This window comes from Jaculus jaculus, chromosome 9 (assembly GCF_020740685.1).
Source record: "Jaculus jaculus isolate mJacJac1 chromosome 9, mJacJac1.mat.Y.cur, whole genome shotgun sequence".
Classification (NCBI taxonomy): Eukaryota; Metazoa; Chordata; class Mammalia; order Rodentia; family Dipodidae; genus Jaculus; species Jaculus jaculus.
This window is the reverse complement of record NC_059110.1, coordinates 118,111,146-118,355,683: the sequence shown is the minus strand read 5'-3', so window position 1 is coordinate 118,355,683 and position 244,538 is coordinate 118,111,146. Positions and strand designations below refer to the sequence as shown.

Sequence of the window (244,538 nt, the reverse complement as noted above, 5' to 3'; positions counted from 1 at the left end):
ACCCCTTGTAAAGGGCCTTGATTTTCCAGGGAGCAGGAAGAACCCATGTGTGGATCTCACAGGTAAAGGAAGCATCTAGAGTCCCAGAATCAGATGAGAGACTCAGCCCCATCATTGGCTATGTCTATCCTGAGGGAAGCGGCCATTCTGGTCTCTGTCCCAACTCCCGGTGGGGGAGGAGGAGTGGACATGCCTGGGCCATACCAGGCCCTCCTGCATGAGTGTAGATAGGAGGCGACAGTCTCAGATAGCCATCCCAGCACAGGACAGGGAAGCCTTCTGTCTCTAGCCAGAGCGCCCACGCTGTTTCCCCTTGTTTATCTGGAAACACATGACGTGCACAAGGGATCTCCTGTGCCCTGTTGATGTGACTTGCACTGCCGTGGGGGGACCTGGCCAGTTGTCCCGGCATCACACAACAGGTTCTCAAGCCTCTGGACCCTTTGTATTCTAGGTGAGGTTTTCGGATCTACTGCAAGAAAAATTCAGATTTTAGAGTTGAAGACAGCGTTTCAAATCTGGCTTTAAATAAACACAGAATAAAAAAAAAATGAGAGAGCGCATGGAGCCTCCAGCAGCTGAAATTAGCAGCAGCCAGCCCTGGGCAGGGAAGCCATCTGCGAGTGTGTGAAGCGGCACATAGATGTCTGCGCCTCTCACTCCGGCGGGACAAGCTGGGGACGGCAGCACAGTGCTGCCCACCTCCGGTGGGGAAGGACCTGCCAGAACACGCCCAGGTCTCAGCGACAGGTGTCTTCTGACTTCAGATTCCGAACAGATTCCCTCTTCCACCACCTGAAAATATCTTTCAGACCACTTTTAAGGCAATGCAAGGAGTTAGGAGACAGAGTGATAGGAAAACTAACAGGATGTTTGGTTTGGGGGTAATTAGTGAGAGTAAAGCAAGGTGTGCTTTTCAGCTTTGCCAGGGAGTGACCCACCCCGCCTGTGCCAAGCAGGTGCACAAGCCCTGCCTTGAGTCGGGGCAGCTGCTGCTCCTTGATGCCGTCAGAGTGATCCTGCTCTGAGGAGAAACCCTGACATCTGTTGGTTTTCCTAAGCACCCATTCAAAGCACAATCCCTCCTCAAGCTGGGGGCACACGGAAGGCTTCCCACACTGCCAAGGTGGTACTTAACTCTGGCACTCATGTCCCACCACCCTAATTTGACCTCGGTCCCCACCTTCATACTGTACCCTGCCCCTGCCCACCACCTCAGGCACCACTGAGATCTGGAGCCCTGCCTCTGGCCCCGGCCTCCCTGGCCTCACTCTGGCTGCTGCAGGAGGGCCTGGGTGCAAAGGACTCCACTGCGGGACTGTCACCTGCCCAAGCTATTTAAGACTGCATTGTCAGTTAATGTATTCTAATAGGCAAGTGGGTGACCGAGCTGGCAGACGCAGGATGACGCTGGCATGTAACGAGAGAAGCGCACCCAAGGAAACTTCGAGGCTCATTCGCGCCCCTGCATTCACCCCCGCGCTGCTTCCCACAGGCACCTGGAGTCACGCTGATGGGATGTGCAGATTACATAAGGGGACTGGTTGCTAGGGAACATGCCCCCTACACGGGGCAACAGGGCAGGACACACCTCCTATCTTTAGAAAGACCTCTGCCCTCCTGGCTGGTCTGTGGTGAGGCTCTGTGAGACACCCTAGCTGGGGCTAGAGCTTTCTACTTATTTACTTACTTGAATTTTTTGTTTTGTTTTGTTTTTGAGATAGGGTCTGACTCTAGCCCAGAATGACCTGGAACTCACTCTGTAGCTTCAGGCTGGTCTCCAGTCTCTCAAGTGCTGGGATTAAAAGCATGTACCACCATGCCTGCTACTATATATATATTTGTGGACCTGGAACTTCCTAGGCTATTTAGCTAACAGGGCAGAGATAGGGCCGTAGCACCAAGACTCTGGAAGACTGAGATGCCACACTCACACCACCTTCCAGGTGGAGCCCGTTTGGAGAGCGTCCCTAAGTGGTCCCAGTTCCCAGGCACACTCCATGGGCCCAAGCAAGGCGCCAGAGACAGCTGGGTGTGCAGCGCTGGGCTGCCCACGCAGTGAGGAGTTGGGCCCATGCAGTAGCCCAGGAGAAGCTCTAAACCATGTGAGGCCAAGGGTCAACCTAAGGCAGTCTAGGAAGAGAAGAAAGCCCACATCACATCTGGACAGGACAGCTGGGTCACTTGCTAGACCTCAGCTCCCATGAGCAACACTGTCAAGATGGACAGCTGCCCACACATCAAGCTGAGCAAACACCCCACAGTGTCACCCCAGGACTACAGGTGTTCTTGTGCCATCTGCTGTCTCCACAGTGGGCCAGCGTGGAGCTGGCAGGACTCAGCAGATCGTAGGGTGGGACACAGGCACTCTCCTTCAGACTCCTTTAAGAAACTTAATCCCAGAAGTTTTACATACCCACGTTTAGTGTAAACATGCCCTACATTCCGTTTCCTCTTTTCGTGTGTGCGGTGGTTGTGCTGGGGATCAAGGCCAGGACCTCGCTCGCTCACTTGCTTGCTTGCTTATGAAGGCTGAAGGTCCATCAAGCCACCCCAGCTCCCCTGTTGTTACCAGTTTTGGTTATACAATTGTTACAATCAATCAACTACTACTAGCACATTAACTAAAATCTCAGTTATTCAGATTTCTTGTGTGTGTGTGTGTGTGTGTGTGTTTTTGTTTGTTTGTTTTTAAAGAGAGAGCAAGAGACAAAGAGAGAACTGGCATGCCAGGGCCCGAGCCACTGAAATCAAACTCCACATGCTTGCGCCACCTAGTGGGCCTGTGTGACCTTGCACTTGCCTCACATTTGTACATCTAGCTTATGTGGGATCTGGAGAGTCAAACATGGGTCCTTAGGCTTCACAGACAAGTACCTTAACCACTAAACCATCTCTCCAGTCCTAATTTTTTTTTTTTTTGAGCTAGAAAGAGAATATGAACTGGTGAACCAGGGCCTCCAGCCACTGCAACTGAACCCCAGATGCATGTGCCACCTTGTGCGTAAGCACATGCTTGTGTCACCTGTGCATCTGGCTTATGTGGGACCTGCGGAGTCAAACATGGGTCCTTAAGCTTCACAGGCAAGCACCTTAAGCCATCTCTCCAGACCCCAGATTTCTCTAGTTTTTACCTCATGTCATCTTTATGTCCAGGTCTCTGTGCAGGAATCCTGTTTGATCTTCACTTCTGGAACCTCAGGACCACACAGTTTTGTGGTCCTCTTTTGTGTCTGATGGCCATGGCAGCATGAAGGGCAACCGTCAGGGCTCTGCTACACTGTCCTCTATTTGTGGTCTGACTGGGTTTTAGAAAGAATGACTGACAGGTAAAGTACCCTTCTCATGTTCCTCACCATCTCTTTGGCATTGACCTTAGAAGTAATGCCACTTCATACTGAGCTATGGATGGGTTTCTTCTGCTTAGCAACAGGGGAGAAGGCAGTATATACCACCTCTTCAAGACTCCCTTACTGTTAAGGGTGGTCTCTAATGTGACTTTCTGTGTACTGAGTGCTTTCCAGAGATGTCCTGTTAGTGCTAACTGAAGCACCAACCTCTAAAACAGCTAGGGTTTCCATGTACTGTGCCCACTGGTTGTCTGCCAGGCCTTCATGTCCCAAATCCTCCCAATGCCACCTTGCATCACCTCTGATTTGGGGGCTCTGGGAGGCTTAGGGACTTGCTGAGCAGACATGGCAGCTCCTCTCATGCCCACACAGACGGGCTGCTGAAAGAATTCTTCAATCCCAGACCTGCACCTCAAGCCTGCCAAGGTCAGGTCCCACCCTGTCCTCCTCCACCAAGGCAGGCCCTTCCCTGCATGCTGGACAACCAGGAAGCAGGCTGTGGTGGCTAAGATAGCCTTCCTGCTGGCAGGGAGTAAAACTCCCACCTGGAATTCCCAGCACATTCTTGTAGGTAAACTGCTGTTCAGGAAGGCAGGGGTTATTCAGCCCGCCCTGAAACCAGAGCAGCATTCTCCATGCAGCATATGAAGGGTTCTGGCCCCTGGCCTGGCCCAGCACCTGGCATGCAAGTTCGAAGCAGGAGGCATGGACAGGGCGGTTGTGGAGACGTGGCTTTGCCTGGAAGCTTGGGGTGCTCAGACTCCCATGCTCTCCTGTCTCTTCTGCTGTGGAACTTTCTGGTTACTGATTACAAGTGCTTCAACTAAGGAATGGAAAAAGAATCCTGATTGGGCGGATCCTTCCCTTGGAGAAAAGGCAAGGCTGCCAAGCAGGAGGTGGAGAACATTCCCTCGACAGGTACAGATCTCCTGTGAGTCTTCCCAGATCCTGGACAAACGGCACCCTCCAAAGCTGAGCTCAGCGGAATGGGTTGGAATGGAGGTGAAGTCGGGGTGAAGGTCTGCTGGGTGGTCACCTCACAAAGGGTGGCTTCTGCTGAGCATAGATTCCCAGTCTGTGCCTTGCCAGGAGAACAGCTTGCTTGAAATGCAAAGGCTGTCATCCTGTAATTAAATCTGAGACCCCCCCTCCTACGTGACGCCGAGATGAAGCCACTTACATAACACAACTAAAAATAAGCGGGTAGAGACATACACACTGGCGCTCCCCACCCCCCTTCAGAGCTCCCCACCTGGAGCTGGTGACCCAAGGTTGGAGTGTGCAGCTCTGTGGGGCACAGTCTAGGTCTGAGGTTGCCCAGACTTAGCATTCTAGGAGTGGAGGATGTGATGCTGTCATTTGGGGGTGGGGAAGCAGACACTCAGGTTCAGAGCTGGGGGGGTGTGCAGATATCTGTGGTTATGGTCCCCAGGCTGATGCTGTGTCAAGGCAGAACTGATAGTCCCAGAGAGGAGGGACAGTGGGATATGGGTCACCACCTGCCTCCATTCTTGGTGACTCCAAGAGCTGCTTTCCTGCAGAAACCTCCCACCTTCCTCCAGATCCTGGACCTGTGAGGCCTGCCCCTAGCACAGCACAGGAAGCCGGTGACCCTGACTGGAATAAAGAGGAGGGTCTGTGTGGTGGCTGGCAGTCTCCACCCAGGTGACACCTCTTTTACTATTCCTCCAGGGTGGACGCAGAAAGAGGAGAGCACTCTATCTTGACCATGGCTTCCCCTAGCTCAATAGGGACAGGGGTGGGCGAGACCCTCATTTGGGCCACAATTTCCCAGCCACAAGGCTGTGAACCTGTAGGAGTAAGCAACTTCATCCACCACCACCTTGAAAAGCTGGGGAAAAGGAACAAAATGAGGCTTTCCATGGGCTTTGAATGTCTAAAAAACGGAAAGGGTTCAGGACAAGAGTGGCATCCCAACTGTAACTAGTGGATGCCCAACCTACAGCTTGCCTGTCCACTCAGAGACCTGAACTCTTCCCCTTGGTATGCCCCTCTTTGTTTTGTTGTTGTTGTTTTGAGGCAGGGTCTTGTTCTAACCCAGACTGACCTGGAAATAACGGTGTAGTTTCATGGTGGCCTTGAACTCATGGTAATCCTCCTACCTCTGCCTCCCAAGTGCTGGGATTAAAGGTATGTGCCACCATGCCCAGCTATTTTTTTTTTTTTTTGAGGCAGGGTCTCATTTAGCCCAGGCTGGTCTCATACTCACCATGTAGACAATAACAACCTTGGATCCTCCTGACTCCACCTCTCAAATGTTAGGCATATAGGTATACACCAACATACCTGGCCTGCCCATGGTCCTCCTGCTTCTGTCTCACATGGGTGGACGACTCAGTCCGGCTTGCCTGCCAGCAGCCTCAAGCCTGTCCATCTGGCAGGAGGCTAGCTGGCTGGAGCAGAAAATTACAGTGAGAAGAGGGGTACCAAAACACCTGCTAAAGCTGGGTATGGTGGCACACGCCTTTAATCCCAGCACTTGGGAGGCAAAGGTAGGAGGATGCTGTGAGGTAGAAAGGCTTTAAGGAGACACTGGTGAAGTCTGGCCTGGGGCTAGGGCCACCTTCTATAGTCACTGGAGGCTGGAGATCCAGGTAGACTCCAATTGTCTTGTCATCTTCCCTCCCTTCGCAGTCCTGCTGGTGCCAGCCATTGGCCACAGCACTTTTTAAGTCCCAGGCGTGATGTGAGTTCATTTCCACTCACAGCAGGTGTTTTTTTATATAAAGTATCTTTTTATTTATTTGACAATGACAGACAGACAAAGAGGCAGAGAGAGGGAGGGAGGGAGTGAGGGGGAGGGAGGGAGAATGGGCATGCCAGGGCCTCCAGCCACTGCAAATGAACCCCAGAGGCATGCGCCGCCTTGTGCATCTGGCTTACATGTGCCCATGAGGCTCAAACCTGGGTCCTTAGGCTTCACAGGCAAGCACTTAACCACCAAGCCACCTATTTCTCCAGCCCTGTTTTTTTCTTTTTTTTTTTTTTTTTCGAGGTAAGGTCTCACTCTAGCCCAAGCTGACCTGGAATTCACTATGTAGTCTCATGGTGGCCTCGAACTCAGGGCAATGGACAGGCAGGAGGCTGCTGGCTGGTAAGCCGCAACAGGTCATCCACCCATGTGAGACAGAAGCAGGATGACCATGGGCAGACCAGGTCAGGAAAGGGCCAGGGCAGAATCTTCCAGAAGGTGGAGTGGTCCCGGAAAGTAGAATGACCCCAGACTATGGGAACTTTTTCTGGAGAGGCCCTCTTTCCCTCTTCTGGGATACAAAGGGCAGAAGAGAATGGCCCCAGCTTAATTCCCCTCACCTGGTTTTTCTGCCAGTCTTCAATCGTCATTCTCCTGGACCCTCACCCTTCTTTGGGTGAGCATGGAGGTGCCTGCCAGCAGCTGCCTGATGGCCTGTGACTTGGGTGAGAACTGGTTTAGGTCAGTGAAGGAAGGTCCTATAATCACAGGAGGACTGAACAAACATCATACCACACTGGCCCAAAGGGACAGGAATAGGGACACAGGTGACCCCCCTTGAGACCTATCAACATAGGAGTCAATAAACTCCCTCATTGAGAGAGCCAGTCTGAGCTGGCTTTATGTCATTTGCAAAAAGAATCCCAGGGGAAAAAAAATGCAGGGATATACCTTGAATTTCTACAGACAATAAAGAGAAGGTGGCAGTCAGAGCCAGGGGCTGGAAGGACAGACAGAAACCAAATACCTGTTGCATGCTTTTTAATCCCCCCTTTCCTTTTCTCCTGTCCACATGAAGCAGAGTATTGCACGCAGGCCTGGGCGAGTACCCTGCTGTCTTGGGGGGGGGGCGGTCTGACAGCCACGTGTGGCTCTGTGTCCTATGGGCACTATGCTTGTTGAGGGAATGAAGTGACCAGCTGTCCAAGAATCAGATGCTGGGGTGTCATGTTTAATTAAAGAGAGACATTCAGATCTGGTGTTTTACAATGTAAAGCAAATAATTCTTCTATGTTCGTCTAATTCATGTAAATATTTCTGCAAAGGAATAGTACTGGAACCCTGTGTCCCAGCCTTGGTCTGCTTCCTCAGCCAAAAGGCCCAGGACCTCCCTTAAACCACCAGCAGCTAGGCTCCTCCCCGCCATGCTGGAAGCCTCCCCTCCCACAGGGTTTTCTACCCCACTCCCACCTCCACCCTCCCTTCCCTCACATAAACGGCTCCCAAAAATCCTTCCCCTTTCCCCATCCTCGTGCTAGACTGCCCCAACACTGACTCCCCCCAGTGTCCTCCTTCCCCAAAGACTCCTCAAGTCTTCATCCTAGAATCCTAGTTCCAACTGCTGCCCAGCCCAGGGTGTGCCCATCTCAGAGTCCCGTCCGAGAGGCCGGGATCCTCCATCTCCGACCCGCCCGGCCGCTCAGGCGCAAACCTCCCGGACCCACCTGCAAAAGCGCCCAACACTTGGACCCTTAACGCGCACTCCGTCCAGCCCGCCAGCCCTCCGGCATCAGCCCGCCGGACCCTCCGCAGCGCCCAGCCCCGACGCGACCCTCGGGAGCCCGCCGCCCGGCACCAGCCTCGCAGAGAGCCGCCTCCACCGCGCTCGCGCCCGCACCCCCGCGCCTCCCCCGCTCCCGGCTGCCTCTTCCTGCACCACCCCGCCCCCGCTTCCCGCCCCCAGCCAGGCTGTCGCCCGGGCCCCTTCAGGCTGCTCCCGGGCCCCAGCGCGCACCGCGCCGCGCCTCCTCCTCCTCCCCCTCCATAGACTCGCGGCCGACCAATCGTCGCCTGCAGTCTGCCTCCTGGCCCCGCCTCTAACCCCGCCCTTCGCCCCCGCCTCCGAAACTCACCAATGGGAAGGGAGGCGCGGGAGCGGGCATGGCGGTTGCCTAGCAGCGTCGGGGCTGGGCGGGGGCGGACGACGGGGGCGGAGATCCGGGCGCGGCGGGGGCGGAGCTTGAGGGTGGAGCCAGTGGAGGGGCGTGGCCTATGCGGCTATAAAAGCAGCCGCCGCCAGGAGTCGCGCTCTGTAGTCCCGATCCGCGCGTCTTTTCGTTTTGCTGCCGCTGCTGCTTCCGCCACCGCCACCGCCACTGCCACCGCCACCGCCACCCGCGCCCCCGCTCTGGTGTGTGGTGCAGCCGGGACCCAAGACCATGTCGCTGTCACGCTCAGAGGAGATGCACCGGCTCACGGAAAATGTCTACAAGGTGAGTCTCCAGCGCCGAGCTGGATCAGGGTAGTCCCGGGGTCCAGGGGCCCTCCTGCGCGGCCCTCTGGGCGTGGGTGTGGTGAGTGGGTCACAGGTGGCCACGTCCGCCCCAGGCCCTCACGCCCGTTGCGGCCCGGGTCGTCCCAGAATCCCAGTGGGCTCCCCCACCCCGACGGCAGCACGGCTCGGCCCCCGCCCGCCCGCCCGCTCGCCCGCCCATGCGTCCGGAGGGACCGGCTCGCGCGGGGCTTGGAGCTCTGCCGGACTCTGCCCGGGCTGCTGCAGACCGAGAGTAGGGAGCGCGCAGCGGGGGCGGCGTGGGGGCTGCGGGCTGCCGCGGTCGGGTGCCCTGGCGCTCGCTTGGCGCGTTGGCTCCGTGGGGCTCTCCCAGGCGCGGTTATGCCAACCTTTGGACACTTTCCTCTCAACAGGCTTTCCCTTTCCACAACTCCTTCCCCTGTGTTAATGGACGTGACCCAAGGTGGGAGGTCGAGCGCGGGCAGGTTGGATGGGTGGACAGATAATCCATCATCTTATGTAACCGCCGAGGGAGAAGACTAATTGTGTAGGAGGGCTGACGCGCCTGCTTTTGGTTCTGACATGTGTGAAGAGTCGCATTCACATTCTCATCTGTGAAATGACAGTTTCCTATCTAAGAACCGCAGAGCCCCCTGGAAGCCTCCTCTCTGCACCCCTGCTGTCATGGCATGTCTCTCTGCCTTGCATACACATGGACAGACTGATTTCTATTTGTTCAGCATAGGGTCTCTCAGGCCAGACACCCCCCCCCCCCCAGTCCCCAACAGCACAGCCCGGGGCTCTCTGATGGCACCAGGCCCACTGCAGTTCCCAGGGGCATTTTTCTCAAGAGAGAAATCCTTGCCCTGGCCTGTCCATGGCGGTCCTGTTACAAAGCTGTGCTTTATTTCAAAACTGTGTCTGAAGGTTAAGTGAAGGCTGGTGATTAGAGTCACTGGTATTTACGCGCAGTTGCTGGTTAGTGGCTGCTGGGTGGGATTGCGCCCCGCTCCCAGAGCAACAGTTTCTAATTGTGTAAGCCTGCCATGGCTGTGTCTTCCTAGCCAGTGGCCTGTGAAACCCTCTTAGTTGCTCGCTTCACTGCCGACGGCAGATGGAAGCTTCAGGGGTGGCCCCTTTGGTTTCAGCTGGAGTCCAGGGGCAGATTATACTTTAATGCGGCTTTTAATAAAGGCTTCAAACTTGTAACTACATGGGTCTGGAGGAATCCTGAAGGCAGGTAGCGGGGCTGAAGGAGTGCTGGAGCCATGTTCGAGCTGCTGGTAAACAGGATTCAGAGCAGTCTTGGGGGTTTTTATGTTCAATATCACATAGTCTCCATGGCACACATTTTTCTCTTGTTGCTCTGTGGAAGCACATGCTGTCAGGGGAGGGAGGCTTATTCAATTATTAGTCATTAGTTCCATTATGGTTTGCTCTTTATTGCAGAGGGTGGGAGAGAAGTGCTGGTCACAGTTTTTTTTTTCCCCCATTTTTCCTGCCTCTGCACTAAAACCATTAAACGGGAACTTCCATGGCGAGAATCACGCTGGGTGTGAGGAGTAGCCTTGCTCTGGGGAATCCCATGGTCGTCCCTAATGAAACTCATGCCTGGGCAGTCAGCCTGCACTTACAGCTGTGGGCCTCACCCACATGCTGCTGTAATTCATCTGGATGTCCAGAGTGAGAGCTGTGGCTGTGGCAGGAAAACTATTGGGATGGCTGCTTAGGGACTTTCGGTAGTGGCTGCAGCCTTGGAAGCTGGTGGTTCACACTGGGCACACTGTGGGTTCTGTGTTTGATGTTTGACAGCCAGTGATTGACGTCTCCCATGTGAATGGATAGTAATGAAATCTCCGTTGGCTTAAAAAAAAATCTTTATATTTTATTTATTTATTTTTGAGAGAGGGAGAAAAAAGAAAGAGGCAGATAGAGAGACTGGGCATGCCAGGGCCTCCAGCCATTGCAGATGAACTCCAGACACATGCACCACCTTGAACATCTGCCTTTATTTGGGTGCTGGAGAATCGAACCTGAGTCCATTGGCTTTGCAGGCAAGCTCCTTAACCAGTAAGCCATCTCTCCAGCAACCCCCTCCAGCTTTTTGTGTGTGAGTGTATGCACATTTATATGAATGTCAGTGTAGGGCATACATGCTGTAGCGCAACAGTGGTCAAAGGACATCTTTCTGATGTCAGCCCTTGCCTTCTGCCTTTTTCAAGGCTGGCTCTCTGGTGGTTCAGGACTCTGTAGACAGTCTAGATGGCCTGGAAGCTTCCAGTGGGTTCTCTTGGCTCCGCCTCCCTTCTCCAAGCCGGTGTGCAATAGGTGCCTGTGGCATCTTGATGTGAGTTCCAAGGATCTGAACTCAGAGACTTAGGCTGTCTTGGGAAACTCTATCCATTGGGCCATCTTCAGACATTTGTTGGCTTTTTGAAGGGTTGGACACACAAAGAACGTGGGTGACTACAGGGCTGTCCTGCCGTGGTACTTGGTGTGTTTGGTTTCACAGGCAAGTAGCTCTTGATTGAATCTGTGCCCTTTCTGTTCTTTGTCACTGGGGAAGTTCACAGTGTGTGACAGTGCCAGTACAGGTTGGGTAGCTTCAGCATATGGGTCAGGTAGAAACCCAGCCCAAAGGAGGCTCAGTCAGGAGAGAGCCAAAGCCAGTGGTATGCACCTCTGGGCCAGTCTAGCCAGTCCAGGCATTGTCATCCAGTCTTCTGGGACATGTAACCTCTGGCCCCGTGCTAGGGGCTGTTTCTGTGCCCAGTTGGCCCATGCAGAAGTGCTGGCAGTGCCCCTTGGGAAGGCCAGGATGCGGCTCTGCTCAGGGTCGCCTGTGGTGCAGCTCAGCTGTTTGCTTTGGCCCTTGCAGCGCTTCAGCTGCAGTTCTGAGCGGTGTCTGCCTTGGCGAAGGAGGACGCTCGTCCTTGGCCCTGCTGATTAACAATTCAAGAATAAAAAGTACAGTTTTGATTTTCCTCCTGGAAGAATCCATAACGCAGACTTCGACCTCTTTCCTGATGGCTCAGTTCCCTTGGGAACTGTGTCCTCGGGGAATTTCATGGAAGATGAAGGAGAGAAAAACAAGACAGCTTCCTGACATCTGCTGGGAGCTCACCTACAGACCCTTGGGCCCTGCAGAGGAGGGGAGCATTAAACAAGAAAGTCCCCTCCCTCTACACAGACAACAGAATCTGGCCTAGCTGGTCTACCCCAGGGACCCAGGGGATAGAGTGCCAGGGCTGAGGCCTGCTTCCTCATAACGACTGTACTGTTCAGAGTGATGACAGCTTGAAGCCTGAGGGCTCTCTGGGCTGAGGGTGCTCTGAGTGTCCCTGTATGCAAAGTGACTTGTTTTTTTTTTACATTTTATTTATTTATTTATAGAGGGAGAATGAATGTGAGAACGGGTATAGCAGGGTCTCTTGCCACTTCAAAGCAGCAGTGAAGCGGGCTCTCTGACAGGTGCTGACTTGGTACCTCTTCCCGAGGAGAGGAGCCAGTGCTGTACTGTGCTCCAGTGTGTGTGCACACGCATGGTTCTCAGGCCAGCGCATCCAGAAGGCTAGGCCTCCTTCACTGAGTGGACCTATATGCCTTGTGTGCCTCACAGCATGTGTTGCCGCCTCTGCCTGCTTGTTTAGTTGTGGCAGTTTAGACCTTGTCCCCTTCGTAGCAGCCAGGGCAGCCTCTCTATGGTGCTGACTTCTGAGCTGTCCCTCTCCTGCAGTTCTTGACCCCAGGCCATGTCCGGTAGGTCAAATCTGTTGGCTCATGAGGTGTACCTAGTGCTTGGTGCATTGATTTCTTGTAGTCAGTATTTGCTGGGGGATGTGAGTGAACTGTTCCAAGGGTCCTGGAGCCCTGGGGCATGGTCACTTGTATGTCCAGGATGCCTCGGTAGAGTGCTTGCCTATGCACACTGTCCTGATGGCTCATGTTTAGTATAGGGTTTCTTTTTAAGATTTAAAAAATACTTATTTATTTATTAGAGACACAGAGAATGGATGCACCAGGGCCTCTAGCCACTGCAGACAAACTCCAGATGCATGTGCCACTTTGTATATCTGGCTTACATGGGACTTGGAGAATCAAACCTAGATCCTCAGGCTTCACAGGCAAGTGCCTTAACTGCTAAGCAATCTCTCTAGCCCCCCCTTTTTTTCTGAGGTAGGGACTCGCTCTAGGCCAGGCTGACCTGGAATTCACTATGGAGTCTCACGGTGGCCTTGAACTCATGGTGATCCTCTTACCTCTGTCTCCCGAGTGCTGGGATTAAAGGCATGTGCCACCATGCCCGGCTAGTGTGTGTTTTTATTGGGGAAGTTGACTTGATCCATGAAACTTACACCTGAATTCATAGTGAAGGCTGATAGGTCAATTCATCTTAGGAGAAGGGTGTTGAGGGGGTGCTTTGGGGAGCTGTGTTCTTATTGTCATGCCTTTGAACCCATCGTTTTCAAAGGTCCAGGCCCTGATGTATGGGTTCTGTTCCTTGGCCTGCCTGCTGCGCATGAGTGTGGTATGCAGTCAGGGAGACCAAGGCCCAACCTCCCTCGCTGGTTAGTGGATCTAGCCCTGCTCAGAAGCAGCAGGAGGAGGGCAGGGCTGTCCTTCTTGCATGTGTGTTTTGCTCAGCTTATCGTGGCTCTCTCTGCTGGGTATCCTGCACTGCCATTGCATGTAGCTGTCATTGTGGGGTGGAGTCCCCTGGGTTCCCAGGCTGCCACTGGAATGGGCTGGTTCCTGTCCTTAGCTACCACTGCACCTGGCCAAGGCCTCCTGTGCTGCCTTCCCTGCTGGCCTGTGGTTGTCCTTGAGGCCTCATGGAGTTGAAGGTGTGAGAAGCCACACTCCCCTGGAAGGCCTGTGCTCAGGGGAGCTGGTGGCTGTCAGCCTCCCCCACACAGCACAATGCTGTTCTGCGATCTCTGCCTGCGCCTGGAATAATTACCAACGGGCGTGGACTGCACTGGCACCTTTATCCAACCCACTGCCACCCCCTGCTCTGAGTCATTCCCAACCAGATTGTGCCAGTGCAGCTGCAAGATAATTCTGGGGGGGAGGGGGCTCAACCTGGAGGGTGGACAGGCAAGGTTGAGGGCCTCCTGGGCCATGTGCTGGCAGTCCCCAGTGAGGCTGTTCTGGCTGGTCTGAGCAGCTTATCAACTAAACATCTCCCCCTGCCACACACACACCATGTACCCCAAGGCCAAGACTTGGAAATTCAGAATTGTTTGGCTGTATGGCTAGGGAGACTTGGCTCACTGACGTATCTCTAGGGCCTGGAACAGTGGCCAGGCCGCGATGGGGAGCTGTCATTCCTTGGTGATGAATGAGTTTCGCTTTTGGGATGTGAAGAGGTGTGTTGAAGTCACCCTGTGCCCACGCCCTGGCTCTGCTCTTTGCCTCTCAGCCTCAAGAGCAAAGGCCCAGCACCTTCGGGACTGCTGGAAGCGGCTGCCCAGGTCTGGGCCTGGCACAGCAGGCCAAGGAGTCATCCGTAAGAGCTTTGTCCTGTCATCCTGGGGGCTCGTGAGCTTGGTCCTTGGTAGGGGATGAGAAAGCCCAAGAAAGGGCCTAGGTAGCATGGGGACGATGGGGAGCTGGGCATGAATTGAGGCTTACAAGGCGTCTCCTTAGGAACCTGTGTCTGTAGCTGGGATGTTAGCAGGAACCCTTTTCTGCTTGCCATAGTGCAGTCTGCCTGACGCTCTCCCCAGTTCCCCGAGGTAACCCCTGTCCTTCCCACCTACCATGTCAGGCACTGAAAGCCTGCTCCAGGATGTGCTGACCCTGGGGTTTCTACAGGAGGTCCAGAAGAAGCCTCCGCCCTGACTGTGGCCTCCGCCAGGTCTTGCTCCCTGGGCTGTGGGCATGACGGGTGGGGTAGTCCTGGGGTCTTTGGAGGGGAAAAGCCTGCCACGGTGTCTTCAGCTGCAGATGAACCTGAACCATCTCTGGAGTAGGGACTAGGTGTGAGAAGTTCTGTACCAAGTACCTTCTGGCTTAGATGCCAGAGGTAGGATTGTTACCTCAAAAGGAAGTATACTTTTTTTCCTGGCTAGAATTTTGATTTTATACTCATTGTAATAGTGAGTTAATAGGTTTTAAGAAGATATTAAAATATTCCTATTTATTTTCAAGTGCAACGAAAGAGGGGGAAGGGAGGAGAAGGATGAGAATGAAAGAGAATGGACACATCAAGACCTCTTGGCACTGCAAATAAGCTCCAGACACATGCACTACTTTGTGTGTCTGGCTTTACATGGGAACTAGGGAATTGAACTCGAGCCATCAAGCAAGTGCCTTTTAACTGTTGAGCCATCTCTCTAACCCTTGCAATAGTTTTGTTTTTTTTTTTTTAATTCTTTTTTGTTTTATTTATTTGAGAGAGTCAGAGAGAGAGAGACAGACAGAATGGGCTGTGCTGGCCATGGAGGGCCTGGGCTGTTTGCAACCTCTGGGTTTTCTTAGGTGCCTTCCCACTGCTTGTCCCAGGCACAGCTTTGGGCCCTGTATACATGTCCCTGCTTAATTCCATACCTGTCAGGACCCACAGGGAGTTGCAGTGGGGATGAAGTAGTAAGTCCTGCCCATCAGCTAGCAGGTAGCTGAGGGGGGATTCGAACCAGGCCTGACTCGGGCTTTCTGTGTGCTGCCGACAACTTTCTCATCAGTAACTCAGGAAGGTGATGGAATATGTCCTGACAGTACTGGGGCACTGGTGGCCAAGGTCATCGGTCCATGGGGCAGGAGGCTTTTTGGAGAATAGTGATGGAGGCAGAGATGCCTGGCCAGTACTTAGACACCAAGGGTCCTGTCTGGCAATGGCTGCTGGGCCAGCACATTGGACCCTCCTGACCTGAGGTCAGTGGAAGGAGAGAGTTCCAGAGCATTCCAGGACTGCCTTCCCGCTTGCTCATCAGTAGTATGCTAGCAGCAAGCCCCGCCCTGGGAGGCCCAGCCAAGCATGTTCATGGGAGAGGGTGGCCCAGTGAATGGCTTGTGTGTCCTCTGCTTGAGCACTCACCAGACTTCTGTAATTATCAACAGTGGGAAGACATAAGGACCTGGCTCACTCACTGTACAGGGCATGGGAATGACCCAGTGCTGCTTGGCTCGGGGCACTGAAAGGCAGAACCCCACATTGGTGGCTTAAGTGAGACATGGATCATCATACAGTTCTGGAGAGGAAATCACAGTGGGCAGCTGGCTCCTCCTGAGGCCTTTTCCTTGGCTGGCAGATGGACTTCACTTGTCCTCACATGGCCACCTCTCTGTGTGTCTGTGTCCTGATATCTTCCTACAAAGACACCAGTCAGACTGGCCTGGAGCTGGCTACCCCAGTTACCTTGTTTCACCTTAGTAACCTCTTTAAAGACACAGGGGCTGAGGGACAGGGCTCAACACATGTGGCCATGACATCCCCTCTTTCCCCATGATGGAGGTTGTAATCTAGCATGGCATGGGGGCTGTCTCCATGGTCGTACCTCAATTTTGACATGGGGGCTGTCTGTCCCTATGGTGGCATTTCTCTTCTAAACCAGTCGTATTTCATGCCCCTTCCACCTTAGCTTATGACAACAGAGCTCCAGGGCTGCCATGCTGTGAGGTCATCATAAAGTAGCCAGTTGAGTTTGGGTCCACCTTAACTCTGATCAAAGACAAAAGCAGCTTAAATGTGCCCCTCCCCTGCATTTGCCAGCCACCCACAATGGGATAAGCTCTGTGATCCAAAACTAGGATAGCCAGACTTTGGGGGCTGTCTAGTGGTGAGCTGAGTCCCCACGGAGGTTGGAATGGGCAAGACAAGCCTCCCAGACAGGAAGGACATGGCGGGGCTGTTTGGTCTCATGTCTGGCCCCTGCTGCCGGGCTCATGCTGGTTGACGAGTTCCTGTGAGGGCAGCTGTCACAGCAGGCCTGGCTTCCGGACTTCCTGGGGACTGCTGGCCAAGCCCCTCCAGCACATAGTGCTGACCAGGGTTTCCTTGTGTGGGGGTCTGGGCCAGGCCTGGCTGTGAAAGGCCCAGGCATGGCTTTTTCCCTTGGAGACCTCTTCCCATGGTACCTCATGCAGGAGGGGTCATTCTTGGAGTGCCTAAGAGCTGCAGAAAGCCTTGAAACAAGGGCAGGAGGGGGTGCAAATGTCAGCCTCCAAAAGAAGAGTGGGTGCTTCAGAGCCTTGGGCCCTATGAGCTTGCTTTTTTTTTTTTTTTTTTTTTTTTTTTTTTTAAGCCAAGGAGGCTTTATTGCAGTCTCAAGTGGTCCCTCTTCTGGAGCCTCTGGCTGATGGGGAAAGTCAAGGGTGATGGGAAGGAGGCCCTGCCCTCTGGCCCTTCCTGATGGGAGGCCACCTTGCTTCCAATTGTAAGGTCCAGGCGCCCTGCCAAAGACACTGGAGTGTCTTTATCAATCTTGGCAGCCTCTCCAGAAGAGATACTAGAACCGAATACCAAAACCACTGTGTTATGGCAGGGTGGTCTCTGCCCAGACCCTGCAGAAGCCCTTGGTGTGGCATGTGACTAGTCCCTGCTGTCTTTCCCACCTCCAGTTCCTGAAAAGTGATGCTGTCTCCTCTGACGTATGTCTGCCTCCGCAGGGGACTGAAGCTGGCCTTGTGAGCCCAGTGGTACCCTAACATTCCCTCCCTCAGGTGCAAGGACTCTTGCTGTCTGTTCTGGAAGAGCCCAGGCTTCTCTTCCTGTTCTCCACCCCTGCAAAGCACTCCCATGACCTGCTCCAGAGGCACAGGGCTGGGGCGAGGTGCTTACAGTGGGCAGCTCCTGCGCAGAGCAATTCCTCTGGTACTGTGAGCAGGCCCCTCAACCCAAGATCCTGAGCCAGTGGATGCTCCTGGTTGGGCGGGGGAAGCTGATGCTGCCCACTTAGTCTACACTCACTGACTGTAGCCTCAGGACAGCAAGTCCTGAAAAGTCCTCCACACAGAACCCTGTCCACATGACACCAGATATCAGATGCATGGGTCCCAGGCTCCTCACATGTCCTCAGCTCTGTCCGGCCTGCATTCCCTTGAGTGCCTAGCAGCCTAGGTGGGGTTTCACCGGGTCAGCCTGCACTGAAGCCAGCAGGGACTAGGAGGTGTCTTGGGCTACAAAGCTAACACTTGTTTTTCCTGTAAGTCTTGGCAGGGATGGGAGTCCATGGGTGTGATGGAGCCACAGACAGGGCAGCAGTGGTGCCCTTGGGAAGGTGGAGCTAGTGAGGGCAGCCTCAGGTCTTCCTTTGTGGTGACAAGCTGCTTCTGACTACTGCTGTTCACCTTTTCTCTGACATGGCTGGAGTGTGGCTTTCCAGGGCACACTGTGGCCAGTGCAGAGAGGCCTGAGTGACCATTTGATTGGCCTAGAACTGAAACCAGGCTTTGGCTCTGCTATGCACAGGCAGGTGAACTCCCTGAGTTCCTGGGCCTCACTGTGTCTGTCTGTAAGATGGGACAGTGACAAAAGGATGGAGAGGACCAGGTTAGGGTCCCCCAGGCAACCAGGGAGACTCTTGACTGTTGTGTGTGTGAGGAAATATGACCCAGCCTGGCTGTGCATGTTGCCAGGAATGCTGAAGGGGCTGCGGCAGGAGCCAGGGGCTGGCAGTTGGTACACATGGGTGTCAGAGCTGAAGGGCAAAGTCACTTGGAGGGCCTCCTTCCTATGACTGTCCTGCCCCTCTCCTCATTTCTTCAGGTGTGCGGAAGAGAGGAGGGTAGTTGACTTGGTGTCCTTTGTCCTCTTGCCTGACTGTCACCTCCAGGATGGCCAGGAATGATCAGGGAGCTAGCAGACAGAAAGGAGTTCTCAGGGCTTATCTACGTCTGGCTAGTGCCAGCCACCTATGCAGCTTGTTGGCTCTGCCTTGCTTTTCAGTCCTCTGGAAATGCCCAGCTGTTGTCCCTGGGCTGGAGACACAGCCACACAATAGTACCTGGAGTGGCCTGAGCTCTGACCATCCCTGGGTTGAACCCCTCTTTCCCCAGCCACTTTGTGACATGTACTCTGGGAATAGTCTCCATAAGTTCGTAGTCTCTTTCAGACACCCCAGAATCTCACTTGGCAGATGTTCCCTAAAAAATACTGAATGAACAGGTGAATAAGTAGAAGAGTGGCGGTGCTAAATCTAATGTCTGGTCCAAGAAAGCCAGCTAAGGAGCCGCCCAGAATCACTGGGCAGGGCCACAAGACCACATGGGTTTTGTCATGCACAAGTACGGATTTTGAAGGAAGTATGGTCCTTGCTCATCAAGTAGGATTTTGTCCTGTCAGGAAAAATGGCCACACATTGTGTCCTAGGGACCTTCTTGTGCCTGGCAGGTCCCAAGAGGCCTTGCATTCCTCCCAGGTTTGAGGACAGTTCACCTGGCCCTCTGTGGACAGCTGGTTTTAGGCCAGTGTGCATGGGGAGGCTTCTCAGAGTCCAAGTCACTTTCTCAATGTCTAGATTCTTCCTCCTGGCCACTGCCTTTTGTTTTTGTGCTGGTGTGTGTGGGGGCTTATAAGGAAGATGTTCTTCCCCTGGAAGGAGACCCTTCCCCACGGTGTTTATACTCAGCATCTTCCTGGCATGGTCCTAGAGTCACGGGAGGGGCAGAGGGAGCAGCCTGGAGCTGGCAGGCCTGGATAAGGCAGGGCCAGAACTGCCTCCAGGCTTTCTGTGGGTGGGTGTGGGCCTGCCTTAGATTTTTCTTGGGGGCAGCATGACCACCAGTCAGAGTAATATCTGCATAGTCCCTTGAACAATGGGATGGACCTGTGAGCTTAGAGACATACCCCACCCCCCACCACAGATTCCCCACCAGAGGTTCAGGTCTCTCCCAGAATTGCTGGGAAGTAGGGTGACCCAGAGGAGGGTTGTGACTTTTGTTTTGTTTTGGTTTTTCAAGGTAGGGCCTCACTCTAGCTCAGGCTGACCTGGAATTCACTGTGTAGTCTAAGGTGGCCTCGAACTCACAGCTCTGCCTCCCGAGTGCTGGGATTAAAGGCATATACCACCCTGCCCGGCTGGGTTGTAACATTGAACTGGAGCCTGTAGACATGGTTCCTCAGAAGGCTCGTTCTTCCAACCAGGGCTGGTGTTGGTAGGCAGAGATGGAAGGAAGGAGGAACTGGCCTTCTACAGGAGAACCTCCCTCAGTGCCAGCTCAATGGCGTTCGCACCTCTGCCACTGCCTCCAGGCCGAGACGGCTGTGTACGTTGGCCAGGTGGAAGTTGTGGCTATGCCCAGGTAGCCAGGCTGGCACTGCAGTGTGCACACTGCCCAGCCCATTTACTCTCGCATTCCTTGTGTGTGAGCTCAGCTGCACTGAGGAAGTGAAACCTCACAGCTGCCCTCCATGTCACACACAGGGCATGGCAGTAGCTTCGATGACTGCCTCTGTCAGCCCTGAGTAGCTCCTGTGTATTCTCCTGTCATTCAGGATGTTACCAGAGTTCAGAGGACTGATCCAGGTTGAGCTGCCTCTTTCCCCAGGACTCCCTAGGTTAGGTCCTATGAACAGGGATCTTGCAAACGGAATCCATTTGCAGACCTTCATGGCCCTGTTCTAAGACCTGTGTCAGGCACAGGCAGTAAGAAACACCTGCTGCAACTCAGTGCACATGTACATTACACACCCAACCACGCATGCCCACACATGAACCCAGACATACTGCAGTGGCAGTCCGTCTCACCTGCCCTTGTCAGGCTTGTGTCATTTGTTCTGTCCCTTCTCATCTCTGCCCTCAGCTTATCTGTAGCCTCCTCACCATCTTAGGTCCACAGGCAGACTGAGTATCACTGCTCTGAACTCAGGCACATCTGCCTCACTACTCCTGGACCCGGTTCTCCAGCATTTTCCCATACACCACTGCCCAGGGGCAGCTTGGATTGCACAGGCCAGACCCAGTTCCCCAGCACCACGCGCAGCCTGCTTCCCCTGTGTCCTGTCTCCAAACTGAATCTGCAAATTCCCTGATGTTCTCCCTTTCCACTCAGGTCCCGCCTGCCCTTGCCTCACCGTCTGGTGTGCGGAACACAAGAATCCAGCCCTGGCGGGGTCCTCCTTCCTTCCCTTCTTAATCAGAGGGTTGGGCTCCAGGGAGATTCCTCCCAGCTTCCACCCTGTCCCTTGGCTTAAATCTGTGCAGCCAGAGGGGCCTTATACACTGTAGCCACCTGGGTTCTGCTCAGACCCTCCAAGCTTCCTATCCTACCTGGAGGACGTTACCACTCACTTCTCTCCTATTTCCTGTCTGCCCCCTGCAGTAGTCTGGGCCTCACACTGCTTTCCCCTGACTGTCACTCTCCACTGGTCATGATAACCAGTTCCTCTCTGTGTTCCACTGGGCACTTCCCTTCCTTCCCCACCTTGGTAGAAGCCTACCTCCCACTTTTGCTCCCTGGTTGCTAGCTCTGTATGATGGGACTGTGAGGCTGGGTGACAGCTAAGTTTCCACTGTACACAGAGGGCTCTGGACTAGCAAGAGGAGGTGCCCAGGAAGACAGGGCCACCAGCCCTGTTGGACTTGGCCCAACTAGTGGTTCTCCCTAGTTGGGAGTCCTCGTGAGGCCATGAGGGGTCAGCAACACATGCAGGCATGAATATGGATGGGTGGGTGGATGGGAGCTCAGAATCATTCTCCTGAGAGTGAGGGTCTTTCTCTTAGTGAGGATGCCTGCCATATCTCAGGACAGTCAGGTGAAGCATGGCAGGCTTTCTGGAGGCAGTTTCATGGTGGATGGCTTGCATGTCCTTAAACGCCCTTCTCACCCACCACACTGGTCCTGCATCCTGTGATAGGCACTGGGCTAGGGTTGGCCTCACCAGGGCCACAAGTTGTTCTGGGCTGGTAGGGGTCCCAGCCTCCCAGGGGCTTGGGTTAGAGCCAGGTGGCTTCCCTTCCTGTTATCCTCAGAAAGGGCCAGAATCCCTTGTGACAAACCCCAGGATGCAACCTACCAGCAGTCCTTTCAGAGTTCCTCTGGGTGTCCTCTCTGGCTGGCGCTGGCTGCTAACAGTCCGTGCACATTACGCTGGTGGAATTCTCATTTGGCTGCTGTTTGTATGTGCCTGTTTTATGCCTTGTAATTAAAACATTTATTTGGCCTTCGCAGTGAAAATCTAATTTCTTGAGTCTGAGAATTGCAGATATTGGCACAGGGACTGCAGTCCGTGGGGCAAACAGATCCGGAGCCTGTTGGATTATTCATAGCGTGGTATTTGTAAATCTGGCTGTGCATCGCCCTAATCAGAGCTGGTGTTGGTAATTGATGTGTTGAGTTATGGTGGTGGCGTGGAGGCGTCTCTGAGCATTTGTGTGTGGCTGACGGGCAGCCTCCCCTAGCTGACTCAGCCCTGTAGCTGAGTACTCAGGCCTCACCAGCCATGCCTCTGAGCGCCTATGCCACATGTCCCTGTGAGGACAACTTGCTGCTCTGCAGACAGAACCCGTCCATGCCCACCCCGGGGTACACATGTGAGCTCTGAAGCGCAAGGTCATTTTCCAAAAGGACTCTGGGCAGAGCTGAGATTCAAACTCTAGAAACTGGCTCCCCACCAGGCCTGGCCACTCCCAGGTCTGGGTAGGTGGTGGTAAGTTAACTCCGCTCTCTCTCTCTTTGCTCTCTTCCAGACCATCATGGAGCAGTTCAACCCTAGTCTCCGAAATTTCATCGCCATGGGGAAGAACTACGAGAAAGCCCTGGCAGGTAGAGCTGGCTGGCCCCTGTCCTCATGGGCACACCCATCCCTGACCCAAGATGGACTTCACTTGAACTCCTGAGGCCTGGGTAGAAACCACCAGGTCCTTTGTTTGAGAATCAGAACTGTATGAGCTAAGGGCATGGTTGCCCATGTGCTCCGAATGTGACCCTGCTGTCATAGTGACCACAAATCCTTGCCATGCAAGCTGGTCTTGTCCCGTGGCTATGGTGACAAGCAGGGCACCTAGAGCCGGGTGTAGATGTGTGCTCTTCATAACCCTATGCAAAATATAGGATTAGGGTTGGTGCTACTGTGACCTTCGGTCTCTCTGGCGAGTGTGTTGGAAAAGGTCCTGCAGCTCCTGCAGGCCTGGATGTGGAGGCTGGAGTGATAGCTGGACCCTTGCGTTCACAGGCACCTTAGACTCTCCTCCCCAGCTCAGGGAGAGATGGAAGTACCAGGCCTGCCCCTGATGGTCCTGGAATGCATCAAGTCTTTCTGTCCCCTTGGGGCAAAGCCATGCAGTCTGATTGGAAATTCCCTCTTCCTGGGCCCTGGCCCTGGTCTTCTGCACCTTTGGCCATGCTTGCCCAGACAGGACTCTAGCTGTGGCATCTAAGGGGAGCCCACCAGCAGGAGGTCACTGTTGTTCTCACATATGCACCATACCCTTGCCAGCTTTTCCAGAGCGTCGCCATCCAGTGGCCCCACATGCTGGTGAGCTGCTTGCTAGTTTGGGGCTTTGAGTTAGAGGCAGGAGAGAGATGTAGTTGGCTAGCCTGGTCTTTTTCTGCTACCTGTGCCCTGTAGTCACTTGATAACAGAGCAGCCTGACTAAGCTCCAGGTGGTATGGGCCTGGTTTTGATCCCACTTTCCAAATGGGGCTATACAGCCACTATCATGCCCTCCTAGTTGTCCATCCAGTATGGGAACAGAAGGTGCCTTCTTACCTTGGCGCAGTCTTACCAGATCGCCTCCTCTGCCTGAGTGCTATGGGTGGGGCTGACCTTGCAGAAAGGAAGTGGTAGCAGTCTCCTGCACAGACCAGCCGGTCACTGAGACCACACCAGAGCAGAGGCTGTTCCTTTTGGAGCAGAACATCGCATGGTCCTGGCTTGTTGGAACTTGACATCATTGACTTGAAGCTGTGGGGGCTGAGCTGCACCATCGTGTGTGGCATGATCACTGTTCCATCCTGCCTGTCTGCTGTCCTGAGTTCAGCCATGCAGCCTCGGGCCTGCTGGGTTGGGGAGCAGAGAAAGGCACACGCTCCTGCATATGGACTACTATGTCCCCTTGAAATTGCTGTCTACCCCAAGCAGAAAGCCGCTCTGTAGTTTTCACGACGTGTAAGAGCCCTGCACTGATCGTGGCTCCCACCCCGGGGAGCCCTCCAGTCTCTCAGGAGTATCTGAGTCCTCCCTGTTTTTTGTTCTTTTGTTTATGAGGTGTTTCTGTTTTGATTCTTTTGTTTTTTTGAGGTAGGGTCCCACTCTAGCCCAGGCTGACCTGAGATTTAGTTTCAGGCTGGTTTCGAACTCACTTACCTGTGCCTCCTGAGTGCTGGGATCAAAGATGTGTGCCCCCATGCCCTGGCTCAGGTTTTTTGTTGTTGTTGTTGTTGTTTTTGAGACAGGTCTTGCTGTATATAAAGCCCAGGCTGGCCTTGGGTTCACTGCAGTGCTTCTGCCTCAGCCTCCAGAAAGCCAGGGTTATGGGCGTGCACTACCACAACCATTTCTTGTTCCCTACGTGGTGCTTACTATGCCCACAGCTTGTCGGAACAAAAGTTGACTTTGCCTTTGTGTGGATGTTGAACTCTGTAAAGGGCTTGGGTGGAAGCAGGAAGGGGAGGTACAGCCTGAGATAGGCAGCCGCCATCTGGGCTGCCCTGGCATCTCCATGTGCAGCACACCATCATCTGATGATTCCCAAGCAAAACGAACTTCCAAGACCAGCCCCCCCCCCCCCCCCGGCCTACTCTGGTTTCCTTGGTGTATCATGCCTGGAGAGGTCAGCAGGCCCAGATGATCCTGCCCTCTGAGACTAGGAGTGGAGCTGTCATGTCCAGGCCACTGATGACTCTTTCTAGAGTCTGCGGGGCACTGGTGACCTAACTGTGTAGGAATCTTTTTACCCTTGGGCAGGAGAGTTGTCCCCAGGCGTCCTGTGCTTAGGGAACGATCTTGTTGCCTTTTTTGCGGGTTTGGTGGAGTCTAGGTCTCAGTCTCCTCCTCTGTACGTATTATCCTCCAGCTCTTCGATGCTTTGGCACGGTTTACTTCCAGACCTTTCCGGCTTCTACTTGGACGCCTCACATGGTTGTCAGGGCTATGTGTGGATAGTCTGGAAGGTTACTTCCTCTTCCTGTTTTCCGATTGTCGGGGCCAGCCACTCCAGCTTTCAAGCACCCCACTTGGGCTCCTTTGTTTTTCCTGTGTTTAAGAGGCCCACCCTCCCAGGCAGCAGAAGCTCCTTATTCCCCTGGGGATGTAGTCTTGTACCAAAGAACAAATTGTGTGTGCTTAATTGAAAACCATATAAATAAAATTTGATAAAATGCCCAGTTATGAGCCCCTAGTGGGGTTTTGTACAAAAACAGATTAGCACTCTTAACTGTGCCACCTCCGGCTGTTCCCCAGGGCCCTGCTCTCCAGCCATGGCTGCCTCTTCTGTTCTCGTCTTAAAGGATAGATGGGTGGAGCCTTCCTCAGATAAGAAAGTTTGCCAGGTACCTCAAGAGAGTTGGGCATGGCCTGGGCAGTCACAAGGAGGAAGCCCTGGCCTAGCAGCTCTCTGCACTTGTACTGGGCTGGAGGAAGGAATGAGCCAACACCAAGCTTTCCACACCCAGGTCATCAGTGTCTCGAACACCCAGGAAGCCCCTCTGGCCACAGCAATGCAGATGTGACACCTTGCTTTAGTCTACTTTAAACAGGGGCGCCTGTTCTTGGTTAGTCCTGTGTTGAGACTGGGGACTCTTGGAGCTTGGTTTGGGATGCTTGGGTAAGTCAGTGGGCTTCTACCTTCCAGGTCTTCAGTGTTCTTGCCCAGAGTTAGCTCTTGGGTGCAGCATACTTAGAGCAGTTCTCCCTCCTGCTAATCAACCAGCACGTGACAGGGCACCACGCTCTGCAGTTTAACTTGGGTAGCTCTGGAACTGCATAGCGCACCATGTTCTTCCAAATAAAAGGAGCCCTCATGATGGGAGTGGAATAAGAGTATCAACAAGAAACTGGTTGGTGTCCACAGAGGTGAAGCTGGAGCCCTCCTTGAGCTAGGCCAGGCCCATGCGGGTGGGGGTGGGGTTGAGCAGCTCCACCACCCTTGCTGCTGTGACAGACCTTGTCCAGACCCTGTGTTAGAAGTAACAGCCTTCTCTTCTCTCCTCAGGTGTGACCTTCGCTGCCAAAGGCTATTTTGATGCCCTTGTAAAGATGGGGGAGCTGGCCAGCGAGAGCCAGGGCTCCAAGGAACTCGGTAAGACCCCCAACTAGGTAGAGAGCCTTGAGGTCCTCAAGAGTCACTGGATGTGCCCAGCCAGGTCTGGGGTGCCAACTTGTCTGCCCTTCTTTGATTTGGGATCAGGATTTAGCTATCAGTTAAAAGTAGCCCCCACCCTCCCAGGTAAGGTCTCGCTTTAGCCCAGGCTGATCTGGAGCTCACTCTATAGTCCTAGACTGGCCTCAAACTCACAGTGATCCTCCTACCTCTGCTTCTTGAGTTTAGTGCCAAAATATTTTTACAATGACCATAATCCTTACAGTTAGTAGGGACATCCTCCATTGAAAGTGGCATGAACCAGGCAACCTGAGGGTACTGCTTGAGGCTCATGTTGGTGGGCTGCTTCCCCCAAGGAACATGGCTAGGGATGATGACATGTAGGCAAAGCTACAGTTACAAGTGTTGGGAGCTGGAGAGATGGCTTAGAGGTTAAGGCTCTTGCCTGCTAAGCCCAAGGACTCAGGTTTGACGACTCTGGGTCTCACAGAGGCCAGATGCAAAGGTGATACAAGCGCACAAGGTCACACAGACTGGCTCCCTGGTTCATCAGAGGGTGTTGCAGGAGGTTGTGCGTGAGCCTTATGTGTGCTTTGAAAGGGTCGTGTTGTCTTACGTTAGGCAACCAGGCAGGTGCCTTTTCTCTTTGGTCATGTGGAAGTGATCTTCCCAGGGGAAAGTCAGATCGGACAGCTTAGCAATGAAGGGTAAGTGTGTGCCTGAGCCCACCAGAAGATTCCAGAACTTTTCATTGGTGCCTGTGAGGAGCTACAATGCCAGGTGAGCAGTAGGGGAAGGAGGCCCTTAAACCACAGGGCTTCTGTCTACATGAGAGCTTTGCAGTCTCCTGGGTCGGCTGTGGCGAAGAGTTCCTCCTGGGTGTGTGTGTCTGCAGAGGTGGTCAGCCAGGTGCTGACCTCGCCCAGATGTTCTTTCAGTAAAGCTTTGTTGATATGATTCATGTGTTGTACAGCTCACCACTGACAGTGGCCACTGAGAGGCCCTTGGTGCTTTCTCAGTTTATACCTATTCCATCCAGCTCCAACTTTCCCATCACCCTCAAAGAAACCACACTCATTAACACTCACTCCCTATTTTCCTTCCGCCCCCACCCCCCCCCCCACATAGCTGCTAGCAACTCATCTGTGGTCTGTCTCTATGGGTTCATTTATTTTGGATATTTTGTATGATGTATGCCACGTGTGTCTGGCTTCTCTCACAGAGTTTGTTTTAAGGTTCATCTGAGTGATAGCATGTGTGAAAATTTCTTGGTTATGGCCAAATAATGTTCCCTGTGTGATAGGCAACATTCTGATTGTCCATTCATCTGTCAGGTTTTTTTTTGAGGGGAGGGGGATGCTCTAGTGAGACAGTCTCACTCTGGCTGGACCAAACCTCAGTCTTCCTGCCTCCTCCTCCTCCCAGGTGTTGAGTTGTCTGCACTTTGGTTTTGTAAACAGTGTATGAGTGTGTAAGTTTTTGTGTGGACATGCACTTTTATTTCTCTTGGGTGAATACTTGGAGTGGAATTGCTGCATCAAATGGCTGGAATTTTATTTTATTTTTATTTATTTGAGAGAGAAAAAAGTAGGTAGAGAATGGGCTGTGCCAGGGCCTTCTAGCTGCTGTAAACGAGCTCCACACACATGTGCCACCTTGTGCATCTGACTTGACATGGTTCCAGGAATTGAACCTGGGTTCCTTGGCTTTGCAGGCAAGCACCTTAACCGCTAAGCCATCTCTAAGCCCTGCAGTTTTCATTTTTTAAATATTTGTTTGTTTGCATGTGTGGGTGTGGGTGTGCACACATGCACATGTGAGTGTATCAGGATCTCTTGCTGCTGCAAATGAATGTGCATCTAGGTTCTTGTAAATGACGTGGGGAGTTGAACCTGGGCTGGCAGGCTTTGCAAGTAAGGTTCTTTAACCACTGAGCCAACATCCCAGCCCCGGAACTTGAATTATTTTTATTAATGATCTTTTCTTTTGTTTTTTATTTATTTATTTATTTATTTATTTGAGAGCAACAGACAGAGAAAGAGGCAGTAGAGAGAATGGGTGCTCCAGGGCCTCCAGCCACTGCAAACGAACTCCAGATGCATTCACCCTCTTGTGCATCTGGCTAACATGAGTCCTGGGGAATTGAGCCTCGAACTGGGGTCCTTAGACTTCACAGGCAAGTGCTTAACCACTAAGCCATCTCTTTAGCTTGGAACTTGAATTTTTATTAAAGTAACACCGCTTTGTTTTAAAAATAAATCACCCCTTTACCAGCCCCACACCCTCTGCTTACGTCCTGCACTCAGAGAGGCATCTGCCTCAGCTCCCCTGTACTGTTGGCTCCCATATGTCTAACAGACAAGTTCATGTTGTTTCTTCTTTTTTTTTTTATTTTTTTTGTTCATTTTTATTTATTTATTTGGGAGCAACAGACAGAGAGAAAGAGGCAGATATATATAGAGAGAGATTGGGTGCGCCAGGGCCTCCAGCCACTGCAAACGAACTACAGACGCGTGCACCCCCTTGTGCATCTGGCTAACGTGGGTCCTAGGGAATCAAGCCTCAAACCGGGATCCTTAGGCTTCACAGGCAAGTGCTTAACTGCTAAGCCATCTCTCCAGCCCTGTTTCTTCTTTTTAACTTTAGGAATTCTTTGGGTGGATTTGACTTTTTTATGCTGTCCTCTTACTCCTGGTGTAACTTTCATCGTTTCTGCCCAAATCAATGAGCAATGTTTACATGACGGCGGTGTAAATTCTTATCCCCGCTGAGACACATGGTGCACTGGGATCAGTTGATCTCTCAGCATTACTGAGGGCTAGCAGAAGCATGGGCTACATGCAGTGAAGAGTCATGTGTGGTGAACTTGCCCTCCCTCCCAGCCTATTTTGTTTGTTTGTTTAAGAGAGAATATGAATGGGTGCACTAGGGCCTCCAGCCACTGCAAATGAACTCCAGCCAAATGCACATGCCACCTGTGCATCTAGCTTATATGGGTCCTGGGGAATTGAACCTGGATCCTTAGGCTTTGCAGGCAAGAGCCTTAACCACCAAGCCATCTCTGCAGCCCCTCTGACATGATTTTTATTAGGACAGCTCTATTTTCTCTAGAAGTTATTGTGGCCCTTCACTTCATCTGCTTCATTTCTGATGGTGATTTTTCCCCACATCTGCCACCTGTGCTTTTGTGCAGTGCCTGGCTTCATCTGTCCTTTTGCCCACCACCCTTAGGAGCCCTGTTGCCCACCTCCAGTCCTCTGCACAGGGACACTGGAGCTTTCTTCTCTGGGCTGCATGTCTCTCTTCTCCTGTTACTCCTTCAAGTAGGAGAGCTTCTGCTATAAGGGGCCAAGCAGGGGACAGGGAATAGTCTGAGCCCTGTGTTCCATAGATGGAAGTTTTGGGGTTGGAAGTCCGTGGGGAGGATTTTTGAGTTCAGAGGTACTGTCCATCACATTTTTATTTTATTTTGAGAGAGGAGAGAGAGAATGGGCATTCCAGGCCCTTCAGCCTGCTATGAGCAGATTCCAGACACGTGCTTCCCCTTGTGCGCATGCGTGACATTGCATGCTTGCGTCACTGTGTCTGGTTATGTGGGACCTGGAGATTTGAATAGTTCTTAGGCTTCACATTAAGCCATCATTCCAACCTGCCCATCACATTTTAATACCTTCAATGCACTTTTGTACTGATTTTGTTTCGTTTGAGTGTTCTTGGTTTTTCCTGAAAGTTTCTTCTTGAAGTTCCCTATGTTCAGTGGTGGGCTAGGGATGGAGACAGCCCCAAGTAGGGCCTGAACCAAACATCATTCAGTGGTGAGGATGGTGTGTGGTCTGCAGGAGCCACCAGCGTAGTCATCCTTTTGGGGGGGGGGGTTGGAGGGGTGGAGGGCAGGAACACAGCATATGTCTAAAGAGATGAGGTGGAAAAATGGTTGTGTTTTTGAAGTGTAAAAACTCTGGAGCAGAGGAGAGCAGCGGGGCTGGAAGGACTGAGAGCTTCAAACAACCAGGATCTTCTAGGAATTCAGAACCTCAGGCCATTGGATGTTGGCTACAAAAAGTTAGATTTATATAACCATCTTACATCCATCTATATCATTGCCAAGGGCAGGTGTGTTCATTTTCACTGCTGTAGAATATTTCATAAGGACATAATTATCCACCTGTTTCTCCAGTCTTCTCTTGATTAGTGGTTGAGTTATTCCCAGTGGGTTTTGCTGTTGGGAACAGACTGGTCCATAGGAACTGTTGAGTTCCTCGGCAGGGCAAATGTCCCAAGGTTTTGTGGCTCGACAGTTTTCCAGGTGGTTTGTCCTTTACGTATTTGCAGGCCATGTTACCAAGTGTGTATGTATTTGTATGTTCTATCTGGTAAACTAGACCTGTTGTTATAGGGTGACCTCTATACTAATTAGTCTCATTTTTACTCTGTGTGTTTTTGTTTTTTCCTTCCCTATAGTTTTGCTCATTTCTGAACACTTTCTCCTTAGCATGTCTTTAGTGCCTCAAGATGGGAGGGAGTAATGCCTCTACTGGAAGTTAATCACCAGACTGGGGGAATGGGGTGCATTCCAGGGTGAGCAGTCCCAGGTCTGCTCAGTGTTGGGGACATTCTGCCCAGACCATCATCAGTTGCACCATTATTGTCTTCGTGGCTTAATCTTTTTTTTTTATTTTTTATTTTTAGTGTGTGAGTGTGGGCATGTGTATGCTACCTTGTGCATATGGAGGTCAGAGGACAACTTCCAGGGTCCGTCCTCATCTTCTGCTTCATCTAGGTCTTATTTATTGTTAACTGCTATGTTCACTAGGCTGGCTGGTCTTCAAGCTTCTGGGAAATTCTCCTGCCTCTGCTTCCCATCTTGCTGTCAGTGTGCTAGGATTGCAGAAGTCTGCCTCAGATTCCACTTTTTAAAAACAACTGTTTATTTTTATTTATTTATTTTTGGTTTTTTGAGGTAGGGTCTCACTCTAGTCCAGGCTGACCTGGAATTCACTCTGCAGTTTCAGGGTGGCCTTGAACTCATGGCGATCCTCCTACCTCTGCCTCCTGAATGCTGGGATTAAAGGCGTGCACCACCATGCCTGGCTTTATTTTTATTTTTATCTATTTATTAGAAAGAATGGACATACCAGGCCTTCCAGCTATGGCAAACAAACTCCAGACACATGTACCACCTTGTGTGTCTGGCTTATGTGAGTCCTGGTGAATGGAACCTGGGTCCTTTGACTTTTCAGACAAGTGCCTTAACTACTAAGCTATCTCTCCAGCCCCAGCTTCCACTTTTAAATGAGGTCTGAGGCTCTAAATTCAGATACTCAGAGGCTTGTATGACAATTGCTTGATCCATTGAGCCATTGTACCTAGTCCTAATCTTTTTTAAAGACAAGGTCTCACTATGTTGCCAAGGAGTCTTGGTTCTTGGGCTCATGGACTCTAGTAATCCATCTTCTGTCTCCCCTGTGAAGTAGCTGGGGCCGTAGATTCACCACCACTGCTGATTTAAGTGATGCAACCTTTGCATCTGGCAAAGCAGTACCTGTAGCCCACCCTTGCAGCTGATCTCCTTTCGGGCCCTCTAGGTTGGTCCCCTGGCAGCAACATATGACCTTGGTACTCCTCCTCCCTCCTTTTTTCTGCCTGATCCCTCTTTCCGTCCTTTCCAGTGCTTTTTGCCTTTGTTCTCCCACCTAGGCTGAGCTGCCTGTGGCTTCCTGTGTGGTACAGAATTTGACTTTGCTGTGGACATGCTGCCTCCCCTCTCCCACTCACCCACTCTCCCTTTGGAGCCCTGCACTTCAGTCTTCTCAGAAAGCAAGGGAATCAAACAGCATCTTCCACACCTTGGGCTCCACAGACCAAGCACACCTCCCTGCTGCTGGACAGTGAACACCTAGGGAGCCACTTTAGCTTCAAATGAGCCCCCTCTTTGTTCCTTTTCTCTCCTTTGGAGTAAGCAGATGGCTCAGGCAGTGTCTGTCTCTGGTCTTTGCACTCTCTCTGTACTCTGGCTCTGACCTCACAGCCAGGGGGCCAGGCTTGGACCGACAGACACACACAGGGACTGTTGTCTACTCTTCTCTTGGAGTGGCTTCTCGCCTACAGTGAGAAAGTCTGCAGCTGACTCACAGGGCTTTGCTTTGATAGAGCAGGCAGTTTAGTCCGAGATGGAGGGAAGTTCTACATTCCGGTATCTTCTCACAGTCCTTCTGATGCCCTAGCCAGCAGCTTCCCACTTGCCTGTCTGTGGCTTACCTTCAGCTGCCCAGATCCCTTGCTCTGACTTGGTCACAGTGCCCTGGTGCCGTCACCAGCTTGCAGCGGGTATAGCTGAAAAGGTGAGCCTGGTGCTTCCACGGCTTATAGGTCCCTGCACTCAGGTGTAACATCTTCTGGCTTTCTTAGGGTTTTCAGTGCTCCAGTAGCTCAGGATTATGGGCGTGTACAGACACGCACTGACCCTGTGGCCAAAGAGCCTCAATGACGACCCAAGGGCAGGCAGGTCAAGCTTGGTGGCAAAAGCAGTGCGTGTCCCAGCTCCTGCAGTTCCCAGTTCTTTGCCATTTGACTCAGAGATCTGGAGCTCAGCAAGTCAGGCTAAGCATTCTGCCCCTCCTTCTGTGTTCCATGATCTCTACAGTATGTGGTACCCGATGCCATAGGGCAGAGGGTAAGCAGGCCGCTCACTTTGCATCTGGACCTTGAGGGTGCCCACAGTGGCAATGTTCTGGTGCTTTGTTTAGGAGGCACATGAAAGCACCTGTTCCAACTGTCTTACCAGGAGCTGGACTGTTAATCATGTACCCAATTCCAGCAGAGGACTACATACCTCTGTGCAGTGGCCATAGGCCCCTATCTCCTCTGCCCAAGGTGACTGGATCCACCGAACCATGCTGAACTTCATAGACAGGAGACAGAGTCCTGGCGTGCATTGTCATGTGCTTACTGAGCAGGCAGGTAGGTGGTTCCAGTACACTGAGCTAGAGTGGGCCATGTGGAAAGAGGGTCAAGTGGCCTGCCTCTGGCCAGTCCCTGCACTTGTACAGTCTCAGGGACTCGGGAAGATGGGCTCTCTGAAGTGAAACAGCCACCACAGGGCACAGGGCATGGCCTGTCGCAGAGACCCTCATTCGTTTCTTGTGGCTGAGTGGCCTGTTGAGCTGGTTTCTGTCCCTAGGCCTCAGCACAGACATATTTGCTGTCTGCACAAGGCTCTGCTCAGGGCTGGCCACTGAGCCAGCTGTTCTGCTCAGCTCTCCCTGTCTCTGGAGGCTTCCACTGTGCTCCTTTCTTTGAAGAGTGCCACTATGTACCTGCTGGGGCCTGCCACACAATTGTTTGTGATCACAGGGCATGTGTGTGCTTGCTGGGCACCCCGAGCCTTAGCTGCTGCCTGGGCTCCCAGGACACCATGGAGAATGACAGAAGCTCTGTGCATAGGCTCCAAGTGGGGATGCCCACAGACAGACAGTCACAACTGTAAAGTCTGGGCCAAGCTTTGGTCACTGAGTCTTAGAGTAAAGTGTGACCTGGTCATTTCCATTCCCATTCCAGTATAGGGTGGAATGAGGAGTGGAGACAAAGGGGGGCAAGACTGTCCTGGAGCTGTGGTGTCAGCTACTCTTCCAGGTCAGCTTGCTCAGGCAGCTGCACCGGGTGCCCCCATTCTTGCATGTGGCGTCTCTGGGATATAGAGGTGAGGATGGGCGGGTGGAAACCCTGTGACCCTGAGGGGCCTTCAAGGCTGTTCCAGTGGAACCTGTTGGCTTAAGCGGTTTGGGATGCCACGTTACGTTGTCTGCTGGTAGGGTTCCTGTGCCTTCAGTGAGGCAGTGAGGTAGTCTGGCTACATCTTGCCCCTCCCCCCCCGGTCAGACAGAGCCAGCCACATCTGGCCATGGCATTAGTTATGAGTGTGTTCAGGGAGGAGGCTGTAGTCTGTCCCCTTTGGACATGTGACACCAACCATTGGATCTATCCCCTGCTGTCAGACAGTAAGAATGTAGGGCGTGGGGCTGGAGGGATGGCTTAACAGTTACGGCATTTGCCTGCAAAGCCAAAGGACCCAGGTTCGCTTCCCCAGGACCCACATTAGCCAGATGCACAAGGGGGCACAAGCATCTGGAGTTTTGTTCGCAGTGGCTGGAGGCCCTGGTGCGCCCATTCATTCTCTCCCTCCCTCCCTCCCTCTTTCTCTGTCAAATAAATAAATAAAAATATTTTTAAAAACAAAAGTGGGGCCTTGCCTCAGAGACCACTAAATCCTTCTGTTGCACCATTTGGAGGCCTGACTGAGACCGGCAGGGTAATAGCTGTGTTGATTTCACATCCTTGAGGATCCTGAATCCATGATCCTGGTTGTGGCTACCTGTTTGCCCACCAGAGGGTTACCATAGGAATGATAGAACATGGCCAGCCTGGGTGGGCCTTCCCTTCCCAGCCAATAACATCAAGATCCTTAGTCCTCTTACCCATCCCCATAATAGAAAATGGGGACTATAGTTGCTCCTTAGATCCCTGGTTAAGAAGCAGTGGTGATCAGGCAGCTAGTAGAATGCCTTGGAATAGAGATGCCCATTTCAGAGCCATTCTCCCAGCCAGGGGCCCATGATCACCCTAGGGAGGTTGAAGCCAGCTTCTGGGCAGATTAGGCACTCAGCATGGTCCCAAGGCCCATTGAGATGGGTAGCAGCTCAGGGATATGGAGGTTGTCCAAGAAAAGTCCTGGGCTCAGATAATCCAGTGGCCAGGCCGCCCTGCTGAAAGCTTTGTGGTGTGCCCCCTTCCCACCCCAGCCTTTGTTAGTAGAAATTAGTGATGGTCTTAACTGGATTTACTGAGTTCTGGGTAGTGGCTCTGGTAGCAGGAGAATGCCCAGTGTGTGTCCGTGCTCCTCGGTATCGATTCTGCTCTGTGGTGGGAATATCAATAGGGAAACAGCACCAGAGCTCCTGACCACAGGGCCTCCATTCTCATGACCTGTGGTTTCTAATATGGAACAAATGGAATTTGGGCCAGAGGTTCTATCCTAGCTGTTTCCTAGTGTTGAAGAGGCAGCACTGTCATCTGATGACAAGTTAGGTAGACTTAGCACTGAGCCTGGGGCCCTGTGGCTCTGCTGCTTTGAGAAGCTCAGGCCTGTCTGGGGCCTGGAGTCAGGGCAAAGATGGGAGGTACCAGACCTATTCCCAAAAGCAGGCCCCAGGGAGACTGCTGAGTATTGACACTACAGTGTAAGGCCACCCTGATCAGGGACAACTAGTCTGTTGTGAGATTGAAAAAGACAACTTTAGAAGCCCCTTATGCTGCGGACAGTCATGTACCCCTGGGTTGAAGCCTTGTTGATTGTACCTGCTGCTGTTGGGTTGCAGCACCACCACCCAGCTCCAGTGAGGCAAAAGAAGGAGAGTAAGCAGCTGGTTACATCTCCTGAGACAGTAGCTGGCATAGACACCCACAAGTGTGGCCACAAGCCTCCCTACATACCTCTGTCCTTTCCTGAGGTTCCCGGCTACCAGTTGTTAGGATAGTGGGTATACCAGCCACTGAACACTGGCTGAGGCAGCTTGGAGAATGGGACCCAGGCTCCCCAAAAGGCCTCTACGTCTGCTATGTATAAGGTGCCCAAGCCCTGTCCTCAGGAGAGATGGGACACTTTACAGTCAGGAGCTCAGGCTGGCATGGAAAAGGCCAAGAGTCCTCCAATTGCCCCTGGTAGCAGACTCAGCTCAGGGCCCTTCCAGGCCAGCGCCGACTGAGGGTCATGTCCGAGGTGGCTCTGTCCCCTGTAGAGCTGTCATCACAGAGGCCTGCATTTGGAGGCCAGGATCATGGGCATCTTCAGCTTGTGTGCAGGAAGGAAGAGGCAAGGCATCCCCAAACCATGGCCTCCAATCCTGTCTCCAAGATTCAGTTAAAAATGAAGTCTAAAACTGGAAGGATGGCTTAGTGGTTAAGACACTTGCCTGCAAAGAACCCAGGTTCGATTCCCCAGGACCTATGTAAGCCAGATGTACAAGGTGATGCATGTGTCTGGAGTTCATTTGCATTGGCTGGAGGCCCTGGCACGCTCCCCCCCTCCCCTGTTGCTGGGTCTCAGGTAAATACAAATATTTTCAAAAATGAAGACTGTGACGAAGAATGGAATTTCAAAGGGGAAAGTGGGGGGGGAGGTATTACCATGGGATATTTTTTATAATTATGGAAAATGTTAATAAAAATTGTGAAAATTAAAAAAAATGAAGACTGCAGAATGAATTAAGATGTTCACACAGTCAGCTGCTGCAGATGGAGCTGGGGATCAGGAAGGGAGCCTCAGCTCTCAGGTGTTTGGCTCTGGTGCCTTCCATTCTCTGCCCCCTGAACCATGGACCTTTGTTCTATCATCATTGGCACCTGATACAGTGGGCATTGTCACTTCTATAACCTCTTAGGTATGGTCCCAAGTCCTTCTGGAGTTGGGGGATGAGCCCCTAAGGAGATCTTTCTCAGGTGTGGGGTACAAGCCTCATGGCTGGGCCCCCTCTCTCACTCTGAGTTCTAGTCATGAGTATTGCTGTGGGCAGCACAGACAAGTTGGGCTTTCTAGTCACAGGAATCAGCCTAATCTCAGGAGTAGCCAAGCCTGATGTTGAGGTCCCACACTCCAGGCCTTTCCAGACTGTACCTCAAGCAGGAACACATTCTCTTCCTTATTGCCAATAAATGACATGTGGCCCAAGTCCTGAGGCACAAGGACAGTGGTGGCCGAGGTGGGCTCAAGGGAAGATGTTCTAGGCCCTCCCATATTTACTTCTTTAACTGAAGGACAAAAGAATGGCCCATTGTGGCACATACCTGCAATCCAGTATTAGGGGGACAAAGGATGGCTGAGACTTTGAGGCCAGCCTGGGTTATATGAGACCCTATCTCGAAAAAGAGAAAGAAAAGGAGAGAGAAAATAACATACAAACTTGTGATAACTCCATGCACCTTTGTTATACCGTCCTTGGCACATGCGATACATTGGAAGAACTTTATAATAGTGACCTGTGGTTGCATGTGAGCAGTCTTAGCACTGAGAACAGACTCGGCCATGTTCTGGGCAGACACAGCCAGTGAGCATCCACATGCTCAGACAGTCGCAAGTCCAAATACTGACCAGGTGTGCAGGAGACAGTGTGTCTGGAGAAGTGACAGGGAAACAGGACACCACTGGTCAGAGAGGCCAGTGGGATTGATCCCTGGGCAGCAGCTCTCAGAAAGACATGTCTGAATTACCTGGTACCTCTCAGACCCTGTTCTTGACACAGGGACTTTTATCAAATCTTGAGAATAGCTGAATCTCAGACAGTTTTGGGGGATGTTCAGAAGAAGTTTACAGGGTTGCCCTCTGCCTCTGGGAGACATGCAAGCTGAGAGGCCTTCACTCGGCTGTGCCTGAGCGGACATGTTGGTGCTTAGGTGCCTGCTCGTGGTGTGCACTCTGCCCTGTGAGGACCCTCTCTCTGGTGCTGTCCATCCACTCCAGGCCTGACTGCTGACCAGCACCTTTGTGAGTGGCAGTGAGTTCATCTCTGCCCCCAGTACTGAGAAGTGTGCTCAGAGCTTGTGGGGATGGCACCACACAAGGCTGGCAAGCAGTGCTGCTGACCACGGTCTTTAGAACGCACTTGTTCCCTGGGGTCATCTAGCTTTAAGCTGAGCAAGTTGTCTCAGCATGAATGCCATGAGCTGTGCTCTCAGCCCTGGGCAGGAGCTTGCCCTCCCCCACGAAGGTGTCCAGGTCATCTGCAGCCTGTGTCCAGCCTGCTCCACCAGAAAGGCTTCATCACCGTGTGCCTTGAATGGAAATGGGAACAGGGAGAGCTTATCCTGGTCCTCTCCGAACCTCCTTGCAGACCTCAGGCTTTTCAAGACAGGGCTGAGGGCTGTGATGAGATCCTGGTAAATAGTGATTGGTGAACCTGTGCTGAGGTCCTGGCTGCTTACCCATGTGGGGAGGATATCCCATCAACTAGGCCCCCCAGCCCTGTCTTTACGCATCATGGTGTGGGCCCTGTGGAGTGGCTGCCTCTGAGCCTAGATCCCTTGTGTGTACCATGACCCAGAGGATATGTGTCTGTAGTCTGTGGACCCCTGCTGCCTAGGGCATACCTAACACAGATGGGAATGGGCACTGTGGGCCAGGTACCTGAGCAAACAAAGCAAAGGAAGTGGCTGGGGCCTCTGGGGGATACCAGAGGTATCCTGACCCTGGCCCCACCTCTCCTTGCTTTTCCTCACCCCCCCATCCAGTATCCAGTTGTTGACACAACATTGGTGTCCAGGTGGCTCTTCAGAACAGTATGACCATAAACACTGCTGTCCGCTGTCATCACCATAGCAACACAGCCATTGAGTTTTCTGTTGGTCACCTCCTGGCCACATCCACTCTGACCTTGCCATAGGTGGTAGATGAGCTGTGATTCTCCCGAGGAATCTGGTGGCTTGGGGAAGCAGAGGGGAAGGTGAGATTGGTAGCCATGTGAGAGCACGGGCGCTCACTTCCTGTCAGCCCCTCTTCCCCTCCTGGTGGCTCTAACAGCATGGTGCCTCGGCAGCCCCCTCAGCTGTCTGTCTTCGCCTAATGAGAGCTCTATATTCAGGCCTTGTTCAGGCGTATGCTAATTAGCTCTCGGAGGTGCCTTTCCGCTCGGGAAGCCAACAGAATAATTGAGCATTATAGATATTTGCTTCAGAAGGCTCTGGAAGGTGATGTATACTTACAGCCAAGTTTGAGCAGCTGACCCCTTGGCTTACAGCCCCTCTGCCCCTGACAGCTCTAGCTCCTTCCAAAACATCAGGAACGCCCAGCAGTCAAGCACTATGCAGTCCCCGCCGGGAACACTCCCCAGAGGCATCCAACCTTCCGGCCCACTTCCAGACGTGCAGCTCAGCTCTAGGGGTTGGGCCAGAGTGAGCCACCTGAAAGGTTGATACGTGGCTGCCTGTCCATGCCCTGCCCTACCCTACCGTGTGCTCCTGGCTACAAAGAGCTTTCTCTCTGTTACCTTTTTTTTAAGGCTCTGTGGGGAAGTACATAGCACCCGAGCCACCCCCGTGCCAAGCAGGGCCCGGGGAGGGGCTCATAATGTGCTCCTGAGGCTGCTAGCTTGTTTCCCAGACCTGGGAGGGGTTGGCTGACCCGCCACGTTCTACCTGCCTGGGATGGCACACCTTTCTCCCAGGCTGAGCACCTTGGAGGGTCTAGTGCAGAGTCCCAGAGGGCCAATCACAGAGGCCAACCCAGCCCACAGGCCTCAGCTCTGTCCACATCCTTGTTCCGGATGCCCCATCTTCTGGACCCTTTTGGGCTCCTCCGTGAGATACATGGGACCTGTAGAGTTGGGGTGCAGCATCATTTCTCCTCCAGATCCTACCTTGATCCTTGTGGCCTCATGAGTTCTGGGTCCAGCCAAAATGTCTTCAGGTTTGCCACCCAGACTCATCTGTGTGACTTTGGCACTGGTGTGGGCACTTCAGGAGGCAGCATCTGCTCTTAACCTGGGGTGCGCAGTCCTGGGGTATACAGCCTGTCTCCTGGGAGGGGTTCTCTGGGAGGGGTTCTTTGCTCTTCTTTTTTCTTTGCCCATTTCTCATGAGCCCTTCTTGCTTAGAGGAGGGGTGTCTGAGGAATGGCCCACAGAGTGGGGTTGTTGTGACCAGAAGTAACAAGCAAATGTCCCCTAGCCCTTGCTTTGAGCAGGCTGAGGGGTTGCCTCTCCAGTCTACCCATGTATGCAGAGTGCCTTGTCTTAGCGTGACTGGCTGCTGGTGTGACATCTGTGTTTAACTGAGGAAGTGGAGCGGCTTGGGTGGCTTCTGTCTAGCAGAGGCCCAGGCCTGCAGCTCTTCCCACAGTACTGTGGCTCCATTGCCCAGGCTACTCTTTATGTGTGGAGGACACTTCAAGCAGCAGACACGACCAAAGTCCCTATTGCTGGGGAAGGTAGCCTACTGTGGGTGGCAGTGGGTGCTGGTGGCCCCTTTGTTGGACATTTCTTTTGTATATGGTGTTGGACACTCCCTCAGCTTGTCCCCATACTGCTTGGGTGCCTTGGAGGTAGGACCTGACTTCCCAGCTGTTGCAGTCAGGTTCACATTACTGGTAGAAATCATCCAACCAAGAGAGCAGCTCGTGTGTGGGGCTTATTTTGGTTTACAGGCTCAAAGGGGAAGCTCCATGATGGCACGGAAAATGATGGCATGAGCAGAGGGTGGCCATCAACACCTGGCCAGTATAAGGTGGACAACAGCAACAGGAGTGTGTGCCAAACACTGGCAAGGGGACACTAGCTATAACACCCATAAGCCCACCCCCATCAATATACTGCCTCCAGGAGGCATTAATTCCCAAATCTCCATCAGCTAGGAACCTAGCATTCAGAATACCTAAGCTTATGGGGGACATCTGAATCAAGCCGCCACACCAGCCATCTACCCATCTTGATGTTCCTGCTTCTTCCAGTTTCTAAGGCTGTACAGGGTTTGGTGCTGACACCCCAAGTTGCTTTCCAGACATGGGTCTCTAGCAGACCTACCTGCCTAGTGGTGAGTGGACTTCAAACTGCTTTAATTGGGATGTTCCTGGTCCAGACCTTGGCTTTCCTTGCAGTGTGCTCAGCCACTGTGTCTCAGCTATAGCCAGCTGGCTTTGCTGTGGTCTTGGCTCAAGCCACTGGACTTCTTCACAGACCTGAGCTGTATTGGTAGCAATATTTCCCTTTTAAACCTTAGTGCAGCAGTCGCGCAGATCCTTATGAAATGCCATCCTCATTTCATGTGGACTCTGGGGCCTCTGGTTTGGGGCCTGGAAGGACGCTCCCTCCCCAGTGGCGTGTGTTCTGCCCCTGCCTCTGCTTGTCTGCTCGCATCTGCTTGCAAGGCACTGACCTCAGGCCCTGCCTCCTTCACGGGACTCCAACTCCATGCTCCCCTTAGCTTCTTGTCATGTGCACATTATAAGAACAGTATAGATTCTGAAAAGAAAAGACTGAATATTTTAAAACATCACTGTTGTGAAAAACACACTGTGAGAGAGTACAGTCCTAGATGAGACCAGAGACTCCCAGCCTGCAGAGGAAAGGTAAGTGTCCTGGTGTGCTGGACACTGGGGTCTTTTGCACAACCTACACTTGGTGGGGGGGAGGGATGAATGAGAATGGGTATGCCAGGGCCTCTAGCCATCCTGTGCGCATGTGCATCCTTGCACGCTTGTGTCACATTGTGTGTCTGGCTTACGTGGGACCTGGAGAGTCGAACATGAGTCCTTAGGCTTTATAGGCAAGCAACTTAACTACTAAGCCATCTCTCCAGCTTTATGCATATTTTTGACACCTAAGTTTGTTTGTATGACAACAGTGAAACTATAGAAAAAGAAACAGTGGGACTAAGCCTCGGTGGCACCTGTGGCTCATGATCCCAAGGTTTGACAGTTACAGCTCCTGGTCAGGTAGGGCCAGCCAAAATGGGCTCCCAAGTGTGGCCAGAGTGCCCAGTCTTCACTTCTGAAAAGAGTGTGCGTCTCTCAGTCCCGCTCAGGGGGAGGCTCAGCCTCCAGGGTGAAGCCCATTCTTTCTGCACTTTCCCAGTGGTCCAGGCCAAGCCAGGAAAGGAACAGGACTCTCAGGAAGAACTGGTGGGAAGATGGGTGGGAGAAGCCTCATAGGGGTCCATCCCCATACAAGAGGGCCCTTTCTAAGTGGGAGCCCTGAGGAATCTAAGGTCCCAGACTCCCCAAGCAGCCGTCCATGCTGCCGGGGTGAAATGCCGCCGTCGGCCTGCCCTCCCAGTCTCTGCCTACTGGTATGCTTTCTGGCTGTGTTCAGCTGAAAGAGCCTTAAGGGTGTGCATTGGCAGTGCTTAGGGTTGTCACAAAACTGCTGCGTAGAGAGAGCAGGTCATGTGTGACACCGCGCCACTCGTGATCGCCCCACGTGCAAGTGCCTGGGTGCCATCGATCCTGCAGAGGCAGATGAATGCCTATGAAGTATCAATTGGCCACAAAAGGGAGGGTGTTTAGGCCAAGAGCTGGCTCAGCTGTCAAGGCGCTTGTTTGCAAAGACTACCAGCCTCAATTGAGTTCCCCATCACCCGCTTGAAGCCACTCACGGGGCAGACTTGTTTGCAACAGCAAGCAATCGCAGTTCAAAGGAAGGTGGAGCACAGACATCTACTCTGGCCTACACATGCACACTCACACTCATTCACACATACATAAACACACAAATCTTTTCAAAAAAATGAACATAAATTGTTTTTGAAGCCAGGCATGGTGGCACACCTCTATAATCCCAGCATTTGGGAGACAGAGGAAGGACTGCCATGAGTTTGAGGCTACCCTGACCCTACATAGTGAATTTCAGGCCACCCTGGACAAGACTGAGACCCTACCTCGGAAAAATTTTTTTTTTTTTTTTTTTGTGGGAGGGTGTTGGGTATGGTAGTGCACTCTTGTAATCCCAACACTTGAGAGACAGAGGCAGGCAGATGAGGAGTTCAAGGCCATAGTGAATTCAAGGCTGAAGCCAGCCTGGGTTGCATGAGACCCTTTCTCAAAAAAAAAGGGGGGGAGCTGGCTGTGGTGGCTCACGCCTGGCACTAGGAAGGCTGCGGTATCACTGAGTTCCAGGTCACTGTGGGCAAGAGTGAAACCCTGCCCCGCCAAAAACAAAGACGATGTTCGACTCCTATTATAGCAACACAAATGGGCTTTGCACACAGACTCTCAGTGACGTGGTTGTCACATCCCTTTTGGATGCCACGCCACGTGCAGTGAAAGTGGACCTAGAGGTAATGTGTGGGTTGGGGTCACTGGAGCCAAGAGGATCCTGGGCAGCATGGTGAAGGGCTGATACTGTGTGGGGTGTTTCTTTACAGGGGATTAGAAACATTCTAGAATTGAGAGGTGGAGGCTGCACAACACTGAGTGCTCTAAATGCCACTAGAAAATGACTGAAATGGTCACTTGTGTGAGTGCTATCACAGCTAACAAAGCCAGGCACTAGGAGGACAGGTGCATGGCTCTCCTGAGGGAAGAGTCAAGGCCAAGCTGAGCCGGTCTCGGGATGCTGGGCCCGTCTGAGGTCCTCCTGTGGCTCCTTGTGGATGTCTTCCCTTTTGTTGGCCCTGGGGCAGCCTTGGACTTGGGAAGGAGGCACCAGATCTGTGTCTTGGGGTCCCTCCCCTCCTAGCAGGAACAGTATTGGCTTGGGCACTAGGGCTTGTGACGTAGGGATCCTGTCGGCGCCCGGTGAGGTGGTCCCTAGAGCATGAAAGAACAGATTGAGGCTCTTGGTGGGGGTGGGGGGGGCGCAGTCCGTTGCTCAGCAGGGAGTCCCCAGGAGCTGGGCCTGGCCAGCTGAGTATTCTGAGCTAGCTAGCCTGGGTGCTGCCTGCGGGGATGAGGCTGTCTTGGGGAATCCCACCAGCCCTGCCTGCTGTGACTCCCTTGATGGATAGAAAGGGCACATCATGGGTGACAGGCAGCCACAAGCCATGCATGGGCCTGAACGCCACACTGTCATCCTTGTCTTTCTCCAGCATTGCCTCTTTCCTGGGAAACAGGCCCAGACCTGGGTCCTGAGCAGCCTCTTCCTGTCGTGTCAGCTTGCAGCTGACCCCATGTTGTCCTGTGTGGAACCTGCACCTCATGGCAGGAAGTGTGGTATCCCTGCACGTGTGTGTTTGTGCATGCCTCTGGGTTCCACATGTATGTTGGCTTACTGTCCTGCTGACCTCTGCCCCATTACCCTTTCCCTTGCCTCCCCCCAAAGGAAGGGGACATTTCCACAGGACTAAATTGCACTCTTGTTTGTCTGTCTGTTTGAGACAGGGTTCACACTAGCCCAGGCTGACCTGGAATTCACTATGTAGTTAGTCTCAGGGTGGCCGCAAACTCACCGTGATCCTTCTACCTCTGCCAGCCAAGTGCTGGGATTAAAGGCGTGTGCCACCATGCCTGGCCTAAATTGCACCCTTAACCTCAAAATATAAGGTCATGTTTAAGGCTACTAACAGCACCCAAAATCTTTAGAACTCAGGAGAAGTAGGGATGACGTGAGGTGACTCACCAGTGGCTGACCTTTCAGCTACTTGACTCATACCGCACATTGGTAGAGGTTGAGGAGGAGGGTGTAGCCTGGTACTCTGGCTGCCTGTGTTTTTTATTTTGTCCTGGCATCCATGTGCACCTTCTGGGGTCTCTCCTTCACCTCCCAAATCCCCAAATGTTTTAGGAGCCCAAAATCCTCCAGCGCCAGCCACCCTGTCATTACCCCCCCCCCCATATAACTGCTCAGCCTTGGCACATGGGGCTAAAGCTGACTCACTGCCTGGGTGTGCCAGGGGCTTCCGTCTCTCTGTGTTCTCTCATGCCAGCACCCTGGGGCGGGGCCACCTGCTGCCAGTCACCCATGTTGACACCATCTACACCCTGGCCCGTTCCTCAGACGGCATCTCTGTGAAGATTTACCCTACCTCGCTGTGTTTGCTCTGGCATGCCGGGCCTCACCTCCCATTCTGATCCGGTTTTTCAAGTTTAGGACCCACCTGTGTTGTGCCCCAGGCACCAGAACAGGTCCCCGGGGGATCAGTGGAGGCTGGTTAGAAAGCCCTTCTCCACAGCCGTGAACCTGGGGAGGTCAGACACAGTGGCGGGGCTTGTTGTTATAGTCTTACTTATTTGAGAGAGAGAAAAACAGTGAAAGCATGGGTGTGCCAGGGCCTCTTGCTGTTGCAAGTGAAATCCACATGCATGTGCCACTTTGGGCATCTGGCTTTTCATGGGTACTGGGGAATTGAGCTGGGGCCAGCAGTCTGTGCAAGCAAGTGCCTTAACCACTCAGCCACCTCCCTAGCACCTGAGGTTCTTCACTAGCCTGTCTTTCTAGATTCAGGAACGGGGACTAGTGGACAAACTTCCAGTAGCTAGTCAGGCAGAAGTCAGTGCCACTAGCCAGTGACTACCTCACCTGCACTGGGGGAGCCAGCACAGCAGGGCTAGCTAGATACTCCATCCTTCCAGCTGCGTGGTACCCTCCTGGCACTGCAGGGGTTAAGCCAAGCTGGTGGCTGTGCATGCTTATGTTCCTTGTGCACATGGCCTCCTGCAGCTGCTTGTAAAATGCAGTTTAAATAGTCACCATGTGGGCTGATCTTGCACAGCCCCAGCTTGCAGCCAGCTCAGGGCTGTGCACACATACACACCCCTTGTTCTGTGCAGCTTTGCCCCACGAGCATACCTACCATGTGGGATAGGCTGAGGACAGATCAGCGGGCATGTGGTTCTGGCTGGAGGGGCTAGCTGGTGGGGATGCTGGGCTCTACCTGTATGTTGATGTAACCTGTGCAAAGTGGTCACAGCTGTGTGACACTTGTCACGGGCCAGAATCCTTTGAGAATCTTTACATATTCTTGGGCACCGCCAGTTCCATTTTAAGGCTCTGTGGCTTGATGGTCTTACTCTCCGGTATGCTACTTGGATTGGAGTGTGCAGCCTTTTGAGGGAACGTGTAGGTTTTGTCTTGATACTAGTAATTTTGGGGCCTAATTTTGCTACCTGGGTAGCACCTTTGGGAAGGCTGGATAGGGCCAATGCTGAAAAGCACAAGTGCTTTTGCCTGCCCAGGCTAGAACCCATGCCCATTGTGGTCATGTGTTCAAAGCCCAGATGTTTGTGGGACCTTGAGAACCAGGAAGTAGATCCTAAGAAAACATGATAATGAGGAGGAAAGCCCAGATGGTTTCCCTAGGGGTCCTCCTGGTCTCAGTGGTGGATTTTGTTTGCCCTGGGGAGTACTTTACAGATTCTGAAAACAAAGGGACCCTCCAGCTGTCACTCACAGGGCCCTGGGGTGGTTTACATGTGTGAGGCTTCTGGGTGTGAGTGTAGGAGCTCTAGGTGATGGCCAGCTGAAGAGCTGTATGCCTGCAGGAGCTAAGGCCTCCCTGGGGAGACTGCCTGTAGCCCACCCTGTCCCCAGGCTCATCCCTTTGTTTCCTCAGCTCCACTCCACCTGCGATGGGGGACCAGGCTCCTCCGCCTTTAATGCTGTTTCCCTGTGGTCCCAGGTCCCTTCCCCAGAAGTCAGTCAAGGCTGGAGGTGGAGCAGGAGTGGGCTTTCTGTCTTCTACAGGGCTGCCTACCCCTCCGCTCAGCATACAGGTTATCCCCAACCATTTGCAGTAACAAGGTCACTGACCGTGGGAGACTTCCACAATAGTGGCAGCCCTCTAGTTTCCACGCGTGCAGTTCCTGGGCCTGCCTTTGTGTCCTCACCCTGTAGTGCTAAGCTACACGACAGTGACCAGGCCTGTGGTCATGCTGGTGCTTGGAGCTCTGGGTGATAGTCAAATGCTTGCGCCGAGGGTTCTGGCATGACATCTCCTGTGATGACTTAATAGATGTCTTTCCAGTTGAAGTTGGTGGCTTGTGTAAAGCTCAGGGAGTTGTCCAGTGTACATTTTTGACCACAGATGACCCTGTGAAGAGGAGGCAGGCCAGCTGGTTGCTACTGACTGGGATGGGTCCTGGGTCTGGTTGCTGACCTCGGCTGATCCTTTCCTGTGCACCAGAGACCACTGATGTCAAGCAGCGCTGACCTGCCCATTGGGGATCAGGAGGCGGGTACAGGCTTAGGAGTTGTGCTGGTAAAGGAGGCTGACTTGTCAAGTGCCTGTCGGTCAGTGCTCAGTGCCCCTGTGTTCATTGAGGTTTAAACAGCAGCTCGTGAGACTGAGACCATTCCAGAGCAGCTGTAACTCCTAAGGCCAAAAGGGGTCCTGGCATAAGGCTTCATCCTGCCGGGGTTTCTGTAGATGTCAGAGGACATGCTCTGGTTTCTAGCTGGCAGTAAAAGGACCCCCGCCAGGGAGAAAGGCCCTGTGTCTGGAGGGACTCAGGGAACAGGGCTTAGCAGCAAGTGTCCCTCCCTTCAGGCAGGCACAGGCATTGTGCCCATGGCTCCTGGTCAGTGTTGGGAGCTCCCCAAAGGGCTGCTTAGCAAAGTTCCCAGTCAGATGAGTAGAACTAAACTGCTGGCTCCTCATGCCTTCCTCTGCACATGAGAAAATGAGACCACTTGCCTTGCAAATGGGGCTGAGCCTCTGCTGCAGAGGAGTTGGATGGCCCTGAGGGTCTCAGGTCACGTGTACCTTGACCTGGAGCCGTCAGACCTGGGCATCAGCTCAGAGGTTCTGCTGAGCTCTGCTGACTTTGTCACCATCTTGCCTAGGAAGTGTGCTGAGCCTCTGGTCTTTAGGGCCTCTCCCTCTCAGCTTCCTCTGTCACCTCTTTCTCAAAAGTAGGGTTGTGGTGACGAGTGAAGCTTGGCAGTGACTATAGACTGAGAAAAAGGGTTCAGCTCAGCACCAGGCAAATGTAGAAAGTGGCCCAGGCTGGAGGGTACCCCATGGGCACGTGGGCATGAACGAGTCTCAATAGTACCCAGATGACTCTCATCTTTGAGATGCTGTCTGTCTGCCTTTCCGAAGGGACCTGAGAGACATCAATGTCCTCCAAGTGCTGCCAAGCTGGGAAAGCACTCACAGAGCCAGGCATGTGCATGGCTGCTGGGCCACCCAGCACTGCTGATCCCTGAGGTCCGGAACTTGGTTTGTAGAAAAGGCAATGAACTCTAGCAGGGTAGGTGGTCCTGAGACCACTCACAGACTGGCGTTCAACCTGGATGGTGAGCCAGGGCTTGGAAACATTGGTGTAGCTGGGTGTCTCTTGTCTCCCATGGCACTGGGCAGTGAGGGCTCTGGGGTTAGAGAGAGTAATGTTCTTTGCCCACATGTTCTTTGAGGGATGCTTGTCTGCTTGTCTCCGGGTGGAGAGTGGGCATCTGTGAATAAGCTTGAGGCCTGGTGGCCCAAGGGACTAAGCATGGGCACAGTCTCTTGCCTTCTCGTAGACCTCCTCAGTGCAGACACAGGAGACACAGGAGGGGCAAGGGCACCACATGCTTTGGACCTAACTCCCTTCTTTCCCTGCCCTTCTCATCTGCCCCTGCCCCAGAATTCCCTCTGACCACAGTGGCTTCTGTTCAGCCTGGGGTGGGACACAATGGATGGAAGTACCTGACCCCCTCCCTTCCTTTCCTTCCAGGGGATGTCCTCTTCCAGATGGCTGAGGTCCACCGGCAAATTCAGAACCAGCTGGAAGAGATGGTGAGTATGGCCTCTGGGCCCTTCTTGTGTGCAAGGGGCAAACACAGATGAACAGGGCAGTCAGGCTACGTGCTTTGGCCCTGTGTCTGGGATCATCAACAGTCATGGGGCGAAAGCTAAAGTTAGATGTGCCCTGGGCTTGGGCTATAAGTCATGCAAGCCACACTGAACAGCCTAGGAAATGACTAGGGGTACCTCAGTATAGGAGAGCCCCGGGGAAGAGGGGTCTCATGCTCAGCTAGCCTTGGGGTCAAGCGGCAGTCGGTGAGTATCAGGCCAGAGAAGAGCCATCTGGACCCTGGTGGCAGCCCAGGCCAGGGCCTAGTATCCAGCCTACAGCAAGGGGTCTTCTGTTAAGGTCCAGCTTCTGTCAGCCCCTGAGGGGACCTAAGCAGAGGATGGATGGTGAGGAGAGACAGTTCCTGTGTCCCTGGCTGCCTAGGGCTTCTGTGCATCTACTTTTCAGTCTTCTTAGCCTCCTAACTCCATGGCGCTCATGGCTGACAGTTCCTCCTCCCTGGGTGCCTATGTCCAGACTGCCCTCGCCTCCATGTAGTAGTAGAACTGACTGCTGGTCTTTTTTCTCCTCGTGTCCAGCTGAAGTCTTTTCACAATGAGCTGCTCACTCAGCTGGAGCAGAAGGTGGAGCTGGACTCCAGGTACCTGAGTGTAAGTATGCACCACCCCACACTTGCTGGACCACCCAGGCTGCCAGGCTTTAGCTCCTGTCTCTGCATACACTCTGTCCCTAGGTCTGAAGGTCTCCAGCTCCCTTAGGCTCCCATCCAGGTAGCTCTCTGCCTTAGTGCTCATGTCCTCTGCTCGTGACCTCTGATGTCCGTGTGGTTCACCGGCCTCTCGGCTGCTTGTCAAATGGCTTAGGGCTTGGCCTTGCCTCCCCGAAGAACCTGCTGTCCTTGTATGTCAGCCAAAGCTCCCGGCAATACTCACAGAAGTTTGTGGTCTCCACCTAACTTCCTGGGCAGGGAGTGAGGCCAGACTGTTTCCTAGGTCTGATCTTCATCTTGAGGATTGGGGGTCAGCCATGGGAGGGCCACAGGAAGGTCTGCAGCTGTGCCCCTGTGCCCGGCTATGGCCGGCTGGAGTCTGCTGCAACTCGAGAGTTGGGAGGGCCGAGGAGAGCAGCATCAAGCTGCCCAGGTGGCCTACAAGCCTCTGCTTCTGTTGTGGACTCAGGCTGCGCTGAAGAAGTACCAGACAGAACAAAGGAGCAAAGGTGATGCTCTGGACAAGTGTCAGGCTGAGCTGAAGAAACTCCGGAAGAAGAGCCAGGGGAGCAAGAACCCTCAGAAGTACTCGGACAAGGAGCTGCAGGTGGGGCTGCCCGAGACCTCATTCCCCTTCTCCCCACCTGCCCATGGTCTGCATCCCTGCCAGGGAGGGCCGTGCCCCCAGGCATGGCTGCGCAAGGCTTGTTCTGCTTTCCTAAAAAGTGAGTGTCCCTGTCCCTGGACTGGAGGGATGGTCAGCTCAGCCCCCGAGTACTCCCACCCCCTGCTCTGCTCTCAGCCAAGGCTACCAGAACTTTCTTAGCTACAGACACAGAAACCCAGGAGCTAACCCCGGACTGGTAGTCTGACCAACTTGTGAGCCCACCTCAGGCTAGATGGACAAGGTTGACTGCAACAGATGGCCCAGGAGGCTCCTGAGGCCATTCTCACTGTTCTGCCAGCATTTTAGGTAGGGTGTGCTCATCTTGCTACAGTTTTGGACATTGTAAATGACAGGATGGCATACATGACACATATATCAGAACCCTAGACAGTGTCCTGACCACTGAGCAGGCCCAGAAAGCCCTTACCCAATCATAGAAGAACAGCTAGTGTTTACAGAGGAGATGCCAGTAAAATCCACCAGCTACTGGGCCCTGGCATGGGCAGGATATGGCTCTTCTTCTGCCATCAGGCTCTTGAGGGCAGCACCCCTAGACAATGGGACTATGTACCCACCCAAGATATGTGATGTCTCTTTGGTGCTCTGAGCACACACAGGTTTGGGGCACTCTTGTGAGCCAGGTTGCCCTAAGAGGACAGGCCTGGACAGTGGGAGATGAGACTCAGGCTGATGGTCCTTACATAGAGAGCCAGCGACAGCAGGAAGCAGAAGGTCCCTGCTGCTATCTGCAGGTTCTCCCTGTGTGAAGTGGCACTACAGTTCATGCCTTCCCCGTATCACATCAAGCCTGTTTTTCTAGTTCTAGCATCGTTGCTTTGGTCAATGTTAATGACCATTCAGGACCCCAAAGCACATGCAGCCTGAGGCTGTCACAAGAGGCCACCATGGGCCATCTTGAGTCATGCTCTTCGATTCCTCAGTGTGAGTGCAGTTAGAAAGCACGATGTGTCGTGGGTACATGGCTCTTCCCTTTCTCCACCGCTTGTGATGTCTTTGCAATTCTACTCTCTGAGGATGCCACAGGAGGGCAGGTGTTGGCCCTACAGGCTAGATTGTGCTGACCTCCCAAGTGTGAAGAACTTTCCAGCAACTGGTTTGACATCCTAATCATGGGGGTGGGGTGGGGCCACTGAGCTGGCTTGTCTTTTTCTCCTGGTAAGAAGCTTATTGGAATATACTCGCAGACTGTGTAATACCTACCCAAGTATAGACAAGTGGTTTTTAAAAAATATGTTTTATTTATTTATTTGAGAGAGAAAAAGAGGCAGAGTGAAAGAGAGAGTGTGGAGGTGCACCAGGGCCCTAAGCTGCTGCAAATGCACTCCAGAGGCATGTGCCACCTTGTGCATCAGACTTATGTGGGTTCTGAGGAATCAAACTGGGATCCTTTGGCTTTGCAGGCAAGCAAGCACCTTAACCACCTAGCCGTCTCTCCAGCCCAACAAGTGGTTTTGAGTACATTCATAGAGCCATGCAACTTTCACCCTAGTCAGTTTTGGAGCATTTTACCAATCCCATACTTATTTATTGGCAGTCACCCTCAGCCCCCGCCACCCCTTCCCTCTCCCAGGAACACCTGCCTGATCTCTGTCTACAGAGACCTCCATGTTCCAGACGCTGGCCGTGACCGAGTCATGCCGTGTGACTTTGGTGTCTGGCGTCCTGCACTGAGTGCATCTTCAAGGTTCGTTCATGTTGCGGCGTGAGAGCATCATTCCTTTCATTCCAAGATCAGTGTCTTCCCATCCACAGCTGAACAGCCTGTCTTTACAAGGATGGTCGAGGCGCTGCGTGCTCAGCCTGAGGCTTGCCCTGCATCAGATGGCCCTGTGCTGTGGCCACCCTCTGAGTCTCTAGCTGCACCTGTGCTATAACCGGGACCCAGCTGTGGGAGTCATGAGGCTCAGGGAGGGGGAGGACCAGGTGGAGACTAAGCTGTGGCCTCAGTTTTGATCTGATTAAGGACTGGCCTGGGGTTCCCCAGGCCTCTACTTTTTTTTTTCACTCTCTCTCTTCAGCTGTGTTCCATCCCATGCCCTCCCTAATGCCAACTCTATTGAAGGGAGCCCTAGCCATCCTGGTCTCTGCCACCTGGTCACAGAGCCCATATTTAAGACTTGCCCCCTTGGCTGCCTATGGCCACCTCTCCTCTCGTCTTGTGTGTGGTTCTGAAGTTTGAGTTTCTCAGCTCGTGTGGAGGACAAGGGTGTATCTCCAGTGTATCTGTCCTGACGTGTGTCTGAGCAGAAGCGGAGTTGGGTGGTGACATTCTGGTTAGTTGTGCCTGTCCATCTTAGGTGTTCTGAGGTGTGAGGTCCTCCCAGTCCACAGGCCTGCCTGGGGTAGAACATGGTACCAGGCTTTGGGTGATCAGAGAACGACCCCAGGACAGTTATTGTATGGAGAGCCCAATGCAATCTGGGAAGGAAGATAAAGCAAGTTCTGGGGCCGTAGTAGTGCCCCGGGCATGGGTGCCTCTGGCCTACTAGAGATGCCCTGTGCCGCTTGGCTCGCGGTAACACCTGATGAGACTCTGCCTCCCGACTCCAGGCGCGCCGCCTCCCTTGGAAATGCCCCAAGCTGACCTTCCTTCTCGGGCCTAAGAGGCAGCCTTGAACACATCTTTCACCTGTTCTCACAGCGTGGCTGTGCAGCCTGTGGGGACCCTTTGCTACCCTGTCTCTAGGGCTCTCACTGAACTATCTCTCTGTTCAAGAACTTGAAGTCGCTCTGCCTTCCATGGTACCTGCAGGTGGCCCTGGGGTGGCCTGTCTCACTTGGGCACCGTTCTTACCCTCTCTGAACTCATTGTCCCTGTTTTTGAGGTGGCGCCCTCCTACCTGCCTTCTTCGGAGTGCACATGTGCTATGACGCCTCTCGTTGGATCCCTACTCTGCACCTCTAGACCCCCTTCTCTGTGGGAAACTACACTTCAATGCTTAACAGACTGAGTGTTTGATTTCTGGAATCTTGCTCTTGGGAAGGCTGTCCTGTATGTCTCTGGCCTGCAGCTCGGGGCAGGCTGGACCTATTGGCGCCCAGTTGTCTCTACTTGTTTTTGTGGTATTGGGGAGTGAAACAAAGGCCTCAACTGTGCTAGACAAGTGCTCTACCACTGAGCTATATCCCTAGCCCTTTAAATTTTCTCCCTCTTCTGCCCTTCTTCCCTCCCTCCTCTTCCCCTTTCTTATGGTGTCTCGTTGCCCAAGCTAGGTTCCAAGAGTTCCCTCGTCTGGCCTTGAACTCACTTTGTAAGCCAGGCAAGCCTTGAACTTGTATTTTCCTGCCTCCACCTCCCAGATAGCTAGGATTACAGGCCTGCACCACCAGGCCAGATTGTTCTTGAGGGTGGTGAGAGAACATCCTGCTTCCCATGAGGGCACGTAAGGGCACTGGGAGTCCTTCACCTAACATCTGAGTTTGAGGATAGAGGGTATTTGGTATATAATAGCCCTGGGTCCCTCTAAACTGGGCAGAGGCACACTGGCCACCATTTGGGCGGGGGATGGGGAGGAGTGACTGATCTGTCAGCCTTGCTAGAATAACCCTATCTCCCAGGTCGCTCAAGCGGGACCCTTTCCAAGTTTGGTTACAAATTTGCCCAGGGGTCAAGGTCTGACTTCTGCTTCAGGGTGTGGCTGCTAGGGCCTTTGTAGCAGCCCCCTCTTAAAGAAGAGAAATGAACTAACAAGGCTCACTCACCCTTTGAGGCCTTGTCCGTCCACCATGCTCAAGGGGCCCTCCTCAGGCCCCGTCCTTCTGCAAAGTCCCGTCCCTCTGCCATATCATATCTCTACTCCTGCTCAGTCTCCACCCCTCTGCAAGACCCTGACCCTCAAGTTGGCCTCACAGAGGTCATCATGGACATGAAAACACCAGTGAGGTCCTGGTGGCCAGGGAAAGGACATGCAGGCCCCTGTTCCCATCTAAAGCTGCTGACTCCTCGTCTGGCCTGCTACTGGGTTCAGTCCACAGCAGAGCTCAGTGAGGAGCCACTCAGAGATCTCTAGCCAGACCCCGGAAACACTGCCTGGACTTCGGGATGTCATCTTCTCTGTGAGCGGCAGCCTCTGGGTGACTGGCAGCGTTGAGGGTGGTTCCCTGCCCCGAGGCAGAGGTACCACACACACACTCTGTCATGTGGGTGAGGGCAGGATTCTGGTCTTTTGGGGCTCTTGGAGTTAACTAGGAGTCCAGGGACCTGACTGCTGGACTGGAGGTGATCCTGAGCCCTGGGGTAGCTGAGTGTGTCTAGGGGCACATAGAGCAGACAATCAGGGGTCTCCACTTAGTTGGCCTGCCATTTCTGCCCACCTACAGGCCTTTCCCTGCTCCTGGTGACACCCTTTTGTGTACCTGAGGTCTCCAGCTAGGTATGGCCAGAGCCACACAGGGCCTGGCCATGGTGTGGCCCAGGGGTTCAAGGGAAGTGTAGAGGCTGGTGTTGGGATTTCCTGTGTGGGGGCACCATGTGGCTGGCACCCGGGCCCGACTTGAGACCCTTGGCCATGTTAAAGCCTGGGTCCTGTTGCTGACCGCCATTAAGAGGAGATGCTTATGCCAGGCACCCTCAGTCCCCGCAACCCTGGTCTCATCAAGTGTGGTGCCTCAGGCTCCAAGGTGTGCTTAGTAGACATGGCTCCCTTCTGTGCCCTGAGAGGTGGCTAGGGTCAGTGCTGTATGTGGAGCCTGTCACTGCTTCTGAACCTCTTCACCTGTGTGTGTTGAGAATTCTTGGGGCTCTAGGGGGTGAGAGGTCACTAGAGAACCCTGAGGCAGTAAAGCTTGAGGGAGCTGAGCCCATAGAATTTAGGGGCAGCTCTAAGCTTTCAGGGGTACCAGTTTGGCAGAGGGTCCCCAGCTTGTGCTGCTCTCCCTAGCTGCTGTCAGGCTCTGCCAGAAGCTGGCCTCTGTGTGCCAAGATGGAATAAGGACCGGCTTCTTGCAAAAGGATGATCTTTCTCACAGGTGTAAAAGGGTACAGGAATGGATCTGTGTGGAGTGGGGAGATTTAAATTGTCAGACTGCAGAGAGAGGGAGAGAGGGGAGGGAAGAAGAAAGGAAGGGAGGAGAGAAGAGAACCAGCATGCTTGTCCAGATTTGTAGGTGATGGCTGTCTAGGTGCTGGGTCTAGACCTAGCCTGCCATGTTCAGAACTCAAAACTGAGCCACGTGATGGGATCTCCACAGAAAGAACTAATTTTAATTGTAGGTCAGGGAATGGGAGCTTAGAGGCATTTGGGGCACTAATTGGGACGGGACAGTTCTATATAAAAGGACGGGGAGCTCTGACTGCTTGGGAACTTCCAGCTGTGGGAGAGTTTTCCCTCGGCTGGGCTGAGGGCGAGCCCCCACAGCACCTACTCTACACATGGGCCCTTTTCCCCCAGCAGGAGCTCCTTGGGCTTTCTTTTCTCTCTGTTCTTTCCACAGTTCTCCAGGCCTTCCATATGGGATCTCTAGCCATATGGGCGCCTTTCCTTGGCTTTGTACTTCCCCCAATAAATACAATAATTTTTTTAGGAAGGGGTGGGCTGGCGAGATGGTTTAGTGGTTGAGGCACTTGCCTGTGAAGCCTAAAGACCCAGGTTCAACTCAGAACCCACCTAAGCCAGACGCACAAGGTGATGCATGTCCCTGAGGTGGCGTACGTACACAAGGTGCTGCACACATCTGTAGTTTGATTGTAGCAGCTAGAGGCCCTAGTGTGCCAATTCTCTCCCCTTCATTAAAAAAAGGAGGGGAAAGTTCCAAGAGGCTCCTGGTGTGGTCTGGAGATGGTAGCCCCTCCATACCCCTGTCCTCCTACATGCACTCCACAAGGGCTCCAGCCAGGTTGAAGGAAGCCCCTGTGCACGTGAGGTGAGAAAGGGGTGGTCTCCTGGGGGGCAGTGGAATGCCACATGGGACAAAGGACAAACCTGTGTCCCGTGTTGTGGTCCTAGTCCCATCCAGCTCAGAAACAGAGGGATCTGAAACTCCACAGGGCTTTTGAGGAAATGGGAAATAAAAGACAGGAAGGGGCTCCGAGCAAACCCAGGCCTCACCCCTTCTGAAGGCAGAAGGAGAGAGGTGTGTCTCAAGGGCCACTTCTGCATTCACTGGGTATGTTGGAGGAGGACCCTGGCTCCAGGAGATAGGAGGCACCGCTCTGTCCAGCTTGTCTCTCTCCCCCAGGGGTGATGTCCTCTGACCAGCCAGTGTCCCCAGTACTCCTGACCAAAGGGGCTGAGTGGATCTGGTGAAACCTCCCCTTAGGCTGTGTCCCTCATGCCCAGCCTCACTGCATGTCCTGAGCAGAGTTGGGACGTCATCTACACAATCCCCTCTGTAGTCTTTGGGACTAGATTTCTTCTATTTTTGTCCCACTTGACCCTTTCTCCAACCTAGCTCTTATTAAAACAGGACAGGCTCTGTGCGACTCGTCAACCCCTCCCTTACCGGCAGCCCTTACCCTCCAGAGTGGAGTGGGTTAAGATGACTGGCCAGGGACTGTGGTGCTGGTTAGATCTGCCTGTGCATCTGCCTGTGCTGTGTGCCTTAGGTGTGTGCCAGGCCTGGGTGTGAGTGAGCGGTTTGCCTTTCTTTGCCCACATGCATGGTCTGGGTAGTGAGAGAGGAGCAGCCAAGGCCCAGCACAGCGTTACGGCCCCAAAGACCATGTGAGAGTCCAGACAGAAGCAGCTGGAGTGAGTGGACAGACCAGATAGACCTAAGCTCATTCCGAATCACTCCAGGCTGAGTGGAAGGGCCCTGCAGGATCTGCCAGGGGCTCCTGGGCAGCCAAGCCACTGCCCATATGGGACTGGCTGCTGTAGGAGCATGGAATGTACCTGCCTCCTTTACTTGCCTGGGGCTTTCTGAGGCCATGGAAGGACAATCAGTATCCCTGCCACATCCACCTTCACATGTTCCCTGAGAGACAAAGGAGGGAACGATTCCACGCCCTGGTCGATGGGGGTGGGACCACAGCCTCTCCGGTCCGGTAACCTGTGTCTTGTTCATCTAGGACACAGGGCTGCGAAGGTGGCTTTGGCCCCTCAGGATCTCAATTGAGTTCACATGGTGTTTTGCCTGCTTAGGCTGCACTCTCGCTCTGTATAACTAACAAAGCAGAGACAGAATAACCACAGCGTAGCTTTTCACAGTGGACAAGAGCAAAGGCTGGGCCACCAGGAGCTGAACCAGGCGTGCCCAGTGTCTGAGCCCGCGCTCATCCCAGCAAATAGACGGGAGGCAGGGAAGTCCAAAAGTGTGGTCCTGCTGTCTGGCAAGACCTTCCAGCAGCAGCTTCACATAGTGCCACAGTAAGGTGATTAACTCAGGGAACTCCTCCTGTCCATAACTGCCATCCTGGGGCCACCCTCACAACCTCCACCAGCCCTAATTACCACCCAGAGGCAAACCTTGGCCTGGGTCACCAAGGGCCGTTAGCAGATGGCTTTGAGCAGTGAATTTTGAAGTGTGCTGTTGAACCATAGTCGTTTTCCTTTCAGAGTAGAGTATCCAGCCCTTCCCTCTGCCAGCCCATAGGCAAGATAGCTCTCGCCCCATCTTGTCCTGAGCTCATGTGGGATGAAGTTTATAATGGGACATGAAATCCTCGGAGCCACCCCTCATGGCCCTGCCTAACCAGGCTCACAACTCAAGGCTCTGTGCACTGAACTGTCCTTTTAGACCAGAGACAGAGGTAGCAGTCAGCAGGTCCCCAATGATATCTGACAATGTGGGGTGTCAGATTCTTGCTGTCCTCCCTCACACAGCAGAGCTGAGGGGCTCTGAGCCATGTGGTTGGAAGTCATGGCTTCCAGTGGTAACAGTGAGGTTTACCTCCCATTTTTATGAGCTGGGGACCTTGGGCAGTCCACAGGTTTGATAGTTATGGGAAAGCTTCAATTGCCATGGGATGAGGTGAAACACAACAGCCTCGGATTTTTCTAGAACACCCCTCCCCCCTCTGAGTCACTGGCTGGCTCTGGAGTAGAAGAGACACACTTTCTGATCACTTCTGTCTTCTCGGATTACAGGGCTGTTGAACTGGGGTGACTAAGTGGGAGCGTTTTTTGTGGGTCTTAAAAATGCTTTCAGCTGGGCGTTTCTATAGTGCCGTCGCCATAGCACCCAGCTAAGCAAGGAGCTGTGAGGCAGCATGGGGCGGGCGGGGACAGCAGGAGCCTGGCCACTGTGGGGACAGGCTTCATGCCATTTTAAATGGCCTGTTGCCAAGCCCTTGGTGGTGCAGCTATGTGCTGTGTTCTATACTGGACACTTTCCAGAAAGCTTACCCTTCCCCCATACTGGAGTACCCTGTTCACCCCACTACTTGAGGGGCCTGAAGCCCTGAAAGGTGGTCACCCCTTTATCCCCATTCTTCACTGTCCCCTTCTGAGGAGACACTCCTCATTTGACCCAAGTGTCCAGGATCTGCCTCTGTGAGGCGTTATTGGAAAGGGAGGTCAGAGAAGTTGACTGTTCCTGGACAGAAGTGGCAGCTGCAAATCTGACAGACTTGGCTGTGCCATAGCCAAGTGCCTCGGGACCTAGGCTGAAGCTTGACCCTCTCCCAAGTCATGCTGAAGCTGACGTCTGTCCATGTGAGTGTGTGGTAGTGTACATCCCTCCTTCCTGCCTCCCCCCAGGCGGGGGCTCTGACACCCTGTCTTCTGTCCTGTGAAGTGATAATGCTCCTGGGGACAGCACGAGTGAGTGGAAACCTAAAAAGTGACACGCCACTCCCCCCAGCATAGAGGCTGCCAGACCATCCTGCTAATGAGGCCGCTGCCCTGCGCTGTGCACTGCACCACAGGGAGCCCAGGGCCTCACTATGAAGGCAGTGTGCAGCCTACAAACCCAGAAACCGCTGGTGGTGGGCAGCCGGCTGGCTTCAGGCTTCAGTGTGGAAGGTGCTGTTGTCAGGGTGAGGGAACCCAGGGGGCCATGTGGCCTGGTTTATACTTCTGTCCTAGGTGACTGTTCCAAGAGATGCCTCTCCTCTAAGTCTCCTAAATAATGACATGGTGCGGACTGTAGCTGGCACCCTTCCCCGTCCTCAGCCTCTCGCAAGGGCATGGAGCACTGCTGAGCCCCTTCTACAATGTAGTTGTCCCTAATAAAGCCCAGGGGAAGAGGGCAGTGGCCTAAGGACAGTGCAGACATTCTTGACTCAGGTACCTCCTGAGCTGGCTGCCAAGTTTTGGGTCTCTCCATGTGCACTGTCCAAAGTCAGGGCCCTTGAGGTGTCCTGACCTTCCTCAGCTCTGAAGGCTACAGCACCCAACTCCCAGGCAGTTGTTGGTGGAATGAGTGGGCCCTGCAGGCCAGTGGTTGCTGTTGCTGTGGGTGATGGACAGGCAGTTACAGTCCTCGTGGACCCTGAGCCTGCCGGTCTTTATCCCGTCTCCTGCCATAAAGCTTGGGAAGGAGCTGGCACCTAGACAGAGGCCGGAGCACAGCCAGCAATAAGCCTCCATGGCTACCCTGGAGCCCTCCGCATAGCCCTTGCTGGGGCCCACAAGGCTGAAAGGCCCACCCCCCACTTCGCAGAGGAGCCTCAGTGTGCAGGGGAGGTTCAGGGCGCAGGAGGCCTTGGTAGGCACACATTGCATAAGCAGAGGAAAAGTACTCAGCGTTGTGGAGGAGGAGGAGGATGAGAGGGGGAGGAGGCAGCGGCCACCACCTCAAGACAGCAGCGTTCCAGTCATGCTGGAATATTCCTCAGGTCTGCCCTCGGGCCTGTGACCTGGCATTCCTCCTCTCCTCCCAGGAACGGTTCTGGGTCCCACCTTGCAGATTCTGTGGCAGGGACCTGGCCGCCCCTCTAGAGGCTGTGGCAGCCTGTTCACTGGCACCTTGATTTGGGGGTGGAGGTAGTCAGACAAGTATTCTTAAGGTGGCCCTGGGGGAAAACTAGTTCCGCGCGGAGGCTGCAGCTCTGCAGGGACAGAAGGAGCAGAGTTTCTAGGTTTGGTGACAGGGTTGGGCAGACCTGACCCTGGGGATACTCATACTGGCTGGCATACAATCAGCACTGCATTGGTGGCCACGTTGGAGACCAGCCCCCATCCAGCTGGGCTCCCCTTGTCCAACCCTCCAGCTGAACCTGTGGGGGAGGTACCGAGGGAACAGCCTGCTCCAACCCCCTCTTGCCCACGCCCACAACTCAGCCGCCTACCCTTGCTGAGTCAGAGCTCTGAGGTGGCTTGTGAGTCAGCCTCGAGACACCCTGGCAACTCAGGCCTGCCCCCTGCTGGAGGATGACTGCCTTAGGAAGCACTTTGCAAAAGCTGTTCTGGTTGATGGGATTTAGCCCTGATGGTGTGCACAGGGAGCCAGACATGACAGGGACCCAGGAAGTACGCTGGGGAGGGGTCATTTCAGCCTTTCACAACTATCCACAGGCTTACCTGCATTTTTGTGATGAAAATTTCTGCCCATCCCTACTCAGCTCTATAGCCCAAGGGATCTGGGTGTGAATCAGCTCTTCCTTGACATAAGAACAGGCTGGGCTACAGGATAACTGTAAAGGGAGGTTTCAGCTACAGGACTGTCACACACTGCCACCAGGCCTCAGATACATCCTCTGCCAGCCAGACTATGGAAGGGCAGCACAGTCCCCCCTGGGGTCCACCCTACCAAGGGGCAGGCCCCTGGACAAGAGTTCCCCACCTCTCGTCCTACAGGCAGGGACTACTCATGGCTCGTCCCCCAGATCACCTCGATGAGTTCCTGCCTGTGACGCCTCTCACAGTGAGCGGCTGTTTGTTCCATGGTCTTTCAGTGTAGGTGGTTTGTACCTATTTTTAAGACTTTCTTTTAAACATGAAATACATGTAACTACTACAGTTTACCATTTTAACTGTTCATGAATGCACAGCTCAATGACATGAAGCATTTTCTCCGTTTTATATTTTTATTTTGGTTTTTTGAGGTAGGGTCTCATTCTAGCCCAGACTGACCTGGAATTCACTATATGTAGTCTCAGGGTAGACGAGAACTCATAGTGATCCTCCTTAATTCTACCTCCGAAATGCTGGGATTAAAGACATATGCCACCATGCCTGGCTCCATATTTTAAAATTTTTTACATTTATTTTTATTTGAGACAGAGAATGGGTGTGCCAGTGTCTCCAGCCACTGCGAACAAACTACAAACCACCATGTGCATCTGGCTTACGTGGAATCTAGAGAATCAAACCTGGGTCCTTAGATTTCACAGGCAAGCACCTAAACTGCTAAGCCATCTCTCCAGCCCCGTTTATTTTTTGAGTCAAGGTCTCAAGCATCCCAGGCTGATCTTGAACTCACTATGCAGCTAAGATGAACTTGCATTTTGGATCTTCCTGCTTCTACCTCCAGAGTACTGGCATTTACAGGCATGTGCCACCATGCATGAATTTATGTGGTGGGCTTGGTGCATGCTAAGAAGGTACTCTTACCAACTAAGCTACATCTCCAGCCCTCTTTGTTTCTTTTTTCAAAAATATTTTTAGGGCTGGAGGGATGGCTTAGCGGTTAAGGCATTTGCCTGCAAAGCCAAAGGACTCAGGTTCGATTCCCCAGGACCCACATTAGCCAGATGCATAAAGGGGTGCATGTGTCTGAAGTTTGTTTGCAGTGACTGGAGTTGCCATTCTGTCTCTCTTCCCCCCTTCTTTCTCTGTCAAATAAATAAGTTATATATATATATATATATATATATATATATATATATATATATATATATGTATGTATGTATATATATATATACACATACACATATGTATATGTATATATATATAATGTATATATATGCATATATATAATATATATAATTAGCTGGGCATAGTGGCACACACCTTTAATCCCAGCACTCAGGAAGCAGAGGTAGGAGGATTACTGTGAGTTCAAGGCCACCCTGAAACTACATAGTGAGTTCCAGGTCAGCCTGGGCTAGAGCAAAACACTACTTCAAAAAAAATTTTTTTTTAATTTATTTGGAAGGAAAGAGAGAGAAGAGGCATGGCAGGACTTCAAGTTGCTGCAGATGAGCTCCAGATACATGTGCCACCTTGTGCATGTGGCTTTACGTGGGCACTGGGGAATCGAACTCAAGTCGTAAAGTTTTGCAGGCAAACGCCTTAACCACTGAGCCATCTCTCCAGCCCTCTTTGTTTCTTTTTTATTGTCATTTTGTGTGTTCGTGTGTGTGTGATGCTGAGGAACCCAGAGCCTCTCCTGCACTAGGCAAACACCTATCACTAAGCTTAATGCCCAGTCCCTCAGCGCCATCTTTCTGATGAGTGTCACTGCCTCCATCTATCTCCAGAACATTAGTTTGGCAGCTTGAGGCTGTTCCCACTGAACCCCAGCGGCCTCTTCCCTACCTGGTGTCCCCGTCCACCCTCTGCCTCTATGAATTTGACTCCTCTTTGCTTCTGTGAGTTTCCACAAGTTCTCTACCCTGGAACATCCAGGATGGTAGTCACATCTGGAGGCTTGCATACAGCATAGCTTGTAGTGAGAACCATCTTGGGTGAATTGTATATCCACTAGGAATCTCAGAGCACTGGGCGGGACAACCATCATTGGTCAGAGTTAGAACTGGGGCCTTAGGAGCTATGGAGGGAAGGAATTCTGTATATTGGGGGGGGGTACTGGCTACTCAGGTTTCATACTCTCGTTTTTTTTTTTTTTTTTTTTTTTTGGTTTTTCAAGGTAGGGTCTCACTCTGGTCCAGGCTGACCTGGAATTAACTCTGTCATCTCAGGGTGACCTTGAACTCATGGCAATCCTCCTACCTCTGCCTCCCGAGTGCTGGGATTAAAGGTGTGCGCCACCACGCCTGGCAGGTTTCATACTCTCTTAGCCATGTGTCTCCTTCAGTAGATCACCTACAAGGGCTGAAAGCCAACAGGGAGTGGACACCCTAGTAACCCCAGGAACAAAGTCAAGAGCTAGGTTCATTTTTCAGTTCTCACTCTATGAGGGCCTGTCCTCTTCCAGGGTATGTGACCCATATGGCTCTGGTGAGGGACCATTTCTCATGCCTTTACGTGGGTGAGGCCTTCCATGGAATCATCCAGAATATGCTCACCTGTTCAGTGGCAGGAGCAGAGCCCAGAGGACTCTGTATTTTTCTCTCTAGCAGTGGCTCACCTGGGTCCTCATTCCATGGCCCCGACAGGGTCTTGTGTCTCCTCTTCAGCTGAGAATTGGAGACCAGAGAAATGTTGGTGACACAGGAGGATTGAGAAGCTTCCGTGCTGTAGCTAAAGCCTGTAGAGGGCCTGACCTGCCACCAGTACCCATGTCTTCCTCTCCTCTGGAAGAACTCAAGGAAGGCTGGGTGTGGCGGGGCATGCTTGTAATCTCAGCACAGAAGGCTGAGACCGGATGGGCTGAAATTTAAGGCAAGCCTGGGACATACAGTTGCCTGGCTGCAAATGGACACTCTGTCGTCTCAAAAGTGAATGTGGGGTATGCGTGTGTGTGCGTGCATGTGCATGCACATGCATGCATGCATACACACACATACTACATTCATCCCAGGGAGATGAGCCTGAACCCTCCACTGGGGCCCCCTTCAGGGGTCAGGACCCTGGTCCACACAGCAGGCATGGCCCTCAGGAACGTGAGCATCAAGCTGCTCCTATGTGGCCCTGGACACCACCGTATTTCCAGCCTCCACTCTGCAGGGGCTGTGAAAGGTGTGTGGGCACTGCCCCATGTTTTCCTCTCACCAGCCTGTCCTCTCTGCTTCCCACCCCCCAGTACATCGATGCCATCAGCAACAAGCAGGGTGAGCTGGAGAACTATGTGTCTGATGGCTACAAGACCGCACTCACAGAGGAGCGCAGGCGGTTCTGCTTCCTGGTAGAAAAGCAGTGTGCAGTGGCCAAGAACTCCGCCGCCTACCACTCTAAGGTGAGCCAGCAGCCCAGGCCTCAGGGTCTGCTCACTCTTCCCGGCTGGCCTCCCTTGTGGGAGTGAACTAGCTGGCACCCTCCAGAACACGTCAAAGTGCGTTCGGTCTCCCACTATGGCACATTAAGACTGGGACACACCTCCTCTCGGGAACTGAGTCCTAAAGGAAGAATTTCCAGATCGAAGGGTGCACAGCATTTTGTAGATACGGTAGAACTTGCTGGGTGTGTTTGAAGAGCAGCTGTAGCTGACCATCAGCCAAGGAGGATCCGGGCTTTGGGTTTTTGAGCCTTCTGAATCAATGTCGGCCCTTCTGCTCCAGTCATGCCCTGCAGTGGTAGGCTGGAGAATGTCTCATAGTGTTCCTTGCAGGGGCACGGGCGTGCCTGGCTTCCAGCAGCACTGGCTCTGCACCTTAACTTTGTGTCTTCACTCAACTGTCCCAATGGTGTTCCCTCCTCCTGACCCCTGGGTAGCCCCCACCAGCTGCTGCAGTGTGTCTGGCCCCACCCCAGTTCTGTCCCGCTCCTTTACTCTTGGGCAGCCATGAGTCCTGCCCAGAACCTGAGTCGTCCCCAGCTCTTAGCCACCCCCACACGTGGCCGCCTCTTGACATAGAAATAGTCCCATGGGCTTCAGTACCTCCTTATCCCCCTTGCCCTCTCACATCATTAAGCTACTAGGCTTCTTGGTGGGGCTTGGGTATTCAGGGGTACTGGCCCCGAGAGACCTTCCCTCATTGAGTCTAGTCTCCATGTATTCTCTACCTGCTTATAGCCTGCTCCTGTCACAGGACACACTCCTGTTTCCTGGGAGATGCCACACCTAAAACTAGCCCAGCCTTGCTGAACCAATAGGCTCCTGTAAGGAATCAGCTCCTGTAGAGGAACTGTAGCAGGGTGCCCTCCCTGGATGGACTAACCCTGATATCAGAGGCCCAGTGTTTGCAGAGGACTGACATAGTCCCCAGGGGCACGCAAGGCCCAGGTGACAGACTCCTTGCCAGAAATAGGCAGGGTCAGTGGGTCCCTGTCACTAACATGGGTAAGAACTGAGATGGGGTCAGATTATGTCCCTGGCATGTTCCATAAGTTCTTTTTACTTTCATTTTTTGAGGTACAGTCTTGCTCTAGCCCAGGCTGATCTGCAATTCACTATGTAGTCTCAGGGTGATCTTGAACTCACAGTGATCCTCCTACCTCTGCCTCCCGAGTGCTGGGATTAAAGGTGTGCACTACCACGTCCAGCTCCATAAAACCTTCAGAGGTTAAAATTTGGTTAGGCAAAGGACCACAGAAGCCCTGGCCATGTCTTTTGTTCATGTTGGTAGGTAAGTGGTGCTGGTCTTCAGATCTGCGCAGTACACACAGATGTCATCCACCTCCCCAGTGTGCTTCCCTGAAGCCACTGCTCTGGTCTTCGGGCGCCAAGGAGATTAAACCCCTCTTGTCCCCAGAGGCTTTTCCTGCTTGCCCGGGCCTGCTTCAGCTGTGGGCAGGTGCAAAGCAAGGCTAGGATGTCAACTGTGTCCTCCGGGACACACCCTGGCCACACCCTCTCTGCTACTGTGCCCCTGCAATCCCACTGAGCCTCTGCTCAGCTCTGTGGGTACTTACCAGTGGCTGCAGTAAGGCACAGGGATATGAAACTGGCAGCATGCATCAGTGTCCTTTGGTAGAGACAGGGTTGGGCAGGAAAAATGCCCACCCTTCTGTGCCAGGCAACCTACCATGCTGCCGCATGCAGGGACCACAGGCAGGAAACCTTGCTACAGGCCTGCACTTGTGGCTGGTGGGGAGTGGCCCTTCCCATCATGCTGTAGCCCTGGCTGGGCACTTGCCTGCTGCCTGGAGAGTCAGGCTGCTTAAGCTTCCCCAGGCCCTTGAAATCCCCTCCCAGAGATGAGACCCAGACCCAGATTTCGGAATCATGCTGTGGCTTCCTCATTCTGTGTCTCCTCTCTGTGTTCACGGCTTAATGCCAGAGGTAGAATCCCATGTATCCAAGGAAAGCCAAGAGTAGGAAGCCCTTCTATTTCCTTCAGGGTCACCTTCTCACACCCCAGCAGCCTGCCTGACCATAGCTGGGCAGTTCTATTTTGTCCCCAGCTTTGGCCTCCCTAACCTGCCAGGTAGTTCTTTTCCTGGTATTACTGTTTTTGTCTATAAGGGAACTTCCAGTCCTGGGGCTGGCTGTGAGAGCCTTGCCTGTTTCTCCTTTTTCCAGAACCCTGGGAAACTCCCACCAAGATTAGGCCTTGGCTTATACTCACCTCTGGTGTTCCCCCAACTTCAAAGTATATGAGTGCGTACCAGGCCCTTTTCCAGGTAGTTCCTTTTGAGGTGCAGGGTCTGTTTGGTGGCCTGTATGCTGTGAGATGCCTCTGGTAAAAAGCAGCCTTGGGGCTTGTTGAGGAGGCTGCGTGCACAGTGATGGTGCCTGGGGAGGTGCCTCTGTGCTGTGTCCAGTGCCTGAACCCCTGCTGCCCCGACCCCTCCCTGCCCTGTGTCTTCCACTCCAGGGCAAGGAGTTACTGGCCCAGAAGCTCCCTCTGTGGCAGCAAGCCTGTGCTGACCCCAACAAAGTTCCAGACCGCGCTGCGCAGCTGATGCAGCAGATGGCCAGCAGCAATGGCTCCATCCTGCCCAGCACCCTGTCAGCCTCTAAGTCCAACCTGCTCATCTCAGACCCCATTCCTGGGGCCAAGCCCCTGCCAGTGCCCCCTGAGCTGGCACCATTTGTGGGGGTGAGTCCTGGGTCTCTGGAAGCCTATGGTGGGTGGTACTCTGTGCTTGGGGTGACTTCTTGTGGCAGCTTGTTCCCCAGGGGGGAAGCCCAGTGTGCTGAGCCCAGGGCCCCTGTGGTGGGGAAGCACCGGATCCCCCCCAAGCTGGCCCCTAGCGACGCCCTGCCCCTGCCTCCTCTTCCTTCAGCGGATGTCTGCTCAGGAGAAGGTACCTGTCATGAATGGCGTCGCAGGCCCGGACAGCGAGGACTACAACCCCTGGGCTGACCGAAAGGCTGCCCAGCCCAAATCCCTGTCTCCCCCGCAGTCTCAGAGCAAGCTGAGCGACTCGTACTCCAATACACTCCCTGTGCGCAAGAGCGTGACCCCAAAGAACAGCTATGCCGCCAGTAAGGGTGCCGGGCTGGGGAACTAAGGCTTGTGAGTGTGTATGTGTGCATGTACACTGTGTCCAACTGTATACGTGTGATGTGGATGTTGTGTGTGTACATGTGCCTGGGGGAGTGTGCATCGGCCACAAGTATGACGTGGTGTGGTGAGAGCCGGGTTCTGCCTGTGGCTCACTCAGTGACCAAAGAGCAGGCAGACGGGCTGAAGGGTGGGCTCCAGTTGATCAAGAAACAGCTCTCTCAGCCTGTCCTGTGAGTGGTGTTACTACGTGCACCCAAGCTCCGGGCTCCTGCCCGGGCTCCGTCTGCTCTGGACAATTCCCTCACACCCACCCCGCATTGTCCTGGCAGCTGAGAACAAGACACTGCCACGTTCAAGCTCCATGGCAGCCGGCTTGGAACGCAATGGCCGCATGCGGGTCAAGGCCATTTTCTCCCATGCGGCTGGTGACAATAGCACCCTGCTGAGCTTCAAGGAAGGCGACCTTATCACCCTGCTGGTGCCCGAGGCCCGTGATGGCTGGCACTATGGCGAGAGTGAGAAGACCAAAATGTAAGTGCCTACCTGGAGAGGAGTGGGTTTGAGGCTAGCCACCCCCTTCAGCAATCAGGCAGGGCATGGTAGCCCAGATGTGCTGCAAGGCTGGGCCCCTTACTCGACTAGGGAGCCAGAGCAGAGGGTCTGCTGGGGAACCTGGACAGGAAGAGTGAGTATGACTCCCTACCAAGGCTCTTCCTGAGCTCCATGGCAGCCAGTGTCTGTCGCTGCTGTCTCTCTGTCTTCTTCCCTTGCCACTTAGCCTTGGCACAGGACCTAATGGCCTACATGCCTGTCTATATATTTTTGCACACCTGACCATTTTCTTGGTGGGGTATCCCAGATAGTAGGTGGCAAGCAGGACTTGGCTAACCTAAGAACCCCTCTCCCCACACAACTGTGTGTCCTTGCTCACACTAACATCACCAAGTAACAGGACCACCCAGAGTGGTCACCATTGGCAACCATTACAGAGGCTGAATGAATAGCCTGGTCTTGGGGGCTGCCCCTTCCCAGGCAGCAATCTTTGACTAGCTGTATCTTCTGACAGAGGGGAGGTATGATTAAGCAGCAGTAGCTGGTGCAGGGTCTAAACTGAGCTTTGCTATGTCTCAGTGGCAGCCACACACTGGGCAGGGAGCCCAGCAGAAGTCCCTGAGGAGTGGGAGCCCCCAACCCAACAGCCCCTTTTCCAGTAGTTCTCTGGTCTAAAAGCCATATCCCAAAATGAGTGGGGCTGAGTGGCATGGTGGGGTGCAAATGAGATGAGCCTCCTTGCCCTCCGAGCTGAGTGGACATATGGCATCAGCCACATCCTGGAGCATGAGCCCTGTTCCTCACAGATGGGTGCAGCAGGCTGGTAATGACTGGTAGGACCCTTCCCCGTCACCTGTGTGGAGGCTCGTGGAGCTGCAGGGCCTCCTACCCAGGCTTCTCTTCCAGGCGGGGCTGGTTTCCTTTCTCCTACACCCGGGTCCTGGACAGTGACGGCAGTGACAGGTTACACATGAGGTGAGTGTGCCAGCTAAGCTGGGCTTCCTGCTCCTCGTCTGCCTTGGAGAGCTGACCTTTGTGGTCTTGCTGCATGTTTGAGGCCATGGGTGGAATGGTGTGGGTGCTGCAGCATCATGAGGTGTTCTGAGAGGTGGGAGCCTAGGAACAGTGGAAGAGCAGGTGCTCTGTAAGGCCATCGGGGTGGAGGCGCACTCCTGCTGCCTGCCTCCTGGGCAGGGCTCTAGGGTCCTGGACCTCAGGTTCTCCTGACCCTGGGAAAATCTCAGCTAGTCCTGGTGGAAGAGCAGCTGCCAGTCATTACAGGAAGCCACCATTGAGGAGCTTGGCAGCTTCCTCCTGGTGCATTTGATGCACTGTTCCAGGACACCTGGCTCTCAAGGGGGCAGGGAGGCCAGGACAGGCCTGTGGGGTCAGTGAAGCTGCTGGTAGTAGCCCAGTGGAGCAGAGGTGAGAGTAGTTCACGCCAAAGATCCCTGACCTGCGCACTGGACTTCCTGGGGGCCGTGGGCCCAACTCCCTGACCAACCACTGAGCCCCTCATCCCTACAGCCTGCAGCAGGGCAAAAGCAGCAGCACCGGCAACCTCCTGGACAAGGACGACCTGGCCATCCCGCCCCCCGACTACGGCACGTCCTCTCGGGCCTTCCCCACACAGTCAGCTGGCACCTTCAAGCAGAGGCCCTACAGCGTGGCTGTGCCCGCCTTCTCCCAGGTGAGCCTGTGGACCTGCGGCTGAGACACATGGAGGGCTTGGCTGGTGGCCCTGTGAGTCTCCGTCAATGGCCAGATTCCTGATGGCTGGCTAGTGTGAGTCTCTTGTCTGAGGCTGGGGATCTGTGGTTTGGAATCTGTGGTCACAAACTGCCAGGCCAGCGCAGTGGTCTACCATCCATGGTTCCTAGGCCATGACTGGTCTGGAGGTCAACCTGGAAGCCTGCCACCACCCAGAGGTCAGGAAGGAATGAGCTCAGGAAGCTCCTTCACTCAAAGCTGTAGGGCTTTCATTCACATCCTCTAAGCCTTGGAGAGGGCCTCTGGCAGGTGGTCTGGGTATCCATGTTGGACAGGGTTCTGAGCGTGGGACAGAGCCCATAGGCCTGTGGAGCTAGGTTAGAGGCCTCTGTCATCCTGGGGCTCTTTGGATTTGAAGGGTGCTGGTCTGCTGTGGCCTTGAGAGCAGAAGGGATGACAGACAGTTGCCTTTTGATAGGCATAGAGAAAGGAAGGGATCTTGGGATACCTGCAGACCACCAAGATGTCTCAACAACAGGGGGAGGGGACCCGGTTGATGGTGTCACTGGAGGAAGCCTCTTCATGGCTCAGCCCACCCTGCTCCTGGATGAACACTTGTGGGATGAGGTGGGGAGGCCATGGGGGTGCTGTCTCCAGGGACTGGCAGGTGGCCGTCTCTCTCAGCAGCCTGGTTATTGCTAACCTCTCTGTCCTCCAGCCTGCACATGTCACTCGTGTAAGTCCCTGGCTTTCTGGGAAGGCCACTCTCCCTGTCCTCACATGTTGCTGTTTCTGGGCCTTGGCTCTATGGGTGGCCCTCCTGCTTAGGAAGTATGTAGAGTAGGGTCATGGGGTGATTTACTCTGTATGTACCAAGAGCACATGCAATCCAGTTGACCAGATGGGGGGTGTCCTAGTTAATTTTTAGGAGGTCACCATGGGCAGCAATAGGCTATGTTCGTTAGGTCCCCATCTCTTGCAGCTGGGGATGAGGTAAAGAGAAGTGGGGAAGGGATGGCCTTCCAGGGTGGTCTGGCCCCAGGGGGCAGTGAAGGAGTAAAGGTTCAGTCTCAGCCCCAGGGGACCAGCCTGACTGCTCTGTCTTCTCCCCAGGGTCTGGATGACTATGGAGCAAGGTCTGTGAGCAGGTAAGCCGCCCTTGGGACTGTGGGTGGGACAAGCAGCTCGATGAGGGCCCATCCCTGTTAATCTAGAAAAGTCAGCTCTTCTTTCTCTGAGAACCCAGTTTGACCCTGAACCCACCACCAGGGCTGGTCTGCCTTTCTGGGCAGAGCAGAAACGCCCTCCGCCTGCTCCTTTGCAGACATCTGGGCCTGTCCACCCATCTTGGCAGGATGGAGAAGGTCACTTGCCTGCCACTGGGTCTTGTCCCCTCAGATGACGAGGAACTGCAGTACCCAGGGCTGGGGCTACTGCCCCTTGTGTAGCTGGTGCTGGTTTCTCCAGCAGCCTCCCTGAGGCTGGGTGGCCTGGCTTCTGGCTGGCCGATCTGCTGCTGTTGGGTGGTGGGCGGGCCTGCTGCCCCTGTACAGCAGTGGACGTGCGTCTGGGCAGCTGTCCTGTGCTTTGTTCCACAGCGGCAGTGGCACGCTGGTGTCCACAGTGTGAGGACGCTGACCCCAGGCAGCTGCTCTGAAGAGCTCCTCCCCCGCCTCCATCGGTTTCCCTCCTCAGCTCTCGTTGGTTTGTTCTTGGGTTGTTTTCTTTCCCACCTGCTCCTGCCTTTTGGTTGGTGACCCCAGACTCTGAGACCCCAGGGTCCATGGTGCTGCTCCTCGCGCTCACGCCCCCACCTGTGTGTCCCCAGCCTGGGCAGAAGCTGCCAGGCGGGACCTTCTGGCCAGGCAGCAAAACCACGTCCTCACCTGCTGCCAGGCCCTGTGGTGTTCGCGACGCACACCCCTTTCCTAAGGCTGGCCATGAGCCAGGCCTAGAGTTTGACAGAAAGAAAAATCTTTAAAAAACAACAAAAAAAAAAGAAAAAAAGAAAAGAAAAAAATGGGGAAAAAAGGACTTTTTTCCCTTAAAACAAAAACAGATATGCATGGACTCCGGTGTACGTACTGTTATTCTGCATCTGACCCTCCAGCGCACTGGTGTCTTCTAGAACAGGATGGGCCCAGGGCTCCAGAGGGGTCAGGCATAGGGACCCTGGCCCGCCCCGGGCCCCTTCCAAGGGCTGCACCAAGAAAGGGGCTTGTGTGAGCACTTGTTGGGGGCCTCCTGAGGAAGCTGGCCACTCCTGTGAGGGAGGCTGTCACCCCAGCCTAGCTCTGCCCAGCCCACCAGGCCAGGCGTTGGGCCTCTTTCCTTGGTGGACACTGCTGGACAGGCGTACGTAGAGCAGAATGTGGTGTCTTTGTAGCAGGGGTGGTGTTACCTCACACAGTGCTCTGGCGAGAGCGAGGGTTGGGAGCAGGTGCTGCCCGGCCTCACGTGGACATTCCAAAGACCTCGAGACCATCCCCACCCCATGATTTTTGGAAATCATTTAACCAGCCTTGTGAGGGAGTTAAGGCCATCTGCTGCCCTTGGGCTGCACAGGACTGGGTGTGCAGGGCCGGCTCGGCAAGGCTGGGGGAGAGGCTGGCCCGGCCTGGCTCCTCCTAAGTGCTCTCATCTTTTGTGTGTCTTGGTGACTTTAGAAACAGGCACACTGGACTCAGTGGCTACTGGTTTTGTCTCTTCACACACTGAATTCTGAGCAGCCGAGCCAAGGCCCAGCGGGCTCAGCTGTGCAGCCTGTAGGAGCCCTTGGGAATCTGCAGGACACGCCTGGGATGTGGTTAGCCAACCCCTCCGCAAGCCTGCTGAGGACTAGGATGCCGCTGGTCATGTCTGTGAGCAGCAGCTCAGGCGCAGACAGACCCCGTTTTATATTTAAGGAAAACACAGCCAGAGCGTGGACCTGTGTAAAGAACCTTCTGTGTTGTTCCAATTTTGCTAAAAGATTTCAAATCCAGGGGATTCCATGCGCAATGGATGAATGTAGACACAAAATAGCAAACTTGTATGAAGATGTAAAGTGCTGAAAATATTTTTCCTTTCTTCTTTTTTTTTTTAAATATGAGTTGTGCCCTGTACTGCAGTTAACTCTTTGAATAAAAGTTTTATTTATTGCACTGAGTTGGGTTTGGCACCTCCTTCCAGTGCCTTGGCATGTGTCAGGGCTGCATGGGCCAGGCCTTGCCTCTGTGCGTGCCAGCTTGCAACCCATCCTCATAGTCTCTCGGCTCATGTGGAGCACCTGTGAGTCATTTCCCAGAACAGTGTAGGACTGCAGACAGTGCTGGCCCAGCTGGCCTTGATGGCACCGGGGTGGCCCCCACCCAGCTGAGAGAGTAGGGCTTCACTGGGACGGGGCAGGCTCCAGAGGGAGCAGGCACCCTGCCTGCACTGGCCTTCTTCTCTGTGCTGCCTCGGGGCCCTGCACCCACAGAGCTACACTTGCAGGTGCCCTCAGGGGGTGGAGCCCCCTTCTCTGCCTGGCAGCTGGAGACGTGTGGTTCCATCTTAGCAGCCTGTGCCCATCACGTCCTCCATCCTGTCTGGCCTCTGCTTCCTTGAGTCCTCAGACTCCCTCTAACTTCACCAACAAGCCTTGTGTTTCCTTGCAGCACTGATGTGGAAGTGGCCAGATTTTGAGCTGCCCCTGGCTAGAGTTAGTAAGTTGCCCTGGACTTCTTGTGCCCGTCTGTCTGCATCTGCTGCAGTGGCTGTGGACAGGCCCTCTGACCTGGGCCAGGGCAGCCTCCCCAAAAGAGGCCCACTGCCTAGCAGGGCCCGGGGGTCTGCCCCACTGCCTCACGCCGGGCTCCAGGTCTTTCTTCAATTTGTTCCCTCTGCGGGCTTGTGGGTCCCCATCTTCTCTTCCACCTGGAGGCTTGTGGGTCTGACCCTCTGCCCTCACTGCTGAAGGTGGACCTCATCTGGCCTTGTCTACCCTCTCTTGCCCTGCTTGGTGCTTTGCCACAATCAAAGGGTGACTGTTGAATGGCTGCAGTTGGGTCGTCCGACCATGCAGTACCCACCTGGGTACTTAAGGGGGTGGGGGTGGGGCCTGGACCTAGGGACAGGTGGGCCTGGGTCCCTGCTGTTCCCACTGCTGTCTTGTCTTGCCTCTTCTGACCTACTCCACCTCCCCATGTGGCCCAAAGACAATGACCACACTTGCCCTTTCCCTCAGTGCTGGGGATGGGAGCCATAATGGACAGCTGGGGTAGGAGGAGGACGTCGGTCAAGCCAGGCAGCGCTGGTGCCCAGTGTAAGGGGTGTTCACTGCCCTCTCAGCCTGGCCACAGCAGAGCATGAGAACCTAGGGCCTGCATCCCTTACAGACACTCACAGCAGTGCATCCCAGCCCGCAGACAGACCACCCATAGCTGCATTTTGGGGGGAAGTTCTATGGGGAAATGCTCCTGAAGTCTGAGGACAGAAGTCTGAGGATGGAAATGCCTTTGGCTGACCCTGTGCAGGCTACCTTTTCCCACCTAGCCCCATCCCCTGAGATGCTCTCTAGAAAGCCTACATCTACCATCCCTGACACTTCTCTGTCCCCGAGGTCCCACTAGGCTGACCTCACCTCACCTGCTGAGATGTGAGGAGGGCAGAAGATTTGAGGAGACTGGTGCAGCCTTTACTTGGCATGGACTTAGCTGAAGACTTGGGCGTGATGCCACAAGACAACGCTGGCATGCAGTGCCCAAATATACCCAACCACACAGTCTGCCTGGCCTTTTGGTTTACCTGGTAGGGAATCAGAAGACACCTGTGGTGGTTGAGAACAGCACCCAGAGGCTGAGGCCTGATCCCAGGGGTGCCACAGTGGTAAGGGGGGCTGCATAGGAGACGGTGGAGATCCACAGTTGCTCAGATCCAACCTCGGCCCTAAAGTCACCTTAAGGCTCAAATCACATTTTGTAAGGACTTATTACCAGCATTTCCCTGCTTTTCAACCTGTGGTTGGCAGACCCACAAAACAGTCTCACACATACACACAGCATGCAGATTGCATGCAGGGCTCTCCTGTGCTTCCCATCACAGCATTACTCCTGAATGGCTGCCTGTGGAAGGGAGGGGCACCTCAACTCCTCTACTCTGAGCTAGCAACAGGCCGTGTACCCACCATGTCACCTCGGCCATATCCAGCCTGCAGCTCTGCTCTGTGCCAGCAGAGGGCATCACTCATCGGTCATTCCTGAATCCCAAGGCAGATACCTGGCCTCTTGATGGTCCCACTTGGAACACATTTTGTCTTTATATCCTCCCAGTCTTGGACATTTCTTGGTGTGACATTCTTTGACTGGGCATACCATGTGCTGGCACTGTCCGCTGAAGGTTAGTTTCACTTGTCTGCTTGGATATCTTCAGGAGGAAGCATGTCTCTTGGCAGGGACACATGTCCCTGGATTCTACCTGCCAACATGCACAGAGCAATACTTGGCAGTGTCCTTGAGCTCCAGATGATCATTCTGCGACCTCATAGTTAGGCTCCACGTCCCATGGGGTCACACAGATGAGCTTGCAGGGACTTCTCAGAAGCACCTGTTTTCATTATTCTTTTTTTAAAAAGATTTTATTTTTATTTATTAGAGACAGAGAGAGGGAGGGAGAGTGAGAATGGGTGTGCCAGGGCCCATAGCTACTGCAAATGAACTCGAGGCGCATGTGACCCCTTGTGCATCTGGCGAACATGGGACCTGGAGAATTGAACTGGGGTCCTCAGCCTTCATAAGCATGCGCCTAAATCACTAAGCCATCTCTCCAGTCCTGTTTTCATTATTCTTTCATTTAATAACTTAAGAATTGTCCGGCTTTTCCTCTTGTAGACCAGTGTCTTGGGGATCCCACTTGTAGGGTGGATGCTCTGTCTCTACAACCTTTGGGTGTGACTGGATAATTCTGGATCCCAAGCCATCTCTTGACAGTGTGGGCTCCAAATAGTCCTGTGGCTTTGAGAGGGCAGAAAGGAACATCTGAGGACAGAGAGCCTCTTGGATGGGGCTCAGCCTGCACTTCAGGCTGATCATGGCTTGTGGCGTGGTGGCAGTGAGGTCAGGTGTGAGTCAAGTCAGGGTAGGAGTAAGGTATGTTCTGCAGACACCTCAGCCACTCTGCCTGGGGCCCAATCTGGGACTTGGGCAGGCTTTCTCTTTAGAAAGACTTGTCCTCATTCCATGTCAGGCTTGGGAGCTCTTCCCTGGGCAGCCTGGCTCCTACTTAGCCTGCCACTGGCACCCTTGCTGTAATAGCAGGATCCACACCTCACATCCTGGCAGTCCCAATCTGGCCATAGGTGAGGGGCTGAAGCCCACTTGCACAGATCAGAGCAGAAGAGAAGCCCAGCACGGGGCAGAGCCTCAGCTGCCAGAGGAGTAAACAGTGACCTTTAAACGCCGACACGCTAAACCAAATGTGGGCGACGGCGGACCACCAGCTGGGAGGGCAAAGCTAGCCTGCACCTCAGCCTTCTCTCCAGATTTTTAAGAAAACACAAAGTCTTCAGGAAAAATGTAGGGAGAGGCCCTGACTACGTGGGTCTTCCTGGGAATAATGGATGGAGTGCCCGCCTACCTGCTCTTGGGGCCTGCCACCAGGCCCCCAGGCTCCTGAGGACCCTGCTGGGCCAGCATGACCCCACTCCAGGTAACAGCTTTAGAGCCAAATGTGCTTCTCTGGGAGTGAAGTCCTGTGCCTGCAAGTCCCCGTGTCCACACGCCATCTGTGCTGTCACCGTGGAGCTGCCTGCAGACCCAAGCTTTCCCAGCAGGGGTGGGGCCTCCCGAGCCTGCTGCATACGTGCTGAAGAGGAGGCTGCCAGAAAGGCCAGACTGGGGCTCCCATCTGTGCGCATCTGTTCCATTTCCACTTCTTGTCTCCAGTCTTGTTTGTGCACCATCTGTGGCCTTAGGGACACTGCAGAGGGTGCTGAGCCCTTAGCAGAGAAAATTGCTGTCCAGCTAAGGCAGTGGCTGCAGTGTCCACCCCCAGCCAGAGGCGCCAGGACACGTGCATCTCGTGTCTGTCCTGTCTGCGTGTTTATGGTGTGCCTCCTGTGGTGGTCTGCATGCCTGGCCAGCTATGTGGCCTGTTGAGCTGTGTCCTTTGCACCGGAGCACAGCCACTCCTTGGTGTGTGGGTGGGGGAGCTACCAAACCACAGAGGTCTCTCAGAGCTATTATAGGGGCCATCAGCCCCTGAGCTGGAAGGGCAGCTGGATCCCCAACACCACACCCACTGTGCCCCACTGCCTGGCATATTGGGGTGACAGGGTAGCCTTGGCTGAGGGCTGGCCAACCTTATAGACAACACCAGTCCCAGCCCTGGCTCTGAGAATGGGCCTTAGGGGAGGTCTCAAGAGAAGCCTGGGTGGGCCAACTTGCCCACAGCATCTACCCAAACTGACACTTTTTTTTTTTTCTCTCTCTCTCCCCTCAGGAATCCCTTTGCCAATGTCCAACTAAGACCAACAGTAACCAATGACAGGTCAGCCCCCCTCCTCAGCTGATGGCCACGTCTGCGTCACCTCTACCTTACATAACAGTTACCACCTACGTGTTCCTGTCTGCAGAAGCCCATCGCCTAGCTTTGTCCCACTTCAGTCTGGCCTGGGCTGGATCCAGGCTGCTCCTGGGGATATGGAGGCCCTGAGAGGCCAAAGACCTGCTGGCCACAGGTCTCCCCAACAGAGGGGCTAGCTCTGTAAGGGCGGACGTCTCGGGTCCCAGCAGTGGAACACTGACTGCAGGGGAGAACTCTGCAGCTTGTAGCGGGAAGGGAGTCTACTCCATGCTGCCTATAGCTTACGTCTGGCCAATAAACAGGTGCCCACCTGTGCCCAGTGTGGTCTGTCAGCCAAGGGGAGTGGGCAGGAGCAGGGTGGGGAGTGTCTGCACCTTTGCATCAAAAAGTAATAAATCAGGGCTGGAGAGATAGATGGCTTAGCGGTTAAGGCTTGCCTATGAAAGGACCCAGGTTCAATTTTCCAGGTCCCATGTTAGCCAGATGCACATCATGGCACATGCATCTGGAGTTCGTTTGCAATGGCTAAAAGCCCATTCTCACTCTCTCTGTATATCTAATAAATAAATAAAACTTTTTTTAAAAAAAAAAGTAATGTCATACGCACCAACCTCCTTGCAGGCCCCACCTCCCCCGGCTGCTTCCTGCAAGGGACTGGGCTCATGCTGAAATGCAAGACTATGATCTGAGCTGTGCTACGTGACATGTGTGGACGCCACACTGTGTGGTGACTTGAATTGGTGGCAACAGTTCTGGGATGGGGCTATCTCTTCACCACCACCCCCAAAAAAGGGCTGTGGAGCTCCAGACCCATCTGCTGCTGCCATGCCTTGCACAGGTGCCCAGGGAGTGGGGACATCATGTGGGGGCACACAGGCTGGACCCAAGACTAGGACAGAGCAGAGAGCATAGAAGCCCAACTTCACCTTCCGTTCCCTACCTCATCCATGCTGTACTTGGCTAAGGGACAGGCATGACTCCAGACAAGCAGGGGAGGAGCAGCAGCCCTGGGGAGAGCTAAGGTGCTCCCCTGATCCCAGGTGGAGCTGGCAGCTAGATTCCACCTCAGCCACCCCCCCCTCCAGGTATCATCCCCCCAAACAAAACACTTGGCACAAAAAGGCTGTGTTTTTTCTGAGCTTGGTTTCTCTTAAAAAACAAACATGGAACAAGAAAACCATTGCACCGGCGTCCTAAGCCTCAAACTACCCCAAAGCAACAATAAGTTGTACATGTCTTTGGCAACAATAACTTAGAATCACCCCTTCTCTGTTTGCTCCAGCGAGTTACAAAAATATTCCCTGTGCTGCGACGCCCCACCCCAGCTGCCTTGCCCTCTCCCAGTCCCGCCTGCAGGCAGGCAGAGCCCCACAGAGGCTGGGGTAACCCCCCTCTCCTATGGCTACCAGAGCATGGAGCAGGGCACTTCCATGAAGAGCTGCCCACACTGCCCTGCAGAGGACACCTTTGCGACAGCCCAGCTGTGGCCTGAAAGCCCCCTCTGCTGCTCAGGACATAGGTGGGCCAGAGCAGCCCCGGCCCATGGGGAGGGAGAGGCTTAGCGGAGTTAGTGAAGGGGAAACAGCCTCAGACTAGGAGACAAGGCTTGGACCTGGAGCCCAGGGGCCTGTCCTTACTCTGAGAAAACCCAGACCCAGGTGGGAAGGACAGATAGACCTGAAGGCCTGAAGCCATCTGAGCCTGGTCAGGTGGTCTATGAGCATTGGAGGAGGGCTGGCCCACAGGGCATGCAGGCTCTTGACCAATGGTGGGGCCCCTGGCCTGAAGCCAGCCAGTCCAACGGCAGCAGCCACAGAGGAAGGACACCTGCGTGGGGGAGGGCCCAAGCACGTGTGTATGTGTAAGGACACCCACGGACCCTCTGGCTACAGGCATCCCCAGGGGATGGCAGCAAACCCCAGTGTCCATGACACATTCTGCCACCAGGGCAGCACAGAGAAGGTGCACTGCTTCTCCAGAGCCAGCAACGGGCCTCTTGTCCACCTGCTTTTCTAGGAGGCCCTGACGGGCCGATGTTCCTCACGCATTCCCAGCCACCATCCTTGCTGCTGTCCGGGACAGGGCTGCAAGGGCTCCAGTGACGCCAGCCTCCCCGGGGTGGAGCTGACTCGGTCTCAAGCCTCTGAGCATCCGCCCTCTGCACTTGCTGCTGGGCCTGGCAAACAGGGTGCTGCATGAGCATGTGGGAGATGCCCGGACGCAGGTTCTCACACACCCAAACTGGCCCTCCACAACTCCGACCTGGTCGCTGCAGTAGGCCTATCTAGGTGGGAGATGGACCCACTTCTCTTCCCACCATGTCACCCAGGCCCAACACTTGATGAAGGACTTTCATACCCACACTGAGGACCAAACAGGAAGGGAATGGGTCATACAATTGTCTCCCTGTGCCAAGGTGAGGATGAAAGGCCGTTCCTGCAGCTACAGGCCAAGGGCAAGGGGGAAGGGCCAGGCCCATGCCTGGAGGAAACAGAAAGCACTTATCAAGCGCGTGACTGTGGAGCCGTGGGGGAGGGACACCTAGCAGAGAGGCCGCTAGGCAGATGAAGGCAATGGTCAGAAGCCATGAATGACAGACAGAGGGTGATACGGCCCCAAGTAGGGTCCTCTCTCTGTAGAACACCTCCAAGGGCTCCAGCAACAACCTCAGATCTGAAGTATACCAGCAGGTGAGGGTGGGGGTTCCCATCAGGCAGGAACATTCTAGCAAGAAGGCTGCAGCAGATTTTGGCAGGAGGCTAAGGGGTAGGCTGGGAAGGGGGAAGGGGGAGCATTCTAGGTTTGTTTGGACCGCTATGAGGGCAGTGTCAGAGGCTTGAGGCCAGACCAGACAGACCAAAATGGCTTCAAGGCCTTTGGGTCTCTCTGTCCTTCCCACCTGGGTCTGGGTTTTTTCAGAGCAAGGACATGCCCTGAGCTCCAGGTCCAAGTTTTCCCCCTGCTGACACCCTCCCAGATGCCCCTTTGCAATGTCCCTAGACCCCCATCTAGGCCCCGCTGCACTCACCTCCCACAGACTGGGCATCCGAATCGGACACATGCGTGATGGAGAAGCGGGAGGCGGGAGTGGGCGACACGGTGAAGCGCGAGAAGGGCGTGGCCGGCGTGGAAGGCACGGCCAGGTCAGGCCCAGCTGGGTCCAGTGATGTGGCCAAGGCGGCCTTGGCGGTCACCAACGGAAAGTCGTCGTCCCACTCGAACCCGCCACCTGTAAGCCGCCGGGCCCCAGCATCACTCCAGTGATGTCAGGGCCCGCCCCTTACCGTGACGTCACACCCGGCCGCGACCCTCCCGTGACGTCACCACGCGGCCCCGCCCCTGGCTCACCCCGTTCCGGAGCGGAGCTGTCAGGCGAGCGGTCAGCCCGCCGCAGCCTGCCGGGCGCGCTGGGGGAGCCCGGGCTGCCTTCCAGGAACTCGGCCGGTGACTCCTTCGAGCCAGGGAAAGGCTCCCCGAGCTCACGCGTGGGGCTTTCCTGGAGGGTTTACAGCACCACGTGACCTCGGCTGCTCGGAGCGCGCCCGGCCCCACACTCCCCTAGTGCAGTGCCCGCGACGGTACCCACCTGGTCAAAGAGGTAGACCGTGACATCGTCGAAGAATGACACAGCTTTCTTCTTGCGCTCCAGGTCTTCGCAGAAGGCCTCGGACAGTAGGCTGGGCATCTTGAGCAAGCTGCGCAGATTGCGCGCACTCTGGCTCTCTGCCACCACCACAGGCACTGCCGGGGACTCCTCCTCGCTATCCTCGCTGGGCTCCTGGATGCTGTAGCAGCGGAGCTCCTCATCCGATTCGTCACTGTCCTCACTGTCCTCCTCGTCCTCCTCTGGCCGGCTCTCCACCGCCCCAGGGTGGACAGGCGGGATCAAGCAGAGTGGGGATCTGGGTGTGCCAGGGCCCCCTTCCTGCCCCAGCTTGGCTGGTACTGGCAACTGTCCTGGGGTGGCCTGAAGTTCCATGCCACTGCCTTCAGAGCTCAGTGGGACTGGGGTCAGCAGGAAAAACTTGGAGCGGCTGGGGCTGGGCACAGGCTGCTCCTCAGCAGGACCTTGGACTTCAGGAGAGACTGGCCTTGGGCCAACTGGAGAAGGCTCCTCGGAGGGCTGTGGTGGGGACAGCACCTCCCTTGGATCAGTGCCAGAGGCCTCCTCGAACACCCCAGACCCAGAAGCCTGCATAGATGGCTGCCCAGGACTCTGTGGGCTCTTTAGGCTTGGCTCCTTTTGAGAGTCCTGGACCCCATGGCACTTCTCAGGGCCAGAGGTGGGTTCAGACTCAGCATCCAGGTCTGAGAAGTAGGCAGAGTCTCGGTAGGGGTTCTTCTCACTGAGGCCACCAAGGGAGATGGACAGCCTCCTTTCTGGCCCCGGGCTCTCACCTTCTGACGCGGGCTCGCCAAAAACCTCGGGCTCACTTGACTCATGGGCCTCCTTGAGTACAAACTCAGGAGATTCATAATTCTCTGTGTCATAACCACTGTCCAGGGCACGGAGCTGCCCACCAGGGGAGATGGCAGCTAATGGGCTCAAGATCTCACAACCACCATCACTGGCTGAGGATGGGATATCCAGCGAGTCCAGAGAGTCAGGGACCCCCACCTGCTTCTGCAGAGGGCACAAGGCTGGCACTACACCTGGCTTCTCAGCTGGTGAGCAGTCATTCAACAAGTCAGTGAAGATGCCCAAAGTGATTGCAGTTGAGTCCACGTCCTCACTGATGGGCACCTCCAGCCTGGGGGAGCTGCTGCTGTTGTCAAGGGTGGGGAGTGCCTTGGGGACAGTCAACCAGCTGCTGGCAGCAGGGGTGGGGGAGGCAGGCAGGGTGTCAGGGGCACTGGCCTCCTCTGAGGGAAGTGGGGCTCCTTCGTGGGATGGGGAGGGGACAGAAGGAAGGGGCAGCTGAGGTCCAGCAGAGCCCTCAGCCTCCTGGGCAAGCTTGGGCTCCACCTGGGGATTGTCACGGCCACCTACAGCTGTCTCTTTCCAGGCGGCTGGACCCAGGCAGGCAGCGGGTGCCAAGCCCTTGGCAAGACATAGAGGGGAAAGACTGAGGCAACGGCCTGGCTCCTGACCAGGGGAGGTGGCCTGTGACCCAGGCCAAGAGCTGTCTTGGACCAGCGGGGGATGCAGCTCGGGTGAGGCCCGCGGGGTCTGGTCTGGGCTGGAGTACTCATCCCTGTAGCTGTCTGTGAAGCTGCTCACATAGCCAGGGTCCCAGGACTCTGGGTCACGGCTGCCACTGTTGTTGTTGGCTGACATGTTGGAGCTCCAGTGTCCACGCTGGGCAGCCCTTCCCGCCTTAGCTTCCCCCAGCTCCTCCTCGCTGGGGGATGGCTGGGCCCCAGAGCTCCCTGAGGGGGACGTACCCAGTGGGTCCTCAAAAAAGGGTGGGCAGAAGGTAGCCACGTCCCAGCCTGTGTCTTCAGCTCTGGTCTCTGCCAACATCTGGGCCCTAGGAGAAGGTGAGCGCGAGGAGCAGGGCGGCTCCTGCGAGTGACTCCTGGGCGGGTAGCGGCCACTGGGGCCCCACGGGCCCTCGGCCGGGGCTGCGTGGCCCAGCAGAGGCTCCATGGCCGGCGAGGCGGCGGTGCTGCCGTCTGAGTCGCCGTCCGGGTCCGCGGAGGCTCTGGGAACGGGCGCGCAGCCCGCGCAGTCGGCGTCGTGGCCGGCGGCGGGCACGGCCTCCTCGAGGCGGATGAAGTACTCGCTGCCCAGCGAGGGGCTGTGCGCGCTGAGCACGGGCACCACGCCGGGGGCGGCGGCGGCGAACGCGCTCGGCTCCTGCAGGCGCGGACCCCGGCCCGGGCTCGCGGCGGACCCCGGCGGCGGGAACGCCTCGGCGCCGCGGCCCGCCTCCCACTTGTATTCGAAGTTGAGGCCGTGGCTGGTCTCGGTCACCGTCAGCACGTCGTCGCCGTCCGCGTGGAAGCCATCGCCCGCGAACTGCTCCAGCAGTGGGAAGGACGAGGCGGCCGCGAGCTCGGCTGTGCCGCCCAGGCCGGTGCCGCCGGGGCCCGGCCCCAGCCCCAGCAGCCCCGCGCCGCCCCCGGGCCGCAGCGAGCGCCAGCGCCGCTCAAACTCCTCCTCCACCTCGGTGGCTCCCTTGGCGCACAGGTAGTTCAGCAGCAGGTGCACCTCCTCGGCTGTGGGCCGCTGCTCCGGCTGCAGCCAGCAGAACTGCATCACCTCGTACCTGCCGGGAGACGCCCCCCCGTGGGTGGCCCTGGCCACATGCGGAAGCTCTCTGGCCAGGAGTGGAACCCGCCCTCGGGGGAAGGGGGTTGGTCTCCCTGCACGCTGGGCACCTTGTGGGCAGTTAAGGCAATCTCCCTCATCCCTGCTCAGACCAAAGAGGCCCCGAGGCAGTCAGAAGGTGAGGTCAAGGAGAGCTAAACTCAGGACTGTGGAATCCAGTCACTGCCACACCCCAAGCACAGCACCCCGGCCAACCGCTCCCGCATGGTGGGGACTCACCAGCGGTCAGCAAGGGTCAGCTGCAGTTGAGGCTTGGACAGCTTAAGCTGCTGCTCCCGAATGGCGTAAGCCAGCACCTGCCGGTCCGAATGGTGTGGGTAGGGCTGCGCGCCCAGCTCGAAGAGCTCCCAGAGGGTCACACCCAGGGACCTGCAGGGGCAGCCTTGGTGAGACGTGGCTGGCCGCCCGCTCACGGGATCCCTGCACACCTCCGGGGCCCTCCAGGACCACCATTTAGTATCCCACCAGCTGCCCCTCACCAGTGACGCAGTTGCAAGACCCCTGTCCCGTAAGGACTCATAGCCCACAGCTGCTGCTTGTGGTGTGTTTTTGACCTTAAATAAGCACGCTGGCCCCAGCATTGGTGGGTGTCAGTCTAACAGGTACTGCAGGACCAGCTTTTGACTGTGGAAGCTCTGGTTCTACTGTGGGCCATCAGCATCTCTTACCCAGGTGTGACCTCTTGAGGCCAGAGGGTGGCAGGCATGAGCACACTGTCTCAGCTACCTTTCCGAGTGGCCAGCCAGCACCCTGCCCACAGGTGGCAGCGGGAAGCGGGTCGGGCAGGACAACAAGCCAGCGTCCACTAAGAGGACCCAGCACCTATGAGCTGTCAGGGAGCAGCTGGAGGGCGGTCCTAGGCAACACGTCTTCGGGCCTGTGCTCACCACACGTTGCTGGTCTTGGTCTGGTCTACGACCAGCAGGTTGCCATGCACTTCGTCCACCAGCTCAGGCGCAATCCAGCGCAGCGGCACCCACAGCTGGTCGGCAGTCACGAAGTAGTCCTCCTGTGCGCACAGAAACGGGGCCGGTTCAGCCTCTGTGAACAGCCGCCCCTGCTGCAGGCCCCACGGCCCCCCACTCACCCTGTACTTGCAGTGCGACAGACCGTAGTCCCCAACCTTCACCGTCAGATCAGCCGTGAGCAGGCAGTTCCGCAGGGCCAGGTCGCTGCAGGGCAGGAAGCAGGGTCAGAGTGGGGGACCAGTGCAGAGTGTCCAGCACTGTGGGTCCGTTGCCCACAGTATGCCTGTGGTTTGTCCCTCAGAGCCCTGGGCATGGCCAAGTGGGCAGGCAGGGGTGTTTGAGAGGCTACCCACCCCTACTGGAGTCCTGGCCCACACCCTTCAATGGGCATTTTGGAAAGGCTGCATGGGCAGCACCTCAAACATGGCACCGCAGAGGAGCTAGAAATACCCCAAGGCTTCCAGAGAAGGTGCTGCCAGCCAGCACGAGAGCCCCCGCATCCAGTCCTTCCTCCCCTGGCCAGCACTAGGGCCCCCGCCCCAGTCCTTCTACCCTTCTCCTGGGACACTCATCTGCTGACCTCTCCAGCAGGGGCCCCAAATCACAGAGCCATGGCTCTGAGCATCGGCAGTTTCCTCCCAGGACCACCAGCTCCATGTACTACCAGCTCCCTGGGAGGTGGGAATTATGGGGAAACTGAGGGCCTGCCAGCAGTCAGAGCTCATGTTCAGGGCCCATGCCTTCTCTGCTACACAGAGGGAGGACTGAGGCCCAGAACAGGGCAGAACACAAAATATCCATCTGTAAAGCATGTAGGTCACCCCAGGATTTACTCCAAGCCAGCCACCAGCGCGGGCTGCTGCTTTCAGCTTCCTACTTGGTTGGTGTTCGGGGAACAGGGCAATGGGGTACTATGGGGTGTGCCTACATCTGCCATCTGCTACTCAGGGTGGGACCAGGGCCTCCCAGGCCTACCCCTACCCCAGAAGGGGACGACTACAGGGTGGGAAATCCTGGGCCCATGCCTGTGGGTGGGGTCAGCTGGCTCTGGGTGGCGGGCGGGGCAAGAGGCTGGCAGCTGCCCTCTTCAACAAAATCACTGATGCTGGAGTCGCCTGTGTCATCACTCAGCACCAGGATATTGTTGGGGAGGACGGCCTGTACGGCGTCCCAGCTGGTGGGGCCCCTCGCCCGTTGCCACTTCTTCCAGCACGTGCCCCGGGCTCCCAGGAGGCTCGGCATCTTTGCCTGTCTTTTGACCGTCAGAGGCAGGTCAGAGCTGCCTGTTCCCAGTGCAGGGCCAGTCCAGCCCTCGCTTTGTAGCCTCAGAAAAAGAGTGGGTTCCCAAATGCTTATATGGGGATAATAAAGCATTTCTTTATTTAATTGTCCTGCAAAGTAGGTTTCAAGTCTTCCCAATTTTAAGAAATGGAGCAGGGCGTGGTGGCACATGCCTTTAATCCCAGCACTTGGGAGGCAGAGGTAGGAGGATGACCGTGAGTTCGAGGCCACCCTGAGACTACATAGTGAATTCCAGGGCAGCCTGGGCCAGAGCGAGACCCCACCTTGGGGGGATAAAGAAGAAGAAATGGAAGATTCCTCGTGGAGTGGCTATTGGATGCTGTGTAGATGAACACAGTTTACAAGACCCTGAAAAACGTGGTCACCATACAGCCTTCCTGCAGGCAGGGAAGCCAGGCACAAAGGGGTCTGGTCTGAGGGTCAAGGCAGAGGGCAACCAGGCCAGCTCAGGGCTTCGTGGCCACAGTCTCAGGAGCCTCACCTGTGTATGTAGTTGTGGCGGTGCAAGTGTAGGACCCCGCAGGCCACCTCACAGGCCATGCGCTGCAAGGTCAGGGGGTCCGGAGCCATGGATTCCGTCACCCGACAACTCCGCAGGTAACCCTTGAGGTCCCCCTACCAAGAGGGAGCACACAGTCACTTGCCCGCTGGGGAGCAGCCCCTAACACAAGCACAGGCCTGCCACCCCAGTCTGGCAGGAACCTGAGGCTGGTGATGAGAGGCTAGCCTGGCAGCCCCAATGGCCACACATGATGTCGTAGGACGCCTTACGCTAACCCACCACCCAGCTGCTGGGGGAAGCCCGCATGGGGGCACTGCCCCCTACCCCAGGCGCTCCCCTAGTGCGCTTCCCTAGTGCGGCTGGCTCATCACTGTGCAGGCCCCTCTAGAAGATGGGGGCAGAGCCTCCTGGGGCTCCACTTTAGAAGGGAAGGAGAAAGCCCAAGGGTAGCCCAGCGCAGGAAGGCTTTCTCCTTCCCTTCAGAGAAGCAGCTGGGAGAAGGGGCCTGAAGAGGTGGTGCCCCTCCCCCAGGCAGCCACTCACCAGTGGACAGAACTCCATGACCAGCAGGTAGGGCGTCACCTCTGCGCACTGGGCCAGGCACTGAAGCAGGTTGCTGTGTTGCAGGGCCCTGCAAGAGCCCGCGGGTGTGAGAGGCCCGGGAGAGAGCAGGCGCCTACCCCTCCTCCTGGATTAGTCCCAAGATGCCACCTACCTGTAGGGCTGTGCCTCCTCCAAGAACTGCATTTGCTCCTGCACACTGGCACTGGCCTTCAGCTCCTTCACCACCACCTGGGTGCCGCTGACGCCTGAATGCACTTCCCCCAGGAACACCTGCACCAACCAGTGTGAGTCGCCAGACCCCTTCCCGAGCTCCACTTCCAGCCTCCCCAGAAGAGCTGTGTGGCTCTGGGTGCCTCAGTCTACTCCTTTACAGATAGCTTTGAAGCCCACCACCAAGCCCTCTGGCTGGAACAGTCCAGGGCCTCTGCTCTTCTCACTCATTGGGGTCCACTACGAAGAAGAACCTGGGTGCCCAGTTCTGGGGGTTACAGGAAAGGGCACCCTCCCCAGGTGCCTCCCAGGAGGAGCAAGAGCGAGACTGCAGCCCCGAACTGCCCTGTGGCGTGCTCACCTTCCCAAACCAGCCGTGGCCGATCTCCTTCAAGTACAGGAGGCTGTGCCGACCCAGGTCCGTGGACTTGAGGAGCTGCACTGTAACGGCACAGGACCCCTTTAGCCACTCTACCTCCCCATCTTCGTCTCCAGGGCCCAGGGAGATACCGAGTCCCCCAACACCAGCCAGGGAAGGTACGCTGAATCCCTGAAGCAGAGACCACCTCTGGGGACTACCATCAGGGAACAGGGCCTGTCTCTTAGGAGACAGGCTGGAGTGGCCAGCAGAGCCACCAATTTCCAGCTCTGTCCAGGCATCTCTCTGGTGAAGCCTGGGGAAGGGTGTGCCGAGCCACCAGCACGAGCCAGGCTGTTAGCAGGACCTTCTGCACGGGTCACAGCAGGCAGGCAGTTTGGTTGGGGCAAGAGGCTGGTGCTGTGGCCTGGGGAGGGCACCAGAGCAGCCCGCCCCACCCCCGCCCCCCGGCCCCTGCTGCAAGCTGGCATCCCTACACCAGGCACACCAAAGGCTCCTTTGTTGGGGGCTGCTTGGCACAGCCCTGTACGGGATACACTGGGCCCATTCTCCTTATAGGCCAGGCTGGGTGAGGTCAGTGGGGAGAAAGGGTCAGTGTAGGTCGGGAGGAAGGGGCCAGTGCTGACTGCACCCACTCATGCCCCCTCAGATTCCCTGAATTCTGCTCCCACGCCAACTTCCCAGAAGACCAAGATGGGCAGAGGCTGAGCCTGGCTACTGGGAGGACCCAAGGGGAAGTAGCAGCCTCCTGGGACTAGAGGTCCAGAGAATGTTGGCTCAGTGTCCAGTTTAGCAAGCAGGTCCCCTTGGGCCCTGTGTCCTGGGGCTTATCTATCTGGACACCCTTTTCCATCCAGGACCTCACCCATCCCAAAGCAGCCTCAGGGTCCTAGCAGATGATACCAGGGCAGCTACAGAGGCAGTAGTGAGCTGGCTGAGAGAACAGGGTGTGGATGGGGCCCATGCTGGCTGACCTGTCCTCTGTTATCTTCACCCCCAGTCTCACCCCAAATCTCTCTCCCCCTGGGAAACAGAACAGCTGCACGGGTGGAGAAAAAGGCGCTCCTACACTGTCTTGGGGCTCTGTCTCTGAATCCCCATTCTCCCAGAAGTGGGGGCCAGCTGGGTCTTCAGGATCTGTGGGGTCCCAAGCACACCTGAGGGTTGGCAGTGGCCCCAGCTAGCCTCTGGTCCCCCACTCACTCCCAGCCGTGTCCACATGGCTAGGAAGGCTGTGGCCCCTGTCCAGCCTAGCTTGCCTGCCTCTTACAAGATGCCAGGGACAGGTGTGGCTCTTTGGGCCAGTGGACAACTGGGGTTCTGGCCTGGAACCCCATGCCTGATTCCTGCCTCACCAGCAACTCTTCTCCACAAGAGTTGGGGACCAGAGGGACAGGTATGTCCCTGAGCACAAGCTGATGGCTAAAGGCCCCATCTAGGTCTTTGCAGACCCAGACAAAAGCCAAGAGCCCATGATGCAGGCAGGTTCTTGGGACAGCGTTATGGTGAGAGTGTGGCAAGGCTTGGGTAGTGGCCGGTGGCATGGCCTGCTCGTCACCACAATAATAAGCCCTGGAGCCAACACAGCCACACACTCTGGGGCCTCCCCTCTGTTACCGGAGCCGTCAGGTGGGCAGGGAGGGGCAGCCTTGGGTTAGAACTTCCAATTAGGCAAGGCCTGAGAGCTGACTGTCACAAAGGTGGCCAGAGTCCAGGGACACCGCCCTGCCCAGGGCAGAGCTAGGGCGGCTCCAGACTCAGCCTTTACCTGTCACGTCTAGAGCCCTGGGAGAGGGCGGCCTGGGGACGGCCTGCGAACACAAGGTAAATAGGACCCGGCAGAGAGTGGGACACAGGAAGAGGTCCCACCTACATCGTGCCCTGCCCCCCACCACCCCCGGGACCCAGACTCTGCATGTCCCCAGTCGGGTCTTGCTGTGTGAGCAGATCCATCTGGCAGACACAATGAAGCCCAAGTCCTGTGGGGTCAGGGCAGGAGCACGCAGGAATCTGGGTCAAGCATCCTCGATGTATCAGAGAAGGGTGGCCAGTCCCAGGACCAGAGATCTGGGCTACCTGTACCCTCACTGCACTTCTGCATAGCAGCCGCTTGGGTAGCTGAGCTAAGCGACAGTGCAAGGCTGTCTTCAATCCTGCTGACAGCTGGCCCCCAGGTCCAGAAGGATACATATGTCCTCTGCCACCACACAGCCTAGTGTGCCCAGGCCTCCCACTAGTGGCATGTGGCCCTGGGTGTCCCCAGCTCCTACTGCCCCCACTTCCAAAGCCGAGTCCTCAGACTTCCGCAAGCAGGCTTGCTGACCCCTGGGCAGGAAGGAGGGAAGGAAGGTCCCATCCCACCCCATCTGGCCCACTCACCTGAGCGGCCTGGCTGCTTGGCCATTGGCAGAGAGACCTCGGTGAGGGGCAGGACATACACATCAGGACCGTTCTGTGCTGCTGCGGCTGGAGAGCCCTGGGCCGAGAAGTCGGCCACATACTCGTCTCCCTCAGCATTCTCAAACTCCTGTGGGCCGGGCCAGCACAGGCCATGAGCTGGGCTCCTCAGAGAATCCAAGGCAGGTGTGGCAGGCTCAGAAAGGTCCCTCTCTCCCCAGAGCTGGACCGGACTGGGGCACCTGACCTGGAGCTGGACTCCCACACCTGTACCCCTGCTGGCTGGCTCCCACATGTCCTCCACAGAGTCCGCTCCTAAGCCCTGCCTCCCCAGGGTCACCGCTGTCCCAGGAGGGGCCAAAGGCACAGTTGAGACAGCCTCAGGTGAGGCCCGCCTGTGGGAGGGGCTGGAGGCAGAGTTCAAGGGAAAGAGGCAAGAGGCCCAGGCCAGGCAGCCATCCTGTCCAGGCACCCTCCCCCACCCAGCAGCCCTCAGCTGAGGGCCCCTGCCAGGGGTCCCATCTGGCATGGGACAACTTCAGGGACAGGGGCTGTATTACCCCATCCCTGGGAGAAGCAATTAGATGCCCCTTTCCCTGGGGACAAGAAACAATGAACCAATAAACTAGGTTCACCCCTAGGTGGGGCACTTGCCCCACCCACCACCTGCCTCCAGTTAATCCATGGACCTTCACCCCACCGCACCCCCATGGGTGCTCCAGGCTCCTTAAGAGTCTGCTGCTGGACAGCCCCAGCGGCCACTCCTGAGCAGGCTTTTTTTTTCTTTTCTTTTCTTTTTTTTTTTCTTTGGTTTTTCAAGGTAGGGTCTCACTCTGGTTCAGGCTGACCTGGAATTAACTATGTAGTCTCAGGGTAGCCTCGAACTCACGGCCATCCTCCTACTTCTGCCTCCCGAGTGCTGGGATTAAAGGTGTGCGCCACCACGCCCAGCCAGGCTACTATTTTGAAGAGCATCTGACTGGAGGAGACCACCTCTACCCCCACCTCTGTTCCCCAGCCCATTCCAGAGCAGAGTCCATCTGGAACAGGCTACAGCTTGGCTTAAGACAAGAACTCATGAAAACAAGGCTCTCCCAGACATCTGTCCCTCCCCACAGCCCCTGCCTGGGTGGGGAAACTGAGGCTCTGCAAGCTGAGGACTTTCACAGAGCTGGAGCCTGGCTGCTCACTCCAGACCACACTCCTGTGGACAGACAGCTAAATGTACCCCAGGGTTCCCTCCTTTTCTGGATCCCAGTTGTCCTTCTGTTCAGACGGGTAGGCACTCTGCTCCTGAGGGTCAGTCCAGATCTGAAGTCCAAGGACAGAGCCACTGGCATCTCCTCCTCCCCAGAGCCCGGGGAACTATCCTAGAAGTTCCTCCATCCCAGCTTCTGCTCTATTCCCACACACCTGGACTCTGTGGATGCCCACCTCCCCATCTGGCATCAGCCCTGGCTCCAGCCATTACCTTCCTTGGCGTCCTGAGGGCCCACTGGGTCCTGCCAGCGCAGCGCGCGATCAGGTAGCACAGAGTAAGCATGGGGCTCTCAGGCCTTGCCCCAGCCCTGGGAGGGTCCCACTGTGAGGCCGACAGCGGGGCCTCCTATCAAGCACACTAGTGCTGGAATGTTCTGGGCACCATGTTCCCAAGGAGGTGAGGAGGGCACGGGTAGGAGGGGCTGCCGGAGCCTCTGTGTGGGGCCTTGTTCTCAGGGCCCAGGAGGGGCTGCTACACAATGGCCCACAAGCCCCGCCTCCCAGCCCCACCACCAGCATCTGAAGGCTCTCAGAGAAACAGCCTTGCCTGGGCAGCCTGTGAGTCAGGAGTCAGTGTCTCCAAGGTGGGCACTAGGACACTATAGACCTCACAGACTTTGGGGGTCACAGCACTACCTCTCAGGTGCTCGGCGCCCCTGCTTAGCTAGGATCCTGTACTCCCAGGTGCTGAGATTCTTAAGTAGGGCAACAGCAGCTGGGTGTGGGTCTCCTAGTGGGGAGGTCCCCCTGAAACAGATAGGGCACTGTGCTGTAGCCACAAAAGCTCCTCCCACCCTGACCTCTGCAAGGCAGGAATCTGATCTGCTGCCCTGTGTGGGTGCAGGAATGACTGAGGGCTCTGGCCAGGCCTCAATGTGCTGACCTGCAGGACTGTGGCCCCCACAGGCCCAGGCGGAGCCTCTGCCAGAGGCTCAGACCTGTGCATTCCTCCTAGCCATGCTCAGAGCCACAGTGGGACATGGGTGGCCACAGAGTTGCAGGATGGCGGGGGTGGGAGCCAGCACTCTCAGGGATGCCCCAGAGCTAGCTCAGAGCAGAGGCCTCGGTCCTAGGGTCCAGCCTCCCAGAGGAGGCATAGCGAGGTCTTCCAGGCCCTCGGCAGACAGACCACAAACAGGACAGTTGCTCCAGCCAGGTTTCTAGAACCTGACAGATGCCCCGTGGGCAGAAGATTCCCAAACTAGAAGCACACTCCAAAGGACAGTTTCGGTGCTGGGAAGTGGCTGTCAAATGGCTTCATTTCCCTAAAATCACCCTAGGGTCCCCGCAGGATCAGCCCCTGCACTTGGAGTCAGGACTTTTCAAGAGTCCCCAGTGGCCCTTCAAGGCCACCTCAGCCTCCCTGGGCTCTGACCTTGGGCTGGGATGGGAAAGTACAAAACCACCTCCACAGAAGGGCCCTAAAGAGGGGTGCGTGGACAGGAGTCCCTAAGATCCCCCAGAGGAGGGGCTTTGTATCCAAGACCAGGGGTCCAAATGGTCTTTGGGTGGCTCCAGATAAGCCTTGACCGCCCAGAAGCCACCTTGGTGACCACAGGAGGGAGGGAGGCTGGGGCACACAAGGCCCTAGGATCCCACACATGGCCATGATGGGCCCCAGCTCTCACCTTGAACCCGATGCCGCCTTTCTTACAGCACAGGCAGGCCAGCATGAGGACGGTGACAGTGAAGAGCCCTGAGAGGGACACAGCTACCACAGCAAGCGAGGATGACCAAGACAGCTCACTGAGGGAGGTACCGTCTGTAAAAAAGCAGGGGCCGGGGGCTCAGATGCCCGCTGTGTCCTCACCTCAGTTCCCAGCTCACCCTGTATTCGCCACAGCAGAAACTGAGCCTCTGCACCCCTCTGTCCCCGCATTGCCCCAAGAGGCCCAAGAGCCCACAGTAGACAAGACCACAGCAGGTGGACGGGGCGGCCTCAGCAGTCAGGGCCTGCAGCCCTGCAGCTACCCCCAGACACCACTCCGTCCTCACCAGGAGACACTGGGTTGGCAAAGAGGCCAGTATGGGTTCAGCTCCCAATCCTAAGGTCTATGGATTCCTCCCTGTGAAGACAGGGTCTCGAGGCTCTGGGGGGATCCATCTCCATGTTTCCCTCAGGCTTCAGTCTCCCCACTCTGCCCCTATGGGGATGAAAGATGCCCAAGACCCTACTAGGCAAGGGAGATCATGGAGTTAGAATGTGACTCTGGACATCTGGAAGGTCAGACCCCAAGCCACCAGGTCTGCCTAGTCTCCAAGGACCCACGGGCACAGCGGAGATGGACTTGCTTCTGCTGGGCAGAAGGGCTTCTCCATGCTCAACTCGCCCCTGCTGGCGTCACCCCCAAGGCCCTTTCTGCCCTGGGGACAGCAGGGAGGGACACCATTCTTCAGCACCTTGTCCACTTGAGCCCTTCATCTCAGGTGGGGAAACTGAGGTGCTTGGGTCAGTATGACATGTCCCCAGTCCCCAACTATTGATCCGGGAATTGCTCCCAATCAGGGAAGTCCAGCCTGTGTGGTGTCCACAGGTTACACAGAGAGGAGGGTGCGCGGAGCCGGCGGGTCGGCCCCCCTCATCACAAGGCTCTAATTCACCCTCTCTGTCCATGCATCCTCCTCATTCAGCCCCTGGGGGAGCTGGGCCACCCAGCTCCTCTGGCCACCGAGACAGCTGCTTCTGCCCACCAGGGAGTGCCAGGCTTAGCAAGGCAAGGCCCTTGGGCTCCAGCTAGGCTAATAGTGCGGCTACCTGGAGGCACGGCTACCTGGAGGTCACGTGAGCCTGGTGGAGGGATGCAAACGTGGGCCGGCCTGCCCTCTCGGACCCAGAGCTACTCCCCACCCCACTCTCAAAGAAAAGGGTCGTGGGAGCTAGGATGACGGCCGGGGGTGGTGGGCAGGGGACAAGAGGGCAGGTTAGTCAGCACGCAGGAGCCAGGACACCACTGCAGGGTAAACAGGCTGCAGGATGGGGCCACGTCCACGAGCCCCGGCCAGTCCTCGGGACGCTGAGCCGATGCCCTACCAGGGCCTTGGCAGGTAGGGGCGCTGCCATGCCGACAGGCATGTGCACTAAGTATGTTTGACTGTGTGAGCACACACACACACATGCAGTCACATGTGAACCACCCCCATGCTACATAAGGGCCACGTATGTTCTCATACCCAAGTATCACATGAGTACCGGTGCCAGACCCACCCCTGCGGGTGGGAAGATGGTCAGATGGGCGGCCAGACACATACCTGGAGGTGGACTTGAACTTTCAAATTTACATGTGCACCTGGATTTCTGGAGCCCCCTGCAGGGCCACAGAAGCTCCACCCCAGAAGCCTGTCTTCCAGTGGGCCCCACCCCCTGCCGAGAACATCACACAGGGGCTCCCCAGGAGCCACGCAGAAGCCAAGTACCAGGCAGAATTGGGGGTTGGGAGTAGAGCGATGCAGCATTCTGGGCCAGGGCCCAGGCTGGGAAATCCAGAGGGAGAGGTGTAGGAGAAACGGCGGAGGCTTAGAACTAGGGATGAAACGAGTGGAGATGCGGAGCTTCCCAGGCGCCAGCCTGACTCTGTTGGTGGGTGAAGCGTCCAGACGCGGATGGGCAGCACAGCTCTGCGTTGCTGGGTTGCTTTGGAGATTGCAGTGTGAGCTCGGGTTATAAAACACAAGCCTCGGGCTAGAGAGATGGCTTGGCGGTTAAGCGCTTGCCTGTGAAGCCTAAGGACCCTGGTTCGAGGCTCGGTTCCCCAGGTCCCATGTTAGCCAGATGCACAAGGGGGCGCACGCGTCTGGAGTTCGTTTGCACAGGCTGGAAGCCCTGGCGCGCCCATTCTCTCTCTCTCCCTCTATCTGTCTTTCTCTCTGTGTCTGTCGCTCTCAAATAAATAAATTTTAAAAATTTTAAAAAATTAAAACACAAGCCTAGGGCTAGAGAGATGGCTCAGCGGTTCAAAAGCACTTCCTGTGCAAGCATGAGAGCCTGAAGAGGCCAGATCCGCAGGGCATGCATAAAGTGAGCGTGGCCACGCACTCTGTAACCCCAGCCACCCAAGGGAGCAGAGATCCAAGAATCGTGGGAGCTCAAGGAAAAGAGCAGCAAGCTCAAGATCAATAAGAGACTCTGGGACTGGAGAGATGGCTTAGCATTAAGGTGCTTGCCTGCAGAGACTAAGGACCCAGGTTCAATTCCCCAGTATCATGTAAGCCAGATGCACAAGGTGGCACGTGCATTTGGAGTTCATGGCTAGAGGCCCTGATATACCCATTCTCTCTATCTGCTCCTTTCTCTCTCTAATAATAAATAAATAATATGCCAGGCATGGTGGCACACACCTTTAATCCCAGCACTCAGGAGGCAGAGGTAGGAGGATCACTGTGAGTTCAAGGCCACCCTGAGACTACATAATGAATTCCAGGTCAACCTGGACTAGAGTGAAACCCTACTTTGAAAAAACAAAATAAGGGCTGGAGAGATGGCTTAGTGGTTAAGATGCTTGCCTGCAAAGCCAGAGGACCCAGGTTGATTCCCCAAGACCTACATAAGCCAGATGCACAAGGGGGCACACACGTCTCGAGTTCATTTGCAGTGGCTGGAGGCTCTGGCACGCCCATTCTTTCTTTCTCCCCCTCTCTGCCTCTCTCTCACACAAATAAATAAATAAAAATAAAGTTTAAAAATTATTTAAAACCAAAATAAATAAATAAAAATAGACTGGCTCATATGGACCTAGATACTGCTGCTCTGCTCTGGCCATTACCAGCAAGCACATGAGGACACAGGGCACTGCACGGGTAAATACATGTGCATGTATCACGTACATCACACCAATTACACACAGGGCACCAAATGAATAAATAAGTGAATATATAAAACTAAAATTCAATGCAAACTTGGGCCAGGGAGATGGCCCAGCGGATAAAAGCACTTGCTACCCAGACCTGGTGACCTGAGTTCATATTCCCAGGACCCATGTAAAGCCGGATGCAGAAACGTGTCTGCTATCCCAGCATGCTTATTGCAAGACGGGAGGCACAAACAGGAGGACATCGGGAAGCCCACAGGCGAGCTAGCCTGGCATGCACAGTGGCCACCGGGAGAGCCTGCCTTAAGTGGGACGGAAAGCAAGGACTCACACGGAAGGTTGTCCTCCGACCTCCTTGGTGCTGTGCTCACACATGAATGTACCCACAGAAGCCCAGTCCAGCCTGGCACAGTCACAGGACTGCCCTCCCCACCCAAAGGTCAAGCTTGCCATCAGCGCTGGCATGTCCCCACCTCCTCTAGAACCTATGTCCAGGAAAACAGCAATCGTACATGGTTTGTTGTCCACACAACGTCTTGGCCTTGGGAGGCTCCTTTGACGTTCAGGGGACAGAGTCCAGGCCTCGTGCAGGCTAAGCAAGTGGTCTACCACTGAGCCACAGCCTTGGGAAGCCTCTTTTTTTTTTTTATCTTATAGAATTTAGGCTTTTAAAAAAATTTTTATTAGCATTTTCATGATTATAAAAAAAATCCCGTGTTAATTCCCTCCCTCCCCCCCCCCCCCCCGGCACTTTCTCCTTTGAAAATCCATTCTCCATCATATTGGGAAGCCTCTTAAATACCAAACGCACAATTCCTTTACACAAAGCATCCCGCCACTGCTTTGAAGCCCTGGCCTTGCTATTCTCACCAATGGTATGGGGTCTCATGAAATCCTACACAAGGCCCTGCATGAACATCCCTAGTAACTCCCAACGGGTGACATCCACATTACATCTCAGCACTTGGCTGGGGGAGGGCTTCTGGAGCCAGGAATCCATACCCACCACAGTAATGCACATGCAGGTGGGCACACCTTGGCTTTATAGTGCCACTGCGCACAATGGAATGGGCCTCCCTGCAGGGAGTGCCCCAGGGTCCCCACGACCAGCCCCCCCTGCTAGCCTCATCCACTCACACCCAAATCTGCCGCTACTCGGATCGCCTGGGCCGGCTGTGCTCCTACCATTCTCATCTGCACCCCCGAATGGCCTTTCCGGGGGAGCTGGCCCGCCCCTCCACCTCCGTTTGCGTGCAGCAGTTGCCCAGCCACGGCTCCTCTCTCCCTTTGCTATTTATGTCACACTCCCAGCTTCCCAGTTTTTTCCGGGAATTGTAATGTGTCAGTATAATTACTGGTTTTGTATCTTGCACTACCCAGATTTGGTGAGAGGGCACCTACTGTTGGCAAAGCTGCCCGCCTTCTCCTCCCTTGGGCTTGCGGCTCTGTCGCCCTCCCTTGCAAAAAAAGGGACTTTACAGACAAGATTGGGGGGCAGGTGTCATGTGGGTGTTGGGCAGGTGTTGGAGGGAGGCCAGAGGCAGTGAACGCTCTCTTCAGCCTCCAGTGGCCCTCCAGCTGCCCACCACCCTCCAGCTTAGCCAGGGGAACACACCTAGTCCCCTGACAGTTGTCATAGCAGCCAAGAGGAGCAGTTGGCTTCTGCTAGGGGAGCAAAGCCTTTGAGGCAAGGCAGGGCGCGCCTGCCTCAGTTCTTTGCCTGGCAGGCGGCTGGAAGTAGCCACACAAGGAGGACGGGGCACCCGCAGGGACCCTGGCTGGCCTAGGTGATGCTCAGGCTGGGAAGGCTGGGGCTCACTGGTTCTGACGTGGAGTGGCATGTGTTTGCTTTTTCCCTCTTCCCCTTTCCTTTCTTCCTCCCTCCCTCCCTTCTTCTAGGCAGGCATTCATCTGGAGGGTTCTGGGCAGAGCAGTTCACTTTTAAGGTCATATGCAGCCGGGCATGGTGGCACACGCCTTTAATCCCAGCACTTGGGAGGCAGAGGTAAGAGGATCGCCATGAGTTCGAGGCCACCCTGAGACTATACAGGTCAGCCTGAGCTAGAGCGAGACCCTACCTCAAAAAAAAAAAAAAAAAAAAAAAGATCATATGCACATTAGCTGGGCCAAGCTAACGCCTGTAGTCCTCATACCCATTGCTACTTGGCCACTGTCCCACTTTGGAGGCATGGGCCCAGCTGAGATGCGGGAGGAAGAAGGCAGAGCCAAAGGTAGGGAGGCAGGCAGGCACCATGAGCTGGGAGGGGCCTATAGTAGACTCAGAGCCCCCAAAGCCGAACATGGCTTTAAATCTGACCCTCCCCTCCCAGGTGCCCCCACCGAGAAGGCTCCACCTACCCGGAGAGGCTCCACCCACACAGCTTCTCTTTTTTTTATTTCAAAGCAGGGTCTCACTCTACTCCAGGCTGACCAGGAGCTCGCTCTGCTGCTCCAAGCTGTCCTTGAACTCATGGTGATCCTTCTTCCTCAGCTTCCTGAGTGCCGGGATTAAAGGCTTGTGCCGCAACACCCGCCAGCCTCTCCTTGTCCAGCACAGAGTCCTGTGCTGGGGGCCAGCAGGTTTTGGGGCACACGGGATTACCCACTCCTTCCACCAGGAGGCAGCCTCTGAACATTGAACACACAGGAGTCAGAGGGACAAGACCTTCCCAGCTGCTTGCAGCGGGTTCCCTAGGACCTGATGTGACCCCAGCACCCAACAGATGAGTGGGCCAGGGTGGTGGTCCACTGGAGGGGTGCAGCTTGAGTAACCAAGTTAGGGTGCAGAGCCCCCCAGCATCCTTCCTAGGAGAGGTTACTAGGAAGTGACTCTGCCCTGCTAACTAGCATTTCAATCCCACTGTCGTCTCCAACTTCCTGTGGCCATTTCTGTCCTACCTGATGCCTCTGGTTTTCCTTCCCCCATTCCATGGCCTTGTCACCAAAGGTTCTGGGTCTGTTTCCCAGACACCATCCTCAGAGCAGGGTGGGAGGCCAGAGACGCCACGGAGCACAGACCCCCCACCCCAGGGCACTGGGCAGGGGCAGCACTCCCACTGATGGGGCCAGGGGCTGCTGGTTGGACTGGAATCATGGCAAGACGCCTCTCCAGTGTCACAGAGCTCCCCTCCAGTGACGCAGCTTCCCTCCAGTGGTGACTCCCCATTGACACGGGGGCAACCCTCATAGTGACATGTGATTGCCTTTTGCCTTGTATGGACGGTTCCAGCACCCAGGGTCCCCGACAGCAGGATTCAGCCTGGCCCAAACCCAAAATGTCCTTAAATGCCCCCCAAATGGGCAGGAATAAGCAAAGCTGCAGCTAAGAGCTAGAACTCAGGGTCTGTGGTCAGGCAAGAAGAGGAAGAAAGGGAGGAAGAGAAGGAGGAGAAAGAGGGGTGAAGACTTATCAGGCTATACACTGAGGCTGGGGAGACGGCTCCACGGTTAAAGGTGCTTGCCTGCAAAGCCTGCCAGCCTGGGCCTGAGTCCTCAGTATCCACATAAAGCCAGATACAAAGTGGTACATGCATGATACACACGTGCCCATATACATGCATCTATACATACAGACACACAAATAAATTAATTTAAAAAATTAGACACTGTGAGCATGCATGTTCATTCTGCACTGACTAGCTCAGCAAAGTCGAAGGCAGGGCAGGGCACAGGACCATAAGTGCCAACCACAGTGACAGCAACAAGAAGAGGCTGGATAAGGAAGCGCCCATGTCAACAGTGGCAGAAGTCAGGGGACTGCGTTCTTCTGGTGTCACCTTCGCAATGAGTGATGATTCTGAGTTTCATTTAAATCCCGTCACTCTGGGGCTGGAGAGATGGCTCAGCGGTCGAGGCACTTGCCTATAAAGCCTAACGACCCGGGTTTGATTTCCCGAGGACCCACAGAAAGCTAGATGCACAAAGGGGCACATGTATCTAGAGTTCATTTGCCGTGGCTACAGACCCTGGCAGTGCCCATTCTCCGTCTCCTCTCCCTCTCTCACCTTGCAAATAAATTTAAAAAAAAATTTAAACAAAAAAATTAAAATCCCATCACTCTGCCCCACCCCTACTTGACCCCCACCCCAGGAGTCAGTGCCAACTGATCTTCTCCTCCGCCTGAGACCACAGTGCCACTGGCCCAGGCCCTTCAGCCTGGTGTGAAGTTGGGTCCATGGGTCTGGAAGCAGCCTTCACTGGGGTCCACAGGCAGTCTGGTCCCAGACCCCTGACCCAGGCTTTTCCCTGCACCCAGACTGCAGGGAGGGGCCCACCCCTGAGGACTTCAGCCAGACCAGTGCCACTTTCAGGGCCACCAGACAGATGTGAAGCCCATGTGGGTCACATGGGTACCTGGGGACGCTGGCAGGCCACCCAGCCAGGCCCTGATGGGATACAGTGGAGAGGGCATATTTCAGAGTGTGACAGGCACGCAAACTCTCATGCACACACTCATTGATATGCACAAATGGACACACATGTACACACATACTCACACAGGCACATGCACACACATACATGCACCTTCACACATGAACATACACTCAACACATTCATGCATGCACACATACATGCGCTCACATTGCACATCCACTCTTAAACACACAGATGTACACACATGTGCATTTGTGGACAACTCATGTGCACACACAGGTGCATACTCTGCACACATGGGGCACACCCTCACATGCACACTCATGCACTCACACACATGTATGTGCACAATCACATATGCACACAGGCACATGCTTGCATGCTCACACACACACTCACAGCTCACTTGCAAGCACAAGGACCCACACTTATTCACACAGGCACACCTGCATTCACACCCCACGAATACTCACAGGAATGATGACTGGGAAAGAAGGGCAGGTGACTGGGTGGACACTCAGCCCAGGAGCCTCGAGGCCAGTGCCTCAGTCTCCCCAGTCATGCTAAAGAGGCAGCCATGCTGTCTGTTGGCAGTTTGTTGTTCTGGAGAGCCCAGCCCACAAGCACAGCCATGGCTCTCAATAAATGGGAAACATCACTGCACCTAAGTGAAGAGATCAGTGGACAGTGGACCCAGCTTGATGCTTTCTGGACAGACCCTATGAGATGCTCCAGAGACTCCAGGGGCTGGGGTGGGGACAGGGTCCCTTGGGGATGACAAGAACTCTCTGGAATGGGCTGGAGAAATGGCTTAGTGGTTAAGCGCTTGCCTGTGAAGCCTAAGGACCCCGGTTCAAGGCTTGATTCCCCAGGACCCACATTAGCCAGATGCACAAGGGGGCACACACATCTGGAGTTCGTTCGCAGTGGCTGGAGGCCCTGGCGCGCCCATTCTCAATCTCTATCTGCCTCTTTCTCTCTCTGTCTGTCACTCCCAAATAAATAAAAATAAAACAAAAAAATTAAAAGTTATTAAAAAAAAAAAGAACTCTCTGGAATCGGAGTGAGGCAGTGGCAGTAACCATCCCTGACCTACTCACTGAGAGAAGGCCTCGCCATGCTGCGTGTGCCCAGCGAGCAGGGACGCAGGCACCCACCTCCGCCAGGCTCGACGTCCCCATGGAGCCCATCCTCCTATCCCAGGCCTCCTTCCCACCCTGCTCAAGGAACGCCCCATAGCCTTGCTCCTAAATGTCCCCTCACAGAAACCACTCAAACATTCCTGGAACAGGGGACACATCCACACAGATTCTGTCCTGGGGGCTCCCTTCTTGGGATTCCCCCAGTTTGACCAGACACTCATTCCCAGGAGTGCACTCCCCACTCAACATCTGGGCCACTCACCGTGGCCGAGGACAGAGTGACTAGAATGTCAGGGCAGCAAGGCCCCGCCTACCACCATTTGGAGGTCAGGCTTGGGGCCTGGCTCCAGCCCCACTGTGAGACAAAGGGGATCCCACACAGAAGGAACTTGTGCGATGGAGGCAGAGAGCCATGGGACTGAGCTGGGTGCCAGAGGTAAGGCCAGTCCCAGCGGCCCAATGTTTGTCTTAGCAGCTCCCCTCCTGGTAGTAAGGTTCTGGGGTCCCTGGGAGAAGAGTAAGGAGGAGGCGTAGCATGCCCCTTGGAAGCCATAAGAGACAGACAGAGCTATGGAGCTGGGAAAGTTTGCCAAGGGCCTGACAGGAAGGCTTCTTCCACAGAGGATCAGAATTCCCAGGTGGAAACTGGAAGCTAACCCTGATCCTCCCACTGCAGGTCAGTGGCCTGAGCCCAGAAGACCCCGGGACCACCAGGCCCTCCTGCAGACGCAGCTGGCAAGTTGCTCCTCCCCAGTCTTCATGGCTGGAGATATGGCCCAGTGGTTAAAGGCGCTTACTTCCAATCCTCAGGGCTTCCTAGCACCCAGGCCCTGTCCACAGGATGGCCCAGGCCAAGAGCAGGGAGGACCCCCACTGGCCCTGCTAAGCTGTCCTCTGGCCCTGACCACCAACAGGGAGGAAACTGAGGCAGGGGCAGCCAGGTCCTCCAGCAGGTAAGAGGGGGCTCGAAGGCACTGAGCGAGGAGACCACGCCCACACCTAGAGGCCAAAAAACTCAACACTGCCCACTTAGGGCCTTCCCAAGCTCTCAGCTCTAGCACCCAGGGCAGGTGTGGTATACCATATACTGTGTGGATAGCTAGGCAGTGTGCAAGGACCACTGTCTGTCAGGTAGCAGAACGATGTCCAATAGCTACAAAGTGGCCAGGTGAGGCCTCACCTAAGCACAGAGAATCTCAGGGCCAGAGCCCACCCACCACGAGAACCACCAGGTCACAGATGGACCTGCCACCAGCCAGGGCTCCAAGCCCCCATGCACGCTGCCCTGCCGGCGTGGAGGGCTCTCGGGGGCAGGCACAGTTGGCAGGCTATCGGGTCAGCTATTTGGCTGAGGGGCTCAGGAAAAGGAGCCACGTGAACATCTGGCCCAGTTCATCTGTGGACCCTGAGTTGGCTCTGGGAGGGAGGGTGCTTGCAAAACGAGCAGTGCTCCCCTTTCCTGTCACCAGTGGGAAACAGGAAATAGAACAGCCACTTGTGGGGCTGGAGGGATGGCTCAGCGGCTAAAGGTGCTTGCTTGCAAAGCCAGAGGTTTGATTCCCCAGTACCCACGTAAAGCCAGATGCACAAAGTGGCACATGCATCTGAATTTTGTCTGCAGTGGCAAAAGGTGTGTCCATACTCTCCTTCTCTCTCTCTCTCTCTCTCTCTCTAATAAATAAATACAAAATTTAAAAGTCATCATTTGTATCCCAAAGCCTAAGAGAGCTGAGGGAAAGGGAGAGTCAAACGACAGGGTTCTGGAAAGATTCTAGGAGGTCTTAGGTGACCCATAGGGTGACAAGACTCCCACATCTCACTTGCCCTCACGTGCATATGCACATGTGTGTCCATAGGTACACCCGTGTGCCCAACAATCACACCTGCACACTCACCCCCATCCCTCACATGCTTATGCTCAAACACATGCACACATGTCTGCACCACCTGTGTGCACACCAATTCACAGATACAGTACCCACACTCACACACGTGTAAGTATGCTCACATGTGCTGGTACACACACACGCCCCATGGACCTCCTCACAAGGCTCCCCATACTCACTTGCTCCTTGTCCCCCATGCTCCTGGAAGCACAAACCAGGGGTTAGCACCCAGCCCCATCTGCCCTTGGGCTGAATTCTGCTGCTACTGTAAGGCTCCCATAGCACCCCCAGCATCTCCTCCAAGACCCCAAAACCCGACTTCTTAGCCCCTGCAGAGGTTCCTCTGGAACAGAGCACCCAGCCTCCAGGGCGGCCCAGGAACAGACGGAAGTTCAACATGCCGCTCACAGCTCACACTCACCGGCGACTTCCCCTCTGCTGACATGACATCGGCTCCCGCCCTCCGCCCTGTTCCTTAACACCCTGGGGCTCTTCCCAGGCCAATCCAAAGGCCAACTGGTTACTCAGCATGTCCTCAGACTCCAGGGACCCTGTGCCCCACAGCTGAGGAGCCCTAGGGAACAGCCAGCCCACTCAGGCAGCTGGGCATGCATGGAAAGGTGGCAGTCACACGGTCCCCGCTGTTCCCTGCTCCACACAGTGGGGGACCTTCCACCCTGACCAGCCAGACTCTTGACATACAGCCTTTGGCCCAATTCTCCGGTCATCTTGGGACCCACACCCTGATACCACAAGATGTGTGACCTACGCTGAGGCCAAGGAAACCCACATGTTGCAGTGAGGTTCGCATTGCTGGTAGAAATCCCCCAACCAAGAGCAGCTTGTGGGAAAAAAAAGGTTTATTTTGGCTTACAGGCTCAAGGGGGAAGCTCTACAATGCCAGGAGAAACCAATGGCATGAAAAGAGGGTGGACATCACCCTCCCCCCCGGCCCACATAAGTGGACAACAGAAACAAGAGAGTGTGCCAAATGCTGGCACGGGGAAACTGGCAATAACATCCATAAGGCCACCCCCAACAGGAGGCTTTAGTTTCCAATTGCCATCAGCTGGGAACCTAGCACACAGCACACCTAAGTGTACTGGGGACACCTGAATCAAACATCTCACCACAGGTCCCAGGCCAGAAGACAAGTACTCAGGACACACACTGGCTCTGGATGTCTTTCGATGGGACTTTCAGGGAAAACAAAAACCTAAGATGGATGGCTAATTCAGGCTCCAGAGTACCCCTCTGAGTAGAGAGCGCTGGGCAGCCTCAGCAAGGGGCAGCTCTGGGCCTGCAGGCCGGCAGGGTGAGCCTGTGCTGCTGGCACAAACCCAAGAGTCAGCCCAGGGGCTGGAGTGGGCTGTCCCTCATGGTCATCCACCACCAGGGAGACAGGAAGTGTCGCTCAGAAACACCCGCTCCGTGCCAAAAGAATTCCAGGCAGCTTCTGCCGGGCGTGGCGGCGCACGCCTTTAATCCCAGCACTTGGGAGGCAGAGGTAGGAGGATCGCCGAGAGTTCGAGGCCACCCTGAGACTACATAATGAGTTCCAGGTCAGCCTGAGCTAGGGTGAGACCCTACCTTGAAAAACCAAAAAAAAAAAAAAAAAAAAGATTCAGGCAGCTCCAGATCAACATGAGGATGTGCACCGACCAGCAGCCGGTAAGTGGGTAACGAAGTGGTCAACCGGCTCTCTGGAGGAAAGAGGGTGAGTGTGCCGGTCCCGCCACCCCCAGGCTGGGGAGAGATGCACGCCGGGCCTCATGCTGCCCCCACCAGACAGAACATGACAGCCAGGAAGTGGACAGGCCAGGAACTGTCACCAGGCACAAAGCTGAGGAAGGCAGACGGAATCTGCTGCTCCCAAGTGACCAAGAAAGAACTCCTATGGCATCCTCATGGGTGGCTTTAGGTGGCCAAGCAGCCCCAGAAGACCTCAGGTCCCCAGTCATTCGGAAGAAGCAAGTAGGCCCCGCTGCACTTTTGAGAGGAGACCCCCTGCGGGGTCTGTGGAAAGCACACGTGTGGGGCCCTGCAGTGTGCATATCCATAAGAATGGGGTGGGGGGTTCCTCGAGACAGACCTGTGACTGTGCTTCTAGAAGCTGCGGACAGGGCTGGTCAAAGAAACAGGGAGGGCAGATTCGAGGTTGCTAAGACAGGGAGTGGGCATGGGAAGTCATGATTAATGTGGGGAGATAAAAAGGTCCCAAACAGGTTATGGTGATGGTTGCACAACTGTGAACATACTAAAAGTATGGATGAACGTGTGGTATGCAAATTAAATTGCAGTAAGGGGAGGGAGGGAGTAAGTAGGAGGAGGCTGCAAGCAAGAAAGAGGGAGGGAAGAAGGCTGGCAAGCTTCTCCAGAATGTTCCCAGAAGCTCCAAGAGGGGCAGCTCCAAACTGGACTTGTCCAGGAGAAGATTCCTCTGCTGTTCTATTTGCAGGTGGAACATTACTCAGAGAGTGTGAGCGAAACACCATGGCCTGCAGAGGCCTGGGACAGCCCTGTGGTGGCCTTGTAGGACAAGGCCAAGGGAGCCACCAGGGCTGGGAGTACAGTCACAGCTAGGGCAATACCACCAAGTCACATATCTGCCTGTGTGTCCCATTCAGCAGGAAACTGGGGGACTCCAGGAAACCCCACACATGCAGCTTCCGCGCACAGCATCTTGTCTCTAGTCAGCAAACAAAAGAAATAAGCTGGTGGCCACTACACCCTTCTACCTAGTGACAGCCTGTTTAGGCTCCCTTCCGTCCCGGCCCTCAGGCTGGCCCAGCTGCCCTGAGCAGGTTGCAGGCTGCAGAAACAGCAGGGGCCAGGGCTAAGTGAAGCATCAGGTCCCTTGCTGGAAGGACTGAGTTTCGGAGCCTGGGGTCCAGCTCAATGGTGAGTACTTGCCAAGCATGCACCAGTTTTTAGGTTCCAACCCCAGTATGAGAGAGAGAGAGAATGACTTTTAAGACCATAGGGATACAATGTGAGGCCAGAAGCTCTACTCAACACTGTATCCTACTGAGACCCTGACAAGTTCAAGAACGGTGTCCACTGACATCCCACTGGCCTCAAAGCTCAGCCTCAGGGCACAGGATGGCCTTGTCAGAGCCTAGGTCTGGAATTCTGGCTCCCCACCCCCTGTCTGGCTCACAGGGTGGAAAGATCATCCCCCAGCAAGCCCAAGGCCAGCTGCTCAGGGCTGCTTTGAAGCCAAGTGTCCAAACCAGTGACAAAGGTCCCCGAAGACCCTGATGGGTGGAGCTGGACTCCATTCCTCAGAAAGTAAGGGCAGGTGTGGCCGTCCCACCTCTTCTTACCCCTGTGTGACAGGTGACCCCAGCTCTCTGACCTGCTCACCGCAGAGGCCCTATCCACTCTAGGGCCTGCCATGTCCTCTGTCGGGCTCCTTGCCAGAGCGAAGTCCTCATGATCAGTGTTTCCACCCCCACCCAGAGCCGGTCAGGGCAGAGCAGGCTGTGTCCTCCCCAGACCCCCACATACCGGGCTCTGGCCGCTGCTCCGGTGTGGCTCCAGCTTCGCTCCACCCACAGTGACTTTCAGAAGGACTCTACCCTACCCCACCCTCATGCCCTGGCCCCCTGACTCAGGCCCTAGACCTGGCAGGGGACATTGTGTGACGCTGCCTCCTGTGACAGTCCTCAGGCAACCGTCCACCCAGACTAGCGGCCTGGGAACTGGCTCCAGCCGCGTCCGCTGCCCTCATTTCCTCTGCCGGCTTCCTCTGCAGGGGGGTGGGGAGGCCACAGCCTGGTCCCACTGCAGTTAGTTCCTCTGTGATGAGCAGGCGGGGCTGGGCCTGGAGGGTCCCAACACCATAGCCCCACAGGAACCCTGGCCAAGTGTGACATGTGACAAGGGTCAGGGGTAACACAGGGGTCTCTCCACCACAGGCATGGCTCAGACAGCCCACTCTGTCCACACCCTCTGGGAACAGTACAGTCTGAATTGGGCTCACCTTTGGCTGACCCTTAGCCTCCACCCTAAAAGCCAGGGAGAGTGAGGTGACCATAGGCCCAGGAAGAGGGCCTGACAGGGGCCAGGTGCGGCCCACTCTCAAAAGGACTCCATGAGTGGAGGGCACATGGCTTGGGACATCAGCCAGCTCATCGCCACCCACCATGTTCAAGCTGTCATCTGGGTGAGCTGGGCTCCCCGGGCCGGCGGGGGCGGGGAGGGCTTTGCATCTATGTCTCAGGGCTGCTGAGGCATAGTGCCCTGAGCTGTGGCTTCCACAAGAACAAGTTCTCCCACTGCAGAGGCAAAGCTCAGACCTGGAGGTGTTGGTGGCTCCCAGTGAGGTTTGGCGAGGGGCCTTGCTGACTGGTCCAGCTCAGGGACCTGGTAATCCACCTGTGGCCCTGTCACTCTAGCCTCTGTCTCCTCTTCAGGTGACTTCCTCATTGGCCTGTGCCCTCTTGCCACCAGGACTCTAGGCATTGGATTTAGGACACATTTGGCCTTAGTAGGACCTCACCTGAGAGGATCACATCTTCAAAGCTGGGGAGATGGCTCAGCAGGGAAGAGAACTTGCTATGCAAGCATGAAGGTCTGACAGGTCTTGACTAACCCTGAGTTCAATTCCCCAGCACCCATGTAAACAGATGGGCATGGCCACACGAGCCTGTACCCCAGTCCAGTGGGGAAGTGGAAACCAGAGGATCATTGGCTCTCGCCAGGCTGACTGAAAAATGGTAGTTCCAGGTTCAGTGAGAAACTTTGTCTCAAGGAATCACATGATGAGCAAAAGAGGAGAGCGCCTGACGTTCTTCTCTGGCCTCTGCACACTCGCCCACGAGGTGATCCTATCTGCGCGCTCACACACACATACACGAGTACACAGACAATATACACCACACACACACGTGTGTGTGCATGTAAATGAAAAAGAGAATCGCACCTTCAAAGACCCTCTTTCTAAATAAGACCCCATCCTGGACGGGTACGGACCTGGGACGACACCTCTCAAGGTAGCACACGGTGCAGAAGAGCCCCTCCAGGTGCCCACACCCAAGGGAGGTCCCCAGAAAGGGGCCTGCATACTAAAAGTACAAGACTACACGGCATGTGCACATGAGATGCACGTGTGTACAGGCATGTGTGTGCATAGACACATCAGTGCTAGTGTGGCACAGCAGACACGTGTATGTCCCAGGTGCGTGTCTGTGTGTGAGTGCGTGTCTGTGTGTGCGTGCGTGTCTGTGTGTGAGTACATGTCTATGTGTGAGTGCGTGTCTATGTGTGTGAGTGCGTGTCTGTGTGTGAGTGCATGTCTATGTGTGAGTGCGTGTCTATGTGTGAGTGCGTGTCTATGTGTGTGAGTGCGTGTCTGTGTGTGAGTGCGTGTCTGTGTGCACCACACACGCACAGGAGCCTGTGTGCCTGTGTGTGTGGATGTGCTGTGGGGGATGGCACGTGTCTTTCTGCCTCCTGCCGGGGGTTCTGTGATCCCCGCCAATGCTTTTCCTGGGCTGGCCCCTGGAGAGGCAGCTTACTTGTGGACACTGACAGCCAGACATGGGTATCAGCAACTGTCATCGGGCCCGCCACGCAGGGTGACCAGCCAGAGGTGGCGACTGCCCGCTATGCCCAGTGTTTCTAGAGGTTCAGGCAATGGGCGCCTTCCACCAGGACCTGGGGCTCTCTCTGCGTGAGCAATGTTTCAACTTTCCAGTTGCCGGAGGTAAGGCAGTGACCAAGACTTTTGGGGACTCATTTTTAAGATGCTCCCCCTCAGCCCAAGCCCCAAACATACCCATTCATGTGATGCTCAGACCAAGCCTGGTCTGGAGTGTGGCCCCTCTTCTGTCACATAGTCACCGTGCCCAGGCACATGTAGACACTTCCCTTGGGGTCTCCACATAAGAGAGGACTTGGGCAAAGGCCAGGATGTGAGCTGAGGGGTTGGGAACAGTCAGCAGTGGGGAGCAGTAGGAGCCAGCCCTCCTTTAGCTCCCATAAGCCCCCACTGTGGCCTTGAGGTCCACAGTGCCATCTGTCCCAGGCTTGACCCGGCAGGGCCACTTTGGCCAGTCCTGCTATGAGCCCATTCTCAGTCAGTGCTCCAAACGTCCCATATGGCCACCTCAGAAAGGGAAACTAGGGTCAGGAAGGGCCCGTCAGGAAGGGCTGAATGGCATGAGTGCACACCCAGCCACCAGTGTGTAGGGCAGCCCCAGGACACCCGAAACTTCAGGTTCCTCCAGGGGAAGCCCTGATGAGTCAGTGCCATAGCACCCCACGCCACTGCCGCCGACACCAGGGACAATGCTGGGCCCAGAAACCACAGTGTCCTGACTGAGGATTGCCACGTGCTCAGCGCCTCAACTACATCTGGTCCACTGAGGCTGGATTGAGGTGAGAAACAAGGTCAGCCCCCTGCCCCGGGCAGTGGGGGGAGAGCCAGCTCTGCTCTCCCAAGGTCAGCATGCTTCCCTCCCAGGCTGGCGTCACTGCTCCTCTTCTCCAGGACCCGTCCACATCACCCCTCATTTCCTGCCACCTGTGCCTGTCCACTCGGATTGCAGAAGGTGAGGCTTCCCCGTGCAGGGTGGTCTCGGGAGGTTGAGGGGCTTCCCAAGACCATAGTGCTGAGGTCACTGGCTGCACCAGCCAGGAGACCCTCCATAGTCACCTACTTCCTGGGTGTCAGGGAGTCCAGGGAAGAGCCAGAGCCCACCGAAGGCTCTTCTGGGTGCTTATCTGGCCAGCCTGCATCACCCCAGGAATGCACTCAGCCCCTACCCCCAGAACCTTGTCCTGCCCAGTGTGGCTGTGATGGCAAAAGATGCAGACAGACCTCCAGAGTGGTGACTGCCTCTGCTTTAATTCAGCCCCTTCTCTCCCAGACATGGCCACACCTTCACTGTCACCATTGCTGCCACCTCTGTGGGGACATAAAAACCCGGCAATGGGTACAAGGGCAGGGACAGGGTCCACAGGGACTGCTGAGCATCCCGGTAAACTAACTCCTGGGGCCACGAGCCTCCCCTGTGACAGGCCACCGGCGCCATCTCTACTCACTGGGAGATGAAGACAAGCCGGCAAGCCACTGTGGTGGGGAGGCCTCAGGACCAGTTGGGACCCACGAGCCCCCCCATGCCTCCCAGCCCCCCCCCCCACCAATGGCTCACCAAGCACATCCCCTCACTCAGACCTGGCCACAGCCATCACCACACCACTTTGCAGATGCGGAAGCGGAGGCTCGGAGGGGACCTCGGGCTCTGAATGTGACGTGTTTGGCGGGAGGGCAACAGCTCTCACCTCTCCTCCCTGCACGAGTCCAACGGGGTCCCAGCAGGGTCCCCACGTGCCATCACCACCATCCGGGTCAGAGGGTAGACGCCACCAGCACTCGCGGGCCCACAGCTCTCAACAGACCTCCCCTTGCCTACAACAACGTTTTCCCCTCTTAGGTCATCAAATAACACACTGTAATTACACTGATCAACTGTGCGAAAGTGCAAGAGCCGCAAAGAGCTGCTGTGTCTCTGAGATGGGGGAAGGGCACTCCTGCCCTGACACACCAGAGGAGGGAGGGGTGACGAGGCACCAGAAAGGTCTGGATCCAGCAGAAGATGCCAAAGAGATGATGGGTGTGGGGGGCGGGGGTCATAGGGATTCCTCCCTGCTGTGCCCTCAGCCAGGTTCCACCCCCCACCCCAAAACTTCCAAGGCCATGCTTGTCTGGAGTCTAGAACAACCTCCCACAGGAAAGACCAATGCCTGCTGCAGGGACTTCCTGCGGCCCAGTGCTGCCCCCTGGATGCTTGTCCCTAAAAGGCGGTGTGGGCCTGGGGCTACTGAGCAAAGCCACCTCCAGCCCAGCCAGGTCTTGGCAGGTCATTGCTGCTACTGCTGCTGCTGCTGCTGAGTCCGGGCCTTTGCCTCCATGATGAAATGGTGACCTCTGCACCCCTCAGGTCACCCAGGAAGTCCTTTCGGAGTAGGGGACACCCATTACCCTAAGCCAAGCAGACAACCCCCTCAGCTCCCCTCCCCAGGAGCAAATGCCTCCAGACCGGGCCCTGCCCAGGGGACCCCGTGTATCAACGCATCTGCTGGCCTGGCTCCAGGAGGGAGACCCGGGAGAGCCATCACGTGTGAGCCCGGCTTTGTTTGGGCTGTGCTGCCCGAGCCAGAGCCCTAGGGACATGTGGGTGGGACTTCACACCCCTGGACAGGGGTTCATGTCCCTCCCACCCAGGCCAAGCAGGGTGGGGGTTGAAAACACATGGGGTGTCTTGCTGACCCAGCCTCCTCTGCCCACCCTAGCTAACCATGGTCGGGGAATCCCAATAAACATGCCCCTGCCCTGACCACTGGCCTGGTGAGGCAGGAGGCCCTGGTCCCACGGTCTTCTGCAGTGAGGCTGTCAGCCCTGCCTGCTCCTCACCTGCTGTCTGAGCTCCCCTGGAGGCCGGCTCTAGGCCTTTCTCTGGTAGGCTCAGGCTTTGGGCCTCCCATAGCTCCCACCTCCCCCACAGGCTGCCAGGGGGCTGGATACAGGGATTCCAGGAACCAGCTCCAGGCCTGGGAAGGGGCCTCCTACATCAAGGCATGGCCAAGCAAGAGCCCCCACAGCAAGCCTGGGTCCCCACCTGGCAGATAACTCCGCACCTCCCCAGGGCCCTGAGTCCTGGCAACCTCTCTCCGGGACACCTGGAGCCAATACAGGCCCTCCTGTCCCAGTTACCTGCGCCAGGGAGACATCCAGAGACACGGGGGCCGCTGCTGCCAGCCAGCGCTGGAGGAGCAGACTGTGCAGGGTCTGGCCCCAAGGCCTGCCCACCTCCGGAGACCTGTAGTGGGTTCAATCGCTGGTCCCTCTTCTTCTGCGGGGACTCGGGGTGGAGAAAGGGTTAATTTCCAGGCAAAATGGGAAAACGCGGCTCCAGCAGCATCATGTCGGCAGTGGGGAGACAGGTGGGGGGGCAGCCGCGGAAGGGCGCCGCGCAGACTCACCCGGGTCGAAGTGGGAGCTGAAGGCGAAGCTGGGGTTGAAGAAGGACGACGACATGGCCAGCGCCAGCAGCGCAGCGGGCATCCCCCGGCGGGCAGGCGGGCGCTGCGCTCAGGACGCCCGGCGCCCAGGCCCGTGCCCCGGCATCGTCCAGCGGCCGCCGCAGGTGCGGAGCGCCCGGCCCCCGCGCCCAGCGCCCCCAGCCACCGCTGCAGCGCGGGCACCGGTGGGGGCGGCGACAGACGAAGCGCCTCCGCCCGCCGCCGCGGCGCCGCGGGGCTCCGGCTGGTGCAGTCCGAAAACACGCGGGAGCGCGCGAGAGGGGGGGACGGAGGCGGGAGGGGGATGGAGGCCGGGGTGCACGGGGTGGCTGGCGGCAGGGGACACGGAAGCGGGGTGGAGACGAGCGAGGGGGACAAAAGGAGGCCAAGGGCTTTGGGGGGACCGCCGAAGGAGGGGTGGAGGCTGGGGGGTGGGTACGAGGAGGACTGGAGCACGGAGGCTGGGGGACACCCGGGATGCTATGGTGGAGGCAGTGGGGGGCTCAGAGGCTGTGGGGTCCAGGCGGGGGCTACGCGGCAAGGGGATACCATAGGGCCACAGGGCGGGCGGGACGGGGTCCAAGGGCTGGAGGCAGGGATTTGTAGAGGCCTTGAGGGGCGCAGAGGTCGGCCGGTGGCGGGACACCGAGGCCGCGAATGGGAGCGTCCTGAGATCAGAGACCTTGGTGGCACAGCCGCCGTGGGCGCACGGGCCAACGGTCACGGTCGTGGGCGCTGTGATGGAGGCAAAGGGTCACTTGCGGGGGTCACGATTGGGAGTGGGCATGGAGTGGGGTTGACTGATGGAAGGAGGGGCGGTGCACGGAGACAAGTGGGGGAAACGGACAGCGCACAGGGTACGCGGGGGTCACTCGCAGGCTTCAGAGGCGCCAGCGCTGGTGGAGCTGTTTTCTGCACAAACCGCCTGAGGCTGTGCCACGCTGTGACGCCTCCGCACCGAACAGCCGGGCGCTGGGGGCGGCGGCGGCGCCGGGCACCGAGGCTGTGCCCTCCCTTCCCCCTCCCGCTGGAGCGCCATCTTGCAGCGTTGCTGCGGAGCTGCGGGGCCTGGCATAGGCAGAGGCAGGAAGAGGGGCAGTCACCTGCAGGGCTGTTGGATCTGGGCAGGGTTAAAATGTACCTGTAATTCCACTGATTTTTTTTTTATTTTTTACTTATTTATTTGTTTAAGAGAGATAAAGACTCCGAGCGTATATGGGCGCACACCAGGGCCTCCTGCCACTGCAAACAAACTCCAGAGCAGATGCCACTTTGTTCATCTGGCTTTACATGGGTACTGGAGAACTGAACCTAGGCCTTCAGGCTTTGCAAGCAAGCGCCATTACTAGCTGAGCATCTCTTCAGCCCTCCATTCATTTTTAACTAGTTGCCAACTCCCGTGGGGGCCTCAAATGAAGGGAGGAGTCCTGTGGGGATAAATGCCTAAAGAGACACATCAACGGTGTTTTGACAGGAGGGTCAGCAGGGACAAAGACAAGGTGCTCAGACCCAGCAGAGCTTGGGGTGCCAGGACCTACTCTGCTTTTTCTCGGGTAGCCCCTTATGAAGGAGGCGTCTATCCATGTGGCTTGTTTGTTATCCACCCCCAGGTACAGCTCAATGGAGCATTCACCCACCCTCCAGCAAGAGACCTCTACTTCCTGTGTGGGCATCCAGGCCCCAGGAGGCCAGAACATCCAGAATCTTCTTCCTGGCACTAAAGGCATGCTGACTGGTGCTCTTAGGGGCTTTGCCCCACAGGTTGCAGTGGACAAAGGAACCACAGGTCAGGTAGCTAGGGGAGGCCCTGCTTGAAAACACTGTCCACCTTGTCCACTCTGGCTCACAGGCCATCAGATGGTGGGGATGGGTCACCTCCCAGAACAGGCTGGCAAGAAGGCTCCTTGAGGGCTGTGGTCCAGAAATGCTCATATGAGGAACAGCTGGATCCCAAGGGCCAGTACTACCAGTCCCCAAGTGGAGGGTTCCACCTGTGCCCACCTGGAAGACATCTCCAACCCCTGGACTCAGGTAGGGAGAGAGGACCAGCTCTTCAGGTTGGTGCCAGTTTGGGGCTTCCCATGTTGTCCCTGCCTGCCATGGCTAGCCTCAGTGACCCAGCATTCCAGCTCAGTCGGAGGGCCAGTGGGCTCAAGAGTCTGTCTGTGACCATGGGATATTTTTTATAGTCGTGGAAAATGTTAATAAAAAATTGAGGGAAAAAAAAAAAAAAGAATCTGTCTGTGAACGCACTCAGCTGGTCCAGATCTCGGAGGCTTCCGAGTTTCAGATCTTGAACAGGATAGGCAGAGCCAGACCTTCCAGGCTAGAGATGACCACTGGCTACTGGCCCAGAAACTGGCTCCAGCACACCTAAATGAGAGGACCCTAAGGATGTAGCCCTCCTCTGTCCCCTGACCAAGTAGGACCCCTCGGCCTCTCCAGCATCTATGCACAGGCCATAACATGAGGGGGGCCACCCACCCAAATGACCGTGTCCAGAAGCCTTGGGGCCACAGTATGGAGGTGACAGAGGCTTTAGCGCTGATGGAGAACATGGTGCAGTTTTGTCCCATGTGAGGGTGTCAGAGACACCTCTCCTAAATGCAGCTGACCCCAGGATATGGCTTGGCAGGAAGTCATGTTGATGGATGAGGTGGTCCATCCAGGAGACAAAACTAGAGAGGAGGTCCCGAAGTAGAAACCTGGGATGTGATGGGGAAAAGGAGGAAGAGTTGACTGCAAGCCTTTGGGGTGTTTAGAGGATGGGGAGCTGGGCCCCAAAGACAGTAAGGCAGTGAGGCACCCACCTTGGAAGCAATATTGGGGAACACCAAAAAATTTAGTAATGAGATGAAGGGGTAACTGGCATGGGCTGTGTCACTCGGTGCAGTGTTGTTGGTCACAGGCAGGGCTGAAACTGACTTGTGGCCACAGTGGAAGGAAGAGGCCAGTGACAAAGGGCCACAGAGCGTGTGATCCTTCTGTGTAACATGTCCAGAGCAGGCTAAGTAAGCCCTGGGGGGACCAGCAGGCTAGAATCCCATAACAGGGAAGTGGAGGTGACCACAGGATTTCTTTTTGAGGTGATGAAAAATGTTCTGAACGTAGAGATGACAAGGTCAGTGAACACTAAATAGCACTGGCCCGACATGCAGGTGCAGGGCATGTACCTGTGGTCTGGGCACTCAGGCCGAGGTGGGGGGATCGCTGGAGCCAGGAGTCAGTGCCAGTTTTTATCATCTCAAAACACAGAAAACACCCAGGCACGCCCTTAATCCCAGCGCTCAGGAAGCAAAGGTAGCAGGATCTCGTTTGAGTTCGAAACCAGCCTGGGACTAGTTAGTTCCAGGTCAACCTGGGCAAGAGTGAGACTCTATCTCAAAAACAAAACAACACAATCCCCACACACACACCAAACGCACAGCAAAAACCCTCCACTGAATTGTAGACTTTGAAATAGTGAGGGAAGCCGGGCGTGGTGGTGCACGCCTTTAATCCCAGCACTCGGGAGGCAGAGGTAAGAGGATCGCTGTGAGTGCGAGGCCACCCTGAGTCTCCATAGTGAATCCCAGTCAGCCTGGGCTAGAGTAAGACCCTACCTCGAAAATACAAAAAAAAAAAAGTGAGGGGTTTTTGTTTGTTTACTTGGTTTTAGATAGGGTCTCATTTATCCCAGGCTGGACTCAGGCTCACTATGCAGCCCTGAGGATGACCTTGAGTCCTTGAATTACTGATCTTGCTTTAGCCTCTGAGGAGTGCTAAGATTATGGGTGTGCACCACCATGTCCAGCCGAATGGGGAGTCTTATGGTATGTGAATTACATGTTAATAAAGCTGATAGAAACAAACCTAGTGATCAAGTAACTATGTTTTTGTTGTTTTTATTTTAATACTTTTATTTATTTATTTGTAAGCAGAGAGACAGACAGAATGGGCTCACCAGGGCCTCCAGCCACTGCAAATGAACTCCAGATGCAAGCGCCACTTTGTGCATCTGGCACTGGGGAATCAAACGAAGTCCTTAGGCAGTACAGGCAAGCACCTTAACTGCTGAGCCATCTCTCCAGCCCAAGTAACTGTGTTTTGATGCAGCATACAGGGTCTCTCCTTGTGCGCTTCTGTGTTTACCAGGCTCGCTGGGCTACAAGCTTTCAGGAGGGAAGGGGTCTCCCATCTCTGCTGCCCGCTTTACCAAAGGAGCCCTGGGATTAGAGACGCCTGCTACAGGCTCCGGCTTTACATGGGTTCCAAGGCGTCACGCTCCGGTGCTCATGCAGGACAAGCACTTTATCCACGGAGCCCTCTCCTCAGCCCAATGTATAAACACTGTTTGTTTCAAGGTAGGATTTCGCTGTAGCCCAGGCTGACCTGGAACTAACTCTAGTCCCAGGCTGGCTTTGAACTCATAGTGATCCTTCTACCTCAGCCTCCCAAGTGCTGGGATTAAAGGCGTGCACTACACCAGCCAGGCCTGATTCTTTTTTTTTTTTTTTTGAGGCAAACCCAACAGACTGGCCTTATTTTGTTTGTTTGTTTAAATTTATTTGAGAGTGACAGAGAGAGAAAGAAGCAGATAGAGAGAAAGAGAGAGACAGAATGGGCGCAGCAGGGCCTCCAGCCACTGCAAACAAACTCCAGACACATGCGCCCCCTTGTGCATCTGGCTAACCTAGTCCTGGGGAACGCAGCCTCAATCAGGGTCCTTAGGCTTCATAGGCAAGCACTTAACCGCTGAGCCTTCTCCACCCCTCTTTTTTTTTTTTAATTAAAGAGAGCAGGAGTGAGGGAGAGACAATTGGCGCACCAGGTCTTCAGCCACGGTAATCACACTCCAGACGCGGGCACCACCTAGTGCACGTGTCAGCCTTGTGCACTTGCATCAGTGCTCACGTAAAGCCAGAGGTCACGTGCTGCAGCAGCAGGAGGCCCCCGCACGCCACGTGCTTTCATGCACTCGGAGTCTCTCTCCCTCTCAACACATATTTTAAAAAAGTAAATAGCCGGTGTGGCGGCACACGCCTTTAATCCCAGCACTTGGAGGCAGAGGTAGGAGGATCGCCATGAGTTCAAGGCCACCCTGAGACTACATAGTGATTCCAGGTTCCAGGTCAGCCTGAGCTAGAGTGAGACACAACCTCGGAAAACAAAACAAAACAAAAAAATTGGTGGTTTGATTCATAAACTTACCTGTTCAGAATACTAGGTCCCCAGCTGGTGGCAATTTGGGAACTGGATGCTCCTGGAGGCGATGCCCTCCCCTTGCTGGTGCTTGGCACACTCTCCTGTTGCTATTCTCCACCTGATGTTGGCCAGAAAGTGATGCCCACCCTCTGCTCATGCCATGGTTCTTCCTGCCATCATGGAGCTTCCCCTCCAGTCTGTAATCCAAAATAAACCCTTTCCTCCCGTAAGCGGCTCTTAGTCAGGTGTTTTCTGCCAGCAACGGGAACCTAACTGCAACACAAACAGACCTATGTATGTATGTACAAATATGATGAATAAAATAGCCCAGTGTAGACTAAAGGTCGGCTCAGAGGTCGCTGAACCTCCAGAGCCTTAGACCATTGCCACTGCTCAAGATCCTGCCCCATTCTGAGTAGGGGCAGGGCTTGGGGACACAGCCAGGGGAGGACACAGCATAGTACTCTTTGCTGTCCAGGTCACAGAGGTGAAACCTTCTGCATCAAGCCAGGTCCTCCCTGGCCTGGGGTAGCTCTAGCAGAGTCCCCTGCAGCAGATTGAGACCCAGGGACACAGGAGTGAGTGGCAGAAGACAGGCAGGGGAGGGAAGGAAGGAGGCTAGGAAGAGGAACAGGAAGGCCAGGGAGGGGCCTCTGGGTATGCCCTGTAGTTGCCAGAAAAAAAAAAGGGCCACACAGTGGCTTGGAACCAGAGACACCACCCACCATCTCCCCGTGTCGGAAGCTGATGTCAGCGAGGCTACACTCCCTCCAAAATCACCCTGGTGAGGGGCTTCCTTCCTTGTCCTCTAGTTTCTGGGTCCCAGGTGTACCTCGGCTCTTGGTCTCATCATCACTCCAAATTCTGTCTCCTGTAATTACACGGTGTTCCGTGCGCCACCTCTCACAAAGCTGGCAGTCACTAGAGTGACAGACTACTGTAGGCCAGTCTGACCTCATCTCATGTGTGTGTGTGTGTGTGTGTGTGTGTGTGTGTGTGTGTGTGTGGTGCTGGCAATCAAATCCAGGATCTTTTACATGTTTGACCACTGAACTGCATCCCAGACACCCTGTAAACTTTATGTATTTATTATTTTGAGGCAGGGCCTCACTGTAGCCCAGACTTACCTGGAACTTAACTCTGTAGCCCCAAGTGGCCTTGAACTCATGACAGCCCTCCCACTTCAGGCTCCTGGTGCAGGGATTATAGGCATGAGCCACCATGCACAGTTTCTAGAAACATCTTAATCCCAAGGGATCATATTAGCATTTCTATGTGGTAGCCAGTCCACCTGGATTCAGTGCACAAACCCATCTAATGGGCACCATAGTGGTCATTCCAGCAGCACCCCAGCCTGCTAGGTCTACACCAGCAATGGGTAGGTACCCCAGACACATTCTCAGTTTTACCTACCCAGCTTCTAGTCCCAGCCCTTATTCAGTCCCAGAGCTGGATGTCCAAGGAGCACCGAGGGAAACTGAGGGAATGTAATAGTTGATGCTGCCCCGTGGGCCAGGGCCCTATGAAGGTAGGAGATGCCTGAGCGCCGCGATGACCCTCCTGCTCACTCTGTCCACTCCTGTGTTTCGGGTGGAGGACTGTCCCTCTCCTGCATGCGGGGTGGCCCTCAGCCTTGGAAAAGGCTTCACCCACCACAACTGTGCTTTGTAGGCAGGTAGCTTGGCTGGGTGCTGGATTTGCCAAAGTGATGCCAGCTGGTGATGCCAGCCTGTCAAAGATTCCCTGCCTCCACAAGAAGGCAAAGCTCTTACCCAGAACTCACAGTTGGCTAGGAGCCACCCTGCCAGGTCAGAGGGCACACCGCAATCAGGGTACTCTGTCCTTCCATGAAAATGGCTCCCTAGAAGACAGCACTCATCCCCTTCCCACCTCTTGAGTTACTAGCGGGGTCCAAGCTACACTTGCTGCTGCTCCAGGCAGGAGTGGAGCAGTGCCAGTCTCATGAGAACTTCTCCAGGGGGTCGGAGAAGCGACAGTTCCCCAGAGCTGTGAGCTAGTCCATATGGTCCCTGCTGCCAACTGCACCCAGAGCGGGGACCAAGGCTAGGGCAAAGGGGCCACTGGCGGTGGTGGTGGTGGGGCATCTGTCAGCCTGGAGCAGGTGCTGGCCCCAGGAGCCCTGGAGAATGGCTCAGACTCCAGCCGCCTTGCCCAGGGCCTATGCCATGCATCTGTGCCTTTGGCCAGGCAGACGAGGCCCCGCTGCTCGTTCCACACTTGCTTCTTGGCCTTTTGTTTTACTGAAAGCTTTCTTTCAGCCAGGTGTGGTAGGGCACACTTGTATGTATCCCAGCATTAGAGAGACAAAGGCAAATGGACAGCCTGGTCTACACAGAATTCCATGCCAGCCTACAAAGTAATATGCTGTCCCAAAAAGTGAAAATGAGCTGAGTAAAATAATGTAAAAGAATTCTTTCCCACTCTGCACAGTTCCTATTTTTATTGTGATAAAGTTCACATAAACATAACATTGACCATCTTAGAGTGGAGGAGCCCAGAGCACCAGCACCGTCACACCACTTTCTCTGAACCCCAGAAGGAAACGTCCCAGGATACACTCACTGCCCATCCCCCTCTCGGGCCTGGGCAGCTGCGCTTCGACTCTGTCCCTAGGGATTTGCCTATTCTGGACATTACTTAAAAAACAGAATCCTACTGCATGTCGTGTTTCCTGCCTGGCTTCTTTGGCCCAGTGCGGCGTTTCCAAGGGACTTCCAGATGGCAACGGGTGGCAAATGCATCCTTGTGGCTGGGTAAACTCCTGCAGGGTCAGTCACCAGTCTGCATGTCCACAAGAGTCAGCTGAGGGTGGGGACTGCAGTCTCCAGGGGAGGTGTTTTGACCCAGGGACACTGGGCTCGGTCAGGAGGGTGTTTCTGGAACAGAGGCAAGAGTGGCACTGTCTTTAACACAAAGTGCCAGGACTTTTCCTAAGGCCTAATAGAGGCCCAGTAGACAGTCAAGGAAGCCTCTGGAATGTCCTTAGCCCACGGACAAAATGAGCAGCGTCACCTCGTAACTGTGCAGAGTAGGGCGGAGGAAGTGAATCTTGGAGCACAAAGACCGCTGAAGGCAGGAGCCTGCTCAAAGAGAGATTGGTGATTTAGGGCCTGTCAGTATTATGGTACAACACCGTTTTTGAGATATAAAGACCAACAGTCTTTGGCCTAGAAAATAAGTGGACATAGCTAGGTGTGCTGGTTCACAGCCAACACTCCGGAGGCTGAGTAGGTCACTGCAAGTTCAAGGCCAGCCTGAACTACATAGTGAGACTTTCTCAAAAAAAAAAAAAAAAAAAAGCAGGGTCTGGAGAGACGGCTCGACAGTTAAAAGCACTTGCTTGTAAAGCCTGTTGGTCTGGGTTCAGTTCTCCAGTACTTACATAAAGCACAGAGTGGAACATGTGTCTGGAGTCCATTTGCTTCATCAGCAAGAGGCCCTCATTTCCCCATATGCTTCCTCCCTCTTTCCCTCTCTCTCTCTTTCTCAAACAAATAAACAAAAATGTTTTAAGGGGCTGGAGAGATAACTTGACAGTTAAAGACACTTGCTTGCAAAACATGACAGCCTGAGTTCAATTCTCCAGTGCCCATGTAAAGCCAGATGCACAAAGTGGCACATACATCTGGAGTTTGTCCACAGTGGCAAGAGGTCTTGGTGTGCTTACTCTTCCCCTAACATGCTTACAAATAAATAAATATGAAAAAAATATTTTTTAAAAAGGCAACTGCCTGCAGATCTTAACTGTTAAGCCTGCTTGCTCTTCTAAATTATAGCTCAAACAGTGGAACCTTTCCTTTCCCCCTTTCTAGCTCTTCCTTGGATAGTGGCCTAACCTGAAGCATGCTAGCCCCACACTAGATGTTCTCAATAAAATCTCCTTTCCTTACTTAAAAAAGAACCCAGGGGCTGGGGAAATGGCTTAGCGGTTAAGGCATTTTCCTTCAAAGCCTAAGGACCCTGGTTCTATTCCCTAGGACCCACATAAGCCAGATACACAAGGGGGCACATGCGTCTGGAGTTTGTTTGCAGTGGCTAGTGGCCCTGGTGCACCCATTTTCTCTTTCTCTCTGCTGCTGCCGCCTCCTCCTCCTCCTCCTCCTCCTCCTCCTCTTCTTCTTCTTCTTCTTCTCTCTCTCTCTCTCAAATAAATAAGCAAATAAAAAATTTTAAAAAATTGGCTGGAGATATGGCTCATTGGTTAAGGTTCAATTCCCCAGTACCCACATAAAGCCAGATGCAGAGTGGCACATGCATCTAGAGTTCATTTGCAGCAGCTAGAGGCCCTGGCACACCATTCTGACTGTCTGTGTCTGCCTGAAAATTAAAAAAAAAAAAGACCCAAGGGAGGAGGGAGGAAAAGGGAGGGAAATGGAGGTGAGGAAAGGGGAGAAAAAGAAAACAAAAGGACAATGAGGTTCTCCCCTAAATACAGCCATGAGGGACTTCTTGTGGGGTAGCCCTACTCCAGTCCCCACTGTCTCACTTTGGTGACAGCCCCTCCCTAGCAAGTGGGACAGGCAGCCTTTAAGGAGAGGAATACACAGAAGCCTCATTGGCCCAACAGAGTTCTACCTCTGTTATTTCAGGGCATCATGGGCTCCTGCAGAGTCTGACAGGCAAAAACAGCCTCTCTACCCTGGTCATTGGCTACAGGAGGCTCAAAACATCTATGGGCTCCTGCTGGCTTCTCAGATACCCTGGATAGCCTGTATCTACTGAGAGACCAGGCCAGGGCCAGTAGGACATCCACACCTGCCTCCAGCTGCCACAAACAGGATACACAAATTTCATCCACTTCACAGCTGGGAGGCCAGGCCTGTTAGCCCAGAGCAGCTGTTCCTTCTGCATCACGTCTTCTTGTACAGAAAGTGATGACAACTGGACAAATCTCAAGATACACAAAACCTGCCAAATCTAAATCACAAAGCAATAGGAAATCTCACTTGACCTATAATTGAGGAGGCTAATGAATCATACAAAATCTAACCAAGAAAAGCTTTGGGCTTGACATTTCCCAGAGTCATGCTCAAGGGCCTTGGTGAGCCCTCACAACAGTATCCAGGCAGGCTGCATTGTCATATTGACTCTAGAGACTCCAGGAAAGTGAGAAAACAAACAATATGAAGAACGGAAACCATTTTTTTTTCAGACTCCAAAAAAATGAGAGGGGTACTGCCTGACTCAACTCAGTGTTACCCTGATTCCAAAGCCAGCAAAGACACAATAAGAAGACCACAGACAGGCATCTCTGAGGAGCACAAATGTACAGATCCTCAACTAAACATTAGCCACCCAAATTCAGCAGCACCTTACAAGAACAGTTACCATGATGAGAAAGGGTTTATTCCCAGAATGCAAGGATGGTTCAATATATGTATGTATTACACCATGGTAACAGAAGCCACATGATCATCTCAATTGAGTTGGGAAAAGAAACTTAAGAAAATTCAACATCCCTTTTTAAAAAATATTTTTCTTTTTTGAGCCAGGTGTGGTGGCACACACCTTTAATCCCAGCATTTGGGAAGCAGAAGTAGGAGGACTGTCATGAGTTCAAGGCCACCCTGAGACAACATAGTGAATTCCAGGTCAGCCTGGGCCAGAGTGAGACCCTACCTCAAAAAATATTTTATTTTATGAGAGCAAGAGATTGAGAGAGAGAGAGAGAGTATGTGTGAGAGAATTGGCACACCAGGGCCTCCAGCCACCACAATCAAATTCCAGAAGTATGTGTCACCTTGTGCACATGTATCATCTTGTGTGTCTGGCTTACATGGGTTCTGGGGAGTCAAATCCAGGTCCTTAAGCTTTACAGACAAGCACCTTAATCTACAGCCCTTAAAAATATTTTTATTTATTTATTTGTAAGGAGAGAAAGAAAGAAGGGAGACAGAGAGAATGGACATGCCAGGGTCTTCAGCCACTACAAAAGAACTCCAGATGCATGCTTCACTTTTTAAATTTTTCTTTTTCTTTTTTTTTCTTTTCTTTTCTTTTTTTTTTTTTTTTTTTGAAGTAGGTTCTCACTGTAGCTCAGGCTGACCTGTAATTTGCTATGTAGTCTCAGGGTGGCCTTGAACTCATGGTGATCCTCCTACCTCTGCCTCCTGAGTACTGGGATTAAAGGTGTGCTCCACCACGCTGGGCCCAACATCCCTTTTTATTAAAAAATTATTTATTTATTTGCAAGAAGAGAGAGAGAGGGGAAGAGAGAAAGGGGGAGAGAGAAAATGGGCACAGCAGGGCTTCTCACCACTGCAAATGAACTCAAGATGCATGTGCCACTTTGTACAACTGGTTTTACATGGGCACTGGGGAATTGAACCCAGAGAGTCAGGCTTCATAAGCATCTTAATTGCTGAGCCATCTCTCTGGTCTCAATGACATCATTTGAAGCTCAAGGACGGACAAGAGTTTAATTGGCCCCAAATAGCTGCGATACCAGGAATGGCTTAGGCCTTTGGGAAAGTGAGCTGCTAAGACAAACTGGTGTACTCTTACTGTTCTGGGCTGCACATCCCTGGTATCTGCCCTGAGGTCCTAGACAACTCCCTACCTCACCCATGCCTGACCAGCCTGGGCCTCAATCTCCTCCAGAGGAAAGAGAGTTGGGAATTGTTGTCTTACCTTCCTGAGGTCTTTCTCTTTCTTGTAAGCAAAGGGAGAGAGGGAGGGAGGGAAAGAGGGAGGGAGGAAGAAGACAGCGGCTGGGCACACTAGTGATTCTTGCCACTGTAAACAACTTCCAGATGCATGTGCCACTTTGTGTGCATCTGGATTTATGTGGGTACTGGAGCCTTGAACCAGGGCCAGCAGGCCTTGCAAGCAAGTGTCTTTGATCACTGAGCAATATGCCCAGACCCTTCTTGCGGTCTCTCGAACAAGGATGACAATGCAGGCTGTCTGGAAAGCTGTTGTGAGAATCACTAAGCTCTTCTTGAGCCTTCTTCAGGGCATAAAACATCCCGCGGAAGATGCACTTCATATCACATTCACTGCCACCTTGACACAAATGTCACTTTCATTAGCAGATTTGAACCCTCACACCACACCAGAAACAGGCCACCCATGAGCCAGAGACCTCCGAGGGAAAGCCACACCCCATCAGCACACAGCCCTAACCTCCTTTCCGGGCCTGCCCAGCGCACCCATCCACAGGCTCAGGCTGGGCTTGGTGCTCTGTGCAGACGAGCAGAGTGAAGCCATCTGCCTCAGGCAGACGGCGATGAGCTGCCTAGTGTTCACAGCCAGCCTAGGGGCCTCATCTGCTCTCCCTGCCAGCCCCCCACCCCACCCCCCGCCACCAGGGGGACATATTATGATCTGCAGGGAGACAAAAGCTTGGAGAAACTGTCTGACTGACTTAATCTGGGATTCTCCTCAATTATACAGCCTGCAAACTGAAGACTTTGCTGGGCTGAGCTTCCCTCCTGGCCCAAATCCCCAACATGAACCTGGAACACACCCCTCCACACCCCACCACTGCCCACAGGCCAGGTCCCCACCCCTCAGAATCCCACCTGTCCACTGTAGGCTGAACCAGCCCTGATGGCCCTGGTGTGACATGGTCATCCTGTAAAGGGCAGGCAGTGACATCTACTCTTCCTGGGCTGCTGTCCCCACTCAAGATCAGGCGTCCTTATGAGCATCCCATCTTTTTGTGGGGAGCCCGAGGCAGGGGGAGGGTGGAGTCCTGAGTGTCGAACAACACTCAGATCAACTGCCCTTCTTTTCAGCTCGTGGCCATTGCACAGTGAGGTCTGTAGGATTGCAAGACCAGGTGAGTGGAGACGAGTCACAGCTGGGCAGGGGCATGAAGCCATCTGCCTGTCCCCCAGTACAGGATGGGCGAGGTCCTCCTCCTAGACAGAGCTGCTGTCCTCGGACATGAGACACCAGAGTACAGCCTGAGCTTGGGCCAGCTCAGTAGGGAGGAGGATAGGACACAGATGCCCCATCACTGGATTCAGGTCTAGCACCACCCACCAGGCAGCCTGGCCCCAGGTGACCAAAGCTCATTGAGCCCAGGGTTCTTCCACTACGTCGAGTGCTCTGCATACATGAGGAAGTCCCAGGCCTCTGGGCAGCTGGGGAGTGTCCTTCCAGACCTAGACAGGAGTACCTTCATCAACTGGAATGGAATCAAGCGGTGGCAGTTGTCGGGGAAGGGGTGCCGGAGTCCTGGGTCTGGCACACAGCACAGCTGCTTACCCACCCCACAGACCTGGTCATCCCCATTGACCTGCTGGTCTAGTGGGAAGTTGAGCCAGGACACAAGCACCGAGGCCCAGGGTCTGAGACCAAGGCCCCTCCCAACTCACAAAGCAGAGGGCCAGCCATCTGCAAACCTGGGGCACTTCCCCTCCCTGACCAGCACCCTCCCTGGACTGGGTACACCCCAGTGCATGCTCACCCTTTCCCCCATGAGGAGGCTGAGGCCATGGTCCGGGTGGCTCATGCAGACAGGGATGGGAGGATTGACTACAGAGGTAGGGGCAGCACCCAGGGGGTCAGGGGAGTCCCTCAGGGCCCTACTCCAGTGTGCCCCCACCATCCCCAGGGACAGCCCTGGAACAGTTTACAGCAGGTGCTGTGTGCAGCACAGAGCAAGCTCTCCCATTGCTAGGCCCACGCCTGCCCTGTCTCACAGTGGCTCACGGACAGGGAAACCGAGTAGGTTGAGTGTTTTCTGAAGCTAAGGAGTTTTTGAGCAGAGGGGAGGTGGCCAGGCAGGCTTGGGAAGCTCAACTGGGACAGAACCAGCATGGGAGTGGCCTGTTGGCCTACAATGCTCTCTGTGACTACCCTGAGGTCTAGATTATCCTGCTTCACTTTCACCCCAGCTGATGACCACAGGCCTGAGGGACCATCTAGGGGCTGGCATGGTGACATGGGAAGCAGCCAGTGGGGGAAAAAAAAGCCCCAAGGCATTCTTGCCCAGCTGTCAGCTTGTCTTCGCCTGCCTGGTCTAGTTAGCACATGGCTTCTGACAGGATTAGGAGGGACAGCTGATCAAGAGTTTGCTCAGACTTGGGCATCCAGCTGCTATGTGCTTCAGTTTCCCCGCTATGAGAGGTGGGATGATTAGAGGGCACCTGTTCAGTGCAAATTCCTAGGGGTCTCTCTCTGAAGAGACTGGGTTCAGGACAAACTGCAGGAGCTCATGAGCCCCTGAGCTCTGGTCTTCCGGTTCTCACGAAGGGCCTTCCACCAACTCGGAGCCCCTCCCAAGAGGCATCCATGACTACCCCTGGGAGGTGAAGGGTCTGCGTCACAAAAGGGTATTTACTACCGATCAGTTTCCTGCTTTACAACCTTAATTGCTCAAAACAGAGAACACTTTGCTGGGCATGCCTTTAATCCCAGCACTCGGGGGCAGAGGTAGGACTGCCATGAGTTTGAGGCCAGCCTGAGACTCTAGAGCAAATTCTGGGTCAGCCTGGGCTAAAGGGAGACCCTACCTTGAAAAAAAGACCATTAAATCGGGCTGGAGAGATGGCTTAGTGGTTAAGCGCTTGCCTGTGAAGCCTAAGGACCCCGGTTCGAGGCTCGGTTCCCCAGGTCCCACGTTAGCCAGATGCACAAGGGGGTGCACGCATCTGGAATTCGTTTGCAGAGGCTGGAAGCCCTGGCGCGCCCATTCTCTCTCTCCCTCTGTCTTTCTCTGTGTGTCTGTCGCTCTCAAATAAATAAATAAATAAATAATTTAAAAAAAAAAAGACCATTAAATAAATAGCAGTACCATGATGAACCCAGGTGAGGGGTCCCTGAGAGACTGCAAGGGATAAGCATGTACTGAGTGGACGATGCCATGGCCAGTTCCAGGAGGAGGCTGTAAGGGTGGATGCCACATGTGCCACGGGAATGGAAGAAAAGCAGCTTTAAGTGAACACTGGCCTCGTGTGTTTGTGGGTGTGAGCAGGGGGGGTCAGGGCGGGTGGGAAAGGCAGGATATGGTGGGGTTGTGGGTGGGTGTGCTCGACATCCACTTCTCTCTAGCTCACTGCGGGCACCCAGGCAGGGTGGTCCCACCTCAGCCCAGTGCTTAGCCCCTCAGGGGCCCCTCCCCAGTCTGCTCTGAGTCTGTCCTGTGTCCACAGCCAGGACTCAGACATGGCAGGTAGAGACCCGCACAGCCCCTGCCCTGGCCAGTGTGCTGGAGGGTGAAGGACTGTGCGTCCAGGGGCTCGGCTTGTCAGCACCTGCTCCCCGGATTCCTCCTCATCTCACCCCATGCTCATCTCCCGCAGTCGCTTTCCTTTCCTCCCAGCTCTTGAGAAAACCTAAGACACAGCGAATGTTACAGAGCGGTAGGAGATGGGAGGGCCAGTCCTTGGGTCTTGGTCCCACCCACACTCATGCAGCCAATGGGCTCTTTCTCAGGGCATAAGCACCACCTGTATGCTGGCGGCCTCCCCCGGGCCCAGGCCCCTCTCTGGTCTGGTGGTCCAGATAGGGGCGGCGGGGTGAGGAGCACCTGCCACTGTTCACAGGCAGTGGACGGCCCCTCCCGTGCTCTATCAGACACACCTGGCCCCAGGGCCTCCGCATGATGGACGGCTGCACAGGGCTGTTCTTCACTGTTTGTCTCCAAGGTCACACCGAGGCTGACCTTTACCCACTGTTGCATATCTCACAAGCCTTCAACATCTGTGCCTTCCTACACCTGCTTTCTCTTCCCTCACAGACCCTCCTGTCTCCCACAGGAACACTCCCATGCATTTTTATTTGTTTATTTGGGTGTGGTATGGGTGTACCCATGTGTGGTATGGGTGTACCCATGTGTGAGGTCAGGAGACAGCCTTGAAGTGCCTGTGCTCTTCTTCCTTCTGCTTTGAAGACAGGGTGTTTTGCCGCTGCAGATAAATGCCAGAGTAGCTGGCCCACAGAGCTGGGGCTCTCCTGGCTGCATCTTCCATTATCACAGGCACCTTGGGATCACAGATGCATGTGCCACTTTGCATCTGGCTTTACATGGGTGCTGGGGACGGTCAAACTTTGGTCAGCAGGCTTTGCAGGCAAACATTTAACTGCTGAGCAGTATCCTCAGCCCAGCATTTTTTTTTTTTATCAGCAAGCAAAGCATCAAGGACATGAGGTCTTGAGATCAGAGAGAGAAAAGGGCAACCTGAGAGCTGAGCATGATGGTGACATGCTTCTGTCACTTTCCAGTTAGTGACATGGCCGCAGGGCAGCTGTGGAGGGAGCCCAGCTATTTCCCCAGTGTCAGGACCTGTTGGGAAGGTAGGGCATTGGCCACAGCTGCCCTGCGGCTGCCAAGGAGTTCGGGCAGAGAACCCAGCCAAGGGCCCCAGACAACAGCCCACCTCCACACCCAGCCCAGACCCAGGATGTTGGTCCCTCAATTCTTCCCTAATTGCCCACCAGAAGAAAAGTGAACCTGCTAGGGCCAGGCATGGTGGCACCTATCTGAAATCCTAGCATTGGGAGACAATGGCAGGAGGACTAAGAGTTCAGGCCAGCCTGGGCTGCACAGTAAAACTTTATCTCAAGAGTGAACTGCTAGATCAGCAGTTACCAACAAGCTACAGCCAAACCTGGCCAGTGTCTTTTCTGCACCTGCTTTTTGAGATAAGCTGATCTACAGGACAGAAAGGCTGGCAGTGAACAGCGTGAGGATACACCGTATGAACACGATGGAGGAAAGGCAGCTGGCGCGGAGCAACTCCCAGGTAAGGGAGACTTGAGGAGAAGAATCTTTCCAGTCATAGAAACAGTTCATAGTGATAAAGGGTCAACTCGGAGAATCACAGTTGTTCTAAATGTGTATGCACCCAGTTAACAGTTTCAAAACGCATGAAGCAAAAATGATCAAGTGGAAATGAGCAAAGGATGGTGCACAAACATGGTGGGCAAGTTTAGCGTTTTTTAAAAAAAATTATTTGAGAAAGAAAGAATGGGCACCTGGGCTTGCCACTCCAAACGAACTCCAGACACATGCGCCACATTGTGCATCTGGCTTATGTGAGTACTGGGGAATCAAACCAGGGTCCTTAGGTTAGGCAGGCAAGTGCCTTAACTGCTAAGCCATCTCTCCAGCCCCCAAGTTTAGCATTTTCTTCCCACGGGAACTGATAGAGCAATATGCAAGAGATCAACGAGGGTACAGAAGACTCAAAGACACAATGAATAACTGGCCTTGCTGATAGACCCCACTCTGAATCCTAACTGCACAGCACACATGACTTCTAGATGAGATACGTCACTCACGAGCATCAACCAAATGCTAGGTCGTCATCAAGTCGACTGTGTCAAAGGAATGAAGTAATGGGGAGCCCATCCTCTAACCACAGAGCAGCGCAGTCAGGAATTGTGAAGAAAAGAAAAGCAATGCATCCTAACATCTACGCTTCAAAGAAACGACCATGAAGTTAGAGAGGATGGTTAACCAATGAAATACAACATACTGGGCTGGAGGGATGGCTCAGCAGTTAAGGCGCTTGCCTGCGAAGCCTAAGGACCTAGGTTTGAGTCTCCAGGTCCCACATAAGCCACATACATAAAGTGGCACATGTATCTGGAGTTTGTTTGCAGTGGCTGGAGGTCATGGCACGCCCATTCTCTCTCTCTCCCCTTCCCTCCCTCTCTCTGCCTCTAGTAAATAAATAAAAATAAAAATATAAAGTAAAATATATTTTAAATCCTTCAGACTTTAATCACAGCACTTGGGAGGCAGAGATAGGAACATCACTCTGAGTTCAAGGCCAGCCTGAGACTACATAGTGATTTCTAGGTCAGCCTGGGCTAGAGTGAGACCCTACCTCAAAAAAAAAAAGAAAATCATTAATAAAAATACAACATACTAAACCTTGTGGGTACAGTTCAGGTTGCAATTAGAGGGACATTTAGTACTTTTTGTTTTGTTTTGAGATGTGGGCTCACTATGTTGCTCAGGCTGGTCTTGAACTCATGAGCGCAAATGATCATCCTGCCTCAGCCATCCAAGTAGCAGCAAACACAGTACACAATGCCACTGTTAGTTTTATATGCACTGGCTTGAAAGGACAACAGGACAGCACCCAATGATCTATGTTCCCTTCTCAAGTTAGAATGGAAGGAATAAAACACAAAGTGAAAGGGGGGAGGTTGAAACAAAGGGCAGGAATTATGGGATGTGAAGATCTTCCTACCCACACATGCATCTTCACAAAGCAGTCTGTTCTGGTTTGTACAGCTAAGCCCATCACAGGTAACTGGTGAGTAAGTGTGTGTGTGTGTGTGTGTGTCTGAGTGGAGTTAGCCACAGGCAGACCCATGTTTGGGTCTACAGCACAGGCCCATGTCTGGAACCCTCCCCCACTTGCTACCACAGTCCATCAGTCAGGATGTGGATGGGACAAAGATAGAGGGGATTCTGGCCCAGGGAGGAGGCAGCCAGGGTGCAGTGGCCATTTCTACTGCCTGGCCCCAGTGGCATCTACACAGACAGGACGGCTGTAGTCCACATACATGGAAGGTGAAATCCTGGAGCACTTGGCATGAGCGAGGGTCTTCTGAGCAGGTGGCACTGCCCCGGCATCTCCAGGGGTGCACATGGGTAACTAAGCTCACACGCTGCCTTGCCCTGTGCCCAGAACCACACCCAAGGTCAAAGTGGACTTGTAACCTCTGACCTAAACCCCAAGACTGACCTTGGCTTCCCTGTGTGTTGCAAGCCTTCACGTGATTCGCCCTCAGAATGTGTTCTCATGAGAAGCACTGAGGTTGGCACAGCCTCAGCCTGGTGCTGGGTTCTCCCTTCCCTGAAGGGGTTGCCATACCATATATAACCTGTGGTCACCAAACCACAGCCTGTGACCAGGGACTGTGCTAGCCTTCTCTGAAGGAACTAGGCACAGACCAGGATAGGACCTCAAGGTCCAAAATTGGCACAACAGGACTCAGTCAGCAGGTGGCACTGGGCAAGGGGAACTATGAGCTCGTTGAGCCCTCCCAGGAAGCAGTGTCCAGAAAGAGGAAGGCCGCAGAGCAGACTGGTGGTCAGCAATAGGGGCTTAGAGAGCACTGGCTTGTCTCCTGCGTGGGAGGATGTTGGGGCCATGCTACCTGCTCAGAAGGTCTTCACTCGTGCCAAGTGTGGGTAGACATCACCTCCTGTCTGTGAAGATACCCATGGAGCCAGGCAATAGATGGCCACTGCACCAGGTAAAGGTTGCTGACAGGTTCTGAGCTGGCAGTGTCAAGTGCACAAGTAACTGTATTTGGTAAAAGGCTTGGGCCAGTCCCCACGTATTTCCATGGTGCCCCTGCCAGTCCCCATTTCTGGAGGGCTCTGGGTTGTGACAACTCAGCGAGGGAGGTCTCCTAGTGGGCTGTCTATACCTCTGGAGTCTCTCCAGCCAAGGGGCCTACACAGAAGCTAAGGCTTCAAGTTCCCACAGGGCCAGGCTGAACGCATGGAACTCCTAGGGGTGAGTCCCACTGAACACTAGTGAGACCAGGTGGGAACACAGCCATTCTCTGCGGTGGGGACTGCAGCCAGTCTCAGGGGCCACAGGGCAAGGCAAAGAACTACAAGAGGGCTTCCCTGAGAGTGGAGGAGCTGCTTACTGCCAGCCATTTCCCTGGCAGCCTGGAAAAGTAGGAAGCTAGAGTCAGTCCTACAGGCCATGGAGACCACACCTAGCCACCACCATGGGGGGTGGGGGGTGGCTTTAGTTGCCTCTAGTCCCTACTACCCCTCTATTCCAACCCTGGAGAGAAAGACAAGCAGGTGACACAACACTAAAAACAAACCTTTTTTTTTTTAAACTACAAAACACATCTATAGGCATGTTGCCTGGTGTCCTGAGCACTAGGGCTCTGTGAGGGTCGCCCCTCCCAACAGCAGGTGTCCCACCCTTAGCCCTGCATCGAGGTGGGACATGGCTTGGGCACCAACTACAGACTGCTTCTCATTTAATTTTCCAGCCTCTGGGTGGCGTCATTTCATGCTCGGGGGTGGCCGTCTGTGCTGCTCCAGAAGCTCCTCCAGGTGGTCAGCCCGCTTCACAGCAGCCTGGGACACATGTCAGTTAGGGCCAGGATGGCTGCACCACTGCCAAGACCGTCACAGGACCTCACGGGACCTACCTCGTGCTGTCTCCGTAGGCTGCTGACAGCCTCCTCTTTCCTCGCGAGTGCCGCCTTCACCCTGCAGTGACACAGCTGTCTTCAACACGGGACCTCTCAGCACCAGGTCAGCCCACAAAGGAAGTCTCCTAGGCCTGGCCCCAGCCCCACTGACCTTAACCTGAGCAGTTGGCCCTGGGCCACTGCCTTCATGGGAGTCAGAACCCCACATCCTTCTTGAAGCACTGGGATAGGGTGCTGTGCCAAGATGGGCAGGAAGCAGCCCCACGCCCACTTCTTGAGGCCCATGACAGGCACTTAAGTGGGAGGTCACAGAAGAGGCTACGGGACTCCTGGGAGCTGTCACCTCCCTGACACTGGATCTTTGAGGCACACACCTGCTCCAGCCAGGTCCCCAGCCCATGTGGGACTCAGGTGTTGTCTCCCTGGAGAACCACAAGGGTGCTCCTTGGACAACAGCAGAGAGCAGCCTGGTGGGATGCCTGATGCTCTGGGACTTACGTGCTTCCAAAGGGGAACCAGCCCAGCCTTCCCGGGCATAAACCTGGAACCTGCACCAGCTCTTGCCAGGGATGCCTTAACATCACTTGGAGGAAGAAGGAGGGCATCTAATGCTCACCCTCTGGGTGGCACTGCACTGTCTTGCCCACCCCTCTATCCCCAATCTACAGCCCCAGCCACCCACCTCCGATGCACCTCGTCCAGTTCCAGCTGCTGACGGGCCCGCAGCTCGGCCAGCTCGGCCTTCACCTGCCGGTTCTCCTCTTCGGAAGCCGCCAGTCTATCAGCAAATTCCTGGCGGACAACCTGGGTCAGGTTGCCACGCTCGCCACACAGCTGTGTATTCACCTGGGTGGAAGGGAACATGAGTAGGCTGGTAGCCTACAGGGTGGTGGGCTCTGGACAAGGGAGGGTCCTGGGACTACCCACCGTCCGCATGTCCTCCAGCTCCTTGTCTTTCTGCCGCACCAGGGCCTGCAAGCGCTCCTTCTCCCCCTCGGCTTCCCCAAGGCACCCCTTCAGTTCGGTGCACCGCTCCTGAAGCCTCCGTTCCGACTGTTCCAGCTCAGAGAGCTCTGTCTCATACTTATCCCGCACACGCTTGACACTGTGGGCAGAAGCAGAGTGGTCACGTAAGCTGCTGCTGTTTCTTTGCTCCTAGCGCTCCCATCTCAGGGACCTGAAGGTAGGAGGCGGCTCACCGGCTCTCAGCTGCCCTCTCACTCTCCTCCTTGGCCACTGACATGTCAGCCTCCAGCCTGCGGATGACTAATTCAATCTCCTGGTCCCGGCCTCTGCGGATCTCCTCCTTCAACTCACGCTCCCGGTTAAGCAGCCATGCTTCCTGTAGGGACACACAGCTGGCTTGGGGTCTGCCACTAAGAGGTAGAAAGTGAAAGAAGATGGGGGCTATGGCAGTGGCAAACTTGTGGGCTCCTGGGAAAGCTCCCTAAAAAAAGGGGGACACATGGATCCTCAGGGCAAAGGGGTCCCACCACCTGAGATGCAGGCTGGGGGGCCATGTCCTGTCTTCAGGACCATGGGCAAGAAGGCCACCAGCACAACACAACACTCCTCTCCCTCGGAGCCCCACAGCCCAAGATGACCAGCTGCAACTGTCCACGAGACAGGCAGGGTCAAAGAGGAGACCTGCCTTCTGGCTGAGGAGCTTGGGTGGCAGCAGGGCAAACAGGCTGCTGCTTGGAGGCAATGTGGAGATTCCTCCACAGGTCTGGGCATCAGATGACTGAAGGGCACAAGCAGGGCAGCTCGAAGGGAGGAAGGATAGTACCCTCAGCTCTCCAGATCTGCCCACCCTCTCTTCCCTCTAGTTCTAATGCTGACCTTCCTGGATCCACATGAAAATGGTAGTTAACCACATATGGTTGGGAATGAACCACAGAGCCCCAAAGCAGCCAGGTATGAGACCCAGATTAAGTCCCAAGGGAGGTCCTGGATTTGGGCCCAGCCTTGACCAGCCTACCTCCTTCTTGGCACAGTTGGCCACCCATGCCTGTCTCTCAGCTTCCAGCTGCTCCTTCAGGGCCTTCAGCTCTGTCTGCAGGGGAACCGGCTGTGAGCTAGCTGAAGGCCCACTCCTGAGGCCCCACCCGCCCTGTGCAGGGCCATGAGCTGCTAATGAGGCAGCAGAGACCCCACCGCACCGGAGGCCAGACTTTGCACAGGGCTCCAAGGAGGACATGAACCTGGTGCCGCCGCTCCTGCTCCTCCCGGCCCCTCTCGAACTCAGCCCTCAGGGCCCGGGTCAGCGCCGCGCTGCTCTCCTCCAGCTCTGCTCGCTGCCTGTAGGCCAGCAAGGGTCAGGGTGCCAGTCATTGCATGGGGTGGGGCAGGCACGGAGAGAAGGGTAGTAGCCCCCAAGCACCTGGCTGCTTGCTGCTCCAGCCGCTCCTTCTCCTCGGCCACCTCGTTGTAGAGCCGCCGGCGCTGCTGCTCCAGGGCCCGCTGCTCCTGCTCCAGGTGTTGCTCAAACCTGTGGGACAGTGGGGATCTGCTGTCCCAGGATGCTCACACTAGTGAGATCAGCCCAGGAGGTCACTAGTATAACACAACACTCCTCTTCCTTGGAGCCCTGTAGCCCAAGATGACCAGCTGCCTTTCCGCTTCCAGCTGGTCCACAAGCAGCTCATTCCCACAGCACACAACATCTGCCACCACTGTTGCCCAGGGCAGCCAGCCCAGGTGGGCTCTCTGCTGTTAGTGGGCTGCTGGCCTCCTTCAGCTGTAGGCTCTGGTTGGTGGTGGCGTGAAGCAGCCTTGCCTCGGCCAAATTCCTCTGCTGTCTTACTGTATCGTGCCAGCAGCCATGTGAGAGGAAGGCACTGTCCCTGAGGGTCTGCTCTGAAAGAACAGCCAGTATAGAAGAGGATGCCTGATGGTGACTGGTGCCTGTGCATACCATCCACCACCTGGCATGCCTCTGGACTTTGGGTCCCAGAGTCTGAGGGCACAGCCTGGACATGTGGTGAATCCCTCACACAGGGATAAGAGAATGAGTAAGGCCGTGTGCAGAGGCATAGGAGCTCCTACGCCACCTAGGGTTGGATGTTTCGGGACCATCTAAGAATGGCTGGACATCTCCTGAGTGCACACATGGCTGCCCACAGACCCGTGAGGAAGCCCACACAGCAAGTACTCCACCTGGTGGGTGGGGCAAAGCTGCAGATCTGAGCTCCATGCAGGCCACTCATTTCCTCTGCAGGGCATACAGGGGGCTACTCTAAGACCACAGTCCCTGGTGGCCTCTGGGGGCACTGCACAGAGACTCTTGGACTCCCACCTGCCATCCTCACAGCCTTGAAAGACACAAGCACTCCAACACCCCAACCCCATGCACCTGGCTTCTCCCTTCCTGCAGCCCACCATACACTGATGCCCACCGCTGTTGGGCGCGCTCGCGCTCCTGCTGGCTCAGCGCCTCCTTCTCCCGCTCCAAGTGCTCGCGAAGCTCCTCTGCCTGGCGCAGGTGGCGCTGCGCAGCCTGCTGGTCCCGCTGCTGCAGCTCGGCCTCATGTAGGCCCCTGAGCCTCTTCACCTCTTGCTTGTGCTTTGCGATGAGCTTCTGAATCTCAGGCTCCAGACCTAGGGACACCAGCCACAGGGCTGTAGGACCTGCCCACCAAGACACATGGGGCCCTACCCAAAGCACAGCTAGCCTGATGTACGATGGATAGAGGAGGCAGGACTTGGCTCCCGGAGGAGTGCTCTGGAGCCATCATCAGGCCACAGTGGCTTTCCCGGCCTGTTGGACACTGAGCAAGCTGACCATTTGTTGGTGCTCCAACTAGTCTCCCAGTGGGGATGGCAAGGACCCTGGAGGAAGAGGACCCAGGACAAGCAGCCAAGCTGAGGGGTCTACAGCTCTTTTATACACCAACTCTGAGCTGAAAGTGCCCTGGTCACTTCCTTCCCACTGTTCTCCCTGTTTCCCCTGGCATGATCCGTGTGCCAGCTCCCCAGGGTTGAGAGGCCCTGACTGCCTAGCTCGTGCCTTTGTGGCCTGTGAGCTGGCAGATGGAGGTGTTGTCTGCACACACACCTGTCCCAGTCAGCTGCCACCTCTGAGGCCTCATCATCTATGCAAGCTCAGTGATGCCACGTGTGTGACCTGAGCTACCATTCTCTATCAAAAGTGTCCCCAGCCAGTGCCAAGGCGGGAGGGCCCCACCTCTCACAGTGACCTCCTTAATTTTCTTGGTTTTCTCGTTAATCCACTTTTCGCGGCGGACTTTCTCAGCGGCACTCATGAGCTCCTTGAGTTTCTTAATCTCCTAGGCACAAGGACACAGGAAGTAGGGAAACAACTACGAAAACTACCTCCTGGCACCCCTGCCCCCTTTGCCACCTTCTGGGCTTGAACTCTGCAGAGCTTCTTCCTTCCTCCCTGGGCGGAGACCACTCCACAATACACTTTGTGGCCTGAGACGTAAGGGGGCAGCCATCAACCTATCCCCGGAAAGCAATGCCACCTCTCACTGTGGGACCAACTCAGTGCCTTTAAAAAAGTAATTATGGGCTGGAGAGATGGCTTAGCGGTTAAGCGTTTGCCTGTGAAGCCTAAGGACCCCAGTTCAAGGCTCAATTCCCCAGGACACACGTTAGCCAGATGCACAAGGAGGGCGCACGCATCTGGAGTTCTTTTGCAGTGGCTGGAAGTCCTGGTGCGCCCATTACCCCAACCCCTCTCTGTCTCTTTCTCTCTCTGTGTCTGTCGCTCTCAAATAAATAAAATAAAAATAAACAAAAAATATTTTAAAAAAGTAGTTACTTGGGCTGGACAGATGGCTTAGCGGTTAAGTGCTTGCCTGTGAAGCCTAAGGACCCCGGTTCAAGGCTTGACTCCCCAGGACCCACGTTAGCCAGATGCACAAGGGGGCGCATGCGTCTGGAGTTTGTTTGCAGTGGCTGGAGGCCCTGGTGCACCCATTCTCTCTCTCTCTCTCTCTCTGCCTCTTTGTCTGTCGCTCTCAAATAAATAAATAAAAATAACAAAAAAGTTTAAAAAAAAACAGTAGTTGCTTGAGAGAGAGAAAGAAAAAAAAAAAAAAAGGAGGAGAAAGAGAGAAAGAGCACACCAGGGCCTCCTGCTGCAGATGCATGCTCCGCTTTGTGCATCATGTGGGTACTGGTGTTGGAACCTGGGCTGTCAGGCTTTGCAAGCATGTGCCTTCAACCATCTCCCAATCCTAACCCAGTGCTTTAGTCTTGTGTGGCCAGAAGTCTTCAACCCTGGCTTTGGAGCCAGAGCTCTTTAACAATGCTGACGCACCCTGACTCGGGTTGTCTAGGGTGGCTTCAGGAAAGACAGGTCCATTCTAAGAGTCAGCATTTTAACAAGATGATCAGGAAGGAGGGAGATTGAAGTGCGGCCTGTCCTTGCACAGCTGCGATGAACAGGTCCCAAAGTCCAGGGCCCTGGCAGGCAGGTTGGGCTGGGACTCCTGGGCCCCTGTGTCCTCACCTGGAAGAGTAGCCCACGCACCTCAGGGTCTGATGCCACTTACACATGGACACAGCTCAAGGGAAAGAAGGGGAAGGGTTGGGGAATACTCATCTCTCGTCTGGCTCCCTGGCTCCCTATATGCTCAGGCTGCACTGCCAAGGCACCACTGGGGACTCGTTCACAACCTGCCATGGCAGATTGGGACTCACCAGCTCATGCTGCTCCTGCATCTGGGCCATGTGCTCCCGACTCTGTTGGTCCCCCTGCTTCAGCTCAGCCACCAACGCCTCACACTTCTCCCCAAGAGCCTTCTTGTCTTCAATCAGCTGTGAGGGGTGGGGATAAGGAGTGAGATTGTGTCCAGTATCCCTTCACTGGGCCAGCTAGTTCTGAAACCACCTAGCATCTTTGGGGAAACCACTGGCTATGTTTTGCCCATGGGCCTTGGAGTCCAGCATTGGATGAGTACAAGCAGGCAGGGGAGCCTGGGCCAGTGCCTTCCCGAGGTCAGCATGGCACTCTAACGAAGGGACGGTGACATCAATTCTGGGTCTGGAGCCCAATGCCTCTACCTTACATGGCCTCCTGGAGCCACATCACCTGGTCAATGAAGGACAAGTGGCGCTGGATGGTGGCCTCATAGTGCTCCTTCTGCTGTCGTAGCTGCCGGCTCAGCTCCCTCTCTGTTTCCTTGACCCTCTTGATGGTGAGGTCTCGCTGTTGTGCCTACGGAGGGTGTAGACAGGAAGGGCTGGCACTGGGTCCCCATCAGAGACTCAGGACTGGGAGCTGAGGGCTGTGTGGGGGAAAGGCAACAACAAGGCCTCAGGGACAATGGTGGCTCAGGCCTGTCAGCCCCAGGACAACAGTGCTCTCTTACCAGCGCTCTTTGCAGCAGCACCATGGCCTGCTTCTTCTCCTCTACCTCCAGCCTCAGACGCATCATAGACGTGCTGCCCTCGGACACAGGCTCCGGCAGCCCCTCCCCCACCTCCAGCACCAGGCGCTGAGGACATGGCAAGCCTCAGGCATGCAGCCCACCACTTGTGTGCCTGCCCAATGCCTGCCCTGTGCATCCCCTCTGCTCTACCCTGCTCTGAGGGTGGAGCAGCAACATGCAGGACACCTGGCCAAGGAATGGTAGGTGACAGCCCAACCCTCAGAGACTTTATATTATGGAGTAAAGAAGGAGGGCCATGGAAGAACACCAGAAACACCCTTAGGATGATAAGACTCATGACTGCTCCACTGTGTCCGCTGGTGCTCACTCAGGAAAGAACCCCAGCCTGGGGTACGCCAGAGCCCAGGGATGCCAGGACTAACCATTTGGATAGGGTTTATGGCAGTGGTTAGCGATAACCCAGGCAAAGAGCAGCCCAGGGTGGGACAAGCCAGCCCTGTCCAGAGGCCAGGAGTGAGGCTGCTGCATAGAGGCCACCTCCTGGTGGGGCCACACAGAAGCCTGGCAAGCAACTACCTTCTGCCAAGGGTCACGTATAGGCCTGAAAAGTGACCATCTACCTCTTGGGGCCCAGACAAATGACTACCTCCCGCTGAAGTGTTGGCTGGTCCTGTTCCGACTTCTCCATCTCATCCAGGAAGCTCATTATACTCTGCAGCTTGGCCTCTGAGAGCAGAGTCCTGTCGTCAGGAGGGCCAGGGGGCGCACTGAGTTTCCCAAACTTCTCTAGGTTGTCAGCTGTCAGGGAGCTGGTGTCGTCCTCCTGTGGGGCCAGCACTAGGAGTCGTTGGGCAGCATAGACCACTTGGGAGGGCAGGGGCAGTGAAGAGGAGAGGCAGCGGGCCGGGCTCTGGAAGGAAGAGCCTCCCCAGCTGCTCAGACCCTTGAGGGCATCACTGCTAGAAAGGTGGTGTGTACCCTGGTGGGTTTCTATGTCCCAACCTCTGACAGAGGCCCATCTGGCCTCTGTTCTTGACTAACGAAAGAATATGGCAACACCTGTTGTCCCTGACACCCTCCAGTGGTCTAGTGCCCCATGATGCCAGTACCTGAGCTTGGAAGAAGATATGGCCTACTCACCTCATCAACCCAGGCATATTTGTCTTTGTGATAGGGCCTGGGGCAGGGCAGTGGGTCAGGCTCCTCTTCCAACAGCCTCAGGGTATCCAACAGCTCATCAAAGGTGGCTCTGGCCCTAGCCCTGGCCCTGGTCCTGGTCCTACTACTGGCAGGATCCACCATCTCCACACCCTCCCTGGCCATGTCCTGGGAACACACATCCTGCAGTAGATGGGCAGGGGAAGAGAAGCTGACAAGGCTGTTGGTGGCCTGCAGCCATCTACATGCACACGGCTGACCACAGCAGTGCTGGGCAGGCCCTCTGCCCCATGCGCATGGGCCGGAGCACCTATCCCCTCAGCGCATCTCAGGGCCTCCTTCAGGGAAGGACAGGCTTTTCTGCCCAGCCTAAGGCCTCTCGAAGCTAGCTCCTCTTCTGTGGACAGACCCATAGGGCCTCTTCCTGGGCAAATGTGAAAACTCAGTGGGACTTCAGAGAAATTCTATGAGAGTTAAACCCAGTGAGTAACCCAGGCTTGCATCAGAGCAGGAGCCTTCTGGGCAAAAGGAAGCCCACAGCTGAGGAGAGGGTCAGCTCAGGCCACGCAGACACAGATATGCCCCGCAATGCCCATGTCCGTGGGAAGGGATGGGCAGGCTACGTACAGACCTGCAGCTTGTCCTCCGGAGACTGCCGGGGATCTGGGGACGACTCCATGGCAGGAGGTCGGGGCTCTCTGGGGCCTGTGGGGCGGATGCTGGTACCTGTACAATAGACCACCGTGTCATCCCACCCAGGGCCCTAAACTGGGAGGAGTCCCGGAAAAGAAGCCAGTTATGAGGGAAGCAGGTATAAATCCAGAGACACCTGGGATCCTGGTCTTTCAGAGTGTGAAGTTGAGGGAGCTGTGTGGACTCAGAGCACTGGGCCTCAGTTGTGGGGTCCCATGGCCAACGTTTGTCAAAGCCTGGGTACCTTCACATCTAGCTCCACAAGTGGGCCAGGCAGAAGCAAAAGTGGAAGTTAGGGGCTGAGGCTGAGGGCCCAGTTCTGCAGGTGGAAGCCACCAGGCTTCCACAGCATGTGGACTGAGTTCCCAGCAGAGCCTGCAATGTCTTCCTCATCACAGGTCTCCTGGGGCCAGATGGACTAACAGCTGCTCGCCAGCACTGTTGACCTCGAGGGCCAGGTGGATGGACAACTACTCACCAGCATTGTTGGCCTTGAGGAGCTGGTGGTCAGCACCAGGTATCAAGGGTGTCTCCTGAGTGGGCCGTGGATGGCGCAGTGCTCTCTTCTCTGGACTCTCTTTAGGTAGCCTGTGCTCAGCCTCACCTGCCTTCTGGGCTCGTTTCTGCTGTAGCTCCTGCCAGGGGAGTATCTATCTCTGAGCAACCCCCAAGGAAGGGCAACCCCTTACCACACTCAGCCCAGTGTCCTCAAGCAGTGGGGTCACACAGAGTGGAGCTGAGAGCCTAGCCTTGCTCTCTGGCCTATGGGCTTCATGGCCCCGTCATACCTGAATAGCCACCAGCCTGGCCTGGCGGGCCTTCTCCTCCCGAGCTTTCCTCCTTGCCGCCTCTTCCTGTCGGTGTACATCTAGAAGATTCCCGCCACTCAATCGCTGATGTTGTTCCTGCAAGGAAACCCAAGCCATAGGCTTTATAGAGGTCAAAGCTAGGAACCAGTTGAAATGTCTCCAGGAGACTCCCAGAGTCGTCCAAAATCTGCAGAGACCTCTATGGAGGGATGAGAACCCCACGACTCTCAACATGCCACCTTGGCTTGACAGAAGGCAAATTCCACCCCACGTGGAGGGCAGTGCAGCAGCTCAAGACAGCTCTGTATCACGGAGCCAGGAGCAAGCATCTCCTGACACTGAACTCAAAGACAACCACAAGGATCGACTGTGCTTATCTCGGGAACCCCACTACCCATAATCAGGCCTGGGCCTGGTAGGCTCGAGCACACACGCATGCATGCACACATGCATGCGCATGCACACTGACCTCTCTCTTGACCGCGAGCAGGTGCTTGAGGCTTGCTGCTCCCGCTTGGCGCCGCTGCACCTGGTGGCGGTACCAGCGTTGGATGGTGACTGCAGCCTGGTTTACCTGGAGGATAAACCTGTGCAGAGAGCAGGACTCACGACCAGAAGGGGGCCCAGAACTCCTGTGTCCCCATTAACCACATGCAAAGGGGTTGGCAGCTATATACAGCCCTTTCTCACTAGACTGAGATGCAGCAAGGCCAGCCCTTCTGGGCATACTCCGTTAAAACCCCAAACCACCCTCCGGGGAAGCTGCCCAGGGAAATCTGATATCTATCTGTGAAGACTTGGGTGGTTACAAAGCATAAGCATAACTTCCAGGAGGACATGACCCAGTGGCAGCAATGGAGCAAACACTGGTGCTTGCAGGTGACCGAATGCCACTCAGAGTAACCAGAGACTTGGGCAGAATGTAGAGGACCCTGATCCGATTGGCCCATACCTGCATTAGAGAACAAAACAAACAACAGAATGGGCAAACAGGTCTGTGGCTGCTGGTGTTGGGGCCCAAAGTGGATGAAAGGAGCTTAAGGGAACTGTGGGGGTGTGGGGCTTTCTTAAGACATGTGTGCGTGAATAGGCACACTTGTGCCATGGCATAAATGTGGAGGTCTGAGGACAACCTCAGGGTGCTTGTCCTGTCTCTTTCTGTGTGTGTGCTTTTCTTGCTTCCTTTTTCTTTCCTTTTTTGTGAATGTAAAGTGGTGTGTGTACACCTGTGTCAGGGTTTGCCTACTGCAGCCAAGGCAGGTCTGCAGGTGTCCCACTCCCTGTTCTTCTGCCCGTTCCTGTTTGAGCTGGAGCCTCTTCCTGATACTGGAACTTGCTTGTTTTTGGAAGCCTGGGTGATTCCCTGGACTCTTTGCTCTCCTCCGCAGGACTGGGGTCACAGGCATGTATGACCACGCCAAGCTGTTTACACAGTGTCTGGAGATTTGGACTCTGGCAGCTTCAGGTCTCCTCAGGCTCTTCTGTTTGTGCAGAAAGCACAATTAACTGCTGAGCCAACTCTCCAGAGCTTAAAAGTGTAGAGAGAGGGGGTGTGTGGGGGGGGGCACTTGCCAGGGTCTTCTGCCACTGCAAATGAATACTAGATACTTATGCCCTTTTTTACACCTGGCATTACATTGTGCTCAGAACTGAACTCCAGCTGGAAGGCTTTGCAAGCAATTACCTTTAACTACTGAGTCATCTCCCCAGTCTTTTTTTTATTGTTGTTGTTTGTTTTTCGAGAGGTAGGTCTCACTCTAGCCCAGGTTGACCTGAAATTCACTCTATTCTCTGGGTAGCCTTGAACTCACAGCAATCCTCCTACCTCTGCCTCCCAAGTGCTGGGATTAAAGACATGCACCACCATGCCTGGCTAAGCCCCTTTAATATATATATGCACACACACATACACATACACATACATATATATATATATATATATATACATACATACACATATATATATGTATATATATATGTACGTATGTATGTATGTATGTATAATAGAGAGAGAATGGGTGCACCAGGGCCTATAGCCACTGCAAACAAACTCCAGGTGTGTGTGCCATCTTGTGCATCTGTTTTTACATGGGTACTAGGGAATCAATCCTGGGTCCTTTGGCTTTACAGGCAAGTGCCTTAACCACAAAGCCAGCTATCCAGCTTTCTTTTTTTGCTGCTGTATGTGCTGGTCTAGTTGGCTTGTGAGCTTCCATATTCTGGCTCTGCCTTCCACTGCTGTAGGTGTGTTGGGATTACAAAAACCTGTGCCACTTTGCATCTGGCTTTTAGGTGGGTGTTGAGGAATTGAACTCAGGCTGCTTAGGATGGCATGCTTACAAGTAAGTGCCTTTACCATTGAGCCAGTCCTGTCTGTGGTTTTTTTGAGACACAACCTCATGCAGCCCACCAGGCTGGCCTCAAACTCAATGTAGCTAAGACTGGCTTTGAACTCCTGATCCTACTGCTTTCACATCCCAAGTATTAGAGTTACAAGCATGTGCCACCGCACCCCACTAATAGTTTGGACTGAATACACTGTATCTATAAATACCACTGTGTACATTGGAGTGATGGTACACTAAAGCTTGACATCTGGGTAAATGCCCTTTACATAAAAAATGTTTGTCAGCCAGGCATGGTAGAGCACGCCTTTAATCTCAGCACTTGGGAGGCAGAAGTGGGAGGATCGCCATGAGTTTGAGGCCACCCAGAGGCTACATAGTGAATTCCAGGTCAGCCTGGGCTACAGTGAGACCCTACCTCGAAAAACAACAAACAAATAAACAGTTTGTCAAATAAGTGCATCTTATAGTTTTACTCACGGGGCTGAAGATGCAGCTGAATGCAGAGTGCTTGTCTGGCATACACAAGGCCCTGGGTTCCATTCCCACAAAATACACCATAAAGTTGATTAAACAAAAGTACCAACCCTGGCTGGAAGGATCACAAGTGGACCCATTTGGCAAAGGCACAGCTGTCAGCCTCCAGGGCCCAGCATCCTCTCTCCAAGACAGCGTTCTGGGAGCTGCTGGGTCCTGGTCTCACGCCCAGCACCTCCCTCCTTGTGCCCACTTGCAGCGCTGCTCCCCCAGGACCCAGCCCGGTCACAGGCAGGCAGGGTGGGCTGGTTGGAAACTCTCAGAAGGAAGCCAACAGTTGTAAGCCACTCAGGAGGCCTGGCCAGGAGACACTGTTCTGACTAATGCCCACCCCCAGCTCTGAAGGGTATGCTTCAAGGACATAGCCCCACAGGTGTTTCTGTTTTTCTCAGTCTTATAACGTTTTTCTCCTAAATGTGTTTTTAATTACCGGTTTTACTGAGGCATAATTACCATACTATAAAATGCACTCATTCCCAGCATACAATAATTCAATGCGTTTTAGCAAATTTACAGAGTTGTGCATCAGCAAAACCCAGTTCTAAAACAGTCTGACCACCCCTAAAGAATGAATACTCCCTGTGCTATCCGAATCGCCACCAATCCCTTTCCTGCCCTTATGTGTTTGCATTTTCTAGACATTTTATATGCATGGAGTCCTAACGTATATGATCTTTCCAGCTGCACTAGTTAAAATAACTATTAAGGGGCTGGAAAGATGGCTTAGCAGTTAAGGTGCTTGCCTGCAAAGCCAAAGGACCTCAGTTCGATTCCCCAGGACACATGTAAGTCAGATGTACAAGGTGAAACATGTGTCTGGAGTTCGTTTGCAGTGGCTGGAGGCTCTGGGGTGCCTGCTCTCTCTCTCTACCTCTTTCTCTCTCGCTTTCTCAAATATATTAATTAATTAAAAAACAAACTATTAAGTTGGCTGGGCGTGGTGGCGTACGCCTTTAATCCCAACACTCAGAAGGCAGAGGTAGGAGGATTGCTGTGAATTCAAGGCCAATCTGGGACTACCAAGTAATATAGAGTAAGTTCCAGGTCATCCTGGGATAGAGTGAGACCCTGCCTCAATTTCCTCACCCCCCCCCCCGAAAAAAGGAAACTTCTGTCTTTGAAGTCAGAGGCCCACAGACCCTTGCCCCTCCCACCTGCCTTTAAGTGGTTACCTCTCAGCCTCCTCTTCGGTCACCTCCTTTCGTCTGAGCAGGCCAGCAGAGCTTCCACCAGTGGTGTCTTGGGCTGTGTGGCTGCCACTAGAGAAGTTCTTCCGAGGCTTCCTGACATTGGTGCCCTCGCTGCCCTCACGGGCCGCTGCCTTAATGATGTTGCTGACAGGAGAAAGAAAAGGCCCAGCTCTGCTCCAGAACAGCGGCTCTAGCCATGGCCAGCGGGAGCCATCCCAGTGCTCTGACCCTGGAAGAGGCCCATGGTATGAAGCTAGTTCTTTACTGGTACCCAGCCTGTACCCTAAGGTCCCATCAGCTGACATCTGGGTAAGTGTCCTTTACACTGAAAAACAGCAAGAGTCTAAAAACCAAAGAAGTCCACAACCAGAGACTCAGAGTCCCTGAGGGTCATCAACCCTGAGTGAAGCTCTGTGGCGGGCAGAGGGCCCTCTTCTCTGCTCAGCCATTCCCACTGTGATGCCCTCTTAGCTCCGCAGCGGCCAGCAGCTTCCTCGGCTGGGGCCTCACCCTGGCAGAGCTCTGAGCTCACCCAGCAGCTGTCTGCTCCCCTGGGAGGCTGACCTGGATCCGAGAGGACAGGAAACAGCACTAAGGATTAAGAGTCTGCCCCAGACCCAGTGTCCTCAGGTGAGCACACTGTACCTAAGCTGCACCCTGCTGGCGCCTCCCCTTACTTGAGAGAGGGGGCCTTCTGGTTGGAGCTCTTGGGGGACGGCGCCTTCTTGGAGGGGGCATAGTTGTTATGCACCATGGTGGTGACACAGTTGCCCACAGCTCCCTTGTTGCTCCTGCCAGAGAGATAGGAAGGGGTCAGGCTCAGAGGTGACAATCGAGACTGGTTTGTGCTACAGGCAGTGAGGAACCTTCAGTGTATGCTGTGGCACCAGATAAGCATCCTGGAGTCCCCCATGCAGCTTCCTAGATCAGGATAGCCAAACCTTGTACCCTAAGGAGGCAGGTGGTATCCCCTGATCGCCTTGAGGCTAAGGAAGTCACACCTGCAGCTTAAGTCTTCTTATTCCAGTGGCTTATCCAGGGCCTGCTGAGGCTGACCCATCAGCAAGGCATAGAGCCAAGTCCTCCCCAGGACCCATGCTATCCTATCCGTCACTGAGACATGTTCCGGTCTGTGCATCTCTGGTGAGCACAAACCCAAGAGTGACTAACACAGCCCTGACACAATGCTGACCTTGACAGAGAGGCTTGGAGTTCTGGGGTAACAAAGAACCTCAAAACTTAACCCAACAAGCCTCTGAAAGTCAGGCACAATGAGCTTCCTTGGGTCCACTCCCCCCAAATCCCACACATACACAAAGAGCCCAAGAGCACAGTTGGGTGACTCTGGCCTCTGGAGGGAGAGGCTGCCGCAGGAGAGGAGCTGGTAGAAAGTGGGCACACTGGCAAGTCTGCCAGGCCAGAGCAAGGCTCCTCCCTTAAACAATGACCAATGGCTTCTTCTGTGCAAGACACCACCTTGCAGATGTCTCCCTTTGCTTGGCAGAGTAAGCCATTCACTCATTCATTCCTTTATTCAAAGCAGCCTCGTACAGACCTATAGAAGACAGACACATCTTGCATCTGCAGGGGTCACACCTGTTGTTAGCAGTGAAGCTGGGTGCGAGGACACACTCCTTTTTCTGTGGGCCCACCGGGGAGTTGAGGACACTGGAACTCTGGACCCTGGCCAGCAAGGAGAAGTCCCTGGACTGGTCATCCTGTGGGTCACATGGACATCGCTCAGCCTGACAGCCCAAGCACACGGCCCAACACCAGGTCCTTGTGTGTTGCAGACAGAGGAGCTATGACTCCTGAGTGGGGAGCAGAGACACGATGACCCCAGGGAATGCTATGTCAGGACATCCCTGCAGCTGCTGCCCACCTTTCTGCAAAGGCAGGAAGGACAAGGAAGGAACCCGACCTTGGTGGGCAGACCAGCACTCACAGCCGTCTCACACCTGATCTTACCAGGGCATTCCATGTGGCTCCCTTCTCAGTGGATGCCTTGCTCAGACTGGCCACCCTCTTCCTCCCAGCAGCGCCACCTTCAAAGAGCATCAGGAAGTCAGAGGGCTCCGCTGGTCTGCATCTGAGAGGTGTTGGCACACAAAACCAACTGTTAGGGAAGCAACTCCAGGAAGGCAGAGCCACACCTTACAGAAGGACAAGGGGGCCATGACACCAATGTGGGTTTCTAGACCCAAACCCCACTTTAGACAGTTTCTTAAGGGCGTTGACATGGCTCAGTGGATAAAAGACTTGCTGTGCAAGGGTGAGGGCTGGAGTTTGAATCCTCAATGCCCACAAAAATGCCAGGTGAGTGTGAGAGTCTGTCTGTAATCCCAGCACTTGGGCGGTGGAGACAGGAGCCCAAGGCAAACTGGCTAGCTAGACCAGCTGAGTCAGTGAGCCCTAGAATCAAGAGACTCTGAAGATGGGCTGGAGGGATGGCCTAGTGGTTAAGGCATTTGCCTGCAATGCCTAAGGACCCAGGTTCAATTCCCCAGTACCCACATAAGCCAAATGCACAAAGTGGTGCATGCAATGTGGAGTTTGTTTGCAGTGGCTAGAGGCCCTGGTATGCCCATTCTCTCTCAAATAGATAAATATATTTTTAAAAAGTGAAGAATGATTACGGAAGACACCAGATATCAACCTCTGGCCTACACACACACACACACACATACACACGCGCGCGCGCGCGCGCGCACAAACTGTTTCTTAGCCCTGAGTGACAACCCCACCTGGTAGAGGTCTGGGGACTTAGGGAGCTCCCATGGAGCCACAGTGAGTTTGTGTAGCCACAGTTAGCCTAGGGACTAGGGGCCTTCAATATGTGGCCACCTGCTGCCACCACTCCGTCATCCTCAATAGACAGATTACAAGGACGTACAGCTGGACGCTCAAGGATGCATCTGGTCCCAGGCCTGAACTTGACAGGGTGAGAGCACATGCCACACTGTCCTGCAGGATGCATGGTGACTCCAAGGACAAGAGGGTCTGTTCACATCACTATACAATAATGAACAGGAGTGAGGCACTGTCGTGACGCTCAGTAGAACAGACCAGAGGCCATGTCCAGTCAGGAAATGTCCAGAACAGACAGACCCACAGAGCAGACTGGCAGCTGATGGGGTGGGAGAATGGGGTGACTTAGCAGATACGGTTATGACTGCTCCAAACATGACTGTGGTGATGGGTGCACTGAAAACCACTAAATTGGGCCCAGGTGTGTCTCCAAGGTTTTGCCTACAGTGTACAAGGCCCTGGATTCCATCCCCAATACCAAAAAAAAAAAAAAAAAAGCAGAGCAAAGATTGAAGAGTGAGCCCAGTGGTTAACAGCACCTCCTGTACAAGCACGAGGGCCTGAGGAAGCCCAGCCATTCATGGGGGTGCAAGCACAAGGACCTGGGTTCAATTCCCAAGAAGCCATGTGTAGCAGACACCTTTTCATTGCTGGGACTAAGCACCTGACCAGAAGTAGCTTATAGAAGAAAAGAGTTATTTCAAGGTTATAGTTTTTTTTAGTTTTTTGTTTGTTTGCTTGGTTGGTTTGGTTTTTTGAGGTAGGGTCTCACTCTATCCCAGGCTGACCTGGAATTCACTATGTAGTCTCAGGGTGGCCTCAAACTCATGGCTATCCTCCTACCTCTGCCTCCTGAGTGCTGGGATTCAAGGCATGCACCACCACGCCTAGCTAAAACATTTTACTTTTATTTATTTATTTGAGATAGAGAGCTAGAGGAAGGGATGGGGAGGCAGGAGTGGGCTGGGGTTACCTGAGGGGAACAGGGTTGACCTGGAGGGGATAAGGTTACCTGGGGGAGCCAGTCCATGGCTGGTTGACCTGCGTGGTGCTGTTAGATCTTCGAAGGTTGTTGATAGCCCGGGAGCCCCCAGGTCCTGAGGCTTCCTACAGAAAGAGAAAACATCCCATTCAGTGAAGGCGGTCCCAGACACTATCTCGCTTGGTGCCAGGCTAGGCCTTGGAGAAACTGCTAGGGATCAAGGGGGCATCCTGGGTTCATAACAGGCTGGGAGGGTTTAAGAGCGGTACATGGACAGGTGAGTGGGGACACAGGACAGCAGGGATGGTGTGGGTGCTAAACCTTGCCACTGGTGGGTAGAACAAGGCCCTAGCCTCTGAGGGTCTTGCTGTACTGTACAAAGTAGGGAGAATGCCAATGGGGCAGGCAGGGGAGGAAGCATGAGACCCAGCTGAGAACTACTCATTATGCCTCAGTACCACCAGCAGAGACTTCCCAGTACCACATCATAGACGAGAGTGCCTGGTCCACTTGGGCCCTTAGCCTCCTCCACCAGAAGGAAATCTCCTGAGGGATGCCCTGTGCGGCCACTGTGATTAGTGCACAGGTAAGGGCAGTATGTGTGCCGGAGGGCCTCACCACTTGCTCTAGGGACAGAAGCAGCAATCAGCCTGGCCTGTCATGGCATAAAGCTGCCTGGGGTAGAGCACACCTTGTGCAGGTGAGGCAGGTCAGTGGAGTCCTGAAGGGCAGACTGAGGAGAGAAGTCTCCATTCCACACACATGGATAAGCCCCAGGCCTGGTGAGGTCTGCTGTCCTGTGTTCCCGCTCCCTGTCCTTCTGGGTCTGAGTGCCTCCATACCTTCCAGGCCCCACAGTGCCCTGGACTTACAGAGTGAATATCTCAAAGAGAAAAAAAAAAAAAGTGTAGGAACTGCTGGCAATTAAATGAATCCAAAGCCAGGCATGGTGGTGCACACCTGTACCCCAGCACTTGGGAAGCTGAGGCAGGAGAGGCCATTCCTGGTGACACCGTGGGTTGAAGACCAGCCTGGGCTACATGACATCCTGTCTCGGCAAGTCCCCCCAAAAAATCAATAAATAAAAACTAACAACAAAGAAACCCTAATGAGATCCAGCTGGGAAATGATGCGAGCACACTGGATCTCATCAGGGAAGCCTGCCTGGAAAGGTCAGCTCTCTGAAGCCTGAAGCATTTCAGAGGATGTCCACAGCATGCTCCTCAGCAGGTGGGAGCATGCAGGGAGCAGGAAGCAGGTTGCAGCGTGCACTAGCAGGGGCTCCTCCAGGTCTTGTCCACACATTCAGAGTGAAAGACCTCCAAACTTGGTGGGGAACAGCCTGAGAGACTCTCTGCTGTGCCACATCAGGGAGACTCAACCCCAGTGGTACCCATGACAGAAGTGGTGGCAGAAAGAACAGAAAAGCCAGAGTATGGGGAGGCGTGCTTTGGAATGCTGTCTTCTAGAAACAAAATGACTGTCATTACCTGCACAATACTGGACCCATCAACATGTTGTCATGGATGATGGAGGAAGAGGAAAAAATCAAACTGAAAGAGGGACTAGTTGGAAAGAAAAGGGGTTCAGTGGAAATGGGATGAGGGAGCAGATTATGATCAAAATATACTATACATAGAAACTGTCAATTGATAAGACTCTATTGCTAAAGACTCTATGTACTTGGGCTGCAAGGCCACTGAGAAATCCTGCTGGAACTGAGCTGATAACCTCCTCCATGTAGACCAGCTGACAGAAAGCTGGAAGAAGCCATTCTGTATGCAGTTCAATGGGAGAGAGAGAAATCACCAGTGAAGATACTCAACAGTGGACACTGCAAACCTTCTATTTGGCCAGCCAGGCCAAGTGAGCCAATGGGTGCAATAATGGCACGTCTGTCATGGTGGAAACCAACTGCCTTCTAACTGGACTGGAGGCCTGCTCCATGGGGGAGAATACATCCCTGATACTGAAAACTTTAAACAAGTGTAGTCATGAGCCCTAGGGGGGTAATACCTGTTGTTATCTGGATGAATGTATATACTATGCTTATCAAACCGCCTAGTAAGCACTTCTCTTAATGTTCATACCTATATATTAACACTACTCTCATTTTTGGTAGAGAATCTTCTCTTTCCAGATGGCAGATGACTCAGAAGGCATCATGGTGCTGGAAAGAAGTGACAGGGCTCAGCACTGCAATATCTCTATGACACCTTGCAAGGCTCAGGGTCCACTACAGAAGAGGTGGCGGGAAGAATGTAAGAGCCAAAGGAAGTAGGACTCCTTATAACGTGCTCCCCCCAGACACAAAATGACCTGGATATCCATGATCTCACAGTGCCTGACACTACCTACACAAGACTATCATAATAGAAAAGATCATGACATAAAAATAAAAGAGAGGGCTGGAGAGATGGCTTAGTGGTTAAGCGCTTGCCTGTGAAGCCTAAGGACCCCAGTTCGAGGCTCGGTTCCCCAGGTCCCACGTTAGCCAGATGCACAAGGGGGCTCACGCGTCTGGAGTTCATTTGCAGAGGCTGGAAGCCCTGGCGCGCCCATTCTCTCTCTCTCTCTCTATCTGTCTTTCTCTCTGTGTCTGTCGCTCTCAAATAAACAAAAAATTTTTAAAAAATAAATAAATAAAATAAAAGAGAGACGGATTGAGAGGGGAAGGGGATATGATGGAGAATGGAGTTTCAAAGGGGAAAGTGGGGAGAGGGAAGGCATTACCATGGGATATTATTTACAATCATGGAAGTGGTTAATAAAAAAAAATTGAAGAAAAAAAAACCTATGAGAAAAGATAGAAAAACCCGCAAAGGGTAAGACTGGTTCATAAAGAAGAAACTACAAATGGCTCCTAAACACATGAGAAGAAGTGGTGGCCACAGCTGCCCTCCCAGTTACTCAGGCAGCTGAGGAGGAGCCAGCTGAGTTCAGCGGTGAGCTCTCCTCTCAAAACACACAACTCTGCATGGCAAGCTGCTCCAGTTAACTTCCAGAGCACTTTAGGGACGGAGAGCAGGCAGCCTGAGCGGAAGGCGTGAGTGCTTGTCAGATTACAGCAGGGTACAGTGCCGGGCTCCAGACAAGGTTTGCCCATGGGGAGGCACCAATTCTGGTCCCACTTCAGGTTCACATGGTCCACACAGGACATCTCAGGATATAACCTGCACACATGGTCCATATGTGCCACAGTACCTGGAGAGTACAGAAATGACAGTGGACTAGGGTCAGCCAGCCAGAATGGACATGAGGCGGCTCAGTGCATGGGGTGCATGGTGATGGCTAAGTTCTGTGGTCAACCTGATCAGATCAGACTCTTGGACAGGTTGGTAAGAGCACTTCCAGGGAGGTGTAACAGAGAGGGGCAGACCCCCTCTCCAGAGTGGGCAGCCCTTCCAGTAGCAGTCTGTATAGAAAGAGCTTCCAGGAAAGAGCCATGCCTGCTGCCTGTGCTACCCGCAGGTACGTGTATCTACCCTGCTACCACCAACCTTCACGGACTTCAGAGCCCAGCTTCTTCAGCCATCCAACATGGACCGAAGACCAGCGGCTCTCCAGGAATCCTCCAGGCCCTCAGCACCAGATTGAGACTGCTAAAATCATCCAGCCTCATGGACTGAGCAACTACCAGGTTCTCAGACTCTTCAGTCTGCAGACAGTCATTATTGGACTTCTCAGCCTCCATAGGTATAAGACAATATAATAAATTCTCTTTATAACATAAAATATATTCATTCTATTGGTTATTTCTCTAGAACAGACACCCTTCCTATTCCCTCTGCACATCACATGGTGGCACACTTGACCTATTCAAAATCATATGGAATTGTTGAAGCCACCAACCAAACAGCACCAGCCACTGCATCAGGGTGAGTGGTGAGTGGGGAGAGATGAGTGTCATCTTTGCCAAGACGTCCCAATGGTGGTTTCATGGCCTGCATGCTGAGGAGTAGGGCAGGGCCCTGCACTCACTGGAGGCTGCCCGAGTGGGAAGGCAGTGTTCAGAAGAATTTCTCCAGCCCAGGAGTATAGGCCCCTGGGGACAGAACTGGCCCACACCATAGTGACACATACGTGGTGACATCAGCTTCACTGATGAGCTTGGTCTCTTGGTTCTTAAAAACCTCCTTCCTTTAGGGGAAAGGGAAGAGGAGCAAGGAATTCAGACAACAAAGTGATCAGGGGCAGAGAAGGGAACCTTCCAGGGTCGGGCACTGTGACTGTGGCAGATGCTTCAGATGGGGCATCTCACACAGGGCTCCAGACCCGGGGAGAGCTCTGGAGATGAAGAGCCCAGTCGATACACCAGTTGCGGGTGATGGAGAAGGCACCAGCAGGGGCAGCACCCCACACTGCCCCACACACCAGAAGAGAAGATCAGCCATCCTGGGCCAGGCATGAGGCAACAACCTGCCCAGGGCAAATGCTCCTCATGAGTCCCAATGAGATCAAGTGGTGGCAAGGCCAGATCCTTGATCCACTGGTCTCTGGTGGCAGGAACTTGTTTGGACCAAGAGTCCCCTATGGCATGGTGTCCTTGACTAAGAACTCAGCTTGGATGTTGTAGAGTCACCCTGTCTGACATAGGAATAGCTCTTTCAATGGAGAAGGGGAGGGCAGGGAGTCCAGTTACTCAGGAGCAAGGCTGGGGTCACAGAAGGAAGCAAGGTCAAGGGTCATGCTCTCAATGTCCACACCATATATTAATGCTGCTCTCACTTTTGTTTAGAGAAGCTTCTCTTTTCAGATGGCAGTGACCAATGGGATGACTCAAAAGGTACCACAGCCAGGAGTGGTGGTGCATGCCTTTAATCCTAGCATTCAGGAAGTAGAAGTAGGATCACTATGAGTTTGAGGCCACCCTGAGACTCCATAGTGAATTCCAGGTCAGCCTGGGCTAGTGAAACCCTACCTTGAAAAAAAAAAAAAAAAGGCACCACGGTGCTGAGAAGTGACAGAGGAGTGCTCGGCACTGAAACATCTCTGTCACTCCTTCCAAGGCTCAGGGTCCATTGCAGAAGGGGTGATGGAAAAAAAATCTAAGAGCCAAAGGAAGGGTAGGACTCCTTACAATGTGCTCCTCCAGACACAAAATGGCCTCACAGTGCCTGACATTACCTACACAAGACCATCATAATAGGAAGAAAAGATGATGACATTAAAAAAAAAGACAGAGAGAGAGACTGATTGAGAAGGGGAGGAGATATGACGAAGAGTGGAGTTGCGAAGGGGAAAGTGGCAGAGGGATTACCATGGCTTTTTGTCTATAATCACAGAAGTTGTCAATTAAAAAAAAAAAAAAAAAACTCAGCCCAGTCAGTGTGGTGGCACAAACCTTTAATCCTAGCACTTGGGAGGCAGAGGTAAGAGGATCGCCATGAGTTCAAGGACACCCTGAAACTACAGAGTGAATTCCAGGTCAGCCTGGGCAAGAGCAAAACCTACCTTGGGAGAAAAAAAAATCAGCCCAGACACTAGGTCCACCCTGTCTGACACAGGAATGGTTCTTTAAGAGAAAGGGACATGACATGAGCCTCTTATCCATATGGGACCTCAGCCTAGATCCCCCAAGAAAGCCCAGACCAATGACTTCCATTTCTACCTCAGCAAGGACCTCTTCTTGGGTGCAGAGCCACTGTCTACAGCATGCCCCCGCCCCCTCCCTGTTAACTCCAGCAGTCCTGTATCCCAGAGAATATTTGATTCCTCTCTTGGTCCAGCTTAGCAGACAGTAGGCTGAGGGTTGCAAGGGTCCAGCTTGGCCTCTCACAGCACCCACAGATCTGTGCTACAGATGACACCCCATCCTACCCTGAAGAGGTGGTCTGGAGAATGAAAGGCAGACAGGACCCTAAGGCTACCACCCTGACCACCTGTGCCAGTCTGCCATGCTGAGGCCCTAGGAACTTGTCACCCTTCCACAGGTCAACCCCACTTCTTAAGGACCCATGCAAATCCAAAGGGCAGTGTAACAGGAGGGGCAGAGACGGAGGCTGGATGGATGTAGCTCTGACAAGGCCAGCCAACCTCCCTGATCCCCTTGTGAGTCAGCTTCTAGGTGTGGGAGACCCAGATCCCTCCTGTTCCAGTGATGACCATGGACTGAGGCATGTGGGGCCAAATGCCACCCCAGTGACAACCTTCTAGTGACAGGGAGCCAGCTTGGCCCCCACACTCACCAGTGCCTTCTTTCTTGGCTCACTGCCTGTTGCCACAGAGACAGAGCGGACAAGGGTTTTGGTGGTGGAGGCACTGCTAGGACGCTGGGACATGGGAGGAGGAAGGCCAATCAGACTCAGATCCACGCCTTCTGGGCTTCCCTCAGGGACACTGCTGACAACCCTCGAGCCTTTCATGGTAGACCAAGCAGACCCTGAAAGGGAAGGGAGGGACACAATAAGACAGTCTGGAGGAACTGCAGCCCTTGTGCCCATCACATCCCACAGCCTCAGCCAGCCCAGGATCTGGGTCCACCTGCTACTCAAAAGGCCCTCAGCAGGTGCGTGAGGCGCCTGCTCTCATCCCCATTTCAGGCTCAGAATGATGAATGAGACTTGAGGCAGAGCTTTGTGGGCACAGGCCAGCACTCCAGAGGGTAACATGGCCAGGAGGCAGCAATGGGTGTGAGCCTGGATGTGCTACTTATCCCTCAGTCCCCAATCCTGATTAAGGTATCCCACCTGTCCAGGCCACTCTCCTGTGCAAAACGGATTTAAAATGTGTCTCTGGGACTGCCCCAAGGTTCAAATGAGGCCATGAGGATGATTGCTGGGTGAGCCCTCAACAGCCCCAAGTTATTCTAGCGGGATATGTTCTCAGAAGTTCTACAGTAAAGACACCCAGGACTTTGGGGCTTATCTGGCTGCTCCATCACTGCAAAACCCCCGGGAATATCCATGAGCTCTGGGGACAGGCACCTGCTTTCTTGCTCCTGGGGCTTCCCTTGCCACCTTATAGGACACCCTTATAGTCTCCCTCACTGGCTACTCTTCAGCTTTCTGCCCCTGAGAGTTGGAGGCCCCTGGGTTCACCCACCCTCTCTTCTACCTCCACCCTTTTCACTTGGGGGTCATCTTTGGTCTCCTCCACTCCACAACCCTGGTCCAGCCACTGACTCCTCACCTTGGCTCCTGCAACAGCATCTCCTCATACTGTGCCTGACTAGCCCCTTCCACATCAGGTCCCATCCTAACGAAACTCCTCAGATTTTAAAAAATATTTTATTTATTTATTTATTTATTGGGGGGGCAGATATAGAGAGATGAGCATGCCAGGGCCTCCATCCACTGCAAACGAACTCCAGATGCATGTGTTATCTTGTGCATCTGACTTACATGGGTACTGGGGAATTGAACCCTGGTCCTTAGACCTCACAGGCAAGTATCTTAACTGCTAAGCCATCTCTTCAGCCCAGTTTCTCAGATTTTATGAAACACTCTCAGCTTACTTACGTTACACCCCAAGGAAATGGCTTCTCAATGCATCAAAATAAACACAAACACCTAACACGTGCAGATCTGATACTGTCCTCTGCACCCACCCCACTCTGCTGTAGGTAAACTCAGGCAGCCCATTCCCACACACCTCTGCTAAACACTGTTCCTTCTTTCCTTGTCCTCACATCACCACCCAACTCTGAATTTTGTCACCGTGAAGGGGACAGGGATATGCAGCTCTAGCCCCTGGCATGTGGAAGGCACGCACGCGGCTGAATGTGTGATGGAAACAGGAGAAATACTAAACCACCAGGGTCTCCTTGTCAGAGTGGGAGGGGCTACCAGGGAGAGGAGGGTCCCCTTACTCTCAGAGGCTGCCTGCCATGAGCCCCGTCAGTGTCCTCGGATGTGCGTTCCTGGCTGCGTGTGTAAACACTAACACTGGCCGCTCCTAGGCACTGCCCTCGCCCAGTTGGGCTCGGGCTGGCCCAAAGGCTTGTGGACGAGGATCTCCCTGACCCACGTGCAGCCAGTGAGGCTGTGGGTGGTAAACACAGCCTCTCCATGGAAACCAACTCCACCCTGCAAGAAATAGTGTCGATCCCAAGATCCAAAGGGGCAGGAGGCAGGTTCCCGCCTGGCCAGGGCCGACTGACCCAGCGGCGCAGGGGCAGGGCCCCTGAGCAGCGCTCTGCATTCCCCAGGACGCCCGGCTGCAGTCCACGTCGTCCTCCGGGGCCGGGAGGCCGTCCCGGGACACTCCTCACCTGCAGCGGCCCGACTCCCTCACCGCGCGACGGCCTCCCCTGCGCGGGCCGGGTGCGGGGCCCGAGGACTCGGCCGCGCGGGCGCGAGGGCAGAGCCAGTCGTGCGGGGTCCCGGCGGCCTCGGCGCCACCTCGGCTGTCTGCGACAATGAACGCCGTCCAGCCAGGCGAGCGGCGGCAGCTAGCAACCACTCCGGCACCTCCTCCGCCGTCCGTCACACCGCCCACCTTTCCCTCGGCGCGCCGCTCGCCGATTGGCTCTCCGGTCGCCCCCTCTGCCTCTGAGGAAGCTCATTGGACAGCCAGGCTGTCCTTCAGTGAGTTCGAGCGTGGGCGGCGCAGCCGAAAGCTAGGCCGCTACGGCAGCTGGCTGCTGATAGGAGGCGGGCGGAGGGGGCGGAGCTTCGAGAGGGGCACACCGCGTGGGCGGGGCGGCGGCCCCCGTGACGCCTGCTGCTGGGACCTCTCTGGGGTGGAAGGGCCACGAGGTGGCGTTGGTGCCGCTCCTTCCCTTTCTCTCCTAACTGCTTGACGCCTCCTGAAAGTGTGTGACCGCCCACAGTCCTGTGGTCAGCGCCCGGACAGTCATGTGCTGTCCTTCTGCCCAGAAGACACCCAGCTCAGGCGCCCGCCCCGAAAAAACGTACATTCAGTAGCACACGTTTTCTACCAAATGCTGTTTTGTTTTTTTTCTTTCTCCTTCGAATAGGGTCTCACCCTGGCCTAGGGTGACCTGGAACTCATTCTGTAGCCCTGGGCTGGCCTTGATCTTAGGAAGATCCTCCTACCTCGTCCTCCTGAGTGCTGGGACCAAAGGTGTGAAGCTAGGGCTGGAGAGATGGCGTAGCGGTTAAGGCGCTTGCCTGCAAAGCCTAAGGACCTAGGTTCAATTTCCCAGTACCAATAGCAGCCAAATGCACAAGGTGGCACATGCGTCTAGAGTTCGTTTGCAGTGGCTAGAGGTCCTGGTGTGCCCAATTCTCACTTTCTGCCTCTCTCTCTCAAGTAAATAAAAATAATTTTTAAAAAGGTGTAAATCCGCCAGGCATGGTGGCACACACCTTTACTCTCAGCACTTGGGAGGCAGACGTAGGGGGATTGCCATTAGTTCGAGGCCACCCTGAGACGACATAGTGAATTCAGGTCAGCCTGAGCTAGAGCGGGACCCTACCTCGAAAAACAAACAAACAAACAAAGGTGTAAATCCGGGCTGGAGAGAAGGCTTAGCGGTTAAGCGCTTGCCTGTGAAGCCTAAGAACCCTGGCTCAAGGCTCAATTCCCCAGGACCTACATGCATCTGGAGTTTGTTTGCAGTGGCTGCAGGCCCTGACACGCCCATTCTTTCTCTCTGCCTCTCAAGTAAATTAAAAATATATATATTAAAAAGGTATAAACCCAATGCTCTTAAAATTATGTATATATTTAATATTTAGCTTTTTGTACGTGCCTGTGAAGGTCAAAGGACAACTTGGAGGGGTTTATGGGATCTCCTGTCAGTGCAGTGAACTGCCAGACTGCCAATGAAAGTCAGCAGGTGAGCTTTGGATTCTGCTGGCTTCTTCTCCCACTATCGTAAGTGGTTGGGAGCACAGATGTATGCCCCGTTTTGCATCTCATGGGCCACTTAAAATCTGGCTTTGCATGGGTCCTGGAGGATTGAACTCAGGACAGTATGCTTTGCAAGAAAGTGCCTTAACCACCGGACTATCCCCTCATCCTTGTATATATAATTTTTTTGGTGTGGTGCTGGAGAAGGAACCCAGGACTTTGCACCTACTAGGGAAGCACTCTGCCAGTTAGCTACATGTCAGCTCTTTGTTTTTGAGATCAGATTTGATACATAGCCCAGGCTGGCCTAGAACCCCATGTGTAGCCCAGAATCACCCTGATAAACTCCTGATCCTCCTGCCTCCACCTTCCCTGAACTGGAATTGCAGGCCTATGCCATGGCATCCAGCCAGCTCCTTTCTTGATTATTAAATGAAGTTTAAGGTGCGTACACAGATGCCTCTGTCCCTGGCTGTGCAGTGGTTGTTATGCCTCCACAAGAACTTGTTGGGAGCCTCTGATGAACCCTCCCACCTTCAGCTCCTGTCCTCCTGGCCTGCTACCTAGTTTCCCCATTTGCAGAATGTCACACATTGAGCTATTGTTTTTTGTCTCCTACTCCCAGTTCTGGGATTCATCCTGCCATCCTTTTGCCCATTATTCCAAGCTGTGGGCCAACATGTCACCTTATTCAAGTGACCCACCAACTCTTTTAGCTTCAAGCAATTATGAAGGATGTAGTTACATTGACTTACAGGCTTCTGTGTGAACACAGGTTTTCATTTCTATAAATACTCAGGATAGAGATTGGTGGACCAGTGGTATGTAACTGTCGAAACTGCCACCAAATTGTACTCCAAAGAAATTCCACTTTCTATTCCCATTAATACCCTCTCAAGTCCCAGTTGCTGCCTGTTCCCTCAGCACTGGAAGTCAGGGCCTTGCCTTATTCTTTTTGTCACAGTATAATCAGTGGGTGGCTGTAATACATGTAGCTTTAAGTTCCACTTCCCTAGTAAATGGTGACAAATTGTGTTCTCATCTGCCACATTTACCCACCTGTCTTCTTTGGTGGCTGGCTGTTTGTATCTTTTGCCTACTTCATAATTCACAGAATGTTTTCTAGTTTGTTTTTTTTTGAAGCAGGGTCTCACTCTTAGCTCAGACTGACCAGAAACTCACTCTGTAGCCCAGGGTGGCCCCAAACTCACAGTGATTCTCCTGAGCATCCCGAGTGCCAGGATTAAAGATGTGTTTCTCACCTGGTCTTCACACCAGTCTTCAGAGGATGTGTGACCTAGGGCTGTTTCCTCCCAGAATGCCTGTCTTCCCACTCCTGTGGCGTCCTCTTACCTTTGGTGGATTTGTTTATTCACGTGGATTGTGCTTTTTACGTTTCACATGTAGTCTGGGTGTCAATGAAGACTTCCTCCCTTACCTACTTCTGTACCATTGGTAGTTTTAAAGTTAGTGGGTCACTTTGTTTTGTGTGAAGTGTGAGACCTAGGACAAGGTTTTTTTCTTCTTGTGCATCTGGATGTCTGGTTGTCCCAATACCACTGGAAAGCCTCTGCTTCTTTAGCTCCTCTCAGTAAACGGGCAGGGTTGGCCAGACTTGCCTCGAGCTATTGTTGTTTTAAAAATGTGTGTGCACACTCTATTGCCATTGCAAATAAATGCACATCCACCTTTATTTTTTAGAGACAGAATTGGCACACCAGGACCTCACCACTGCCATCAGATTCCAGCCGCTTGTCCCACCTAGTGGGCATGTGCAACTTTGTGCTTTCCTCACCTTTGGACATCTGGCTTAAGTGGGATCTAGAGAGCTGAACATGGGTCCTTAGGTTTCACAGGCAAGCGCCTTAACCACTAAGTCATCTCTAGCCCCAGGGCATCCAGCTTTATGTAGGTGGTTGGGGAATTGAACCTGGCAGGCAAGCAGACTTTGCAAGCACCTTTAACTGCTGAGCCATCTCCCTAGCCCCCATTTCTTGTTTTTAAAACTATGTATGTATTTGTGAGGAGAAAGAGGGAGAGATGCAAATGAACTCCAGATGTATGCTCCACTTTGAGCATCCAGCTTTACATGGGTACTGACTGAGGAACTGAACTTGGGCTGGCAAGTTTTGCAAGCAAGAGCCTTTAACTGATGAGCTACCTCCCCAGCCCTGTATTTTTTTTTTTTTTTCTTCCCCGACATAGGGTCTCACTCTAGCCCAGGCCGACCTGGAATTCACTATGTAGTCTCAGGATGGCCTCAAACTCAGCAATCCTAAGCCTCAAGTGCTGGGATTAAAGATATGTACCACCATGCCCAGCCCTGTTGTTACTTGAGGCAGGGTCTCACTCTAGCCCAGGCTGACTTGAAATTCACTATGTTGTCCAGGTTGGTGACCCTACCTCAGGAGAGACATGCTGCCTCTCCAGTGAGGCTGTCTCATGTCATCACCATAATCAAGATCCAGAACATTCTCCTTGAGGTTAAACTCAAGGGCAGAAGCACTGGGGAGTTCTACCAAACACTTGAGGAAAGGCCACCTGCTCCTACTTGGGAAAGGAAGTCCTCAAAGTGTGCCCCTTACTAACGGTACCTTGACTGGAATGCACATTACAAAGCAGCAAATAAAGAACCCCGCACTGCCATAGCTTTCTGTAAACAACGGTGTTTACTGGGAAGTGTACATGCCAGCTCCCCAGGGACTTCTGAGATGTCAGGATGTGTGAGCAGACACTCCCACAGTCTGCAGGAAGCAACTGCGGCACACTGAGTGGTACAAGAGCCACAGCAGGATCCTGTGGAGACCCGACACTGGAGATGGCCATTCAGCTCGAGGGTACCAGATCCCGCAGGCCATATGCACCTCATCCGTGACCTGCCCCAAAGGCAGTGGCTCAGAGCTCTTATGGCCTTCCTGGGGAAGAATCTGCAATCAAAACCAGAACTACGAACTAAGTGGGTGTTTCCAAAGCCCAACAACGCTGGCTCTGAGGGTCAGGCAAGGAAGGCCCGTCTCAGGGGACCCTAGACCAGCAGTCGCAGCCCTGTCAGCTGCTGTAAGAGCTCAAGTCCACATCACCAGCATCTAGCAAAAGGTGCGGGTGTGGATGAGAACTGAGGTAGCGCTGGAGTCGGTCTCTCTCCTCAGGCTTCCTGGAAAGGGAGGCAGCATAGGCTGAGGGACCATGGCCAGCACCCTGCAAGAAGCACTAGCCCTGCAGATGTGTTAGAAACCTCTGCAGGTGGGTCTCCAGTCACAGGCAGACCTACAGGAGGGACTGTGTGGGTCTGGCCAGCAGGGAAAGGGGGGCCAATGTCAGAGAGCTGACTCCCTGAAGGACAGTGGCTGTGCAGACGACTCCTGAGGTACGAATCGAGCCCCATCTTCTGCATCCCCATCTTGGTCTTGGCTGTTCTGTGCACTGATGGGCTCTGTGCCACTCAGTGACTATTCTAACAGCTGGGAGGACCACCTGGAGTTCACCTGCCTTGGGGGATGCTATACTGTGGCCATGATGGGGGAAGGGAAAAGGGGCTGACTGCAGACACCCAAGGAGAACCACTTGGGCACGGGGACTGTAGGCACAGGGATTGCAAGACCATGGGGTCCTAGGAGCCTCCAGCTGAGAACAATGGGACTCTCCAGCTGGGCTCACACAGTCATGCATTTAAAAACTCAAATACTGATGGCTCTGAGCCTGAAGGCTCTGTGGCCATCCCCTGCATCCCTGACTGACAGATCTGGGGGTCTGGGCAGGGTGTGCGGGGGCAGGCCACCAGCTCCATGCCAGCAAACAAGGAGTTGGGGCTCCATGGACACCTGCTTGAGCCACGCTTTGGGGTGTTCTTGCTCTCTGAGTTCTCTTCAGGTCCTGGTCCTTGTTTGCTGGAACTTGTCCATCTGGTCTTGGCCCAACTAGTGTCCCCCAGGATGGGAAGGGGGCACGCATCCAGAGATGGGGTTGGTGAGGGGCTCCTGGGTAAGACTGGGACGGCACTCAGGGGCTGGAGGAAGACCTGTCCTCCAGGGGGAGGCACAGGGCCGGTCAGCAAATCAGATGAACCCAGGAGAGCAGCTGCAGGGCTTGGCTGGGCACGGGGCCTAGGGGCTGGGGGCTGCTCCCCACAGGAGGCTTCAAAGTGTCTAAGGATCTGGAGAAAAAGAGGAAGTAGTGAGACCCTGCTTAATTTTGGAAAAAGTGGGATGACAAGGCCTGTGCTCAAGTACCCTCTTCACTCCACTGCCCAGAAGGCAGGGCAAGCTTGGGCAGCACCTTGCTGTCATCTGCTACTGGACTTTTGCTGTTAAAATATCAGAGCAGGCTAGAGAGATGGCTGAGTGGTTAAGGCATTTGTATAGCCAAAGGATCCCGGTTCAACTCTCCAAGACCCACGTAAGCCAGATGCACAAGGGGGCACAAGCATCTGGAGTTTGTTTGCAGTGGCTGGAGGCCCTGGCGTGCCCATTCTCTCTCTCCCCTCCTTTCTCTCTCTCAAATAAACAACACACAAAAAAAAATGTTAGACCACATGGCTAACAGCATCATGAGGATGGACATTTCCATTCTCAGAATCTTTTGGGTTCACCAAGGGAGTTGAGGTTCACCAAGAGATCATCTGGTCACTCCAGCTGCTGGACACATGTTCCTGTGATATCACCCCAGGCTTAACTGGGTGCTGTGACCCAAGAGTGAGTTACAGGTGAAGTCAGTAGGTGACTAACTGCAGACAGATGGCCTGGACTGGTGACTGAGGAGATGACACAGATAAAAAGGAAGTGAGAAGCTGGGGATGCCATGGGAAGGTCTGAGGGAGAGTGCAGGCAGCCCGTAGAGCACTGGGGCAAAACGATGCAGATGACAAAGACCCATCTGGCTCCCCTGGAGCTGAGTCATGGGGTGGAGAACAGCAGCCAAGGAAGGCATCCTGGAGGAAGTAAGGGTGTGCCAGGACCCAAGATGGGGAGTCATCCAAAGGGGAGGAATGGGCTGGGCATCCAGGAAGGGGGAGAGGCCAAGACACCTACAATTCAAGGCTCAGGAGAGATGGATCCCAATGCTGTGGGCACTGCCCCTGGGTAGGGCTGAGGGAGCATGCCTGACAAGAGCTGAGGTGGGCTAGCTGGGGACGACCACCAGGGTGGGAGTGCTGAAATGGCCTCTGCTGTTCCCCAGGGACCCACTGCCCACCTTGGTGGCCTTGCTGGTCACAGGCCCAGGGCTGCCCACACTGAGCTCCTGTAGCCGCTGCCGGGAGAGAAGGAGGATGCGTTCCTGTGGCAGAAGGTCAGCGCCCCCAAGGCCAGCAATGGCACAGAGTGCCCTCTGTGGGGGGAAGACGAGGATCAGCTCCCCACACTGCTCCTCGCCCAGGACAGGGAGTCCTAAGGAGGCCTGTCTGCAGCCTCTCCCTACCCCGGCACCCAGATGGCACCAACAGAGACCTGCCCTCACCCATCCCCAGGGCGACCCCCAATCAGCTAGGGTCTGTGCCCTGCTGCCTTATATGCTTAACCCCCAGGGAACTTGCCCATGAGTGCATGCCCGGTGGGCAAGCGCCTGCTCTCACCATCTGTTCACACTCGCTGGTGGTGCCCAGCTGGCGGAGAAGCAGCTCCAGCACAGCCTCGCAGTTGAGCAGTCCACACCTGTGCAGGGAGGGACACACGGGTGGAGCTGGAGATGGCCACAGGCCACCCCTCCTCCCTTGGGGGCATGTGTAAGCAGATGGCTCACTCTTTGACAAAGTGCTGGGTCTCCTCGCGGCTCAGGAAGGCACGTGGCCCCTGTGTCACAGACATTACCAAGTTCAGCTCCTGCTGGCAGTCACTCGGGGTCACAGCCTCAGCCCTGACAGAAACACAAAGGCACAACCAAGTCAGGGCAGTAATGGCACTGGTGGATACAGGGGTCAGCACCCCGTCCGCTCCTGCACGAGGGCAAGGCCTAGAGGGAAGGGAACCTGCTCACTTCAACTCTGGGAGGGAAGACCACGCGTTTCACACACCTTTCTGCCAGGTCACCTGGATCCCGGCTGGCTCCTGAGTGGCTGTCACTGCCAGACCGACTTCCCGAGTCTGAGACTTTGCTCAAGTCACTGGTGTGGGAGGAATTCTGGGAGTTGGGGCTGAAATCCAGTTCATCCCAGCCTCCTCCAGCCTGCCCAGGACGATGCCTTACAGCTGGAAACGATGAGGAATGGCAGGCAGGGCTCTCAAGCTTCAAGTGATCCTCATGCCACCTCCCTGGGAACCCTGGACCAGGGACTGTGTCTTGAGCTGAGGATTGGGCAGCCACCTGCGCAGGGGCTCCAGAAACTCCAGGCATCGGGGATGACAGGTATGTGCTTTGTGTATGTGCCCTGGGCTGGGGCTTGAGCCTCCTGCCATTCAAGGCAGCAACATTTGTCTCCATACCCATAAGCCCACCATATACGGTAGCAAGTGACCCAGACTCCCAAGGGCAGCCTCCATACCTCTGGATCCCAAGATGGCCCCAGGGAGCAGGTTGCCAGGGACAGGGTATGTGTGGTTAGCTGAAGGTGTCACGGCAGGCTGGTAGGTGTCGCCTCTTGGCATAGGCTCTCGGGTACTGGGATTCTCGGGCCCGGGGCGCACAACATTGGCCACTGCTGCTGCAGCTCTCTGGATGGTGGAGAGGAATGCCTCACCCGCAGAGCCTGCTCCCCAGAGGAGGTGACATCAGAGCTCAGGGGCAGGGGTGACAGAGTGCCCAGGCTCCCCTCCCCCATTCTCCAGGGTTCCTTCCTACTCAGGGCTGGGAGGTGGCGACCTGTGCTGAAGAGACAGTGCCGAAGGCTCTTGGTGGAACCCCAGACCTTCTGAAAGCTTCCTAGCATATCTCATGGTAGCAACTCTCAGGCCCAATGGTTCTGGACATTCAGCTTACAACAGCTCAGGTCAAGAGGCATTCTAGGTGATTGCCCCAGGAAATGGAAAAGTCCTTGACCCTGCCTTCACTCAAGGGACACGAAGCCCAGCATCCTTTGCTATGAGCTTTCTGCATAAGACTCCCAGAGCTACAAAGAGAGTGGTCTGTTATGGTCTAACAACACGCAGATGCACACAGCTAACATCGACCCCAAGGAGACAGCGGAGGCTTCTTGGCTTCTGCTGCAGGCTCTTGTGCTCCAATAAACAGGCCTTGAGTGTCCTGATGGCACAAGTGTCTACACATGCTGTTCCCACCTGTCACAACTCACACAAATGACCACTCTAAGTCCCATGACGGTCAGAACCATGCCCTCAGCCCCTGCAGGTGGGTGGATGTCTGTGACACTGCCAGCGGGGCCACACCACTCTTGCCTGTCCACAGAGCAGACCTAGCCACAGCTTCCCTGCTCCTCTTAGTTGGGCAAAGAAATAAGATGGGAACACCAGGAAGAGATGAGTCCACATGGGGACGATGAGGAGGACAGCTAGTGCAGGGACAGTGAGAATCAGCGCCAATCCTTCCACAGCCCTTTCCCCTTACCTGCCCTGCCTGGTTCCTTACTGTAGCCAAAGCCCTGGAGGGTACTGTGAGGCCTGGCCTGGGCACCCATGCCTAGGGGAAGACACTGGCATCAGGACAGGCCATCCCTCCTCCAGCCTCACCCTCTCAAACACAGACACCAAGACAGTCCTGGGAGGGACAACCACCAATGGCAAGCTGGATGTGGCCATCAGGGTAGCATACCTGCTGGAGGCAAGGCCTGGGGTGGCTGGGAGGGAGTCAGAGGCAACACAGCATCAGAGAACAAGGTGCTACCCAGGTCCTAAACAAGGAGGCAGGTGCTGAGAGTCCCACTTGGGTCTGCTGGCCTGCCCCATCCCTGTCAAGTCAGCTCTGTCTCAGACATTTCCCCAGAGCTGCCTAGCCAGACACAGGAGCTGTGGCCCAGCAGCAAGAAGTGCAGCTGAGCGTCCTGTGTGGCAGGAGACCAACAAACATCCTGCAGACATCTGTCCTGCCACTCTGTGGCCTGGGTAGTGACCAGGTCCAGGGCTCACCTGGGCAGCGACCCGCACTTTCTGGTACAAGCTGTTCCCATGGAGAGGGTCCGGGGGCCCCGCAAAAGCTGTCAGATAGAAGACAGATGATGGCAGGGCTGAGCCTGGGCACTGCTAACCACATACATGGCCAGCTTTAAGGCCCATTCCGAACAGGTACCATGCTTCTAGATACCCTGGTCCCTTACTCAGGACTTTGAGCAGACCTTCAGCTCCCCCTTTCACTTCTCACAGCAGTGAGTCATCATCCCCCTCCACAGCAACCACTGTGACCCCCAGAGTGCACCACATTTCCCAGCTTCAGCCTGTGCCAAGCTCTGCCTGATCCTTTCAGGGCTAAGAGCTGCTCCTCAGAGAACCTTTGGGCAGGTGCCTCCAACACAGACAATTTCCTTTTACTCCCCATACCACTTGAGGTCCAGCCTTTTCCTCAGTGCACCTGTGGCTTCCTGGATGAGGGCAGAGTTTTGTCGGAGGATGAGCAGGAAGGAGGAGGAGCCATGGCTGCACAGGTACAGCAAGATCTTCAGCACCTGGGGAGTGGACAGGTCCGCGGGGCAGGCTGCTCAGGACTGCTGGGGGCCCTCCCCTCAGCCTGGCCTGCTGCTTGCCACCCACAGACTCAGGACTGCTGAGCCCCTCCCCTCAGCCTGGCCTGCTGCTTGCCACTCACAGACTCACCTTGAGCTTCACGTGCCCGGAACTGCTGTCCAAGCGGCTCAGCAGATATTCCAGCAGGCACTGGCTGCTGCCCAGCGACTCGTGGGAGATTTCTGAGACACACTTGGGTTAGGGAAGGAGCAAGCCAACACAGGCCATAATAGAACATGTTGGCTGCTCAAAGAAACTTGCCCTCCTACAGCTACCAGCCTTCTTAGGTCACACTCCCTGCCAGCCACCACCTTGGTTTCAGGAGCACTGAGGCTTTTAGGACACCTGAGCTTTGTGTCACCCGCAGTGCAGCTTTCAGGCCTGCCTCCATTACCTCACAACTAGTCAAAAGGAACTGTGGGTGCCCCTGGGGTAGCAGGAGAGCCTCCTCCAGTAACTTTCCTGCTGTGCCAGCTCCTGCTGTCTACTGTCCCCTCTGCACAGGAACACCAGGGAAGGATACTGGCAATCTCTTCAAACAGGTAGCCCGGGCAGGGGGTATCATCATCTGAAGTCCCCTTCAGGAGAATGGGGAGCTGCAGGGAAACAAGGGGAGTTACTATCTTACACAGGGTGGGCCTCAGTCACCAAAGGTAATGGAATCCACCCTGGTGCTCCCCAGGGCTAAGCTGGCTGGGAGAAGACAAGGAGGGGCCGGGATCATTCTGTAGGCCACAGCGGGCCTGAAGAAGGGACCACTCTGGGATGAGGAGCCCCAAAGACGAGGAAAGTCACTGAGGACTCTTCCTAGGTCAAGATGCGGTGCAGCCTTATTGGTAGACATGTGCAGTATCTGCAGGTGCTTTCAATATAGCTTCTGACTGACTAGCAAGCCCAGGGCTTCTCACACAGGATGGCCGGAGTTCCAGCTCTCCTGGGCACAGCTTCACTGACTCCATCACTCCTTAAGAACGGCTAATGTGAGTTCTATGTGCATGCCTTACCTGGTTGGAGTCTGGAAACATCTATTCTCACATTAGTCCGTATCTGGACAGAATGGTTCAGGGGTTCAGGAACATTTAATAGAAGCTTTTTTGGTTTATTTTTAAGTAGTGTTGGGGATCAAACCCAAAGGCTTTGTGGACACGAGATAAGCACTGTATCCCTGATCCACATCCCCAGCCCGAAGGGTTCAGGAATAAAGTGACAAGGATGCTGACCCTGCCTGGTACAGCACACAGCTATCTAGTGTCGTGACTGCACGTAAATACATGCACCTCCTGGTGACAAGAGGCTGAAGGCACGTGACTCATAGCATCACCACGCCATTTGTCCAAGTGCCTAGAAAGTGAGCTGGAGGGAGGGAGGGACCTGGAGTGGGCTCTTGCACAGGTAGAGCTTGGCACATAAGGAAGCTCCTGAACAGGAGATTGACCTGCTGGCACGGCTTCTAGTAGTCTAAGGCCGGTCCCTGGAGTCACCCAGTGACCTCGAGCTCAAGTCGGAAAGCTCAGGCAGTCGTACAGCTTGCTTTGGTTAACAGAGAACAACAGGCCCCGACCGCTCTAGCTTCCAGCCATGGGCTTCCGGCTGCCTCGCGTCCTCTGGGGAGGTGTGTCTCCTGGACCTGAAGCTTTCCTCCGAAACTAGCCTTGGGGGGCGCGGCCTGGGGACCCCGGTCCACAGGAGGCTGCCGGCCGCCTCTTAGCTCATTCTCGGAGCGGGGTCGCCCCCTCTCAGCTACTGCTGGATAGTCCACTTCCGTCTCTAGTGAAGTCCCCGGGCTGGGCCGGGCCCGGCCAGGCCAGCCTCACTCACCCGGTGAAGGAAGCTCAGGCGGTCTCGTAGCGGCGGCCCGGCCGCCATGGTCCAGGTCCCTTCCCGGCCTGCCCCGCTTCCGCCAGGCTGAGGCTCTCCAATCATAACGCGGCTCTGGCTCCGCAGGCCAATCGCCTCTGAGAGGCGGTCCCAAAGGTCGGCTTCAAGAGCTGTTTTAGTCTGAACCAATCCTAGGTCCCAACTAGTGATAGACAAGGAAGGAGACCAATGACCGAAGCACAAGCTGGCGACCCTGGCCAACCAGGAAAGACTATGGGCGGAAGTGCTGCTGTTCAGGAATTCGACGCCGGAAAAGGAAGACTCCGAGATGGCGGCGCCCGCAGGTCTCCGGCCTAGACCAACGCTCATGTCCGCTCACGGAGCAGTGTGGGGGCGCGTGCGGAGTCGCCTCCGCGCCTTCCCCGAGCGCCTGGCGGCCTGCGGGGCGGAGGTAGGGACAGAGCTGGCACAGGGGCGGTGGACCCGGGGAGGGGGAAGTCGGCGGCCGTGGTCAGACCCCGCGATCCCCCCCTGTCCACTTGCAGGCCGCGGCGTACGGCAGGTGCGTGCAGGCCTCCACGGCCCCGGGCGGCCACCTGCGGAAGGACCTCTGCGCGCCGGAGTTCGAGGCCCTGAGGAGCTGCTTCGCCGCCGCGGTAAGTGGGCACGGCTCCGGCCCTGCTCTTGCCCCCCCAGGGCCGTCCCTTTCATGTTGGTTCGGGGCGATTCTGCCGCTCCGCCTCTTTCCTGCGTGTAAGCTGAGCCACCCGCCAACCTCAGGAAGGACCGACGACGTGTGAATTGTCAGTGGACCGCTCCCAGAACTACCTGTATAATGTGGCAGGGCCGGTCTAGACACCCCACCACCACCCCGGGAGTAAAGGAAATGCGCAGACCATGACGGCTGAGTCTATGCAGCTTGCTGGCCCTCATCCGAGCACGACCTGGCCTTGTCCTACCTCTACTTCTAACCCCTCCACCTTTAAGTCCTAGCCTTGGTGGCCCGGTTGCTGTCAGTTGCTGGGCCGATAACAGTCTTGTGATGGCCACATACAAATGGGAAAAACCTGCAGCATTGTGTTGCTATCTTCATAAAAACCCTGAACTGGAGAGATGGCCTAGCTGTTAAGACAATTGCCTGTAAAGCTAAAGGATCCAGGTTTGATTCCCCAGGATCCACGTAAGCCAGATGCATGAGGTAGTGCACGTGTCTGGAGTTTGTTGGCAGAGGCTGAAGGCCCTGGTGCGTCCATTCTGTCTCTTTCGATGTTTCCTTCTCTCTCAAATAAGTAATACAATTTAAGAAAGTAGGAAGCTGGTGGAGCAGGCCACGGTGAAGGTGCCACCTGCTGATGTGGCTTTGGGCCAAGACAGGGGTCTTGGTCATTCATTCTAGGTTGTGTTCCCAAAGTGTCAACACTACTGGCCTTTGCTGTAGGCAACCCTGATTCAGTAGGTGGGAGGGGGGGTTCATGATGTCAGTGATTGGTTACTGGGAGATCCTAATGCAGAGAGCTGGATACTCTCAAGAAAAGGTGGTTGTGTAATGGTGCTAGAGGTCCAGGAAAGTCCTTGAACCCCAAACCCTAACATTTCTAATTTTAGCCAAAGGATTGAATACAAAAGACTGAGAAGGATAATTACTAAATTATATTTGTTGAAGGAAGTACAGAGCCAAGGAAAGACACCCATGTGGCTAGATAGCCCATGTGGAGGGCCTGGGGAAAAAAAGCATTGGAAAGTTCAAGGAGTTCCTGTCATGTGGGGAACTGGAGGGGATAAAGGAGCCTATGTGAAGAGTAAGGGCTAGGGGACCCTCCCCAGCCAGCCCAGGCCCAGCTGAGGGAAAAAACTCACCCACAGCTGGAAGTTTCTAAGTGATCAGACTGCCCTCCCCTTGCAAAGGTATTTATGACCTTAGGGTGGTGGGCTGTCTTCCGGGTCAGATGAACCAGAGGGACAGCTAGCTGGTTAGGGCTAGGGGCTGTCTCAGGAAGAGGTTAGCCCTGACACCAAGTTCCAGGGGCTGAACTTGACCAACCACATGTTTAAATCTTATGAAAGACCTTCTTCCCAAGAGGGGTCCTGGTTGTTTGTGGGAAAACAGGTCTGGGGGAACTAGGCAAGAAATAAGTCAGATCATCTTTGATTTCTAGCAAGTGCAAATTTTCCTACATTTTTGAGTCCAGTCACCCTAACTCTACTCCTTTCTCAGTTGGATGGGACCCAGAAGCGTTCAGTGAACTGGAAGCACGTTCCTGAAGCTTTAGGGTTGCCCTAGGCAGAATGGGCAGCATTTAGAAGAACTAAGACCTTCCTTGAAGTTGTTATAGACCAGTCCTGTCCCATCTAGAGGTGGGTCACTCATCTGGTAGTGCACTTCCCAGTTGCGGGCCTCCCTGAGGGTAAAGGAACCCAGATAAGCCTTCACTTTTTTTATACATAACTTTTTAAAAACTATTTTTATTTGCAAGAGAGAATATGAATATGGGCATACCAGGGCCTCTAGTTGTGGTAAATGAACTCCACGTGCATGCACCACGTGTGCATCTGGCTTATGTGGGTCTTGGGGAATCGAACCTGGGTACTTTGGCTTTGTAGGCAAGCTCCTTAACTGCTAAGCCGTCTCTTGAGGCCAAGCCTTCACTTCTAGTATGCATGTATTTCTGCTTTTCTGCCACTCTTTCTGTGGCTGAGATGGCTTGTTGTTGGCCCCATCTCTCCTACATGCTTGCCTGATCATATTAAAGCATCCCACTGTGGTCCTTGCCTGTTCCTGCCCAGCATAGAACTTCTGCTTGTTTATAGGAGCTAGGCTTTGTCTTTGTGACAAAGCTGAGATGGGGACCCCCCCCTCACAAATGACCACCCAAATTATCTGTAAGATATTTTGGAGAATGTGACATTTTCTTTTATAAACCTAGCTTGCAAATAAGTCATTCAGACAAAGCACTTTTTCTTTCAGGCCAAGAAGCCCCTGACGGGAGGCTCCTAGGAAGGAATGAACTCTGGTCCTCACATCTACCAATGCCATGGGCACAGACACGTGTCTTGATGGCATGCATGGGACTTTCAGGGCAGAAAGGAGGTGTGTGCAGCCAAGTTCCTGGGTGCTCTGAGTGTTTCTTCTTGGGTTAAACCTTGGGCAAGTTGGAAATGTGCTCCAATTTCGTAAAGATCTGGATTAGATTAAGATGTGACAACCCATGATGAAGGGTATTACATCCCGCTGTCCCAGGCTTCCTGAAAATAAGCACATTGTAATGATCCAGCCTCTCCCCTCATCCCCCCCATGGAAATCTGCCACAGGATCCCCATCTAAGACAGTTCTCAAAAGTATTTAGCCCAAGTAATGTGCCACAGCCCTGGACCTCACCACACACACCAAAGGTGGAAGCCCGGGTGCAGGGAATCCCTGCAGAGTCCTGGGCTCAGGCAGAGGTGAAAGCAAGTGCCCAGACCTCCATGGGGCTCCACTTAGGACACCAACTTTATGTAGCCCCTCCCTTGAGGAGACAGCCACCCCTGTAGCCTCTAATTACACCAAAGCTTGGCATCATCACTGAAGGCTCCTGGTCTTGTTTCCTATCTCTGTCACAGGGTTAGCTAAAGCCTTTTTGTAAAAGCATTTTTATTAATTTGAGAGAATGGTCTCTTTCCACTGCAAACCCAAATGCATAAGCCCACCACTTTGTGCACCTGGCTTTATGTGGGTACTGGAGAATCGAACCTGGGCCAACTAGCTTTGCAAGCACCTTTAACTGCTGAGCCATCATCTCCCAGCAGCCCCCACCCCATGTGTCTGTATGAATAAAGTAGCATGAACAATAACAAGGGAAGGTAGCCTTGGGGATTCTGCATTGCCTGGGCGCCACCTGCTGGAAGACATGGAAACTATTCAGTCCCATGTCTACTGGGCTTGGAGGTCATGCTGTCCTTGGCAGGTCTGCCCCTGTCTGGGAGCCCCAGTGCCAGGAATACTGGCAGGACCAAGGGCTCTTGAGCAATGCACAGTGTTGAAATCTGCACTTCCACATGGCACCCTATTGCTACTCTGGAACTGGCCTGTCTGATAGATGCCAGGAGTCTATCTCTAGACATGGCCTCCAGGACAGTGCAGGAGCTAGCAGAGTTGAAGCAGCTAGAATCTGTCCTGTTGGGCAGGTGATATCAGGTTTTATGGCCCAGAACATGCAGGTGTGACTCTAGACTGAGCCACTGAGGCCCATCTCCTGCTGCCTCCAGGGTGACGGGTGGGGGATTCCTAGGAATGACTGGACATCCTCCCCACGTCATAGGCATTGCCTGCTCAGTGTGCCTTTCTCCACTTGCAAAGCTTGCAACCCAGGACTGAGCCTCACATAGGGACTTCTTTTTCCTAACCACCATATCCTTAAGTCCTCTGACAGCTCACTGGCCAGAGCGCATTCTCCTTGAAAGCTTCCAAATCTGGGTCCCATTAGTCAGCACCCCCCCCCACACACCTGTCTAGTAAAGTGATCTCTTCTGAGGTCTCTTCATCCTCCGCCACAAGACGGCAGGCAGATCCTCTGTGTGGCCCACCTACTGGCTCAGTGCTCAGCTTTCATACCTCCTCGCCCTTCCAGCTGCTGTACTTGGGCTTGTGTTGAAGACTTGGTCTAGCAGGTGGTTCTGTTTTGGGAGGTTCTTGGATCTTTTGGATGTAGATCACTGGGAGCATGCTTTTGAAGGTTATGCCTGGTCTCCAGTTCCTTTCCTGACAGGAAGAAAGCTCTGCCTCTTGCTCCCAATGCCATGATGCCCTGCCCAAACACCCATGGTGCTGAAACCAAGCAGAACAAATCTCAAGATGTTTGCAGGTACTTTAGCCCCTCCCCCAACTTCCTTCTCCAATTCTAGGTACCTGCCCTGCTGTCCTCCGCCCTCCAAACGCCTCAGTCTCTGAACTGCATTCACTGATGAGGGCTCAGCAGCTGCTATCCATCACAGTAGGGACGGTTTCTGCAGCTGTCACCCCGCACAGGCTGTAACTGCTTGGAGTATGCTGTCCCAGGCCACAACAAAATGCTGGGGGATTTACAAAGGATAGTCTCATGAGGCTCCTCCTCCTGTACCCCCACCAGGCAAGAGAACACAGGGCCTGAGCACAACCTAAACATCTTGCAAGGCCCATGATCCCACCAACAAGGGCAGCACCCTTGTATTCTAAGCACTTAAAGGCCTTCTGTTGGCCCTGGAGGAAATCATTACTTTGAGAGCCAAGCCACACTGTACTCCTGCCCTGCTTTGCTGTGCACCCAGCCAAGCACATACCACTGACCTGGTGGCACTGTCCCCAAATGCATCTGTTCTACAGCAGATCCCTCATAGGCAGGTGCTTCACCCCAGTAGCCCACACCTACCAAAGACAGCAGGCAGCTCACCGGTGGCCCAGCCTGTAGTGCTGGTCAGGACCACCAGGCAACACAGGACCCAGACAGGGGTGCCATCTGTGCTCTGACCCCTCTGCAGTCAGTAAAAAGCCCCAGGCAGCGGGCCATATTGCTTGTTGGGAAAGAAATTTCTCTCCTCATCCAAAGGACTACTGACTGGGAGGGAAAGTGACGGTGTTACTAGTACAGGAGCACTGCTGGGAGGGCTTGCCTGCTCCAGGGTCAGGTTCTTAGACCAAGGCGGAGCCGTGTGGCCTCCAGAAGGAAGACTAGGTCAAGGGGAGGCATTCAGGAATATCAAGCTGTGTGAAAACCCTACTCCAGGCAAGGTGACAAATGAGTTCCTATCTCAGGATGGCCAGATGGCACCTTACCACCAAGCAATGCTTATTTGGAACTGTTTTTAGTCAAGGAAGGACAGACAGGAGGCAATCTGAGACCTGCCCTTCACTGAGTATCTCCTGCATGAGCTGGACCCAGCTTCTGGGCAGGAGTCATAGCTGGCATTGTGGAATTTTCACTGCTTTTATTCATTTGCTAAGTCTTATTCTTCCTTGTTTTGTTTTTCGAGGTAGGGTCTCACTGTAGCCCAGGTTGACCTGGAATTCACTGTGTAGTCTCAGGTGGCCTCAAATTCATGGCGATCCTCCTACCTCTGCCTCTCAAGTGCTGGGATTAAAGGTGTGTCCCACCACACCTGGCTTCATTCACTAGTCTTCAAGCTGCCCAATGGCATCATTTAAGACATTGCAATTAAGCAAAACAGAGGCTGGTAGAGCACATACTAGGCTCCTAGTCCATCTAGGCCCTCTGTGGTGAGGCTTGAGGCAACTCGCACAGGACCATCCAGGCTCTTCTCCCTTCTGTCCCTAAATCTCACAAGTGCCTCTAGGTCAGGGGATGTCAAAACAGAGCATGCCCATGTCTGCTAAGAGCTGGCACAATCATGCCATCTTTCCCTAACTCTTACGGAGCCACACTGGCCACACCGGGGGAGGGGGTTAGCCTAACCGGCTAGTCTCAGGCCCATGTGGATGCGTCATCCTACTAAGCTACAGGTGGGGGCTTGTCCTGGCAGCAGGCTGGTACAGCCACTGCCCCCACAGGGGTCAGCAAGACCCAGAGCACCAGTCTTTCTGTAGGGTCTCCACCTGCACTTGCATACTCTGAGCCCAGTGATGACCATTGGAAAATGTCCCTCTGTGACCTCTAAGCCCTACTGCTGGATGGCAGAACCTTGAGCAGGCTTTTTTCTAGCTAATTCCCTCAGTACAAGCTTGACATGTCAGGTACCAATGGTATTTTATTTTTTCTAAATGTCATAATTAGTTTCAGAGTGGCCCAAGAAGTATGGGTAATGGGAAGGCTGGAGGGAAGTGTCCCTGTAGGCACCCCCTCCCCCAAAGTTGAGTCTCACCTTCCCTCAAGTGGGAGAGGCAGAGGTGCCTACTGCAGTTTATCACCTCATCACAGAGTGTGTGGGCCACATCAGGCCAGGGTGGTTCTCATAGAGGCTGCAAGTTGACTGCACTGGCGGCAGGATGTCCACCCTATAATCAGAGATGCCACTGGACTTCAACACAGTGGAACAAAGGCGAATCAACAGGCACACAAGTGCTGCCACAGTGTGATGTCTCGGAGAATTTGTGTCTCTGGGTGGCTCCAGGCTGAAGCCACTGCTGGGCCAGGAAGAGCTTAGGTTTCGGAAGTCTAGTGGCCTCAAAGCAAGAGGGGTGACAGCAAAACAGGATGTCTGGAAGCAGCTGCAGATGGTGCAGCCTTTTAGACTTTCACAATGTGCTGTGAAGGCCTCAGACACCAATCCCTGGGGACATATCAACATGGTCTCCACATTCAGTCAGGACACAGCTGGGAACGACCGGCTGCTGTCTGATGTCTGGCAGCAGCCCTCACCATGAGCTGGTTCTCAGGACTCCTCCAGAGCGCCAGGCAACTGTTTAATATGTCGGCTGTGGACCACCTGCAAGGCACCCCCTGCAGCTTGACGGAGCTGGGTGTCCAGGGCACTTCGGAGGTCATTCACATGTACGTCAGGCAGGGGATTAAAACTAATGATGATGCCATCCTTCGGAGCTGGCTCCCCTTCTGGATGAGAGGCAAGGTCCCGCCGTCTCCTCCGGAGGTCAGAACCAGCCTGCACTTTCAGGTCTCGGTTGGGTTTAGCATTGTCCGGCTTCTGATCCCCAAGGCCAGCTAGTCTGGGCCCAGGATTAGGGTCTGCCCTCTGTTTCAGGTCATGAACAGCATCCTCCTCCCTCACTTTCTTCTCATCAGCAGGTACAATGACCCCTCCAGGGGCCTCCTTTCTTACCTCTGGGTGACCATCCCGGTCCTTGTCAGAGATGACCTGGCGCTCAAAGGCCATACTTGCTGGCTTGCTAGATGGGCCTACAACAGGTCCCAGGTCTCGGTCTAAGGGCTTGGACTTCTTTTGTAAGTCCTCAGCCTCTGCCCCACCCACAGGCTGGTCAGCCTCTTCCCGAGTGTTAGTGGCAGTGGCTGGTACTTCCTTTCTAGTTTTCTTCCTTTCTTGGGAACCTCCACCATCTTGGCTGTGCCTGGGGACCTCCTCTTCAAGGCGCTTCTTTGGATTCTTGGGTGCCCCCTCCCTCGCAACAACCTTCTGGTCTTCTTTCAGCTTGGTGTGGACGGCCTGAGGCTCTGTGTCAGAGCCACCAGCAGGAGGGTCAACCAGGTCTCTGTCGGGCACTCCTTTGACTTCCCCCAGGGCGTGCTGATGCAGCTCCTGGGATGGAGCTCTGGGCACAGGGGCATTCTCCATTGACTCCCCAGCACGATCATGCTGGGCCTCATCTTCCTCCTGTCCCCTAGGCCCAGCCATCCCAGGCTCTGGCTGCACATCTGCTGAAAATGAAGGTGGCCATCAGTTCAGGCACAGAATGAACACAAGCTACTGCAACAGTGACAGAAAAGCACAAACTTGCAGGCAGGCAATCACAGATCAAGACTGAAGTTCACCCTCTAGGACTTCAGGCTGCCTGGCCTCAGACCCAGCCCCAACCTGGCCTGGCGTACAGTCCCCTCCCTCTTGGCCTGAGTTCTACCTACCGGGCCTGGGCTTGTCCTCCTCATCCTCCTGCCTCTGCTGGCGGATCTCCTTGTGCTGCTCCTCAATGACAGCCAGCAGCTTCTCCTGCTGGTCCAGGAGGCGCTTCTGCTGTACCTGCTGCTCTTTGATCACCTGCAGCAAGACGGCATGGTCCAGCATCTCGGCCCTGCCGGCTTCTGGTGGGGACACAAACGATCAGCATGGCAGACACGGGTCTGTGTGAGCTGATGGCCACGTCAGCAGCAGGACATCACCTCAACCCCACCAACGCTCAGTGCAGAAGGCAAGGGCTGGGCCCCAACCTGGCCAGCAGCTGTCCTGCCAGCTTCCGCTTACCCCCTACACCAGCAGACCCCAGCTAGGGAGAGGGAATGTACCAGAAGGTTATAGGTTCTCTGGGCTGGGTGATCCTCCCCATCCACACATATTTGGTTGCTCTAGAACTAACATATAAGAAAAGAAAAACAGCCAGGCATAGTGGCGCACGCCTTTAATCCCAACTCCTGGGAGGCAGAGGTAAGAGGATCGCCATGAGTTTGAAGCCACCCTGAGACTACATAGTGAGTTCCAGGTCTGCCTGGGCCAGAGTGAGACACTACCTCGGGAAAAAGAAAAGAAAAACAGTAAGCTGCTTTAAAAAATATGTAGTTACTATTTTAATCATTAAAACAAAGGCAGCTTTTATTTCAAGGTGAATATGAGAGCCTGGACTTAAGTGCAGCCCTGACCAGCTGTCAGCATGCAGCTATCTGACACACAGGGATAGTCTTAGCAGTAAAGGGAGCTACACACCACCAACAGAGGGGAAGAGACAAGTCACAAAGATAAGAGGAAGGCCCTTAAGGTCTGTTCACACCTGCTGTGTCCTTTCTGTGCCCACTAGATAGGGAGTAGGCCACATTCTCAACCTCAGCTGCTGCCAACAGCTGCCCACAGGCACAGCTGGAGCAGGCTGTTCACTACAAACACTCTGGGTTGAGTCAAGTATACACAGCCACATGGGTGTCACTTTTACAGCTCACATCTCTGAAAGATGGTGGCTTAGGACCAGACATCAGAACACAAGACCAGGGTTGGGTATAAAGCAACTGCTGCTTAAGCTGGCGTGCCTGAGTTTGATGCCCAGACACTACAGAGAAAGTCAGAAGCCACAGTGGGTGTCCAATCCCAGCACGCTGACACTAATGACAAGACAAAAGGTGGAAACATGAACACATGTGTGCACATACCCACCCACACACCCCTCAAAAACATCTTGTGAACAGTGACAGCAAACATCCAAGCAAGGCCCACTCTACCAGGGGCAGTGATGGATTCCCACAGACATGGCCCAGGGCCTGCCTAAACTTCCTGATAGCCAGTACAAGGATGCAAAGGCTGGTGGGCAGGTTAGAGGAAGGGTGAACTATGTGGAACAAGCTAACCTAGGGGAGAGATGGCCCCAACTCTAATGCCCAAGGTTGTCCCAATGTGTCTGGAAGGAAATGCCTCAGCATGGAGCTCCGATACACCTGCCCTCAGACAAGGACACAGAGGGTGCTGTCTCAAACGCCACAACTGATCCTGGCAGCAAATCATGATCACATAACAGTGGCACAAGGCCAATATTTCACAGGCTAGCATCCCCCACACCCCAAGAGCGGGGCTCTGAAAGAGCAGTCCCTGCCTCACATACTCCTCTGTGGACTGTCCCGGGGGACTCTGGGAGAGGGAGGGAAAGCACCATGTCCAGCTGGAAGCCACACGGGACAGATGTGAAGCAGCATGGGACAGGCTGGCCCCACCAGAGCCTGCCAGGGCCAGGTGCACAAATGGGATGGGAACCACCCACCCAGAGACAAGGGGGCACGTATGAATGCAGACCACTCACAGCAGCGGGTACATGCAGCCCCCACACTATCTCTGGCTCAGGTGGTGCCCTAAGTCACTTACAGACAACCTTTTTCTGTCTTCTGAGGACAGTCACAGGAGGGCTGAGAATGACCAGGATGGCAGTGATAAAGGAAGGGAGAGGTAGCCGGAGTATCTGTGCTGTATTTCAGCTGGGAAGGGATGCCACTCCCCGGCCTGATGTGTCCTCATGCAAGTCCCTCACAGGTAGACTATGCCACCAAGGTGCTGTTCTCACACTATCAGCGCCTCCACACACATGCTTCTCATTGCAACACACTCCTTTTGAGTCGTACCTGCTACTATCTTTTTAATTTCATCTGTTCATCCCATTGAGAGGCATATGGAAGAAAGGCAGAATAGGAAACCGTGAAAAGTCTCTTTTTCAGAAGAAAAAAAAATCAAAGAATCAAACAGGTTTTTAGGTAACAGATTATAGAAATTGGAACCAACACATACAGTCAGACTAAAACCAGAGACAAAAATAGCAAGTGTGGGAAGTTTCCTAAGCAACATGGGAGCTCTAGAGATGCAAAAGCACCTGTGGCTCTCTGCTCCAGGCCACTGCCAGAGGCTCAGCCAGGAGAAGTCCCATCTCAGTGGCAAGTATGGGGCTGCTCAGGCCTGGCCTGCAAGCTCGGTGGGATGCAGCCTGGGTCTCATAACCTCATGGTGGGGAGGGGGGTTGGTAAGGCAGACCAGGTCCAGAGGATAGCCTGCACCCTGCTGCCTGCTTCCCACACACAGTGCCAAGGTGCCAGACCTCAACGCTGAAGAGGCAGCTGGCACAGACAAAAAGAAAACTGGCTAGGAGGGATGACCGCCACCACTATCACCTCCCCTGCCCAGGGAACACCATCAGGAGGGGACATAAAAAGCCAAAATGAGCAGAGAAGTTTGGAGGACTTGGCCCAAGCGGGATTGGGGTAGTGAGTGCTGCTGACCGCCAGAGCCATCCCAGACCCCCTAACGGGCCCCAGGCATTAAAATAAGTCTTCACATCTGTGTATACCAAGACCCCACAGCTGGCTTAAACACCTACGAGTGCTGGGAACATTAACACACCTGCTTTAAGATGAAATAAAAATGGTAATTAAAAGCAATGTGATAGAGGAGAAAGAGATAAAAAAAAAAAAAGTGTTCCTAGAGGTTCCAGAGAGAAAGCTGCTGGTAGGAAGCAGAAGGTGCTTCCAGGGTAGAAAAGCCAATAAAGATGAACAGAAGCTGTGGGAGCATGAGGGATCCAGGGGCACCCACCCCACCTTACCCTAGGACTCCTCAGAAAGGGCATGGCCAGTCCTACCTTCCAGCTTGCTGGCCCCCTGGTCTCCGCCGAGCCGCTCAGCCTCCCTCTGCTCTGGAGCCTCCAGCCTCTGTGTTGGGAGGACTGCCATTTCACCTGCACAGACAGAGACACCAATGGTTTAGCAAAAGATTGTGGGGTGGCAGATGTTTCCTAAAATGACTCTCCATCATTGCCCCTCCCTCACCCATCAGCACAGTTTATATTCAACCTGATGATTACCAGGGAAGTAATAAAAAATATTTAACAATCTCACAGGCTGTGGCAGTGAGCCAATGTTAACTAACTACCTTCACCAATTCAAATGCAAGCACCGTCCTAACCAGCTCTTAGCCGGGCACTTAACAGTGTATTACCTGTCAAGTGTTCCTGCACCCCCCCCCCCCCATTTGAGTCCAGACACATGAGAACAGCGTGGCACCTGACATTTAGTGGTCTGGCAAACAACTGTGTGACAGATATTATAGTAGCTGTCAAGCCACCAGACTCTTCCTTTTCCTCACCAGCTGCTGACGGGCTGCTACATTCACATGCTAATCTTTTAAGACAGATAGCCAGGACACAAGACTAATCCCTTCTCCTAGTCCTGCCCACTGTCTACACCCAGAGGAGTTTCCTGAAGCACCCACCGAAGTCACTCTTGGGGTCATTCTCTACAGGCTTCCTCAGGTCCCCTTCAGCCTTGTGTGCAGCCTTCTCCCCTTCACCAGCCACGTGGGAGTTCTGCTCCACAGAGAGTACAGCCTGGGGCCCTGGATGCAGATCCCTGTCATCTGGTCTGGAATCCCCCTTCCCAGGCTGACCATCTGCTTCTGGAGCCTTCTGAGGTTGTTCAGGAAGAGTGCCCACTGCCTCCAAGGCTGGGGCTTGCTCAGGTCTCTTCTCTGCCTCTCTCCTCTCAGCTTCCTGTTTCTCCCTCTCCACCTCAGGAGGAGGGGCTGCCATCTGCCCCTTGCCCCCAGGATCCCCTCCTGCCGTGTGTCTGGGAGGTGGCTTATTCTCCTCTGGTCCTTCTGAGTCTTGACCTTCATCCACTATCACCTTGTCATGAGGAATGGGAGGCTCGTGGCGGTGGGCCTCGCCCATGGGAATCGCGATACCTAAAAGGACACAAGGACAGGTTGTAGGATGAGGCTGAGAGGCCCTTTTCCTTCGTAGGGGATCTGAACTGGACTCTGGCTCCCACAGTGTGATGTGGGCCAGCACGTGCTGCTGCCCAGGCCCACTGGGGCTAGCTGAGCAGCAGGCAGCTGTCCTGACTGAGGAGGAAAGGGTGACCCTAGAAGCCAGACCTGGGCTGTGCTGTAGCACAAAGCACCTCTCCAGTGTTAAGATGAGCCTTGCTCAACACCCACCGTGGCCGGGGCGATCGAGCTGTGCAGCCTCCTGCTTCTCCTTGGCAGCTTCCCCTCCAGGCATATCCACAGGACCCTTAATTTGGGCCTGCTCCAGCTCTGCTTTCTCTGCTGGCAGCTTTGGCTTCTCCCGGCCATCCTCAGCCATGCCCACCACGGGATCCTGGACTGTAAGCAAGGCAAGAGCTGAGCTACACATTCGTTCAGCACAGGCAGCTGGGGGCTTTCCGGATCAGGACATTTTCTGACTGAGTGGTAGAACATGGGTGGGATTTCCTGCTCAGTCACTAGTAGCTAAACACCACAGAAAACTGTTAGGTTTTTTTTTTTTCCTCTCTCTCATCAGCATTCATAACAAATATATGTCAAAATTCAACTTAGACCTGTGGCCTGACCACCATCCTATGCAATACTCGTCCACAACCACCAGGTGGCAGCACAAGCCCACAGCCAGGCAGTGCTCCTGGCAGGGCTCAAACTCCAGAGCTTAGGCAGAAAGCTATGCCACCCAGTCAATCTCAGGCTGCTGCTGCTGGGAGAAATTCACAGCACAAGAATGAGAACAAAAGGAGAGGCCACCAAAGCTGCCCTTCGCCCATCTGCAAGTGCAAGAGATCTGCATCCCATCCATGACCACTACACCAGGACCAGTGACCATAGAATTGGGTCCAAAAGGAGCCAATTAAGAGACTAGCTCCATTTTTTCATTTCCTTCCTTTCCTTCCCTTTCCCTTCCCCCTTCCCCCTTCCTCTTTCCCCTTCCCCTTTCTCTTTTCCCCTTCCCCCTTCCTCTTTTCCACTTCCCCTTCCTCTTTTCCCCTTCCCCTTCCCCTTTCCCCCCTTTCCCTTCTCCCTTCCCTTCCCCTTCCCTTCCCTTCCCTTTCCTTCCTTCCTTCCTTCTTTCTTTTTTTGTTTGATTTTGAGGCAGGGTCCCACTCTAGCCCAGGCTGATCTGGAACTCATTCTGTAATTCCAGGCTGGCCTCACACTCACAGCTATCCTATATTCCTGCCGGGTGCTAGGGTCAAAGGCGTGCGTAGCCATGCCCGGGCCTACTCCATTTTAAAAGACCACTGTCAGGAACCGGCAATGTAGTTCCGCTGTTAGGAGTGACTGCCTAGCATGCACAAGGTCCTGGGCTTGATCTCCAGCACCACGTAAACTGGGAATGATGGTACATGCCTGTAATCCAGGCACTCAGGAGTAGTTCAAGGTCATCCTTGTCTACAGCATGAGACCCTTTCTAAAAGAGAAAGAAAGGAAGGAGGAAGGGGAGAGCAAGGAAGGGGGAGGGAGGGAAAATATCACTTTCTATGTACTGGGCAGACACGGCAGAAACTGAAGAACTAAATACAGGGGGAACAGGTTGGAAAACAGAATCACAGCGTCCCAGAGGCCCAAATCACCCTCAGTAACCCTCCTTGGACTTGATGTCTTGAAGGTAAAGTATGGGAACCCAGGGGAGTCCACGTGGAGAGGATCTAGGTAAGGCCTGCAGACCAGACGGGAAGGAGGACAATGGGACAGACACCATGCTTCCAATCAGACATTTATGGTCGACCTCATCTGATGCTGGAGCAACAGCAGTGAGTCCATGTGGGCCATGTGCTGTCTGTATGGAGCTGAACCACTGGAGGATGGCACCTTACTATGTGATGTGCAGCTCCAATGTGTAGCCAGGCAACCTGGACAAGTAAAACCTGGACAGTTGTTTGCCAGACTACTAAAAGTCAGGTGCCACGCTGTTCTCATGTGTCTGGACTCAAATGGGTGGGTGGGGGGGCTGTGCAGGAACACTTGACAGGTAACATCTTCACATGATGAGCCTCTGGAGTGAGTGAGAAGCAGCATAAACCACAAGGATCTTCCAACAGACAGAGGAACGAAGTGGACTGGGGGCGGAAAAGACAGAGACAGCCCTGTCCAGTCTCCTTTGAGCATGGGTCTCTGAAATAAGCTAAGCTGGTTTGTCTTCAAGTGAGGAGACAGCCTGCTGTCCATTGTCTGGGGCCCTCAGCATGGTGGCTGAGCATCCTGCACAGGGTGAAAGTGAGCACACAGCATGGAGTTGCTTTGTAGGCCCCCTGGGACATCTCCCAGGAAGGCTGTACCTGTCCATGTGCTGAGGCTGTGAAGGTTTCCTGGCTCTCACTGCAGCAGCTAAGGCTGCTGGCAGGCAGTGGTCATGGTATTTTCCAAGATGGAACCAGGCAGCCTTTTCATCGGATAGCTGGCTGGCAATGCCTCCCAGCCTCAGCAAAACAAACACAAAACCTCACAACTGGCAACTATAAAGACCCCAATGCTCTGCTTACTTCAATTCATAGCAACCTCAGGTAAAACAGGAAACAGCGCTGTGGTGACAGCCCACCTGCCCCAAAGGCCAGGTGACAACCAAAAGCTAAAAGCCCAATGTGTCTCCACAGAGGAACACCAATTCTCAATGGGGGGGCAGTATCTTGCCCCTCCCCCAGATCCCTTCACACATTCTAAAGGTTGTCACCTCTAATACTGGTAATGTGAGCCAGGGAAGTCTTGTGTTTGGGCCTCTGGCAGCTGCTCACTGCTTGGCGCCAGCATAGGTCCTCAATTCCTTCCACACAGGAATGTGCCAATGTGGTGACAAGCAACATGTTGACCTCCCACAGTGCTGCCCTGAGGGACAGACAGGGGTCCTGCCTCACAGATGGCAGGTGGGCAGCGCCACAAAAGACTGTCATACAGTGGAGAGAAGGGCCCCAAACCAGCAGAGGTGGCAGCTCGGGCCCTGCGTGTGGAGCCATACATGATCCAGATAGCAGGCCCCTCCACAGTGGAAGGCAACTTTGACCACAGCCCTTGACCAGCAGGCCTGAGGCTAGTTTCCACCTCCAAGGACAGGAGGAGAGCTGGGCAACTGTCTCAAGGGAGCTCTGCTGGCCACTGGCCATACCCACTGTCACTGAGTATCTTGTGTCTGTAAAGATGGAAGTGGTCACCTCTGGCTGTCAGTACCTGACACGGTCTCCTACTGACGAGCCCTGAGCAGTGCAAGGGCAACTCTGCAGTCAGGGATCAGCAACCCAGGGCTTCCTTCAGAAGCAAAAAAAAAAAGGCCTAGCAAAACTCTGCTGAAAGCCGTCCCTGATCCCAGCTGTCTTCCTAACGACCAGTTTCTGCTTCTCTCTCCAGGCAGCCCCGAAGAAAGCACTGCTCACTGAAGGCTTCACTTTCAAAGCGGACCTCCTGGACGTAGGACTGGACAGCTCCTTATTTCACCTTGGTCCATGTGCTCCTGAGAGCTCAGGGACAGGGCTGCAGACAGCCTCCCTCCTTATGCTTTGAGTCTCCTTCAACAGGGGTGTATCAGGTGGTGAGGGGCGCTTGGAGGTATTCCTTGTGAGCAGCATAGCAGAACTAGGTCACATATTTGACAGAGGCCAGGGGCTGCCAAGAAGCAGTGCCATCTCCTGTCCCCCAAAGACAGGACCTTCGCTCTGACCCCACCCCAGGTAAAGCTACTGAAGGCAGCACACCGCTGTCTCCAGGCACACTGGCAGCAAGACTGAAGATTACAACAGAAGCAAAGGGCTTCTGCAGCAAGGAAGCTTTTAAAACCTGCTTAGCAGGGAATGAGGAAGAGCTTGCTAGATCATGCTGCCCTATAGTGGGGGCAGAGGAAAGGGAAGTAGCATGGGGCAGCAGGACCTCTCCTGGACATATCTTAACACTACGAAAGTTGCTGGGAGGTTCTCCCACCTCCGAGAAAAGGGTGGCCAGTACAGGCAGCAATGGGAGAAAAGCCAGGCTCTGGGGAGCATGTGATGACAACAGGGCAGAAGGAGGCTCTACCAGCTAGAAGTATAGGACTCCAGGGTACAGCTGTGTGCCACATTAGGCCTAAGGTCCCCTGTGCCCCAACACGCTCATGTATGGACACATCTCAGTTGTGGAAGTCCAGATCCACTCTATAACTGGACTTCCCCTGTGCTTCCCCCTGAGCAGAACAGCTATCTGTCCCCTTACTGAGGAAGGGGACGGTTACAGGGAGCAGATGTGGGCCCAAGCTGTGATGCCCATGGTGCATGAGGAGGAAGAGGGGGGAGAAAGGAAGCCAAAGGACACAGCAGCATTCGACGGAGTCCAAACCCATGCCCGGGACCCTCTAGGGTGTGATCATGCACAGAGATAAGTGGCCTAATTAGTTTTTTCAGTGGGTAACTGCTTTCACGAGCTTTCTTGGGGACTCAGCCATGCTCACCAAAGGCCCACAGGCCATGCATGGGGCCCTGGACTGCACCTGCCAGTATCATGTGCCCCACGTGAGGGCAGGACACAAGAGTCACAGCCCACGCCAGGCTCTCACCAGAGCAGGCAGGTTCCATCTGTGACCTCTACAACATCAAAGAGACTAATAAATGTGGCTCATACCCTGATGGTGCAGCTGACAGAGCACATTTCGGCAAAGGCCTCCAGTCCCAGCCCTGCCTCAATGAGGCAACTCCTCAATTAAGGGGGAGGCTGGGTGGCTGAAAAACAGGAGAACTCACTAAAAACAGATGGTATGTGGTCCTGAGAGAAGCCATGTGTTGTTACAGCCTCATGGAAGAAATGGAAACCAGATGTGGCCTCAGAGGGCACAGGTGAGCAGGCGGCCTATACATGCCGTAGTAACAGGGCACAGCTGCTGGCTATGACTAGAGGCTGCACATAGGAGCCTGGGTGCTGGCTGACAGAAACTCATTACCTGACGGGCACTGAGACAGAACCATGTGGTATCCAGTTCCACAAGGGTGGCCCCACAGTGCACAAGGCCAGGATGCCCTCATTGCCCATGGACAGGAACTCAGCATATGGTGTCCAGCTAACCAAGATGTCACCCTCACCATGATGTCTATTCCTTGTGCTGCAGTTCTTGCTTGTGTCAGCACATGCTCTGCGCCTAGTGGTGGGGGGGTTGGGGGGGCAGGGGTATCAGACTGGCCTCTCCAGGAGGAATTGCTCTTGGGCCATCAGCTAGGACGGGTTCATAACATCCACCTCCTTTCTCAAGTGGATGTCATTCCAGACCAATCTACGAAGTCCATTACAAAACAGCAGGCACTAACCTGTGACTTCTTTTGAATGTTCCACTTTCTCTGGGGGCCTTGGCTATCTCTCAGGGCCTTGGCTATCTCCCAGCAGGTCTTATCTGCTTCTCAGACTCATGGCTCCTGGCCACTGAGACAGGAGGACCATCATCTGCACCAACCTAGGAAGGCAGGATCGAGCACCCACAACTACTGCAAGCTCACGACTATATGGAGAAGGCCACTGGGAACAGCCAGCCCCTTGGGCAGTTGCATGAGGCTTGGGGTGTGTAGCCCCAACAGAAGTGGCAGAAATGCAAGGCTCCTTGTGCCAAGACAATGCTGGCAAGGAACAGGACATCCAGCAAGTGCACCAAGTTGCCAGGCTCTCTCAATGGAACCTTTGCTTATGTCCATTACAGGTGTTTTTAGGACAGACGTCACTAGTCAGCACATGCATGGCTAGACCCAAACCTCTTGAGAAGACATACACGGACACACAGTCTAATGTGTAAGACCCACCACTGCCAGAGACAGAAACCCAAGATGAGTGCAACCAGATAGTACCCACCACCAGTGCCCGCACTTGCTGGTGCTGCTCAAAGCTACTGGGCAGGCGTGGTTCCTGTGTTAACCCTTCACAACTATGCCTGAAGGCCTGGGGTGCAATGAGCACCCAAACAGGCATGCATGGAACTGCTGCATGTCCCAGAAAGCCACGCTCTGAAGCATGTCCTGCACCCCTATGTGAACTGGCCACAGAGGAGCATAGCTGGACACCACCACCAGAACTCTCTGAGGAGCCTGCAGCTGTGTGAGCAATGTGTGACCACTGGAAATGGTAAACAGTAAGTTCCACAAGAAGGTAAACAAATCTGAGACATAATCAGCAGGTCTGTAAAAAAGAAAACTGGCTCAAATTCACATCCTCAAACAAACACATGAGCCACCCCCAGAGATTTGCATACATACCTGCACCAGCCAGCCACTGAGATTTCAGCCTAGGCCAACACTGCACCAGCGACACCCTGCATCGCCTGCACAGAGGTGGTGGCACACAGGCCGGACTCCATGTAAAGAACATGCCTTCATGGATGTGGCTGGTGGTTGTCAAGCCTGTGGTCTCCCACCAGCTCTATCACCCACAGGACAGGCTGCTGGCAGAGGCAACATTCTTGAGGCAAACCTAAAGGGCTACTTGGGAAGAACCACCTGCACCCCATGACCCTGAGGTGATACTGTGGAACACAGCCCAGAAGGCTCGAGGGGCTGGGGCAGAATGTGAGTGTACCTGAGAGCCGGGCGGCCTCGGCCTTCATTCCGCCCTTGGCTTCTTCTCGCCGGCCGCTGAGCGTTTCCTGTGACAAGTCCATGGGGGCCTCTTCATTCACAGACAGGGTGGTGAGTGTGCTGACCACCAGGATGCCCAGGCCAACCCAGAGCACCACCTGGACCAAACATCCCAAGACAGAAGGAGTCACAACAGTCCCCACGCCTTGCTGAGAGCTATGGAAACTTCACAGGAGCAGAGGGAATGGCAATGGAAGGGGCGGAGCAGCGTAGGGTGGTCCTCTCAAGAGGGCAGGATCACATCTGGGGGAGACACTGGAAATAGGAACGGTGCCTCTAGTGTCTCCAAATCCATTAAAGCTGCATGTGTGGTCAGTCCCCATTTGTCACTGAGACCATCAGCCAGGCCTACGGGCATGAGTTCAGAACAGCTGAGCTTTGTGGAACCAAAGGCCCAAGAAGAGCCTCAGGAGAGAGCAGGCCAGTGTGGGTTACTGGGGCAAAGACCCGGGTCCCGGTGCTGCCTACTGGGGCTGGGGTAGAGAGGTTTTGTTGTTGTTGCTATTGTTGTTGTTTGAGAGAGAAAAAGAATGGGCACACCAGAACCTCCAGCTGCTTCAGATGCACTCCAGACACGTGTGCCATCTTGTGCATCTGGCTTACATGGGGTCTGGGGAACTGAACCTGGATCCTTTGGCTTTACAAGCAAGTGCCTTAACTAATAAGCCATCTCTCCAGCACCGGGAGAGGTCTTTGTTGTTACTGGTTTTTTTTTGCTTGAGACAGGATCTCACTAAGTAGTCCTGGCTGGCCTCAAACTCATAATCTTCTTGCTCAGCATCAAGAGTGCTGGAAATACACTACCAAAACCAACTGAAGTAAAGTCTCTTACCTACTGTGGCAAGAGGAGCAAAAAACTCAGGGAAAATGCCCAACTTGAGGTGCTTGCTTACATATATCATTCTCTGCACACACGCCCTGGCAGCAAATCAGAGAGGGCCCTGTGCAGAGAAAGATGTGGACCACACAGGTATGGATAACCTGTTGTCACAACACCCACACCAATGCCCAATAGCAGCCAGACACACATAAGGCGAGGCCTTACTAGGTTAAAGGGGAAAACAACACTTCCCTTCTCAGCTGTGGAGGGGTACCCACTGATGTCTCCAGAGCAGCACTCAACCCATGGCTGACTGACCTCCTGAAGGATCTCACAGCTGATCATCAATTCCTCAACACTGTAAACCCTCCTCTGTTACCTAGACACCTGCTGGGTGACCTCCCCAGTCTGCCTATGCTGCCACAAACACAGGGGTGCTTTTCCTGGCCTGCCCTCCACATCTTCTGTGGGGGCAGTAACTCCTGGTTCCATGGTTCTGAAGGGGGACCCAGTGAGGTGATCCCTGCCCAGCTCAAGGGACACTCATTGGTCCTCTGCCCTGATATTTTACAGCCAAAAAGAAATTTAATAGGCTAGCTTTGAACTTGCTGTGTAGCTACAGATCCTCCTACCTCCATCTCCCAAGTACTAGGATTATAGGTATGTGCCATCACATGCCTGACTTGTGAGGTGCTGGGGTGCATGCCAGGCACTCTACCAACTGAGCTACATCCCAGTCCTTAAACATCTTTTCTGAGTGTGCACATTTGTGTGTAGCCCAGAGGTCAACTTCAGATGTTCTGCAGGTGCCATCCACCTTTTTTGAGCCAACATCTTTCACTGGCTGGAACTCACCACGTAGGCTAGATGACGGTCCAGTGAAGTGCCAGGGTCCAAGACTGTCTCTGCTTCCCCAGACTGAGATTATAAGTGTGTACCACCACATGTGGCTTTTTTATGTGGGTTCTGGGAATTAAACTCAGGTCCTTCTGCTTGTATAGCACTTAATTCACTAAACTATCTCTTCAACCCCAGTATAATGACTTACAAAAAAAAAAAAAAAATCAGGGGGCTGGAGAGATGGCTTAGTAGTTAAAGCACATGCCTGCAAAACCAAAGAACCCAGGTTTGATTCCCCAGTACCCATGTAAAGCCAGATACACAATGTGGTACATGCATCTGGAGTTCATTTGCATTGGCCAAAGACCCTGGCACACCCATTCTCTCTCTATCTGCATCTTTCTCTCTCAAATAAATAAATGTTTTTTTAAAAAAGAAATCAGGATCTTTAAGCCAGGCATGGTGACACAGCCTTTAATCCCAGCACTTGGGAGGCAGAGGATGGCTGAGAGTTCAAGGCCACCCTGAGACTAGAGTGAATTCCAAGTCAGCCTGAGCTAGACTGAAACCCTACCTCAAAAAAAAAAAAAAAAAAAAAAAAAAAAAAAAAATCAGGGGCTGAGGTGGTTAAGGGTACTTGTTTGCAAAGCCTACCAGCTGAGGCTCAATTCTCCAGCACCCACTAAAATTGTATGCAAAGCGGTGATCCTCACATGCCTACAACAGGGGCAGAACCCGGAGAGTCTAAAGCTCACAGACCAGCTAGTCTGACTTCCTTTGGCAGTTCATTTACAGAACAAGTAACCTTGTCTCAATGAAGGCTGAGCTCAGACGCCTCAAAGTGGTCTTTTGGCCTCTGTGTGCGCGTGTGTCCGCGCGCGCGCGCACACACACACACACACACACACACACACACACACACACACACGGTTCCAAAAGACTGAGATGTTTACAGATCCAACACAACTACAGACACCTTTCCATGGGGTAGAAGGACCAGCACCTCTGACACTGGATGAAACAACTCAGAATAAAGCTACCCCAGAGAAAAGCCCATCTTCTTCTCTGCTACCAGACACCGTGTGGTGACGCTGGCTCTGAGATGCCCTGAAGCCCAAAGGCAAGGGCCCAGTGTGCCTCATGAATGTGCAGGGCTCTTTAGGGTGTCCGCTGGCCTCTCCAGGAGTAAACACTGCTGGCCAGTGTGCCAAAGTACATGTGGGGATGCAGATCAGAGTCAAACCCACAAACTCCACAATGCTCAGAGATCAGGGTCTGGGGCTCCTGGCCCCACCCTGCCTTAAACTGTTTACTGTTTTCCCCAAGGTTTGTGGAGGCCTAACCTCAGGTGAATGCCTGAAGATCAGCACGTTCCACCCATCCCACCACACAGAGAAAATTCAAGGTAAAGAACAGTGTTGGTGTCTGGATGATAAATGTGGTCTTAGGATTAAAAAAGAAAGAAAAAGAAAAAGAAAAATGGAAAGAAAAGAAAAAATTTCCAACCTCTAGGGGGCATCAGATTCTTAGGGAGATGGTGGCATAATAGCACAGTTCAAAAGTCTCAGAAATTAAATAAAGTCCTGGTGACCCTGCTGTGTCCTCATGACCTGTCCTAGTCAAGGCTGCCACGGGCCTTGAAAACAAGGTCCCTAGCTACCTAGCAGCTACATGGTGCACAACAGAAGCCAAGCTCTAGCCCACCAGGGGCAGAAGGTCCAGATGGAAGTCTCACTCACCCTCTAGAAGGTCCTCAGAGGGCTTTATGGTCTGCAGATCTAAGCAGCTCTTCCTATTACCAGTGTCCCAGAGCCATTTTCTAGCCTAGCACACTTATAAGGGGCCTGATGCATTCCACATCGCTCCAGACAATGGAAGAAATGGCCTTTTAAAGAAGTAACAAGAGGGCCGGAGAGATGGCTTAGCAGTTAAGACGTTTGCCTGAAAAGCCAAAGGACCTCAATTCGATTCCCAGGACCCACGTAAGCCAGATGCACAAGGGGGCACGTGCATCTGGAGTTCATTTGCAATGGCTGGAGGCCCTGGTGAACCTATTCTCTCCCTCTCTCTGCCTCTTTCTCTCTCTCTCAAATAAATAAAATAAAAATAAACTTTTGGGAAAAAAAAAAGAAGAAAACTTCATCTTCCTACTTGGATTTCTCATCCACCAATGGGGACGGACATCTTTGACAAGAGCACGTAGGTGGGAGGAAGAGGAAGAACTTCTGCTCCATCCTGGGGGAGAAGAGTTCTAGATGCTGGTGGGGGTGAGCCCTGGTATTTGCTGTCCCCAAGGACTCTACAGGGAGAGGGTGCTCTCCTAAATGCTTTTGGCCGAAGATGAAGACATCTGTTGGTCATTTTTTGTCAGTTACTTTCAATGGGGACCATCATTTACCAAGTCCATGGGGAATGACAAGGAAAGGCAACATTTCATCTGTGACTTTGAATGATTTATTTCAACCTTCAGCTTGTGAGCTTAGCAAAAAAAAAAAAAAAAAAATCATTTAGAAAATAAAAAGCATTAACTCTGTCAATGCTGGGAGACAAAGACTTCCTAAAAGAGCTCTAAGGTGTGAACTACTTTAGCTGTCAAGCAGTTATTGTAAGAAAAGTAGCAGAAAGCACTGGACTGAGAAGTGAGTTCATATCACAAAGTGATGAAGTAAGAGCTAAGCCAACAGAAGGAGCTGGTTCCCGCCTGTCCTCTCCTCTTCCTGGTAACAGGCGGGAGAACAAGCTCAGCCCATCCAGGAACGTAATAACTGGCAAGTAAAGGTCACCTTACAGAGGGACTTGTGTCACAGGACAGGTGCAGAGCATGTTCTAGACACATAGTCTATGGGAGCCAGAAAACAAAGCTAGCTCTGCCTGGTGCCTATGGGCATCTCCCATGCTGAGCATCTAAGAGTACAGGCCAGCAGGATGCCATGCACACAAGCCCCTTCCTAGGACAAACAAAGCAGATTGCATGTCATGACCATGTCCCCTGGGAATCTTTTCACCTGGTGGAAGGTATCCAGCCAGATATTTGCTGAGCTCCCACTCGTCCTGATGCACATGGCTGCTGGCCACTGTCTATGCTAGGCCTAGCCTAGCCTTCAGGTCTCATCAATTATTACAGCTCTGCACTCACCCTTTTCTCTGGAGTACCACCAGGGGCTACAAGACCCTCAGGCAGGTGCTCCAATGCTGAGCTTAAAGGAGTCATAGGAGCAATAAGCTGTAAAGCTTCAATGACTATTTTGGGGGATGGGCTTAGCAGCCCATGGTGACAGTGTGGAGTGTACCTGTCGGCAAGCAGGTGTGCACTGTAGTGCACAGTGACACTTTTATCTCAATAGTGTAGCCCAGGAAGAACACACACAATAGCACCCAGTGCTGCTGACCAGACATGAGCAGAAATTAAAAGTTCTGTGATAGTGTAAGAGGACAAGGTTCAGTTCATCTTCAGGAAAGGGTGACTGCTGGCCACGTATAGCAAGGTTGTCACAGCTCTCTTATTCAAGTCCTGAAGAAGAAAGGGAAGCCCAGCTTTGCGCTTGACAGTGGGCTAGGGTGAACTTGGGGAGGGATGAGCAGCAAGAGCAGCCTTTGGCCTGAGAAAAAGCCCAGACTAGCATGTGAGCATGGCCCAGTCCCAATACCAGGCCTTGGTGTCACTTCCTGCTGCAGTAAAGCTGCTTTTGAAGCAGGGAAGGTCGAGAAACAGGATCCAGTGTCCAGATATCGGATTTCAGAGCACTCCTGTTCACTGTTTCGGCACTGACCCATGTTAATGCATTTCCGAACCAGCCAGAAGAGGCACAAATCCACCCTCCACATCTCAACTCAGGCTTGGGAAATGTATAGGGGCTTGATTAGGGACACCATCCATAGAATTCTGATGTCACTCCTCCTCTCTGAGAGTGACCTAAAGTGATGAGTTTGCAAGTGGCCTGACTTAGAGCACAGAGCCCCAAGAATACACAGAAAATGCTCCCCTTCTACTCTGGACGACATAGTCCACACTCTAAGCTTCAGGGACAGAACACACAAGGCCAGGCTCCAGGCCACTCTGTACTCTGGTAGCTTGATTCAGGTCCCAAGGCCAACGGGGTGGACGTCCAGGCTCCAGGCTACCACAGGCAGAAGCTGACCTGATAGTTCCCTGTTCTGTGCCCCGCTCACACCTGCCCAAGAAGAGCTGCTTCTCTGAAGGGGCCAAAAGGCTGCTCCCACTGGCCTTCCCAATGAGACTTTCCATGCTACAGGACCCAATGATGTGTAAGCATCCCTGGGCTCCAGCGACCCCTGCTGGCTTCACTGAAAGAGAGCAGCCTCTCTCATGACCAGGACAAACACAACTCCTGCGTACAGGTAAGGCTCTCTAGGGCCTTTCTTGTGCTTCCTAATGATTCTTGTGGGGATGATCCCAGCACACCAGGAAGCACCACATGACAGAAAACCCACACCATCCAATTTATACATGAGAACCCATACCATCCAGTTGGCAAGACCAACAGAAAACAAGATTCCCTGCACAGGGGACATGTCCAAGAGATAAGACAGTTCATGGTAAGTGAGGCTAACAAGACCTAAGGTGGCAGGTGAATAACCAGAGCCACACAGTACTGCTCAGCTAAAGCCCATAAAGGTATATTGCAGAACAGTGGCTGGAAACCCTGGCACCCCCATTCCCTCCCTCCCGCCCTCCTTCCCTCTCTCTCTTTCAACCTCTTTCTCTCTCAAATAAATAAAAAGATAAATAAATATATATTTGAAAACTCAAACTAATATAAGTCCCAAACTACACATTTGTGGGATGGAGAAATGGCATAGTAGTTAAGGTGCTTGCCTGTAAAACCTAAAGACCAAGGTTCAATTCTCCAGGACCCACATAGGCGAGATGCACAAAGTGGTGCATGCTTCTGGAGTTTGCTTACAGTGGCTGGAGGCCCTGGTGCACCCATTCATTCTCTCACTCTCCTTCTTTATCTCTCTCAAATAAATAATAAAATGCAGGGCTTATTTTTCTTAGATCAGATGATTCAAACACTCATTCAGAAAAGAAATCAAACAAGGCTATCTAGAGCATTTTTTAATGAGAACAAAGAGAAAGAATGGCATGGTTAGTTACAGGTCAAAAGACAGCAAAAAAACTGTTACGAGGCCATGGTGAATGGAAGAAAAAAACCAATAAACTAAGCTGTAAGGCTGGCTTAGCAGTTAAGGTGCTTGCCTGTGAAGCCTTAGGACCCAGGTTAGATTCCCTAGAACCCACATAAGCCAGATGTACATGGTGGCACATGCTACCCACTGTTTAAATATTTTACTTATTTGAGAGAAAGAATGGGCATGCCTGGGCCTCCAGCCACTGCAAATGAACTCCAAACACGTACACCACTTTGTGCATCTGGCCTGCATGTGTCCTAGGGAATTGAACCTGGGTCCTTTGGGTTTGCAGCAAGCGCCTTAACCAGTCCTGCTACCTTTTTTGTGTGCCATTTCTCCTCCAAGGTATGATTTGCTGAGGATGAAGCAAGTAGGGAACAGAGCAGCTGCTTGGAGGAGGAAGGCTATGTAAAGAACTGAGCTACATGGGGTCATATTTAGTTAAGATCCCAGGAACAAGAGCAAAGTAGATCCAGGTTCTCCTCAGAAGCCCACAGCCACTTCCATCCTGTGTGATGATGGAGGGCAGCACCACCAGGAACCTCTAATTTCTCAAGCATGACGACTGAAAAATGCCAAGCATGCAAGGAAACAGGAACAAATGACAGAAAACTAAGAAACTGAAAAGAAACAGCACCTAGGAGAACTGACTATGGGAGCTGGGGAGATGGCTCAGTGGTTAAAGGAGCTTGCTTGCAAAGTCTGCTGGCTCAGGTTCTATTCTCCAGGACCCATTAAAGGCACATGTACAAAGTGGCACATGTCTGGAGTTTCTTTGCAGTAGCAGGAGGTCCTGATGTACCATTCTTTCATTCCCTACCCCACCCCATCTTGTAAATAAATAAATAAAGATAAAAAGATGCTGATTGTGCCAAGCATGATGGCACTCACCTTTAATTCCCACACTCAGGAGGCAGAGGTAGGAGGGTCACCATGAGTTTGAGGCCTCTCTAAGACTACATAGTGAATTCCAGGTCAGCCTTGGCTAGAGCTAGACCCTGCCTTGAAAAACCAAAGACAAAACAAAACAAACAAACAAACAAACAAAAAAAGATGCTGATTGTGGTGGAGCACACTGGTAAGAAATTTCTAAAGAGGCAGGAGGATCAGGAGTTGGAGGCCAGCCTGGGCCTTCAATATTTGAGTGATTTAAAAAAAGAAAAGAAAAAAAAGGTACAATGGAAGCGTCTTCCCCAAATCAGTAACTATATACCAACAGTAAGTAGTTAAATTCTCCTGTTAGCAGACAAGACAAGAGCAGAACAGAAAGCAATATTCTCCTCTTGCAAAAGACATACCTTTATAGAAGGGCACTGAAAGACCCTTCCCCCAAAAAAATATTAAAACAAAGGAAAAAGCTGGGCTGGGGACATGGCTCAGCAGGTAAGAGAACTTGCCTTGATTAACAGAGCATAGACTTTCCACTCAAGACTTACTGCAGCACTAGGGGTATCTCAGCAGTTAAGGCATGTGCCTAAAATGTCTAATGACTCAGGACTAGAGTGTGTTCCAGGCCAGCCTGGGCTATAGGAAGAAAGGAAAGGAAGAGAAAAGAAGGGAGAGAACAGGGAAGGAAAAGGAAAGAAACAAGGTATCTTTAAGTAAGTAAAAAAGAAGCTAGGCATGATGGTGCACACTTTTCATCCCAGAGGCTGAGGTAGGAGGATCACTGAGTTTCATCCAGCCTAGACTACAGAGTGAGTTCCAGGCTAGGCTAAAGTAAAGGAAGCAAGGAGGAAGGTCAGAAGAAGGGAGGAAGGAAAAGGAGGAACAGTGAAGAATATGAGAACACATCTGTAATGTGTGTTTCTGAAAAACACGTAATAGAATCTATTACAAGTTCTGCAGATCAGAAAGACAGCCCAGGCGAGGCTGGAAGAGCATCACAAAAGCAGCAGCCCTCACGCTCACAGGCCATGAGAAGGAGCTCAAGATGGCCGCTGTGGGGACAGAGCAAGTTAGACCTCTGGGTATTTCCCAAGTCCACACACAGTCTTCAGGTGACATCTGACTGTGAGGACCCGTGGCACTCATAGCGTGGAGTACTCACAGGTGGAGGCTCCACTGCGGGAGCCATAGAAACAGAATCTATGAAGGCTGAGCACCCTGCCCCAAGCCCCAGAGACCTCTTCCCAAGTGTGGGATGACAGCACTGCACACCCACAGGCACCACAAGGAACACTGCTGCCTAAGCAGTGTCTGACTAGACACGATCTAACCGGCCACAGTGGGCGGGGAAGTGTGGTGAACATCTACATGGTGTGCAGCCAGCAAAGCCCCCTTGCACAGTGGCTTTGGAAGAGACCACACGAGGTCAGGTATCACAGGACTCCGCCTGCATCAACTGGAAGGCAGACAAAACCACTCTCTACGTCAGACGACTGGCAGCAGGAACCTTTAGGGTGCAGGGGTGAAGAATGACAGGTACTCAAAGGGAGCTTTGGAGTGCCAGAATATTCTCTATTGGCCCTGGATGGTGATTCCTGACGAGGCTCACTGCAAACTGTTACTCTGGAAAAACTTTGTGCTTTTTTGCACAGACACTTTACTTTTTAAACATCCATCAATATGTAACAGTAAGAAAAAGCTCATCAACTCCCTAAAAAGTGAGAAGACATGTGTGTTTCCCAAGAAACTGATACTCAACTTCAGCACAACAGATGCTGAAGTTCACTCCAGGAAAGCTGAGAAAAACAGAAAGGAAGGTCAAGTACGGATGGGGACAAAGGTCCCTTGGGGCTGCCCATGGGAGCAGCACTACCAGGTACTTGGGTAAAAGGCTTCCATCCCACTTTAACCCAAAGACTGTTTCTGGAGTGCTTCCTTCCTATACACACGTGCTCATATGTATCAAAAATGCCTGTGTGGGGCTGGAGAGATGGCTTAGCGGTTAAGCGCTTGCCTGTGAAGCCTAAGGACCCTGGTTCGAGGCTCGGTTCCCCAGGTCCCACATTAGCCAGATGCACAAGGGGGCGCACGCGTCCGGAGTTCGTTTGCAGAGGCTGGAAGCCCTGGCGCGTTCATTCTCTCTCTCCCCCTCTATCTGTTCTCTCTGTGTCTGTCGCTCTCAAATAAATTTTAAAAAAATGCCTGTGTGCTGCAACAGCAAAGGGCTAGAAATGGCTCCATGGGAGATTGGGATTATGGAAATTTTGAACCACTAGGAAGCTCTAAAAATAGAACAGAAGACAGCTCTGGTTTTACACACACACACACACACACACACACACACACACACACACACACGCGAGAAGCAAACTGCATGGTAAGCAAAAGTAGCATGAAGCTGGGTGTGGTGGAGCATGCCTTAATCCCAGCACTCAAGAGACAAAGGTAGGAGGATTACTGTGAGTTCGAAGCTACCCTGAGACTACAGAGTGAATTCCAGGTCAGCCTGGGCTAGAGTGAGACCCGACCTCAAAAAAACAAAAAAGTAGCACCAAGTTGTCTAGCGATAAAAACATACGGTTGAGCATGCTCACATGTGTGCACACAGTCTCTCCAGGACATACCATAAACACAGCAGTGATGTTCAAGGGAGTGGGTGACTGGGGAAGGGGCCAGCCTCGTCACAGTACAAACAAACTTTAAGGGAGAAGCCAGCAAGCTTCCTACACTCAGGAGGGAGGTGCGAGTGTCATCTGGGAACACATCGGCACTTGGGCCAAGACGCTCCACCTGACAGGACCTGCTGCTTCCCACACCTCCTTAAGCAAGTCCTTTTGTAGAGACAATGGAGATAAGTACACAGAGCTGTCTGAAGACTCTGAGAGGCGAAACTCAGCTGCTTCCCTGACCAGATGCCAGGCCACCATGGGGACAGCACTCACTCACCTGGGCAGAGAGGGCATTCTTGTGGGCCTTCTTATAGATGAGAGCTGGGCAGATGAAGCAGATGAGACTCCCCATCGTTGCCCCTGTGAGGCCAAGGATGGTTTCCACTACAAACAGATCAACAGCAAATGGTAACTGGGAGATGGCTCTGATGAGGGCAGCATAAGCGCTCACAGAGCATGCAAGTGAACAAGGGCACTACTGCAAAGACTGCCTGGGTGTCACGGAGGAGCACAGGACCCACCCTGCCCCAGGGCTATCCCACCACACCAGCCCCTACCCATATCATCTCCTGCACTCTCAGATTTGCCAGAGCAAAGTAGCATGGGAGCTTCTGTGCACTTATCTTTTCCAAAAGACTGAAGTCTGGAAGGTTCTCTAAAGACCACTCATCTTTAAAGGGCCAAGCACAGGGATTTCCTACCAAAATCTGATATTGGTTCCACGTGGCCTTAGGACACACTGCCTGTCACTTGGAGAATGACCTATTGTCTTTTTCTAAGATGTATGTAAGCGACAAGAGCTACACTTTGCCAGCTGGGGGTAGTAGCTATTTCCAGGAACCTGGAGAGACAGCCTCTGGGGTGGGGGCTGGTATGTCTGATGACAGTAAGCTCGACTGGTATGCTAGAGAAGGTTGTGTTTGGACAGGGTCAGCGCTGCCCAGGCTCTTCAACGCTCCTGAGGTGCCCGTGGGCAGTTTCAATAGTCACAGTAAGGCAGGAGTAACTCTTCAGCCATTCTCTGCAGAACTAGGCTGTGTCCCACCCTGCAGCCTCTGCCCAGTGTAACTTCTCTGGCTTCCACACACTTGCAGTTCCATCACACTTGCTATCCCCTGCCTTTCCCTACAGGCTAAAGGGGAAAAATTACCTGGAAGTTTCTACACTTTTTTTTAGGATACCAGACAAAATGGCATGAGACTGTGGGAGTCTTGGATATATGCAAGCATGACACAGGAACACCTCTGGGTGCCCCATGTAACAGCAAGAATGGAGCAAAACTAGGGGCAGAAAAAAAGGTGGCAACACTCACTGCTGGAGTGGCTGCCCACCTTACCATTGGGGATCAGGATGCCGCCGACCATGGTTCGGAACACCACCGAGAGGGTTAGTGCTTTAAACCGGAGTGGGGGCATGTAGCCTCCAGCAGCAAAGGTTCCATCTTTCTGCTACAGGGAAGAACACAAAAACAGTTTTTAAATGACTAACATCCTCTACCATTCTCCTGTACAACAATACCACTCAGACTCTGCCAAATGTACCAGTCTCCATGTGGGGCCAAGGAGGAGCTCACCTGGCAGATGACCATCACTGGCACTATCAGATTTGCTTGAACAACTATAATGAGAGCCTGCAGAATTCCAGGAAGTCATGAGTGCTTTTCCCCCAGGTACAGACTGTAACTCTTACAACTCTTGTTTTAAAATGTTAGCACTGCACCTTTACCATTTTCTTTTTGTCTTTAGCGCAAAGACATAAGAGAATCTTGAAAAAATAAACGCATGAAGTGCCGGGCATGGTGATGCATGTTTTTAATTCCAGCACTCAGGAGGCAGAGACAGGAGGATCGTTGTGAGTTCAAGGCCACCCTGAGACTACAGAGTGAATTCCAGGGCAGCCTGAGCTAGAGTGAGACCCTACCTCAAAAAAAAAAAAAAAAAAAAAAAAAAGCATGAAGTATGGACAGCCAATTAGTGACTCCATAGGGAAGACTTGCCAGACCCGCCAAGTGACATAGCTTCTCCTTAGTCTGTTACTTCAGAATGCAAGCAGAACACATATGCACACACACGCATGCACATGCACACATGCTCATCTGTTACTGCTACCTACAACAGAGGCAAGATGAGCACTTAACAATTTCAAAGTTCAGGAAGGAAGGAAGAGGAAAAGTATTCAGTGGTACACAACCCAGCACCCTGGCCTCACACTCTATGCCCAGGGACACAGGACACTCATTTCAGGTGTGCTGTGTTAGCACAGGCAGAGGGGTTGGCCTTAGACTCCACCTGCCCAAGAGTCCCATACTGCCTGGCTGGGCTCCTGGCTCTGCCATTCACGAGCCCCAACTGAGGGCCTCCATTTCCTCTCTGGCAACAGAACCATTTCCTTGCCTGACTACTGACCACCACAAGCTGACATACAGGATCCACAATGATCAGCCCCAGACTAGGAACTACCAAACCTTCCAGAACCAAGACTTTCAAAGCAGCTGGTTGGTTGGTTGGTTGGTTTTTTTAAGGCAAGCCTGACAGACTGGTCCCTTTTTAATGAGAGTGAGAAAGAGAGGGAGAGAATTAGCACACAAGTGCCTCCAGCCGCTGTAACTGAACTCCAGGTGCGTGCACCACCTGGTACACACAGGTGACCTTGTGTTTGCCTTGCCTTGTACAGTGGCTTATGTGGAATGTGGGGGGTCAAACATGGGGCCTTAGGCTTCACAGGCAAGTGCCTTAACTGTTAAGCCATCTCTCCAGTCCATCAAAGCAGCTGCTTTCAGAGTAGATTTTCATGTAGGGCTGAGGCAGCTGGAGCTGGCACCTCTTAACTGAATTTAGGAGGACAGTTTATCTATGGCGTAAAAGTTACTAACTCAGGAATCCTGATACCAACACTGGAAGTTTAGCAAGAAAAGTTTGAAAAGCAGCAGCAGCAGGGGAACTGCATGCACACAAACAGGAAAGAGATGGCAACACAGGGGAATATCCACATGAGGAGAAGGGATAACAAGGACAGGCTTCCATGGAAACATGGGGACAGGCTCCCAAACATCCACTGAAGACACAGGAGGATGAAGGGAGAGGGCCACTGTAAACAGACATACAAATCTGTGTGAAGAAAGGATGCAGGTGAGCTTTCTTAATACTTCATTTCATTCCACTACTGATTTATTTTATTTTATTTTAAAAAAATACATTTTATTTATTTATTTGAGAGAGAAAGAGGCAGAGAGAGAGAGAATGGGCACATCAGGGCCTCTAGCCACTGCAAATGAACTCCAGATGCATGCATGCTTGTGCATCTGGCTTATGTGGGTCCTGGAGAGCTGAACCGGCATCCTTTGGCTTTGCAGGCAAGTACCTTAACCACTAAGCCATCTCTCCAGCCCTTTTTATCTTTTTTTAAAAAATTTATCTGGTTTTCTTTAACCTTGCAAAAACTGAAAAACAATGTGTTCCATTTTAAAGCACCAATACTAGTGTCAATGTGACATGTATATTTCATGTTCACACCCAACAGTGAGAGATGGACTTTAGTAACCCACAGGTAAAGGTGGAACGGGGTGAACCCCGTGGCCATATGAGCTGGCCTAGCCTTTGCTCTCCTCCCAAGGGACAAGGTCTTAACTTCTAGCTCACTTGGCACCCCGTTACTTAAGTTCTAGCAGAAGCAGACCAAGTGACAGCACATGAGAGGCATTTGGGTCCTGGGGCTGGGTGTCTGTTATCACTGTGGCCCATGCAGCCTAAAGAAAGAAAGGAGACAAGAACTCCAGCACTGCCATGACTGGGTGCCTAGCCATGTGGACAAGGAACCTTCTATCAGCTGCTTCTGAAGCCTGGAGTAGTCATATTCTCCAGGCTGCCTCTGGACTCTCTTCTCTGGGACCATGAATTCTCTCCCCTTGCCCTAAGTGAACAACCTTGTGCCCCTCGTGATCAGGAGTCCTATCCAATAAGATAATCCAGGCTCTAAGACCTCAGGCCTTGGGGTAGATGCCATCACAGAGAAAAACCCAGCCAGTAAGGGCTTTCTTGCAAGGATCAGAATAGAGCAGTGACCCCTCTGCTCAGCCAGCAGGAAGCTGAGACTGGCAAGAGCTCAACTGTGGGTACAAGGAATACCATGTGGACCTTCTGCTGCTCATGTGACAGCAGAAAGAGACCAGAAGAGCCTCTGGCTTCTGCTCCTCCCTGTATCTCTGAAAGCTTCCTGTGAAAGACTGAGCCACTGTCTCTATGACACACTACAACTCAAAAATCTTTTTTTAGGTCTAGAGAAATGGCTCAGTAGTTGTCTGTCTTTCTTACATACACAAGTAAAGAAAGATAGAGGAGCTGGAGATATGTCTTAGCAGTTAAATGCTTGCCTGTGAAGCCTAAGGACCTCGGTTGGAGGCTCCATTCTCCAGTACCCATGTAAGCCACATGCACAAGGTGGCTTTTGCATCTGGAGTTTGTTTGCAGTGGGTGGAGGCCCTGATGCACCCATGCTCTCCCCCTCCCTCCCCCCCCCCCCCGCCGTTCTGTCACTCTCAAATAAAAATAATCAAAAAAAACTTTTAAAGAAAGAAATAAAGATGGATAGAAAGATGGCTTAGGCACTTGTCTACAAAGCCTAAAGACTCAGGTTCAATTCCCCAGGACCCACATAAGACAGATGCACAAAGTGGTACATGCATCTGGAGTTTGTTTACAATGGCTGGAGGCCCCGTGCCTATTCTCTATCTGCCTCACTCTCTCCTTCAAATAAATACTTTAAAAAGGAAGGAGGGCTGGACAGATGGCTTAGCGGTTAAGCGCTTGCCTGTGAAACCTAAGGACCCCGGTTCGAGGCTCAGTTCCCCAGGTCCCATGTTAGCCAGATGCACAAGGGGACGCACGCGTCTGGAGTTCGTTTGCAGAGGCTGGAAGCCCTGGCGCGCCCATTCTCTCTCTCTCCCTCTATCTGTCTTTCTCTCTGTGTCTGTCACTCTCAAATAAATAAATAAATAAATAAAATTTAAAAAGGAAGGAAAAAAAGATAGATTTTTTTTTTTCAAGGTAGGGTCTCACTCTAGCACAGGCTGACCTGGAATTCACTATTTAGTCTCAAACTCATAGAGATCATCCAACCTCTGCCTCCTGAGTGCTGGGATTAAAGGCATGCATCACCACACCTGGCTTTAAATTCTTGTTAAATTATCAAGTTATTTTATTTCCTCAAGTGCTGGCAATATAACCCAGGACCTCATACACACCATGCAAGCACACCACCACCAAGCTACACAAAAGTCACTCAAAGTAAAGAGACAGCAAGACAAACCCAGCCAATGGGTCTCATCTTGATTAATACCAGCCAATGAATTTGAATCTGTCCCCACTGCAGCCTCCCCAGGATTACTCTGTAGTAACTCCATTTCCCACTTGGGGCTGCAAGCATCAGCCTTGGCAAGTCCTAGAGATGGACTCGGCTGCCTATATACCTGGTGTGGCCTTGAGGCTGCTCTTTGGTACTTGAGGCTGATGTAAAAATGCCTTACTTGGGGGGCTGGCGGTATAGCTCTAAAGTAGAGCATTGTGTGAGGCCCAGGGTTCAATTCCCCCCAACCAAAAAATAAAAAAAAAAATAAAAGACTCCATTTTACTTGGGCATGGCATCACATGCCTATAATCCAAGCACTCAGGAGGCAGAGACAGGAGTAGCTTGAGTTCAAACCTAGCCTGGGCTACATGGCAGGCTCCTTCTCAAAATAACTCAAGATTTCACTTCAAACAAAGTTTTCTTATTTCTAACTAGGAAAAGCTCTACCTATTACTGCTCACAGACATACAGAACCAGCACAAGCCAAGGGAGGAGGACCATACCTGCTGCTCAAACAGCAACGTGTTTAAGGCCTGTCTGCATGGCAGGATCATCATGGGGAAGCCCACGGCCACAGACATCACAAAGCCCACACGGATCATCTCTGTCACCAGGTTGGAGGGGAAGTGCATCAGCACATTGCCTGCAGTGGCATCGGTGAAACTGACGTAACCGAAAAACCCAACCTGTCAGAAGAGAAATAGCAATGTGGCCAGTCCAGTCGGCCTGGTGCCTATCATAGTGTTTGGGGGTTGGCGGGATGATGCCCCTTCCAGAGGAAGTTGGCAGATGAGTCACACTCCCAAGGACAAAAGCACTACTCAGCTCCTCATCACAGAACATGATAACCAGGAAGTGAAATGCTTAAGTGAAGCATCCAATGTAGCTTCCACAGAGCTATGGGCAAGGAGAAAATGGAGCTGCTCACATAGAAAGGACATTATCAAGGGCTAGAGAGATGGCTTAGTAGTTAAAGTGCTTGTCTGCAAAGCCAAAGGACCCAGGTTCGATTCCTCAGGATCCACGTAAGTCAGATGCACAAGGTGACGCATTTGTCTGGAGTTTGTTTTGCAGTGGCTGGTGGCCCTGGTGCACCCATTCTCTCCCCTCTCCCTCTCAAATAAATAAATAAATAATTTTTAAAAAATAAAGGAAGGAAGGTATCAGAATGTCCTTAAGCTATTCACATCACAGGACCTTTTTTTTTTTTTTTTTTTTTTTGAGGTAAGATTTCACTGTAGCCCAGGCTGACCTGGAATTCACTATGATAGTCTCAATGTGGCCTCGAACTCACAGCGATCCTCCTACCTCTGCCTCTCAAGTGCTAGGATTAAAGATGCGTGCCACCACGCCCAGCCTGACCATTCTTAAATATATGATTTCAAAACTTAATCACAGGCTACATAGGGTTTAAACAGGTGCAAACCTGTTATCTAAGCACTCAGGAGGCTGAGGCAGGAACTACCTCAAATGTGCAGCCAGCTTGAGCTATACAGTAAATTCCAGGCCAGCCTGGACTATACAGTGAGGCTCTGTCAAAGAGCAGAAAAGACCCAGTGACCATGCAAAAGAGTGCTGCACACACAAGGGGAACATGAGCCATAACCTGAGCAAATCTGCATTCTTATTTAAAGACAACAAAAGGGCTAGACATAGAAGGGCACACCTATAATCCTAGCTCTTGGGAGGTGGAGGCAAGAGGATCATGAGTTCAAAGCCCACCCAGGCTTAGTGAGTATGAAGCCAGCTTGAGCTACATAGTAAGATTTTGTCAAAAAAAAAAAAGCCAGGAAGAAGACTGCTGTGAGTTAGAGGACACTCTGGGCTGCAGAGTAAGTTCCAGGTCAGCCTGGGCTTGAGTGAGATCCTGCCTCAGAAAAAGGGGGTGAGGTACTGGAGAGATGGCTTAGCATCAGCAGTTAAGAAGCTTGCCTATAAATCCTAAGGACAGGACATAGACTCAATTACCCAGAACCCACATAAGCCAGATGCACATGGTGGTGGATGCATCTGGAGTTTTGTTTGCAGTGGCTAGAGGCCCTGATGTACCCATTCTCTCTTTCTCTCTCTCATATATAAATAAAAATAAAATATTTTAAAAGGGAGGGACTGGAGAGAGAGCTCAGCAGTTAAAGAGGGTTGCCTGCAAAACCTAATGACCCAAGTTCTATTCCTCCACACCTACATAAAGCCAGATGCACAAAGTAGCACATACATCCAGAGTTCACTTGCAGTGGCTAGGGGCCCTGGCACGCCCACTCTCTGTGTCTCTCTTCTCTCTACCTCTCTCCCTGCTTGCAAATAATTTTTTTGTTAAAAATGTATTTATTTATTTACTTATTTGAGAGAGAGAATATGGGCATGCCAGGGCCTCCAGCTGCTGCAAAAGAACTGCAGAGGCATGCACAACCTTGTGCAGCTGGCTTACATGGGTCCTGGGGAATTAAACCAGGGTCCTTTGGCTTTACAGGCAAATGCCTTAACCACTAAGCCATCTTTTAACCCAAAAATAGGTAAATAAGTGCATCGATAAGACTGGAATAGGTGCTTACATAGAGTTCAGGGTAGAGTACTTGCCTTGCATGCAATGAAGTCTGGATTGGAAGCCCAACACTATATAAATTGAGCATAATGACAAGCTCCTATGATCCTGGCACTCCACAGGCAGAGACAAGAGGACAAAGGAGTTCAAGGTCATCTTCAGATATATAGTGAATTTGAGGCCAGGCATGGGCTACATGAGATCCTGCCTCAAAATAAATAAATAAATGGTATGATTGAAAGAAAAAAAAAACTATGTTTATGAGTTGGAATTTGAAATATCGGTCTGATATGACACACTTCCTAATTTCTCTTTAAAGGGCACACCAACATTGTAGCAAATTAACAATAGAGAGATGACAAGCAGGTGCCCCAGTTAAAGTAATCTAGGGGGCTGGAGAGATGGCTTAGTGGATATGTGCTTGCTTCTGAAGCCTATGGACCCCAGTACCCATGTAAGCCAGATGCACAAGGTGGTGCACGTATCTGGAGTTTGTCTGCAGTGGCTGGAGGCCCTGATGCTCCCATTCTCTTTCTCTCTCTCTCTCTCTCTCTCTCTCTCTCTCTCTCAGTCTGTCACTCTCAAATAAATAAACAAACAAAATACATTAAAAAAAAAAAAAGTAATCTAGGAACAGTCCTACTGCTGAGATGCCCAACTCTTCAGACTAGAAAGTGTCACCACAGCTGGGCAAAGTGGTAAACACCTGTTAACCTAGAACTTGGGAGACAGAGTAAGAAGATCCCAAGTTTGAGGCCAGCCTGGTCTACATAGAAAGTTCTAGATCAGCCAAGGCTACAGAGAGGAACCCTGTCTCAAACCATCAAAAAGGTACCAACACAGGCCAGGGTAGAAGCAGCTAACAGGGTCAGGGCCTGAAATCAGAACAGATCTGCTCTGGGCAATCGTCCCAGCAGTGCACCACCAGACACTGGTATGGGGAGGGAGAACCAAGGACACACCTGTGACCTGACAGCAAGCGTCACAAGGGTCTTGAGTGACAGGTGCTTCCCGTAGGAAGGAAGCGGTGTCCTGTGCTAATCTGACTCAGGAGAGGACAGGTTGTGGAGGGCTCCTACCATGATGTAGAAGGCAGTGACCACATTGAGGGAGGAGGCAAATATGGAGCTCATAGTCTTCACAGATGGCTCGTCCAGGCTGTCATAAGTGGGCAGGACCTGGCTGTGTGAAAAGACAAGAGAATCACAAACAGACTCTACAGATCCTTGCCCAACCCTCTGGACAGCTCCCAGGAACACCTACCATAGCAGCCCAGATGATAAGCCTACAGCACTTCCTTTCAGCAAGATTCTCCACACATCAAGATTTATAGCACCAAGATTAGTAGATTTGGTGATGGTAAGGATAACAGTATGAGGCCAATCAACCTATACCCCATGATAGGTTCCATGTGGACATGTCACAAGTGCTATGAAACCAAATGCCCTATGTGCCATGAAGTGCAAAGCACAGCACTGAGAATAAAACCAGCTGTGTTAAGGGGCATGGATAAGGAGTAAGCAGGAAGCCACCACAGCATGGCTGTCATGGGATGGGAAAGTTAAACAAACCCAAGTCTGGCTGGCCACAGTCACCTCAGCTCCGCACACAGGTGCAGAAGTGGGCACAAACAGGGAGATCGCCCAAGCATATTTCCCAACACATGGCCTCTCGCCTGCGTGATGAGAAAACTGGCATCTGGCCTACAGCCAGAAGTGTGGTGCTTCTGGGCAAGTGGGAGGGACCCAAGTCACTAGCAGGGCAAGGATGCAACAACCTCATAAAGGCTCTCTGCAAACAGTATGTTGTGACCAGGACAAAAGGCCCAGCTAAAAGCAGCATGTAGGGTATGAGCAGCTGTCAGGGAAAGACAGAAGAGGAGGAAGAAGGCATGGCAGGGGCAGTTCAGGAAAGGATGAAGAACTAGGCTACAGCAGAAAGGAATCTGGTGGCCCTACTTCAGCACTTTCCCCACAACTGCCGTACCCTTCCAGGACAAAACTCAAAGGCACAAGAGAAACCAAGCTGGGGGCTGGGGAAGCAGGTGTGTACATATAGGAAATCAGCAACCAAAAGATAGCACAGGGATCAAGGGAGCCAAATCACAAAAACTCATCGAAAAACTTAAAGACAGATACCCAAAGTTGATTAAAAAAAAAGCAGACAAGAGCTGGAAAGATGGTTTAGCAAGTAAGGTGCTTGCCTGCAAAGCCTAAGGACCCATGTTTGGCTCCCGGATCTCACATAAGCCAAACACAAAAAGTGACACATGCACAAGGAGTTTGATTACAGTGGCTGAAGGCCCTGGCACACCAATTTTCTTTCTCATTTAAAAAAAAAAGGCCAATCTGTTGGGCTTGCCTCAAAAAAAATTGTTTTTTAATGAAGGCAAGAAAAAACCAGGCATGGTAGTGCATACTTTAATTCCAGCACTCAGGAGACAGAGGTAGGAGGATTGCTATGAGTTCGAGGACACCCTGAGACTACATAGTGAATTCCATGTTAGCCTGGGCTAGAGCAAGACCCGGCCTTGAAGAAAAAAAAAAAAAAAAAAAAAGGCAGGCAAGAAAAACTGAGAAGACCTGGCCAAGTGAAAGCTGACACGTCTGTCCACCCTAGACTCACAGAACACTGTCCCTCAAGCCAACATCAGCCCAGGGAGCCACCACAGCAGCAGGCTAGGAGGAACACTCCTGCACAGCCCCAGGGACACAGGAGAAAAGCTGACATCAGAAGTCACTGAGCCCACCCAGTACTCTGGAAAATAGTTCCAGTACCAGTTCCTCAGGACTGCCCAGGCCTCTGGTTAGAGTACAGTCCACACCAGGGGGCCTAGCTTGGATGAACCTGTACCAGAGTCCCAGTCCCAGAGAACATGTCACATGTCAATGGTTCTGTCCTTACATAAATAAATATACATATACATGTGTATATGTGCGTGTGCATGTCACACACGTACACGCACGCACACACGCATGCATCATTGCCTAGGACACTGAAGTGGCTGTGTAGAAAGGAATGTATCTGGCATATAGGATGGACAGGCAGAAAGGCCAAGCCATAGGCTCCTCTCCAATCCTGACTACATACCCCCTCTCAAAGAGCATCTCTGGGGTGCCAGCTTAGACTGGGAGTGAGAGTCTCCAGGTGAACATGTCCCATCCAGACTGTTTACAGCACAGCCAAATCTCCGGGATCAGAACGGCAGCTCTGTGTAACCCAAGACTCATTGACCACGAAGTAAGATCTAAAGAACCAGATGGTGACAGCAACAACTATCCCAGGCACAAGGCAGGGGCCTGGCTGGCACCCCAGCTGGGGCAGGGCTTCTGCTGCAGGCCACTGCAGGAGGGAAGAGCCCTCTGCCACTGGGCCTGGCAAACACTAGTGCTTCCGGCCTAGGGACGGCATACCATGCAGCACAAGGGGTGTGGGCAAGTCTACAACCCCAGGTCCTACTGGGAGAGTGCTGAAGGCTGTGGTTAGTGAGTGGCATGCTCCTACCCTCCTGGAGCCCGCAATTTGCCTTAAGAATCAAGCCCACAGATGTGTACTGGCTGCTACGTGGCCACCAAAAGAAGCCCAACCGCAGGCTTCTTTTCAAAAAAAGCAAACATGAAGACAGAAAGGACAACTGGTAACTAGGTACACAGTACAAGAATGTAACTTCTGTCACAAATGATAATAGGGACATTAAACAGCAAGGCTGGAGCACGTTCTGATAGAAATAGAGCTGCCAAGAGGAAGCCGGTAAGTGGGAAATGACGATTTGGATCTCGCGTGTGGGTGTAAACACAGCAGTGTGAGCAAATTTTCTCTGTCACATTAGTTTACGGTTGGCACAATACATGCCCACCAACACCACGGGAGGGCCCACTCTGCCAGCCCCTCTGCACGACCCCCCCCCAAACTGATGCCCCTTTCCCAACCACGTTGACTGACGCCTCTCTTTTGAGCCAGTTATGGTTCCTATCTGGGCACACGTCACTAACTCCTGTCACACTGGTAGGTGTGGTTGCTGCGATGGCGGCACCACCCAATCTGCGTTCACAGAGCCCTGTGCCAGAGGCCGTCCACACAGGCCTCAGAGATGGCCCGGCAGCCTCTAGTCAAGGTTTGGGCAACTTCCTTTTAAGTATTCTCAAAAGAACAGCTTAGTTCTGGCAACACTCGGGACTCTGCCATCAGATGGCTGGGTTGCTGTTGCACCCAAAAGCCAACTCTCCTCTCACAGGAGCTGGCAAACTATGTGCCTTCACCAGCTCATCCCAGCAAGTTTCCTTCCCAGTTAATACAGAACACCCCCTCTTCCTAGAGGGGACAGGCCACACTGAACAAGACCCATTCCCTGGTGGCCAATAACAAGTGACTCAGGAAATGACAAAACCAAAGACTCCCATCTCCACATCTCCTTCCACCCCAAGCCCCACCTATCACCTCAGTGCTACTTACGACTGGCAGGCGAAGGACATGCCAAAGATGGGAATGCAGCGGAAGACACCCTCCCAGCGGACATAGCTGACCCGCTGCAACCACTGTCCACTAAAGAGGCCATGCTTCAAGGAGGACAACACGATCTACATGGAGAACAGAGCAGGACACAGGTCAAAAGGCACTGTACTTGGCCTCACTGGAGGGGAGGCAGAAGGTGGCACACAGCTCTTCTCTCCACACCGCAGCCAGCTGACCCTTGCAAGTGTAGTTGGGGTCTGCCTGGAGGGACAGGAGGACCTCCCACCTTGCCTGGTTCCCTGTCCCCTGCCCTGGAGCACTTCAGTCCATGCCTGAGGCTAGTGGGATACTGCTGAGTGGTGCACCAAGTTGCAGAGAATTTCTGTATGTGGCAGAGCAACTCCCTTGCAAGGCCTCAAACATGGACCCAGCCCCAGTGTCTGTCCTCAGTTACACAGAGCAGCTACCCAGATATGGGCTCGAATTTCCTTTCCTCTCTTGGCCCTGGACCAGGCCAGATAGTCGTATTTCAAGAGTTCACCCCTCTGAGGATGCAACTGTCACTGACCCTCAGAGAGTTGAAGAACCCTAGCAACCCATGGCTGCAACTAGTACCCTGCAGCCCACGGCAGCTCAAGCCGTCTGCAGTCACCTGTCCCTTCCCTCCGGAAAGGACACCTCTTCCCTTGCCAGCAATGGTGGGTCCTGGGGGCTCAGCGGGGGCCAGGTGGTAGAGCACTGAGAGTAACAGGCCTCCACGGCCTCAAGGACTACTCCACACCACCTTCCAGGCTACCCCTCCATAGACTCTCACTTAGAAATATGACAAATGACTTCCATGCAACAAAACACTGGCATCACATGTTTGGCCACACTTCCCACGTGACAGATCTTTCCATAAACAGACACTACATATGCACTTCCCGGAGCCTGGGTAAAGGGACGATGGTCTCTGGGACCTGTGTCTCCCTCTGTCCAACTGCCCCTGCCCATGGTGCTCTCGGCCAGGTCTCTGGGTCTCCACTTCCCTTTCCCATCGTCCTCCATGACAGAGCTGGGGGCTAAAGCACACTCAGGCACAGAGCCTCTATAGCCCCATGGAAGACTGAGTTGCAACTAGCCCTCCATGGTACATATGGGGCTCACCACAAACATGAAGACAGTGTAGAAGAGAAGTGCCATGGCACTGAAGGACTGGATGGAGGCCATCATGTTCCTCTGCAGGCTGAGCGGGAGTACAATGCACAGGGACACCACGAAGAGCAGGAACACACGGAAGTTGCCAGTTACCTATTAAGAGAATCAGCCGAGTTCCCAGTGCCACTGCAGCACAGGAGCTATTAGGGGTGGGGACAGGGGGAACACACCCTGAGGCCCAGAGGCTCAATGACAACAGAAGCTGGTAAGGCTCAAGGATGGCATGCTTGCTCTGAACACTGTTCTCTCAGGGCACCGAATGTCTCTAGTCCCTGCATGGCCCAACCCCACAATAAGACCAACTGTCCCCTTTACACAGAGACTATAACAAGAGTGGTTGGGGACCTGTGATATCATGGGCATACAGTGCATGTCTAGCACCAGTGGGGCAGGTAGAATCCCAAAGGAGCCCAACCACTTTATGTGACTCAGAGATGACCCTGCTTCAGAAGAAAATTCTGATGTAGAAAAATCAATCACCAAACTCCAATCTGGCATTTCCCAGCACACTAAGGTCTGAGGGTATCTAACATCTAACTCAGCCTCAGTCAGCACGTCTGACTTCCCGGTTCCTTCTTCATAGCACACTGCTCTGGCTGGAGATGATAAGAACTTTACCCAAACCCTTCAAAAGTGTGTCACTGCGCCCTCTCCCCATAGTTGCAAACACCTGCCTATTTACAACAAGCCCTGTTTTGTGGTATGGGAGCACCACACACCAAAATCCTCCATGGCACATTAATGGAGACGAGGACAGTCAGGCTCTGTGACAGCTGACTCACTGTGATCCACTGCCAGGCTGCAGTGACCAGCACTGTCCATCCTGCAAGTTTCATGTCCCCACAGCAGCCTGTATGGCCCTGGAGCATGTTGGCAAATTCAGGAAAGGTCCCAGGTACCTGTGTGCAGAACTGACCCACAGCTCTGAAGCTTAGGAGATAGGAAGTTAAATGGGAACACGGGTTCAAAACACATGCCAGAGCCACATTCACAGGACACTCAATGGAAAGTTCTCTGGCAGCACGAAAATCTGGCACATTCTACTCATAAGGAGAACCACCCCTGCTCCTCTGCTCCTCTTCATAAACAAAAATCCTTCTCTATGCTGTTGGTAAACAAATATGAAAGACCCTCCACAGAGAAGACCCTTCAATGCTATAGGCCACCTTCCCTAGCCAGCTGCTGGCTGCAGTTCTGCTCCCCAATAGAAGGAAAGGTGTGTGGAACCCAATTCACAGGGAGGTCCCCTTGGGGTCAGAAAGTGGCAGGGCTAGCAGATGCACATACCCAGTCACTAACCCCAGCAAGCATCTTCCCAGGCACTTCGGCAGGATGAAGATCAAGCTCCCAGCATGGTTCTTTGGTCAGTGGCCAAGTACAATGGCCTCATGAGGTCCTGGTCACTTCTGCCTTTTGGACTGGCTGGCTGAGGTCTTTTCAGAGCTGCACCATGGTATGGGCTGTCCAGTGATTCCTTGGTCCTGCCCCTCATCCTACACACTGTCAGGACTGTACCACAGACTGCCCCTGCCAATCTCCTAGTACCTCTCATACACTACCCCAACAAGGTCTCTGAACTCAGGCTAGGGGACCTGAGCATACAGCAAACCAGGAAGTTCTCCAAGCCAAGTACACTGGTCTCTGGTGGCTTAGGAAACAGAGACACTGGGTTTACACAGAAGCAACCATAGGCATTGGAACCAACAACTTACCTGAATCAACCGAGCAAAGAAGTTGGACCCCAAGTCACCAATCACGACATAGAAAGCAATGCAGGTCCCCAGCATCAGCCCAATCATGCTGCAAAGAGGAAAGCGTAGGATGAAATGGGACTTGAAGGAGTGTGCTGCCTTGTGATCAAAGCTGGCTCCTTCACAGGATCAGGGCCCTGGCAACCAAGTCTCGTATATCCTGAGCTATGCTGACCTGGCACTGCCCAAAGGCTGGCTAGGTGAGAGATACGCTTTCCAATGTCCACACTCATAGGACTGGGCACATTTTGGGTACTCTCAATGTACTTCAGTGAATACCAGGGCACACTGAAGTTTCATCTGTGTGGTACCACATTTTCTCTCTGTAGGATTTTCAAAGAATTCTTTCAGGTGTAACAAAACGCACAGTGGTCTTAGACAAGTACAAAAGAGCAATCAACTACTTCCTTTCCCACTTACAATTCCCTAAAATTTTTACAATTTAAAAGCCGAAAAGTGCAGTTTCCCAGCAATTTTTTCATCTCGTAAAATTTTACTCCAAAGGAAAAAACCCTGACCATTCCATTTACTGCCTCCTTTTTGCAGCAGCATCGAGAGTGCAGTGTAAAGAACAGACTGAGATTAGCTACAGCAGAGACAGCACTATTTTGCTGTGTTCCCCAAGTTTTCCATTTTTATATAGTTCTTAATAAGACGTACATAATGCTTTCAACCTTGACAACAATCATTGTAAAAGCACAATAAATTGGACTTCCAACCATTCAGCAACCAACTATTCAGAAATTCCTGAACTAAACGACGTGTCAAACACAGGCTGGTTTCCTAAACAGGCTCCAGTTCTACACAGCCATAGGTAGGTAAAGAAGCACAACGGAGCAGCTTACCTGGTCTCCACCAGCATCTTCCCGGCTTTTCCATAGGCGTGGAATGCTAGTAGAAAGGAGAGAAGGGAAGGGAGGCTCAGGACAACTGTGAGAAGCTCCGAGCTAAGAAAGCCCCTGAGGAAAGCTGTGAATGGCAATTTGAGAGCGTTCTGTTCGTTTATGGTTTCACGGGCATAAGGAGACACTTCTAAACTCTTAAACCCAGGCCTTCCACAGAGCTACCATCCACAAACGAAAGCACATGGAGCGAGAACAAAGCAAGGGGAACACAGACAGGGTTTCCTTGTGTTCATATGACAATGCCATGTGAATGAGACTGAGAGTGAGGAAGACTCTGTGAGGCAGCTCCCTACATGTGGCAGCCACAAGGGAGCCTGCCTGGAACAGTGGCAATGCAGCCAAGGCAACCCCATTTAGAAGGGACAGGTGAAAAGGGGGCAGAGCTTAGCCCTGACCCAGAATTCTGCCTTCGTGGCCCGCACTGCCGACGGCTTCATGTTTGCCCTTTGGCTGTGACTTACAGAAGAAACAATCCTTGCGAGCATGGCACTCCAAAGAGGGTAGGGACACGGGTTCTGGGGCTTGCAAGTACCCGGGATGAACAGTAACAGAGCCTTGCAGATGGCCAGTATGTTCTGCCATAGCACAGCATGTGCTACCAGGAAAAGGGCCTCTGATTTTCCTTCCTGACTCCATATCTATTTCTAGTGGCTAGGAAATGAAATGCTGACTTGACAAGGTCCCTCCCAGGACCTTCATGGTTATCCAGTCATTCAGTGTTTTCCCCACGGCCTAGCAAGACAAGGGCAAAGGGAAGTCCCAGTCTCTCAGGAGCAGCCAAAGGGGAGGCATGTGACAGGATGGCTTCAGCCTTGTCACAGCCCCAGCTTCCTGCCCCTTGTTTCCTGTCGCTCTGGGCCAGAAGCCCTCCAACGAAGCAGGAGAACAGGAAACACACCCACCGTGTATGAATGAACCACACACTCCTTGTTACTTCTGACTGAGGAAGAGGCACAGTGTTGGCAACAGCCAGGCAGCTGGCATCAGCCCCAGCTCGGCTGAAGAGCAGATTAGGCTTCGGCCTCCAGGGGTCACTCTGGCCTTTCTTAGCTGCAGATTGGGAAGGAACCTGGCACCCCTCAAGCTCATCTAACATAACATGGCCTAAAAAACCAACCCAGACCCTTAACTGGTATCTTGAATGCTGACCAAGGTCTAACTGAGGATTTCAAAAACTTAAGACCCTGGGATGGAGAGATGGCTCAGCAGTCAAGGTGCTAGCCTACAAAGGCCAACGACCAGGGTTCAATTCCCCAGTGCCCACATAAAGCCAGATACACAGAGTGGCACAAGCATTTGGAGTTCATTTGCAGTGGCTATGGGCCCCAGCGTGTCCATGTTCATAATCAGTCTCTCTCTGCAAATAAATAAGACAAAAAATAAAATATATGGCTGCCTAAGGGTGTGTTACCCCCAAAGGAGGCCCTCCATGCACCCACGCCAGCACACCCAGGCATGACACACGGCGGTCCTGGGCACCGGAACACTCCCATGCTTTCTTGCTCTTCTAAAGGAAGCTACCTTGACAAACGCTGGAGTGCCTTCCCATAAAGTTCCAGAGTCTGCCTGCATCTCAAGACACAGGAAAGTAGGGCCATCAGCAGTAAGAGTACCAGCAGGAGGTGGCTCTCTCTTCTTCTGAATCACCCTAAGTAGTGACCATGCTGAGACCAGCCTTATTACAGCAGCTTGTCGCCTCCTCTTCCCCTGAGCTACTCCCCAGGTCCCCAAGGTCTGCAGGTTTCCCAGGGAAACCCTCAGTGTGGATGATGTGCCCTTCCGTACATTCCCAGGTCAAACCCTCTCTCTCCATTCAAGGTAGGCCATACAGGGACAAGGAAGCCAGCTGGCCCATGGATCAGGGAGACCCCAGACTTTTACCTGCCTGCCCCTACCTTCCTGAGCCTTGTCACCAGGGCCACAGCGTGTCAGACAGAGCCAACTCCATGCTCCCACTTGCAACACCCAGCAACAAGGCAGGGAAAGGATTGCTACTCAAGATGGGGGCACAGATAAGGCAGAGGGGTTTGCTGCCCAAGACAGGGACATAGATGAGGCAAGGAAGCTCAGCAGTGTCCTTAATCAAGGTGTTTCTGGAAGTGGGGGGCGGTGGCCTTGGAGTCTCCATCACTAAGTGGGCACAGGGCCAGCAGCACTGAGCAGGCCATAATAAACACCTGCTGGTAGGAGGAGGCTGGGACAAGGTAGCCAGCTGGCCCTAGTGGAAAGAGGCAGGAGAGCCTGTCTCTCAGCAGGTACACAGGTCACATTCAAGACAAGCAGGGAGGAGAAGCACTCTGTAGCACACCCCTGCAGGCACCACTCCAGGTCCTAGAGCGGGAGGCATACTGAACAGGGGCCATGGAACCCATGGTGACACAGCACCAGAGAGACCCACTGCTCACAACTGAGAGCTCAGAGGCCAGGTGGATGACAAACGGTCCCTGTCGCTGGCAGAGGAGAGCTGCACTCTCAGGTTTGAGCAGTAACTCAGGGAAGGGCCCAAGCCTTATAACCTTTTCCCAAGGGCTGTGACAGCGAAAGTAGTTGACCTTATGTCTGTGTATCTTCTGTAAAGAAGTGAGGTTCAGAGAAGGTCACATAGGGTAGGGCAAGCAAAGAAGTACAAGGTGAGTTTATAAAACCATGCAACAGTCATGACAGGAAGCAAACAAAGGAAGCATGTGCCCAAATTCACCAACAAAACCCACTGTTCTGTGGTTCACTATCCTGCAATGTTCATTCTCAAGTTCCTGAGGAGAGGGCAGCACAGGTCAGGTTGAAATCACTGCCAAGGCTGGCTACAGTGCAAGACACAAACGCAAATCCACATCACAGTGGTGACCAACAGCAGAAGACGGCCAGCCCTTCCAGGAGCACAAACAGACTCCTTAGTGGAGATACATCGACTGTCTGGAAATTCTGCACCTTCTTTCAGTCTGCAGGTTAGGACAAAGGCTATCTACCCATCTCAGCCTACAGCTCCAATGCCCATCACCCAGCCCAGGAGACAAAGACCATCTGTCAGGCTCTGCTGTACCTTGAAACAATGAGGGCTCTCCTTCCAGGCCACTGTGCCAGGCAAGAGCACAGGGCATATCCCTACTCAGGAAGATGTCAGGGGACAAAGAAAGGCAAGTGTCTATTGAGCCACAGGACAGGGCTCTGCATTGCCTGAAGGGCCACCTCGTGGCACAAGGCAGCACAGAAACCCCTCCAGTTTCCTGTTCCTGGGGTTACCATCCCGCATGGCTCCCATACAGCTAGTCTCTAGAGACAAAGGAAAGAAGTGCTGAGCCGATAGGCCCAGGAACCTGTTTGGGAAACCAGGAGACGATTTAGAGACCTAGGACTGAGGGCCCAGAAGACTGTCTGGTGCTCTGGGAAACTGAGGGTACAGGGTCTGGGGATCCTACACAATTGAGCCATCTTGTTTGGGAACAAAAGCATAAGCTAAGACCACTGGTGGTTGGGAACCTACTGTTTTCTATAGCCATCCATTCAGTTAAAACTGGAGTCTGAAATCAAACTGGGGTGGAGCTGAAAACCTCCCTGTAGACCAGCTGACAGAAAGCTGGAAAAAGCTGCACTGCATGCACCCCTATGGGAAAGAAACACCATCAGTGGTGAAAACAGTGGACACTGCAAGCCTTAAGTTTGGCCAGCCAGGCCAAATGACCAAATGGGTGCAAAAGTGGCTTATCTGTTATGGGGGAAACCAATGGCTCTCTAATTGGACTGCAGACCTGCTCTATGGGAGGGAATAGATGCCTGGTACTGAGAACCTAATCAAAAGCCTATGGTGAGCCAGACGTGGTGGCACATGCCTTTAATCCCAGCACTTGGCAAGCAGAGGTAGAAGGATCACTGCGAGTTCGAGGCTACCCTGAGACTATAGAGTAAATTCCAAGTCAACCTGGGCTATTTAAAAAAAAAAAAGCCTATGGCAGGGGAGGTCATGAGCCTTAGGAGTGTAACACCTGCTCTTGTCTGGCTAAATGCATATATTATGCCCACTAAACTGCCTTGTAAGCACTTTACTTAACATTCATACCCAATATAATGCTACTCTCACTTTTGGTTAGAGAAGATGGCAGTGACCTTGGGATGACCCAAAAGGCACCCTAGTAGTGAGAAGATGTGACAGAGAAGTGTTCAGCACTGAAACATCTCTACCACAGCTTTCAAGGCTCATGGTCCATTGCGGAAGAGGTAGCGGAAAGAATGTAAGAGACAAAGGAAGGGTAGGACCGCTTACAATGCAATCGTCCAGACAGAAATTGGCCTTGAAAACCATGACCTCGCAGTGTCCAGCACTACCTTCACAAGACCCTCATAGTAAAAGGAAAAGATAATGACATCAAAATAAGAGAGACTAATGGAGAAAGGGAAAGGGTATGATGGAGAGTGGATTTATGAAGGGGAAAGTGGGGAAGGGGAAGGAAGAGGGAAGGGAACTATCATGGTTTATTGTAAGTAACGAAGCTGTCAAAAAAAAAAAAAATCTGGAGTCTGAGGCAGCCAGCATTTACATGTCCATCTAATGATTTTCTTTTAGTCTTTCACACCCAGCCAAACCAGTCTGACTACTCAGGGACTTTCGAAGAATCACTGGCCAGCCAGCTCTCAGAAGGCAGACTCCCCAGCCTAGGGCCCCACATCTTCTTTTAGGGTACAAGAATGCTTGGGCTGGGGCCTCTGCTACAAAGTCCAAAGACCTCAAAGGGGGAAAGAGTCATACACCAGGCCACAACTCCATAGACCACAGTGCCACTGCCCCAAGCACCCTGGCCCCTAGGTTCTGACAGGGCACAGTTCTTCCCAAATGGAAATAGGCCATGTCAGTGTGGGTCAAGTTTAACTGATAAGACTCACTTCCTCAAGTAGCCACAAAAGATAGGGCACCACTGTCATAAGAAGAGCAAGGAAGGCATCCTTTGGATTCTGAGGCCAGGAACCATCGTCAAGGAGTCCATGCCAGTGCAAAGCAGACTAGAAAGAAACAAGATGGCACACTGCAGAAGCCCATGTGCGCATCTCTAGAGAGCAAGGACAAGGGGAAACTTGCCACCTCATACCTTTTCATAGCACGCCTGAAACAGGTGAGTCTATTCACAGTTTTTTAAATATTTTACTTATTTGAAAGAGAGAAAATGGGCACACCAGGGCCTCTAGCCACTGCAAACAAACTCCAGATGTATGTGCCACCTCATGCCTCTGGCTTTATGTCTAAGAAACTAAACCCAGGTTCTTAGGCTTTGCAGGCAAATGCCTTTAAATACTGAGCGATCTCTCCAACCCACTATTCACAGTTTATTTATTTATTCATTCATTTATTTGAGAAACAACAAGGCAGAGAGAGAAAGAGAATGGGCACACCAAGATCTCTAGCCTCTACAAAAGAACACCACCTTGTGCATCTGGCTTACATGGATACTGGGAAATCAAACCTGGGTCCTTAGGCTTCACAGGCAAGTACCTTAATGGCTAAGCCATCTCTCCAAACCCATTCACAGTTTTTTTAATTTTTTTTTCAATTTTTTATTTTTGTTTTTTCAAGGCAGGGTCTCGCTCTAGCTGACCTGGAATTCACTATGTAGTCTCAGGGTGTCCTTGAACTTCCAGTGATCCTCCTACCTCTGCCTCCCAAGTGCTGGGATTAAAGGCGTGCACCACCATTCCTGGCATAAAGGTGGCACACACCTTTAATCCCAGCACTTGGGAGGCAGAGGTAGGAGGAGTGCCATGAGTTCGAGGTCACCTGAGATTATACAGTGAATTCCAGGTCACCCTGGGCTACAGTGAGACCCAGCCTTAAAAAAGCAAAACAAAAAAATTGTTTTTATTTATTTAGAAGCAGAGAGAGAGAGAGAACAGAGACAGAGAGAATGGGTATGCCACAGTCTCCTGCCACTGCAAATGAATTCCAGGTACACATTACTTTGTGCAACTGGCTCTATGTGGGTACTGAGGAATCAAACCTAAGTCATTAGGCTTTGCAGGCAAGTGCCCCAACTGCTGAGCCATCTCTACAACACTTTTTAAAAAATTGGGGGGGGGGCTGGAGGGATGGCTTAGTGATTAAGGCATTTGCCTGCAAAGCCAAAGAACCCAGGTTCTAATCCCCAGGACCCATGTTAGCCAGATGCACAAGGGGGTGCATGCATCTGGAATTCATCTGCAGTGGCTGGAGGCCCTGGCATGCCCATTCTCTCCCCCACCCCACCTTTCTCTGTCAAATAAATAAATATAAATAAAAATTTTAAGGAAGAAGAAAGAAAAGGGAGAAAAGAAAAGAAAGAAGGGAGGATGAAGAGGGGGAGGGGGAGGAGAAAGGGGAGGCTGACCTGGAATTCACTACGTAGTCTCATGTGCCACCATGCCCTGCTTGGTTTGTTTTGGTTTTTTTTTTTACTTTTTCAAAGGTAGAGTATCACTCTAGCCCAGGCTGACCTGGAATTCACTATGTAGTCTCAGGCTGGTATGCAAAACCATGCCTGGTTTAGAATCCTTTTTTATTATTGTTATTGTCTTAATATTTGATGTATTTAAATTACAGAGAGAGAAAGAAAAAAGAGGCATAGAGATAGAAAATGGGCACACCAGAGCCTCCAGCCACTTTATACAAACTCCAGATGCATGAACCACCTTGTGCATCTGGCTTAAGTGGGTACTGGGAAATCAAACCTGAGTTCTTAGGCTTCGCAGGCAAACACATTAACCACTAAGCTTTCTCTCCAGCCCTAATCCTTCGTGTGTGTGTGTGTGTGTGTGTGTGTGTATACATGCATATATATATATATGTACATATTTGAGAGAGAAAGGAGGGAGGGAGAGAGAGAGAATGGACACTCCAGGGCCTCCAGCCACTACAAACAAACTTCAGACATGTGCACCCACTTGTGCATCTGGCTAACATGGGTCCTGGGGAATCAAACCAGGGTCCTTTGGCTTTGCAGGAAAACGCCCTAACTGCTAAGCCATCTTGAAGCCCCTAAAATCCTTTTTTAATGGTGACTTAAGTGTTCTTTCCTCTGAAGACTGTGCAAGAAACACAATCAGGATGAAGCTGTAGAACTTGGACTATGTACCCACTACCCACTCCAATTTAAATCCCCATTCCCTGGTGTATGCTTAGCACTGAGTGTCGATGGAGGATGTGGCAATCCACTCTTCACTGCACCTAGCCAGAGTGAGTATTTTCTTTTAGATAAGGTTTCTTTATAAATGCTTCTCCCTGTCTGTCTCTTACTCAAAAAAATACTTTAGCCGGGCATGGTAGCGCATGCCTTTAATCCCAGCACTTGAGAAGCAGAGGTAGAAGGATCGCTGTGAGTTCAAGGCCACCCTGGGACTACATAGTGAATTCCAGGTCAGCCTGGGCTAGAGCAAGATCCTACCTGGGGGGGGGAGGGGGACTATATATATATATATATATATATATATATATATATATATATAGTATAAATAAATTATGTATGTTTATATAAATTATATATATACATATATATTTATAATAATAACACATAAATATACATATATATATATATATATAACATAGGAATTTTTTAGACAGGTATGGTGGCACACACCTTTAATACCAGCACTCTGGTGGCCATGGATGGAGGATCACCATAAATTTGAGGCCACCCTGAGACTACACAGTGAGTTCCAGATCAGCCTGGGCTAGAGTGAGACCCTACCTCAAAATTAATAATAATAATAACAACAACAACAACAACAGGGGCTGGAGAGATGGCTTAGCAGTTAAGGTGCGTGCCTGAGAAGCCTAAGGACCCAAGTTCGATTCTCTAGATCCCATGTAAACCAGATGCACATGGTACTGCATGCGTCTGGAGTTCATATGCAGTAGCTATAAGCCCTGGCACGCCCATTCTCACTTTCTCTTCCTTCTCTCTGACGCCAATAAATACAAATAAAACTTTTAATAATAATAACAACACTTTGCAAGGAGAAAGACAGGATGGCTACACCAGAGCCTCATGTCACTACAAATAACCTCAAATACATGTGTCACTTTGTGCATCCAGCTGGTGTCCACATGGGTACTGGAGAACTGAATCATTCCATCAGGCCTTGCTAGCAAGTACCTTTAACTGCCCTCTCCCCAGCCCTATCCTTTTTTAAAAAATATTTTATTGAGTCTGGGTCTCCTGTATTCCCATCTGACCCATGTAGTAAAGGATGACCTCAAATTCCTAATCTTCCTGCCTTCACCTCCTGAGTGCAAGGGATTATAGGTTGTTAATACACTGCTGGGGATCAAACCCAGAGCTTCATGCATGCTAGACTGTCACTCCATCAACTGAACTATATTCCCAACCCTGCTTCTTAACAGCTATCTACCTGTGCCAGAGTGGAGAATAGTCAGTCCACAGGTTTTCCCTAGTTAGGCCTCACAATGAATAAATAAATTAAAAAGCTAATCGTTATATTCTCATATTCCCCCCTCTCCCTCTCCCTCTCTCTCTCTCTCTCCCTCCCTCCCCCCCCCCCTCTGCCTCTGTTGCAGTCCGGTTCGCATTGCTGGTAGAGATCACCCAACCAAGAGCAGCTTCTGGGAAAAAGAGTTTTATTTTGGCTTACAGGCTTGAGGGGAAGCTCCACGATGGCAGGGGAAAACGATGGCATGAGCAGAGGGTGAACATCACCCCCTGGCCAACAAAAGGTGGACCACAGCAACAGGAGGGTGTGCCAAACACTGGCAAGGGGAAACTGGCTTTAATACCCATAAGCCCTCCCCCAACAATACACTCCCTCCAGGAGGCATTAATTCCCAAATATCCATCAGCTGAGAACCTAGCATTCAGAACACCTAAGTTTATGGGGGACACCTGATTCAAACCACCACAGCCTCTTTTCCCTCTCAAATAAATAAATAAAAATATTTTTTAAAAATTAAAAAAAAAAGAAGAAAGGTAATAAATTGCAACCAGCAGTACAGGACAAAGACGGTCTGTTGCAGAGACGGGTCACTGAGACCCAGCAACAAGCCTGGGCCTGAGGTTTCTTCATGGAGTTCCAGGTAGGGAGTTCTGGGAGACTCCTTTCAATAGTTCAACATCTCCAAGGAAGGTTTCCAAGTACTGCGAGTTCCAGAGCTTGCAAGCCAACAGAAGGCTGTGGGCATAGACGCTCTGCTGAAGTTGTGGGGACTAAGTGTACATCTGTTCAAAGGGGACAGGAAGGCAGTGGTGAGAGAGAGGCAGAACTCTCCACCATTCTACCTCACTTCAATTTGGAAGCAGAATTGATGATTAACAGGTTGTTGGTTTTTTTTAAGTTGCATTAAATTATGTGTTTGTTTGTTTTTTTGAGGTAGGGTCTCACTCTAGCCCAGGCTGATCTGGAACTAACTCTGTAGTCTCAGGCTGGCCTCAAACTCACAGCAAACCTCCTGAGTGCTGGGATTAAAGGTGTGCTCCAGCATGCTCCGCTATTTTCTTTGAGACAGAGTCTCATATAGCCAAGGCTGACAGTGAATTTCTGATCCTCCCACCTCAGTTTTCCAAGTTCTGGCATTATAGCATACACCACCATGACCAGATCGAATTAATTTTTTTAAACTATTTAAAATTGTATTTATTTGCAAGCTGAAAGAAGAGGGGGTAGGAGAAGGGACAGAATGGGCATACCAGGGCCTCTAGTCATTGCAAACAAACTCCAGATGCAGGTGCAACTTTGTGCATCTGGCTTTACATGGGTATTGGGGAATTCAACTTGGATTGTTAACCTTTGTAGGCAAGCGCCTTAACTACTGAGCCATCTCTGCAGCCCTGCATTAAATTTTAAAATAAGAAAGCAAATACTGCTGTCCAAGAAACTTTTTGTTGTTGTTACTTTTATTTATTTGAGAGTGACTGACAGAGTTGAAAGAGGCAGAGAGAAAGAGAGAATGGGCACACCAGGGCTTCCAGCCCTGCAAACAAACTCCAGATGTGTGCACCCCCTTGTGCATCTGACTAACATGGGTCCTGGAGAATCGAGCCTCGAACCGGGGTCCTTTGGCTTCACAGGCAAGCACTTAACCACTAAGCCATCTCTCCATCCCAAAAAACTTCTTAAGAATAAAATAACAGGGCTGGAGAGATTGCCTAGGGGTTAGGGCACTTGCCTGTGAAGTCTAAGGACCCAGGTTTGATTCCCCAGTACCCACATAAAGCCAGACGCACAAAGTGGCGTAGAGGTCTGGAGTTTGTTTGCATAACATGGAAGCCCTGACACACCTATTCTCTCTCTCTGTTTCTCTCTCTCTTTCTCAAATAAATAAGTGAATAAATATTTTTCAAAAAGAATAAAACAATAGAACTGGAGAGATGGCTTAGCAGTTAAGTTGCTTGCCTGCAAAACCAAAAGACCTAGGTTTAATTCCCCAGGACACACATAAACCTGATGCACAAGGAAGTGCATGCGTCTGGAGTTTGTTTCCAGCAGCTGGAGGCCCTGTTGCACCTATATTCATTCTCTCTCTCAAGTAAATAAGTAACAAAAAATTAGTAGAAAAATAACTAAACAAGAGACATAAAGTCCCAGGGCCCCAAAACCAGGGCATCACATTTCTTGAGAAGGGCCCTACTAGACCAGCAAGCACTTTGAAGTCTCACCCAAGCCAGCGTAGGTTCTCCTCTTGCTCAAGCTAGCTGACTTCACCAAGAACATGCATGATTGATGTGTCATCCAGGAGCAGAAGACCAAGAGTAGGGCCCCCAGAATGATGCCACACTGCAGGAGGAGAAGAGACAATTACAGTCAGACCCTCTGAGTCGCCACCTCACACACCAACAGCACTAGAGGTTCACAAAGGCCCTTTCTGCTCCACCTGTATGGCTGGAAGGCCCTGACTTCCTGTGGGTGACAGAGGAGAGAGCCACTTCTCTGGAGCAGGGACACTGCATGTTGATTTGGAAGAGCCCCAGGGTTACCGTCCACTCTAGGCCCTTGCCTGGGTATGTATACTGGACTGCTGGGTGGGTACAACAGCTAGCACCCCAGCTCCCTGCACCCACCCCACATGTACCACCTTTTAACCACCTGGGTCAACAATTACACATAGTAAATACCTTCTGGAAGGAAGAGATTATGAATGATGTGTACTTTTCTTATAAATTAAACACATGGTTGCCATGTGACCATGAAACTATACTCCTAGGTATTTCCTCAAGAGAATTGAAAGGGTCTACACATAATCTTTAAAGCTGACTGGACAAATTGTGGTCCTCCCAATGCAGAAGAATACTACTCAGCAGGAAGAAGGTTTGGAACTTCCAACCCTGCTTACGTGGATGCTTAAGGGAGAAGAGCTGCCACGACAGCAGCAAGGGGTGGGGTGCCCACCACCTACAGCACATCCAGGGGGGCTAAGGAAGGGCCAGGGGTGGAAGAGTGGTTGACCACCGAGGAGCAGAGACAACTTTGGGGATAATCCTGATCACGCAGTCACACCACTACATACGCACATCCCTACAACAGGTGAATTTCACTACATGTAGACAATCTCTCAGTAACTCTGACATTTAAGACATTAGTAGGCTGGGAATGCAGCTCAGTGGTAGAATGTTTGCTGAGTACAAGTGGCTCTGGGTTAGATCCCAGCATTCAAATAAATAAATAAGCAAGCAAATAAAACAAAATGTTAGCACTACCATACAAGCATAACAAATTACCAACATAAGAGATGGTCGGAGGACCATGTGGATTTCCCATACTTTTCATTCTGTTGGCCATGAAGGTAAAACTGCTCAAAAATAAAGACTAGCAATTTAAAAAAACAAATGAGATTATCATCCAACTCTCACCAGAATGGCTCAACCACCTGTGGTGTCAGACACTGCAGCAGACATGAAGCACACACCTGCTGTGGGGAGAGTATGTGGGATGTCCACCCCAGAACTCTGAGCAGCATCTTCGAGAGCTATGAACACGTTCCACGACCCCACCACTCTACCCAAGGTACAGACCTAAGGAAAGTGTCATCAGACACTCGCCACTGCATGGGCAACTGCTCATCACAGCTCTGGTCATGACAGCGCCACATAGGAAATGCCACAGAGGGGCTGGAGAGATGGCTTAGCAATTAAGACGTTTTGCCTGCAAAGCCAAAGGATCCCTGTTCAATTCTCTAGGGCCCACATAAGCCAGATGCACAAGGACACATGCGTCTGGAGTTCATCTGCAGTCGCTGGAGGCCCTGATGCACCCATTCTCTCTCTTTCTCTCAAATAAAAAAAATAGGGCTAGAGGGATGGCTTAGTGGTTAAGGCAAAGCCAAAGGACCAGGTGCAACTCCCCAGGACCCACATCAGCCAGATGCACAAGAGGGCGCACACCTCTGGAGTTCATTTGCTGTGGCTAGAGGCCCTGGTGTGCCCATTCTCTCTCTCTCAAATAAACACATAAATAAATTTTATTTTTTTTAAAAAGGAAATGCCACAGAGGCCTTGCAGTGGTGCAATAGACAGCGGTCTATCCCTAATATGGTACACCAGCCATGCTGACTCATATACACCATAGTTCTGCTGCCTCCAGACAAAACCTGGCAATAATAACCTCTGCTACCAGAGACAGGTAGCAACCGTCTGCTGGGCAAAGGTGACTGGCAGGAATGGCAGCACTGGGCATTTGTCAATGTAAGCAAGGAACACATGTTTCTTCATTTATGAAAATTCATGAGAACACCTTAAGTATATATATAGTTTTCAGTACGTTGAACAACAATAAAATGCTGATCTCTTTTGAAATGCTAGAATTACTATATAAAAAAAAAAAAACTAACACTAGGGGCTGGAGATGGCTTAGCAGTTAAGGTGTTTGCCTATGAAGCCTAAGGACCCAGGTTTGATTCCCCAGTACCCACATAAGCCAGATGCACAAGGTATAGCACACATCTGGGGTTTGTTTGCAGTGGTTGGAGGGCCCCGCCAGCCCATCCTCTCTTTAAATAAATAAATATTAAAAAAAAAAAAAAAGCTTCTAACACTAAACCATGACATGCCTGCCAAACACCAAAAACATTTCTCCAACACCCTGTGAGGCTCAGACAGCTCTATCCCAAGCTTTCCCTGGAGAAGAGCAGCTAACAGCTCCTCAAGACACTCTGGATGGCTAACTTGTTTCTAGTTCTCTGTTTGCACAGCAGGCTTCAACTCTCCCCAGGCAGGTATCTCTACCTAGCTCCTGGCTTCTCTTAGATGCTCAAGTAGGTACACACCACACTGCAGATGCTCTAAATCACTTGAGTCCTAAAACATATCTTCCCAGGCATCTAAAGCAGAGCCCAATTCCCAGTGGAACTGACAGGTGTTAAGGATCTCAGGGTTCACTTGCAGACCTGGAACCAACACATCCAGGATGCAGTTCCCCTCAAGGCAAGTTGCTGTGGACACAGCCACATAGGCATTGCAGACACACCCAGAGGCAATTGGCTGACACTGGGATTCAAAACAAAGATATCACCCTAGAGATTCTAATGACATCTAGCTCTGTCCTCCCGCCCACACAAACCAACCAAGTCATACAAACAACCCACAACGGAGCCCTAAATGTATTCCCTCACAGGACAGAATGTGGGGATCAAAAATTCCCAGATCATGCCGGGTGTGGTGGCGCACGCCTTTAATCCCAACTCGGGAGGCACAGGTAGGAGGATCACTGTGAGTTCAAGGCCACCCTGAGATTAGGTAGTGAATTCCAGGTCAGCTGGGGCCAGAGTGAGACCCTACTTTGAAAAAAAAAAAAAAATATATATATATATATATATATGTATATATCAGAAATAGTTTGTTAAGTATTTTTAGCCCAGAGATGCTAAATATAAAAAATACTAAGAAATGTATGTTAATCTAAACTATTAATTACCCATTTTCACTGCCAAAACGTCTGCCTCATTTTTATTTTCCACCCCTTCAGTGTCTTCAGGTAACAGTCTTGATCTGAGATCCCACTGCCGCAAGCAGCAGAGGACAGCAGCACACGTGGCATGCATGATCAGAGTGGGGGTGGGGGAGCCCCACCTTCATGTGCAAGACAGTCCTCTGAGAAGTTACCCAATATAATGCTTCCATCGGAAGGCTGCTTATTTGTGGATTAAATACAGCCACGTATAAACTGCCACTCTTTCAAGTAGCGTTCGAGGTTGAAATGTCACCAAACTTTTTTGGCTGTTTCTCAGTTGAGGTGAAATCTGGTTAGATCGAATCAAATGTGCAGCGTTTTCAGAATGCAGCTCTCAAGGGTACAACCTGGAGAGATTTTTTTTTTTTTAACCACCTTGCAAACAAGCCCTGTTGGAGGCTCGGGACGCGGAGTCGCGAGCATCCACGCAGTGCGTCAGACTCGAGGAAGCAACGGGAAAACGAAGACACTAGCGATCCACTGATGTCCCTCTGCTCCCCGTGCTCCTCCTCCGGCGTGGCTGGCAGGTGCTGACCGCTCGGGGCCGGGTTCTCAGTGGGCGAGCAGCGCTGGGAGTACGTCGCCCTGAGCCCCCTTCGCGTCCCTGGTAGCCCGGTCCCACCGAGCGTCCAGCAGTTGGCCCACGCCCCCGACTCACCTGCTTGAAGCAGAAGGGCATGGTGAGCACGCTGACCCCCACGATGCTGTTCACCACGTTGGTGACCAGCCCCCAGTTGGAGCCGGCGGCCGCGGTCATGGTGAGGCAGGTCTGGGTGGCGTCACCTTCTCGGACTCTTAAGCAGGGAGCCCGACACCGGCCGGCGGCGTGGCGAGGTCAGCCTCCAGATCCCGCCAGGCCCGGCGGCTGCCTCGTGGTCATCGTCCGTCGTTCCCGCGGCCGCCTAGGAGACACCGACAACACAGCCTGAAACTCCTCAGGCAGCGAAGCGGAGCTGAGGTGTCGCCAGCGTTGCCTTCGGCTCACACACTTCCGCCTTCCGTGAGCCGCCCCGCCCGGAAGTGACGGCAGCAGAGGGCTGGGCGCCACGAGACGTTAGCGGAGGGTCTGGTACGGGGGCGTGGCCAGAGTGACGGCTCGGGGCGGGACAAGAAGGACGCGAGCCAATGAGAGATAGGCATGTAGAGGCTCCGACGGGGTGGGCGGGGCGGGGCCCGGCGGCCCCAGCCGTGACCCTGCGGCTCTTTAGGTACGCGCTCTCCAGGTCTTGGCTTGTCTGCCCGGGCTGGTAGGGTCCGAAGGCCCGGGGCGCCTTCCGAAAGGGAGTTTATTTTCCCTTTATGATTTCGGGGCGAGTGTTTGATCTCAGGGGTGCTGGGCTGGAGGTGGCAGCCTTAACTGTCTGGACTGAAAACCACCAGTTCGGGAAAATTAACACATTTGACAGATGCCAGGGAGCCGAGAGGTCTGGACCCTGAGGTCACATAGCAGGCAGGAGGCAGTGCCTGACTGTATCGGCCCAGTGACCCGCAGAACCGCCCCCAAAGCAGCAGGGAGAAACAATCTACTGTCCTAATATGAAGGACCTAAAGAAAGGTCAGGAGGGCGTAAGAGTGATGGGACCAAGCAAATCTAGAAGCGGCCTCAAGAAGGGATGGGTTCTAGACTGCGACTTGATGGACAAATGAGAACTCTTCCTGCAGGAAGGAATACCTAGAGACCTAGGGGAAGAACTGAGTAATTCCAAGTGGCTGGAATTGTGCTGGGGGGGGGTGGGGAGTAGGGGGGACTACAGGCCGCTGGGAGCGCTCTCAGCATGGACATCTTAGACAAGAGGCAGGTTCTTCAGGCACCAGGCAGAGCAGCCTCTCCATCAGAGCTGTCTCCACCTCAGGCAGGAGAGGAAGAGCAGGAAGGGCCAGGGGAAAGAGTTTTTGACTACAAAACCAAAACGATAATGAATCCCTACTTTCATTTTTTTTGTTGTAAATGAAATCATACACACAGTGTATAACCTGCTTTTGAATAATCATGTAAATTATCATGGCACATGCAAGAAAGATAGAACGTGAAACTTAAATGTGTGTTTTAATAGTCACATAACTAGGGCTGGAGAAAAGGTTCAGCAGTTAACGCACTTGCCTGTAAAGCCTAACCTGGGGGTTTGATTCCCCAATAACCATGTGAGCCAGATGCACAGTGTCTCATGCATGTGGAGTTCATTTGCACCTGCTGTGCCCATTCTCTCTCTCCATCTATCTATCTATCTATTTGTCTGTCTCTGCTTGCAAATAACTAAGATTTTTTTTAAATATATTAAGCTGGATGTAGTGCTGTATGCATTTAATCCCAGTACTTGGAAGGCAGAGGTAGGAGGATCACTGTGAGTTTAAGGCCAGCCTAGGACTACAAAGTGAATTCCAGGTCAGCCTGAGCTAGAGCGAGACCCTACGTCAAAAAAAGAAAAAAGAATATTTTGTTTGTTTGTTTTTTGAAGTAAGGTCTCGCTCTAGCCCAGGCTGACTTGAAATTCATTCTGTAGACTCAGGGCAGCCTCAAATTCTCAATGATCCTCCTACCTCTGCCCCCAAAGTGCTAGGATTAAAGGAGTGTGCAACTACACCTAGTTTAAAATTTAAAAAAAGAAAAGAATGGTGGGCCAGGAAGATAGTTCAGGGTTAAAGGCACTTGCTTGCAAAGCCTGCTGGCCCAGGTTTGATTCTCCAGTACCCATGTAAAGCCAGATGCATAAAGTGGTGCAGGAGGCCCTGGTGCACTCTCACTCTCAAAATACATTTTTTTAAATGTATCTATTTGAGAGAGGGAAAGAAGCAGAGAGAGAGAGAGAGAGAGATAATGGGAGCACCAGGACTTCCAGCCTCTGCAAAAGAACTCCAGATGCATGTGCCACCTTGTGCAGCTGGTTTATGTGGATACTGGAGAAATGAGCCAAAGTCCTTTGGCTTTGCAGGCAAGAGCCTTAACTGCTAAGCCATCTCTCCAGCCCCACAAAATACATTTTTAAATATATATTTATTTATTTTTTGGTTTCTTTTTTTTTTGAGGTAGGGTCTCACTCTAGCCCAGGCTGACCTGGAATTCACTGTGTAGTCTCAGGGTGGCCTTGAACTCATGGTGATCCTCCTACCTCTGCCTCCCAAGTGCTGGGATTAAAGACATATGCCACCATGCCTGTCTTAAATATTTTTTTTTATTTAATTGTAATCAGAGAGAGAGAAAGAGAAGAGATGAAGATACAGAGAAAGGGAAGACTAGGGCCTCCAGTCACTGAAAGTGATCTTCAGATGCATGGGCCACTTTATGCATCTATCTTTATATGGGTACTGGGGAATCAAACTTAGGTCATTAGGTTTTACAGGTAAGCGTCTTAACTACTGAGCCATCTCTCCAACCCAATAAAATATTTTTATGCCGGGCGTGGTGGCGCATGCCTTTAATCCCAGCACTTGGGAGGCAGAGGTAGGAGGATTACTATGAGTTCGAGGCCACCCTGAAACTAAATAGTGAATTCCAGGTCAGCCTGGGCTAGAGCCAGACCCTACCTTGAAAAACCAAAAAAAAAAAAAAAAAAAATTATTAAAGTATTTTTAATATTTTATTTTTATATATTTATTAGTGCCAGAGAGGAGAATGGGTATGCTAGGGCCTCTAGCTACTGCAAATGAACTTCAGATGCATGCACCACCACGTGCATCTGGCCTATGTGGGTTCTGGAGAATTGAACCTGGGTCCTTAGGCTTCGCAGGTATGGTGGTTTGATTCAGGTGTCCCTAATAAACTTGGGTGTTCTGATTCCTACATTCCCAGCTGATGGAGATTTGGGGATTAATGCCTCCTGGAAGCAGTGTATTGTTGGGGGCAGGCTATGGGTGTTATAGCCAGCTCCCCCTCGCTAGTGTTTGGCACACTGTCCTGTTGCTATTGTCCTTATGTTGGCCAGGTTGTGATGTCCACCCTCTGCTCATGCCATCATTTTCCTTGCCATCGTGAAGTGTACCCTTGAGTCTATAAGCCAAAAATAAATCCTTTATTCCCAAAAGCTGCTCTTGGTTGGGCGATTTCTGCCAGCAATGCAAACCTGACTCCAACAGCAGGCAAGCATCTTAACCGCTGAGCCATCTCTCCAGCCCAAAACATTTGTTCAAGTACAATAAAAATAAAAAGGGGCTGGTGGGCTGGGGAGAATTGCTTAGTGGTTAAAGGCATTTGCTTACAAAGTGTATTGGCCTGGGTTCAGTTTCCTAGTACCCAAATAAAGCCAAATGCACAAAGTGACACATACATCTGGATTTTGTTTGCAGTGGGAAAAGGACATGACACACCCATTCTCTCTCTTTTCTCTCCTCAAAAATAAATAAAAAATATTTTGGGAAGCTAAGCATGGTGGCACACACCTTTAATCCCAACACTAGGGAGACAGAGGTAGGATCACCATGAGTTCAAGGCCACCCTGAGACTACAGAGTCAGCCTGAGCTAGAGTGAGACCCTACCTCAAAAAACTAAAAAGAGGGCTGGAGGGATGGTTTAGCAATTAGGCACTTGCCTGTGAAGCCTAAGGACCCCAGTTCAAGGCTCGATGCCTCAGGACCCATATTAACCAGATATACAAGGGGGACACATGTGTCTGAAGTTCTTTTGCAGTGGCTGAAGGCCCTGGCGCGCCCATTCTTTCTCTGTATCTGCCTTTTTTTCTCTGTCTGTCGCTCTCAAATAAATAAATAAAAATAAACCAAAAAAAAAAGTTAAAAATAAATAAATAAATAAAATAAAACTAAAAAGAGCCAGGCATAGTGGCGCACGCCTTTAATGCCAGTACTCAGGAGGCAGAGGTAGGAGGATCACTGTGAGTTCAAGACCACCCTGAGAATACAGAGTAAATTCTAGGTCAGCTTGGGCTAGAGTGAAACCCTACTTCGAAAAAAAACAAAACAAAAAAATAAAAATAAAAATGGATGGCTCAGTGGTTAAGGTGCTTTTTCTCTTAGGAGTCAAATGGGAGCTGGGAACATAGCTCAGAGACCAGACACTTGCTTCATATGTATAAAAGAGGCCCTGAGTCATAGAACCAGACAAGTTCAACATTGAAATAGATGGCCTTTGGGAAAGCATTGCATTCTTGGAAGAGTCAACTGCCTCTCAGCTCTTACAGTCTACCAAAACCATTCAGTTCTGCCACTGTAGTTCAGAAAGAGCCAAGAACAATACATGAACAAATGGGTATGTATGTGTTCCAATAAAACTTTATTTATAGCTGGGTGTGATGGTGCACACCTTTAATCCCAGCACTGAGGAGGCAGAGGTAGGAGGATCACCATGAATTCAAGGCCTCCCTGAGAGTACATAGTGAATTCCAGGTCAGCCTGGGCTAGAGTAAGACCCTGCCTAAAAACAAAACAAAACAAAAAAACAAACTTTATAAAAATAGCAGTTTGCTCAATTTGGCCAGAGGGCTGTAGACACTGGGCCCCCTGCTCAATGTTGTCCTCAACATTTGTATCCTTAGTTTGGCCATTCTGAGGAATAAAATGTAATTTTATTGTGCCTTTAATTTCTTCTCCCTAATTACAAATGAAGTTAATTGTCTATATTTTTACTGTCTGTTCATTGTTCTTTGGAGAAATGCATGTTCATTTTGTCCCTCCCCCCCTTTTTTCTATTCAGCTATTTGTTCTGTTTGCTTGATAACTAACCCTGTGGCCCTTCCTTAGGGATTGTCTCTTCATCACATTTGTTTTTCATAGTTCCTGTAAAAACTATCACAAACTCAGCATCTGAACGCAAATTTATCATCTCTTCAGTTCTGGAAGTCACTGGACTAACATCAAGGTGTTGCTAGGCTTCTTCCCTCTGGAAGCTCTAGGAGAGAGACCAGATCCTGCTCCTCTGGCTGTTGGCAGAGTTTAGTTCCTTTGGGTTGCAGGCCTAAAGGTCTTATTTTTTTTGCCGGCTGTAAGCTGGGGCAGTAGCCAGCTTTTAAGGCCCACCACATTCCCTGGCCGATAGGACCCTTCCTCCGCCTTCCAAGTGAGCAACAAAGGGAGGGGTCAAGACCCTCATGCAGCATTTTTTTTTCTTTTGATTTTTTGAGATAGGGTCTTACTCTAGCCCATACTGACCCGGAATTTACTATGTAGTCTCAGGTTGGCCTCGAACTCATAGCAATCCTCCTACCTTTGCCTCCTGAGTACTGGGATTAAAGGTATGTGCCACCACACCTGACGCAGCATATTTTTTTATCTGTTCATGCGTGTGGGCATGTGTGGAGGTCAGACAACTTCTAGGTGTCTTTTGTTCCAGTGTCCGTGAGACAGGGTCTGTTGCTGCTGCAAGAAGACAAATAACAGACTAGCTGGCCTAGGAGCTTGGGATTCCCTTGGCTCTGTCTCCCATTGTCACAGGCACACTGGGATCACAGATGCGTGTGTCACTTTGCATCAGCTTTACATGGGTGCTGGGGAATCAAGCTTCCAGCCAGCAGGCTTTGCAAGCAAGTGCCTTAATCGCTAAGCCATCTCCCTATCCCCCTTCATGTATCTTTGACCCAGTTGGGAACAGCTTGTAATATCAGAGACTCAAGAAATTGCACTGGGCCATTGGTTGATCCAATAAATACTTGTCCAGGGTCTGGAACCTCACCACCATGTGAGAAAGCTCATTCTCACAGGCTCTGGGAGTTAAGTAATGCAATTTCCAGGACCTCATTCTGCTACCACCTTCATGATATGATTTGGGTTGTGTCCTTGTCATAGAGAGGGTGCTGGTTCACAGCAGGCTCCCTTCACCTTAGCTCCCTACAACCCAGCCTGTGAGGACCTGGAACACTCCCAACAGTCTGCCACTGCTGAGGCATCTCTTCTGTCTGCATGCAAGGACTGAGTTTTGTTCCCCAAATTCACATGTTGAAGTCCTAGGGACCTGCAACCTTTTATGGAGCAAGGCTCTTTGCAGATGTCACTAGTTGAACTCACAAAGGAATTCTAGGGTAGGGTGGGTCCTCTGTGCAGAGTGAGTGGTATCCTTATAAGAAGGGATATTGAAGACAGACACCTATGTGGGAAGAAGCTGTGAAGATGGAGGTAGAGAGTGGTGATGACTTTATTTTTTTTTTAAATATATTTATTGGGCTGGAGAGATGGCTCAGTGTTTAAGGCAGTTGGCCTGCAAAGCCTGAGGAGCCAGGCTTGATTCTCCAGTTTTCTCTCTCTCTCTCTCTAATAAATAAATAAGTAAATCAAATTTTGAATATTTATTTATTTGCAAGGAGAGAGAGAGAAAGGATAAGGATATACCAAGGCCTCTAGCTATTGCAAACAAACTCTAGCTGAATGCATCACTTTGTGCATCTGGCTTTATGTGGGTACTGGGTACTCAAACTCAGTCATCAGGCTTTGTAGGCAAGCACCTGAACCACTGAGCAATTTCTCCAGCCTTGGTGATGTTTCTACACACTGGCCAACCTGAGCTAGGAGAGGCCTGGGGCGGTCTCCATTAGCCATGACCATCTAGCCCCCAGAGTTGTGGGAGGCTTCCTGTTGCTTTCAGGCACTCAGATTGAGCACTGTGTCTCAGCAGCCCCAGAATGCTCAGCTTGAACATTTCTGCTCCTGAGGCCCTGACACATTTGGTTGCTCTGTATGTGCGTGTGTGTGCGTGCACGCGCTCCCATGGGCTCACCACCCATCATGGCCTCCCTGCTCAGTTGTGTGACCACCGGGGCCATCCTTCCTGCCCCTCAAAGGATCTCTTGGCTCCATCCTCAGTTGCCCCTCAACCTCAAGCTGGTTGCACACTTTTAAGGAGCCAAGTTCATAACACCCATGTAATTTACAGCACTCACCCTGGAGAACCACAGAAATTTGCTCAATTAAAGTGTGCAGCGAGTGCTGCAGCTAAACCCCACAGATACCCCCAGGCACAGGAAAGAAGACATGGGCTCTGCTCCAGCCTGGGTCCCTTCTTGCCTGCTCTGCCAGGTGACCACTCGGGTACAGGAGCTCCACGCCTGTTCCAACCCTCGAGGGGACTGGAACATGGATGCCTTACCTTTTCTGGCCTCAGTTTCCCAAGGGTTCAGGGCATCTCTGCCAGGCTGGCCAGCTCTGAGAACATGGCTGCGTCCGACAAACACATTGTTCAGCCCCTTCTGCCTGATGACCAACCTACTGTTGCTTTCAGAGCAGGTGCAGATGAACAGAGGGCAGCACTCCGTCCAAAGTCAACAGGCACTTCCTGTCTCAGCTTTATCTCCATAGCTACTGCAAGAGGGTCACCTGCAATGCCTCTGCAGTCCCTGGTCTCCACGACTTTGGTTGAGACCCTGGCTGGACACTGAACAGGGGCATCCTGGAGCCAGCAGACTCAGGTCCACCAGCTGCCAGGCTAGGGGTACACTGGGAGCCTGCACGGGCCTGGAAGAACAGGGAGCAAGGAGAGACCTCCTCTTGCCACCCATGTGAAATAGTGGCCCCCAAAGGGTATGTTTACCGAGGCCCTCAGAACATGATCGTACCTGGAGTAGGGGCCCTGCAGATGTGATTGGGGTAACCAGCTGGAGATAACACCATCCTGGGTACCCAAATGGGCCCTAAACCCAGGGCCACAGAAACAGAAACCCTGAGAATCTGGAGGCAGCAGATGCAAGGGAAGCAGCCTTAAGCCCCAGGACCACCTGGAGCCCCAGAGGCTGGAAGACACAATCCCATCCCCACAGACACTGGAGGAGCATAGCCTTGCCCAGACCTTGACACTTGACCCTGGCCTCTGGGACCAGAGAATAATAAACCCGCCAGTCTGGGTTCCTTCCCTGAGCAGCCCCAAGACACTGAGGTGCTTGGCTCAGCAGTTCTGGGTATCTCTCGGGTGTGGGAAACACAGGTGTAGGATGAGCAAGTGCTCCAGCCCTCCTCCCTCCTCCCCTCCAGCCTCGCTCCTGCTGATGGAATCCTTCCCCCAAGTCTTCTACAGATAAGAAACTGAAGCCCGGGGAGGTGGGCCATGTGTTCAAGACCACACGGGTACTTGGGATTCCAAAGCTCCCTTTCCTGCAGGGACACCTGAGTCTAACCCTGCTCTAAACTGAGCAGTTGGTAGCCTGATCCCACTCGGCCTCCCCTGGCCCCAGACTCAGGACATGAGCCCTTGCCAGTCCCCATGGGTGAGGGATGGCAGGGATGCTGTACCCCAGCAGATGTGTGTCCTTGTCCTCCCAAGCAGGCCCTACAGCTGGAGGAGCCAGCCCCACCCCCACCCGAATAGCAGCCCAGGGAGAGTGTGACAGTATGACCTTTGCAGATGTCCCCGGCTCAGACAAAGGCTGCAGATTATAATCTTGGCCACCAGGAGGAAATGTCCCCTGAACCTCCCATTATCATGCTGTAATTAGTGGGGACCGCTGAGAATTGGGCAAGATGGAAAACCTGCTTTCATCTACATTTTCTCCCTTTTCTTAAAATTCCAGACACTGAAGGACCGGCAGGCAGCAAGCATGCCTCCCACCGGCTGGCTCCCCACAGATCCCGTCAGGGCCGCACTGCACACCCCCAGCACCCCCCACACACAGCAAATTTGCACATGGCCACGCATTTTGTTTGAGAGGAGGCGATCCCCAGAGTCACAAGGACAGGAGGGACCATTTCTGAGCATACTTTCCCCTCATTTCCTTCTCCCAACACCCTCAGCAAGGCGCAAACTGGCTCTGGAGGCCAACATTCCCAGGGTTTCCTCTAGCACCGGCCTTGGTCCTCCTCAGGGCAGCAGGCAGGGACTGCCTGGCCACTAGGACCTAGACTCAGACTAGAAGCTTGAGGTGTGGCCTGGACTGACCCTTCAATGTGCATTTTGTTGTTGTTGTTTTGTTTTGTTTTTTGAGGTAGGGTCTCACTCTAGCCCAGGCTGACCTGGAATTCAGTATGTAGTCTCAGGGTGGCCTCGAACTCACGGCAATCCTCCTACCTCTGGCTCCTGTGTGCTGGGATTAAAGGCGTGCGCCACCACCCGGCTGCATTTGACTTCTCATGCTTCCCATGCCACAAACGCTGTGCCCTGGGAAAGCCAGGGAGGGCAAAAGCACTTGACCCAGAGCTAAGACCTCTGTTCTTTGAGCTGCACCTCAGGGTGGGGTAGAGGGCTAAGACTGGTCAGTGAAAAGTGCCCCACATGCTCTGACCACAAAAGAGAAATTGTGAGGTACCCTGGAAGGGAAAAGGAAGCAAAGGCCTCCCCACACACTGGCCTTGCTCTAGAAGCCACTGGGGTGGATGGGGAAGGGTTGGGGTTCTACCTGCTTTCCTCTCAAGCTCCTGGAGCTAGAGGAGCCCATTCTTTCTCTTAAAAATTTATATTTTGGGCTGGAGAGATGGCTTAGCAGTTAAGCACTTGCCTATGACGCCTAAGGACCCTGGTTCGAGGCTCGATTCCCCAGGACCCACGTTAGCCAGATGCACAAGGGGGGCGCACGTGTCTGGAGTTCGTTTACAGTGGCTGGAAGCCCTGGTGTGCCCATATTTTCCTCTCTCTCTCTCTCTCTCTCTCTCCTCCTCTTTCTCTGTCTGTCACTCACAAATAAATAAAAATAAAAAAAATATTTTAAAAAAATTATATTTTTGTGCTGGAGAGATGGATTAGCAGTTAAGGCGCTTGCCTGCAAAGCCTAAGGACCCATGTTTGACTCCCCAGATCCCACATAAGCCAGACACAAGGGGACACAAGCACTCAAGGTTGCACATGGGTGCAAGGTGGTACAAGCATATGTAGTTTGATGACAGTGGCTGGAGGCCCTGGCATGCCAGTTCTCATGCTCTCGTTCTCTCATTCCCTCTCTCATCAAAAACATGCCAGTCTATTGAACTTGACTCTCCCTCTCCCTCTCCCTCTCCCTCTCCCTCTCCCTCTCCCTCTCTCTCTCTATATATTTGTTATTGCTTTGTGCGTGTGTACGCATGCATGTTTCTGTCTCTGCTTCCCATCCTGCCATCAGTGTGCTTGGATTACAGAGGGAACTCAGGGCTTTTTGCACACTGGGCACACACTCACTTGACACTAAGCTGCACCCCAGCCCTGGAAAAGCCCATTTCTGGCTACTTCCAAACTCAGCGCAAAGAGCAGAGGGATCCCCCATCTTCCTGCCAGCTACTCCCCAGTCAGGGCTCATCTACAGAGCACAAGTCTCGAGACCCAGGGAAGCGGTGGCACACAGGATGGGGTGGAGAGCGCCTGCTTCACGTGGGCCATTTTTGGTTTTTTGGTTTTTTTCTTTTTATTTATTTGAGAGTGACAGACAGAGAGAGAAAGAGGCAGATAGAGAGAGAGAGAGAATGGGTGCGCCAGGGCCTCCAGTCACTGCAAACGAACTCCAGATGCGTGCGCCCCCATGTGCATCTGGCTAACGTGGGTCCTGGGGAATTGAGCCTTGAACCGGGGTCCTTAGGCTTCACAGGCAAGTGCTTAACCGCTAAGCCATCTCTCCAGCCCACGTGGGCCACTTTGGATGCTTTCCTGGGCCCTCACTGTAGGAGACGCTGCAGGTCCCCCTCTCCCCTAGGTTGGGAGACGAGGTGAGGATGGGGTACAAAGATGGAGGAAACACAGCTGGGAGTCCTGGGGCACAGTTGGGCTGTGTCCAGGTCCCCATGTAGCAGCTGCAGCCCTGGGCTCCCGGGGCCTGGCCCCCACTTTTGGTGGTGGCAGCACAGTGGCCTGGGGGAGGTATGCTGGAATGCAGCAGGCCCAGGCGGGGCTCCTGAGACTCCCCAGCTGTGCTGAGGCCCAGGCAGGTGGAGCTGATATGAAAGGCCTTGACAGCCAGGAATGATGGAGACCAGGAACACATGGAGCTCCAGACAGGCTCTCCCCGGGGGCAGCACTAGAGTGAGCCCTGGGAGAAGCGGCCTACATGGAGGCAGAGCCTGGGCAGGGAGAGAAGGCTGAAGGCAAGGGGTGGGCTGTGGGCAGTGAGGTCTAGGAGAGTCCACACCTGGGCTATACTGAGCCGGGGAGAGTCTGTGTGCAGGGCCTGGCCTGAGTTCCATCCACAGTCCGGGGCAGGGTTCTGCCTGGTGACTTGGTCAGGAGGCATGGAAAGTGGCCCAGCCAGCCAAGCTCCGGGTCACATGAATCCTGGCTTCAGGGAAGTGAGAGCCCAGTGTCTCATCTTAGTTGCTGGTTATCCGAGGCCTCATAGCTGTGGGGAGTGGTCCTCCCTCAACCAAGTATCATGGTGGTCCCTGCCAATCTCCATGGCATAGCCCAGTGCTTTAGAGTGGAGTTTTTGGCAAGCAGTATGCCACCTTTGCATCTATCACCTCAAGGGGAGCCCTGGTGGAGGTCGGGACTCACGTTTTTGGAGCAGCTGGCACAGCCACTGGACCAAGATGCATTGCCTGCCTGGCCAAGGGCAGGGATTGTTGGCTCCTATGTGCTGAGCACAGGGGTAGTTCCTTCAAGGGGAGCCCCGGGCCCTCGAGAGATAGGGTTAGACGTGGCATCTCATCTGTCTGGGAACAACAGTATGACCTTGATCAATACCCTAGTATGTGACAAGCCAGAGGGAGCTGCCGGAGGCACACAAGGGGAACTTATCCAGGTTCCTAGAATTCTGCTTGAGAGGGACTGGGACACAATGTGGCAGAGGCTGGTGGAGCCAAGGGCTGTGTAGAGCAGAGCTTCTTCCTCTCAGAGTGTCAGTTAACAGCTTCCTGAGCATGCTCTGTGGCACTGTTAGAGAACAGACCCCCCCCCCCACAGCTGTTTACCAGATATGGTTGGTCCTCCTTTCAAGAGGTGGCACAGGAAGTGGTGGCTGAAGTCCTCCGACTGCCACCTCTTCCGGAGAAGGATGTAAGGACCCATCATCCTCGTCCTCAGGTGTGACAATAGGGACTCAGAGTTCAAGAAACAAGCTGGGACTGGAGAGACGGCTTAGTGGTTAAGGCACTTGCCTGTTAAGCCTAAGGACCCAGGTTCAATTCCCCAGGACCCACATAAGCCAGCTGCACAAGGTGGCACATGCACCTGGAGTTCATCTGCAGTGGCTGGATGCGTTGGCGCACCCATTCTCTCCCCCCCCACCCCATCTCTCTCTCTCTCAAATGAATAAATGATAAAATATTTTTTAAAAATAGTTGGTTTAAAAAATTTTTGAAAGATACAAGCTGGGCATGGTGGTGCACACCTTTAATCCTAGCACTCCACACTCAGGAGGCAGAGGTACAAGGATCGCAGTGAATTCAAAGCCACCCTGAGACTACAAAGCAAATTCCAGGTCAGCCTGAGCTAAAGTGAGATACTACAATGAAAAATGTAAAACAAACCAAAAGTTTTCTTGAGGCATCATCTCCAGCTTCTTTGCCCCTCTGAGGAGGCATTCTGTAGGGAGTCCTGGCTGAGAAGCAGCCCCACACCCTATTCATCTCTCTGTAGGTGACAGGGACATGAAGCCAGGTGCTGCCAAGAAACAAATTCTGTCTGGTCCACTTGTTCACAGAAACTGTGTTTTGAGGGCTGGGGAGATGACTTGGAGGCTAAAACACTCGCTTGCAAAGCTTGCTGGACTGAGTTCCGTTCCCCAGCGTAAAGTCGGCTGCAACATGATGCGTGCATCTGACATTCGTTTGCACTGGCAAGAGACCCTAGTATGCCAGTACACACACACACACACACACACACACACACACACACACACACGCACACATGTACACACATGCAAATGCATACAGTCACTTAATTTTTTTAAACAACACACTTGTAAGCCAGGAATGGTAGTATACATCTGTAATCTCAGCACTTGGGAGGCAAAGGCAGGAAGACTGATATAAGTTTAGGCTAGCTTGGTCTACATAGTGAATTCCAAGCCAGCCAAGGGCTACATAGCAAGATCCTATCTCAAACTAAAAAAAAAAAAAGAAAGAAAGAAAGAAGAAAAGAAAACACACCATGAGGACAACCACCCATGCTTTGCTCCTGTCCCCATCGTCGCAGGAGTGAGCTCGGACCCAGCAGTAGGTCCCCATTTTTGGAAGGAGCCAGGCAGGAACCCCCTCAGAAGAGTACCCCAGGCCCACTGCAGGGTGGGGCCAGAGCAAGGGCCTGCGAACAGAGACCAGGTGAGGAATAAATCAGCTGCCCTCTCACATTCCTTGCCCTGAAAGCGCCTGTAAAACACAGGAGAAAATTGACCTGTCAGGGGGATAGATGGGCAGCAGTATGCTGCCACCAGGGTGGCTTCCCCTCACCCTGGGGTCCTACCAGAAACTCACTCATGCTACCCACCCCCCACCACCCTTCCCTGCCCTGCTGGGCTATGGTTGCCTGGCAGTCCCCAAAGGGAAGCCATCCCAGACCAGGGGCTTGGCTCCCTGCCCCCACCTCTCCACCCATTCTTGGCAGACTGGGCCCAGCTGCTGAGCCTGCAGGCTATAAACGGGATGGAGACCAGGGACAGTGTCAGGAGACAGCTCGAGTGCCTTTTAAAAAAATGTAATCTCTTTTTATTTCCCCCGCTCTACCCTCCCTCCTCCCTCTAGACCGCAACCTCTAGTCACCCCTCCCCTCTTCCTGTGTAATACCCAGCTGGTGGTGACCTTGATGCCCAGACCATGGTGTGTTATGGGGTGGTTAGAGCCAGCAAGGACAGCCTGGTCACCTTGAGGTGTGCTGGGAGCCAGCTCGCAGGGTGGGAAGAGAGGAGTAGAGCCCATGGTCAGGCTGTGGTCAGGAACTGCCTTGCTTTAAGGTCTGATGCAGCTCCCCAGCACCAAATACCCACAAAAGGGACCTCTGGGACTCGAGGCAAAAGGCAGGGACCATCTGTAGCCAGCTCCTCAGGACAATGGAAACCAATACCTCTAGCGTGAAAGTTAGGCCTGGTGTCCCACTGACTGCTCCCACCACAACCCCGATGCTTGCTGTCGCCTCCCCTTCCAGCCCAGGAAAGGCAAGCTGGTAGTCCTGGAGGCTGCCCTGTGGCCTGTTGGTGGCTAGCCAGCTTGGACAAGAACCCCATCACCGTCCATCTGTGTCCTTCATAAACTCCTGTGGACTGCCTAGCTGGCCCCTCCAGTCATTGGGCCACAGCCACAGTGCCCCTAAGGCCTGGGGATCACTAGCTTATGTCCTCTGTCTAACGGGCAAGAGGATGTTCTCCATGGTAAGAAAAGCCAAGAGAAGGGAAGAAAGGGGCCTGGCACCTGGCAGCCTACTGCTGTCCTCGGAACCAGGGGCAGAGAGAAGACGGAACAGGGGGGCATCTGAGAGAGGTGCAGGGCTCCCATCCTCCAAGAATAAGGAGCTGAGGCTCTGGAGGTCAGGGCCCTGCCAATGAGCAGGGAATCTTGCAGACCCAGAGAAGCAGACACTCCAAACACTTCCCACCCATCTCCTGAACCCTGCAGGTCTAGAAATGATGATTTGCAGCCCAATCTTGCACCTGGATTGTGGGGAGGTGAGAGTGTACCCATTAACCTGGAGAGCAATGCCAGAGGATGTCCATTTTTCCATCCAGGGAGCTGAGGTGCTCCCCTCCCCTCCTGGGACACAGCTGGACCAGAGGCTTCAGCAGGTCTGGGCTTGGCCTCTCTGCAAGTGTTTGTTGGGGGCCAAATACACATTGTGTCCTTCCTGCATCCCTCAGCCAAGATGGGGGCAAATGGGATTGAGAGCAGAGCGGCACCTTCAAATGTAGGCTCTTCCGCATGCCCTCAGGACCTTCCGGGTCTGGCTGGTCTGGGCAGTGCCCAAGTATAGTCCTGAACTTCTAGCTTTCCCCAGAATACCACCCCAGGCCTGTCCCCCAGCTCTCCAGAGGTCCACACTTTGCAAGCTCACCCCCAGCATTCCCAACTTCTGCAGGCTGAAGCTTCTGGAACCCCAGAACAGCCCATGTCTCCCGCCTTCCCAGCATCAGCCTGCCCATCCTCTGATCTTCCA

General features: G+C 53.2%; 6 protein-coding genes across 21 annotated transcripts; 2 read left to right on the top strand and 4 right to left on the bottom strand.

Annotated features, from left to right (window-relative positions):
- Positions 1 to 8,384: 8,384 nt before the first annotated feature.
- Baiap2 (BAR/IMD domain containing adaptor protein 2) lies at positions 8,385 to 76,752 on the top strand. Of its 4 annotated transcripts, none has more exons than XM_004655261.3 (15): positions 8,385 to 8,555; positions 22,207 to 22,282; positions 25,672 to 25,758; positions 47,912 to 47,973; positions 48,571 to 48,642; positions 49,171 to 49,308; positions 63,139 to 63,291; positions 65,813 to 66,037; positions 66,225 to 66,426; positions 66,778 to 66,979; positions 67,907 to 67,975; positions 68,528 to 68,690; positions 69,824 to 69,858; positions 72,349 to 72,396; positions 76,169 to 76,752. In XM_004655261.3, exons 1-14 carry the CDS (start codon positions 8,502 to 8,504, stop codon positions 72,374 to 72,376), a joined length of 1,566 nt encoding a protein of 521 aa, XP_004655318.1. In that variant the 5' UTR covers positions 8,385 to 8,501; the 3' UTR covers positions 72,377 to 72,396; positions 76,169 to 76,752. The 4 variants fall into 4 exon arrangements, 3 of the variants coding, with proteins under 3 accessions (XP_004655318.1, XP_045015297.1, XP_004655317.1); XR_006638961.1 differs by lacking the exon at positions 72,349 to 72,396 and adding an exon at positions 70,309 to 70,414; XM_045159362.1 differs by lacking the exon at positions 72,349 to 72,396.
- On the bottom strand, positions 71,640 to 111,413 carry Aatk (apoptosis associated tyrosine kinase). 2 transcript variants are annotated; one of them, XM_045159360.1, is made up of 14 exons: positions 111,307 to 111,413; positions 91,737 to 91,870; positions 88,831 to 88,978; positions 86,434 to 86,513; positions 86,014 to 86,132; positions 85,842 to 85,929; positions 85,278 to 85,411; positions 83,614 to 83,698; positions 83,414 to 83,535; positions 82,746 to 82,895; positions 79,839 to 82,464; positions 79,601 to 79,748; positions 79,281 to 79,481; positions 71,640 to 74,682 (listed from the first exon to the last, which is right to left on the bottom strand). In XM_045159360.1, the coding sequence occupies exons 1-14, from the start codon at positions 111,386 to 111,388 to the stop codon at positions 74,522 to 74,524; spliced, it is 4,278 nt and encodes a 1,425-aa protein (XP_045015295.1). In that variant the 5' UTR covers positions 111,389 to 111,413; the 3' UTR covers positions 71,640 to 74,521. The 2 variants fall into 2 exon arrangements, with proteins under 2 accessions (XP_045015295.1, XP_004655320.2); XM_004655263.2 differs by lacking the exon at positions 71,640 to 74,682 and adding an exon at positions 77,377 to 78,428.
- A 19,903-nt stretch (positions 111,414 to 131,316) lies between these two features.
- On the bottom strand, positions 131,317 to 156,815 carry Cep131 (centrosomal protein 131). Of its 6 annotated transcripts, none has more exons than XM_045159214.1 (26): positions 156,746 to 156,815; positions 154,722 to 154,915; positions 148,564 to 148,658; positions 146,712 to 146,832; positions 146,340 to 146,461; positions 145,421 to 145,534; positions 144,726 to 144,887; positions 141,141 to 141,258; positions 140,651 to 140,767; positions 140,341 to 140,497; positions 139,801 to 139,895; positions 139,152 to 139,352; positions 138,658 to 138,834; positions 137,991 to 138,116; positions 137,711 to 137,836; positions 137,320 to 137,436; positions 135,836 to 135,938; positions 135,048 to 135,249; positions 134,033 to 134,140; positions 133,812 to 133,950; positions 133,631 to 133,705; positions 132,849 to 132,991; positions 132,577 to 132,754; positions 132,332 to 132,495; positions 131,647 to 131,707; positions 131,317 to 131,572 (listed from the first exon to the last, which is right to left on the bottom strand). In XM_045159214.1, the coding sequence occupies exons 2-26, from the start codon at positions 154,896 to 154,898 to the stop codon at positions 131,498 to 131,500; spliced, it is 3,273 nt and encodes a 1,090-aa protein (XP_045015149.1). In that variant the 5' UTR covers positions 154,899 to 154,915; positions 156,746 to 156,815; the 3' UTR covers positions 131,317 to 131,497. The 6 variants fall into 6 exon arrangements, with proteins under 6 accessions (XP_045015149.1, XP_045015153.1, XP_045015152.1 ...); XM_045159218.1 differs by having other exon boundaries at positions 132,343 to 132,495; XM_045159217.1 differs by having other exon boundaries at positions 133,854 to 133,950.
- Positions 156,816 to 160,942: 4,127 nt separating this feature from the next.
- Positions 160,943 to 168,774, bottom strand: Tepsin (TEPSIN adaptor related protein complex 4 accessory protein). 3 transcript variants are annotated; one of them, XM_004655717.2, is made up of 13 exons: positions 168,714 to 168,774; positions 167,419 to 167,491; positions 166,986 to 167,077; positions 166,744 to 166,837; positions 166,305 to 166,372; positions 165,991 to 166,069; positions 165,787 to 165,858; positions 164,768 to 164,971; positions 164,300 to 164,474; positions 164,029 to 164,142; positions 163,862 to 163,940; positions 163,483 to 163,617; positions 160,943 to 162,445 (listed from the first exon to the last, which is right to left on the bottom strand). In XM_004655717.2, the coding sequence occupies exons 1-13, from the start codon at positions 168,759 to 168,761 to the stop codon at positions 161,954 to 161,956; spliced, it is 1,725 nt and encodes a 574-aa protein (XP_004655774.2). In that variant the 5' UTR covers positions 168,762 to 168,774; the 3' UTR covers positions 160,943 to 161,953. The 3 variants fall into 3 exon arrangements, with proteins under 3 accessions (XP_004655774.2, XP_045015327.1, XP_045015328.1); XM_045159393.1 differs by lacking the exon at positions 160,943 to 162,445 and adding an exon at positions 162,825 to 163,219; XM_045159392.1 differs by lacking the exon at positions 165,787 to 165,858.
- A 245-nt stretch (positions 168,775 to 169,019) lies between these two features.
- Positions 169,020 to 172,549, top strand: Ndufaf8 (NADH:ubiquinone oxidoreductase complex assembly factor 8). Its single transcript, XM_045159112.1, has 3 exons — positions 169,020 to 169,164; positions 169,259 to 169,369; positions 171,679 to 172,549. The coding sequence occupies exons 1-3, from the start codon at positions 169,042 to 169,044 to the stop codon at positions 171,706 to 171,708; spliced, it is 264 nt and encodes an 87-aa protein (XP_045015047.1). The 5' UTR covers positions 169,020 to 169,041; the 3' UTR covers positions 171,709 to 172,549.
- Positions 172,550 to 175,412: 2,863 nt separating this feature from the next.
- Positions 175,413 to 229,643, bottom strand: Slc38a10 (solute carrier family 38 member 10). 5 transcript variants are annotated; one of them, XM_004655719.2, is made up of 17 exons: positions 229,295 to 229,643; positions 225,351 to 225,468; positions 214,666 to 214,711; positions 213,782 to 213,869; positions 212,019 to 212,162; positions 210,873 to 210,997; positions 207,500 to 207,602; positions 204,382 to 204,564; positions 199,872 to 199,983; positions 198,813 to 198,919; positions 188,106 to 188,262; positions 181,767 to 181,934; positions 181,041 to 181,511; positions 180,412 to 180,507; positions 179,405 to 179,428; positions 177,218 to 177,394; positions 175,413 to 177,013 (listed from the first exon to the last, which is right to left on the bottom strand). In XM_004655719.2, the coding sequence occupies exons 1-17, from the start codon at positions 229,391 to 229,393 to the stop codon at positions 176,055 to 176,057; spliced, it is 3,177 nt and encodes a 1,058-aa protein (XP_004655776.2). In that variant the 5' UTR covers positions 229,394 to 229,643; the 3' UTR covers positions 175,413 to 176,054. The 5 variants fall into 5 exon arrangements, with proteins under 5 accessions (XP_004655776.2, XP_045015043.1, XP_045015044.1 ...); XM_045159108.1 differs by having other exon boundaries at positions 175,413 to 177,010; XM_045159109.1 differs by lacking the exon at positions 179,405 to 179,428 and having other exon boundaries at positions 229,295 to 229,642.
- Between the last annotated feature and the right edge of the window lie 14,895 nt (positions 229,644 to 244,538).

Excerpts from the sequence above, each read along its gene's own strand:
- Cep131 (XM_045159214.1), bottom strand. The coding sequence starts at position 154,898 with ATGAAAGGCTCGAGGGTTGTCAGCAGTGTCCCTGAGGGAAGCCCAGAA. Across the intron at positions 140,498-140,650 it reads CCAGGCTGGTGGCTATTCAG|GAGCTACAGCAGAAACGAGC; the intron begins GTATGACGGGGC and ends CTCCCCTGGCAG. Across the intron at positions 135,939-137,319 it reads TGCAGGAGCAGCATGAGCTG|GAGATTAAGAAACTCAAGGA; the intron begins GTGAGTCCCAAT and ends CCTTGTGCCTAG.
- Ndufaf8 (XM_045159112.1), top strand. The coding sequence starts at position 169,042 with ATGGCGGCGCCCGCAGGTCTCCGGCCTAGACCAACGCTCATGTCCGCT. Across the intron at positions 169,165-169,258 it reads TGGCGGCCTGCGGGGCGGAG|GCCGCGGCGTACGGCAGGTG; the intron begins GTAGGGACAGAG and ends GTCCACTTGCAG. Across the intron at positions 169,370-171,678 it reads GGAGCTGCTTCGCCGCCGCG|GCCAAGAAGCCCCTGACGGG; the intron begins GTAAGTGGGCAC and ends TTTTTCTTTCAG.
- Aatk (XM_045159360.1), bottom strand. The coding sequence starts at position 111,388 with ATGCCCGCTGCGCTGCTGGCGCTGGCCATGTCGTCGTCCTTCTTCAAC. Across the intron at positions 79,749-79,838 it reads CGGTCTACCTCTTTGACCAG|GAAAGCCCCACGCGTGAGCT; the intron begins GTGGGTACCGTC and ends TAAACCCTCCAG. Across the intron at positions 74,683-79,280 it reads GGATGCCCAGTCTGTGGGAG|CCACAGGACTATTTGGAGCC; the intron begins GTGAGTGCAGCG and ends GCCCTCTCAAAG.
- Slc38a10 (XM_004655719.2), bottom strand. The coding sequence starts at position 229,393 with ATGACCGCGGCCGCCGGCTCCAACTGGGGGCTGGTCACCAACGTGGTG. Across the intron at positions 213,870-214,665 it reads AAGATGCTGGTGGAGACCAG|CATGATTGGGCTGATGCTGG; the intron begins GTAAGCTGCTCC and ends TCCTCTTTGCAG. Across the intron at positions 179,429-180,411 it reads GGGGGCCAGCAAGCTGGAAG|ATGAAATTAAAAAGATAGTA; the intron begins GTAGGACTGGCC and ends TGGGATGAACAG.
- Baiap2 (XM_045159362.1), top strand. The coding sequence starts at position 8,502 with ATGTCGCTGTCACGCTCAGAGGAGATGCACCGGCTCACGGAAAATGTC. Across the intron at positions 68,691-69,823 it reads CTGTGCCCGCCTTCTCCCAG|GGTCTGGATGACTATGGAGC; the intron begins GTGAGCCTGTGG and ends TCTTCTCCCCAG. Across the intron at positions 69,859-76,168 it reads GGAGCAAGGTCTGTGAGCAG|GAATCCCTTTGCCAATGTCC; the intron begins GTAAGCCGCCCT and ends CTCTCCCCTCAG.
- Tepsin (XM_004655717.2), bottom strand. The coding sequence starts at position 168,761 with ATGGCGGCCGGGCCGCCGCTACGAGACCGCCTGAGCTTCCTTCACCGG. Across the intron at positions 166,373-166,743 it reads CCTCATCCAGGAAGCCACAG|CTTTTGCGGGGCCCCCGGAC; the intron begins GTGCACTGAGGA and ends TCTATCTGACAG. Across the intron at positions 164,143-164,299 it reads CCAGGTGACCTGGCAGAAAG|GGCTGAGGCTGTGACCCCGA; the intron begins GTGTGTGAAACG and ends TGTTTCTGTCAG.